Below are 252,892 nucleotides of genomic sequence, written 5' to 3' on the forward strand. Positions count from 1 at the left end.
ACAGACTTGATGTTCTAAAGATGTCGAGCTTCAGGTTTGAATGATCCGAAGATGGAAAAACTAATCCGCTGTGCAGTGAAGGAGAAGGAAGGAGGGCATCATCATCCAAAGATCATGGTCAGTTGGCACAGCTTACTGGAACCTTGCCAATTCTGGAGCAGAGCAATTCACATAAACAAACACCCACACTTTGTAGATTTGTTGTAAGAGATTTTAACTTTGAACTCAATGAATGACTTGGGGAGTCGCGAGATGGCTAAGGTCAAAGGTGCTTGTTGACAACTTGATAACCTGAGTTCCATGCCCAGGACCCACATGGTAAGAAGGGACCATCACCTCTGCAGGTTGTCTTTTGACCTCCACACAAGCACCATGGCAACACACACTCACTTAATTGATAGATAGATGATAGATAGGTAGATAGATAGACAGATAGATGATAGATAGATAGATACATGATAGATGATAGATTATATATAGATGATAGATAGATGATAGATGATAGATGGATTGATTGATGATAGATGATAGATAGATAGGTTGATTGATAGACAAGTGACAGATTATATATAGAGATGATAGATGATAGATAGATGACAGATTATAGATAGATTATATAGAGATGATTGATAGATGATAGATGATAAATAGATTATATATAGATAGATGATATATTAAATATAGATGATAGATTATAGATTTTATATATAGACAGATAATCGATAAATAAATAGATGATAGGTAAATGTGAAGAATGAACTAAGTTACCTTGAAAGTAGAGGGCGGGGACATTCGAGTGGAGTTGCATATCAGACAGAGGCTAAGCTAACTTTTCCTTGTTATTCATAGTGACATCTGGGTGCTCATAGTGGCCATTGTCTTGAAAAGTCACAAACCTAGCTGACCTCCAAATCTGACTCTCTGTGGCTTTAATGAAACACCACAGCTTCTCTGAGGCTCCTCCCCATTATAGCATTAAAAGAGGGCTTAGTACTTAACCATCATGAGTGGCTTTACTCAGTGGCTGCTCAGGTCCAGCTATCAAGTCCACACTCCATCTGACTAAATGGAGATTACCTGAAAGCCAGATGAACCGTTCTTCCTTAGCTCCCAGTGACTACACAGCTGCCTGCTGCTGCAAAGCATGCTGGGGAAGGTGGCTCTTCTTGCAAGATGCCCTCTGCCAAGCTGAAACCATGGGATCTTATTATTAGAGAAGAGGGAAGGTGCGATCCTGTAGGGCAACCTCAAACATTGGGTGTGGAGTCTGATGATGACCCAAAGCACTGAGCTGGCCAGGTACCTGTGGCTACTTATTGACCTATGTCTGACTGCCTGTGAAACACACAGAAAAAAAAAATTCTGTCCATGCAAAGAGGTCTAACAGAACAGGGGAAGGAAAAAGAGTTTTAGAGCCTTCCCTTGCTCTATTTCAGAGCCCCTCCCCCCCTTAGCCTTTGCCCTCCGCAGCAGCCCCGGGTCCACATGGCTAGTGGCAATGAGGAGATGCTTCAGCAGCAGGCTCTGCAGAGACAGGCCTCACAATAGGAGCCAGGGCAGCAGCGCATCGCATCGCAGGTGATTCTGCCGGTAAATAATTCCCATCGCAGCGGTTAATGGAAATGCAGTTTTCATTACAGTAAGGAAATTGAAATCTCAGCCGCCCTCTGTGGGCTCCATCTGGCCCTCTTTCGTTTCTCATAAGACGCTGTGTTGTTTTCATTCCCCCCTCGATTAACCTTTAGCACTAAGGGCAGGGGAGGCCAGGTTGATTGAAATCCTCGAGAATGTTTCACATCATGCCACTGTCTTAACCAGAAGGGGGAGGGACTAGACTTTTTTTCCCCGTTTGAGGAGGGGACGTTATCTTGAAGAAAGGTTCCAGATGGCCTGCCTGAGTTGAACATCTGACAGGCATGCAGAAGGAGAAGAAATTGAGGCAGAGTAATGGCCAAGTTTCCTGTGTCGCTAGAAATTCCCCAGATAATATTGGACAGCTTCCTCTGGGTGGGGACATCTGGGGCATCAATGATGAATGTCCCTGCCATGGCCTGAAGGCTTATATCCATTATGCCCAAATTCATACATGGATATCCCATCCATCCAAGTGGTCATGTCAGCAGGGAGAGTCTTTGTGAGAACACTGGGTTCCTGGCAGAGCTCCATGTTCAAGAGGAGGTGCCTTTAGGGACCTTAGGGAGGTGATGGTCTCTTCTGACAGGCAAGGGTGCAATAAGAAGCCAAGTATGAACCAGGAAGGAGCCCTGGGCAGACATCAAACCTAAGTTTCTGTTGTTTATAAGCCACTCAGCCTAAGGCACTTGGTTATAGCAGCTCAAAGGGACCAAGAAATATCCCAGGACGAGAAATGTTTCCATATCAGTTTAGCTCTCTGAATTGCAATAATGTGTGGCCGTGTAAATTTTCTCCCTCGTCAGAGACAGAGGAGCTAAGGAGGCTGCTGCAGACTCACTTCCCCTGGATGCCCTCTCCTCTCAATTCTGGGTCACACGCCAGCTCCCCCGTGGCTCAGAGGACCCTTGCTACCTTTCATAGTCAGCTCCTCTTGGCAGGTTTTATTTTTTGCACCACCCACTCAACAGAGGAGGCACAGAGCTAACAGGTTTGTGGCAGAGAGAACATCTGCTCAGCCTCAGAAGTCAAGAGTGCAGAATCTCATCATCTTGAAAGAGAAAGGGCATTCTCTGTTTGGCAGAGGCCCGTCTTAGGGTTTTAGTTCGTCTCTGTGGTTTCAGTGTGTGTTTCTTATAATTGAACAGTTCTTTTTTTCTGGCAACCTCTTTTTTTTTTTTTCCTTTGCCAAGAGCTGATATTGTGTCAACCATTGTACTAGTTTTGTGTCAACTTGACACAACCTATAGTCACCTGAGAGGAGAGAACCACAACTGAGGAAATGCCTCCATAAGATAGGGCTGTGGGACTTTTTTTTTTAATTACTGATTGATGTGGGAGATGCCAGCCCATTGTGGGTGGAGACACCCCTGGGCTGCAGGTCTGGGTTCTACATAAGAAAGCAGGCTGAGAAAGTCACGAGAAACAAGCTGGTAAGCAGCATCCCTCCATGGCTTCTGCATCAGCTTCTGCCTCCAGGTTCCTTCCTTGGTTTCCCTTAATGGACTGTGATCCAGAACGCGAAAGTCAAACCAATCCTTTTCCTCCACACTTGGCTTTTGGTCATGGTGTTTTAACACAACAATGGAAACCCTAAGACAACCATTTGCAGTTTTCAGAATGAGGCAGGGGTAAAATAAGCAAGAAGGGAGAGTTTGGTCTTAGCAGACCACCAGAATCAAAGGCTCCAGAGTTTGCAGGGGATGGCCCTGCATGCTCTAGCCATGACCTTAGGGAAGGAAATGAGGACCCAGTTGAGCCACTATGAAAGCAAGAGTATCTTTTCTATAGGATAATACCCTCAGAAAGGGAATCACCACAACCCTCATTTCTTCAGAATGCCTCATCATTTTCTTCCTATTCAACCCTCCTCTTTGGAGGAAAAATCTTGTGCTATGATGGGTGTCACTGCACAGGCCCCTGCACTAACTTAGTCCCTAAGAGAGCATGATTTAAAAAAAAAAACCACAGATAATATGGATTCCAGGCAGGAATTGCTTCTTTACTCTACAGTAAACAGCCTCTTCTTAAGCCTAGAAGTTGCCTGGCTGTTCACACCACAGTGGGATGGATCTGAAGGAGGGGAAGGAGGAAGGAAGCACAGAGACCCATAAGCTCTGTGACAGTGAACTCTCAGACACCAGGGTTTAAAGAAAAAGGAAGGTTGTCTCTCTGTCACACGGTAACCGTGATGTGAGTTCTATGAGTCTGTATGGAGGGGCCATAGTCATTTATCAGGATTGCTGATTTTTTTCCCATGCCATCACAGTACAATTCTCACGATCTGGTCAGATTAAGTCACTGCCACATCCAGATGTTGGCCAACATAGAGGTGGCATATCCCTGGTCTCAGGACCCAGGCCAAACAGTGGCACCGTCAAGTCTACTTAGTCACATTGCAAGAATACCATTGCATAGTCACACCTAGCTTCAAGGGAAGCTGCCACTGGAGTCTATCTGGGAAAACCATCAATCCAGTCAGAAGAGGAGAGCAGACCTGGGTTGACATCCACTTCTTCCTGTTAGTTACAATGTCTATCCAACACAGCCTCATCCTGCCTCCCTTTACTATCCATTCTCTTCTGTTGGACACTTCATTCTGGACTTATTTCCTTGGTAACTTCTATGTGATAGGGGCTGCTGTCTGTCCTGGTGACCCAGCTGTGAACAAATAGACCAAGCAGTTAACTTTGGAATCTGATTCACTGCATGCTAGACCGCTAAGAAACTGCAAGGACCTTTTCTTCTTCTTCTTTTTTTTTTATAAGTTCTTTTTTTTTTAAATATTTTATTTATTTATTATCTATGAGTACACTGTAGCTGTCTTCAGACACACCAGAAGAGGGCATCGGATTTCATCACAGATGGTTGTGAGCCACCATGTGGTTGCTGGGATTTGAACTCAGGACCTCGGGAAGAGCAGTCGGTGCTCTTAACCACTGAGCCATCTCTCCAGGCCCATAATAGCTGGTGGTGGCAGTGGTGGCGCACCTTTTTTTTTTTTCCCCCCCGGAGCTGGGGACCGAACCCAGGGCCTTGCGCTTCCTAGGCAAGCGCTCTACCACTGAGCTAAATCCCCAACCCCGGACCTTTTCTTCTTATACTTAACTAATATTCATCTTCATGTCCAATTGCTTTTTTTTTTCAAATTGTTTTTCTTTAAAAACATCCTTGGATTGCGTTGGAATAGAAAGGAAAGAAATATATACATACATCAAATAGTGATACTGATATAAAATACTTAGGGTCAGGAGACAGGGCTGTGTATATTCCTGGGCATGTACATGTGTTGTGTGTGTGTGTGTGTGTGCACGCGCGCGCGCGCGAGTGTGTGTGTGTGAGCATATGTGCACCTTCAGGTGGAAGTCAAAAGTTAATGTCAGCTTTTGAGACAGGGTTTCTCCCTGAATCTGGAGCTTACCAGTTTGGATAGAATGGCTAGCTAACGAACTCCAGACATCCTTCTGTCTCTGCATCTCCAACACTGGGATTATTGGCATCTACCACGTTTGGCTTTTTAAAAAAAAATGTTTTTAATGTTTATGTGTATTGGCATTTTGCCTGAATGTAGATATGTGTGAGGTGCCTGCAGAGGCCAGAAAAGGGCATTAGATCCCTGGAGGTGTGTGGAAATCAAACCCAGTCTTTTGAAAGAACAAGTTTTTTTTTTTAATTTATTTAATACTTAATAATAATTCTTTGGTTTCCGGGCAAACATCCCCCTCCCCCCTCCCCTTCCTTATGGGTGTTCCCCTCCCAACCCTCCCCCCATTGCCGCCCTCCCCCCAACAGTCTAGTTCACTGGGGGTTCAGTCTTAGCAGGACCCAGGGCTTCCCCTTTCACTGGTGCTCTTACTAGGATATTCACTGCTACCTATGAGGTCAGAGTCCAGGGTCAGTCCATGCATAGTCTTTAGGTAGTGGCTTAGTCCCTGGAAGCTCTGGTTGCTTGGCATTGTTGTACATATGGGGTCTCGAGCCCCTTCAAGCTCTTCCAGTTCTTTCTCTGATCCTATTCTCTGGTCCTATTCTCAGTTCAGTGGTGAACAAGTGTTCTTAATTGCTGAGTCATCTCTCTAGTCCCCCCCCCCCCCAAGGTCTCTATGTAGTCATATGTAGTCAGGGCTGTTTTGGAGTTCTCTGTGTAGACCAAGGTGACCTTGAACTCACAGAGACCCACTTACCTCTGCCTCCTGAGTTCTAGGATTAGAGGCCTGCACCACGCCACCTAGCTCACTTTGTTTTTAACATGGGTTCTAGAGGACCAAATTCACACCTTCATGTTTATGCAACAAGCACACTGCAGAGGAAGCCATCTCCCAGACCTAACACTGGTCCTTTTTCACTTGTGCAGTTGGAAACCCTCTCTAAGGAAGTGTCATGTGAGCAGAGATGGAATAATGGAGGGCAGCTTCTAGTTTATACTACCACGAGGATGACCGTGATTCACACTCCTGCGAATAAATCTCCGTGTATGCTTCTGATGAGTTCTTTGAATCTATTTCTGGTGCGGAGTTAATGAGTCAGAAGAACAAATGTTTTAAGGGTCTCGAGACAATGTGCTGGAGCCTCTCTTTTTATGGAGCCTTCTCTTTAGAGCCGAAAAGAAGCAATTATCAAAGACCTAGATTTCAAGGCGTTTTAAGTATGCACTTAACCTTTTGTCGTGTCTGAAGATGCTAAAGATTTCAGGGGCATTCATACTAGTCTGTCTAAGCCTGGCTGTGGCCATGATGCTAGGCAGTCCTTTTGTCCCTTGTCTGCACACCCCTCTGTGCTATTCTTTATGCTAGAATTGCGTTAGCTCGTGGAATCTTAGTGTGAGAAAGGGCCTAGATGATAACAAGTCCACCCCACTTTCCAGCTGGGAAAACTGAGACCCCAGAGACACTACAGAATGGCTCAAAACCTCCTGGAAGTTCTTCCTGGTCTAGAAAGACTCCTTCTTCTGGCTTCTGCTTCTGCAACAGAGCCAATGGTAAGTGAATTGTCCATGTGGTGTTTCATGGTGAATGAACTGCAGGCAGAAGTTTAGAGCCAATGCCACGGATACAGCTTGACAGATTCACCTGTCTACAGTGCAGGTGGTGGAGAATATTAATGTCACTAGATAGGAGATGTGAAGGTCATAGGACAGTGATGGATGATATGACACTTAAATGTTAGTGATGGCCACTTCCTTAGTGACAGCTCCTTAGTGACAGAGCAAGAGATGTCCCCACACCAGATATGGGGCCCCATGGGAAAGGGCACCAGTAAGGCCCCCATGCACGCCTTGGGGCCTGTGGGCCTGAACAGAAGACCTCAGTGGAACGAGGCTGGTTCTTCGACTATCAGGATCCCTGCAGCTGAGGAAAGAGTCACATAAGGCCACCCAGAGGCACAGAGACGCTTCAGCCCAAGTCAGGGGACAGAGACAGCTAGAGAAAGCAGCTCAGCTGGAGGCCTCTGACAGGGTCAGCTTTCATGGGCTGCCAGGTCTCTCCAGGGAGGCCCACTGCCCAGCCCAAAAGGCTTAGGCCACCCTGACACGTGAGAAGACTCTTGTTCTGTCACCTTTCCCCTCTCTGGGCTCCATTCCAGGAACGCAGGGGAATGGCGCCTAGCAAGGGGAGGAGGTGAGCAGAGAGAGTGGAGGAGGAGGAGTGTGCCCCCTTCCTAGGGCAGGCTTCCAAGGGGAGAGAGTCAACGCCAAGAGTGAAGAGAAGATTTAAGGTTAACTCCGTTTCAGGGTTTTAACTATTACTTTGGACTGGAAAAGCTAAAGTCTGAAAGGAGGCTCCTCCCCGACCTGCTCCCTGGATTCAAAGGATTCTTTTTTAATTGCCTCAACCCAACACAGAAGTTGCAAGCCTGACTTAGTCATTGACCAGGACAGCAGAGTTCTCCCTGCAGCAGATAGCACTTAAAGTGACATTGGGAAACTGTTAGTTACACTTCTATTGCTGTGGTCAAGAGGCAGAGGGAGATAGAAGCTGGTGCTCAGCTTCCTCACCCCAGGTTTTGCCTTTCTTTTCAGGCTAGGACTCTAAGGGATGGCACCTCCCACATTTAGGGCTATTCTTTCCTCAGTTAACCCTTTTGGGAAACACAGTCACAGAGTGGCTCCCATGTAATTCTGAATCCAGCCAAATTGAGAATGAAGATTACCATCACAGAGACCCACAAAACTCAGGTTTCTGCCCCTACTGCTTTCATGGGAGTAAATATGCAACAATTAAGCGACAGACAGACAGACAGACAGACAGACAGACAGATAGATGATAGGTGAAAGACAGGCAAACAGATAGATGTGCATTGTCTCATGCTCTTTTGATACTGCAGTTATACATGAGGTTGATCTGAGCTGTTTTCTGACTGTCTTACACACTGTGGAGTTTCCTAACTAACCCTTTTCTGCCAACTGGTCTCTCATTCTACTCTCGTGCACTAACCCACAAGTCAAAGTAATTTTTAAACTTCTCGTCTAAGCTTTAGCTGCATGACTGCATTTCTTACAAGTTTTTTTTTAAAATCTTTTCTCCCTTTAAAGCCCCAGCAACGTGCATGACCAAGGTCAGCGTCACTTGGAATACAAGCTTAACTCACAATTGCACCACTGACTTGTCATGTCTGCAAGCCATAGAGGCCACGTTCTCTCTCACTCTCTTCAGGGCCTTTCTCAGCCCTTTGATGAAAGCCCACACAGTGATAGTCCACTCCTCAGTCATCCATTCGGTCATGTTGCACTGCCTGTCCTTTGTTTACAATTACTCTTCAGAGGGCTGGAGTGCACACCTGGGAGCTGAATGACAGTCCCTGCTCTCACCTGACCCAGGAGCACATGGATGTAGAGTTACTGTAAGGAGGATGATCCTGGCATTGTACTCAGGATACACTAGGAGAACAGGAGTGCTGCGGTTTGAGTGTTCTCCCTGACCCTCATGCCAAAATGTAATTCCCATTGTGTGGTGTTAAGAGAACAGAAACCTAATCCAACAGTCTTTGCGGGTGGGACATTTGGAAGCTAAGGTTAAATGAAATCGAATGGTAGGGCCTTCATCCAATAGAGCTGTGACTTTATAGCACAGGACAGACCTGAACACACACATTTACATCCAGTCCTTCCCACTAGGAGCTGGCCTTTACCCTGTACTGACTCACCATAGAGATTCACCAGGTGCCAAACAGACACCAGCGCCACTCTCTGTGGACCTCTCTGTGCCATCCCCACCACATCCCCACATTCAACTCCTACTCTTCACAGAAGCTCCAAGAATATTCACAGTACCTGAGGGCGAGGGTTAAAAACGTTTTCTTTGTTACCTTCAGTTTCAGAGCCTCAATCAGCCTTACCCTAGGACCTTCCGATGACAGGAGCCAGCGAGTGTTACTAAGGACCAGTGATCTCACAGCGAAGTTTTAACAATGGCTACAGCTTCTGTTACAGAAGATCCTCCGCTTGTTTGTCTGCTGAGAGATCTACTTTCTTTGCATTTTTATTGCTGTGGGCACTTGCTTTGTAAAGCTTTTAACATTATGCAACAACATATAATTGTATTGTGTAGCGCTTTCATTTAAAAATAATCACTTTCAATATCAACAAGTGCTGGTAACTGGAAAGCTTCCATTCTCTTCTGCTCTTCCTGTAAATCACAAACACTTTCCTGTTCTCTGGCTTGTATTTCCCTAATAGGAAGTCAGTAAAAGTGGTTATCAGTGAGTCCTACTGTGTGCCAGGCGCAGCTGCTGGCCCACCCGCCCCACAACTTTGACAGGCACTCTTATTCCCACTAGTGTTATGACACAACAGTGGGTTCCAATCGATACCAACCACCCACAGCACACATATGATCAACATCAAATGAGTTTGCAGAAGCCAAGAATTCCAGAACTTTCCAGGACACTGGTAGAGGCATTAGTTTAAGACTTTCACAGACACCAGGGCTCCCTTCTCTCTGGGAAGCACCTTTTTTTTTTTTTTTTTTTTAATTCTAAACTCCTGCCTCCCTGAAGCAGCAGGAGGCTGGTTTTCAGTTGTCCCACCATGGCTACCACTACCAGTTCAGGAGCTTGCCAAGAGTTAACCAAGCATAGACAGCTTGTGTTCAAAGTTGCTGTGTCCACCCCACCCACCTCACCCACCCCACCCACCTCACCCACCCCACCCACCTCACCCACCCCACCCACCTCACCCACCCCACCCACCTCACCCACCCCACCCACCTCACCCACCCCACCTCACCCAATCTCCTGTAAAAGCTTAAATCTCAGGCATGGAAAAAAAAATCAGACAGGCCATCTTAGGATAGGGGGAGGAAAAAATCTCAACCAACAGCTGCTGCCTAATTGGCCTTCTAAATAGCTAGAGGCTGCCAAGCGCAGAAATGAATTAAATAAGCCTTTTCCCCCTTCAGGGTGGAGCAGCAGGCTCCAGGTCTCCACCCAAGTCACACCCTAGTTGTGTCTATTTATAATATCGAAAAGCCAGATGGAACCTGCCAAGGGGAACAGAGATCGTGACAAAGAAGCCCAGCCCTCTCCTGGAGCAGACACAGATCTGGAGGGGCCCCTAGGGACTGTAGGGTAGCAAAGAATGGTAGAGGAATCGAGCCTTTTGCAAAGTCAGGCTTCTCTGCTTCATGCACTGGTTGAGAATAGGGTGATGCAGGCTGTACCTGCTGGATTCACAGGAGCTAGGTGAGTCCAACAGTGTTTGCTCCCTGGGCAGCTTGAGCCCAAGTAGAAGGAACAGCAGTCAGCCAGATGTGGATTTGCCAGCTAGAACACCTGGGCTGCTCCTCCCCTCAGTCAAACAGAACTTGGAGCAATATGTCCATGGTGGTTCAGAGTGCTTCTAGGGAGGTGGGAAGAATCCTGATTTCTTGTCTGTGAGATGTGCTTGTCACTAAACCCTTGGAGGGTTTACATCCTTATTTATGAAACACAGGCTATAATCAAAGCAGCCAGATGGGATTTTTGAGAGCATTAAACATGCACGAAGTACGCAGGGTAGTTTTGCAGCAAAGACTGCAGCTGTTACCATAGGATTTGATGTCTGGACTCAAAAATGCCTCTGTGTTGGCCACTGTGTGCTGGTCTCTGGTGGGGCGAGTCCCCATGCCCCTGCTGGGCCGAAGCATTTTAAAGACAGATTGAATCTTGGTCTGCTACTGCCTGACAATGAACGAAGGCTGGTTTGAGCTAACAAGTCATCTGAAATAGGCATCTGATAAAATCCCATTCAGATCTGACTTCCCTGACCAGATGGTCCGGTCTTGAGTTAGGATCGATGCTAACCCCATCATGAGAACTCAGTCCTGACCTGTATTGTCCAGTTTTCCTGACCCCCTGGTAAGGTACATCTTCTATTGTCTCCCAAGGGCTCACGAGTTGATTGAAAGTCCTGTCTCCTTGGCACCAGTGTCCAGAGTGGGAGGCCTGTAGGCACCTAGTGGATCACAGATGTCATGGGTGAATTAATCTATTTATGGGCTCATGGTTAAATGAGTTTGGGAAGAGGGGCTTTATACAAAAAGATATGAGGTCCTCCTTGGCTTCTTGGGAGCTGGGAGGTGCACAGTTTTACCCCACCTCACAGTTCAGCCATGATGTGTGGCCTCAGACAGAGACCTAAAAGCAAGCAGGCTAGGTGGCCACACAACATCAAGAAACCATGATCCTAAATAAATTGTTCTTCTTTTCTCATAGTTTTGGGTAATTTGTCACAGTGATGGAGTGCTAAACTTCAGACCACAGTGGTGGGGGTTTTATTTTCAGTACTCCTAAAACAAGGCCACAACATTATGGAGCTGTGTCCACACACCACAGGTTTTTAATAGCCATATAAATAAAAGTCAAACATTTAAAGGTGAAATTCAGGTTAAGACTCTATTTAATCTATATTGTTTCAGAATGTCATTGATATAAACATTATTAACAGGACACTGTGCACTCTCTTTTTACCTGAGGCATCTAAGCTCTGATGAGCACTTTATATAGAAGTGTGACTGTCTGCTCTGTCACACATCCAGAGCTCTGAGGCTGCCTGGGCCTGGGGCTACAGAATGGATCAGTGTCATTCTAGAGCATTTGTATGGCTTGCATTGTCTACAGAATGGATCAGTGTCATTCTAGAGCATTTGTATGGCTTGCATTGTTTTGCTTGGGAATCTTCATCTGGGGCTGGCTCCCTGCTCTGTTAGGAAGATGGTAGGAGCTGTGTTCAACTAAAGAACCTGGAGGGACAGGCTGTCCCTTGAAGGTGGAGCTAGGTCAGGTGTGACCCAGGTTTAAAGCACCTGCTGCTTGTCCCAGGGCTTCTGGCTGGTGCTGCTTGGTCTGGGCTGGGGTTGCATCATAGGAAGTGTGAATAACACAGGGAAAGTCTCCTCCTCCTCTACAGAGCTGTAGGCCAAGGGGATGACGGCTGCTCTACTTGTAGTAGAGTTTTCTTCCTCTCTAGTCAGACAATCTAGGTATAAGGAGAGCGCTTGTATCTTTTAGAAACAGCAATCCAGACAAGAGGAGAGTAAACAGGGGTAGGGGTCAAGCAAGACTCCATGGGAGTCTTGGAGAGTGTAGGGGTTTTCGTTGTTGCTGTTGTTGGGTGTTTTATTTTGTTTTGTTTTGTTTTACCTCTTCTCTAGCTCTCACAGTTAAAGAGAAGCCCTCAAGGGAGTCTTTCCCAGAGAATGGATGGACTGGAGTGAGAAGCAAAAATGGTGGACGGAGAGATGCTTGAACCACCATCTAATGGAGCGTGGGCAGCCTTGCATGCAGCCTCAGGATGCTAGAAAGGCTTCTTGGGTTTCTGGGGTGTCTGCAGCATGGGGTGGAGGTGCTCAGCGGACCTTCGCAGTTGACAGTGCCCAAATATCTCACATGAACAATAGTTTCTAGTGAGCTGAGCCTCTTTTGATCTGATCTGCCCAGCCAACAGTGCAGCACTTCCTGCCTGGGAGGTGTCTGTGGGGGGCAGCTGCCTACACCCCACTGTGTTACAGGAGGACTGTGCTAGAACCTTCTAAAAAAATACTGGGAAGGGCTAAAAGGTAATTTTGTTGGTGCCTACCTATCCTGAAGCCAGAGAGGGAAGCCACGGTTTCAAACTTCTTTCCTGAGCCTGCCACGATACAGGCCTAGAGTTGGCCTGTATTTCCCAGGCATTCACTGCTCTCTCAGTAGCCCACAAAACATAGTCACCAGAGAAGAACTGGAATCTGGGTGTAACCATCCTGGCAGGAGGGAAACACATTCTAGAGAGGGATATTTATGCCCCTCCCTTTGGCTATCAGATCATTGAAACAATGGTCCCTAGTGAAATGGAATTTCCCCAAATCTCAAGCTGGGAGAAGGAACCGAATGTGGAGCCTGGCACCAGCTAAAGGGGAACCTTGTCTCCCAGGAAGAGACTTCACACAGTTCTAATGTGTCATACCAACTTACATACTTGTATGTAAGTGACTTTGAAGGTGGGCTTGGGGAGGGGTCACGGAATGTTGGCGTGCCTCCCTCTTCCTAGTGAATTAGCCTTTTCCCCTATGGCTTGTATCTTTGGTTGGTCTGTTAAGGATGGTGGCTGAGTCTAGCTTTGTTAGGGTTGCCAGGGCCCAGGCCCTGACCCTAACTCAGGAAATACCAGGAGTGAGAGAAATGACCCTCTGTGGTTGGATATTCTTGCATAGGCCTGTAATCCTGGCATTCTCGAGGTTGAGGCTGGAGGATTGCTAAGAGTTTGAGGCAAGCCTGAACTGTATGACAAGACCTGTCTGAACTGAAATGGCCTCTATGACTGACCCCACAAAGTATATACCTGTTGTCAGGGAGCTCCATAGTGGAGATGGAGCCACCGAGCACAGCTACCTCTCCCTTGCTTCAATTCTCACAGGGGCAGGGGGTGAGAGTGAGGTGGGTGGGGAACAGTGGCCTATGGGTACCTTGTTCCTGAAGACAGTTTCCCAGGGAGATTGTTACATCCTCCTCCTTTGAAAAAGAATTTGTTTTCTCCCTTAACACTATAAAATCTTAAGATTAAAACGTCGAAGAAATGGGGTTCTTCTGATACTCCCCTTGGTTACAGAAAGCCTTTAAGTTTAACCAGTGATGCTGAAACTCTGTCTAATGGACCGGTGCTGCAGCCTGTCTTTAATCATTCCGGATCTACTGGGCTGTAGGGCAAGGGACTCCAGATGGCAGAACCCGTACACAAGTGATGCACAGCCACCAAGTCAAGCCACTCAGGTCTGCCACTGGCCATGGTATGGTTTCTGTTTGTGCTTTCTGTCAGGACTCTTCAGTGAGTTCATTTGGCAAGTGTGGGCCCAAAGTATAAGGATTCAATTCGAGGGTTCAGATCAGTGTGGTTCTACTGGAGGCCAGGCTGGGGTTGAAGCAAACTGTCTTTGGCTCCCATGCAGCGCCTGACCGCATTTTGACTGTGGGATGACTTTGGCGTTTGCTTTGCAAGGGCGTTTCCATTTGGCTCCCTATGAAGTCACAGAAATTCTAGCTATTTCTGCAGTGCGTGATTGCCTGGTTATTTATAAGAACCATCCAACCCCGGGACCAAGTGTCTCTTGGGTCTGGAGCCACTTGCGATATCATACTTATAAAATGTTTGTTTTCTTAGATCAGCTACAGCTGACAAGGCACTCTGTAGCCATTAAAGTTCTTCTAACTCAAGATAGTTTAGATAAGAACATGACTTTGGTGGTGGGGGTTATAGCATTATAACTATCACACAGACCCGTTGGGACCTGGAGTCCCGGCTGAGGAAGACTGCTGCTAGCATCCTTTGTTCCTTCTGCTCCCCACCCGGGGCTGGGAAACAGCCTGAGGAGGCAGCGGGGAGGTCACTGCAGAGGCAGAGGGACAGGGCTATATAAACACCCTGGGCATAAGAAGCCCCCAAAGAATATTTCAGCTCACTGGGGATTTTTCCAGATTTAGGATTTAAAACTTGTAAGGCCAAATCCATTTGAAGGGTAGTGTGGAGGTATTCGCTTCTTGAGTGACTATGGGAGAGTCTTTTCCGGCCAGGTGCTCCGGAATCTACATTCATGAGGACTGGCCTTGATCTCACTAATCTCCCTTTTTCCGGGCAGGGACAAACACATAAGCAAGCATGGAATCCGCTGTTGGGGAGCAGTGGGGGGCAGGGGTGGAAGATGGAGAACAGGCCTCCCTGGTAGGGTCAGGAGTTAAAACTAGCCAGGGGTTAGACTGCAGTGATTATCTTTGGGTGATAGGATGTGGGTAGACAGGGCTAGGGAGGGCTTTCCTTTGGTCTTGTACATTTCTGTTACATCCGGACCATTATCACATGTGTAACATACTTATCACTGTGATGGGGCTTTAGAAAGATCACCTATTGAAAAGCTAGAAAGTAGGTTTCTCTACTGTAGACTGTCTCAGCCACACACATCTCCTGCCAACGACCTTCTAAACCTGGAGGAGCTAAACCCAGGCAATGATGGGGTAGTGCTTTTCTGGTCAGCCTTGATGTAGTCAATGCTGCTTCCCTGAACCTTTCTAGGTCAGGCAGTAGTCAAAGGAAGCTTGGGCTGGCTATGGTAGTAGCATAGCCTGTTCCCAAGCTTTCAACACTTAACGAAGAAGAAAACCACCCTCTGAGATGACAGCCTTTTGAGACAAAGCAATTCACTCTTAGGCAGAGTCTCGTACACTATCCCACATCTGTGTTTATCCTGCTCTTGCCTGTATATGAAAAGCATTAGTTGATCATTAAACAATGGGGGAGTATCTGTGTTCTACACCCCAGCACCCCATTTCTCACCAGGGTCTCAAGGTGCACGCATACCCTATGAGTGCTGTGGCCAGGGAAACTTGTGTTTGTGTAGCATCTCTCCTAACCTCTTTGTGTCTCTTTCAGCTTCCTTGCCTTCTCCGGTTCCCTTCACAGGCCGAGGCGAGTTTTTCTACACCTCCTACAATGCCATTTTGGGGGAACGAGGGGAGAAATGGATATGTGAGAAAGTTAACTCCCCGGTGATCATTCATTTTTATATCATTACTATTTATCTCAAAGATTCTCAGGCACACAGAGCTCCAGTGATCTATGACAAACAAGGAAGGGAACTGACACTACCCTTCTGCACTACTGCCCGGGTGACTGCCATTGCGTCTTTCCTTGTGACTATCCATCTGGGCTGCTCAGAACAATGACTGGCACATGGCAACTGGTATGTTTTCCTTGTTCCTGGATCTTGAAACTCCATTTATGCTTGCTTCTTGCCAATGGCCTCTCTCTGGAATCACTCAGATTTACACTAAATAGAACTGCAATGTGGGACACAGAGATAAGCGAATGGCACAGCTTGCATAATATGAGTTTTCCAATGGTTATATTATGACTTGTTGCAGAAGATCTGGGTTTGGTTCTCAGCACCCACATCAGGACTTTCACAACTGTTTGTTAATGCCTGTTCCAGGGGATCTGACACTTTTTCCTGGTCGCCTTAGGTACCGGCACATATGGAGTACACACAAACAAGCAGGCATTGACACATTCACATAAATAAAAATAATAATGAAAGAACAGCAAGTGTGTGTGCGTGTGTGCGTGTGTTTCATCATAGTGAATTCTGGCATGTTCATGCTACTGCGCACATGCCAGAGCCCACTCTTGGGTGTTGGTTCTTGCCTTCTACACCTTGAGACAAGGGCTTTTTGTTGTTTTTCCACTGCACACCAGGCTACCTGATTCTCCTGTCTCTACCTCCCATCTCTGTTTAGGAGCACTGGGATTACAGATACACTGCCCATTCAACTTTACACGAGTTCTGGGGATTTGGAATCAGGTCCTTAAGACTTCACATTGCTTTTACCCACAGAACTATCTCCCCAGCCCAAGAATAGCAACTCTTAGCAGCCACTGCCATCGCTAACTAACCCATATGCCTCTCATTCTGTTCTGGTCCAGGGACCTTCTCTCCACACAATTGTTTCAAAATCTTTAGTGCACATCAGTATTCTCTCTGGAAGACTTGTTAACAATCCAACTTGGCCCTCCAGAGCACTGAGTTAATAGTGTGGAGTAGAGCCAGTGGATGCATTTCTAAGTTACTTTAAAGCAGATAACGGCAGCTTTGGTCCAAGTCTACACTTAGTACCACTGCCTACCTTTGAATGGAAAACCTTATGTATCAAATACGTCTTGCTCAAATTTGGTCACTTGTAGCACTTGTCAACACCAGTCTCAAGATCATCCACTGTACATCATCTGAGGCATCTAAGATGCAGTCCCCAGGGTTGCATCCACATCACTGACATAGGTACAGAGGTTAAGAACGTATAAAATAATCATAAATTAAGTCCATCATGTGATTAAACCCTGAGCCCTCACACTCATCTTAATCTATTATCAACTAAGGCACTCGCTTCTAATCTTAACTAAGCTTTAAAATCACGGTGCCCTATCGCAGGGACTCTGGCTTATCAGCTAGCGTTCCTCAGCCACTGGAACTTTAGTTTTCTCTGGGGCTGTAGCTCAGCTGATAGTGCTTGTCTAGCATGCATGAAGCCCTGAGTACCATGCCTGATAACTGTATAAACCAGGCATCATAGCATATATGTTATCCTACTGCTGAGAGGTTGAAGGCAGGGGAATCAGAAGTTTGTGTATGTACTGGGGAAGATAAGCAGATGGCATGACCTTGGCTACATATTGAGTTCGAAGCCAGACAGGGCTACATGAGACCCTGCCTTAAAAAGAAAAAAGTTGCTGGGAGATTCTAGTGCACAGTTGAGGCTGAAAACAAACATCTAGGGTTCTGGTTTAAGCAGTCACAGGACAATGTCTGCAGAGGAGCTTGAGGTTTTAATAAGCTTTATTTACTGTTGTAAGAGTTGCCATCAAAGCATTGTGACATCAAAGGATGTCTCCTACAGCCCATCTCATGCTTGGCTAAGTACTCTCAGAAACATAGTTATGATGGCCCAGTATGAACTGATCTTAGGGACTCCATAACAGTGATTCTCAAAGATCCCCATTCTAAACGTTTGTACCCCATGGGGGAAATTTCACAGATTAGATGCCGTTGGTTTATGGTATCAGAACACAGTGCTAACTTTCACTGCTTGTTAATGTGCCTTCTGCCTCGGAAATTTGTGCTTTCCCCAAAGACTTGCACAATAAACACACAAAGTATTTCCATTTTATGGACTCGGGTTCATTTCAGCTGACTCCAGGACTTCTGCTTACAACTAAGGCATGTCCCTTATGTTACTGGCGCCGGGTTCCATTTGTTCCTGATATTTTGAGAGTGTATACTAGGAAAATACAAGCTAATCAGGTCTGCCTAGGCTGCCTAGGGAGTACCAGGACAGCCAGGATATATAGTGAGACTCTGTCCCTAAAAAAGAAAACCACAAACTAAATGCACTAAAGTAAAAAGTGAACTCTTCAGAATGAGTCATGGGTTAGAACCAAAGCCTGCACACTGACTTATGGGAAGCCTGCTAGTTTAGCTTTGAATATTTATGTCAAGGCCCAATAGGATTGTATGCTTAGCTGTATAGTTGACATTAAACACAAACAGTGCAGGAGAAGCTCTTGGCGTTTCTTTAGAGGGTCCCAAGGATTAAAGAAATATCTGTTAAGAGCACCATGACCCATGCAGACAAGAGTGCCCCTAAGGTCAGTGAACCACAATTACACCATTCACCTTTGTTCTGGTTTTATTCCTGTTGCTATGAGAAATAACCTGACAAAAAGCAACTTAGGGAACAAGGGATTTATTTTAGTTCATAATTCAAGGTGGTTGTCCTTCTCTTCAAGAAAGTCAATGGCAGGAGCTTGAGACAGCTGGTCACATCACATCTATAGATAGGAACAGAAAGGCTGTGATCTCATCCCTCACAAGGTTGAGGTAGGAGAATCATCAGTTTATAGCTAGGGTAGGGAACATAGCAAGGCTATTGGGAAAAAAATGTAGTAAGGTTGATTACCCATAGCAACATCTGGTTGCCTGGAATCTGAGAAAGGGCACCATAGTAATAACTATTTGGAGACTAGGGCTGCTCAGTGAGATAAGTGTGACACAGGACACTCACAATGTGATACTCTTTCTTTCCTTCTCTTATTACCCCATCCCCTTCCACTCCCAGTGCTGCTCCTCTACACAACAAAGCCAACTTCAGACGCAGAACCATGAATTTCTTGTAACCTGTAAGAAAAATACAACTCAGACAGCATATCTACATGGTACACAGGTGAACATGTGTCTAGGTGTTAAAAACAAAACAAAAACCTAGACTAGGACCTTCTATCAATACCTGCACATTGACAGTCCAGAACAGAGGGCTCTAGTAGGCTGAACCCAAATAAAATTTACTGAGAAAGTAATATGGAAGAACTTTGTAGAAAAGGGTGGTTTGGGAGCTGGACCACCTGGCAAGGCGTGCTATTACATCCACAATGGCATTACTACTGGGGATAACTAAGTACTCTATGGTCAGATTTGAGGACCACTGTACATGAGGAAACCCATGTCTAATACTGTAAATCCTGTCTTTAAAAATCCATTACTAAAGAGGGTTTAGGTCCTAGGTTGCAACCTAAGACTGCTACCTAGCAGAATTAATATACTATCAACTACCTCCTAATATATATTTATATCCACATAAAGAAGCTACCCTTGGCCTTAAACAGAAGAACCTTTTTTTCCCACTGAGTTGATTGGGAAGTGACATCTGATTAAAACGAGGAAGTATTCACTGTTCTCCTTAAGAATACAGGGTGGGGCTGGGAGTACAGACAGTGTGCCTAGCATGTACAAAGCCCTGGGTTCAAACCTCACCCTCTACCCTCAGCTTTTAAACAAACTGTTTGCTTCATTCCAAACTCTTACTTTCTCATTTGTTTGGTCAGACAACTTATTCATAAATATACACATAGTAGTATTAGAGGTTTATAGCAGAAACAACCAGCTGATTATATATCTCCTTGCTACTTCGAACACGATTTTTAAGTTTTGTTCTCTGCTTTAAATTGTTTAAACGACTCCTGGCTGCCATGTTAAAAAAAATGCTTGTATTTCCACAATTATACTAATAACTTCCAGACAGGATAACAGAAAACATTCTATTCAGTGGAAGTTTTCCTTTCTCTAAAGTCAAAGGCAAGTTTGCATTGGAAATTTTTTTCTGAAAACATGTAGTTGTAATGATTTTTGTAAAAGAAGGAGGAGAAGGAGGAAAAGGAGGAAGAGGAAGAGGAGGAAGAGGAAGAGGAGGAGGAAGAAGAGGAAGAGGAGGAGGAAGAGGAGGAGGAGGAGCAGGAGGAAAAGGAAGAAGAGGAGCAGGAGGAAGAGGAGGAGGAGAGGTACAAGTGTCAAGCAGATCACTTCAGTTAACATCTACTGAGGTCAGATTCTACTGCAGCACTCTTCAACCTTGGAGCACACACGGAGGAGCCCTGTCTAGAACACCTCCTTCCCCATCCTCACTCAGGTGTGATAAAGCTGTAGGAGGTGGTTCAGGAGTCAATCCCATCTGAATTCCTTAGGATGAAGATCTCCCTCCCTGGTAGTAAACTGACACTATCAGAAGTGAGTCCTAAAGCTCACCGATGCCCAGATCTAGTGTGTTGGCCACCGAGGAATTGAGGTAAGTTCAGGGTCACACTCAAGCTATGCACTCAAGCTACTTCAAGGCCGGCCTTAGCTATGTGAGCTCCTGTCTCGGAAACTACAAACAATAGAAATCTACTGTAATTTACAATTTAAGTTGGGCCGTGTCCTCTATAAGGCAGACAGGAGACTGGGGATATACCCTGACCTTCTAGTCAACCATTTGAACCTTCTTTTTCACCCCTTATTTTCTTTACAAAATGAGGCAGGAGTAGACTCCCTTCCATTTTCTCTAGTCCAAGAATATTCTGTTACACCAAATCCTTACAGCAGCATTCAGACTTAAGAGTACAGGGCCTGTCACTTACTTTACCACACTGAAGGAGAGAGTAGGAAGTTCAGGTGTCAACAGGGGTCTCTCAGGTTTCTATCTGCAGAAATCAGTCTAGGAATCTGAACTCTGTAGGGGTCACTAACTATATTTACTTAGACCAAGGGCCCAGGGAAAAGTGATCCATGTGCTATCACCCAAATTACCTAGGTTCCAAAACTACCTGTGTTGGTTTGCATTGCCACTTGGTTAATCTAGAATTAATTTCTCGGCCATTTACCCTGAGGGTTCTAGATCAAGATGGGCTCTAGGATCTGTTGCTATGAGACATGGAAGACCAAAGTGAAGGCCCATTGTCCCTGAAGGCCATCTTGTCCAGCATGACCATGGAGGCACTTGGTAATTCCAGTGTCCTTTCTTTGCTTTACTTCCAGCTCCTTTCTGCAGGAGTGAGTGCTGATCAAGAAGGCCTGAGGTCTACCACAAGACCTCTGGCTACAGCCACTGGTGGTTTTTCCGTCAACAGCAGCTTCTCACACAGCTCCACACTGCCTTACAGGTCCAGTGGTTTCTATCTCAGACAACTGGGGTCTTCTTAGTCACACACCTCCATCTGGTCCCTCACTTCTGAGAAGCAAATCTAGTCTTCCAATCACTAGAACAGCCCTTTCCCCAATTCCCCAAATCCCAAATGGACACTGCTTTTCTATCCACATGTAGAAAGGGGCAACTGAACCTAGGACCGCATCTGATTGTCACCAGGTTCTACATATCAGTGTGTTTTAAGGGCTTGACTCAAGTATACAAGACATAAACTTTATCAAAAGAAGGACAACCTCCAAGTGTACATGTAGTTGCAGAGTTGTATGGTAGGAGAAAAATTAACATGAACCATGGTTTAATAATTTGCCTGAAAGTGTTCACAGTGAAATGAGTTGCCTGTTTCTTTCCTTTCTAGGTCACTAGCTGTGACCATGTCCAACCTATATCCATAGGTTTACTATAAGTATATGGTATAGAATGCAACTTATACCTATAGGAGTATGCACACATGCTACTCTAGCACAATACACTCTTATGCTGATGGATGGTGCACATACAATGGGAGAAGCCAGTTTAACTGATGCTAATATTCTCAGCTCCGTAGAAAGATATCTCAGCATCGTCAATACTTGGGCACTGATACTGGAAGCTGTAGGTTGATGTCATTATGCAGGTACAGGATAGAACAAGGTCTGTCATTGGATGAGAAGGAAGGATGGGTGGGAGAAAAGTTTAAGAGAAAGAAGCCAGGGCAGCAAGGAGGAGGAGGCAGCCAAGAGAACATAGTGGTGGATGTTAAGATTCCTCTCTGCATTGGTTGTTATGACTATTCTTAAGGGATGGATGTATACAGGATTTTGTGTCTGGATGGGCAAATTATATTTTATCTAGGTGGGTGGTTTATATCCTTATCAATTGGTTGTTAAGTTTATTGTATGGATGTATTGTGGATTGAGAATTTAACATGTAAATCTGATTGTTGGGTTGCAGTTTGTTGAGTCTTGATGTTACTGGGTAGCTGGGATCAGAGTTCCTAGCTGGCCAGGGTTGGCCAGGGCAACTAGCAATGTGAGCAGAGAGACCACTGGGGCTAGAAGATAGTTAGGGTAATGTGGTGTGGTACCACACTGGAACCAGCTACCACTGAGATAAATTAATATTAGTTCTATATGGCGTACAGTGCCAAAACTAATGCCAGGGAGTGACTGTCTGGGTCCAAGAGTACCAGGGGGACAGTGAAAGTGGCTAGCAGAGAGACAGCTGGAGCGAGAGGCCCATGGACCCATGCCAAGTTAGAACTCACGGGAACTGATTTCACCGCTTTTTTAATTTTTACTGCAACAGGAAGCAGAACTGATACCTCAAAAATACCCTTGCTAATGAGATGACAAGTGTACCAAAGCCTCCTTTACCCCAAGTTGCAAAGCCAAAACTCAGAATTTGAAAAACAGACCATGAAGACAGGGGTGTGAATTATGTTTTATTGCTTGTTTCTTACTGCAGAGTCAGTGTTTTTGAACATTAATAACATGTCCAAAATTCAACATTAAAACATTCAAATAATAAAATACAATGTAGAAAGAAGCTGTCCATTGTAACCCTCCTTCGACTAACCCTTCTCGAATCAACTGGGACTGATCATGTTGGTTTATGGAGAGAACTCTCTGACCCAAGTCCAAGAGGGAGTCTTCTATCCCTCCTGGCCATTTGGTGTCCCTTTGAGAGGGCTAGGAGATCCCATATGACCCCAATGGTGGATGATCTCTCCTTACACCCCAGGCTTACAAGGCTCTTTTCCTACCAAGAGAGTTGCAACGGACCTCCATGAACAGAGGGCCAGTAGAGTGCAAGGTAGGACCAATTCAAATATGCAGGAGGCCCCTGTGCTGGTGGTTCTTCCCTAAGCCTCTGTTTGTATGTTAAAAATAGAAAAGCTTGCTGTACACACGGATGATGCTCCACACAGGACCAGCTGGAAGCAGGGCACCTGTGAGCTGCACTCCGCTTAAAGGCACAGGGTCCTCACCATTCCAAGGAAGGAGTGCACGTGTTTGAGTGCTTTTCAAAACGTACTTCCTACCTCTGAAAAGCTGTCAGCTGCCACACATCTGACTGCAATTTCAGCCTGGTTTCTTTTGCAATGTTTTAGAATCTTAGGAGCCCCTGGAAATCTCGATATGTTTTGTTCCTTCTATGAGGAATCAGATTTCTGAGAGGTCAAGACTCAAGACAAGGCTGTGATACATCATTCGGCAGTCAAAAAAAAATATGTGGCCCTATAGTGTGGATACGAAACAATCACAAAGAAATAAATATGCCAGACCCCAGAGCTGCAGGTTACACACTAGCAATAACAGGGGACCAAAAAACTGATGTCTTATGAAACATTTACTACTGTGACTTCAAAGGGTAAGCAAAAACATAGCAAACACTGTGTTTGTAAAAGATGAGCTTCTTCAGAACCAATGGGAGTGACTGTGGAGTCAGGAACGACCAATGCGTCCGATTTAAATAAACCCCCTGCATCCTTTCCCAGGGTCACCTCAGGTGACAAGGGCCCACCGCACCTCATGGTGACACCAAGGGCATGGTCACATTTTTGCCTGAGGAACTATTCCAAGCCCATCTTGCTTCTGAAACCCTGGTGTCATGAATGCTCTTTTCACACCATGTGTCCCTGAAGGAGGAGGAACCATACATGTAATTTATTCACGCCCACACCATCTAAAGCTACAACAACCAGGACTGGAAAGGGGACGAATTAGAACCAAAAACAACAATAACTCTGAGACTTTTGTCCTCCAATTCCAAATTCTGAGCTCAAAAGAATCTGCAGGCTGGTCAGCCAGTTTCCTCCCTGAGAAGCTCTCTCTTCTCTGCTTCCAGCTTCCCTCTCTCCATTAAGGCCCGGACAGTGTAAGTGGTGCACGCGCAGTCTCTCCTGGCAGCTGTCAGTCACCTGTAGGTTCCAGCCGGGTGCAGTCCGGCTCTGCAGTGCTGGGCTGGGCCATTTGCCTCCGTAGCTCCTCCACCATCTGCAGCAGGGCGGAGCGCTCCATCTCCAGGGTCAGCACAGCCTGTTTCAGCTTACTCTCGCTGGTAAGAAGCTTCTCCACCGTGACTTCGAGGCTTTGGATCCTAGCATTTGCCACCTGGAGAATGGAAGGAGAGGTGAGAATGAATGTACCTACCTCTGACTACACAAGAGGGGGTTCTGTCAATGCCACCACTTTGGGGACTCTGGAGCTTACTGATGATCAGTTCACAGAAGAATGATCCCAGCTTCTGGTGCAGGCCAATTGGATCCTTACAAACACCCTGACATTTTTCTGCATCTGAGCCCCTCTGGGACAAGGGATTGAGAAAGCAGCATCAGAACATGAGGAACTGTACCCCCAATCTCTACCCTGGGAGAAGGGTAGAGCTCAAGTACACACAGGATGCTGCGATGGGTCAGACTGGAAGCACACGGCACAGCCTATTGCAGCTAACCACTTAAACTAAACACTTAAGCTAAACACTTAACACTTAAAAACTAATGTCACTCTCACAAATGGTCAAATGGCTATGTGACAGTCTACTTGTATTAGGGATACCTCTCTAACCTGAAATCTGGTTTTCTTATTTTTTGTGTAGTATGATATCACCACTGGAAACTAGGCATTTCACTCTGCACACGGAATGCTGGAAACAGTACCATTTTGCTGAGAGCTTTCTTTGAACTGCTGCCTATTGGCTACCACCAGCATTGCAAAGAACAAGACCCCAGTCTCACTCCAGGGGAGAAAGCACACACCAGGGCCAGGGAAGTGGAAATTTTGGTGCTTTGTAGCCCTAGCTCGTAGCTCCTGTCCTAGAGGGCAGGCATCTCAGGGGTGCTAGGCTCTGGTGGCCCGAGGGACCTCTGAGAGCACGGAAGCAGCTCCAGGCTTATATTCCAGGCCTTCCTGGCCTACTCCAGCCTCTATCTGCACCCCGGCACTCTGCACTGGGGGCTGCCTACCTTGTTAGTCCAGGCTCCCCACCCCACCTTGCATGTCCATTTGTTTGAGCTAGGGAAAATAGATGTACTATTTTCCCACCTCATTTTTAAAACCCAGAAAATTGTTTTTTGAACAAGAAAATCTTCGTGCTAGACAGAAAACCTGTGACTCCAAGTCTAGCGCCAGCTGTACCACTAGAATACTGAATCAAAGGAGAAAAAGGACGGGAGGTGCAGGCCATCCACTTCAGAGAGGGGAGCATGCCTGGTGCCTCTCCTTAAGTGGTACCGTCTCATCCCTTAAACTCTCCCCACTGTCCAGGTCTGAGTCTGGCCCACCTGTGCTCTGTGAACCATGCGGCTCTGGGGTAATAGTTTGCAAGGCTGAAGAGTGAACTAATGATGCACAGATGGTGGTCCTCCTCAGTATAGTAAAGAAAGCATGTCTGATCTTTCAAGATTTGGTTCCCACAGGCCCTACAAGAGCTGCTCGGAGCTAGCGGATTATTAGGAAACATTCTCATGCCCTCCATTTGCTACTGCCTAGCATATGGAATCACCTCATGTACTTACTGCTTGTGAACACCAGGTTCGAGGGTTTCAGCTTTTGCTTGTAGACAACTCTTTGTGAGACAGTCTATTTTTATATTTACTCTGTGCATTATTTTAAATGAATGAGCAACACTGTGCTAATTAAGCACTGGACATTAAAGTATAATAGGCAAAGAAAATTTTTAGAACTTTCTCAAGTATTTTATAAATAAATAAACCTTTAATAGCCTTTCAAATTAAAGAAAAACAAACATTAGTTCTCTCCTGCTAATTTAGATGTACATACATTAACCTAAATTTGGTGTTTACAGTTTAAGACTATTAAATGTCAGAAATGATTTCTGGCATTAATCTATGATCATTATTCTTTTATGTTTACTTACATATACTTGAATAACTTGTGCCACTTACAAAAGTTAAAAATACCTTCAGACTTAAAGGTTCTGGTAGGACACATGTACTCACTGCATAGAAGAATAAACCTTTCAGTGTGCGCTTACTCAGGGTCCTTGGTGAGGAGAAAGAACTAGAGGACACTGGAGCCAGCACGGCTGTTGACATTTACCTCACAGCAACAGTCACTACTGATATTTTGAGTGTATAGCCTTTTTTTTTTCACAGAACAGACATATATTATACTTTTAAAGAATACCAAATAGATAAAGAAGCAAATAAATAGATTTGCTTCTCTAATTAATACATATAAACAAAAACACTCATTCAAAAACAGCTGTGTGCTCTGTATTTTGAATGACAGCATAACCCAACATATCTGCGAACAGTGTGCTGTTTCCAGATTGTTTTCTCTATCCTGTTTCTGTATAGACCCTTGTGTGCTTGTACACATCCTTAGGTGTGCTGGGCCAGTGCTACCCATCTGAGAATTTTTAGGCACTGCTAAAGGCTGTGGGAAAGATAGTGCTTGTTCACAGTAATGGAGGACAATTAAATTTTCCCACGCAATCACTTCCACTACTATCTTTACAACCTAATTTTTAAGACTCATAGTTATTAATGTTTAGCAAGTATCAATATTATAACAGGTCTCACTGTGGTACATCTACTGTTAGGCCATCTTTTTTTAAATATTTATTTGTTTATTTATTTATTTATTTATTTATCTATTTATATATTTATATGTAAGTACACTGTAGCTGTCTTCAGACACACCAGAAGAGGGCATCAGATCTCATTACAGATGGTTGTGAGCCACCATGTGGTTGCTGGGAATTGAACTCAGGACCTCTGAAAGAGTAGTCAGTGTTCTTAACCACTGAGCCATCTCTCCAGCCTCCCCCCCACCCTTTTTAAGTGTTTTTTACTCCAGCTTTCTCTCTCCTCACGAGAGAAAACAGTCAACATTGTGTATTACTTGTTTTTCTGTGTCACACCACACTTTATTAAATGTTTAAAAAACAATAAACTTTGGCTGTCCATCAAGTATATAAAAAGAACAAAGCTACAATATAGCATGTACTATGTACTTTAGGACCCTACTGAAAACCTTCTGATACAAAAGGGATAAGAAGCATATGAGATCTATACTTACAGAGAGAATCATGAGAAAGCTCCTTCTAAACTAGCACAGGGCCTAACCACACAGCACCACCACCCCTTGCCCACGTTTTCGGGAAGGGCAATGTGCAGTTCAGCTGAGCTGGCACAGCACAGGCTCAGTAACTGCAGTGGGCTAGCAAATCCCACTCAAAGCCCTAGTAGGTAGAAGGCCCCAGTCTAGAGAAGAGGGTGGTCCTGGAGACACCTGAGATGTGACTGAGCACGGATGTCTTCGACTTCTCGGCAGTGTTTTACAAGTCTCTCAGATAGAAGCAGGGTGGCACTCACTGCTTTGGAAACTCCACAGAGACATAGGATTAGCCTAAGTAAGGAACCTAGTACACACTTCTGCTCACAGAAAGCTGACTGCTTCAAAATGGAAACATGAGCTCAGTGGGAAGTGCTCACTTCAAGGTTGATGTCACAGATCCACTGCCAGCTTGAAGTCACTGGGAGTGACCTGCACAGTATGTCCTTGTGGGACAGAGCAGGCTCTTTGTCCCCTATGACTTCCCTTCAGGTGACAGCTGAGACTTCTGGGGAAGAAGCACAGCAGCATATTTTTAGTAAGGACAGATTAAGCAGTATGGCTTCAGATGTGCCTGGCACTTAGGATGAGTGAGGGAAACATTTCAGTTTTGTGCACTACAGTGAGGATCCGCCAGTCTCCTGCAGTCGAGAGCTGCTGGGAGGAGGGCATGTGAGGGGAGTACTCAAATGCCCACCTTTCTCACATCATGAACAAACTCATGAGACGGTGGCTTTCTATGGAGAAAGATCAGAACCAGATAAAGGTGGAGAACACATTCTATGGAGCCAAGAGCCTCCATTAACAGCCAATAATTTCTGACACTGACACATTCTCCCATTTACACTATCAAACAAAGAGAACTCAAGGTTTAGTACCATTGCACTGACAGAGGAGCCATGCCCTGCAGTGGTTTTTGCACACCTATCATGCTCAGTCCCTCTCCCTTCTGCATAGACTATTTATAGTGCTGTTCCTCTGTGTCTTCTCCTGCATTCACCCACTTAAGATGGGAGGTTCTAGAGGGAGAACGGTGCCCCTCAACAAACAAATCTTTGCATTTGTATCACACTTATAAATAACCATCACTGTTCTGATTTATTTTGTTAGATAGATTTAAGTCACTTCCCTCCTTCTTTATTTAAGGACCTAGCCTGTTCTACCCCCAGGCAATGAAGGCTCTCATCATTATTCAAAGCACAATTGTTGGCATTCAGCATCTGCGACCAAGCTGGTCTCCTGCAAAGCTAAGTGTAGAAAGAGCCTCTCAGAAAGCTCCTGGACTGTTTGACCGTAGCAAGGACATTCTGTCTGCTCCGTAATAAAGGGGCCGATTCTCCTGGGACACCTCTGATCACAACTACAAAGAGCGCAGGGTGGGAAAGGTCCTCTGGTCATGGGAAAGCCCAGGCTGCCGCTGCCTGTGGTGAGCTAATGAGCTACTCTACACAGAGGCTCAGGAAGCAGCTTTGCAAATATGCTCTACCTGCAATTGTTCCAGGAGGTCAAGGTTCTGTTTGCGCAAGCTGCTATTGGTTTTCTCCAATTTATCCATTCTTTGGTTGTCACTGAGAGGAGAGGAATCAATAAGTTCTTCTTGGAGCACATGGTACTCAACCTCATAGGCTTGTAGCTGTTTGGCGATGTCCATCTCAAACACCTGTTGGACAGAGAAATCATCAGGCTCAGAAACTAAGACGAGCCTCCCACAGGCACAGAAACCTGTGCTCACGCTCACGCCACCATGTGTGGGTATCATTCCTCCATGCTTAGCATCATGTGGTAGCACACAGAAGAGAGGAGAAAATTCAGCTTTGAGAAGATCAATGGTTTTACATGGAGAAGATAGAACAAATACCTAGAAATAATCCAAAGGAAAAAGAATAAGTATAGGTTTTAACGCTCTTTCTAAAAGCCTAAAAAGATTGTTTAAACAAAGACTTTCGAAGGGCTAGAGAGACAGCTCAGCAGTTAAAAGCACTGGCTGCTCTTCTGGAGGATTCAGATATAATTTTCTGCACCCATTTAGTGGCTTGCAGCTGTAACTCCAGTTCCAAGGGGAGCTGATGCCCTCCTCTGGCCTTTGTTGGCACTTAACACTCAGGTAGCATGGACTAGCTGCTTTCTCTAAAAATTCTGTTAAATACACCAACCATAGGTCAAAAGTGACAAAAGAATCATGTTCTATTTGCACAGGCACCAAGTTTAGTTACAATTCAGCTGGGTTTTTAAGAGTTGTAAGACTCCTGGGGTTAGGGATTTAGCTCAGCGGTAGAGCGCTTGCCTAGCAAGTGCAAGGCCCTGGGTTCGGTCCCCAGCTCCAAAAAAAAAAAGAGGGGAAAAAAAAAAAAAGACTCCAACTACAATAGATGCTTAAATGGTCAGTTTCCATAAAAAAAAAAAGTAAGAATGACAAAGCAATGGGATTGTTTACAGAAAATCCTCTTGACATAGATCTGCAGAAATGAGCCAACCCTAACTGTCAACCACACACAGATGAGTGAACACAAAACAATGCCTGAGTCGTCTCTCTTCCTGTAACAGTAACAGTGATGACAGAGCCACACGTGTGAAACAAGCCCAAAGTGCAGAAGCCACCCAAGGGGCAGTGTCTGTACTTTCCCCTGAGGAGGAAGCAACAGGGCTGTAGTGGGTCGGCCTGAGGTCAGCAGACAAGACTGCTGCTGCCTAGTGAGACCCCTTCTCTGCGGTAAGGTAAGCCTGCAGGCTGAAGCCACTCCCCATAGGCCCACAGTAGTTACTTTTCCCATTACTGTGACAAAATGTTCAATGAAAGTAACAAAGAACAAGAATTTTATTTTGGCTCAGTTCAGTGGTGGGGAGCCTGAGGTGGCAGGAGCCTGGGTGGCAGGAGCCCGGGTGGCAGGGCACAGTGTATCCACAGTCAGGAAGCCAAGAGACAGTGCAGATGCTCACTCAGTTCTCTGTCCCCTTTCTGCTCAGTTTGGACCCCAGGTCCTGGGGTGGTGCTGTCCACGTTTGCAGTAAGTTTTCTCACTTTAGCTAGCTTAATTTGGAAACTGCCTCATACTAATCCCAAGGTTTGTCCCGTAGGTGATTTTATCTTGTCAAGCTGACAATCGTAATCCTCACAACCCTCAAGGTGGTCTGACAGTCTAGAACAAGACTGTTAGTCTAGAACACTCCTCTGAGAATGAAGTCAAAGCTTCTGAAGGGCAGAAGTGACTCTCTACGTGCATCTCCTAATTAATGCAGCAAACACACCTCCCAGCTGTGTAAAGCCAGCTTCCCAAGGGTCCCCTACAAGCACCAAGGCTGCAAGTGCCCCATGAAGCCCCACCACATTCTTGCCCTTCTAAGCTGTCTTATTTTTCAATGCTTCCTAATTTTCTTTTCTTTTCTTTTCTTTTTTTTTTTATTAACTTGAGTATTTCTTATATACATTTCGAGTGTTATTCCCTTTCCCGGTTTCCGGGCAAACATCCCCTCCCCCCTCCTTCTATATGGGTGTTTCCCTCCCCATCCTCCCCCCATTGCCGCCCTCCCCCCAACAATCTAGTTCACTGGGGGTTCAGTCTTAGCAGGACCCAGGGCTTCCCCTTCCACTGGTGCTCTTACTAGGATATTCACTGCTACCTATGAGGTCAGAGTCCAGGGTCAGTCCATGTATAGTCTTTAGGTAGTGGCTTAGTCCCTGGAAGCTCTGGTTGCTTGGCATTGTTTTTCATATGGGGTCTCGAGCCCCTTCAAGCTCTTCCAGTTCTTTCTCTGATTCCTTCAACGGGGGTCCTATTCTCAGTTCAGTGGTTTGCTGCTGGCATTCGCCTCTGTGTTTGCTGTATTCTGGCTGTGTCTCTCAGGAGAGATCTACATCCGGCTCCTGTCGGCCTGCACTTCTTTGCTTCATCCATCTTGTCTAATTGGATGGCTGTATATGTATGGGCCACATGTGGGGCAGGCTCTGAATGGGTGTTCCTTCTGTGTCTGTTTTAATCTTTGCCTCTCTATTCCCTGCCAAGGGTATTCTTGTTCCCCTTTTAAAGAAGGAGTGAAGCATTCACATTTTGATCATCCGTCTTGAGTTTCATTTGTTCTAGGCATCTAGGGTAATTCAAGCATTTGGGCTAATAGCCACTTATCAATGAGTGCATACCATGTGTGTTTTTCTGTGATTGGGTTACCTCACTCAGGATGATATTTTCCACTTCCAACCATTTGCCTACGAATTTCATAAAGTCATTGTTTTTGATAGCTGAGTAATATTCCATTGTGTAGATGTACCACATTTTCTGTATCCATTCCTCTGTTGAAGGGCATCTGGGTTCTTTTGAGCTTCTGGCTATTATAAATAAGGCTGCTATGAACATAGTGGAGCACTTGTCTTTTTTATATGTTGGGGCTTCTTTTGGGTATGCCCAAGAGAGGTATAGCTAGATCCTCAGGCAGTTCAATGTCCAATTTTCTGAGGAACCTCCAGACTGATTTCCAGTCGATGCTTCCTAATTTTCAGGTTAACTCCACGGTTAATACTGAATAGATTCAAAAGTTAATCTATGTAAATATTAAGTTGCATGTTATCTGCATCTACCTGGTCTCCTTTTACTTCTGAGAGTAACTGAAGTGAATGGGGACAGCCACTGCATGTCACATCCCTGGTGACTGGCTCAGGCAGCGAGTTAGCTTTGACACTGGGGATCTCTCTGAGTGACTCCAAGCAACTCTCTCAACATCTCCTGGTCGTCCTCCATGGAGCAGTCATACCTACCTCCCAGCACTGGGCTGGGGAGGAAGGGACACAGCTCACAGAAGTTCCAGTGCATGCCTGGAAAGCTCACAAAACCCTTCAGAATTTAACCTCATATCTATCTCAGCAGAACTTCAATGGCTATGCACAGTGAGGTTTCTGAAAGTCTGAGCAGGGCAAGAACCACTGCCCTGAAACCGCTCCTGTGCAGTTCTGAGGATGGAAAAATGCACTTCGTTTAAAGATCATTTCCTGTCCCGGGAGACTTGGCAACAAAGCCTCTGGCCTTTTCTACAGACTTATGATGACATGTTAAGGTTAAGCCGGACCACGGGCTGTGTGCCCTTCTGGGTCTCCATGAATTCATAATAAATATCCCGGGTTCTCATCATCTCGGTGTAATTGCAGTATCATGCTCAGAACACTGTCCATGACTACAGTTATGCCCCAGGAATGGTCCAAAAACCACAGCAGTCTGTCTGGTGGGGCAAGAACCTTGTTCCTTGAGTAGCACGTACAACTCTTGGGCTTGCCTTGGCCAAGGGACTGAAATAAAGGGATGGCGGTAAGGGCCCTTGTTCTTACATACTCACAGGGCACAAGTGACAGATGCAGGGCAGCCTAAGATTAAAGTCTGATTCCACAGGGCACCTCAGAGAAGCACTGGTAAAGGGTTCAATCAATGAACTGAAGACAGGAATGTTAGACACTGGGTGCTGATGGGAAAAGTCAATGCTCTTTGGGAATGGGAAGGGTTCACTTCTAGAACAAGCACAGCTCCTCCCCCGAGCCTTCTAAAACCCAGGCCCTGAGCATGCTTACTCCAACAGCCCACGAGGAGGAAGCAGCCCTAGCTTTCTTTAGTTTGGTTCCATCTCAGACTCCACTTGAGCCTTCCACTCTCCTGCCTCTCCATTTCTCTATAGTTGTCAGAAAAGTTCCAGAAATTTGGTGCTGAAAAGAGCATTTTCTTCTGCTTGTCAAAGCAGGAATTATTCCTTTCCTTATGTTCAGTTTTTGCCATCCTCTCAGTTTTATTACTGAAGCAATAAAGCTACAGATGGAAGTCGAATGTCCAGAGCAGCTTCTGTCATCGTTATGCTCCTTCCTCCTCACTGCTCTAAGCATAGTTCTCCAGTTGTAAACACAACTAACACCACACATCCTATCCCACCCACTTTTCTCATAATTTTATGTTCTAAGGGCTTTCTCGTATGGTGCCCTGTCCCTGTAACCACCAGTACACATGGCTTCATGGTTCTCCACCAACTCAGCACACATCAGATCATTCAGCAAATGCTGGCCATCTTGACTGTTTCCAAGTTTTTTGTTATTACAAACATAACTACGCGAATTTCCTTATACATAGGCTTTCCCTGTGACCGGGGCCAGTCCTAAGAATGCATCCCAATAGTTGGGATTCCAGCAGCAGAAGGGTCTGAATGGTTTACTAGCTTGCCCTTATTGCCAAACCACTCACTTCCCAGGTGGAACAATCCAGACAGAATGCCACCAGCATGCACTGGTGTGCCAGATCATGCATGCCCTTGATACTGCATTCTATTAAAAACCTGGCTTGTTAATCTGGCAGGTAAGGCATTAAAAATTTTAAATTATACATGAAGCTAAATATTTCCCTGGATCTGTGTCTGCTAGATGGCTCTCCTTGTGTGTTTATGATCTCGCCTCATTTGCTAATGAAGACTCAGGATTTCACTTTGCAGTCTTTGGACATGGTATAACAAAGGCATTTGTACAATTAGCCACAAAGTTTTATCTTTTTTAACTTTTAGACCTTTCCCCCCAATCTGTTAGTCTCAGTATTAAGGCAGTGGAAGCAGTCTGCCTGGGTATCCACAACAAGGGGTGCTCCGTCTATAGTAATTGTAAAAACAATAATAAAGCTAACTAAAAGTCAATCTGATTTTAGTTATCATCACATGTGACAGTGGTAAAGTGCTTTTCCCCCAAGGCACTTCACCCTCTTGGTGTGGCACTATTGACTGTCCTTTTACAAATGAGTCTTTTCAACCAGTACAGTGTCTCCTGAAAGGGCACAAGAGGCCACTCTGCTGCTGTAGCCACCTCTGAACACAGGAGCTTTGTGAAGACTGGTTTCTACCCCACAAGGTCAAGCACTACACGCAACTTCTCTTAATAATGCTGCTCATGGCATAGCTCCCACATGGTCCTGTGGATCCTTGAGTCAGTAGGTCTAGGTGGAGCCCTGGATTCCACCTACCTAACAAGTCCTTACATGATTTGAGTAGCGGTCTGGAATTGCAGTACAAAGGTAAACCATGCTGCAAGAGGCTGTAGGTCAGAGCAGCCTTACGACTTCCTGCTGTGAACTGAACCAAGGCTTCAGAGTCATAGTCAGTGTAAGAGGACTAGAACTCTGTTAGTGATGATAATTATCATAGGGCCTTCCTAAGGTGCTCATGGATTACTGTATCTAACAACTGTGGTGAGCAAAAGCCACATGGAGGAAGGCTAGTGGCTCTAGAGACCTTAGGTCTTCTGTCTAGACACTCACCCTTGGAAATACTCCCAGCATGACCCAACTATGCCAGGGCTCTGGAACCCTGTACCAGACACTATTCTAGGAGCCTGGCTGGGTCCCAGCTGCTTAAGTAGTCTTTAGAGAGCATCTAATGAAAGAAATGAGGTGGGTGGACTGCCCTCTGCCATGGTCTGTCTATGCACAGGGCTGCAAGCTCTGTCATGCAGTAACAACATCCCTCACTTCCTCACTGAGAACTTCCCAGATTTGAACTGGGGTTTCTCAGACTGAGTAATCATGCCGTACACCTCTGGCTTGTTCTCTAGTGTCGTTCAAGACTTAAATATCCTCTTGAGGGGAAGAGAGAGAAAGTCTAAGTTCTCAGAGGTCAGGTTCCAACTGAAACATGAGTGAGAAGGAGAGCAGAGAGCTGCCTGCACCCTTATCTGCTATCTATCAAGACAATTCCTGGAATGAAAGCCTGGGCTCCAAATGTCCATTTCACCTAGCCTACACCCTCATTACCTCAGCACAATGCTCTGAGCACTGGAACTAATACTCTGTGTATTCTTCATCCCTGTACTGGCTGCAAAGCCAGGGCTGGGTAGTTGCACCAGAGGCCTTCTGAGCCTCCTAAAACCTAAAGCACCACTTGCCAAGCCATCACACAAAATGCTGGCCATCCAGAATCATCTCATTCTTCTAGGCCCAGATGGATGCAACTATGACAGCTCAACCTCAATACCCCAGCACCCCAGGGTTTCCCCCTAAGCCTTGCTATTGCAATATGGGGGTGCTGGGCCTGTCCAATCTTAATGAAAATGGAAACAGGAATGCCATGATATAAATCTGCTAAGGAGTCTGAGTGACGTATGCCAAGTTCACAGGGGTTATCCAAACCAACTCAGATACATAGACACAGAACTGCTGTGGCACTCATGCTGGGGCACTCTAAGCTTCCAATACTGAATATTCCCATATTCCAAAGGGTACCTGGTGCATGCTAGACTGCTCGGTGCTCCCACTGAGTACAATTCTCCACAGAAAAGGTGGAGGGGAAAAAAACCTGTCCCCAAGCCCTTCTCTGAGGCTGGTTACTTGTGACATGCTCTGGTCCTGGAACAAGGCTGGAAGTCAGCACTCATGGGACACAGACACAATGTAGGTAGCAAGACTCTGGGCTTACCCCAGAAGCTGTAAGACATTAAGTATATTCAATAAATATGGTAAGAGAGTAAAGGAGTGCAAACATTAGAAATGAAGAGAATCAAGCATTTACCATACAGTAAGATCTTGAGATAGGTGGTGTGGGCAGCTGCTAAAGCACTCTGCGGTGTGTGATGCATTTGAAACCTTACCTCTCCCCTTGGCTGCAGAGTGAGTGTGGGCCAGCCAATTAAGCACTGTCCTCAGGACTGCGGTCATGACTGTGTTATTCATGTGTGTGTGTGTGTGTGTGTGTGTGTGTGTGTGTGTGTGTGTGTGTGTGTGTGTGTGTATTTTTCCCCTTTAGGACCTGACCAAAAATAAGGACTCAGTAAGCCAAAGCGGCCCATACTGAGCAGTGGGGCCAGGCAGGTGAGACCTGGAGCCAATCAGCTAGCCATGGGTAAGTGCAGAGTGGACAAGAACTCCACCATTGGCATGTGCAGTGTGTTCACCCTCACAAGCTACAGGACGTCCTGTCCATTTGCCCAGGCCAGATTCGTATCTCTTCTCCCAAGTATTTAACCCCTATGGTAGAAGAGCTGAGAGTTGTAGAGGCTGCATGCTCTATAATACCCTGGACTTACTGGACTGTCCTGAGCTATCTGGTGAATGACCAGAAAGCCTTACATAAGTATTTACTTAAAGAGGAAAAAGGAAAACTTTTTAAATGATTTATTTAGATTTATTTTTTAATCTGTTTTTAAATGATTTATTTAGATTTTTATCTGTAGAACATGTTCTAAACTTAGGAGAGCTGACTGATCACTCTGCAGTGTGATCCAATGATGACAACCCCTTCCAGTACATTCTGTGTGACAGTTACTTTTGCTTGTCACTATGCCTAGATTGAGAGATTCTAGATTGGTAAAGCAAGGCTCTTGTGTGTCCATGGAGGCATTTTTCTGGAGATTATGGATATATGGCAGAACCGCTCAGGACAGAAGTCTTGTCCTGAATGTGAGTTGTGCCATTCAACAGGCTGGGGCCCAGTCACACAAATGCAAAAAGAGAAGGAAGCCTTTAATCCTAGCACTCAGGAGTCAGAGGCAAGCTGATCTCTGTGACAATGCTAGCCTGCTCTATAGAGTGAATTCCAAGGCAGCCAGGGCTACACAAAAAAAGAAGAGGAGAGGAGGAGGAGGAGAGAGAAGAGGAGGAGGAAGAAGAAGAGGAGAGGAGGAGAAAAGAGGAAGAGGAGGAAGAAAAGGAGAGGAGGAGAAAAGAGGAAGAGGAGGAAGAGGAGAAGGATGAGGAAGAGGAGGAGGTGGCGGCGGCAGTGGCTACTGCCAGTAAGAAAGCCAAGTTCCACTCCTCCTGGGCAAGTGGAGCTGCTGCAGTTGCCACCCACTACAGACACCAGACACGGGCTCCTTCAGCCTCCAACCCACAAATCTCCAGGCGGCTCCAGATCTAGCTGTGGACTACAACTGCATCACGTTTCCTTGAGACTTCTGGCTTCATGAACTCAACAGCTAATAGATTCTCTGGATCAACAGTATGCCGATGGCAATTAGACCTAGTCTCCAATCATGCAAGCCTTTTTAATATTCCCTGTCTTATATTATTGGTCTGTTGGTTCTGGTTCTCTCAGTCATACAGTCTCTCAACACTTCTGGTGGTGACTCTTGCGTCTAAATATCTTGATCTTTTATCATCAGCAATCTCTACTGGAAAAGTCTTCATTCTCCAGAACCGAAATTGGCTTCTACACCTAACCTAAATCACTCATGATTGTGTACTCTAGTTGTAATTTCCGGCAAAATTACCTAAAACACTTACCATTTCAGAGAAATGGTGCCATTGTATTTGGAAACTAGAGGTGCCAAAACTTGCTAACAACAGTAACAATATAACAGTAAAAGAAAGGCATAGAGCAGATTCACACAGTCAGTTCTCCTGATGACAGAAAAGTCACTTTCTGAACATCGTGATTAGTACCACTGAGAGGAAAACCCAAAGCATTTATTTTAACAAAATCCTGTACCCTACAAATGTATGCATTTCAGAAGAACCATGACAAGAATGGAAGCCTCCTCATACTGTAATAACCTGATGACTTGTGCATGTGACCATACCTGGCTTCACAGTGCCTTTGCCATTCATATACACAACATACAGGCCCAGTCATACATATCTGTGATGTGTCTTCCATACGCCAGGCATCGGGCAAGATGCTACCTGGAGGGCAAAGAGGTGAGAAGCAGTTCCTTTTCAGGTGGCACTCCAGAGCTCAGCAGGCATCTGGAAGGCCCAGAGTCCATACCTGACTGATGGTCTTCTCCATCTGCACCAAGCCTAGGTTGGGGAGTGTGTTCTTTATGAAGTCCACTATGGTTTCCAGGTTCTCATGCTGCAGAATCAAGGGTTTATGGCTCCCCAAAAGACTTAAAGCTACTTTAAATATGACCTCTGATCCCTGAAGGAAGATCATATCTAGGAAGACACAGAAAGGCAGAGTTAAACCCCATCAGTTCCTCTCCTTCTTGCACCATAGGGCAGAAGGGTAGAAAATATAAGCTCACATTACAAATTGTTTCCTTTTTAAGAGTCTATTATTTCAGACAGTTGTCAAGACAATACTGCAAACGAGAATAATTAAAAAACAATAAATAAATGGCCTAGGTTTTATCACAGGTTCAGATAAAAGTTTTTTCTACTCTGAAAAATCAATTAAATTCAAGAGAGCTTTCAAAGGTTGAAAGAAGTTTTAATAGCTTATGATTTTTTCCATGAATGATCTAGATTTTAAAAGAATTACTAAAACATGTTTTACAAAACAGCCCTATTTGTGTGTGCATGTCTATATTCCTGTATGCATTTGTGGAGGCCAGAAATGGTATTGAGTGTCCCCATCTTTTACTCTTCACATATTCCTTTGAGGAAGGGCTTCCCCCCCAACCCAAGGCTCTTTCTTGTTTTCCTGATCCGGCCAGAGCCAGTGTTCAGCAGAGATCCTCCTGTCTCCATCCCACTCAGGGCTGGGATACAGGCATGCATGGGAAGCCCTGTTGCATACTCCAGCCCTCAGGACTGTGTAACAAGAACCTCTAAATCACCTCTTTCCAGCCACTAAAACATGTTTTCAATTAGTAAAGCCAAAAGACTCTTACAGATGGAGAATTATATTTTGAAATAAAAGATGGAATGAAAAGAGTCCCAAGCCTTTCAGAGGTCTACACAATTTTAAAAGCACACTGAACTTCATAATAATGGAGACAAGAACCTTCCTTCTGTCTGAGGAGGTTCAGGTTGGGTGAGGCTACTTCCCAGTTCTAGTGTTTTCTCATGGTGTATGGCAAACCACAGCAGTTCCTATCCTGAGTTTACACAGGAGGATGAGGCAGCCAATCGCACAAGGCAGCAGGCCGAGCAGCTGTCCGTCCTTACCACCTCCCCTGTTCTCCTGGAACTGGAGTCATTTCAGAATAAGGACCAGTGTCCCGGGCTAAAACACAGAGAGGTGGTTAATGGGTGACCCGACTCAGGCAAGTTTCACCTAGTAGCTGGAATAAAGTTTAAAAACAAACAAACAAGAAAAAAAGTTAAAAAACAAAAGTATAACTATAACTATGGCCAATTACTCTTAATTTTTTTCTTTGATATTCTCTATCTCACCCTTGGCTGAAGCATCGTGGAAAAAAGATAAAGCAACTGTCCAACCACAATAATCAAGGCAAACAAAAGCACCCTAGAGGGAGAGTCCCAGAGATACCTCTCCACATGGGTCAGAATGAGAGCATGCAAAAAAGCTGTTCCCACCTGAAACATAAAGGCTTACACTGGTGACAGATAGAGGGCAGGATGATAGATCTGGAAGCCTCCTCAGCAGGTTAGCTCTCAGGTTATGCTGAAACTTTCACTGATCATGTGATGGCGTGGGTATCACTAAGATGGCCTGTGCTGGGTAATGAGGGGACCAAGTGCAGCGTGCAGCCTGCAGCCCACCGCCACACAGCTACTAGTCACCACACCTGCTCAGGGTCAGGGTGGATGACAAGATGGAGAATGGTGCAACACAATTTATTTTTATTTATGTGTGCATGTATGTCTGTGCAAAGGCCAGAAGAAGGCATCAGATCTGGTGGAACTGGAGTTACAGGGGCTGTGAACTGCTGGATGTGAGCGCTGGAACTGAACTCGGGTCCTCTAAGAGCAGAAGAGAGCTCTTCTACAGTGCTGAGCCATCTCTCCATTTCTTACAGGATGCATTTTAAACAGAAAGGTTTTATGAAGAACAAACAAAATGATAACATTTAAATTACTCTGAAAGACTTTAAACCTAACTTTAAATAATCGTTAAAATGTTATCTATAATGCAAACTCACTTTGCTAACCCAACTATTTCTCCTCCATTTGTCTTCATGCGCTCACATATCTGCACTCAGGAATTAATAAAAAACAACAGTAACTGTTCTTGGAAAAGTGTGTTAATGCTTCGCAGGAAAAATGGACTGCTGGGCAGGTGGGAGGTACTGCAGCTGAGCTATGGCACAGTGGCCCACTTCTTTCTGGACTCTCCCTTTCTTCTCTGCATTTTCAAGCCATTCAGAAACAGGCAGGAAAGGGAGGGAGCCTTAGGTGCAGCTGATCCCACACATTGCCTTTTACTTGCTGAGAGCAACACACGTAACTACTTTCCCTTGAAGATACTCCCAAAGCCATGGTACTATGCTCTTTCCCTTGATGACCTCATATGGCATCTCTTTTCCAGCTGCATGACTCTGTCCAGGGGAACCTCCTCCCCTTAACTCTCTCTGAGGAGGCTGCAATCCATTGGTTGTGGAGCCTCCCCTTCCTATCACAATGTGACACCACGGTTACACTGCTGCAGAGCCAATGGTTCCCTGGCCACAGGACGACTCTCATTTCTTACTCCATTTTCATTCTAAAGCTTCTGTGTGTTGTGTGTCCAACCCTCAGTTTTACACTCCACTTCATTTTAATCTCCCCAGTAGGGCATTCCTCAGATAAACACCAGAAGCCCAGCCCTGCTGGCTGTCTCCTCCAGTAAGAAAGCCAGCTCCTATTTTTCCTAAAGGCAGATGTGGTCAGAAGGTGAACAGAGTAAGCATTACTTTCTTTCTTTAAAAAAAAAAAAAAAAAAAAAAGCTATTTCCCTTTATAGTAATGTGCTTGTGTTTGGGTATGTGTATGGTTCTGCAGGTGATGGTGCAGGCCAAATGAGGGCATCAGACCCCTTGGAAATAGGGGTCAGTTTTGAGCTGCTTGATGTAGGTGTTGGGAACTGAACTTGGGTCCTCTGCAAGAGCAGTATGTACTCTTAACCTCTGAGCCATCTTTCAGCACAAGTGTTTCTTCTGAGGTCCCTGTCTCACTCAAACTAGAAATATACAGACCATGGGGCACTACTGGACAGAGGACTGACATCTAGTTCAGTGTGATCACCACGGGGTCAAGGCATACTCATTGACAGAAGCTGCCTTCTCAAGCAGCATGTCCTTCTTTGGTGGTGACCTATTAATACGGAAGCTATGTTGGTACAAGCTGGGAATCTCTGTGCATTCATTTATTAACTGGTTGGTTGTATTTGTACGTGTGCCATGGCACTCATGGGGAAGGCAAGAGACAACCTGTAGGAGTCAGTTCTCTCCTCCCACCATGTGGGTTCTAGGGATCGAACTCATGTTGGGACTGAACTCATGTTGGTTCCATCATGGCTGGCCAGCAAAAACCCTAGGTTGCTGAATTATCTCGGTGACTCTGCAAACTGGCAATCATCTATTCATGTATAAAACAGAGAATTGTCAACAAAGGGTCATTTGCTTTAGGATTTATCTGGATTTAAAGGCTAATAATAAGAGCCTAAATGGTAACTACTCACAGTATGGACTCAACAAGCTGGCTTAGTCACCAGCACAGAAAAACAGCTGGGAAAATCTGCCTTTCTGAGATGGTCTATGCAAAGGCACCTGGTGTAACATCACAGCACGAGCCTTCTTTGGGACCTGCTTCCTGCCTGCCCTCCCAGGAGCCCTTGTTAGTCAGACAGGAACCCACTAGTACAGCAGGGAGCTGTGGGATCCAGGAATTTTGCAGACATTGGCATCTCTAAGCACACTGTATATAAAACTGGAACACTCATCACTCTTTCAGAGAAAAACATCCTGCCTGAACTGGTTTCAGCTTTTATTATTAGAATTTAAGTCACGAGAACATGTTGCACAGAGTTCCAAGTGATTCTGCAGCAGAAAGGCTCTCATCTTCAGGGAGGAGGCTGCTTGTTTTCCCACGTCCTTCAGCGGCTGACACAGCCTAACAAGACTGCTCTCCCAGACTCCAGAGCACTTTCTCTGCAGGTGGCAGCTCTGTTAGGCCCAGGCAGGAGTGCCACTAATCCCTGGTAGCTGTGGTCAGTGCAGCCCCCCTGGCAGAGTTTTCCCACAAACCATGGAATTCAACTTCTCAGCTGTATTCAGCCTATCAACAGCCATCCAGCTCTCCCTGCCCGTCCCTGCTCTCACAAGACCCACAGAGCAAAAGGATTAAGGGAAAGGTAATGGGTCCTAGGGGGGGCATTTCCCCCCATTTCCAAGGTACAGGAAACACAAAAACTCAGAAGTGACTGAAGCCCACAGCTAGAGGTACATCCTGTAACTCTTGTCAGTATAGCAAGCACCCAGTTTTGAGGCTTTTATTTTTATTTTATTTTATTTATTTATTTTTTTTGAGATAGGTTTCTTTATATAATAGAGCTGGCGTCTTAGAACTTGCTTTGTAGACCAGGCTGGCCTCGAACTCATAGTAATCTGCCTGCCTCTGCTTCCCAAGTGAGTGCTGGGATTAAAGGTGTGCGCCATCACACTTGCCTGGGGTTTTGTTTTATTTTATTTTATTTTACCTATGGCCTAAATGTCACAAATCTCACAATTTGCCTAACTGTAACATAACTTTTACTCTCCAGTTTACTGTAGTAATTCAATCTGGGAAGTTATGCAAAAGAGAATCATAGCATTTTAAAAATACAGATTCCTGTCACAGAGGGAAGTTTTCAAAGGTTCCTGTGGACAGACAGAAGGACAAAAGACCAGCACTCTGTTGGGAGAGGAGGGAAAGGAAGCCAATACTTACTCAAAAGAAGACAAGTGTTCAGGGTAGATAGATGGCTCAGTGGTTAAGAGCCTTTTCTGCTCTTCCAGAGGTCACAAGTTCAATTCCTAGCACCCCATGTCAGACAGCTCACACTACCTTTAATTACAGTTCCAAAGGATATGGCACTCTTCTGGCCTCTTGGACATTAATATACACATGGCATACACTCACACAGGCACACACACATACACAAAAATAAAAATAAATTAAAAAACAAAGTTTTAACATTTTTAGAATTAGAATCATGTCTGGTCAAAGTATATACAAAATAGTGTATGATCAGTGTTTATGAACAATCCCTTAAGATGCTCTCTGCGGGGCTGGAGAGATGGTAAGCACTTGCCACATAAGCAAGAGGAACTGGGTTTGGAACCCTAGCACCCACATGAAAACTGGTATCATGGAGGAAGTCCAGTCTAGAGGGGTAGAGACAGGAGATTCTCTGGAGCTTACTGGCCAACCAATTAATGAGAAACACTGTCTCAAAATATAACGTGGAGAGGGATAATGGAAGATGCCTGGCATCATATCACCTGGCTACCACATCCATGAGTATTCTTAAATGCATGCGCGCGCGCACACACACACACACACACACACACACACACACACACACACACACACACACAATCTTCTCAGGTTCTAAGATAAATGTGATATCCTCGTGGCTAATGAGGGGCCCTGTGTGTAGGACCCAACCCACACTCATAGGATGAGAACTCCTAGGCTAGGCCAGAGTTACCAAAAGTTAAACGGGACTTGAAAGCCTCCATACCAAGCTTGACTAGATAGATAGCTATAAAAACCAAGCAAAGGGGGGCAGCAATAATACTGCTTCGTGACAGGAGAATGCTGGCTGGCAGACAGATGGAGGAAGCTCACCAAAGACTCTGGCTACAAAGCCAAGTGGGAACTGTGAGGCGAACACGGTGAGAAACCAGGGAGCTGCGTAGAGGCTGGGGCCGATCTCATACTCTTCCAGGTGGTTGTAGAGGTCTCTGTGGTAATCATGGAGGAGCCGTGACAGCTGGTACATCTGGATCTGTAAGAACACACATCCACGGGGCTGAGAACTATGCACCTACTACAAGTATAGACTTACTCATCTCATGGGGTGGAGGGGTTTTTAGCCCTGTTGATTCTCTATTTGGCTTAGGGTATCCAATGACCTAAAGCATCCAACCAGAGCTTCCGGGGAGCAGGCTCCCTGAGGTCAGCAGAAGAAGCTTAGGCGACAATGCTTCTTCCACTTCTTTTGTCGTTGTTGTCCACCATGCTCCCTAGCTAAGAGACCCTACATGTCTGCCTGTGCAAGCATCTAAAAATTCACCAACATTCGTAGAAAACCTCTAACCAAGGGGAATCTGGAACAAAGAGCTCCTGCTAGGAGTTAACAAAGGCACCTTCATCATGGTTCCAGAGAATGGGCCCATTGTCTGTACTCAACAGGCAATTCCCTCCGAACTCCCAGAAGCAGTCTTCAGGCAGGGTGAGAGTCAAGTCTTACAGCGGCTGGTTTCCCTTTGTGAGATTCATGTTCATATAGTTCAAACTTACAGGAAGAACTAAATGAACTTTTAATAACACATACTGATATTTTCAAATGAAGTCCTTAGCTCTAGTGGTACAATCTAAAGCCCTTAAGTTATGGAATCCTGCTGGGAAATGAACAAATGAACAGCTAAGCAATGCTATGGACACTCCCAGATCAGGGCCCAGAGCTTTCTCCACCTCTGGAAAGCAGCAGACATAGTGCTTGACCAGCTGGGTGCTTGTGTATGGTCTTCCTCCCTCCCGGCCTGGAAGCTGGGGCTAGAACATAGGACTTCACCATGTGTTGGGAAAACACTCAGCCACTGCCCTACAACCCTAGACTTGGTTGTTGAGACAGGGCCTCACTATGGAGTTCTCACATAGGATAAATTCACTCTATAGGTGAGGACAGACTACAACTTTGGATTCTTCTGCTTCAGCCTCTCAAGAGTGGGCTTACGACAACTTTTCTTTTGATGAACTTGTTCAGAAATCAAATACTGACAGGGTTTCTATTCCATTCCAACTGCTAGTTGCTAGGGGTATAAGTCAAAATCTTCTCTCAAAGGAAATCAGGACATGAGAAGGTAGGAAGTAAATAACTAGGGTGATTTATGGCTGGAAATGTGTTGTCCTGAAGGCATGAGACAAGACAGCATGGAATGGTCTGTCTGTCAAGAGTGGCAGTGAGGGACCCAGCGTCAGCACAGGCAGGAGGAGCTTCTGGAATCAAGTCCATGACAGTGGAGCTGAACCTTGGATGACAGTAGATGGAGAGAGGGTCCCAGGCAGAAAACAGAATAGATCACAGGGTTGGAGACATCAGTAACACTCTAAGGAGGCTAAAGGAAGGGATAGGAGTTAAGGTCCAAGTGCCAGACAGGCCTGGATTCCACTACCTCCAGCTTCCAGGGATGGAGTGAAGAGAAGGAAGGAGGAAAACCAAAGACCTCTAGCTGTGTGTCCTGGACCAACTTCATAATCCATCTGAGCCTCAGTTCCCATCTACAAGCTGAGGGAACTAAGAGTACCTTCCTGAGAGCCATCATGGGAAGCACACAGAGCAACACCTACCACAGAGTGAGTTAGCAGTGGACAAGAGCCTAGATCTGCCCATAGAGGAATGACACACATCTTCAGCATCTTTTTATTTACGGCACAAGGATGCCTGGTACCTGTAAAATAATCATGTCTGGCCGATACTGTTTCCGCAGCCCCATGTCAAACATCAGGAACTTGAGCATCTTGAATGCTTCTTCCTCACTCATATGAAGGAGCAAAATGCCTGCCACGAAGCTGAGACCTTGACAGTATCCAACTTCCTGGTCCAGAAGTGAGTAGGCCTTCAGAATGTTGTAAAGTGACAGCTGACCTGCTCCAAGCTGGGCAGAGAAGTATGGATGTGTTGGAAAGGTTCGCCCTGGGAAAAGAATATATGTCAGAGGTAGCATACAAGAGGCCCACTGAACCAGAAATGCAGCATGCTCAGGTTAAGGGAGCGAGATCTGTAGGTGATGGCTCATGACATCAGTGTGTCTTTAGTACCATCTCTGATCGGTGAATGCAGTCAGTGAGTGGGTCCTAGGATAGTATTTACAACAAAAACCCAGCAACTTATCAAGTTTTGCAGTGTTTAGTTTTTATTTGTTTTTGAGTCTGGCTCTGAGTTTGTAGCTCTGACTGGTCTGGAACTTTTTGTGTAGACCAGGCTGGCCTCCAATTTGCTATAACAGGCTAGCCTCACAGAAAGCAGTCCAGTCTCCCCCTCCCAAGTGCTGAGATTAAAGGTGTGCACCAACCAGCACGCCCAGTGATTTTGTTTAAGTAAAGAAATTATAACTACCTTTAGTCTAGTAAATGTCTGTTTTTTTTTTTTCCAGTCAAAAACCAGAAAGCCGCTTGTCCCTACTACAGAACCTCACTTCCTAAGAGCACAGCGCTTTCTCAACACCAACCCTAGCCCACGTCACTCAAATGCTGTAACAGACCCTTCCCACCAGCTTTTCCAGACCACAAGTGGGAGTCACCACAGCACTCACACTGTTAAGCCACAGGCTGTGATCTGAGACAGGTCAAGATGTTTCTCTTGAAACAGTGACCTTTTGGAAAGGGGTTAAAAATGGGTCTTAGAACCACGATTATTTCTACAAAGTTGGTTATCAAAATAAAAATGCCATGGGCCAGCAAGAGGGCTCAGTGTATCAGAAAGGTACTTGTTGTTAAGCTGACAGCATGAGTCTGATTTCTAGGACCCACACAGTAGAAGAAAAGTAACTCCACAAGTTGTCCTCTAATCAACACATGTGCTATGGCAGAAATGTGCACACAGACACGATAAAGAAAACTGCCAAAAATAAAAATGTAAAAGGTGGCATTTTTCTGTGCGTGCCTTATTTCATTCAGGCTCTCACTGCTGACACCTGACAAAGTGATGAACAGAGAGGAAAGAAGGTTCCCAGGGACAGGAAGGCGCCAGCGCAGAGGTACACAGGCCCAGCTCTGACACTGGTGAGAACCACAGTCTGGCTGGTCATCAATGGCAGCAGGTGCATCTGGGCCTCACAGCAACAGCTAGCTGTAGTTACTCAACTTGTCCCCGTGGGGCAGGAGGGTAGATCCACACATTTGTCCTCAATTTCCTGAGAAAGCTTTTAGTTCACCCTGAACTAAACATGCCTGAACTTGGTTTTTAGAAGACAGACACAGGCTCTTGCTTTTCATTCCAAGCTCACTTCTTGCCTATGCTACCCTCTTCATCAACATAACAGTCCCCAAATGCTCTATGTACACATCACTCTATGGCTAAGGAGAATGAGGAGCAGTGCACATAGAACAAGTGTCTCCCCTCCTCCATTAACCTGGAGACATTTACCTCCCCCCCTGAGATTTGTCCCCTCGGCTAGGTGCAGGACTAAGTGAAGATTCCTGGGGTCTCAGCCCTTGAGCGGCTATGAATAGCATTGTATATGTGCACATGAGCAGAAAAGGCAAGGTACCTTTGTTCAGCGCTGAGTAACAGGTGCACGTGACTATGATGCAAGCTATAAAGGGAATCTAACAGTTACAGGTAGGGACAAGGAGGTGGCTCAATGGGTAAAGGCATCTGTACTTAAGCTGAGTGAACTGAGTTCCAGCCCTGGAACCTATGCACTGGTGGACAGAGACAACTGACTCAGCAAAGCTGTCCTAAGTCTCCACACATGCACATGGGACACATACCTACATACCCACATGTCCACATCATGTCCACACACACTAACTGTAAAGTTACAGGTGGAGTAAATTTGAAACATATACAATATTATCATCTCCACATGTAACAACATAAAACATCTCTTCATGTCACTGAACTCCAGGGGGTTCTTTTGAAAGACAGCACACCTTAATCTGGGCTTATCACACTTGTGGACCCAACAGCCACTTTCAGCTTCTGTACTGAATAGGCCAAGACAATTGCTTTCCTAGGATAGAAAGAAGAGGCATCACCCTGTCACTCCATTTCCATGTACATGGACAGTCCTTCCAGCATGGATTAGTCCTTTTCTCTTGAAAATAGTTATTTATCTACTTATTTAGTGGTAAGTCAAAAGTATGCACATCTCACATGTGACAGTCAGTTCTCTCTCAGCCTCACAGGTTCTGGCACCAAACTCAGGTGGACGGGCTTGGAGACCTTCCTACTGTCTGTCATTCTAGCTCTGCTGCCACTCCTGTGCTTCTCCACTACAGCCAGCTCGGTGAAGCTTGTTTAGGGTTCATAGGTATATAGGTATATAGGTATATAGGGTTCATAGGTATATAGGTATATAGGGTTCATAGGTATATAGGTCTTACACCCCCCATCCCCTGTGTTTTGCCCGCACTTATGTATGAGAGTACTGGATCACCTGATACTGGAGTTACAAACAGTTGTGAGCTGCCATGTGGGTGCCGGGAATTGAATCCAGGTCCTCTGGAAGAACAGCCTGTCCTCTTAACTGCTGAGCCATCTCTCCAGCCTCAAAACCATTCTTTTTATAACTACAGATCTATATAAAGTCAGCCTTTTCTTTGTTTACTTCAAATAATATAACTACAACAAAGTAGATAAAGATAATATACTCCAGATAATTTATTAAATAAGCTATGGAAGATATTTAAAAACTACAACATAATGTCATAGTCATCACTGATTTCTTTTTGGAAAACGGTTGTTTTTCATTGTATGTTTATATAATGAGTTTATTAGTCATTTTAAAATAAAAACTTAAGTATTTTTAACTTTGTCAGTTTTAATTTCTAATGTAGTAAAAATTAATACAACATTTTCCATGTAAATCAAAGCTCTTTGGGCTATTTGATTTTAAAAGAGAAAGGGATCCTGACCTCCCCAGTTATGAAACATTTGTTCTAGGCTAGCACAGCTTATCCACCTTCCCGCCAGCAAATCCAGAAAGGAGGGCAAGACAGGCTGCTAAGGAGAGAATGGACCACTTGGATTAAGAACGTTTCCTGGACAACCCACTCTCATGAAGCTAGTGTGTGGTGGCCTTCCAGTCATGGTCAGAAGGTGGTCAGATGGCATTACGCCAGCACCAGGAAGGAGGGAGAACATACCCAGGAAGGCCTTATGGAAGACCCCGCTGAAGCAAGGCCTGAGTCTTGTGTGATGAATATCCAAGGGCAATGTCAGCCTGGTGCACCTCACTGCTCACTCAAAGCTGGATGACTATAGACAAACTGCCAGCTGTTAGCTATGTTGGTCCAGACTTCAGAAATAGTAAAATCAAAGTCCAGAGCCAAGTCTCTCCTGTAACAAGCCAGGCAGAATATCCACTAGGTCTAGCACTGGATCTGAAAGACCCTTGTCAAAGAACAGTATGTAGAAACTGAGGAATCCTTGCAAATCCACTGGAATAAGGGGACTTCCTTCCTTAGTAAATTTACTATGAGGTAGGGAACTGCAGGCCCTTTCAATCTCTGTTAAATAAAGAGATGCTACTTTCCTACACCAAGAGAGATTTTTAAATGGAAACTGTCAAAAGGGCACAAAGAACGTCTTGTAGACTGGGGAGACAGCTCAGAGGGTAAGAGCATTTGTCACACAAAAGCACAGACAACTGAGTTCAAACCCCAGAATCCACATTAAAAGCAGGCATGGTCACACGTATGCCTGTAATTCTAGGACTGTGGGTGGGTGGAGACAGGATGGTTGCTGGGGTTTACTGGCCACCAGCCTAGCTCCAGCTTCAGAGAGAAACCTTGTATCAAAGCCATGAAGTGGAAAGTGACAGAGCTAGACACCAGATGTCCTTCCTCCTTTGTGCTATATGTCCTTCCACTAAACTGTGCCTCCTAAAGTGACAACATATCTAGCTGCTCAAGATGACCCATTACAGTTTCAGCCAGTGACACCATCTGAGTGAGCAGTGGCTGCTAGGACTGGCTCTCAGGGCTCTGCATGTGAGCACCTGTGATAATCTGCCACAGGTTGTCACAGGATTTGAGTGTGCCAGCTTAAGCCTGAATACTGTAGGAGTCTTGACACTGAATACTAAACACTAGACATCTTTTGAGGTGCTGGAGACGGTTGCTAACCAGTGGCTGGTGGACCATTGACTGTGTCTGTGAAGGAATGAAGTGCACTCTGCTTTACCCATCTCAACACTCGAACTACACTCTATCAGTGCAAGGTTACATGCCTAGAGGCTGGTTGGTCTCCCAGGTGGTGACAGATTGTGTCAAGCTGACAACTGACACTCAGCACCACCCAGCAAGAGTTCACATTGTGATCTTGATAATATCATAGGTGCACACTCTGGGATAATTCTTGCTGTTGTTGGTACAGGAATTTATCAGGCTCTGGAACTGTGACTTCCACAGAACAGAGTTTAGTCTCAAACTGGATAGGCTAGTGTGAATGCATGACAAATTCTAGGCATGTTTCTGTCTTTTGCCATCAAGGCTTTTTTATCTGTTTTACAGTTATCAGTGAAGGTCTACTCATCTTTTATGAATTGGGAGAGGAGAGAGTGAGGGAGGGACAGGGAGAGGGAAGAGGGAGGAGGGGGAAGGGAATTCTTTCTTTTTCAGGTTTGAGGTCTCTGGTTAAAACATATTTAGTGGAAAGAAAATCCAGGATAGCGCCTAACCTGGCTCCTTTACCTAAGTGACTCCTCTGGACACATGCTTTGCTTGCAACCGGCAGGGGCAGGCCTGACCCATCTGGGTTTCACTGTGGTCTCTAAGAAGCTCATCAACAATAGTATTTCTGACATCAGAAATGGTGGCACACCTATAATGGGCTGGGGCAGGATGATCTGAGGCTGGGACAGTGAGATCCTGGCTCAGGAAAAGAACAGTAAAGCTACTGCAGAGACTCACATAGTACCATAACTTTACACATGGTGTAAACACAATGTTACACATGGTGTAACAATCACGATAGTGAGACTGTAAGGGGCCAATAGATGCAGCTTCAGCTCCTGCTGGGAGTCAATGGGATTCCTGCGTTTGGACTGGACTGTGTTCTTCCTACTCGTCCCTCTCACCACAGGAGAGGCTAGAGTTACCGGGTAGAGGTGGCTGATTGCTGGCAAGCTAGGATGGGTGCCACAGAGGATGTCTGGGATCCCCAGTATCTTCCAGTACCAGTGTCAGTGAGCAGGAGCCCCAAACAGAAGGCAGGACCTTGGCAGTCCAAGCTATCCATCCACGATGGAGACCCACACAGCAGAGGGGAGAAAGGCTACGGTCATCGGAAGGTCAGGCCAATGCACGTCCCTGGTGACAGAATAAAAGCCACAAGGCACCTGCTGAGCCTCATAGCAGCTTTCTCCTGGGCCAAGGAGCTCTGTGCAGCGCTGTCAAAGCACTTCTTTTTTTTTTTTTAATTTTTTTTTAATTTATTTAATACGTAATAATAATTCTTTGGTTTCCGGGTAAACATCCCCCTCCCCGCTCCCCTTCCCCATGGGTGTTCCCCTCCCAACCATCCCCCCATTGCCGCCCTCCCCCCAACAGTCTAGTTCACTGGGGGTTCAGTCTTAGCAGGACCCAGGGCTTCCCCTTCCACTGGTGCTCCCACTAGGATATTCATTGCTACCTATGAGGTCAGAGTCCAGGGTCAGTCCATGCATAGTCTTTAGGTAGTGGCTTAGTCCCTGGAAGCTCTGGTTGCTTGGCATTGTTGTACATATGGGGTCTCGAGCCCCTTCAAGCTCTTCCAGTTCTTTCTCTGATTCCTTCAACGGGGGTCCTATTCTCAGTTTAGTGGTTTGCTGCTGGCATTCGCCTCTGTATTTGCTGTATTCTGGCTGTGTCTCTCAGGAGAGATCTACATCCAGCTCCTGTCGGTCTCCACTTCTTTGCTTCATCCATCTTGTCTAATTGGGTGGCTGTATATGCATGGGCCACATGTGGGGCAGGCTCTGAATGGGTGTTCCTTCTGTGTCTGTTTTAATCTTTGCCTCTCTATTCCCTGCCAAGGGTATTCTTGTTCCCCTTTTAGAGAAGGAGTGAAGCATTCACATTTTGATCATCCGTCTCGAGTTTCATTTGTTCTAGGCATCTAGGGTAATTCAAGCATTTGGGCTAATAGCCACTTATCAGTGAGTGCATACCATGTATGTCTTTCTGTGTTTGGGTTAGCTCACTCAGGATGATATTTTCCAGTTCCAACCATTTGCCTACGAATTTCATAAAGCCGTTGTTTTTGATAGCTGAGTAATATTCCATTGTGTAGATATACCATATTTTCTGTATCCATTCCTCTGTTGAAGGGCATCTGGGTTCTTTCCAGCTTCTGGCTATTATAAATAAGGCTGCGATGAACATAGTGGAGCACGTGCCTTTTGTATATGTTGGGGCATCTTTTGGGTATATGCCCAAGAGAGGTATAGCTGGATCCTCAGGCAGTTCAATGTCCAATTTTCTGAGGAACCTCCAGACTGATTTCCAGAATGGTTGTACCAGTCTGCAATCCCACCAACAATGGAGGAGTGTTCCTCTTTCTCCGCATCCTCGCCAGCATCTGCTGTCACCTGAGTTTTTGATCTTAGCCATTCTCACTGGTGTGAGGTGAAATCTCAGGGTTGTTTTGATTTGCATTTCCCTTATGACTAAAGATGTTGAACATTTCTTTAGGTGTTTCTCAGCCATTCGGCATTCCTCAGCTGTGAATTCTTTGTTTAGCTCTGAACCCCATTTTTTAATAGGGTTATTTGTTTCCCTGCGGTCTAACTTCTTGAGTTCTTTGTATATTTTGGATATAAGGCCTCTATCTGTTGTAGGATTGGTAAAGATCTTTTCCCAATCTGTTGGTTGCCGTTTTGTCCTAACCACCGTGTCCTTTGCCTTACAGAAGCTTTGCAGTTTTATGAGATCCCATTTGTCGATTCTTGATCTTAGAGCATAAGCCATTGGTGTTTTGTTCAGGAAATTTTTTCCAGTGCCCATGTGTTCCAGATGCTTCCCTAGTTTTTCTTCTATAAGTTTGAGTGTATCAGGTTTGATGTGGAGGTCCTTGATCCACTTGGACTTAAGCTTTGTACAGGGTGATAAGCATGGATCGATCTGCATTCTTCTACATGTTGCCCTCCAGTTGAACCAGCACCATTTGCTGAAAATGCTATCTTTTTTCCATTGGATGGTTTTGGCTCCTTTGTCAAAAATCAAGTGACCATAGGTGTGTGGGTTCATTTCTGGGTCTTCAATTCTATTCCATTGGTCTATCTGTCTGTCTCTGTACCAATACCATGCAGTTTTTATCACTATTGCTCTGTAATACTGCTTGAGTTCAGGGATAGTGATTCCCCCTGAAGTCCTTTTATTGTTGAGGATAGTTTTAGCTATCCTGGGTTTTTTGTTATTCCAGATGAATTTGCAAATTGTTCTGTCTAACTCTTTGAAGAATTGGATTGGTATTTTGATGGGGATTGCATTGAATCTGTAGATTGCTTTTGGTAAAATGGCCATTTTTACTATATTAATCCTGCCAATCCATGAGCATGGGAGATCTTTCCATCTTCTGAGGTCTTCTTCAATTTCTTTCTTCAGTGTCTTGAAGTTCTTATTGTACAGATCTTTTACTTGGTCAAAGCACTTCTTTAGTTCTTGGGCCACACAGTCCACGCTGGGCTGTGCAAAGATGTGAAATCACATTTTGTAAACTATAGAATATGACCAAACTATAAAGTCTACTGCTTTCATTCTTTGAAGGAACAAATCTTACAAAAAGCTGTTTAAGCGAAAGGCCAGTTTCCTAAAATAAAGCAAGAGACAGAAGACAAACTATTGAAAAGCCAAAATCCTTCTCCTCAGTGGTGCTTGTCTTCTAGCCGCTCACTATAGGAAAGCTTCTTTGAAAGGAATGGAATGTGCCACTCCACACCTCTACAGGGCCCAGACTGCTACGGCACAGACGGAATACACAGAACAGACAAGAGACAGTGTGCACCAAACAAAAGATGGCAGTGTGAGGTGACACCTGTCATGGCCAGAGCTGGAGGCCTACCATGCTAGGCCTACCCGATGTTGGCTCACAGTAGAACAGGAACCCTGTGGAGGGCACCCAGACTCCACTACTGGGTCTAGGCCAACAACCAGGATTTCTGGTTCACATAGGGACAAAAGCTGATACTGGTGGGGTCCCTGGATAAATCCTAGGAGCCTGGTAGAGGTAAGTTGGGACACAGATTACTGCAAATAGAGGCTCTTCAGGCCCCTGGGAGGATGTCTGGAGGTCATCCAAAGTGGAAGCCAGGCTAGCACTGGGCCAGAGGTGAGGAAAGAGAAGGGTCACAGAGTAGGGGCTGGGTGCAGCTGGCCTTGGGAGCAGAAGGGAGAGGGTGGGGCTGAATAGGGCCAGAGAGGATGTGAATCAGGCGATGTTTTCTAGGGGAAAGGCCAGTGTGCTAGGGCTCAGACAAACAGTGCTTCTTAGGGTGAGGGCTGGCTGGTGGGGGGATGGGGGCGGGAATGTGGCCAATCTCCACTCATTCTCTTTCTGCAGAAAAGGGATGACATTCAAGCAGTCAGAGGCAGAGGGCTGGCCATGTCCTGGAAGAGTAAGGGCAATATGGGAAGGCCAGGGAAGAAAATGCAAAGCAGGGAGCAAAATCTCTCCTTTCCTCTCCTCCTCCTGTGCTATGGAGGAATGGGGAAGGCAGGACAGAGATCTGTCACTCCTTTCCACACCTTGCCCAGTTCAGTTCTCAGCTCACCTCACAGAACAGGAACACAAAACCACTGTTCTGTTACTTACTACATGGACAAATTCAGCTCCTGCCAATGGGCAAATATCATCCTCAGGGTCACGGGGCCAGATGGGCTTTGGCTGGGGATCTGCCATACTCGACAGCCTCGCCCTTCACCTGCCCAGTACTAGCATCTTCTTAGTAACATGGAGCTTGGGAATCTTAGGGCTGTCAGAATGATGGTGGTAGGTCTCAGCACCTCTGCTCTGATGACCACGTGACTTGACTGTTCAGTGCCTCTGTTTCCTCTCTTAGAGGATGGGTTTCTCAGAGAAGCTGTGGAAGGTGTGTGAGAGCACAGTGCCTCACCATTAACATGGCAGAAAAATACACTCAATACCTACTATGTGTTGGGCACTGTCCTCAGAATTGAGAGTATACTATAATACAACCCAAGTGCAGCCCATTGAGGGCTTCCATCCTGCTGAGCAGAAGTAGGGGTTAGGAGGTGACAAACACAGTTCTCATGCCATGCTGCTCATTGGCAAATTAGTTATGGGATCTTGAACAAGTTATGTAGCCTCTGCACTTATCTATGTGTACTGTTGTGAAAATTAAAAGAAATGGACTGAGTAACTTCATGTGACATTCAACTCAAGGCAAAGTTAAGCATTAGCAATGAATAATAACCACAGTAATATCACCTTCTTCACTGAGGCTGTAGCAATGGAAATACCCAGAGTGTGCCAGTACAGCACTGAGCAAGGACAGGCGTCCTGGGGGAACATCCTCAGCATCCAGAACTGGCACTCTGGAGGCAGAACCACATTCTCTGCCAGCAGACAATCAACTCCAGCCAGGGAGCCTGCTCCTCACAGCAGAGACAGGCCTTATGTACTGCAGGGCAGGGCTCCATCCCTGCTTAGCCACCAGCAGTCAGAGGGTCCCTTGTCCCATATAATTACATTCTAAGTCAGTGAGGTCTTTCCCATGGCAACTGCAGATCCAACATACTGCTTCCTTTCTCAGTTTTAAAGCCACTCCAGAAATAAGGCACCGCCTACTTTCTAAGACGAAATTGCAAACACACAGTTTTCTACAATTATTCTGACAAGTTCTGTTTGTACACCACAGTCCAGAGAATGCTCTTAAAAGTAAACCAGGCTAGTATGTTTCTCCTATAACTAACCCAAGCCAATGTGTTTCCCAGGATGCTCCTTCAATGTACTGTAAACCATCCCTTGGAAATATGGATTACTGAACCAAACCAGAGTTGTTTCAATGAACAGACTTAATGACCACTGAACACCTCCCCTGTCAAGCAGAACAAGGCAGCTGCCATGCAAAAAGGGAGCAGCTTATGGCCTCAGAGGGCATCTGTGATCACTAAATGACCTGGACAGCCTCTCCAGACTTCAAGGGTGGGCATTCATTCTCCTGCAGGGGATGGGCAGACTCACCGAGGTCAATGAGGATGGCGTGCTGCTGGGAGGTCAGCTTCTTCAAGAGCTCTTTGTAGGGCACATCCTTTGGCTGCTGTTTACTGGGAAATGGATGTTTAAGGTGGAACTGCTCAGCTAGAAACTTCCAGATCTCACCCCGGTGATGACGTGGCACACCTTTAACAGAGCAGAAAGTATTAAACCCGGCTTTATGCTCAGAATTCAGCTCAGTGATTACAAAAAGAAAAAAAAAAAGAGTTATGTGTTGTTTTTCATTACCGCAAATATTTGTGTGTGCACACATGTAGGAGCATGTGGGTTATGGGTATACATAGACATGGAGGTGGGACGACAGCCTCAGGTGTAGTTCCTCAGGAACACCATCCACTCACTTTATTTAGTTAGACATGGCCGCTCACTAGGCTGCACTGACCAGTCCTTCCCCAGCACTGGCACTACAAGCATGCACTATTGCTCCAAGCTTTTCTTATGGTTTCTGGAACCAACCTGAGGCCCTCACACTTGCAAGGCATCTTCATGGACTATGCCATCCCCTAGTGTCCAATCAATGTGATTCTTATTCCATCATGAATCAAATGTACAGGAAGTAGCAGAGAATGTGATGAATTCACCCCTCTCCCATCATCCCTCCCTTCTCTCACTGTCCATTCTCCTTGGCCCTGACCCTCTTGCCTTTCTAGCTTTCAAAAGATACATCTGATCTGATCAGATTCTGCAAAGGACAAACCTGAGTTATGGCAGGAATGTCAACCTGAAGCCAACTAACAACGCTCCAAGGGAATGAAAGGAGGATGCACAAGTCTCAGAACAGGACAAGAATCAAAGTGAGGTGGAGCTTGGGTGAGAGAGACCTGGTTCTTGGAAATCTAGGCAATCAAGATCTCACAGCCTCCTTCATGCAAACCAAACCTTAAGGATGAAGGAAAAGGGAGGAGAACCCACCAGAAGAAGGAAGGTATCTTGAATGGGTCAGGTACTTGGGCAGCTGCTGGTTTTTCTCCACCCTTTATGTCAACTTAGGAGAGATGTAAGAAAGGTCTCTGTGCTAAGTAACTGCATCCTACATTTTCTCTAAATGTTAGCCTCAGCATTAACTTGATGGCTTTGAGCAGGGAAAGAAGAGTAGGCTTCTAAAGGATACATCAATCTCCTAACCCCTGCAACCTCTAAAAGTGGCCTTGTCTCTGCAGATATGGCTAAAGTCAAGACGGAGGATGACGTCATCGTGATTAGAGCCTGGACTTTGTATCTTGAGACAAATGTCCCTGACAATAGCAGCCAGAGGCGGAGTTGAGAAGAGGAGCCAGTGTGCCTATGGAAGCAGAGGAAGATAGATAGCTCTGAGTCAAGAAGTGCTCCAGCTAGCCAGCAGAAGCTGGAAAGCCCAGGCAAACTGGGGCTGACAACGTGACTTGGAACTTCACAATTGTCAAACAATCCATTTTGATCATATTCTTTCCCTCCAACTCTTCTCAGATCCTCCCACTTCCCTAACTTTATGTCTCCCTCTCTCAACGTAAAAAGACACACCACCACCACCAAAATAAAACAAGGAAAAAAAAAAAAGGAAGCTAAGACAAGCCACAATAAACAAAACCCTCTCCAAAACCATAGAGTCTGTTTTGTGTTCGTCACCTGCTTCTGAGCATGGGTCTGCCCTGGAGACCATTGGAGAAAACCAATTTCCCCTGTGCCAGCAGCTATCAATTGCAAATAACATCTTGGTTGGAGGCGGGACTTCATGTTCATTTCCCCTTTCCAGTGTGGAATTGTGTGTGGCTTCAACCTGTGCAGGTCTTACACTGTGTGTGGCAGGTGGAAAGCAATTCTCAGGAGTTGGTTCTCTCCTTTTGGAATCCGGACATTGAATTCAGTTCATCATGCCTACACACACATGTCTACATGCTGAATGATCTTGCTGGCCACTCTGTGCTGTTTTAGCCACTAAATCTGTAGTTATTTGCTATGGTAGCACAGGAAACTAACATATCCTAATGGCTGCTTTCTTACATCACTTCTACTTCTTCTCTCCTTCCTTACCATGCCTGCTCAGATCTGTCTTAGGGGTGTGTGTGTGTGTGTGTGTGTGTGTATGGCATGCGGGATGCATGCACAAACGCACATGCACATGTGAACGAACATACAGAGAAAGAGGGATGGGGGAGGTAGGTAGGTAGAAAAGGAACAGATCTGTAATCCTTTAGACTCCATATAAAAGCAAACAATGAACTAGAACACAGTTAACATGTTGAGTGATTTATAGAGGGGCTTTTTCACCACATACTTTCTGTCAAACTGGAAATTCTCCCCAAGTTAGGCGATGTGCAATATCCTCTTATTACTAAATCATTCCCATTATCTTGTCAGAATTATTTGGGGGAGGAAGAGAACACTGGCCATACTACCAGACAATACCAGATACTCTCATATTGCAGGATTGGCTGAGTCTGAGATTTAAAGCAAAAAGTCATGCAGTCAGACAGTGCTTTTGCTTAGAGCAACCCTTTCCAAGCTCAGGTTTGTTTTATTCCTAATTCAAGAAGAAACCTGGTCAGCAGGCCAGCACACAGGGAATTCTGGGTAGGCAAGAGACTGTTCACCCAGCTCATATGTGAATAACTTTATTCTCACTAATGTGAAAAATAATATATGCTTATTGCTATAAAGGAAAAAAAATCTGACAATTCAAAGGGTATAAAGACAAAAGCAAGAATCCACCCATAAGCAGAGTAGACATGCAGTTCCAACTTCAGAACAGAACGCTTCAGAAAGGGAGGGGGAGGAGGAGGAGGAGGAAGGGACCCACTGCTTATTTTACTAGGACAAGGGCTGGTACATGGGGCTATGCCAAATAACCCAGGAGGCACATTCACACACCTATAACCTCAACATCTGCAAATGCATTGTGGGAGAAAGTACCAACTGTGAGTGAGACATGAATACTATAATACTCTCAGCATATGGCAATGCCTACTGTGCTGTTTCTCTGGAATATGCATGCAATGATCATATGGCTGGGTCGCTTTGTTTTGGTTTCAGCTACTAAGAACATAGCACAATAAGCATTCTTACTGTACAACCTGTAGCTGATTAATTTCTAGAACAGGTTTCTGGGAACTGCATTGCTGGGTCAAAGATAAGTGAAGTTTGCATCTGACACATTCTGCTGATTGTTTATGTGGTCACTTCACAACAACATCCGAGAAAACCAGCTACTTGCTTCTAGGATTCAGTATCTTGCTTTCTTTCCAGAAATCATCTGATGCACATCAACCTTTGAATGATTTACTACTCCACAGAATTCACTTTTTCCCCAAGGTCACTCCTAAATCTGCTACTCTCTTCTCATGGCAACTTGGAACAATTTCTAAATCCCTATTAGGAGGAAAGAACTCATCACCCACACAAGGACTGTTTCTGTTTCTCTCTCTCTCTCTCTCTCTCTCTCTCTCTCTCTCTCTCTCTCTCTCTCTTTCTCCCTCCCTCCCTCCCTCCCTCCCTCCCTCCCCCCCCCCCCCCCCCCCTCTCTCTCTCTCTCTCTCTCTCTCTCTCTCTCTCTCTCGTGACTTTGCCTCTGCTTGAAAAGTCAAAATCATGGCTCTGGTTTAGGATCATTTAAACACTCTGAGACCTAGATGAATAGTGGCCATTTGTTTGAAGTTGCTAAGTCTTCAGGTGTTGAAAATGGATGACAAAGCCTCTGCTGTTTGCATGCATTCATTTCTTCAGGGAATGACCAAGTCAGAGGTCAAAATGAATTCTATATCATTCCTGGCTTACCTGTGTACCTCAGTCCTGCCCAACTCCAGCCCACAGGATCCAGATACCTGGAGCCTATCATCCCCCTTACCACACAGAACAGGAACTACATGCCAGGTTCCAGGCCTCTGAGCAGCTGCTAGAGAACAGGCACCTGCTTCTGAGGTACCACTACAGAACACTGCCTAGTGTGAAAAGGGAAAAGTGGGTGTGTTCACCTCTGCTTTCTACGTTTTCGAAATAGCCCTCTTCAGCATCCGTCCCATGTAAAGGTTACACTGCAGCAGCCACAATGGGTGTAAAGCCCACCAGAACTGCACAAACAGTGCAACAAATTGGGCCAGGCTTTCTCCTGCTGCCAGCAAGGAGGCAAAACACAAGACACCAACCCAGGGTCACACTGGAAACTGTTGCCTGTACAGCTTATGGCTCAACCACAGGCAGCTAGGCATGATGAGAGAACTCCTGCAAGCCAAGGGCCTGAGGCCACTGTCACTCAAGTCTCCTTAATCCGTAGGAAGGGAAGGTCAAAACCAGCAATACTTACCCATCAGTACGAAAACCCATGCAGTCAATGTTCAGTAAAAGGTTCTGTTTATTTACTTATTTACTTATTTGCATGAGGTTGTTTGAATGTGAGGGAGTGGTCCAGGCATGTTCACATAATGGCCCAAAGTTGACATGAAGTGTCTTCATCAGTGGCTCTCCACTTTCTTGTGAGTCAGGGTCTCACTGAACCTGGAGGTGTGGTTAGTCTGGCTAGCCAGCCTTCCGAGGGAATCCCATCTCTGCCTCTTGAGTGCTGGACTTCTGAGTAGTTAACACACCTGTTTAGGTTTTACATGGTTCTGGGGATGTGAACCCCAGTGCTCACACTTGCACAGAAAGTCCACTGAGATATATCCCAACATAGTAAAAAGCTTTTTAATAATGGCTGAAAGAGCTGGAGTGACAGCTCAGTGGCTAAAGACACTAGCCACTCTTTCAGAGAACCCGGGTTCAACTCCTAGCACCCACATGGTGGCTCACAACTGTCTATAATTCCAGGGGATCTGGCACCCTCTTCTGATCTTTTTTGGAGCACCAAACCTGCATATGGTCATATATGTATAGGCAAGAAAACCATACATATAAAAAACAAAAATAAATCTTTATTTTTATAAGAAGTCTATGATAGAAAAACTATTTAGTTCAAGTAACACATGTAGGCTGCTTCCTCTGGACAATGGACATAGCCACAGGAAAACCCTGTGATTTACCTAGAACCCTCATTCAGAACTAGAGTGAGCAGTGCTAGCCCTAAAAGCAGCTCTCAGAAGGCTCCCAGCTCACAGCAATGTTTACTAAGGTCCACGTCAAGAGAAACCACTACTGCTTTATTTCAACACCAAAATTCATCAAATTAAGCTCTAAAATGTACTTTTTCATTCTTTAAGAATTTCTAATCTATAAAAGCCTGACATGTGTGTGTATAATATATGTGTAGATATATCCCATGACATGTATGTGGAAGTTAGAGGATAGCTTTGTGGATGATTCTCTCCTCTCACCTTTTCCTGGGTTCCATGGGATGAAACTCTGGTTGACAGGCTTGTGTACATGCACTTTTACCCTCCTAGAAATGTTACCAGCCTCAGACTGATGTTTTTATACTACATAGTAAAAATGAATTAGAGCAAAACAAAATGAGAAACATGCAGGGAGTGTAGGGAGGCACTAGGGCAGAGGAACAGCTGAGGACAAGGCAAGAGTGATGAGGACCCATGAAAATGGCAAGCCTATAAGTAACCAGTAACAATTAAAAACAGAACCCCCAGGAGAGGAGCAGAATGAAGAAACGCAAACGCTCATGGTTTTGAGGATTGCTATGGCAAACTGCTGGCAACATTCCAGATTCATCTCAAGTGCTGCACTCACCTTTTCACAGACAAAAACCCTGACTGGCAGACCACAGTGAGAGGCAACCAACCCTATGTCCCACCTTCTAAGCCATCCAGGACACAGACGCATGTGCCACACTCTGGGGTCTCACATCACTTCATTTTCACAGCCAGCGTCACCACCCATGTCTTCCACATGTACAAAGTAAGGCTCAGGGTTGGAGAGGCAGCTCGGCAGCTAAGAGCATTCCCTGCTCTCAAAGAGGACCTCAGCTTGATTTCAGGATGAGTTAAATACCCATAACTCTGCCTGCCTGCCTGCCTGCCTGCCTACACACACACACACACACACACACACACACACACACACACACACAATTAAAAATGAAATCCATCTTAAAAATGCAAAAACCAAGGATGGGTCTTTGCTTAAGATTATACCACAAGACACTTACCTGGACTGAGGTCCAAACCTGGACCATCTGCCTGGAGGACGAGTTGAGCACCCTGTTGTTTCCCTAGGATACCCAACCAGCAAGAAACCACACAGTTCCTTTTTAGTTTCCTATTTAACTCCCCACTTATTCAGTTCACAGGCAACTAAGGTTTTCCTATCAACATATTGGAGCCTGGTTTTCCAGGCACTTTAATTAATGTAATTAAGATCATGAAAGGTGATAGAACCCACATCAAAATCAGGCATCTGGAAAAACAGTGAGTGAAGATGAAAAGGCAAGACTAGCGCAGAAAGTAGCCTTGCAAATACCTTTATTCCACCCTTCTAGTCATTACAGAGGGTGAGGCTGGCCTGATCAAGCCACTGATAAAGCTTACCTTGCCCAACAGCTGAGTGCACTTTTTCCATATCAAACTTAATTTTGGATCTTCCTGGAGTGCTAAGCATCTTTTCCCACACTGTAGTTACTTCTTTAAGACAAGGAGTGATTTCCTCATAATCAAGCTTCAGGCGTTTGTTCAGCAAATCATTCTCAGAGGCTGGGAAAGAGGAGGGAGGAGTGAGAGACAGAGCCTGAGCTACTGAGCCCATGCAGCCGACAGCACAGGTCGAATTGAACCCACCTTTCTTCCTCCTCTGAGACTCACTAACGTGTCTCTTGAGCCAGACTACCCTAACTATGCCCCATCCAGAGTCCAAAGCAGAGTGAGGCCTGGTCAGTACTTACATGGAACAAATATGAAAAGCCTAGGAACTGCCTTGATTTCTCTTAACCACACACTTCCAACATGGCTTTCTGGCCTTAGGAGTAAGGTATACCTCACTTCTTCTCAATTTGGTCCATTTCCATGGCCACCCTATCAAGACAGAAATACCTATTGCTATTCCCAGTGCTTGGCATGGCATGGCCTCAATAACTTTTGTTCACCAAGCTGAAGAGACAGTCTAAGTTCCTCTTTATCCAGAGGCAAGCCTCATGTAGCTGTTGTCAACCATTAGTAATGTTTCTATAGAAAAGATTCCCCTTCACAGGACATCTCATAAATCTGAAGCAAGTTATGGCACCTCACCAAAAAAAGCCTAAAGCCATAGTGAGAATTACACTTAAATTACCAAATAGACAGAAATCAATGCAGAAAGACTTTAGGGTCTCATATTTTTAAAACACACCCATCCTACATAGTTTTAAAACTCCCGTATATGAGAAAGCATGTCACTAGAGCTGAGCTGACCACATCTGGCAAGTCCGACTCATCACTTACCTTCTTAGGCTGACTGGAGCCAGCATAGGGCTCTGAGCGCCAGTGGCTTCATTAGCAGTGAACTCTGTCATAAGCATGTCTATGTTCCCCAATACTGCCCAGCAACAACCAGAACTCCATCTCAAGTCCACGGAACCTCACACAGCCAAAACCAAGCTGCTAGAATACTTGGCCAGAAGCTTAATCCAAGGATCTTTTTGCAGCATCCCCTGCCTCAGATTCCCAAGGACGGTGGCCTGTGAAATGCCTTAGCCTTATCAGCTATGGCAGGACCCATAGCTATAGACACCTAACCTTCCATAGTACTACCAAAGAGCCTGCATGTTCATACCCTTCCTGCACAGGGGCAAACAGGACAGAATGAAATCACATGTGATTTTGCAGAATTTTCCCAACACAGCAAGGCCACATGAACTAACTTGGACACTGGCTGCTGTTCAGCTCTGAGGTATACCCACAGGGCAGGGCAAGCCTCTGGCACTCTGTGCCTAGGCTCCTATTAAATTCCCCCTCCCCCCAATAAAATCCTCCTGCAAACTATCACAGTACCTTGTAAGTTAGCTGAGAAAGAAAGAAAACTTTCAAGGGCTCAGCAATTAAATGACCCCTATGCTTAAAAGAGATTTAAGAAAAACTTATAATTCTGTAAATTATTTTCTACAATAAACTTAAGAAACCTTATAAATTAGAGGCCTTCAACTCCAATTCAAGATGTAATGTATCACCATGGATTGTATAACACTAATACTAGTTAGGCATAAAATGTTTTTTTAGATGAATGAGTCTGATAAGCAGTGACACGTCTGTGTCAAGATTATGCTACCCTCCATTAGGATGCTCCCAGCTATTATAAAATACAGGGAAAGTGACCTTCCGGCGATGTACAGCAGGGGGCTATATCTCTGGCAGAGATCCGATGTGTAAATGCTGGCTGGTTTTGTTTTGTTTTGTTTTATCTTTATCAAACTGACACAGTTAGGGTCTTCTGGGGGCTGATTTTCAATTGAAAAAAAAACCGCCTATGATTGATGTTCGAGGGCCCAGCCAACTGTGGGGTGGTGCTATCCCTGGCTAGGTAGGTGGTCCAAGGTTAAGAAAGGTAACTGATCTAGAGACATGGAAAATGCAGACATTATGTTGGATTGATAGAGACTTGAAAATGGCTCTTAGAATGATTACATCTTACAAAGATCTATATATTAGAAAGATATCTAGAAGATCTGCTTTGTAAAATGAACTTGTCTGTCTGCAATTAGAAGGGAATTATGATAGGAGATAATAACTAGAGATAGTTTACCAACAAATGTTTAATTCGGCCTCTCACCATGCATAACTATGTAACCATGTTTGCTACCAGACAGGTATGTCTTCCTGTTTACAGGACAAGCCTGGCCAGACATCTCTTTTGTCTTGCTGAATTTGTGCTTTTTAATGCAAAATAAGTTTAGGTGGTGACTGATCCAAGGAATGGGAGAAGGAGGAAGGGGAACTATTGGGGGATTTGTGTAAAGATAGAGCTTTTGAAATGTGGATATTATGATTTCTTTTAATAATGTAAGCAATGATATCACTGCTTGGGTAAGCACAATTGTCATTGTATAAATATAGAAGGCTCAAGTTAAAAAAAAAAAAAAAAAAAAAGAAAGGTAACTGATCAAGGCAGGTGGAGGAAGCCAGCCAGAAAGAAGCATTTCTCCATGGTTTCTGCTTCAGTTCTTGCTTTCAGCTCCTGCCCTCACTTCTCTGATGACAGACTGTGACCTATAAGTCAAATAAACCTTCTCCTCCCCAAGCTGATTCCTTTAGTGTTTTATCACAGCAATAGAAAGGAAGCAAACTAGGACAATGTATCTGTGTCACTGGGAAAGAAACCCACAATCCCAGCTGCCAAGTGTCTACACCACAGAGAGGCAGATTCAGACGATGGGGTTAACTTCTCTCTGGGACGAAATGCTTCCAGAATGGTAATTAGTACTGTGTCTACATATTAGAAAGGCAGAAAACAGACTTAGCCAGAGAAAGACTCTGTCATGGGTGTTCCTCTATTTTCTTTACTAAAGAACATGCAAGTCAGCTTGAACCCAGATCAATTTCAAGAAACACTCACATCTGCAACTTAAACCTCTTATAAGAAGTGTATGAAAAACAAATCAGAGAATAATAGTTTCTGTTTACACAATGAACCCTGATTGGTTCTTGTCTGACCTAGCTTCTATACCAACCAATTCAGTGCTATCACGCTTACTAAACATTTTGAAGCAATCAACTTACTATTGTTGATTATTTCTCAGTAATATAGTTATAGCAAGGCTAATGAATGGATTAACACTTCCTATATTAAATTTAGAAAGTTGACTACGCTTTGACACAAGATAAACACATCCTGGGATAAACAGCGGTAAGAGAAACGAGCATAGGCAGTACCACCAGGACAAACACTGGTAAAGTCCACAGTGGACACAAGCCCAGCCCTGGCAAGGTGGCCAAGACAGCCCAGCAGACACTTCCTGCTCATGTGGATCTGTCGCCAGCCCTGGACAGCAGCATGCCCTTGGTTTCTGAGGTATACTGATCCTGTCACCAATTCTATACTCATGACTTCTAACATTCACAGGAGCAAGCAGCTTCTCTTTCCTTCTACATCCCAGTTTTTATTTCACTTGGCTGCTGCTTGCAAGACTGTCTACAAAGCACTAAACGTCAAGAGCCACATAACGAGCATTACTGATTTCTCTCAATTTTTAACAAAGATCTCCAGATACATTGCTGTCATTTTCTTGAAGCCATACTTTGTAAAGCTATGACCACAAGACATTTTTATTATTACCATAAGCACCCACTCCTGCCCTGTGCATGTGCATACACTCACACATAAGTGAGGGTGTATATACCATGGGGCATGGAGGGCAGAGGACAACCTGCAGGAGTTGGTTCTCTCTCCATTGTGGGTTCTGGGGATTGAACCCATGCCATCAGGTTTGAGTGGCAAGTATCTTTGCTTATTGAACGACCTCATGGGCCCATAAAATACTTAAAATTTTTATTGTTTAATCTTTATTATATTTTTCTTTTATTGTAAACAGATTATCTTCATATAATATAGTCTGACTATTCCCACCCCCCAACTCCTGAGACCCTCCCATTCGAGTCTACCCTATTTCTGACTCTTATTAAAAAATAAACAGGCATTTAAAGACTAATAAAATATGAGAAAACAAACTGGAATAGGACAAATTAAACAAACAGAAGAAAAAGAACCAAAGTCCACAAGAAATACATATAGACACGGAAACACATACAAGAATCCCATAAAACACAAAACCAGAAGCCATGTTATATACACAAAGGACACATAGGTTAAAAAAATTAAACAGAGGCTTCCTTCTTCGGTAAATGGGAATAAATATAGCCACACCCAGACAACATACACAGAGTGAGGGACCTTGAACACACAGTTCTAAACAAGAGGTCTCCATCAATTCCCTCCCCTTAAGGCTCAGAGAACCTTAGGAAAGAGGAGGCAGGACTGCAACAGCCAAAGGAGATAGGGGACACCAAGGAAACATGGGCCTTCTAAACATTATCAGGACTGGTGAACATATAAACTCACAGACACTGTAGCAGCATGCACTGGCCTGCGTGAGTCTGTGCCAGAAGGCTCCCAGTGCTGAGAGGAAAAGTAGACAAAAGCCCCCACCCTACCAGAAGTTAGCTCTAGGGGCGTTTATAAACCACTCTGAAGGGCAGGCCCTGTACCCAGCAGTAGATATAGATGGTCAACACAAAAAGAAAAACTCAGTAGCATCTTTGGATGTTCTTTGTCTCAACACCGCCCCCCTCCCATACCCCCACACAAATACCACAAAGAATGAAGTAGGAAAAAGCTTAATACTGACCTGTCAAACCTGCTCACTGCACCCTGACTAAACAACCTGTTCTAGTTGTAATACTCTGAGCAACAGAGCACTGGCTTCTTCTCTAAGCAGCTGTTTCAACTGCTGGACCACCACCACATCACAGGGTTTTATTACTTCAGTTCCCTTCCTTCTGGTCAAGAGTAACATCTATGTTTGTTATTTGATATCTTATCTGCCTGTGCTGGGTGCTGTATTCCTTGTGTGGGTGCTGTTGTAACTCACAGATGCCTGATCATGAAGAGGACATCTACCTACCACTGTGACACTAGCTAAGAAGAGCAGCGGAGAGTTCTGGCCAGCAGGGCTTCCTGGGACACAACTTATTCTGAGTGTTTACTCCTAAAATCTGGTATCTTAGTAACTTTCAGTTCTATTCAAGCTTTGGGGTCCTTATTCGAAGACAAAGACCTGTGACCAAGCATGATGCTCAATGAAACGCACTAATTCCAAACTGCATTAAGGATGGCACCATGAGGTGAACATCCTGCTACAGTCTCCTCTGGGAGGGGACTCAGACTTCCCACTCTGCATCTTTAGGATTTCAAATCCAGACAGTGGTTTACAAAAATCCAAACTTTCCAAGTTCCTGCCACTTTGATATTGGTGATATCTGTCCAAGTAAACTTTTACCCAGGAACTCACTGAACAGCCACACAAAATGGAATTATATACCTTAAGGTCTTAACCACCATAAACTCACCACTACAACAAAACCAACCAACCAACCAACCAACCAACCAACCAACCAACCAACCAACCAACCAACCAACCAATAAAAAACACTTCTGAGAGTTAGAGCTTACATGGCAGCTTATATTTCAGAAGTTCTAGATATGGTGCTTCTAATACTACACAGGAATATGTGATAGACACTCTTTAAGTGTCTGGAAAGTAAATGGTGTCACTATTACTTTGAGGTCAGTGTTGTTTTCAGACTTTATGCTGTGTGCGAGGACTAAGTAAGGCATCTGTTTTGTTCCCTTCACACTCCAGACCAACCTTGTAGCTTCTGGTTCTCCTTCTCCATCCTCAGCAGCAGGATCTGCTGCAAGATGGCCTTTTTCCACAGCTCTCTAAGCTCACGAGACGTTTTCTTCTTCTCCTCTTGTACTGGACCAAATGGTCCATCTTCACACACTGGTTCTAAAGGGGAACGTGGAGGGAGCTCTCCCAGCTCTGAATAATCTGGAAACAAACAAAAAGGACATTGCAGGATGGTATTTCTTTCCTTTTAAAATCATGTGTGAGCGTGTGACAATGTTGTGGAGTTAGTTCTCTCCTTCTACCAGTATGTGGATCCTTACAGCTGACCTCAGGACACTGGGCTTGGACAGTAAGCACCTTTACCCACTGAGTCACCTCACCAGCCTCAGAATGGTCTTTTTTTCATCAACAAACAATATGTAGTCAAATGATTTACCAACTCAGAAATTTCTGCTCAGTTAGCTAAGATTTCACTGTTCAGCTAGCTATTTACATCACTGAATGTAAAATGTATGCTTTTGGGGCCAGCAAGATAACAACAGGCAAAGGCACTTATCAAGGCTGGAAACCTGAGTTTAATCTCTGGGACCCACATGAAGGAAGAAAAGAATTGACTCCCAAAAGTTGTTCTCTGGTCCACATGTGTGTGGTGTGGTAATGCTTGCTCCTGACCCTCACATACACATAAATAAATGTGATTTTAAAATTGTATTTTAATATTCACCACAATAAATTATGTTTGAGTCACAAACATGAAATAAATGGCACATTAACTAGGAAACAAAAGCTTCAGTAGTTGGGGAAATGTCTGAAGAGACTTTTAATGTTTGAAGAGACTTTTAGGGTTTAAGATGACCTTTTGGGGTTATTTGATAACAATTGATCATATAGCGGTTACTATGTTTCTATAATCACTTATGTAAAACAATCACTTATGTAATGACTCTGGTATTTAGTTTTGTAAATCTAGTTTTATATTTAAAAAAACATGATAGATAAACAAACAAACAAACAAACAAACAAACAAGGTATAGGTGTTTGAAGACTTTCCCAGTGTCACACAGCTTGGCAGCAGGGAACCAGCATGAGGACATAGCAGCTTGGCTTACACAAGCACTTTCCCTTCCACACCATTAGGTACTCTGGGGAAGTTTAATGTATTTAAGAGGCAGTGTGAGCTGGGACTACTATCAATCCCTCATCGAGTGCAGGACACTTGTGGTACTACGCATTTATACAGGTAGTCACTTATCTTCATACACAATCACCTGAAAAGGAAACTAAGGCCCAGAAAGAACAATCTAACAAGCAAGCTGGTGCAGATATTCCACTGTCTGCCTGGCTCAGAAGCCAGCTGCTCACCACTAGATGCGACTTCAATTTGCGTGTTCCCACATCAATTTCCAAATAGCTGTGTTTGTTTAACTCCTTAGATTTCATAAATCTAAATCCCTTTCTTTACAGAAATCATGTTCCTGGTATACACGATAGCATAACTCTCAAATATCTTACAGACATATACAGTGTCACACCTATTCACAGTGACCCTCGCACTGAAAGGCAGCAGAGGTCCTCATACAACTGGGCCTCACATGATGAGAAGCACTCACAGGGCTCCTGTGCACACTGAACTTAAGGAACATGGATCTTAACATCTGCAAGTGAAACAACACTCACAGGCAGCTTGAGCCTCAAAATTACCCACATAGAACCTGTTTTGACTGCCAGCTCCAATACAGTTCTGAGTTCTCATTTCCCTAGCAGCCACTAGCACTGTCTTTCCTGAAGCTGAACTGGAACCCTACTATGAGATCCTTGAGCTCACACTGAAGCACAAAATGCTTAATTTCTCCAAATAACCTGCCCATCTGAACTCATAATACTGGGCTATAACTCAGCCAGGAATGAGGAATAATCCTAGTAGTTTAGGTTGCTTGGTGTCAGGTCCAGGGTGGCTTCTGCTGGAACTGCCTACAGAGGCTTACAGAGTACCAGCTTTGCCTTCTCCGAAACTCGATCTGCAGCATTCCAAGTACTGTTCAGTGGTGGTGGTGGTGGTGGTGGTGGTGGTGGTAGTGATGGTGTGAGGTTTAAGGCATAAATTACCTTCCCCGTGTTCTCTGCCTTTGCCTACTTGCAAGTCACAGGGGCATTATATTGGGTAATACAAATAAGCTTGTCTGATTTTCATAAAAACACTACAAAAATAGACTTGGAAACCAATCAAAGTAAAACTCCACCAAGAGGACACTGCAATTTTAACATCTATGCACCAAACACAACACTCAAGTTTATTTTTTTTTCTTTTTTTCTTTTCTTTTTTTTTTTTTTTTTTTTTTTTGGAGCTGGGGAACACTCAAGTTTATAAAAGAAACACTACTACAGCTTAAATCACATATTAACTCCCCACACTGATCAATAGAGAAATACTGGAGCTAACTGACATTAAAAACCAAACGGACCTAACATTATTTTCAGAACATTTTACCCCAAAAAGTCTACCTTCTTCTTAGTACCTCATGGGATTTTTCTCTAAAACTGAGCAAATACTCTGCTACAAAGCAGTCTCAGCAGACTCAAGGGAACTGAAGTAAGGCCCTCACCCTGTCTGACCAGCACGGATTAAAGCTGGACAACACAAGGCTTACATAACTCACAGGACTGAGGAAAAAGGGTCAGGACAAAGATTAAGGAGGAAATTAGAGACTTCCTACACTGGAATGAAAATGAGTACACAACATAGCCAAACTTCTGAGACACCATGAAGGCTGTTCTTAGAGGCATGTTCTTCGCACTAAGTGCCTACATAAAAAAATTGGACAGATCTCATACTACTAACTTACCAGCATAGCTGTAAGCTCTAGAATAAAAAGAAGAAATCAAACACCAAAGGAGTAGACAGTGAGAAATAATCAAACTCGGGGCGGAAATCAAAAATATAAGAACAACACAAAGAATCAAGGAAACAGAGTTGGTTCCTTGAGGAAATCAGTAGTAATGACAAACCCTTAGCCAATTTAACTAAGTGGAAGAGCAAGAAGATGCAAATGGATAAACAGAGATGAGAAAGTGGACACAGCAAGATAGGAGGAGATCCAGTCACTCACAAAGGCACACTTTAAAAACCTGTACTCCACCAAATTGGAAAATTAGAAAGAAACAGTTCGTTTTCTTGATAAGTACCACTTACTAAAGTTAAATCAAGAACAGGTAATCAATTTAAACAGACCTATAACCTCTAATGAAATACAAGCTGTCATTATAAGTCTCCCAACAACTAGCCCAGGCCAGATGGTTTGAATGCAGAATTCTACCAGGCTTTCAAGGAGTTAATGCAAATACTCAACTAAGCATTCCACAAAATAAAAACAGAAGGAACACTGCCCAATTTATTTTATAAGGCCACAGGTACCTTATATTTAAACTATATAAAGACCCAACAAAGAAAGAAAGGCCATTTTCTTTTAGGAACATGGATGTAAATATTCTCACCAAAAATACTTGTTAACTGAACCCAGTAACACATCAAAGAGATCATCTACCATGGTCAAGCAGGCTTCATCACAAAGAGGCCAAGATGGTTCCCATAAACTGGTAAACGTAATCCTCCACAGAAACAAAGCACATGGTCATCTCATTAGTTGCCTTTGACAAAACCCAACACCCTTCATGATAAAACTGAGGAGATTAGGAATACAAGGGACAGCCTTAATAAAGGCAATATATGGCAAGCCCTCAGCCAAAACCAACTTAAATGGAGACAAATTCAAAAGCAGTTCTATTAAAGTCAGGAAGAGGACAGGGTCATCAGCCTTTCCAAATCTCTTCAATACAATACTGGGCGTCTTTACTACAGCAAAAAAGTAACTGAAGGAGATCATGGGGAAAGAAATTGGAAAAAGTCAAAGGATCTTTACTTGCAGATGATGAAAGTATACATGTGACTTTCAATTCCACCAGTAAACTCCTTTAGCTGATAAATGCTTCACATATGGCTGGATACAAAGTCAACTCACTAAAATCAGTAGCCCCCTACAAACAATTGACAGACAGACTGAGAAAGACATCAGGGAAACAACACTTCATTCACAACAGCCTCAACTAACATAAAATATCATAGATATTTCTAAGCAAGCAAGGGAAAGACTTGTATAATAAAAAACTTTAAGACACTGAAGAACATATCAGAAGATGGGAAGATTTCCCATGTTCATGGATTAGTAGGATTAGTACAGTAAAATGGTGATCCTACCAAACACTGTCTATAGATTTAATGCAATCACCATTAAAATTCCAACACAACTCCACATATTCTGAAAGAACAGTGTACAGTTGCATATGATACACACACACACACACACACACACACACACACACACACACACACACACACCAAACTTCAGAATTAGCTATAATAATCCTGAATGATAAAATAACTGTGTGTGGGGGGGGGGAGAAGACTGGTGAGATGGCTCAGCGGTTAAGAGCACTGAGCTCTTCTAGGGATCCTGAGTTCAATTCCCAGCAATTAGCCATCTATAAAGGGAGCTGATGTCTGCAGATTTATATGCAACAGAGCACTCATATATTAAATAAAAAAATAACTGTGGGAGGTATCATCCTTGACCTCAAATTGTACTACAGAGCTATAGTAATAAAACAGCATGGTATTGGCACAAAAACAGACATGCTGATTGGTGGAATAGAAAGGAAGACACAAGCCAAAATCCACACACTTATTTATCAGTACCTGATTTGTGAAAAAGAAGCCAGAAATACACAGTGGTCACACTGGATAGCTGTATGTAAAAGACAGTAAATAGATCCAGACTTACTACCCTGTACAACATTCAACTCATGGACCAAAGATTTCAACATAAAGTCAGATAAAACATAAAACACTCAACACAACAGAAGAGAAAGTAGGGAATAGCCTTGAACTCACTGGCACAGGAAAAGACTTTCTGAACAGAGCACTGTTAGCACGGGCACTAATAACAACAATCTATGGGACCTCAGGGAACTGAGAAGCTTAAGCATAGCAAAGGACACCATCATTTGAACAAAGTGGCAGCCTACAGAATGGGTAAAGACTTTTATCAACTACATGTCCAGTAGAGGGCTAATAATATCCAAAATATATAAAGAATTCAACAAACTAGATACCAAGAAAACAAATAACCAATTAAAAACCAGGTACAGATCTAAAAACAGAATTCTCAAATGGCTGAGAAACATTTAAAGAAATGTTCACAGTCTTTATTTATTAGGGAAATTCAAATCAAAACTACTTTGGGATTCATCTTACATCCATCAGGATTTCTAAGATTAATACAACAAACGACAGTTCGACCTGGTGAAGACGTGGAGTAAGACGAACACTGATCCATTGTTGGTGGATGTGCAAACTTGTACAGCCACCACGGAAATCAGTGGCAGTTCCTCAGAAATATGGCTATACATCTCAGATCCAGGTATACTGCTCTTAGATACACACTCTCACGGTGCTTCATCCTCCTACAGAGACACGTGCTAACCCATGCTCACTGCTGCTCTATCCATCATAGTCAGAACCTGGAAATGAAGATGTCCCTTAACAGATGAATGGATTTTTAAAAAAGCAGTACATTTATGCAATAGAAAACTATCCTATCCAGGATTAAGGGTGCAATACCTTTAATCTCAGTACTTGGGAGTCAGAAGCAGGCAGATCTCTGAGTTCAAGGCCAGCCTGGTCCAAATTCCAGTGCAGCCAGGGCCACATAGAGAAACCCTGTCTTGAAAAATCCAAAATAAAGGAGAAAGAAAGAAAAGAAAGAGGGAGGTGGGAGGGAGTGAGGGAGGGAGATGATCCTGAGTAAGGTAACTCAGACCCAGAAAGACAAAAATTCTGTGTATTGCTTCTATGTGGATATTAAGGGTTAAGTCAACAGCCAAGCTACAATCCATAGAAGCACAGAGGTTAGGTATAAATAGTTATGGATGGATGTGGGCTAGAACAGGAGGAGGGAGGAAAGAGGGGAACAAGGGAGGGAATATGTGTTGCAGGGATACTTGATCACATTGTGAACCCTGAGATTGTGCCTTCTGCTAAGAAAACAAAACAAAACTGTTCCTAGTTGTGGTGTGGCTCAGCCTTAGTACGAACTTTTAATCCCTCTGGCTAGAATATAGACATGACCTTTATATACCTAATATTTAATCCCAAACAGTGAAGTAAAGTTAGTTTGCTTAGTTTGTAGATGGAAGCACCCATGCTTGAAAGTGATGTCTTATTGAGTGGCAGACAAAGTGGCAAATCAGAGAAAGACTTGACACAACTGGATATGGCCAATTCTAAGGAGAAGAGAGGAGAGAGAGGTGATATAAGAGTGAGCAGTGTGGGGGTATGGGGGACAGTTTTATGGGACAGTTATACAGAGACAGGTTGTAGAGAGAGAACAAGCCAGAGAATGAAAGGAGCCAGAAGTCTAGAACAGATTGCTAGAGTTAGTTTAAGGCTAAGCAGAGCAATTCAGAGGCTGAGAGAGAAGCCAGATTGAGTCAGTCAGCCTGGAGAAGAGTTTGAGCCAAAACAGCTGAGCTGACCAGAGATCAGAAAACACAAAAAAGGGTGAGCTTGTTCAGCAGCAAATCACAAGAGGTTGAAAACATTCTATGTCTAGGCCTAGGTTAACAGACAAAGGCAGTATGCCTTGAAGATGACAATTATTACCAGAATAAGATATTTTTACAAATATGGGGAGAGACAGCTAAAATTAAGGGCTATCTTAGGGAAACCTAAGAAGAAACAGTAGAAAATTCATAATATCTAATATCTATTTAGTATTCATAATATCTATTTAGTATTCATAATATATTCTCTCTCTCTCTCTCTCTCTCTCTCTCTCTCTCTCTCACACACACACACACACACACACACACACACACACACACACATACATATATATATGAATGAATGAAGAAGATCTAAATGAAATCATCAAATAATTGGGGAGACAGAGTCCCAACTGGCTATCTCTTGTCATCAAATCAAGTTTCAGTAACAGAATTAGGTTACATCTATTTAAGCTGTTGGCCCAAAAGGCTCCATGGAAACTCCCACACAATTCGGGTTATTGCTAAGACTATAGCTGGCTCTTAACAAGCTTACGGCAAGGCCCATAATACGTATACAACTCCGAGCAAAGAGATCAAGCAGGTGCCTAAATAAAGCCTTCACCTTACATGCCAGCATCTATGGTACAGGAAGGTACTCTGGATGCTACCAAAAGAGACTAGATATCCCAGGGACCTAGGGTAAAAGCAAATACTACCTGTTCTTAACAAGAAAAAATATCAATAAAATGACTCCTAATGACATTCTGCTGTACTCCTAGATCAGTGCCTGACTCAGCCATCATCAGAGAAGCTTCCTCCTGCAGCAAATAAATGGGAATAAGGGACCACAGTCAGTGGTATGCAACAAGTGCGACTTTGGAATACCTATCCCTAGAAGGCCTATCTCCATCAGATGACCACCTTAGAGCTCAGGGAACTACGAAGAAGAGGAGAGAGGAGGAGTTAAGAACCAGAGGGGATGGAGCACACTAGGGAAACAAGGCCCTCAATCAACAGGACTGGTGCACATATGCCTGCAGAGACTGAGGCAGCATGCAGTGTCTGTAGGGGCCTGTATCGGACGGAGTCCTAGAGCTAAAAGAAGTGGACACATGCCCCCATCCCTAACCCAGAAGCTATGTCCCACTGATAACCCCTTGCAAATGAAAATTTAGTTTTCTCCCAGTGGGTTTCACTAGGGAAACAAACTACTCTAAATGGCAGGTTGCATGCTCAGCAGTGGACAGCCAACAGCTCTGCTGTCTCATGTCGTCAGGCTGGTCCCTTTAAAAAAAAAATTACACACACACACACACACACACACACACACACACACACACACACACTTTTTCTTCTTTTTACACTACAGGTCCTTTGTATAAATATCTTGGCTTTCAGGTTAGTGTTTTAATGTGATTCCTGAGTGTGTGAGTATCTGTGTCTCTGTTTCTTGTACCTTTTTTGAGGTTCTTTTCCTTCTGCTAATTCGTATTATTGTGATGAGTTAGTTTTTGCTTTACCATGTCTTATATTGTTATACCTAGAGACCTGCGTTTTCTAATGAGACAGAAAGGGGATGGAAAGAAACTGGGAGGAGTAGACACAGGGGAAACTGTAATCAGAATGCATTATGAGAGAGAAAAAATCCATTGCCAATAAAAGAAAAATAAGTTTAAAGGAAATAGTTATACATTAATTCCCAAACAAATGAAATTTAATTTACTTAATCCAATACTGTTCTGATGAAGAACCAGTGATGAATGCAAATACTGTTCAGAATAGTCAGCATTAGGGATCAAAGAGATTCTATTCTAGAAGGTGACATCACTCAACATTCTTCACACCCCAGTGTGAAAACTGAGGCTCAAAGTCATGTGTCTGGGTAACTCCTAGGTGGTAGGTAGCATGCCTACCAACTTTTCCTCCATACCACCAGATAACATTTTTAGGGCTCACTGGAAACACTCAGAACACAGGGCTCAGTTAGTGGAGCCAGAAGTAGACTTCAGAGCCCAGACTAACTCATCCCCCTGCCTCATTCAGGTATGAGAATGAGGCAGAGAGGAGATGGAGAGAAGTATGGGCTGAATCATACTGATGCTGCCCAGTCAAACAAGCAGGCTCCCGCCTCTCCTAGGTCACCAACAGGGCACATAGGGAATTATATGCAAAGCTCCCAAGAGCATTTACCACTGTGTTTGGGCAAGGTTCAGTTCTTGATTCTGACTAACACTAGTGACTACGTTGTTCTAAAACCAGAATTTGTGGGCAAAATCTTTGTGCAGCTTAGATTTCTCCATAGATTGAAATTTTTTCACTATTTATACATATGTTTTTATTACTTTGTGCATGTGCATTATGTGCGTGTGTATGTGTATTGTGCATGTGTGAGTGCCTAACCAGTTGAGAGACATGTCAGATTCCTGGATTCCTGGGAACGGTTGTGAGCTGCATGATGTGGGTGCTGGGAATCAAAGTCAGGTTTTCTGTAAAAATGATATATGTTCTTAATGGTGAGCCATTGCTCCAACCTGGACTGAAGATTTTTTGAAAAGAACACTCACATACTGAAAACACTGGAGAAGAAAAATGCCTGCTCCATGTTAAAACTAGCAGCATGGCCCCAGGGCCTTCCTCCAACAATAGGGGTCCCTCATCCCTGCTTGGCCTACCCAGGACCCATGGCTGCTCAACAGCATGTCAGGGATGGACAATCTCTCCTGTGAGGCTGGCTGACTTCCCACTACCACCCCCAAAGCTCAGTTCTATGACCATGCCTCCCTGCCCCAAGATGACTCTGCTTGTGCTCCCTGCTCCTGCCTTTTGGGGTCCCAGGAACCTCTCTTCTGCTACCACAGCACTGGTGCAAGCCTCTCCAATACTCTGAACCCCAAACACAAACAATATATGAAGATCCCAGAGAAGGGAACCAGGGCAGTCTGGAACATCCTGAGAAGGTGGAGCAGAAGAGATAGAAATCAGAGTGACAGAACATGGCAAGGCCCTATAGAGCACATTATATTGGTAGCAAGTGACTGCTGCAATTCTCTAAACAATTCTATTCTTAAATCACATTCTCTATCTGTCTGTCTGTCCGTCCGTCCATCCACCCATTCACCCATCCATCCACCCCCTCTCCTCACTGAAATCTGTAGAGATAGGTGGATATTTAACACATACATAACTTTATACACATATAACTCTATAAGAAACATATGGCAGATTCAGTGTTAATCCTCCTGTGACCAAGCATACATCTACTTCAGCCCAAAACAATGGTAAAATAAAATCAAGTTCTGTTCCCAAGGAGACAACTGAGTGGGCCCTACTCTAGACAGTGTCAGGAGTGGTTGAAGGCATATCAACAGAGTTGACAAGAGTTCAGAGGGGCATCAATGACCAATGAGCCAACCTAACAACTCCTCTGTGGGCTGGGGCATTCAAGGCTTGAGTCCTGGAGGACAGCTGCCAAGGCCAAGGAAAGTCACTCCTCAGGAAGTGCAGTGTGGGCAAAGCAGCAGACAGAGGCAGAGGCCACAGAGGCCCACCCTGGCCAGGGAAGGAAAGAGGTGCAGTAAGTTGTAAGAAATAGGTCAAATCAGTAAGTTGGGTCAACAAACAAAGGGCCACCTGTTAAGCTAGACCTCCACTCTGATACACGTGCAGAGAAGAAGTAAAAAGAAGACATGCCACAACTTCTGTGCCAAGAGAGTCTGAAGTCAGGGACCACGTGTGGTTAGCTTGCTAGGACTTACCCTAGGCCCCACAAAGAGTTTTAAAAACATGTCAGAGCACTCAGCATTCATCATTTACACTGCTGATGTCTAGGACCACAGTTGCTGATCAAACCTCTTCCTGGAGTTTACCATGGGCACAGAAGGAGGAACCTGCCTTCAGGTCCCTCCAACAGCATGTGGGTCACATTGGCAATGAGCTGAGTCCCTGGGACTGCTTCCCAGAGTATGGCCCCAATAGAGTTGGCAAGAGGCAAACCTGAGAGCTTGTGAGAAATGCAGTCTTGGTCCCAAACACCAAGGCCTGATAAATCATAAACTCTAGGGTAGACCCAGCAAACAAGGCTTACACAACTGGAAATTCTAATTCACAAACCTGTTTACAGGCCCTGGATCTGGGCATTCAGTATGCACTGCAGCTAAATTTTCATACATTTGCCTTAACTGGTGTGTCATACTATGTGCCACTGTAACATGAGACAACAGGCATGTCTTGTATTTATTTTATTTTTGCAGTACTGGGAATCATAATGAGGGTTTCATAAAGTATTCTACCCCTGAGCTAACCTCTTAGCCTCAGGAGTACCTATAAATAAATTTCAGTTAAACAATGACTCTATCCATCATGTGCACCATGATGATTAAACAAAGTATAAAAATATATCTGACTTTTCAAACACTGGGAAAATCTCATTATCTTCGTCAAAGGCAATTGTTTGAACTCAAATTAATACCATTTTCTTAAGAAATGCATTCAGAAAGGGGCCCCTCCCTACTGACCCAAATCTACCACCCACACAAAACGAGCAACACTAAATTTCCTTCCAAAAAACCCTCCAGATCTGAACATAAATAGTCAGGGACAGAAACCAATGAGTCACTCAACACAACAGAAAAATATACTAAAGAAAGCTAAGGGCACGATTTCCCAAGCCACGTTATATTTAACCAAGTGCAGTGAAGCAGCTTGTTTGGAGCAGAGATTCTAACACACACACACACACACACACACACACACACACACACACACACACACACACACACACACACACCCTCTCTAGGAGGAGTGGTACACAATGGACAGAGAGAACTCTGGTGGGAAGGACAAGCAGACTGTCACAAATGGCGACTTTCAAAAACAGTCCAAATTTCCCTTTCCGGGCCAGGGAAACTGTAAAATATTTATCTACATACTTACAGACTTTTACACACTTATGTAAACATACACTTTTAATGGCCAAGTTTGCTACAGTCGTATTTCCCAAGGATATGCACTGCAAGAGTCTGTGTCAGAAACAAAGCAGAACAAGGTGGCTGTGATTGTGGAAGAGGTGCCTATTTTTGTTTTCTAAAACCTCTAAGAGATGAGGTTGTCTGCATCCTACGTGATCACAGCTTTATATTCTTCCTGGCCTCTTGGTGAACTTTTGCTGCATGTTAGCACTTGCTAGCACTACACTCTGAGTATCTCTCTAGCTAACAACTATTTCTTTAAAGTACCATGATGGGGTGCAGGGTCTGAAGCGCCTGAGCATATGCACGTTGGACCAAGGCTCTGAGGCAGGGGAATCATGACCCCTGGATCATAAAGGTCAAGCTGGGGTGCACACCAGGGATTCATCTCTGGAGAGGAGCTCTAGATGCTTTATATCCAGAAACAATTAAAGAATGAGCAGGGTCACATGGCAGCCCATGCTGGGCAGACACTTTTTAGTGCTGGGGAAGGCAAGGAATAGGACTGGGAAGCAGGTGGTGGTATAAGAACCTCAGGGAGAGAGTCCCGGGGGAGTGTAGGCGGAAATGTACGAGCAAGGGAAGAATCAGAAAAGCTGTGGCTAGGTAAGGACTGGAATCCCACAGGGACCTTCAGCTAAGATGCTCAGCAGGCCTGAGTGGCTAACAGCTGTAGCCAGGACCTCTGCTGCCCTCCTCCCCCACCTGCCTTGCAGGCAAGTGTTTCTGAAATTCTAGTCCCGCCCGCATATTACCCAATGCTTATCTGAGTGTGATCTAAGGTTGGACTCCATGAAAGGAAGCCTGAGAGTTGGGAAACACTTTGGTGCTTGCTGGGGAGAGGGGACAGGGAGGTCCATGCAACGAAACAAGAAGCTTAAAAATAGTGGACCCAGTTCTTCCCCCAACCCCTATAATGTTCAGCTTGTTAAATGTTAAATTGTGGCCTCTCTCCATGGAAAACACAGCACTAAGGATTTCTGATTGGGGGGTTGAGGATTTAGCTCAGTGGTAGAGCGCTTGCCTAGCAAGCACAAGGCCCTGGGTTCGGTCCCCAGCTCCGAAAAAAAAAAAAAAGAAGAAAAAAAAAAGGATTTCTGATTGGGCAAACATCCTGGACATATCACCATAGGAGATAGCATCCTCCTCAGGTATCCTCAACTGTTGTGGCATCTGGCAAACTGAGGCAACCAGGCAAACAACTAGCATATGGTCTAGGCCGCCGTAAGACTTCCTTTTGACAATATAACTCTTCTGCAAAAGTGACCATCTCCGATGTTAAAAGTGATCTGGACAAAGGTGTGGCAGTAAAGCCTATAATCCAAGCACTCAGGAGGAAGACTTCCAGTTCTAGGCTGGCCTGGCCTACACTGCAAGAGTCTGTGTCAGAAACAAAGCAGAACAAGGTGGCTGTGATTGTGGAAGAGGTGCCTATTTTTGTTTTCTAAAACCTCTAAGAGATGAGGTTGTCTGCATCCTACGTGATCACAGCTTCTACCGACTGCTCCCACATCCCAGCTACCGTCAGTAGATGCTGTCATTATTCCATGCTATACCTGCATATACTATGGAGAAGGACATCACAAAATCACTGTTAGCCCAACAGGTCACAGAAGAGCCACAATGGATGGGGTAATCACCTCACACCCACTAGACTGACCACTATCAAATTAACCAGAAAATAGCAAAGGTAGGTGAGAGGGGTGTGTGTGTGTGTGTGTGTGTGTGTGTGTGTGTGTGTGTGTGTGTGTGTGAGAGAGAGAGAAAGAGAGAGAGAGAGAGAGAGAGAGAGAGAGAGAGAGAGAGAGAGACTCGAGAGAGAGAGAGAACACACGGGCACACGGGGGGTGAGGGGGGAATCAAAGGGAGGGCATGGCACCAGGAAGGCACCAATGCTGTGAAGAGTGTGGCACATTAGAAACACAAGGGCCATATGATTGGGCACCCCAATTCTGGCATTTGCATCCAAGTTCACAGCAGTGTTAGTCACAAAGGCTAAGAGATGGGTACCAAAACGTCCAGTATAAGCAAAACCACATGTACTTTGACCTTCAAAAGGGAAAACCTGCCATAAAAAAAGCCTGTGAGAGGGAACCACTTAAAGAAACTTGAAACAAGAAGACAAATGCTGTATGATTTCACAGGAAGCACCTAAAGTAGCTGCATTCATAGAAACAGAAAGTAGACCAAAGGTTAATGTAGGCTGGGGATAAGGGAAGGGTGTTGATGGCTTTAAGGGTTTCAGTTTTACAAGAGGAAAACTCATAACCAAAATTTACCATCTTAACCACTTTGAGGTGTTAAGTATGTGTTTTACACAACAAAAATCATTTTGGAAAAAATAGAAATCAATACCAGGACACTTTCCTAACTCTCCAACTGACCAAGTATCTCCAACGTCTTCTCTCAAATGGCCAGAAGCCAATAGTAGAATATCATCACAGTGGCTGTTAGTAACCAGCAGAGTTTTACTTTTTAGTTTTTTTCTTCTAAATAAGTCTTACAGTGTGGTCCAGTCTGCCCTTAACTCTCTGATCCTCCTGCCTCAGCCTCCTGAGATTATGGGCGTGGCCTCCCACACTAGGGTGGGAGTTTTGCTTTGCCTTGTTTTGCCACATGACATACCAAGAAACAAAGGCTTGCAGGCTGAAATGGGGCAGTGAAAAGAGTCTACAGATTCCCCACTGAAACACCCAAGCTGGGAAGCGAAGGAGGGCCTGAGAGCAAAGATGACTGGTATGAGGAAGATTTCTGCAAGCAGGCGGCCCTTCCAAAGGTCACATTGGTACTTGAAATCACAGCACTCCAGAGCTCTAGATCTCCATGTGGATGTGTGTCGAAAGTTCCCCATTGTTTTCTGAAGACTCACACTTGTCCTTGTGTGGGAGGCCTGAGCGCCGATGCACTGTGCAATGCTGCCCTTCACAGCTCCAGATGGTGACTGGTAACACATCTTATAGAACAAGGAGCAGAGATAGGGACCAGGCACAGACTGAGAGGTGAAAAGCAGAGCAACACCATAAGCCCATGGTAGCCCATCTCCAAGCTTCTGATCAAGCCGCTCTGAACACTGACTCTAGACTCCTCTAAGTAAGGGCAAATGAAGGCTACTGTAAACATTGGGGCTGTGGATCTCGGTCTTCTCATATATAAAAATGAGGCACTAAATTAAGTTTTCTTTGTTTTGTTTAAGCATGAAAAAAAAAATCCTGGCTATCAAGAACTCAATCTATAGCCTTAGGGTATTGATGACAAGAATTTAAGTACAAAAAGAATCTTTCCACCTTGCTTGCCATCAGTGTCCAGAGTCTCAAGGGGCTAGAGAAATGGCTCGGTGGTTAACAGCATGTGCTGCTCTTACAGAGGACCCAGTTTTGGTCCCCAGTCTCCACATGGGTGAGCCAGCTGCTGATCTTACAACTCAATAGCCACTGAGGAAGATGGGCTTACTTTCCTCCATTGTTTCCTGAGAGCTCTTGGGCACAGCCGCACGGTGAGCACAGGAGCTGGCTAAGAAGCTGAGAACAACTTCCTGTCAATGAACTGGAGATGAGTAAGACAGGAAGAGGCTCAGGGAAGACAAGCTGCTTGGTGACACTCAGACATACAAAGAGTTAAGAATCAGAGAGAAGAATCTACCACCAAAAGGCCTGGCGACCAATAGGTTCTGTTCCCATAAGCCTCAGCTTCTTCATCTATAAGGAAGTTGAACAGATGACTTTCAACATCCTCACCTGCTTTTAGGATTCCTTGAAAGTGAGACACTTGATATCCACCACACACTCTCAGCAAAAATATTTTTGGGGAGAAGTGTTGGCAATATTGATTCTGCCTGTAGATGACCACATCAGTGAGCAGAGAACACATACACTTGGGCTCTGCAGCTTGCATCAGTAGTTCTGAAGGGCAGGCAGTACACTGAGAAATCTCCTTAGATCTTTCTTGGGCAGCACATCTAACGTGACGGGGGTTGTTGGGATGGTACTACAGAACTGGGTACGGGGAATATTCTAAACTTGTGCTCTTGAATACTGTATGAGCTCACTTGTGGCCTCTGAGCACCTAAACAATGTTACCACAAGGAGCTAAATCTTTGTTGCTTTGAACTGTGGTTAGTTTATCCTTACATGTGTCCTAACCAGTTTATCCTAACCAGTGTCTTGGGTTACCACAAATAACCAGAGGTAAGAAAAACAGCACCCCAGAAGCTGGTTAGGAACATTAGGAATGGAGAGGCCAACTATGTCCCATGAGTAAAGGGGAAAATGTTGGTATATTAAAGCATGATAGATTTCGTACTGAGGGGGAAAATAAGCAGGAAGCACATTACAGGCAAGAGAAACCACCTGTGTAAAATCATGGCTGCATGAATGTACAGCCTAACAGAAAGCAATAGATAGACCTCCACAGAGCAGTGCCACACAGTCCTTAAGCCCTATTCCACCCCTACTCCCCAATACCAGACAAGGCAGCAATAACTCAGGCAAAACAAAGCCTCCCAGCTTCCCTGGTCACTACCTATGGCTAGGAGACAAGGCTTCAGACAATGAGATGCAAAGGGGAGCCCACTAAGCATTTGTGGGAGGATTTTACTCTCTGGACATATGGGCTTACAACTGAGTATCACAGCCCTCCTCCTTGGTGGTTCCTTCTTTGTTTGGCTTGGAGATGGTGGAAAATGGATGGAGGACTGAGTGTCAGGGGAAGGTGACCACAGGCGAGGCCAGGTGCACTGGTAACATTACAGAAACAACTAGAGGAACGGTGCTCCTGGTATTAAGGTTCTCTAGAGTCATAGAACTTTAGAATGTCTCTCTATATGAAGGGAATTTATTGTGATGACTTAACAGTTTGCAGTCCAATTAGCCCAACAACGGGCAACTGTGGATGGGAAGTCCAAGAATCTATAGTAGCTGCTCAGTGCCATGAGGCTGGTTGTTTCAGCTGGTCTTCTGTAGAAGGAGGTTCCAACAAATGTGTTGACAAGTAAATGCAAGCAGGTGAAGAAGAGTGCATCTTCTTTCTTCCAACATACTTGTGTAGGTCTCCAGCAAAAGGTGTGGCCCAGATTAAAAGGTGTGTACCACCAGGCCTGTATCTGAGATTTGATTTGTCCTAGGTTGACCTTGAACTCAGATCTCCTTGCCTTAGTCTCCTGGGATTAAAGGTGTGTACTACCTTGCCTGGGCCTAAGTTTTTCAGAGCTTCAAGATCTCCGTGCCAAGATCCAGCTCAGAACTTATGTCTTCCAGACTCAAGTTCTGGATCACAGGTGAGCCCTCCAATTCTGGATTGTAGTTCATTCCTGATATATTCAAGTTGACAACCAGGAATAGCCATTACACTCCTCTTGACCATACTTGTCACAGGAGACAAATGAGACCCTCTGTGGTTACATCACTGTGCATTGGGTCAGATACAATCTCTAAATGATCTCAAATTTGAGGCTGGAAATGAGAGACTAGCAGGACAAAGCAAACTAACTGAGCTTCAGGATGTAAGGAGGGACTGACCCCACAGAATAAAGGAAATCCACCGAGCTGGTTATGTGCTGGGGGATACATGGCTAGGTATATGCAGCTTGCTTTTCGTGGGGACAGACACCAGGTGTCACTGAGACTGCAGACTTAGGGAGAAGCACAAAGACTTCCTCAGTGTGTTGCATGCCTGCTTTCCTTCTTTGCAAGCATTGATAAGAACTAACAAGACTTCAAGAAGGGAAGAATCCTCCCCTTCCCCCTTTTATGCCTTCCAATCTACACCCAAGGCCCCATGGATGTCTCAGTGAGCTGAGAAAGTCAAATGCTTCTATTTTACCCCACCACACCCCTATACTCAAGCCTTGGCAAGAAAACAGCTGGCACTAACAGAGAAAGGAAAAACTTTCTCTTGGTAACTGGGAAAGACAGAACTGCAACACAAATACCCAGACTGGGGACTGAGGTAAAACAGTATAACTGGCTGAGTCCAGACACTGCTGTTCATCCTGGTAAAACAGAGCCTACACTGACGACATGAACTTTTCTAAGCGGTCTGTGGAAAATTCAGTAGTCTCAAGCATAAAATTTATTGTTTGCCACTACCAATCATATTCAGAATTATGCAAGACCATAATAATCACAGTGCTCTTGCTTTGGGAAAAGGTATTTAAAATCTTTTAGGACCTAGACTGCAAATATTTTCATTTGTATGAAAGCGTTAAAACAAATTTACTTGGAAAACTCCATTTAGACAACAGCATAATGCATCTCTTGGCTCTGTCTCAGGATTTTTACAAAAGCAAGAACTCGCTCCAAGTGCCAAGAGCTGTAACCCTGTGAGTCACCAGCCCACGCACGGGGCATACACAGCATTACCATCTCTCAGAGACAAACATTCCTTCCTTTAAATGTAAAGGATCCAAACCATCTTACTAGACAGATTCTACTCCCCTCCCCAGAGTTTTGGGGTTCCTGGTAAGCCTAAAATGTGTGCTTTATTAGAGAATTACCAGGTAAGTCCGAAAACCTTCCAAGTCAAGGTGCACTCTTACTGTGATGTAGCCTCACTCTGATCAGGAACTAGCTGAAGTGAACAAACCAGCTAAAACTTTCAGGTATGTATTCCTAAAACTGTGAACAGTTCATCTGTGCAACTAGAGCCTGAATTTAATGTTAATCAGAATTGACTGGAACTTAGCTGTATTAACTAATCAGAACAGAGGGAGCCATGGTATGTTGTTCAAGCTTCCCACTATCTTTTTAAAGATGTGTAATGACACTGAGAAATTTAGCATGTGTAAAAGCAGAGACACGAAATGCTTAAGACACACTGGGGATAATTACAATGACTAGTGCTAGTATTCAATGAGTTTTATGCAAAGAAAACAGGGTGTGCAATGGCACCCCAATCCGCTATAGGATATATCTGTTTTTCATTCTAATGCTATCTTACTGTTCACTTAGAACTTTTGGAAGCAGAATTTAGATCAGATGATAATGGGCCCTTTTCCTGTAAGTCACTGGGGCTTGAGGGTTCCTCCCCAAATAATTTAATCTCCAGAAATTTGGGGTGATGCCCAGTAGCCTATGTTTCTACAATTTCCCCCAAAGCATTCTGGGGTATGTTAAGCTTACAGATAACTGAAAGAGATGTGGTACTTTGCAAACGCCATTAACCTATGGCCCTCTGCTGGTTCCCAGGGTGAAGGCAAGCTGTGGGACTCCCAAAGAAGGCTCTTTGGAGATCGGACTTCCCATGAGCTCATGGGGACAGTACCAGTACCCAAGAGAGTCAGACTGAAGTGAAAGCAAAGCAAACAAGGCCAGGCCCCAGCGAGAACCTAAGTGCCAATACCCCTTCCTCCAGCTCTCACTTGGCAGGACCAGCCCAGGGGGTCAGAGGGCAGGCTCTCGCCATGGGAAGGGGTTCTGCACCAACCCACAATTAAAATCTTCTTTTCCTTCAAGGCCGGGATCACACCCCAGATCTCATGTATCTAGGCAAACCTCTACCACTGTGTCACATCCATAGTGCTAACTCCCTTTCTTAATGTTCATTCACAAAACCTCTCTTCCATCAATGCTCGAAACAGCGTTGTTCCTAATAGCCAAGAAGTGGAAACAACTCCCATGTCTACTCACTGGGAAATGTTGAGCAGAATGGAACACATCTACAGGTTAGAGCATTAGTCTCCATCCGAGAGTAAGGCACAGACATGAAAGAAGACTGCAACATCACGACAAGTGGGAAGAGCCAGCAGAGAGGGCTACAAACTCTGGGGATGCACTTACAGGAAGTGCCCAGGATTAGCAAAAGAGACATGGTAGATTAGTGATTGCCTATCAGCAAGGGGTGGGGTCAATGGACTGTGAAGTGGTGATTAGAAAATTCCTTTTCTAGTGACTTACGGATTTTTAGCTTGTCCTATAGTGATGGCTGCACAGGGCCCAGAGCGAATCCCTGAAGACAGCGACACTGAACTGTGGGCTTTAAATGGGTGATTTGTGCAGTGTACAAACTATATCTCAGTAGAGTTGCTTTTTAAGTAAAATTAAATGAACTTTTTTTTTTTCCAAAGAAAGAATCCCTTCCCAGAGCTCATGCTACCCTCCCCCTTCAGGACCATCCCTGTACCTTAGGAGGCTGTAGGGTATAGAGCTTCGGAGGCCAGTAGGCTGGTGTAGTATGAAATATCAGCAGACATTCACCCAAGGGCGGCTGTAGGTAAAGACATGGAGCCTCCTATGCACCCTCCTGCTGGTCACACCCAGCCTTCACTAAGTCCACAGATTTGATCCCCCTGAAAACATTGCAAACTTCTTGCCATTGTCACACTTCGACATCTTACTGAAACCTTTAATAGTAACAAATTAAGCTAGATAAGAAAAGCACATCTGCAATTCTAGTACTCACAGGATTGGGAGTTCAAGGCTAGCCCTAGCTACAGAGTTCAAGGCCAATATGAACTATATGAGACCCTGTCCTTGCCTCAAAATTAAGAATAACAAATCAAGGGGTTGGGGATTTAGCTCAGCGGAAGAGCGCTTGCCTAGCCAGCGCAAGGCCCTGGGTTCGGTCCCCAGCTCCGGAAAAAAAGAAAAAAAAATAGTAGAAAAAAAAAAAAAAAAGAATAACAAATCAAAACTTTCCACTTTGGACTTTGTCCTGGGGCACACACACATGCTCTGAATAGTCAGTTGACCCCAAGGAGGAAGTCCCTGCCAGCTGGGTGCTGCAATCAAGTCATAGTCACCTGACTCCCAGAACACCCAGCTCCTATGCTGAGGATAGAAACCTCGGCTCTATTCCCTTAGCAAGCAGAAGTGATCAGGGTGATGATGTTTTCAGATCACTTCACGAAGTGGAAGAACTTCTGTTTGAATTCCAGAGGCACATCGGGAAAAGTAACAGTGCTAGCGTAGCAGTGTTAACAAGCGCAGGAGCAACCAGCCAAGGCAGTCACAGTGGTTCTGGAATGATATGCCAAGGACAACACATATACACACAAAACAAAACAAAACCAAAAACTGAGCAAACAAAAAACTTCACATGAACAATCAGATCCTTGGCGTGAAAAAACTCCATCTTGAGCTGGAGAGATGGCTCAGCGGTTAAGAGCAACTGACTGCTCTTCCAGAGGTCCTGAGTTCAATTCCCAGCAACCACATGGTGGCTTACAACCATTTGTAATGAGATCTGATGGCCTCTTCGGGTGTGTCTGAAGACAGCTACATAAAGTAAATAAATTTAAAAAAAAAAAAGAAAAGAAAAACTCCATCTCAAAACAGGTCTTTATTTACTACAGAAAAGCAAGGTAAAATTGAACAAAAATCAATCTTGCCTGGGAGGTAGAATATGCCTGGAACCCCAGTATCTGAGAGGCTACAGCAGAGGTTTCCAAGTAAGCCCTGCAGAGCTAAATCCCATCTCAAAGAGGAGTAATTAAAAAAATAATCACATCTGTCAACTGGACACTATCTGCTTTTGTCCTTGCCATAAAATCCTGGAGAAAAAGAGACTCTTCCCATAAAGTCCTGCGGAAATCACAACTCCCTATTCAAATAAGTTGCAAGTGGGCAGAAGTACAACTATCTTAACTCCAACAGAACAGTACTGGGGGAAGGAAACAAGTTCTTTCTTGGGCATAGGAGAGCAGGACCACCAAGACCAGGGAGAAACACTGCCACCAAGTGGTGGCAGGCTCTCCAGTCACCCGAGGTTGCCAGGTCTTGATGTGACAGCAATACTTCAAAAGCTTCCTAAAGAAAAAGAGCCCACAAAGTCTGACCTTGACTCAGGCAGTGGGAGGACAGGTCCATCTTGGCTACTTAGGAATCTCCCAGGAAGACCAGGGATAAAGTCCAGCTGGTAGAGTCCTTGCCCCACAGGTCCCTTAGTCCAACCTCAGCACTACATTAAAGAACAAAACAAAACCCAGAAAGACAAGATACAACCACCAACAAAAACCAGACACACCTGTAGCACCCCAGCACTCAGAACTGGAGGGAGAATCAAGAGTTCAAGGGCAGCATCAGTTACACAGTGAGTTCAAGGTCAGCCTGGATCAACCCATTTCCAACAATGAATTCCCCAGATGGCTCTGAGGCCCAGTGAAAGACACACCCCTGAACAAGGCAAAATGACTGCACAGAGACGGATATGGTGTTTGCATCATTCCACTACGTCAGCCATTAAAATCTCCCCAAGACACATAAATTCTTGAAAACAAATTAAGTCACTAAGTACTTCCTACCTCTTGCCCAGTAACATAGAAGTCACACTGAAGATTCCTTACATGCTTTAGTTTGGCCTTAACTGTTTACATCTAGGGTTATCTAGCCTAAAGTTCTTCATGTTTTGAGTAGGGCAGGCTGATCTAGCTGTATTCACAAGCTAAAAAAAAAAAAATCTCTCAACATGGGCTTCACTGGACTATATACTCACAAAATGGGTTTCAAGTCAATAAATCATTCTTATTTATGCCAAAAAGACTTTCCTTCCCATTTTCAAGACATGTCAAGATCTGAAGGCATCTATTGTTGGTGAAATGCACACTGTGATATGAAATACTTAAATGAAATGAACTAGATGAAGACTAAAACTGTTCCCTGGCACAAACAGAACAAAAAGATTTCCTCCGTTCCAAGTGGAGAGCTGCCTAAAAATTATTTCATAATGACAAAGAGTTCTCTTTTGATGGTATGCTGAGAAAAGAAACTAGAGGATGTGCACCACAAACTACCTAGTTAAAAGCTGGTTTCCAGCATCCTGTGCTGTCCTGACAATTAGGTGAGAGTCCTTGACAAGGAAAACAAACTTGCGTACAAAGTACATCCTTGGAGCAGAGCACTGGGCAATGCCTGTAGAGGATGAGGGTAGACAGGGATTTCCCAGGTCCGTGTTTACCCTCTTACTCCCTATCACTGTACCCCATTGCACCCTGCTTCCTTACACGCACACCCCTTCTCATCTAAGGTCACTGGCAGCTCAGTGGTGGAGCACTGGCCCAGCAGGCAGGAGGCCCTGTCTTCATTCCTGTCTCCACAAAGAAAACAAGAAAGTCATTGAAACCCGTGATTAATGGAGGCCTAGAGCAGCCTCACAGAGACTAGGTAGGCCTGAAGACCCAGGTAATACCCACCGTAGCTGCCTACTCTAAGCATTATCTATTCAAAACAGGCTATTTGCACCAGTATCAGTAGGGCAGAAAGCCTTTCAGAAATGGAGGAGCAGCCTGGGATGCAACTGGTCCCACCTCAACAAGATCACCAAAGAATCCCAATCTCATTAAAGCTAGTGAAATCCATGTTCTGATCCATGAATGGACAAAATCACTTAATAGACAAGTGTGTGCACAACTTTGTCCAGGGATGAGTGCTCCCACTTGTCTATGGGAGGAACAGTGAGGCTCTGACAATCAGAGACTTAATTCCAAGGTGGAACATCTCTGTCCACTGCTCAGAGAAGCCAGTGTGTGCGTGCCCTCAGCCGTGCCCTCAGCCGTGCCCTCGGATGAACTCCTGAGCACACTCAACCTACCCTGGCTTTGCTTGATTTACTAGCACTCTTGTGATCCCACCCAGGATGGAGTGAATACTTTACCAAGTATGGTCCTTTCAAATAGTGCCACGAGTCCTCACCCAGAGAGCCACTGGCTTTCCTGGGTTTTAGAGACAACAATGGTAAGCAGCCACCACCATGTGGGAGCATCGGTAAGCCCTGAACTTTATATTTAAGCCACCAAGCCACTTTTAGCATCTCATTTCATGATCTGTGTTTGCTTCGTTGTGGAAACAGTTGTCTCGTCCCAGTGGAATAAAACTCGGTTTCCTATTTATCACGCAGCTTTGCTTCCACATGGTGAGGGCAGCATCACACTTAACCATCTGGATGCAGGGACCGAGCCTCTGCAGGCTCAGAGGCAGCAGCGCTAGCCCTCTCAGACTTTGCTAATTTAAACTTGTCAGTCTCACTAGTCATTGCTGAACTCTAGAGGGGAGGAGGGGCCGCAGGAGTGCAGCTCAGCAGTAGAGTGTCTGCCTGACATACGCAAGGGCCTGTGTTCTATCCATAGCATGGGTGGGAGACAGACACATTTGAAGATGTTTCCCTAGCTTTATTAGACAGTGAATTTGTAAGTACAAGGTAACCCCTCCTCACATAGGTTCTAATGACGGTATTGTCCAGTCTAACCTCTTCACTATTACCCTCCCTGTTCACTCCCTATTTCCCCTCTATTTCATGAATTTTGTCCTTAGAAACTAACAGCCTCACAGGCCACTGCTCTTGCAGTAGCACCATTACTAAACAGCAAACACCATGCTTTCAAATGACAACAGGCTTGTGTTAGGAGCAAGGAAGGCTGCCTTGTTCTTATACTTAGGGAAACTGTAAGTTTTCCCTCTCAGTGTAGCTCAAGATTGGACTCCTGGAGTGTGGAGTGTAAACGCAGAATAGACGCATTGGAGCGTCTGAGCTTGTACAAGGAACCACCGGAGTTGTTTTCTACCAATACTTCATGATTTTCTTTTCTCATATTATGAATTGTAAATACTTGCCAGTAGTGAGGGGACATGCCTTTAATCCCAGCTCTAGGAAAACTGCATTCAAAGCCGGCCTGGTCTGTCTATACAGAGTTTCAGGACAGCCAGGGTCACATAGTGAGACCCTGTCTCAACACCACACATACACTTAGATAATGTTTCTAATTAGCAATCTGCTCCCTTATCTAGGTGCGGCAAAAGTCATAAGCCTACGTTACCATGAGAATTTTAGAGAGTTCGATCTAGCTAGAGGTTCTCTCCAGGGAGAACTGGAGTCTGAACAGAAGTTCCAGGGCCTCCCTTGTCCCTGCCTGAGATGTCAAAGTGCTGCTGCTGCTGCTGCTGCTGCTGCTGCTGCTGCTGCTGCTGCTGCTGCGCAGGGTCCTGAGTGACCTTTCTGTCCTTCCTTAAGTTCATCTCAAAAACTGCCTCTGACACTCCAGCCAAGTGACCTACTCTCTACTTCCCTCCTCTGTGGTGTTCACAGGTGAGAACCTTCATGGGTGGCCTTACCTTCATATCTGCTTGGAGAATCACAAGCCTTCTGTGGAGTGGCCACTCGGAGGAATATCTGCTGTCTCCATGAATGCCGCCGGGCCTTCACTGGGGTCCCATCTGTGTCACCCAGGTGGTTTGCTTTGGATTCAAAGTCCCTAAAATGGTAAGACAGCTGATGAGTGGTGAGGAGGCATCAGAGTTATAGTTCTGCTGACTTTATCTTTCCATAAACAGATCACTTGATAGCCATAGAAGTTATGTTTAAGTCACAGTGGGTCAGTATTCTTTTTTTTTTTTTTTCTTTTTTTTCGGAGCTGGGGACTGAACCCAGGGCCTTAAGCGCTCTACCACTGAGCTAAATCCCCAACCCCTGGGTCACTATTCTTAAAGGACACTGTAAACAGCACAAGTTTCCATGCTCTGTATCACTGCTATCATAAAAGATATTGAGTATGATCTATAGACCGCAGCTCCCGACTAACCCTTTCTAGGTGCTCTTCAAAGAGAAAAACTACCTGGGGCACTGTCACCAGAACCACAATACATACTAGTCTCCTGTGGGATTACTGTCCTTAGCCCCAGCCTGTATTTCCATGATTGCCATAAACCTCTCTCCCTCCCTCTCTCTTCATTCTCATCCCCTTCTTCCCTCCCCCACCACACACACACCACACACACAGCTTACCATACATCCACACCACACATCCACACCCAGATCACCCCCACACGGCATACCACTCCAACCCGTCACCCCCTCTCCATGCATGTACACTAAAATAGAAAAGCAGCTATAATTTGAGAACCATCAAGGAACTAATGATACAACCACTGATATGTTGCCTACTTTAAAACCTGTAACTTTAAAACTACAAAACAAAGTATAATTGTTAATAAATAAATATCTCATTAATTTCTTTCCACTCACAGGAGAGTCTGAGCATGCCTTTGCAATTCACACTCAGTCTACACCACAGTGAGGCGGTCACCACACCTGGCAGGCAGGATTGCTGACCCCGTGAGGACAGGCACAGGCTACTGCCCTTCAACAGCCCTGCAGAACCACAGACTCTTTACTCTTCTGAGGGTAACACTGGCAGCAAACCAGCCTCTGTGAAACCGCAAGGTGGCTGTGAGCTCTACAAAGGGCACTGATGAGGAGACATGGCTTAAGAAGGTGACACAAGGGGTCAGCTAATGTTCCAAAGGGCAGAAGACCAGCAGACATGTCCCATCTATCAAACAACTCCGCACTCAGCACATCCAGACCAGACAGATTTAAATGGAGCCCTACCTGTTTGTGTTCTTAAAGTCACAGGTGTTATTTTCATCTACAGGAGCCAGAAATTTTAGAAAATTTGGCACAGAAGAGGAAGAATGGAGTTTTTTCCGCAGGGCATTACGGTAGGAGACACTGAGAGTTTGGTTAAAAAAAGAGTTTAGGATAAAGAAATATAAACACACAAAGTAACCACTCTAAGCTTAAAAAGATCTTCACTGTGATGCTACAAAGTAAACCAGGTAAGACATGTAAAATATTTTGTGACTGAAACTGACTCTCGTTTTCAGTCAATAAATTAAAATTAAAAAACAAAACAACAACAACAACAAAAACCCACTACTCTTCACATGACACACTTATCTAAATTAATCAGCTTTCTGACATGGCACAAATTACAGTGTATACAAACACAGCTGTTAGCCTTCGAGCATGCACGTGAGTGCCCCCATAAAGGTCAAGGGATGTGAAAGTTAAGTGTTAAAACAGTTCACCACTGAGGCTCTTCATAATAGCTTAAGGAAAACTAAGAGTAAAATTAAGTCAATTCAAAGGACAGCTCCAAATAGCAAATCCAAATAAATCCAAAAGCCCCCCATGCAAGCAGTGCTGGGGCTTCCTGCAGGGACAGCCCCCATGCGGCTGGGCTGACTCAGTGTGGATGCCTGGCAGACAGACAACACTGAACTTGCCATGCGAGTGTGCTCACCTTTTTGGCACAGCATTTCCACTCTGTTCTCCACTGGAATTGTGTTTTAGGTACTTAAAAAAGTTTGGTGAGGAGGCGGAAGGGTTAAGACGAGGGGGAAGAGGAGGCGGATCTGAAGGCTGCCCTGGGCAGCACCGAGACTCACCCCCAGGAAGATGGTCCACACTAAACAGCAATCAGAGAAAGTGGGATCAGAGGGGACAGGGGCACACTCAAAGGAAGGACAGAAACGAGAACACAGGCTTTGCTGAGTGTCTACAGGAATCATGGACGAGCCCTGTCAGGTCCTTGTCAGCTCTGTGCTTCCTTCTACTTTCTGCTCTATTCCACTGTGGGAAACGTCGGATAACATTTCAGAAAATAACCCAAAGTGCAGAAGCCGCATTATTTCCCTTCAGAACATCTGGCCTTGGACTTCAAAGTCCTGTTTCCTATAGACTGAGGAGGAAAGTTCACTAGAGAGAAAGCAAAATAACTATGCAAAAGGTGGGCATGTCCCCACCCTCCCACGGCTGGTGCATCACAGCCCACAACAAAGCCATACTCTGGGGAGAGGGGAAAGACGACGACTCTCAGCACTTGGCCCTTGCACTGGTCCTTCCACCTGAGGACTGGCACAGAACTCAGGCTTTTCAGGTATGAATGTTTCTACCAGCACCAAAAATGCCAGAGAGAGGGTGGGCTCACAGGAGTTTGTCAGACTACAGCTAAGCTGTGCTTGGCTCAGAACGGTCTGACTTGTTAACAGATCCTGGGGGAAGTCCCCCCTTGCCATCAGTCACTCTGCCCAACTCCAAAAAACCAAGGAGGATTCCCAGCAAGTGGCCTAGGGAAACAAAGCTGACGGCTCTGTGTGTGACTGAGGATTATTGAACATGTCACACCTTCCCTCCACACATGTCAAACACCAGCCACTGCACTGACTCAAATGGCTGTACTTGGTACAAGTCACATGGATACAAATGGTCCCAGCTTTTGCTGTCACCAGCCAGTGGTAGGCTGCTACTATACATGGGTATGGCCTCATTCTAAAGGATAATTTGGGGCCCAGTCACAGTCTCTGGCACTTGGGGTTAGTTAGTAATAGACTCAGAAAAATGCACGGAAAGCTTTGGCGCCATATTGCTTATGCTTCACTATAACTGGGAAGGATTAACTGTGTATTTGAGCCCAATTCTTAAATGTAGTGTGCTGGTTGGTTTTATGTCTACTTGACACCAGCTAGACTCATCAAAGAGCAAGAAGCTTCAGCTGAGAAAATGCCTCCATAAGATCTGGCTGGAGGCATGTCTGTAGGGTGTTTTCTTAATTAGTAACTGATGAGGGAGGGCCCAGACCATTGTGGGTGGTGTCACCCCTGGGCTGGTGGCCCTGGGTTCTATTAGAAAGCAAGTTGAGCAATCTATGAGGACTAAACCAGTAAGCAGCACTCCTCTGCCTCTGCATCAGCTCTTGCCTCCAGGTTCCTACTGTGAATTCCTGTTTCCCTTAGGAGCCCCCGACTTGTCTTGAATACTGGACTATGATGGAGAAGTATGAGCCATAACAGACCTTTCCACCCCAACTTGCCTTTGGTCATGGTGTTTCATGGGTCATGGAAACCCAACCTAAGACAAGGGCTGATCTTGAATCTAGAATTCCCATAGTGACAGATTTCAGTAAGCATTGACTCTGACTATCACACATAGCCAGTCATCAGAAATGTCCAGGTTTCACCTTGATCAAGATAGTGAGGGCCAGTGCCCAAGCCTCTGGATATCATCATGGTTAGACACAGCACAACTGGTCCCACCCTGCTTGTATGGACATGGTGTCCTCACCCCACCACAGCCCAGAACTAGGTATCCAAAGGAGGAAACTCCTCCACTCAACCCATGTGCCACCTTTCCCAAGACCAGCAGACAAGTTCCAAAGACAACCTCTCATGTGTTAAGGACTGACTGACACACGAGGACATCTTTGCTCCTGTCTACCTGCTTGCTAACAATGCTTGTACCTACCTCTACACACTCCCTGAGAGAGCCAAGAAGATCATGATGCTGCTTCAAGTTTTATCTTTTGAAGCCAAGGGTCAAACCTGGCTTGGGATTATTTTTGCCCAAAAAGTATACTCAGCATATACAATAAATCTGACACTTTAAGCAAATCTTACTTGCGTTCATGAGGCGTCTCTGTGCTCACGGAGTGATACCGCATGAGTTTTCTTTGAGACACCCCTGGAGAGGTCTGGGCAGGTTCTGGAGGTGCAGGGCACTCAACTGGGAAATGACTCAGGGTGTTGGCTCTCCTTCTGAATGCCTGCTGGGGTGACAACAGAGCAGACTCTTCTGCAATGTGGCTCTCTGAGTCACTGGATAGGTCATCTGAGGAGCCAAGGAGTTTGAAGGAGCTTTCAGAGATGGGCAAGGCCTCCTTGTCACCCATGGACAGCTCCTAATAGCAGACAGACAGCAGATTAGATATGTGACAGGGAAATGGGGAGTGGGATGTGGGACTGGCAATCTAAGCACACAGAAACATTAAATTTGTAGGACTGTCTGACTAGAAATGTCATCTAGAGGCTACTGAAGATATAAGGGTATTAAGGCTGTTACATAACACCTGCTTCTCGGAGACAGGTTCTTGCCTCCTGCAGAGAAAGGGAAAGTACCAGATAGAACGATAGAATTCACAGGCTGCCACGCTGACTGCTCAGACACCTCACTCCAGAGTGCAGGCTTTTGATAGCTTATAAGAAGTATGGTCCTGAATGGTAGTTCCCACTACTTAACCGACTTCTATCTTTGCCAGTATGTTCATGGATATTTACTCACATTTCAAAGCTCCTTCTGACCCTGACCTATGCTGACATTTAACTTGGCGGTCTTGATGCTAAAACTATACCCTATATTCTTCCTGGAGTAGAAACGTGTTTGTCACATGTGACCTGTCATAATTCAGGGAAAATCGTTTAACTTCTTGCTGCACTTCACTGTCCTCCTCTGTAAAAGTACAGTGAAAATTCACCACACCATTTCTTGAATTAAGCAAGATGAGACAACTTTAAAGTGGTTTGTATTCCGTCTAATGCTATGGAAATAAGCTAGTTTCATTAAGTAATCCCTCCTTACTGTATGCTCAAACATTCATCAAGAATCCTAACAAGCCAACCTTAGTGATTATGTCCGTAATTTCTGCTCCTAGGAAGCAGAGGCCAGAAGACCAGGGGATCTGGGCCAGCTTAGGATATACATCAAGGTCAGTTGAGCTAGGTACATGGCCAGATCAGGAGACCCATAAAAAACAAGGATGGGAGTCTTAAGAGCTTCATGATTGACATCACGCTATCTAGAATGCCTTCTCCCTGGCACATTTTCCATGCTTTGCACAAGACTTAAATTCATAGCATCAGTACCCTTCTGTGATGGTTTGCATATGAGTGGCACTATTAGAAGGTGTGGCCTTGTTGGAGGAAGTATGTTACTGTGGGAGTGGGCTTGGAGACCCTCCTCCGAGTGGGGATGCTCAGGCTGTTCCTGGCTTCCTTCAGGTGAAGACGTAGAACTCAGCTCCTCCTGCACCATGCCTGCCTGGATGCTGCCATGCTCTCACCTTAATGATAGTGGACTGAACCTCTAAACCTGTAAGCCAGCCCCAATTAAATGCTGTCCTTTATAAAACTCATGTTGGCCATGGTGTCTGTTCACAGCAATAAGACCCTAACTAAGATACCTTCCTTTCTCAAGCTTTCTCCTATCAAACTACACCGCTTCCCCTCACTCCTCTAAGGTCCAAGCCACCAGTATCTGTTGCCGCAGCTCTCATCACACTCCCCCTGATGTGGAAGGTTACTTGTGCAACTGACCTTTCTCACCTATGGACCTAGCTATCTTCTTACAATAGGCAACCAGCAGCACACAACATTTGCACCCTTGAAATGAGCTGTGAGGTATGATCAGTGTGAGTCCTGTAGCGGCTGGCTGATGATGTGGTCTGCTGTGTCTTAACTTAAAAGCCATATGTACAAGACTGACTTCTCCAAGTCTTACTGTACAATGCCATCTATAAAGCCAGCAGGAACAATGACATCACCTTGTTGCTTAGCGGAGTCAGCATTTAGATAGATCTCACCCAGAACAAATGAACCACAGATGCAGCTTAAAGTCTGAGTCATGCTCATCTAAAGAGATGAGTCTCAAACCAAATGCTACACACACCAGTAGGCAGTAATATCAATTTAGTGGCTTGCCAGGAGCATTTCAAAAATAAATGAGCAGAAATAACAGTGTATGCAGCCCATTAACCAGAGAGTAACTTCATTTTAATTCATTTTCATTTTGTGTGGGAGGGTTATGTATATTACAAACTATGTCAAATGTTAAATGTCTTTCTTACTGTCTACTAGGCTCTGAAGCCTTTGACAATGTCAAGTCTAGTCAGAGCTCTGGTGATGGCTGGAGCTCACAACCTCCTCATTCTTACATCAGAGCATGCTGACAATATGGAGGAAGGCTGCCTCCTAAATGCTGAGCCTCAGATTTACTTTTTGGCAGTCACAGGGTCAAACAAACCAGGTCCAATCATGTGTAAATGTCTCTGGAGCAAGAAAGAAAACAAGGGGACACAGCAGGTGTGTCACCACAGAAGACTGTCAGGTAACTCATTATACCTGCACCCTGCGACAGACCACTGGGTAAGGCTTGGCCGCTTAAACAAAACATCCATGTTTTCTCAGTCATAGGGTCAGCTACAGGACACAGTCTCATGGATTTCTGCTGCACAATTCCCTGAATTCACAACCTTCCTCTCACCTTTGAAACTTTCTCAATCTTTTATTATTGCAAAATCTACTTTGGATAAGAAACCTCTCAATTGTTACAGAGTAGGTCTCATTTGTCTAAAACTATGATCTTGATTCTCTGTGTACAGGAATAGTTATTTGCCCTTTAATTAAAACTTTTCGCATGGCTCACCCTCCACATGTGTAGAGAAGTCTGGAAACACTAAATGTTTTATGATCAGAGGGATGTGGCCTTTTTTGTCCTGATGGCTGTGTAAATTCAAGATGGACAGGCCTGTTGGCTGGATCTTTAGGGTACCACTGAAAGAAACACACTTACTTTGCTGGTGTTACTTAGAGTACTAGAAGTGGAGCTGTCCAGATCCACACTGGCGGAATGGTCCTGAAGGCCCCTGGCTTTATTGCCCTATGAAAAGAAAGGGCAGTTGAGACACAGTCCCAAAGTCATCATCACCCGGAAGCATCCTGGACTTGCTAAACAAGCCCAGAAAATGAACTCACTGACAAGCACAGCTCAGGTACCCCTGCGTTAACCATCACACTTCTGTCATCATTTTAGGGATCATACCAGATGATTCACAGAGCCCCATGGAGCAGTCATTTGCTGGGGATGACAGACAGGAAGAAGGGTCAATACATCTAGCATGACCCCAGAAGCACACCTACTCAATAGCTCCTTCCTGAGTCACGTCACGGGTGATCATAACTGGCCACCTGATGCCACTCAGTCAGCCTGCATCCCTCGGGAAGACCTCAAAGGCTAGCCCTTTCAGTCTTGGTTTTATAATTGGACTGTTTGAATTACCTTAAAGGATGTTTTGAAAAATCTCAGTAATACCATTGGATGAAGTCATCTTTAATTGACTAAAATAAAGTTTGTGTTTCAGAGGAAATACGCCCTAACATCTGGAAGAGCTATAACAAAATAGTACAAGTTCCAGAGATTTGAGTCTTTAAGAGAAAATCACGATTTGACTTGTTAGAAGTGACATAAGGCTGTTCATACTCATGGGCTAGCAGGATGCTTTCCTAAGGACTCCCAGGTGACGCTTGGTGTACTTGGCTCTTCCTAGAGAGCCCTAGATTAGCACGTATCTCATAAGCATCTTACCACCTGTAAGTCATGTGGCCTCTGTGACAAGTATTCAATTATGTACAAACATAGCCTTAGATAACAGGTACCTCAGATACTGTGTAAATAAAGTAAGTCAAGTCTTATTTATGAAAACAAAGAGACTGGTAGTATTTGGCCCATGGGCCAAATATTTCATAAATCTCCTTCTAGGGACTTCAAATACCCATCAAAAGAAGCTGACAGGATAGTTTTTAAAGTTGTCCTTAGGGCACCAGAGAAGATGGGATGTACATTTTGGCATACATAATCCATGTTCTTTATAGGAACTGTATAAATACTAACTCTCTTGAGAGCAGGAAACCCTATGGGATAGACAAAGAAGAGTGCAAGTTTCCAGCACTTGGGATTGGGAGTCTTAGGCACTAGGATTGGGAGTGTGAAATCAGGGTATACTATATACTACATAGCATGACACTACTAGAATAAATAAGTACTAAAAGTAAATAACATCTAGATAATTATTGCTCTAAATCTGATGAAACATAAAATAAAGTTGAATCTTAGACTCTGTTTAAAAATGATTCAACTTATGTAAGAAGGAAGGATGCTACTTACCCGGGACAGAATGCTCTCTAAGGACTCTGTTAAGGACCTCTTTGCTCTGTTCTTCAGTGAATCTAACCTGAACCGGCTAGCACTGGGTGGTAGTTCACTCCCAATATTCTCTGCTGCCACCTGCAGTGTCTAGAAAAGAAAAACAATGAAAAGTTAAGTCAACTACAGTCTCTACCCTTTGTTGCACAGGAAGGAACAACATGTGGGGCCCATCCTCTTGAAAGCCTGGGGTCCTATGTGCTCCTTAGCAACATGCCTGCAAGGTTAGTACACAATCTGTTATCCCAAAGGAAATGAGAAAACCTGTTCAAATCTAATCAGCTAGCTCGCTCAGGCTACTGAATCGGAAATTTCCTATATCCTAACTTGTGAAAATGTCTGTTTTCTCTGAGCCTGGATTTCTTCCCAATAAACTGGGAGCAGCATTATCTAATCAGACTGCTATGCTACAGGACTACAACAGGTGGGATACAGCAAGCACTGAATAGGATCTGGGACAAAACCTACTTCGCTAAACTTTTAAAATTAAGCTGAATCCATCCTTTCTCTATTTTTTATAATCCCTCTTCTGTTCTTTCTCCTTTGAAACCAAGCTTCTTTCTCTCAGCTATGCATAGCATTAAGTCAGAGCGCAGTGGAATCTGACAGCCACTAACTATGTAATGTTACCTGTTAGCAAAGAGGTATGCTTCCAAAGAGCCCCAAAATCTGAGCACTACGCTGCTTACATGGATCTTCACCTGACTGCTGCTTCTGCTAGACGGTGGCTTTGATGGGAAAAGACAAGCAAGTGACTTCTCAGTCACTCTAAACTCCAGCACACTCTTAGCAGTGGTCAAGCACACAGAACGTATGGAGACTAAGACAAATTCCTTTGCCATGCTCAAGTTTGGCCATGCTAGTACTGACGGATGTTGATGAATCAGAGAAGCAGGACACTCTGGAACTCACGGCAAGGTAAACCACCCCTACTAGTTCACAGCTGTGTGAACAGCCAGTGCATTCCCTGTGTCACACCCCTACCTGAGTTCCCCCACCTGTAGACTGAACTGTCTTCCCAGCTATGTCATGACCTTTAAATGAATGACTACTCATTCCAACACTCTGAGCACAGTGTGTACCATGCCTGTCACTTACCTCCTGACACCAGTACCACCCACTGTGCCAACCACTCTCCTGAATTTGGTGCTCATTATATCAATTCATATTTTCTATTTTTTATTTACATCTATTCATAAAACATATGCTACCTCACATGTGAAGAAACACCTAAGGAATGTCACTGGTCATGGAAATGGGAATTACTGTGGCCACTATAAGTCATCATGAAGATTCTTCAAAACTCTAGAAAGAGAGAAACCACGTGACCCAGCTAGGCCACTCTTGGCTATGTGCTCACAGAATTCTAAGCCAGCATACATAGAGACACCTTCATATCCATGTTTACTACAGCACTAGTCAAGTTAGCAAGGGACAGAGCAGCTTAGATGCCCATCAACAGATGAATGGATAAAGCAAATGTGGTACACACAGACAACAGAGTTTTATTCAGCCATATAAACAAAGTATGCCATTTAAAGGAAATGGCTGGAACCAGAGATAATCATGTTAACTGAAATAAGCAAGACTTAGACTAATGTCTCCCACGTGTGGACTCTTGATTTAAATCATACACACACACACACACACACACACACACACACACCTTTCTAGAATTACCTTTCTTCTTCCAATATTGTTTTAAATATTTATCCATGTTCACAAATTCTTCTGGTTCACTCACTTCAGCCAGAGTACAGTCTGATCACATTGTATAACAAACCTATTCCTGGTCCTGTTATTAAGTATTTACTCCATTTCCCATCTCTTAGGAAGGAGGCTGCAGTGAACTCTTTTGTGCATAGCTTCTGAAGCACTCATATAAAAGGTTTTGCAAGGAGAATAATGGAGACACCATTGCTGGGTCACAGGGACTAAGCATCTACAGTGACAGCAAGTATCCTCAAGTTTCTCTCCTTGAGATGATTCAATTCAGAGCCTTCTCACTGGCACACAGGAGAGCACCTCTCCAGAGCTCCATCAGCGTCTCACACCTCCGCCAAAGGATGGCTACAGAACGCTCTTTGAGTATGGCCTAGTCCCTACTGCTAGTGCACATTTAAAACGTTGTTCAACTATTCAATACTCTGTCTGCTGTGAAATAGTGTAATCTCAATTCAAAGGACAAAGGCAACAAAGACCAATTTCTCCCACTTACTGTGGCTCAGAAATATCTTTCACCATCTTTAAACACAACTAACACTCGCTCATTTTCTCCAGATGTGCAATGAAACCTGGGGAAGAGGAGGCTTCCGCCTATCACAGAATCTCTAGATTCTGTGTATACAGTAAGCAACCCCATGGAGAGCTCCAGGGGTCAGAAGGTACTCACCTGCTTTGGCTCCCCAGTATGGCTGTGTTCCTTTTGTTTCTCTTCGTATAAACACCTCAGAAAAGAAATAATTAATTCATTCTCTCGCTGCTCGTTTCTTGGTCTCAATTTCTTTTGGGAAAAAAGTCAGAAACAAACATTACATTTCTTTTTAACTGTTGACAAAATTGCTAAGGCATTTCAAAGTGCTAACAGCTTCCCCCAGTAATGAATGCTTTTCCTCAATGATTTCACTAGGGGGCACTAGTGAGCCTAAGAGTGGAGGTAATTTTTTAGAACAGAGAGCAGAGCCACTAGGCCAGATTTAGGAGTCATCTTCTTCTAGCCAAGATAAAAATTTTAACATTAAATAGTGGTGGTAAAAATAAATAAACAGCTTTTAAAAAGAGATAAAACAAAATCTATGTAAACACCCAGAGTCATAACGATTTCACGTTTATAAGCTGTTAAGGTTAGGGACCTAGAAAGGAACACGGCAATTGGATCCAGGGTCACAGTGTCACATGGTAAATGTGCCATTCATGTGGCACACTGTGGCATCCCCATGAGACATTTCCATGAAAACCTGTATGCTGAGTTCTCAGTTGTCCTCCCATGCCCTCCTCTCTTCTCCTCCTCTTTGTGGCAAGGCTTTACAAACGAGAACACGCAGGTTTTAGTTGCTGATTCATTCCATCCAGCTTCCCCTCAACTAAAACGATAGTGACACACGAAATCCTGCGGTCTCTCCTCCAGCTCCCAAATTTTTGCATTTGAATTATCAGCCACCGGGTAATTTTAGAAGTCATCTAATTCAATAAATTACTTTCTGTGAATGGAAATAAAACCAATTGCCCAAATCACCCCAGAGAGACATGGAGTTCCTGGCCTTGTTCTTCCTGCTAGCTGCACCGTCCAGCTTCTCTCTAACTCCTGTAGCCTGCCTGCCTGCCTGCCCTTTAACAGGTCAAGAGTGACAAGCAGATCAACTACACAAGCAGCAGAGTCTGCGTCAGGGCCATTAATCTCTTCCAGCTAAGTAAGAAACAGTGGTATTATCCTTAGAGTCACAAGCATCAAAGATAAAGGAAACCTTAATCCAGACTTCTGATAACCCAGACTTCCTTGGCAAAAGGTCATTTGAAATGGCAACTTTTAAAGGTTTTAAGATGTCTCAGCAGATAAAGACACTTGCTGCCAAGCATCTGACCTGAGTCTGATTGCTGGAACTATGCAATGGAGCAGTGAGTGGTTAGACACACACATACCAAAGAGAGATACACAGAGAGAGGGACAAAACTTCAGACTGGCAGAAAACGAAATCACAAGCAGACATGGTGGAGAGTTGCAGGTGCTTCCCACTGGCCACAGGAGCTAGCAGACCCTGGGAAAGTCATTGATCATCCCCAGGCAATGACTGCGGGGCAGCAGAAATGCATCACCTGTGGTGTCATACAAAGTCAGGAGAGAAGTACTTCCTCAGAATCACTGTGAAGTATGGAAACGTTACCCTTCCACTGTGTTCAAGATCAGGGATGGGTCGCCACCCTAAAACCTCTCATGACCTTCACCATTCTCTACAGCAGTCAAACCACTGCTTCTCTCACTTCTTATTCACATTCATTGATCAGAGTGACAATCGTGAAAATGATTATGAATCAAGCTCGGTAGCATGGCTTTGCTGTCAATAATTTAACTCGTCTGTTCACAATCAGAGGTGCCGGGAGCTGGGGCGGTGGTTAGCGAGGCGGCAATAGCCAGGGTGCGTTGAGCAGCAGAGAAAAGGCTCCAGGCTCAACCTCGGAGCTGACTGCAACAGTGCATACACCATTCACTTGTGTGCTCTTCTATAAACACCTTATAGGTCAATTTAAACAAACAAAACCAGCCAAACTGCTTGCTAAAAATACTGATAGTTATTTTCTCAACCTTGCTTCTCCAAGGGTCCTATAGAGTACCATAGAAGCAACAGAAAAATCCCTGACACCAACAGTAAGTATCCAAATACTGAAAAGGCTTACGATGCTCCAAGGACATCTGTCACTTAAGCCACGCTTCACTTGCATACCACACTCAGTATTTAACTAGAAACTTTGAGCCACTGTTTTCATTATCATTGCTGCAATAGCAGCTTGAAAGCAGATGCCTCTGCTACAATCTGGGTCTTGAGGAAGACTAGAACAGCAGTAGAAGAGAGGGGGACCCTATGGTGTCACTGCCACAGGTGACCCCTGCTCATGCTTGACACATTCCGTCAGGCACCTTATAGATAAGATGGTAGTTCTGTGGCCTCCTGAGGTCTCTCAGGAGAGGACAGGTTAACACCCCAGAGCCTGGCAGCTTTGAACATTCTGAGACTCAAGGTCAGCCATCATCATCTCCAGCACCATTCGCCTAGTTATTATTTAAGCATTTTCCTAAAGAAACACTGACTAGGATATGCATCATTACTAACAAAATAATGTATGCCATTGTTAATAGTAATTACACTGGCTTTATAATAATTGGCCTTTAGGAGGGTTTTTCAGAAATAAATTACCCTCCAGGGAAGATTACATCACATTTTTATATGACCTCTTTGATCTATGTGAATTTTCAAATACGCTAGTAGGGACAGCCACCCATCACTGATTAGTAACTGAGGCTATAAAATGTTGTAGAAAAAACACGAAAGTCATTCAGGAAAGACCATCAACATGTCACCAGAGAAGTGCAAATCTGTATCACTCCAAAAGAGCCTGTGTTGCATGGGTGGAAGGGGAAAGATGAGCTAGATTTTTATCAGCCAGCAAACAACACGACTGCTTTTGTTCTTCAGAGCCATCAAAAGTCTAGAGCTGTGGAGAACACTAAATCGCATTCTGCAACAGCATCACAACACTTCTGCTTTTCCAATACGCCTTTATTATCTGCTTTTTCCAATGACTCTTCTCACAGAGAGGGCATGTCCATTAGTCTCCTTGCTACTGTAGGAGGAAATCGAACAGCCGATTGCAGGAAGGTTTTGGGAATTGCCTTCCCGAGGCATCACCCCTTTACTCAGGGAAAGCAACATGGTGCTGTCTACAGGAAAGTGAAAACCATTAGGGAAGGGAAGTGCATCTTCTGTGCCTGCCAGGAAGGTGCTCCTGAGTGACTTGGTAGCACTCTGTCCTAAGTGGGTTCACACTGATGGCCTCAGCTTCAGTTGCAATGCATTAAGAATAAGGAGCAAAGTAGTGGGTCTCAATAAAGCACAGGCAAATAAAAACTGAAAACAACCCTCGAGGCTATCTACAAAGTTAAAACAACAGCAAAACCTTCTTACTCTTTCTCCAAATGTATGCCAAGCCTATGGAGTAAGGGAACTAGAGAACTTTAGTGAGAGCCCAGAAAGAAAAGCTAAACCTTTTCATCCCCTTCCCCATAAGGGGATGAGAACAAACACATGGCTACCTGCTTGTCTGGTTTAGTCAGCGCCTAACTGTAGAACCTGACAAGGCACTAGTGGGCACACAGATACAGACAAACACACACAGACAGACACACGCACGAATGCATGCACATATGCACAGATATTTTAACTCTTTATCCCAAAGCACTCGCCTCCTTTGAAATGTGCCAAAACCCACAAAAATGGCTCTAAGTCTACATGAAAACTGTGTTGAGCTCATTAGAGCTCATTAGAGATTTGTGACAAGCAGGCCTTGGGAAGGCTATCACATGTGACTTGGTTTACCCGGATGCAGCAACTCCAAGCCAAGCATGGTGAGAGCAGAATTCCAGATTTAATGCACGCAGTTCATGAGTGTGCTTCTGTATGTGGTGGTTTTAGCCTGTTATGATTTTTGAGCTTCAATTTATTATAAGGATCTAACACATGACACATATTTTCAAAACAGACAACAAGACAGCACTGCCTCCTCACTGCTCGGTCCACAGGATACTCCACCAGCAAGCTGCCTGGTGTGCTTTCCTACTCCGTGCTATAGTGTACTGTACCTGAACTTCCTCAAATATCATTGCCTGCTCCTGATTGGTCAGTGTGGTCAGGTGCTTCTGGAGTTCTAATTTGGTTTTAGATGAATTCATTCCTGTTGAAAAGAGAGAAAAAGATAAAAGGTCTACGGGGGAAGTTGGATTTACCACCTTCCAAATTCATTTCCTTCATGTTCTCGTCCACTCACTTCAGGACACTTCTATTCAACAATGGCATCACTGAATCCCATGCTGCTGTGTGAGGAGCTGACTCCACGACTGAACCAGCCTCCTTCACTGAATTCTCAAAACAACTCCAAGAGGGTGTGATATTATCCCAATCTCGACGCAGGAAAATAAGGGCACAAGAGTTGTATGAAGCCTCTTCAAATACGAACGACCCTTGTGCACCTCAGGTGCACGCAGCTCCAGATTACTGTTCAGTGTTACAATACTAAAGACAACCCAAATACTGTCTTTAAAAATGACAAACTCTTCTAACTACAAGAGAACGTGAAAATACTCTTAATAATAAACAGTTGGTGCTGATTTGAAACCTGAATCATACTTCTCCCTTGAATTCCACTTACATCCCTGACATGAGTACTTGTGTGGCTGACACCATTCTCTCATCATGTGTCTTAAGACCATATTAACATTACAAAGGATTCTGAGGAAATGCTCTAAAAATGACTACATAAAAGCCCAGCACCCATTAAAATCTCAACACATTCCATTTCTGCATGAATATAGTACAGGGCCTAGTTTGTGGGGTGGTTTTTTTTTTTTTTTGATGTCAGGTGTATATATATATATAAAATAGATATAAAGAACGTGTGAGGTTTAAGAACGAAAGAATTTGCTAATCCAACCTCCATGGAATAAAGACCTGCTGCTGGTTTCTTCTAGCCCAAGTCTCCCCATGTTGAGGAAGGAGCCCTGCTAAGGGGCTAGACAAAGCTTATAGTGAAATGTTCATGTGAATATTGATGGCCACCAAAAACATAAGGCCAAACAAGAGTCCTTTATTCAAGATGGTGACCAAGAGCAGCCTCCTGGCACCAACAAAACAAAACAAACAAAAACTAAAACCACTTGGCCTTGAGTTGAGGCAGGGTAGGGTTTATAAAGCCAAAACCTACAATTACATCATACCAAAACCAGGCATGTATGGCTGGAGTGGGGAGCAGGGATATTCAAAAGACTCAACTCAATTGTTTTAAACAATTTGTTTCCCTGTCAAACAGGGAACCTCCTGAGCTGCAGGTAAGGCTGCAGGGGAATGTTCTGCTCAGTAGGATGTGCTTAAATAGCCCTGGGGGGCAGCTGAGTAAAGACTGTGATTACTTCCGGTAGTTAAGTAGCACAAACAGTGGTCAAAGCATCTCCTGGACTGAGGGCTGGAGAGAACCCTCCCAGAGCATGGAGCCTGCAGTGACTCAGGAAACATGCTTCTACTTTACCGCTGAGTCTTCGGCGTCCACAGCTCATGACTTGGGAACTCAGGAGAGGCCAGAAGTCTGTCAGTAGCTAGTCTATCCCAAAGCCAGTGTTCCTTCTCTCAGTTGGTCAGTCCAGCCTTACTGGCTGCACTAGGCACAAGGTACTGACCTTAGGCAAAGTCCAGCAGGCACCTCAGCTTCCAGAATATTAATTTTCCTTAATTTGTCTTAAACTAAGATGAACTCTATAAGGTCAACATAAAACTAATGTCATTCCATTCAATACTTCCTATGTTGAGATCTCAAAATAATCAGAGAGGTAGGAATTTTGTTTTTAGTAATCTTAATGTATAGATAAGAAACCAAGATGCTATGTAAAATTACATATTTCCTCCAAGGTTACCCACCAACTAAGGAGGTGAGCTGTCTGCCTCCAGAACCACCAGATCACTATGGTCCCCTTTGCCTCTCTGAACTGGTAGAATCACGTGGTCCAACACACAGGTAGCTCCAGGACATAAGCGAATACAGAGGTGGGTTGAGGTAGAGAAAAGGCTGTCAAGGTATAATTCTTCACCCCTCCCTGCCACGTACAGGGACATATGAAGGCAGAGAGGCAATGGTGGCTGAGTTTACTAATAAGTACCCAGTGAGGACCAACTGAAAATCCTCCCAAATATAAAAGATGACTCTGATGTAGGATAAGCAACAAACTCTGTATTGTTAGCAAGTGACAGAAGCCTCAAGCTCCTAAGACACACTGAGAACCTCAGGCTGAATCCTAAGCCCCCACCTCTTCTTCACAGTATGGATGGTCAGGTCCTTGGACTGGCCCTAGCCAAACTCAGGATACCTCACCATGCTAGGCCCTTCTACCTCAACCCAATATTCTGTTTTCCAGAGAGAGCATGATTAATTTTAGCAATCTCCAAAATGTTCCTCTAAACTCTGAAATAAGCAAACTGCTCTTCACGTGTCATAGCAGCTGTGTGGTTATGAAATTCACATACAAACTCCAGTCGCTTTGGTGCTTAGAGGCTGTGCAAGCATGTTAGCGCTGAGTATGTAGTGTACCCCCACACACACTATTTGTCTATTTACAATAAATACACATGCACTTCTCCTATTTTATACATTCCGAGACATAACTACATCAAGTGATGAAGAAAACATTCTAAGTCTTCTTATGGTCATATTATTGGTCTTTCCTATAGTTTGTGGAGTGCTAGGTCAGAACATAACTTCCAGATAGAAGAACTTTCTGAGCCACAGTCTTGCTGGATTTGGGAGCCTTTTAGATTTCAGGGTGCTTAATTGGCAATGACAAAATGCTTGGTGGGAGTCATTGGCCTAGAATCTGGGTCCTCATACATGTCAGGTCGGTGCTCTACCACTGAGATACCTCCCACCCAGGACCACCCTTACAGTAATTCAATGGCTGCTGATAAATCATTTCACTCTACTTACTGGACTTGCAACCATAAAAATCAAAGGACCCAAAATCAGCTGTTCTTCCAGGGTGTCCTCTCATAATTTACCATCTTTTCCTTTAAAAATGCTCCCCATACAGTGAATAAAACACATGCTCCCCAGACACCTTGTGGCTCTGTTTAATAATTGTAAATAAATGGATGCTCTCTATAGCAGCACAGTTTTCTATCGTTAATGCATTGTTTCATGTAAAAGAGAACTGAATGATTATTCTCCAAACCACAACAGCAAACTCTTGATCCCAAACAAAACTTCCAGCTGTAACTTTCTGAACACTCAGGCCCAACACAGATTTACCAAATGGAACTCAGCAGCAGCCAGCTCTGCAGATCGTGATCTCTGCCGGTAAGGTCGAAGTCACTGCTGGCTTAGTAGGCCCAATAGGGGCCTTTCCACCATCATGTGCCTTATCTTGACAGCTCATGTGAAAAGAGCTAGTGAGCCTTTCAGTTGCGATCTCTTGTTACAGCAAAACTCTCATTCCAGACATAGTTCATAAGCTGTCAGCAATAGTAACGACATGAAGTGCTTTTTAAAATGAATCATGCTTGTTTCAAGAGCACAGTAATAATCAAAGTGAACCTTTTCAGACTTCATGATGTTAATTTGTCTCATTAAAACAAAATAAACCAGGTAACAGTTCATACCTGTGAGGACAGCTAGCATTATAAAACTCATGTTTGTAAGGGTGTAGAGAAGTTAGGATCTGTGAATAATGGGAGTATAATTATTACAGAACAGTACAGGAAGGCTTGAAAGTTAAAGCGACTCAACTGTGTGGCCAGCTTTATGTGAACTTGACAGAAGCAAGAGTTGTCTGAAAAGAGGGAACTTTGATTGAGAAAATGTCTCCGTAAGATGGGCTCTATGCAAGCTGGCATGCTCTTAATCAATGATGGATGAGGGCAGGCCCAGCCCTTTGTGGGTGGTGCCATCCCTGGGTTGGTGGCCACAGGTGCTGTAAGAAAGCAGGCTGAGCAAGCCATGGATTGGAAGCCTGTAAGCAGCACCCCTCCATGGCTTCTATATCCCCTTCTGCCTCCAGTTTCCTGCCCTGTTTGAATTCCTGTCCTGGCTTTCTTCAAAGATTAACTTGATGAGGAAGTAGAAGTTAAATAAACCCTTTCCTCCCCAAATTGCTGTGGTCATTGTGTTTCACCACAGCAACAGAAACCCTAACTAGGACACTCACCATATGAAGTGCAAATCCACTCACCCAAAAGGATGGAAAGCAGAAACCTGAACAGAGGAGGTGTGTATACCAAATTCTTAACACTACTGCTCCCACAGTCAAAGGCAAAAAGAACCTGCATGTCCAGGGGTAAATAAATGGATCAGTTGATGGACTATTATTCAAACAAAGAAACAGGATTCTGACATGTACGAAATGAGCAGACCCAGAAGATATAATGCTAAGTGAAGGAAACCAAAACCAAGATCTTACTGATCCCACTATATAAGGCACCCACATTAACTCAATTTTTTTAATCCGAAAGGGAAAGAGAGCTCAGTGGTGAGAGACTTCTGTAAGCAAATGAAACTGCATTCAAAGCAAGGCATGCAGCTTGGGCCTAGAAACCCTGTACCGGGGAACAGAGACCAACAGACCCTCAGCACTCACCAGCTAGACTGATCCAGCCAAAACCAGCTCTAGTTCAGTGAGAAGCCCTGTCTGAAATCAACAAGGCAGAGAAAGACAGAGGAAAACACTCATGTCTCTGTTCTGGCTTCTCCACACACAGGCACATATGTATACACATTCACACATCACAAATTACCCCGCCACACACGCACAGAAAAACACAAAGTAGAAAGGTGGCTGCCTAGGGCTGTGGGAAAGTTACAGGGGGGAGAGATTGTTGATGAGCTACGGCTCAGGAAGATGAAAAGTAGGCGGTGGGGATGTTACTCACACTGTGGATGCACACGAGGCCACCCAGCCAGATTTTTTTTAAAAAATAAGTGAAACCAATACATTGTGTATCTGAGTATATTTTCCCCACAATTACTTAGGAAAAAAAGAAACTAGGTCTAAATTTCAATATAGTTTTCCTTTACAGAATTATAGTTTGTGACAAGTATTCTAGATACACAAGAAATAATCATGCCTTTGTTTCTACAATTGGATAATTTAAATCATATGGCAATCTCAAAAACATACACCAACAAAAAGTATGGAAATCTTCCTATAGAGAGAATTTGATGCAAAAAGAAGAAAAAAGGAACACAATACTTCCATCCAGACTCCTCCAAAGGAGCACTGACCACTCCAACCACCCTATCTTCTGCCCCTCCCTGATGACCAGATTCACTCTTGCCAAAACAGTTCTCACTCAAGAGGGCCCTGTCCTCTTTTGAGAGAGGCTAGACTGCAGTTAGATCCTGCCTGGTAGTCAGACAGTTGACCTTGGGCTTGCTATACCCTAGTTTATCCCTAGATGGCTCTAATCTCTCAACTTATTTATAAAATTATAAATAATTCATTTTTCCTCACAAATATGATGAAGATAAAATTGTATCTTTTAGATAGAAAAAAATAGTATCTTTTAGAAACATCTTAGCACTGTTTCCCACAATTACTTAGGAAAAAAGAAACAAGGTCTAAATGTCATTATAGTTTTTCTTTACAGAATTAGTTTGTGACAAGTATTCTAGATATACAAGATGATCATGTCTTTGCCTCTACAGTTGGATAATTTAAATCGTGTGGCAATCTCAAAAACCATACCTAGGTAGAAAGGCTTACTATCAAATAGTAACTCTTATTATCAAATAAATTCTGCAAATGGTGACATTTCACCGTGTCAAGAAACTGTAGTTAAGATGGTCACCACAGCTTTGGGCTTTGACTTTTATTTCCTCCCATTCGTTCCTCAATTGGAACCTGTTTTCTGCTCTCCTCCATTAAAACTACCCTGTAGAGATTGCAGGAGACCCTCTACTGGGAAACATGATTAACTTCTTTAGGTCGCATTTCACTAGACCTCTGTGGTGACCAATCTAAAAGACCCACCAGTCTCACCCAGCTCAGTAAATGATTGACAACATTTATCCGCTAACCTGCTAACCTCTCTATTACTCTGAGTGCCTTGGAGGAGAGATGGTAAGAGGGTATATGAATCCTTAGCTTTGCAACCATCATGTCCAGGAAAAATTCTTGTCACACAGAACACATCCCCCATACAATGTGAGGTCACCTATGTTCCCTCTGGCGTATCTCTATAGAATAGTGCCACAAGCACTGCTACCCAAGGCATTGGTGCTACAAGCTAAGAGCACCTCCTACTCACCCTCTATCCTCTCGCAGAGCTTGTGTAGGCCCTGCAAGGGGCAGCCCTCACACAGCTGGGCTGGTGCCTTAGCAGTCTGCTGCACTGCAGCTACCGTGAAAGCCTGCTTCAGAGTCATCATGATCTCGTCAACCTGTGTAGAGGAGCCAAGTGTCAACGGCAAGTTAGCTGGGCTGACTGACGGGAACAGCAAGTTCATAGGAGAGACTTTGGGTTGTAAATTTTTTTTTCTAGGCTATTTTTCACAGACTGACAGGAAATAGTGAGAATAATTGCTAGGGTTGCTCTCTGTTGTCTGAGATGTCAGCACTCTTAAAGCAGATGAGGTCCAAGGTAAGAAGAACATTATTACTAAGTACAAAGCAAGTGCCTCTGGTCCAACGTGCACAGTGATTCTTTTTCTACTTTTTATTTCTTTTTTTTTTTTTTTTTTTTTTTTTTTTACCACAACATGGCTCCAGAGGGTCATGAACTTGCTGTACAGCTCTAAAGCATGTCTTCCTACCTCCAGCCTAAGTACTGGGACTTACAAGAACAGGGCTACCACACTTGAGTAAAATGAATGCATTGGAAGTCTAAATGCTACATTAGTGCAGAGGGTGAAGGCAAGCATATCTTTCAAAAATATTGAAATTTAAAATGCAAGTGCAAATGGGTTTCAGATTTGTGACACAAAGGTATTGGTCATGAGTGAATAGTTAAAGCAAATACCAATATCAGCTGTCAGCAAGGCTTGACAGCTCTGCTCAGCCAAGGAGACTCAGCAAGGCTGAAATTCCTCACAAGGTTTGCAGTGGGCAGTGTCGTCCTCTTACCAGAGCTTCATTTGTGCACTGGAACACGTAACAGACAAAATGAAAGCCGGCGCCACCGCCACCTGAGCACTCTCGGCAGATAAATCCAAAGTGGTCCACGTGCCTGATGCCCTGTGCAGGGAGAAGGGGTGGGGGCAAGTTGTATGGAGCACTGCTGGCTGACAGGTAGCTCCGTGGTGGCCCTGCCCCATTTACAGAGCACTACAGAGTACTGATCACATATTTTCAAATAATCACATATTTTCAAATAAAGATTAGCACTGTAGTGAAACGATACTTTGATTACAGGAGAGTCAAGGTTTGCAAATTCAAGTCTTAATGCTCTCTTTAGTACTAAAAGATAAGCGGAGTAGCTGACAGAAAAACTAGAAGTTTGGGGAGGGGGTACAGGAGGAACACTAAGGGGTAAACATGAAAATAAAAGTCAACAGCACACACATTCACAACCAAGACACATGAACAAACATGTCCACACAATTGACATATAGGAAGGTTAAAACAAAATCAAAATGCAGTTGTACTAAAATTACAAGCAAATACTAAACAGAAGTGCGTGAAAAATAGCAAAGAATGACTTAGATATCTAGAAGAGCAGCTTTGAAGACTCTGCCAATGTCCCACAAGATCTTAACACTCAAACTTGACTTAAGGGCAGCAAAGAACAGACGCTGAAAGATCAACTACATATAAAACGTGGGCGCGCGCGCGCACACACACACACACACACACACACACACACACACACACACCAATTATAAATAAAAAACACACACACAGTCCCCCGGAAATAGCTAGAAAGCATTAGTACTAATAACAGGAAAAAGAAAGACAAGTAGACCTATTTTCTCCAATATATTGCTCCAAAAAGCAAAACTGTTATAAATTATAATTTGCCTTAGTACACTGCAGGAGAAAGAGACCACCAATCATTAAAAACAAGCTTTTTTTTTTTTTTTAACACAATAGCATGTCTACTGTATATATCAGAAGGACTGAAATTAAATCAATAATCTGTGTGAATTTACCTGAGAGCAAAAGGATATCTCCTTAAAATTTTTCTCCAATGCAATCTTTTTGGTGTCAGGACTGATGAGGTAAACTTCAGATTGGCCAATCTTAAAAACAAACAAACAAAACAAACAAAGACATGTGGTTCTCCTAAAAGCTGAATTCGTTATATATGTCAGGACCTATGAGGACACAGAGGTAAGTGGCAAGCTCTTATAAAATTCAAACTACAACACTGTTAAAGAGTTCAAAGGCTACAGGTTATACCATGGATTCCAAGTGACAGCGGATAAACACCTACATGACACACCTGTGTTCTCAGAGGAAAGGACCACATAAGCTGAACAACAATAATAACCCTCCAAGCCCACATCCCCCTTCGTATATAGTTTTCTATACAAGTGAATATTCCAGAAAATTTAAAATTTAAAATTTCCAAAATAACCTATGACAGAGAGTGCTGTGCTGCCCGCCTGGCTATGGAAGCTACCTGACCTCCTCCTCCATATGCTGACATTTCTCCCTTCCTGTGTGTTGGTTTCTACAGATACAATCCTCCTCGGATCAACAAGTTAGCACTCACATCCTGAGAACACCCTTAACTCTCAAGCTGCTCTTCCAAGCACTTCACACTTTGATGTAGACTATACAAAAATCAGCTTGTTGGGGACAGAAGTGTAAATCAGAAGTAAGTGCACCCTAATGAAGATGTCCAAGCCATGCATTCTGTAGTTCCGATTGTAGACTTGTACACAGAGCAGTTTTTGTTCTTAGTATTTCTGAAGTATCCTTCAGGCAAGCGGGACTGACAAGGTGTACAGAACTCAAGTGTAGAAACCACCATCACTGAAACAGTAGCACACTTCTCGAGTGGCCCAGACTCTAGGTTTTCCTAAGGAGGAACCCACTCAGGTCTCCCTTACTGGACAACAGTAACTGTATCTCCACATTTTGTATACTTCATCTTAGCAGCCTTCTGCATTCATCTATATAATGAAGATAATCATCTTTTTTTTTTTTCAAAAATCTTGGAAAATCTCTTAGCTGCATTCTTTTTTTTTTTTTTTTTTTTTTTTGGTTCTTTTTTTTTCGGAGCTGGGGACCGAACCTAGGGCCTTGCGCTTCCTAGGTAAGCGCTCTACCACTGAGCTAAATCCCCAGCCCCTCTTAGCTGCATTCTTATTTGGATGTGGCTAGGCTATGAGGAGCAAGAGAGAATTTAAAGCCAGATGTGGGCCTGGGTGTCCTCTCATAGCTAGTCCATCACTCGGTCCTATGTCAGCCTGACCCCTTCCATGCAGCCCTGCCTACCTGAGGTCTCGCACCTCTGTCCACCTCTCTTCATCTCTACTGTGTTCATACTCTATAATCTCACTAAACCAAGGCAATGGCTTCTTAGCCCTCTGTTTACTTTCCTTCTCTAAGTACTTCTTTGCTCTATAGCCAAAGCTATTTAATGCTATTCTTTAAATCTTTCAACGACTGTCCAATTTTTTGTACTAAAAACAAAATCCTGAACATGACCTATAAGGTTGTGAATAATGGAGCCTGACTTAGCACCCTAGTCCCATCCCTACCCAGCTTCCCAATTTCTGTCGTCTCCTGACCTTCTCACTAAGGATCTACCTGAGAACCCAGGGACACCGTGCTCTAGGTCCTGGTAACTATGGCGGTGAATAACACAGGAGGTCTCTAGTCTCAGGGAGACTGAAATTCCAGGGATCACATGGAACACAATGTTCTTTACTTGTTTACTTATAATTAAGCTTAGAGCCAGGACTGTGAGGTTGCTATTGGACTGCTCCCCACGTCACATCACTACCTCAGAAAAGATCTGAAGAGAGGAAGCAAGCAGAGCCAGGGCAACTGAGGGGCTGCCAGGCAGAGCAGTGGGGCAGTGTCTTCAGGAGTCCAGTTTGGCTCCTTCCCACTCTTCCTACATCTCACATGCTGCTCTCTAAGCTCAGGAGACCCTGCCTATCGGCCACAGGGAACCTCTGCTGAGGGAGAATCATATCCTCAAAGATGTTTCTCCTGATCCCCCAGGCGTTTCCACAGCATCCACTACTTCTCTACAGTGTCACCTTAATCGTAATTACATAATTACTGGTGTATCAGATGCCTGTCTGCATTGCTGGAATCTACATTCCGTGTGGGCAGAATCTATTCGCAGATGTATTTGTAGCACATTGTAGCCACTTAAATGCACTGAGCAGCTTTCTCAACAACACTGCAGTGTCTGGGGAAAAGCACACAGATCCCTTGCAGCCCAAGTACTACAGCCACTCTGCATTCTTAGTGTACCAGGTCAATTATCCTGACACACCATCTGAACTTTTTAAAGATTAATTTATTATGTTGTAATTGTGTGTGTGTGTGTGTGAGCGTGCATGCTTGTGTGTGAGTGCAGGTGGAGTTATAAGTAGTTGCAAGCTGCCTGATGTGGGTGCTGGGAGCCACTCAGTTCCTTTGTTAGGGCACATGTGCTTTTAGAGGCTAAGCCATGTCTCCAGATCCATCACGTGCATTTTGAAAGCCAGCCATATCCACACCACACCAACATACGTGTCAGTTTCCTTACTCCTTGGCCATTTCACTGCCTTAGGTTCAGCACAATAAGGCCATCCTACATCTAAAGCAGTTTTGTTCACTACCATTATTAAAGCAAAGATTAGAAGGGGCAGAAATACACCAGGGAAAAGGCCACAGACCAGCTCACTTCAGAAAAGCACAGAGCCCTGTCAATTCACACTTAGGAAGATCACTCATCCAGAAAAACTCAAGCCATCATGCAACTCCATAGCTGGCTATCTTATTCATTCTGTTTCTTCCATGGCTATCAGGTTAATGTTTTCTGTTTAAAAAACAACATAAACCAAGCAACTAATCTAGTATTTTCCTTAGGGCATAAGTTTTAAATATCAGGTTACTTTTAAAATTCCTGTTACTTTGATTAACAAAGGGTGTTTTACAAATTATTATTTTCAACTTAAAATTGTGTTGAAACATATTGCTTAATATTCCTCTTGAACCTCTTTTATATAACTATTCTTTCTGCAATGAAAGGGTGTCTACAAACCCGTACGTGTAAGAAAGATTTTTCGGACCTCAAAACTGCAAAAAACTGACAGATTTTACCGTGAAGAGCATAGTTCGGTTCTCCTCCATGTCTGTGGGCTGAACTACATTGTGCCCGCCGATTAGGTGATTTTCGATGTCGTTATCGAAGGAGCTAAAGGTGCTACTGCGGAGGCTAGCATCCTGGAACTCCTTCCTGAAGGCCAGCGAGCGCAGTCCAGGCTGTGAGAAGGATTTGCGCATGGGCCGGGCCCCAGGCGCTGATGGTTGCCCCGTGGGCGCATCCCAGTCTATTCTGCGGCCACAGCTCACATGGTTGAACTTCTCGATACACTCGTCGATCAGTGCAGGTGGTGCCTTCTTGTGGGCCACAGTGACCCGGCCACAGAAGAGCACCTCAAACTTTTTGGCGAAGGTGTCATCGAACTCCGAGGGGCAGCGCAGCTCTTCCTGGCGGGCAATCTTCCCTGCCTGCCGGATGGAGCTAATGATCTCAGGCACCTGTGCAAAAGAGGGTGGGGTTAGAGAACTTGCAGCAGTGGTACCAAATAGCAAAGTCACAACTCAGACACAGCTTCCAGAGCAGGCTGACAGAGTGTCTGGCCATACTGGCTCACAGGTCACAGCACTCTCCAAGGTTAAGTGACTAGCTCCAGGGCAGGCTTCGCACTGTAATCTCTAAGGGCTGCGGGGAACTCCACTGCATTTTGAATCTGACATGGCCACCTACACATTCTAGCTCATTCAGAAGAGCCCAGGGCAGTGTCCCTTGAAAAGCCTTCCTCAGTACATGGTAGGATGAAAGGCTCTTCTTATACTTACTGAAATTATGGCACCGTTGTTTTCTTCAATGGCAACTAACGTGTCATGACTTGATCCTGTATTTCCTAGTGTGGATGGATAAAACAACAGAGAGCTCCTGCCCACTTTCACAGAAAACACAGAAAGCTTCTCACAAATAGCTTTGCTTTCCTAATAAAAAAGTTTCAGGAGGAAAGGTTCGCCCATGCTATGGCATCCCTGCCACTCGCTCCTGCCCACTTAGGCTAGGTTCATCCCAGCAGCTTAAGATGGGCGCTATACCACAGGGGATTAACAGCGAGCAAAGTGACCAGCGGCCCAGCATTCACTCTGACATCATGGTTTAGAAAAGCATGGTGAGCATGGACTTCATCTCCTGGTTTATGGGCCAGGTCTTGCTTTGAGTGGACACATACACCTACATTTCCCATTTTCCTGAGTATAAAACTTGCGGTTGAGGCCTAAACATCTATAGTATCCTGTTTATTTAATATCCTAAGCAGAAAAATCCAATCCCTTTTTCAATTCGGGTAAAATACCCAACCAGTGTGTGCTGTAGAGGGAGATGGTTCCAGTTCATTTTGAAAGCAAGCTTGTATTCTGTGTCCATGACATAACTCTCAAAACCCCACTGTCACTAAATACTGATCACACTAAAGATAACCTTTGTGCCATAAAGATTTGTATATCTCCTCTCAAAATATTTTACCACAAGAGTCAGTTACCTTCAGAGAGATATTTTTAAAATATGATTCCAAGGCTAGAGAGTTGGCTCAGCAGTTAAGGGCACTTAATGCTCTTTCAGAAAACTGTGGTTCAATTCCCAGCATCCTCATGGTAGTTGACAACCATCTATAACCCTCTTCTGGCCTCCTTGGGCACTGCATGCATGAAGTACACAAACATACATGTAGGCAAAACACACACACACACACACACACACACACACACACACTCTCTCTCTCTCTCTCTCTCTCTCTCTCTCTCTCTCTCTCTCTTTCTCTCTAAATCTTTAAAAAGTGATTCCTAAAGCACAGATTTAAATATTTAAAAGCTGAACTTTTAGCTGCACAGGCCTTTAATCTCAGCACTGGGGAAGAGAGACACAGGTGGATCTCTGTGACTTTTAGGCTAGTCTGTTCTACACAGTTCTACAATAGCCAGGACCACACAGAGACTGCTTTTAAAAAACCCAAAAGGCCAGATTTAAAAAGGGGGGCAGGTAATGTGTGCAGGGGTGCTGGATATATTCTTTAGTGTGCATTTGGAGGTCAGAAGACAACCTGTGGCCTCAGTTCTTTCTCTCTACCATGTGACCCAGGGATAGAACTCAGGCCATTAGCTTTGTCAGCAGGCGTCCATACAAGCTGAGCCATCTTGACAGTCCAAGGGTGAGGTTTTGCCTGGTGATCACATTTTCGCTGAGTACGTGCTCCTTCTATAAAGCTCACTTCCACATTGCCAGATCATTGTATACATTGTGTGGCAGCCTAGAAAATCGCTATGGGTAGAAAATATGTGGGAGGTGGAGAAAAGAGACAGCAGGAGGTCTGGGCTGTAGCCATAACTTTACTAATGATTCACAGGATCAAAGCAAAAACAAAAGCTATAGCTGACAAGATCAGAAGCACTTAAGATTTTCTAGGGAAAAGTTAGTTCTGTGTGGTAAAAATAGTGTTCCTTCACATCACATTTGCCAACTGAGACCTGCGAAGGGTTGCCACTTTCTTAGCAATGGCGTGGGACTATTTTATAGCAGGAGTCACACATACTTCCCAATTATTAACTGTATTTTCTGAACAAATGCAGCTTATTCCATCCTTTAAAGACTGCTAAAATGTCCAATTTTTCCACACACTACATCTTCTAATACCTCAAGAGAGCAATGATGTTTTCATCATGTTTCAGAGGGGGAAATGTATGAAGCCATATAGGCTCAGGAACACAGCAACGAATGGGGCAGACACAGAACAAGGTACTCAAGTGGCCCCTTGGTTCTGAGAGTCAGAAGGAACTGAGGAGCATACCACACCCTGGTCAAAGTTCAGGCTGTTACTGTTTTTCTAACTACTGGAGCCAGTTCTTTGATTAGAATAAAAGACACACTTCATTCAAAGACCAAGGCCCATCTTTCCTTGCTCTGGTGGGCCTCATCAATTTACTCTCAAGCCTCCTACCACTCAAAACCAGGAAAGCACATGTAAGATGGGAATAAGGTGGACAGATACTGGGACAGATACCAAATCCTGCAGATAAGGGGTAGGGTGAAGCTGTGGGGAGCAGGGGCGACAAAGGGAACAAAGGTGGCCTGTAAGACCTGGCATCAGGTCAGGACTGAAGGGACTAGAGAAGGCAGACAGTGAGGCAGGACAGAGGCAAGCAAGGGCGAAGCAAAGATATATATTATAAAGGCAGGGAGACATGAAAGTAGGCTGGTTGGAGCTCAGAGCTCACAGATACATACATAAAAAGGGGAGTTGTCAATATTAAATCCAAAATAAACACAACCAAAACCCAGCCTGTATGGTCTATAGGGACGTATACACCAAGTTACAATGACTCCTGCCAAAACAAACAAACAAACAAAGACCATTGGGGGCGAATGAACTGGAGACTTACTCCCTCCGACAAGACCTGGTACTTGTAATGGATCTCTTGCCTAGTTCAGTCAGAGGGCTCTGGGCTCTGTAATTGCTGTTGCAGATAAGCGGATAAAGCAAATCCAAACTAACTAGAGCAGAGGAAAGATCTGAAAACCATTTTCCTGGAATAAATCTAACAGGAATTTGGAGTTGGAGTTTCTGATACTATGGGAACCACAACAAAAATGTTAGGTAATTAAGATCAATTGACCCAGATTAATGACGCAGGCCTGTTTAGGTATACAGAATTCTCATTCTGATGAATGCACAGTAAAGGCAGTTTTCGGTCAGGCTCAAGTCAGTATTGTTTCATAGGGACAGGGAAAACGTTACTCTCAGAATCAGGGATACTTCTGAATAACTCCCTTATTCAAGCACTTAGGTCAGCTTTCTAAGGATTTAGAGATTTTAAGGGATTATACACACACTGCAACTGTAATTTTATTCACAAAGATTTAGGAAGGCATTTCTGAAATAATCTTTAGAATATAAAAAAGTCCCTTTTATTTTGCATTTACAGGTTTGTTGGCTGTTAACATATACCTACTTAATGACTCTCTAAAACTCTAAAGTCTCCAGCTTCTGCTTCCTGTAATGTAAACAGCCTGAAGTGACCAGCGAAAATGGTTCCCTCTTCTCTTAACCCAAAAAACCCTACAGAATTATGCAAACCAAGAGGTTCAAGTTTTTGTGTTCACTTTATGAACACGCATGAAACTACCCAGGCCATGAAAGGTATACGTGTCTAAAAAGCCACCAAGTAACTGAACAAAAGTCACTTTAAAGAAGCAATGTGTACCACTCTGGTGGCACAATGGCATAGTAGGTGTGTTCTGCTTAGGCTGAATGGTGGGGATGGTCACAGGTGACAAAACAAAAAAAAGCTACTGAATTTTGGCTGTACATGCTTAAGCAATGGTGGGCTTAAAGTGAACAGGCACCTGAGACACTCCGATGAACTAAGAGCCCAGGGACAGGTTAGCCCACACTCAAGTTATCCCTGACACAGAGATGGTCCTCACTGAAAAGGAATAAACTGTTCCAAAGCTAGAAGAGGAGGCTGCACAGAAGAAAAAGACAAAGACATTCCAGAAGAAACAGAAACTTATGCCGCTGGAGTAAATCCAGTATAAAATAAATGCAGATAAAAAAAGTTTGTTTTTTGTTTTGTTTTTTTTTAAAGCCATTACTGTCTCTATTTAAAACAATAATGATTTTCCTAATTACATAACACAGAAACCACTTTGAAGCTGCAAAAAGAGGGCAGGAAATACTACTTTGTCCCTCAGAGGAAATGTTTCATATTGTTAAAAGAAATGTAATAGAAAAATAGTCTGCTAATAAGAATTAGTACTTGTTTGTTGATCATGAGGGATAAAGTATATTAAATCAAGTTTTTCCTTACCACACCCTCTATGTCTTTAATTTCAAACGAAACTCTTGACAGCATCTTCTCAATATATTATTTAACAGGAAAAACCAAAATAGCTGCCATTCTCTATACATAACACACAAGACCGCTCACTCTCTATACATAACACACAAGGCCGCTCACTCTCTATACATAACACACAAGACCGCTCACTCTCTATACATAACACACAAGACCGCTCACTCTCTATACATAACACACAAGACCGCTCACTCTCTATACGGAACACACAAGACCGCTCACTCTCTATACATAACACACAAGACCGCTCACTCTCTATACGGAACACACAAGGCCGCTCACTCTCTATACATAACACACAAGACCGCTCACTCTCTATATGGAACACACAAGACCGCTCACTCTCTATACATAACACACAAGACCGCTCACTCTCTATACATAACACACAAGACCGCTCACTCTCTATACATAACACACAAGACCGCTCACTCTCTATACATAACACACAAGACCGCTCACTCTCTATACATAACACACAAGACCGCTCACTCTCTATACATAACACACAAGACCGCTCACTCTCTATACATAACACACAAGACCGCTCACTCTCTATACATAACACACAAGACCGCTCACTCTCTATACATAACACACAAGACCGCTCACTCTCTATACGGAACACACAAGGCCGCTCACTCTCTATACATAACACACAAGACCGCTCACTCTCTATATGGAACACACAAGGCCGCTCACTCTCTATACGGAACACACAAGACCGCTCACTCTCTATACGGAACACACAAGGCCGCTCACTCTCTATACGGAACACACAAGGCCGCTCACTCTCTATACGGAACACACAAGACCGCTCACTCTCTATACATAACACACAAGGCCGCTCACTCTCTATACGGAACACACAAGACCGCTCACTCTCTATACGGAACACACAAGACCGCTCACTCTCTATACATAACACACAAGGCCGCTCACTCTCTATACATAACACACAAGACCGCTCACTCTCTATACATAACACACAAGGCCGCTCACTCTCTATACATAACACACAAGGCCGCTCACTCTCTATACGGAACACACAAGACCGCTCACTCTCTATACGGAACACACAAGACCGCTCACTCTCTATACATAACACACAAGGCCGCTCACTCTCTATACATAACACACAAGGCCGCTCACTCTCTATACATAACACACAAGGCCGCTCACTCTCTATACATAACACACAAGGCCGCTCACTCTCTATACATAACACACAAGGCCGCTCACTCTCTATACATAACACACAAGGCCGCTCACTCTCTATACGGAACACACAAGGCCGCTCACTCTCTATACGGAACACACAAGGCCGCTCACTCTCTATACGGAACACACAAGACCGCTCACTCTCTATACGGAACGCACAAGACCGCTCACTCTCTATACGGAACGCACAAGGCCGCTCACATGTACTAGTTCACTTGAATCCACCTCCTCCAATGGCTCCTTCTGATGCTATGGGCTGGCAGCCAGGGAAATAAGACACATATGTATTATTTCTAGGGAGAGAGTAGAACACAAAGCTAACTACATAGCACAGAGTGGTCCTGTGCTAGGGTCCATCCTGTCTGTCCTGGCTTCAGAGGGTAAATCAGTACCTCAATGCCTACTCTGAGCTTAGGCTTAGCCAAAGAACTCAGATGTCCTGTCTCTCCCCAGCTGGCCGGAAGCATCTGGGCAGGACAATGATAATGAACACACCCCAACATGGAGCCGTTTGTCCATTTACAGCTGCTGTATCTTGCTATCCCCAGTCTCTGGCTTTTGTCACAGGTGAAACAGAAACCGTACTCAGCTTCCCTAGTTCTAAAATGGCAAATTACATCAGTAGCTTCTAAATCCCATGAAGATCTGTAGATTATATACAATCAGAAAACTCAGAGTCATTAAAAAAAATTGTCTGAAAAGTTCACTGCACGGTCCACCAAGCTATCACCTTCCCACACTTATAAAAATGATGAGCCATGAGAAACACTTTAATGGCTCACTCCTAACAGAGTAGGAGGAGTTATGAAAAGAAAAACAAAATATGCCATTTATATGGTAAAAAAAAAAAAAAGTATGGCTACAGAGGGCTCAGAAAAGGTAAGTCTGTGCGACAGGAGACAGTTTAGTGAATAAAATGTTTACTATACAATCATATCTGAGTTCAGGTCCCCAACTCTTGTGTAAAAGGCCAGGTATGGCACCATGTGCACGTGACTGGGGCTCATTGGGTATCCAGCCTAGCCAAATTAATAAGATTTGCAGTGAAGAGACTTTGTCTCAAGAAATAAGGTGGAGAGTGATAGAGAAAAACATGATATCAACACACATATAAACATATATACACATATATCAAAGACACACCATGCACACAGCACATATAAATACACCACACCACATACACACACAGAGCATGCAAAGTTTATAAATTACTCTTTACAGTTTCTAAAACAATCTGAAAGGTTGGAACATTGGTTGGCAGCACTAATGCTGTTAGAACTCTTTAGCCTGCTGAATATATATCATATCATATCATATCATATCATATCATATCATATCATATCATATCATATTATATATATTCTGGACAAAACACTGGTCCTTGACCTAATCCCTCTTACTGAATACATCAAATCTTAACTCAAGGGTGGCTGTGCACCAGAGTGGTCAGTGTTCCTAAACCCTTCTGCCTGTTGCCAAAGTCTAAAGGGGGCTGTTTGTCTGTTGGAGGCAGAACCCTAGCACCTGCATTTTTAGAAGGGAACCATCCCTTGTGCCATTTCCTAATATCAGCTGGGTTCAGGTCTTTATCGCCTGTCCCTCATCAGACCCTGAGGTGAGGCTTTTCCATCACAGGAATGCCCTCTGTGCAATGCTCATCAAGCCAAACAATTTGTCATTTGAGACTTCAGTCAAGGATGAGTGGGGCAAAAGCAGCCACACTGCATGGTGGGTCCCAACCACACTTCACAGACATGGGCAAACTGTCAAAGACAGAACTACCAAGTCTGACTACACAGAGAGGATGACTGACCAAGGTGGGCACTACGGGTCACCAGAGAGAAGTGCTAAGCACATAAGGAGGACAGAGGAAGGAGTTAAAGAAACTGTGAAGTACAGGTCGGATGACTTTAACATTTCCTGCTTTTAACCCTTCTTAAAATAAAATCAGCCACCAAAGTGCCCAGGGAATCCAATTAAACTCCATTTTTAATCCCCTATGCAAGAAAGGATTTAATAAATTTGGCCATATTTGAAAAACAATGTTCAGAAACAGAGCCCAAGTGAATTACTGTTTGAATTGTTCACCCAATCTCCCCATGCCCTGCCTGTTTTATAACTCGAGAGTTAAAAAAACAAAAACAAAAACAAAAAAAAAAAAAAAAAAAAACCACACTGACTGAGTACCAGTGGAGAAAACTGGACAGGAAGACACAGGGCATTTGCAAAGCTTCTAACACCACCTCACACCTGAGCCAAAATGCGCCACTTGGAAATATGTTTCCCTTTGATGCATGGGGTCCATGTCTGAGTTCATCAGTGTGCTGTCCTGATGGCAGGGGCTGGGATACCATGCACCAGGCCTGCACACTCTCATTTTGGGATTTCACATACACCCTTTGCTTACCTATAAGCAGAATTCACCAGGCCAAAAACACAGCAGAGAGCTTTTCTGGGTTTTTGGCCAGATCTCCAAAGGCAAGACTTCATTTCTTAGGTAAAAGATAAGGCCTTCCTTCCTTAGGGAACCTGAAGAAAAGAGGAAAGCCCCACAGGACGCGAGTGATAGGCAACAAGAAACAGACCTCCCTGAGGAGTCTGCACTTCTACCTCAAACCTCAGCAACTTAAACACAGGCTGGGAAGCACATCCTCACACTGATGGGAAAACACTGCTGAACACGCTCTACCTAATCCACAGAAACTGAATCAAATTGTAACGTTCATTCTCAGCAAAATGAGGCCTGCCTCTGCCCTGGTCCTCTCCCTCTGCCTTCTCTCAGAGCCCTATCTTGACCTGCATGGTCTAAAGTCCGATCTCAAGAACCAAGGAAGAAACAAACACAATCACTGTCATTTTTCAATAATCCTTCCTTCTTTGATGGGGGGAAGGGCATCTTTTGTTTCCAGGAGGGAGGGTTCGAGACAGGGTTTCTCTGTATAGCCCTGGCTGTTCTGGAACTTGCTTTGTAGATCAGGCTGGCCTCAAACTCATAGAGATCTGCCTGCCTCTGCTTTTTGAGTGTTGGGACTAACAGCATATGCCACCCCACCCCCATAGATGATACGCATTTAATACATCTTCACAGAGAAGAAAGGCCCTGAAACATAACATCAGTCACATCCTAGCCCAGAAACATCTACAGCTACAGGTTTTTTCTTCCGTGTGGCTCACCATGTATATCTCAAGGCAATCATCTACACACACACACATACACACACACACACACACACACACACACACACACACACAAACTGAGTCTTAATTTTATTTCTTTTAAAGACTAGTGAAGCCTATCCCTTCTCAGAATTAAGTTTTAAAGTATATAAAAAATGGTACAAAGGAATGGGAAAGAATTTGATATTCTAATAAAAATAATTTTGATAGTGCATCTGGTCACCATATTTAATGACTCACTGATAAGTCACATTCTGCCCTAATGATGCACAAAGTACTTTTAAAAGTGTATAATCTATAGTATAGTAGTAAAATACTAACAGAGTGAGGAATGATCTTGGCTCCAGGCAAGAGTCTTAATGGAACTTGCTGATTGGCAAGTGGTAAGTCTTTTGTTATTCATAATATGACATTTTCCCATACCTAAATTTATGCTAATATGTGACTCAGAGTGGGTCTCCAGAGAGCTCAGGAGCCAACTGTATGATATGAGGCTTAGAAATTTGGTCCCATCACCACCTCTTAACTGGGCAAAGGTTGCAACCAAGTTAATTAATGAAGTAGTAACACCTCATTAGTGTAACCTACAAAAAAATTCCCCATTTGGTAAACACATAGAAATGGCACATCTAGAGGGCACAGGAGCACAGGCAGGTGGGACAGGATAGTCTCTACCCTAATGGAAACCATGCTCTATTTATGTCTTCCATTTGGCTCCTCCCCAGTTACATCTTTGTTAAATGAGGAAACATAAGAAAAGAACTTTCTGAACTTTATGTGCCATTAGCAAATCACTGAATCAAGAATAGGTGGACTGAACCCGATTGTAGTGGTTAGAAGGGAATCCTGGGGCTAACAGATGGCCCTGCAGTAGATACAGTGCTGTGGGACTGACGCCTGCAGTGCATGCAGTGCTGTGGGACTAAGCCCTCGTCTATACTCTATGGAGTGATTAGCATCAGAACTGAACTGAGCTTGTGCCTGGAAATTTGCAGAACTTGATGTTGGTGTGGGGAAAATATCCCCAAGGACTTCACATCAGAGGTATTAGCAGTAGGGTTTGGGGGTTGGGAGAGGGGCTCAGGTAGTACAGTGCTTGCACACAAGCAGAAGACTGAGTCTTGATCCACAGTGTCCTTGCAAAATTGGATATGGCGATGAACTCCTTTAACCCCAGTGCTGGATGGAGGTAGGAATATGTATGTAGACAGGAGGATTCCTGGAACTCTCTGACAAGTTAGTCTAGCCAACTGATGAGCTCCAAGCTCAAGAGAAACTGTCTCAAAAACAAAGTGAAAAGACGTAAAAGATGCACTGAACTCTGGCCGACACACAGACCACTTATAAAAAAAAATAATGTTGAGAATAGACCCTAACACTGTGGTTGTATCGCTGTTACTACTACAGGAGCTGCTAATGATCTTACTGAGTTCATTAACAATCAGAGGAATAAGCTAGATTTTAGTTGGAAGTTGATGAAAATAGAGATGTAATACACTGTTTTCCCCTTCCAACTGCATGTACCCAACCTCTTATCCTCTGAGCCCAGGTTAAGGACCACTGAACTGAAGAAGTCCAGGAGAGGGTTACTCCAGGAAGGACTCCAATAAAAGAAGTCTAGATAGCCATGAGGGCTGGGGAGCAAGGAGCCTGGAGGCTGATACAACCACAGACTCACTGTACAGCAAGACAACTCAAAACTAGCTAGGACCAACATGGCTGACTAAAATCACCAGTGTCCTTTGCTTTATTTATAACGGCATCTCCATGTCCTTAGCTTTACAAAAGTGTCTGCTCCCATCATGCATCTGACTTAAAATTACCTGGGAAAACGTGTTGTGAGACAAAGAAGCCTTCCGTGTGTCTCCCATCATCTAACCAACAATGCTCAAAAATAATTCCCTGGTTCCATTAAAGTAGCTATCCCAAAACCCCAAAGACCTGACTCTCCTGATGTCACTTCACGTCTTCTGAAGAGAACGCTCCACTTTTCTGAAGCACCATCTTTTTACTTAATAAACTCCCTTGCTTGTTTTACTGAACAACACAACTTTGCTTTGTACTGACATCCTCACAGTTTTTCTTGCACAGAGGAGAACTCAGGGTGTGTGTGTGTGTGTGTGTGTGTGTGTGTGTGTGTGTGTGTGTGTGTGTTTATGTGTATGTGTATGACAGAGGAGAACTCAGGGTGTGTGTGTGTGTTATGTATATGTGTGTATGTGGGGTGTGTGTGTGTGTGTGTGTGTGTCTCCAAAGCCATCTCTATCATCCCAAAGCCAGAATGGAAAGCTATAACTAAAGTCTCTCACTTAAAAGGACAAAATGTAATTCCTGAAGAAAGTAAATTCTGAACAAAACTCAAGTGTCTGTTTGTTAGAGTAACAAGATTGGCTTCCATATGCTATAAATTCAATGCAAACACATTATAGCTCATTCCAAATGTAACAAGTACATAATTTAAGGCTGATATACTTGATTGTCCAATTAGTCCTTGTATGTAACTCAATCCAATTCAGAAACTGATAGGATTTTGTGGATTTTCAACTGTCAGCCCCATGTCATCCCTGACAGCTGGAATCTTTGCAATCTCACTTCAAGAATCTGCTGTTTGGGTTGTGGTTCACATCTGGCAATCAGGCAAGAGGCTCTTGTTCTAGAATGCTTTTCCATCAACTCCCAGGGCACTTAACACCAAGAGTCTCTGTCCCACTCCAGATGTTGTACTGGAGATCACGTCAGTTTGATTTGTCTCCATGGACCCTGCAGATGCCCTTTAACATATATGGCACAAGAATGGAAGCTTTCACAGTTTTTCTACCTTGAATGTATAAAATGGAAACTATAACCATACTTCGATTCACATACCTACATGCTCCAGCATGTTACAGATAAACGCTGTAGGTTAAAATGGAAACAAATAACAGAAGGCTTCAACTTCTGCTTTTCCTTATAGTTTGGGGGGAAATGTGCCTGACGACTCTTCACACAGCTCTGTGCACACCCTCTTAAAGAAAAGCCAAATTTCAACATGGTGTCATTCCATGACAGGGTACATGGATGGTGAGGGAAGAAACTAGGAACCAAGAGAGATTAGCAGCCTTGACTCAGGCAGTGGCAATCAAGACTGGAAGCAAGATGAGTCAGAGAAGCATTTCAGATTAAAATAGGCAAGAAAGGCAACTGCATGGAGGGTTCCCAGGGACAGCAGAGGACGCTGGCAGTGGTAGAAGAACCACTGTCACTCACACACATGCACGTGCAAAAGGTGGGCGGGGGGGACCTGGAAATATGAGCACGAGTTCCTTTTTAGGGAGATCTATTCCCAGACAATTAAAAGGAAAAGATATTGTGCCATTGTGTCACCAGGATGCTGGATAGTGCAAACCAATTCCTCAGATCACTGTGGTAACTGGCCAAAATGATGGAATTGTTTTCAAAATAATGAATCTATTTTAAATTATTATATAATTTCCCCTTCCTACCCCTCCCATTTAGCACTCCACCCCTCCTCAAATTGACCATTTTTCAAAAGAACTAGTAATAGCAAATGTGTATGAAAAGCTGTAATTTCTTCCAAACGTTTTCATCCTAAGTGATATCATTTTAAGCTATTATTTATTACTTTGTTATTTATTACTGTGTATACATGATGTGTATAGGGCATCTGCATGCCATGGTCTGCAAGCAGAGGACAGGTAGCAACTCTGGCATGTCCTTTCCCCCACCTTTATGTGGCTTCTAGGGATCAAGTTCCTTTCCAGGCTTGTGTAGCAAGCACCTTTACCTGCTGAGCCGTCTCCCTAACTCAAACCAGACCTTACTAAACTTACTGTTAAACAGATCTTACTAAAGAACAGATCTGAGTGGGGGCTGTGTGTGCAGACTCTGGGCAGCAGTAATATAGGAGTTTGCTATTTTCATATTCGTACAGTGTTTTCCCCTGTACTACATAAATGTTAGGGTTACAACCTTTAAAGGATTTAAAAATTTTAAAGCACACTTTGGGAGTCTACATGATAGCACACCCTTATTTAATTCTAGTACTTGGGAGGCAGATGCAGGTGGATCCGTGTGAACTTGAAGGTATCCCATTTTGGAGCACTGTCACCAAAAAATGTATACTTTTTTTCTTAATCTGTCTTTTCAAAGTTACTACTACAGTCAGGTAAGGGCTTCTACCAGTGAATAAGCTATTAAATCGAGTTTTTAAAAAAAATTCTTCCATATCAGAAGCACAGTGGTACACGTAATTTATAAGTTGCAAACACGAAAACCCCTTTCAGCTGGTAGGAACCCATGGCAGACTCAGCTTGCCAAAGGTTCACGTGAAGGAGATTTTGGGACCTGAGTTTGCTGTAAGTCTGGGATAAGCCCACAGAATGACTTGGATATCCAAAGAATGGAAAGAGCAAAACTCTAGGGCATTAGGAGAATGTCAACCTTACATGAAGAGAGGGGTCATGACCCCACAGTCCCTCTTGCTGATCAGACTGCACGGGTTCTGATTTTAGAAGATTTCAAAAGCAGCAACGAGGGTGGTGTAGTGTATGCAAGGCTCTGAGTAGAGAATGGGGGAAGGAGCCAAGGGCTTGAGTCTAGGAAGGGCCTCCAACTCCCAGGGAGTAAGTCTATCCCCAGAAAAGGCTTTAACATTATGTACCAGCAAATGAGAAACAGCAAGTGAGTGAGTTACACACTGAGTTGTGGTAAGAATGTCACCAAGTACACAATAAATACATGCAGTTTCTGTGTGTCTTTTTTAAATTTAATTTATTTTTTTAAGGAGTAGGGTAGAAGTTGTGAGTACTAAGAACCTGCTTACCACCTCCACCTCCAAGGGCCTGCTGAGCACAGAGCATGCAAGAACTCAGTTTTCTCCCCCTGCTAGGGGGATGCCGATTTCTTTCACAGGATCAGACATCCACTGCCAGGACTGTTCCTAGAGAACCAGCACAGAAGCCAAGCCTGATGAGAGATAAGGAGACCGCAGGAGACAGGAGCTGCTGCTGGGAACCAGCCCACGACTGGCTGGCTGTGCCATGCCAGAGAGCCCTATGGTGTGGCCAGAAGCTTCAAGACTTGCTAGACTGAACTCTGATCCACCCACTACAATTAAATCCCATCTACCAAGAGGGAACTAAAGTCTCTGAATCCTAAGGACAATTTCCAAAGTGACACTCCATCTTGATTTAAAAGGACAAAAGGGAAAAAATAAAATCAGCGTAAGTCCAGGGAGGGTAGGACATGAGTGGTGTGTGAGCCAATGGCCTCCTTTAGATGCTGTCCGTACGCACTGCACCGCGCCGCCATCTTAGACTACTGCTAAAACATCTGCTCTCCCAAAGCCAGCAGATGATTTCTGGGTTCCTTCAGCTGCACCAGAGACTCTGGGTGTGGGTGTGCTCCTCTACTGCTCACCAGTACAGATGCTTGCCCTTCTCTGCTCCGCAGACAGAGGACTGCTTAATTTACATCTCTACCTTTGAACTGTTTTCTCAACTGGACTCCAATGGCCAACCAGCTCTTTAAAGAATCCCCACTATTCCCTGGTTCCCAAGGGCTTCCCAGGTGACTAGGCTCACACTTGATAAGAGCCTTCTTTCTACTCCTTCCTCCTGTCAACTTTCAACTAACAGGGTGCACACTATTCATTCATTCCTGAGCATAAACCCAGCTCTCAAGTGCTGTTCAAGCCTGTACTTAATCCAGCCAGACACCACCCACCCCAGTCTGGGCTCTGTCACTGGCCTATCCCCAATCCAGTCACTCTGCTCTCCACACATCCTGACGGCAGGCTTCTGCTCATGGGTCCTCCTTTCTCCAAACTCTACCAAAACACAGGAACCCAGCTGTCCTGCGAGTCCTCCCCCAAGGAGTGCAGTAAACTACCTTATCTCACTCAGCTCCCTTGCAAACAGCCTTTCTGTCAATCATAGGCGTCCTGAGTCTCCCTCTACCTAGAGCATTCCCTTCTCCATGCTTCCACTCATTCACCTTCCTCCATTACTCCTGGGTGGGACTGTTCACTCACTCTCACTCTCTCTCTCTCTCTCTCTCTCTCTCTCTCTCTCTCTCTCTCACTCACTCACCCACCCTGCTCATTTCAGAGATTGGGAAAAGAAGCCACAAAGGGCTAGAGTGACTGGCACCAAGGCACAAAGCTGAGGAGCACAGAACTAGCCAGACATTCCCAGTCAAAGCTGGTTTCCCAGTCATAGGGTCTGCTTTGCCTGATGAAGCAGGGATGAAGCAATCTTTGGTGTCAGACTTCCTTATCTGGCTAAAACCCCTCAGCCTTCAAATAAATAACAATAACGATAACAATAGAAGAACAACAATGGCCATGCCATCTGCCTAGAAAGAGGTAGGGGACATCTCTGAGACCCAAACCGTAACCAGTTTTTCACTATATGCTTTGTAGCAGTGCTCCATGATAGTGAAGACCTTTGCCACCCATCCTGGATGTGCACACACAGGCTTGGGGGCAGTTACCCTTTCTTCCACTCTGCTGCCATCTGCCAACTCCTGATAAAGCATACACGTATTAGAGCAATGTAAAGCCACACACCTAAGTCAGCAGACAGGTGCTCGGCAGGCCTTTCTAAATACTACATACGGAGCATATCTGTGGCTCATGGATGGAGAACATGCTGTGTGTTCATTTGTGTATGTGTGGAGGTGTGCATGCATGCATGCATGTGGGTGCTGGGAATAAAGCCTGATCCTCTGGAAGAGCTACAAGTGAGCCATCTCTCTAGCTCACTTTTTTGAGACAGAGTCCTCAACTGAACTTGAAGTTCAATGACCTGAGTCAACTAGACTCAATGAGGCCCAAAGATTCTCGTGTCTCGACCCCCATCGTACCTCATCCCACCCCAATGCTGGGATCACAAGTTCTGATTCACTCACAATGAGACTCCATCTACCTGGGTGCTAGGGATTGAACCTGACTTAAGGCAGCTAGCCCTTTACTAAGCCCTTTGCTAACTAAACCACCTCCCAGTCCTCTGGAAATCACATTTTAAATGACAACTGGAGAGGTGGTTCAGTGGTTAAGAGCACTGACTACAATTCCCAGCAACCACATGTGGTTCACAACCATCTGTAATGGGATTCGATGCCACCTTCTGGTGTGTGTCTGAAAACAGCTACAGTATACTCACATACATTAGATACATAAAACTTTTTTTTTTTTTTAAAAAAGACAACTCTATTTAAGACAGCCATCTACAAGCAATTCGGATTCCAATTACTCCTTTGCACACGCCTGCCTTCTGGTTCATGGTTCATGGTTCATTGTGTGCACTATGGTGGACTCGCACAGTAAGTCTCAACCTGCACGAAGAGTCTGGAGTCAAATGTCTAAAGTCACCATCTCAGTCCACTGAACAGAAGGTGACTACAGAACATCAGAGCAGGGCTGGGTGCTCTCCTGGTCTAATACAGGATGCTCTTCCTGGGAGAAAGGCCATCTACACACTGCAGCCTCAGCGGATTAACTCACTACAGAGCTGCCTCGGTATAACGTTCTCTCATGCACACCAAAATCAAGTGGGACGGACCGAAACATCAGGGTGATGCAAATTCCTAGGCATTAGTCATGAATTTCCAGAAATGAGAATATTTTAGAAATCCTTCCCCTCACTTGGAAACTTGGGGCCATGGCTATTTCTGGAACAATAAGAAGGCCTTGACCACAGTCTATAGTCTAGTAGTATTTCATGCTTACCGTATAATTTGCTAATAATCAAAAGACAAGGAGCCAGTCGCTTGTTACTCATAAGTGGGTTTTTGTTTATTCTGAAGCCAAAGTTGGTAAGCTCTACTATTTTATCTTTGCAAACTTACACTGTATTAAAAAGACTTGACAACAGAACAGTCACAAATGACTGTAAGCAAATACTGTCTCAAAGATCTTGGGTTATTTTCACCTAATGACTGGTTTCCTTTGGGTCCACCCAGTAAAGATAACTTCCGCAAAATACCATTCTTGGCTAATTCTCTGCCTTTAGCAGGTCTACAATTGTAAACTTCACCCAACAAATAAACTTCCTTCCTATTTTTATAGTTTTCCATAATTGGTGTGTCTATGTCTTTGGCTGGCCAACTTTTTCTAACTTGAAACTCTTGGCAATAAAAATTCTTCACAGTATCCTGAGAGTAAAAGGAAGAGAAACTGTAGAGCACTCTACCTGGCTCAGCTAAAGGGGGAAGGTAGAGAGTTGTGACCTTGGATAATGACATTCAGGCTCCAAGTGGCAGAGAGCAGTGTAATTTCTCTGCCCCTCTTCCTCTTATCTGATCTGAATGAGCTGATGCCTGACTGGAGCACCGTGTTCTTGTTCCACCCTACTGAGCCAGAGCTTATGTTTAACTCCAGCACCGCATGACAAAGCCACAGGCGGCAGCACCTAAGCATGACAGCAAGCACAGAAAGATACAGACAGCACTAGTAGGGATTCCCTGTCAGTGCGTGGATGAGGGAATGGGCATGTGCAAGTGTGCATGTGGGAGCACATACTGTGCATGCATGCAGAAGCCAGGAGAGTGTTAAGAGGATGCCAGGTACCATGTTCTGCTATGCCATTTTCCATCTCTTGCTTCTGACGTGGGGTCTCTCTCTGAACCTAGAGCTACTTCCCAGGGATCCTCCGATCTCAACCCCACACAGTGCTGTGGTTGCAGATGTGCACATGGTATAGATGATGTTGGGAGATTTGAACCCATGTCCTCACACTAGAGTACCAAGTGTTCCTACCCACTGAGCCATCTTCCTGGCCCCTAGCTGTAAAATCCTAGCTATAATCACCTCAGCAAAGGAGGGCTCCATTTTTCTTATGTTTAAGGAAAGAAAGAGCTGAGATTGTAGCTCAGTAGTAGAATGCTTGCCTGGCATTCACAGGGCTCTAGGTTCAAGTCCCACCACCATAAGAGAATAACAATGGTAACAATAGTAAATGAAAAGAAGAAACAGAGCAGGCAACTCCCGTCTCTTCTACCCACAAATGCAGTGAAGTGATGTTGACGGATCATGCTTAAGTGCTAATCTGGTCCAGGAGTTGTTCTATACTAAGAAGCTAAGTGCTCAGTAGCCTGAAGGAAAGCTATTTATCCCATTTTACTGACAATGAGCAACAGTGAGACAGAACTGATTCCAAGGACTGATCCCTCTATTAGACCTGGATGAAGATTTATGATTCTGGCCTGAGCTGCAATGTCAGAAACGGATTCCACATAGAACACGAATACAGTCATCATTCAAACCCATATGCTCATCTTTCAGAAACTGGAGTCCAGGGAAGTCTAAGATACCCAAGCTGAAGAGACCAGCTGAACAGATGTGGTTCTATCAGTCATTTCTATAAATCCAAGCTAAAGGAAGCCTAATGAGTGACATGTGGTGGTACAAACCCACAATCCCTGCACTGAAGGTCTAGGTAGGCATCCATGAGTTCTAGGCCAGCCTGGGCTACAAAGAGACAAGGATGAGGAAGGAATAGAGGAAAGGAAAGGAGAGAGAGTAAAAGAAGGAAGGGGGTGGGAATCCAGTAACCAATATAATGAAAACCACATCACCTGGAAACTGACCTCTTGGGTCTACTTCATTACCCTTAACTTCCTTCCAATCCTGACCCATCTTTAACTTTCTACCAAGTTTCTCTCACCTATTCTCTTCTCTCTCTGGCCAAGAACTCCTGATATGTAGGGATACTGAAAGTATGTTACCTATAACTAGTGTCACTCTGGTATACCTATTTCCAGAAGCAGGCTAAAGTTGATCATTTTATACCTTTCTCCTAAGAAAAGAAGTTCGATTTCTCAGTGGACAAGATCCTTTCCAAGTTCTGCCCACCTTGTTTCATGAGAACACCTCCTCCTACCCAGATAGCACAGCTATGACAGATGAAGCCAGATGTACTTAGAGCCACATAACTCAACCTTTAATCTTAGCAGTTATGACTTGGGCTGTTCCGCATGGTGACTACAGCTAGTAATGCATCATACTGTTGGAGAGAACTAAGACAACAGATATGTCTCCATAAAAATAGGAGGATGTAAGATAAGGTGTGTGCCAGTCAGCTAGATTTAGTCATTTGGTGCTGTAGATATGTCAAAACATCATGGTAGGTATAGTAAATATAATCTTATCTGTCCATTAAAAACATAGCTTTAAAAATAGCTATGACAGGCCCAGAGGAATGGCTCAGCACTTTCAAGAGCTGGCTGCTCTTGCAGAGAACCAGGGTTCAATCCCAGCACCCACATGACTGCTATCAACTCCAGTTTCAGGGAAATAACCCCCTCTTCTGACCTCCACTGGCACTGCACACACCTGGTGCATAAACGTACATTCAGGCAAAACACATCACATGAAGTAAAATAAATAATTTTTTAAATGTTAAAGTGGCTCTGGTAAATTGCCTGGCTTCTCTAAACGTTTGTTTCTTTATATTCCCCATGCACACACCAGCAAAACACATAGGAAGAGCCACTAACATACTAGTATCATAATTACTCCAAGAACCAGGAAAGTTACAGAACCTACTTCCAACACAATGGCTGGCACACATAAAGTGTTCAGATATGTAATCATCTCTTCCTCTCCTTTTCTTATTTTTATCTCTTCCTCTCCTTGATGTTTTAATGCTAACTCAAGTTTGCCTCCTCTTAAAGGCCCAATACAGGTCATGCTTTTCCAAACAAAATCAGTTAGCCTTATTGGAGGAAAGGAAACACATTATCCATGTAGCTTATTTCCTATGAGTCTTCCTGGAAACAATGGACCAGTGTGTCCCACAGCCCAGTGCCATGGAATACTCTGCCACACTGAACCCCACCAGCGCTCGCTCTGCAAAGGGTCGGGCCATACACAGTTCACACTGCTGGTCTCCCATACCACAGGGCCTCATGTTAATGATACCCTTTATAGGTCAAAGGCTCTCCACTTTCCCCAACCACTGCTCACAATTCCTACCTACCCCTCCCTTTCCCATGCCCATCACGATCTGAAATCCACAAGTGTGCTCTTATGTGACTAAATAAAGTTATGAGGAATACAATAGATTATTTCAAAGATATGATTAGCTTTGACTCAAAGTCAGCAAGGCAGTATTTAATATATACAAAACCCAGAGACAAGAAATTTGGGGTTAAGTTTAGCCATAAACTAACTATGAGAACTTAATGACTAAAACTGACTTCATTGCTCCGGGTGCAGTTTCTTTATGCAGAAAAGAGCAAGTGGAATCACATTCAAAGCTTCCCCCCACTCACTCTGAACAACACGACTAAGGTTTGCCAGAATTACTACATCTCAGAATTACTACACCTCAGCCACCACCATTGACAGGGTATGCTGGGGAGAAAGAAAAGGCTCCTTCACTGATGAATCTACCAAGTCCCAATAATTTGGATTAAAAAAAAAAAAAAAAAAAAAAGGTGGGCTGGGGATTTAGCTCAGTGGTAGAGCGCTTGCCTAGGAAGCGCAAGGCCCTGGGTTCGGTCCCCAGCTCCAAAAAAAAGAAGCAAAAAAAAAAAAAAAAAAAAAAAAAAAAAAGGCCTTCCCCAAGGTTAAAAAAGGCCGGTGTCAGAAGGTACTATGCAAGCTTCTAAAAGTGGGATGCAACCAACAGTCTTACCCCACTGTGACATCTGTGAAACACAAGAATGTGGAAGAGGGGTGGAAAGATGATAAGAACCGAAGGACCAGGAAATCTATCAGATTGTCTCTCCTAGAAATGAGAGTGAAGCTTCACTCATGATACCTCTACAATATGGTTGCCTAAACGAGACCTGAACAAGGACACCAGTAAACATGTTAAAGCAGAAATCTCATGGGGGCTCCACCCCTAGACAAATGTCTACACTTAACTATGGGATGCTGAGAGTGGAAGAAATAAGACTTTCACCACGAAGGAGCCCCCTAATTGTTTATCCAATACCAAGTACATATTAACATTGAATGGAATCAGCATGTTGTATCCGTGTGTGTGTGTGTGTGTGTGTGTGTGTGTGTGTGTGTGTGTGTGTACACATACATACATACATGGAGTATGTATGGTGTGGAAACTGCTGTCTTGTAGGAGGGGAACATTGTGCATCAGCTCAGGTGAGGCTGGACAGGTGAGCAGGCATCTGGACACATGTGAAATGTGACCTCCTTCAGAAAAGCTTTTACTCCAGGACAGTGGGGATCCTGTAGAGACCATAGCTTATCTTCCCTCAGATTGTAAGTCTACTTTGGACCTGATTGTTGGTCCACAGTGTGAGATGCCTTGTGTTGTAGTTATTAAAAGTATTGTGGGGGTTGGGGATTTAGCTCAGTGGTAGAGCGCTTGCCTAGCACGTGCAAGGCCCTGGGTTCGGTCCCCAGCTCCGAAAAAAAGAAAAAAGAAAAAAAAGAAAAAAGAAAAAAAAAGTATTGTGTATATGTGTGTATATGTATACATGTATATGTCCATATATATGAACATATATGTATATATGCATGCCAGGGATGAGAGGGAATGGATGGAAGGAGGAAAACATGTGGGTGGAAGTGGGGAAAGGAAGGTGGGAAGAGAATGTATAGGCAGCATAAGCTGCATTTGATGATTTAAAAAGAGGACAGGGGTTGGGGATTTAGCTCAGTGGCAGAGCACTTGCCTAGGAAGCGCAAGGCCCTGGGTTCGGTCCCCAGCTCCGAAAAAAAAAGAACAAAAAAAAAAAGAGGACAAAAACATGGGGCGGGGGAAGAGAGGTGGATCTAAGCGGTCTGGGGAAAAGGGGTTGACTAAAAGCCCACCATATGAAATTCTCAAAAGAACTAATAAAAAATGTACAGGAGGAGAGCAAAAGGAAAAAACCAAGATTTCAAAAACAAGTCAAGGGGCTGGACTCACAGCCGTTCTCAACCTATGGGTCTCCACCACTTCAGAGGGGACCTTTCACAGGAGTCACCTAAGAACATCAGGAAAACACAGGTATTCACATTATGATTCATAACACACGCAAAATTACAGTTATAAAGCAAAAACAAAAACAACGTTATGGTTGGGGTCACCCCAATATGAGGAACTGTATTAAAGGTTCTCAGCATTAGGAAGGTTGAGACCACTGGGCTGTGGCCATGGCTCAGCAGTTAAGAGCACTTGCATCTCTCACAGAGGACATGAGTGTAGTACCCAGCGTCCACTTCGGGTGGCTCACCTGTAACTCCAGCTCCACAGGATCTGGCTTCCTCCTGCACTCATGTGCACATACCCACACTTGCAGAGGAAACAAACTAACAAAACAAAAACCCAAGTGAAAACATGACACGTTTTAAAGAAAGTCTGAGAGCCTTGTTACTCACTGTGGTTCCCAGCCACCACCCAGGAGCTCATTAGAAGTTCCCATCTATACAACAAAGCCAAAGTCACACTACTCGGGATAACCATGTGACTTAGACACACTGGAATAAAGCACCCCATGATGGGTTTTCACAGTGATTTCAGACTAGCAGAGGAGCCACAATACTTTTAGTAACTACAACACAAGGCGTCTCACACAGTGGACCAACGGCTTACAATCTGACGGAAGCTAAGCTAAGGTCTCTACAGGATCCCCACTGTCCTGGAGTAAAAGCTTTTCTGAAGGAGGTCACATTTCACATGTGTCCAGGTGCCTGCTCACCTGTCCAGCCTCACCTGAGCTGATGCACAGTGTTCCCCTCCTACAAGACAGCCATTCCCACACCACACATACTCCAGGCTTTCCTCAGGCAACTCTAAGTCTGATAAGCCCAGCCCCGCCCTTCCCCGTTATTCTCTATTCATCCAGTGAATGAATAATCAGAGATGCCCCAGGAGAGGGGCAGAGGAAGGAAGGTTTTTGACAGAAGTGGACTACAAGGGTTCAGACATGCAGCCTAAGATGAGTTAGCAAACTCATCCAAGGAACAGACTATGACTAACCTTGTTGTCATGATGAAGCCTGCTCTGGGCTATCTTCTGCTGGAGATGGTCTTCCACTCCAGCATTCCTTCATTCTCTCTTCATAAGAACAACCTATGCCTGCGTTCTTAGCCCAAGAGAATCTGCATCGCTACAGGCAGAGATAAAGTCTCCCCCGTAGCCGCACTTAAGTATGGCTTACTCCAGCTGTGCTGAGCAGAGGCAGCACATTTCCCTAGGTCAAGGGATGGTTTGGAGTAAGGAATTTTTCACTCTTCATTAAACTTAAGCAACCACTGATGAAACGTAGCATTACTATAAAGCAAGCGTCTGTGCTTTAAGGCTGCATCTCCTGGGCAAACCACATAGGCTGACTTCAAGCAAGACTGCAGCGCTGCCTATATAAACATTGGCAGTAGACAGGTAGACACCTCCCAGGAAAGGGGCTCTGAAAGTGGCTCCGCTGTGTTCTGGAAAACAGAAGAGCAAGTCCAGCTGACTGCTGGCACCCAAGGTGGGCTTCTCCAGCCCACAGAGAACTTCCATGGTGAGTAAATATAAGCTGGGAGCCAGGACGGGGCTTGCCTGAATGCTGTGGTTAGGAGCAGCTGATCACAGAACAAGGCATACTTGTACTCTTGAACAACAAATCGCTCCAGGAAAGCAGACTGAGCACAGCCACAAGACAGGTCACTTCGAAAGCTGAAAAACAATGCTGTGGCCTTCCTTCCTCACTACCCAAGTCTAGGCTAACACCATCACCTCCGAACAGAGAGAGACACAGCAGCCGGAACACAGCCCAAGAAACCCCATCCACAGCACACATCGGTGGACAGCAACACTCCTTTCCACCCATCTATGGCTCCCCACTGTAATTAACACCAATTCCACACCCAGTCCAGTATTTAGAACTCTCAGTCACCTGGCCTAGAATCCCCTCCATGACCTGGAGTGACCTTTCTGTATTGGCTCCCTGCTGCTGGGTCCCAGAACATGCTTAAGCACATGAATCACCCCGCCCAGTCCTCACATTTCTCTGCTTCTCTTCCTAGCACTGACCACCAGCTGAAACTACCTTGCTTATCTATTTGCTTCTCTGTCTCTCCTGATTAGAATGTAAAAACCACAAAAATAGGGAACTGGTCTACCTCTCTACCGTTACCCCCCACCCTCACAACAGATGCACTGTTCAGTGCCTGTATGTCATGTGCCTATCGACGAAGACAAAATATAAAAAGCTTGGTTTTATTAATTAGCATTTAATTACTTATTTTAAAAATTATTATTTTCCTAAATCATTTTAAAATATTTGCCTTATAAAACTAGGTGTAAGCTACAAATGGTGGATCATGTCTTTAATCTCAACATGTAGGAAGAAAAGGCAGGAGTTTCTCCACAAGTTTATAAGACTGCCCTGCCCACCCCACAACACATGTACAGCCTCCTCCCTCCCCACACACATACTTCAGATGTCAGAGGCAGGGTAATCACAACATGTTTGAGGCCAGTCAGGACTATATAGTGACATCCTGACTCAAAGAAAAACAAAAATGAAAATCTTCAATGTGCAGTTTTTGAAGGACAAACATATTGGGTAAAATGAACGTCTAGTGCATGAGTACTTGATGGTAAACAGAGAGTACCCAACATACACGTTCTGAATAAACTACAAGACCTGGAAAATAACACACAACCCAAACCCAGATGAAAAGACCTTGGATTTAAGACACAGTCAATCTGCCGACATATCTCTATGCCACTTTTCACTCATTTGTAAACTGATATATACACATAACTCAACATCCTGTGATACTAGCAATGACCCTAGTACTAACATACACGGAGGCAATCACCAGACAAGCTCAAAGGTGTCTAGCTGAGGGAACATCTGCAGGTTTAGTCTAAAGATGAGAAAGCTTGAGAAATTCCTTTGTACTTTTTATGGGGGAGGGGAGACAAGTGTCCCCAGGAAGATACATGAAGAAACTGTATTTAAAGTCCCGCTCCATCTCTTATTCAATGCACACTGGTACCCACTGCCCATGTCCAACTAAAAACAGAGCAATGGTATGCTCATCTAGAAAGACTTATTAAACCGTTTCCCATCTAGGTTGTATGCCTTCATTATTAAATTGCTCTCTACAGAGTTACAGAGACCACCACTTACACAGGGAAAATGGCAGCTCAGGTGTCCATCTGCATCAACACCTCCCTCCCCTTTTTCTTCTCTGCCAGGTGCAGAGCCTCAGTTCCAAAGGTCAAAATGGAAAAGAAATCAGCTGAATGGTAGGCAAGTGTTGTGTAAGGCCCATGCCGTGTGCATCTGAGTGGTCTTAGGCATTTTAAGACTGAATACAAAAGCACATTAGGATTATGCCCACCACGTGTGTTAGCTATGCCTTTGTCTGAGTTTAGGCCATTCTCTACTATAAAACACAAAGTCTTCACCATAAACCAAGCATGGGTCTGCACAAGTCCCCATAAAATGAATGTCACTCTTTTACTGTTATCCCAAGTGGCTTCTTTTCTTTTCTTTTGAGACTTTCTTGAAGCCTAGACTGACATATCTTGCTATGTAGCTAAGGATAACCTTGAACTCATCTTCCTCTGTTCACCTCAATGTTGGGATTACGGGTATGCACCACCATACCCCAGCTTATGAAATAATCCCTCAAAACTAAAAGTCACATTCTCCATTTGCAAAATAACACTGGGTAAAAAAAAATAACTTAAGGTATAATTTATAATAATTGCACCAGTTATAGGAGGTGAAATATATATCTGGGCACAGAAGCAAACAGCTTTAATTCCAGGGCATGAGCGATCAGATCAAGTACTGGCAGATAGATCTCTGTCATTCTGAGGCCATCTTGGTCCACCTTGCCAGTTCCAGGCCAGAGAGGGCTACACAGTAAAACCCTCTCTTAAAAAAAAAAAAAAAAAAAAAAAAAGAGTGACAGGTAAGGAGAAAATTGCTCTAAAAATAGTGAGTGGGTTTTTATTTTGTTTTTGATATTGGTGCCATAAGGTTTTAACACCAGCTCAGGAATAGCATAACCCAGAATCGAAATCAAGCTATGAGCACACTGTGGCTGTCTGAACTCTTCAGAAGTACCACCTCTTGAAGAAGGCTGAGTCTTCACAGAAGTTCTCCATGGTATTTGAAATAAGACTTTGGTCTGCAAAAAGTAAACAAAGGCCCATCTCCTATAGTGAACAGCACCTTAGTAAACATGTACCAGAAAAGTAAAGAAAACTAAAAACACAGAAGCTGTGGCAAGGCTTTGTTTTTTAAAGAAATGGCAGATCTTTGCAATGTATGCCTTGCTGGTGTTGGAATGAAACACCTCTGTGAAGCCCAATTTTTCCTTTTACAGTACAAAATTAAATAAAACAATAAAGCAATAATAACAATAAAACAACTCAGGTCTGCACCTGAAGGATATACATACTCTGAATCACTTCATAAACTACAGTAATACTGTTGTTTTTTTTTTTTTAAGTTTAGCATTACACAGAGAAGTTAAGAGAAGGGCTGGAAGGTAGGTCTAGTGGTCAAGAGCACTGACTATTCTTCCAAAGATCCTGAGTTCAGTTCTCATGGTGGCTCACAACCTTCTGTAATGGGATCCCATACCTCTTCTGGTGTGTCTGAAGACAGTGACAGTATATATATACACATACATACACATACACACATATATACATATACACGCATACATACACAGCATATAGAATATATAATTTTTTTAAAAAGTTAAGAGATAATTTAAAAACAGAAGTGTGAACATTATCATTTTTTCCCAGTAGAAAAGTATACTTTATGTACAGGCTCAAAATTTTTCTACAGATCCTCTCAATGTAGCACCAGCGGTTTCTGGAAGTGATTCAGGTGAGGACTCGGGGTTGGAATAATGTTCCTGGGTGTCATCTCATAACTAACTAACCCTTATCTAGTTTCTGTCTCCATTTTATTATCCAAACTACAGGCGAAGCCACATCTGCTCCCAAACAGGTATTCAGAAAAATGTAATTAGGAAAACAAACACACACACACACACACAAAATGAACACCTCACATAACTGGAGATACAACCCATACTTAATTACTACCTTTAAAGAGTTAGAGACACGCTAACGGGTTTCATTATTACTCAGCTACACACACACACACAGAGACAGAGACAGAGACACAGAGACAGAGACAGACACACACATACAAACTCCACAAGAGGAACTGGGCGTCTTTCATGGCTGGGAGCAATGCATCAGTCAAAACACACAGAACCCAGGCAAGGTTGGAGGGAATCCTGGCAATTCCGCCAACTTTTTTAGTTTAAGTAGCCTTGTGCTGGCCTGGATTTCTAAGGCTCAGCTCCGAAAGCGCGAGTGTTGCAGTCATAAAACTTTGTGCAGACATTTCACACACACTTAAATCTCGAAGCTTGTCCTCTAAAAAACAGCGGGTTAAAAACCTAAAGCCAGGCAACTGGCTCAGCGATCCACTCCAGCCGCCCCAGGCAAAGAGGATCCAGGACAGCACTACACCTGGTTCTCGGGCTGTGCCTCAGTCTCCCCAGCCGGGGAACGGGCGCGACGCCTTCTGGGAGGCTGGCTCGCGCGCGGGCCGAGAGGAGGAATGAATGAAAAGTAGCTCGGCGCTCGCTCGAATGGCCTGGCGTCCGCCTCCCCCCGCGCCTCGGTCCGGCAGTTGGAGGTCCCTGGGCCCGCGGTAGTTCTAGCCCGCCGCCGCCTACCTTGGCCACCCAGCTGAACAATGGTGACATCGCAGGCCCGGCGGCGGCTCCTCGCCCGCCGCTCCCACTCACACGCGCCGGCCCGTGGGCCTGCCGACGGCCGGGGGCGGGCTCGGGGCGCGGCGGGATGCGGGCATCGTCCCGAGACGGCGGTCAGCCTGCGGGCTCCTCCTCTCCCGGCGCGTCACAGCCCGAGAGGTCGCGCCGCCCAGCAGACCGGCGAGAAAGGGAAGTGGGCGGGGAGCGCGGGGAGGGGGCGGAGATGCAGGGGGGCTCCTCCGGCCCCGCCCCTCATATGGGCACGCCCGAGCCCCGCCCACCGGACCTGCTCACGCGGGAAGTTGGGACGTGCAGGGGTCGCCCCCTGTGGACGTACCGGGTGTTCAATCCCTGGTGATTGAGGAGTGATATGACGCTCCCGGTCTCCGGGACTTTTCGTACAACTTCAGAAATCTTAGTCTCTCGCTTTCTTCCTCTGATTTGATTTTAAAAACCACAGAATTGGAAAGAATGGAAAGCTGCCCTGCTTTCCACGGGGTGGATCTCTCTCTCCCATTTATCTCTCTCCCTCCTATTTCAAAACCAGAGTTGGAACAACAAGCATCCTAGCTTTCCAAGGGTTGCTCCGAACCCCACGACGTTTCTTCCTAACTTCTCAGGATAGCCGAGGACAAAAGAGCCAGTGTTACCCTGGTACTTCTATGCATGGTATGGCTTCGTTATACCCAGCTACCTAGACAGAAATGGTGCGTGGCAAAAGGCCTCTCCAACCTGGAGGTAAAGGGTCCCTTTACAGGTCAGGCAGTGAGATCTGAGATCATGGCTGCTACATGGCTGCTGACCTTCCAATACAGACGCTCCCAACTTCCATGTTGAGAAAATAGAAGTCCAAAGGTCTGCAGTACCTGACGCAGAAATGATGTCAGAGGAGTGCTCACAGTACCTCCTCCCACTGGCCAACCCAGCCCACAAATCCTCTTCTTTTCACCTCGATTGTGAATGGCCTTCAATATATTTTAATGGTCACCAAATATTTGCCATCTTAGCAATTGTTATCTGTTGCCACTTAACAAGTTTTCCCCAGATTGATTGGTAACAAATCATGTGGGCAGGAATTCAGGTGCCTAAGTAGGTGTCTGTGACTTAAGGTGGGCAGTAAGGTTGGGATAGAAGAATCCATCCCCAAGCCAACAGAGTAGCTCCTAGGATTCAGGACCCCTTGGGAGTGTTGGACCTCCAGGACTCAGTGACTTGGTGTTCCCCATCACAGAGCTGATCATCACTCTGTACCTCAGCATGAGTGTCCCTGCCAAAGCAGGAGTCAGTCCTTTTGTTAAATTAATCAACAAAGTGACATCTCAGCCCTTCTGCATTTTATTCCTTTTTTTTTTTTTTTTTCGGAGCTGGTGATTGAACCCAGGGCCTTGTGCTTGCTAGGCAAGCGCTCTACCACTGAGCTAAATCCCCAACCCCTTATTCCTTTTTTAAAAAGATTTATTTATTATATATAAGTACACTGTAGCTGTCTTCAAACACACCAGAGGAGGGCACTAGATATCATTACAGATAGTTGTGAGCCACCATGTGGTTACTAGGATTTGAACTCAGGACCTGGGGAAGAGCAGTCAGTGCTCTTAACCACTGAGCCATCCATCTCTCCAGCCCCTGCATTTTATTTCTTAATGCAAGGAAAGAAGCCAGTTCAGTTTGAGGGAGATTGCCCAAGGGCATGCAAAACAGGAGAATGCACTCCCTTCCTAGTGAAGTACACAGGTAAGAGATAGGCCAAAATCAAGAGGCTCAATCAGAGTCATAAAAAAGGACTAGGAGCATCTTTGGGACCTGTGGGACCTTCATTCATTAATCAGTGACATTCCCTGCAGATCACCAAGAAGCATGGATAGAAAGGGCTTTGCAGCCTTTTAGCCAAAATCGTCCTCCTCTTATCACACAGCATTCTGGAACAGAAGAAAAGAAGAAAGCTAAAAGCTCTATTAAATCGAGAGCCTTTCTCTGATACCTCACTACTCAGGGTGAGTAGCGAACCAACAACCTCGGCATGGGCTGTCAACCCCATTAGCAGAAGCTCAGCTTTCCTCTGTCAGGACTTCCATTGTGATACGTATGTTTTGGCCTTTATTCACACAGATACTTGGTTTATAAGCCCTTTCTAAAGGGCAACTGTAGAAATTAATTTCTCTTCTCCAAGGGAGGTCACAGAAACCCTTAATCTGCCCCTGCACTCTTTCGTGCATCTGGCCTTAAAAGAGCTCTGACCTGTCTATTCTTGTCCAATAGCAGATCAAAACAAACAAACAAAAAAGCCTCCCTCATTCTGGACGGGGCCTGCCCCATCTCTGGAGAAAGGAATATTGCTCAGGGAGGCCATGAAGAATAGTAGCATAGACAAGCCAGTCTACTAGTAACCATGACCATGAAAGAGGGCTCCATAAAAACCCGAAGGGCAGGGCATAGCTTTTGGATGGTTGAACATATGGAGGAGGTGTTAGGCTTAGAAAATGCAAAGGGTTTCACATGCCTCTCCCCAAATTTACTCCGTCGTCTTATCCTATAAAGCAGTGGTTCTCAACCTATGGGTCGAGACCTTACAGGGGTTTCATATCAGATATTTACATCAGATATTTACATTGTGATTCATAGCAATAGCAAAATTACAGTTATGAAGTAGCAACAAAAATAACTTTATGGTTGGAAGTCACCACAACGTAAGGAACTATATCAAAGGATCTCAGCATTAGGACGGTTGAGAACCATTGATATAGAGAATCCATTAATGACTGGTATTTCCCTGAGTTGTACCAAATTAACTGAACCTGAGGAGACAGGTGTGGGAACCTTAATTTATAGAAGTTGAGTCAGAAGTTCAGGTAAAACAAATCTGGGATGGGAGGGGGCACACATGTAATCCCACAAGTCTGGAGGCTAAGGCAGGATCATAAATTCCAGGATAACTTGAGCTACATAAAGATCCTGTCTCTAAAACAAAACCAGATAACCAACTGTCTTAGTTAGGGTTTTACTGCTGTGAATAGACACCATGACCAAAACAAGTCTTACAGAGGACAACATTTAATAGGGGCTGGCTTACAGGTTGAGAGATCCAGTCCATTATCAAGATGGGAACACGGCAGCATCCAGGTAGGCATGGTGCAGGAGCTGAGAGTTCTACATCTTCATCTGAAGGCTGCTAGCAGAACACTCACTTCCAGGCAGCTAGGACTAGGATATTAAAGCCCACACCCACGGTGACACACCTAGTCCAACAAGGGCACACCTCCCTAGGCCAAGCATATACAAACCATCACACTAACCTAGGGTTGCAAGCTGGCTTCTGATTGAAGGCAGGGTATCAAAAGGACTGAGTTTCTATGCTGTTGTACTGGACACAGCCAGGAATACAGCTCTGGACAGAATTGGATCAGAGAGCACCCAGCTGGTTCCCTCTGTAGTGGTATCAATTGCTTGTCTGCTTGTGGAACAAAGTCCCCACACATTTGAGGTCATAGAAGCCTATATACATTGAGGGCGGAGGAAAATGGGCAGCTTGTTTTTCTTAGACACATCCAGTGACTAGTTTACACATTAGCATTGTTCTTTAAAATTTATTGTGAATGAATTATGAACCAACAGACGCTTGAAAATAGTTCAAGTGAGTTTGGGATGGCTGGAAATATGGGGTTGGGGGCAGACTGGAGAATTTCAATGTGACTAGATGGTTTAAAAGGACCAAAGTAAAGAGAAGCTGGACAATGGCCAATGTCATCATATGCCATCACTCCAAAAGTTCCCAGCATCATGAAGTAAGTCACTCTGGAGAACGGAAGAGGACACCCTAGAACTGTCTGAAGAAAACAGAAGCGCCTGAACCTAAGCGTTCTGCCAAAGAGATGAGGCTGCTAAAGAGAGATTACATAACATTCCAGAGAATAAGGAGTTAAATATTAAGCCAGGTGCGGTGGCACACGCCTGAATTCCCAGCCACTGGGGAGGCTGAAGCTGGAGAATACCTGAGTTCGAGGCCAGCCTAGGTGATATAGCAAGAGCTTGTGATTAAGGCCCTAGCATTTCTTTAAAAAAAAAAAAGAAAGAAAGAAAGAAAGAAAGAAAGAAAGGAAGAAAGAAAGGAAGAAAAGAAAAGGAAAGAAAAGAGAAAAAGGAGGGTGGGGGCAGAGCGTATGACCAAATGCTGACTTGTAGGAGTTTCGACAAGAAAGTGTAGAGACAGGTGAAATAACAGACAGGAAGCCTTCATGGTTTAAACCCAGGTCAGGTTTATGTATGTGCATCCAGGGTTCAGGCTCAGGCACAGTCTAGTCTGAACCTGCCTTAAGTTCATATACTCAAAGGTCTCTGAGCCAGGTCTCTTGGCCCGTGCTAGGAGTGGACAGAAAACTTCTTTCATGGGAAAGCAGGCACTCTCACATCGAGTGGATTCGATAGGGATGTGTAGGAACAGTAACACCAAGTATTCTGAGACATACACATGCTCTTTTAGTTTACAGGCAACATGCAGTGTGCCAACCACAATCAGTCACAGGCGGTGGTTAAGTCACAGCTCCCAGGCAACCTGAATGCAGACAGAACCCTTTGCTCAAGGAGACTGGTAGTCCCTGGCTGTCTACCTATCAGTCACATGTCATGGAGGTGGGGGAGAACAGGTAACTTGGTTGCTTTTAGACCAAGATCAAATGCTTAGAAACCTTAGAGGGAAGGTGAGTTATGCAAGTACTGGGAGAGCCACGAGGAAAACAGTAAGGAACAAATGGACAAGAAATGCATCTCTGGTCTGACATTAGCACATTCCATCCAGTCAGTTGCCAGGCAACTGAATTTGGCTGGAGAGGAGAGATTATTATTGATGCTGACTTCCAGGTTTACTTAAAGCTTGGGTAAGATTTATGAGATGCATCGTTGCGTATTCTAGCAAGGACTGAGAGCCACTTCCACAGTTCTATAAGAGGGGGATGTAGAGGATAGGACCTAGAATTGCCTAAAGGACCAACCTCTGGGCATGTCTGTAAGGAAGTTTCATTAGATGAACTTAGGTTTGGAACATCCATCCTGGGAGCTAATGAAAGACCAGCGGGGGAAACTGGACTGTCCTCCTTCCTTTCGCTCTGTTCCACGTACAGAACACTCATGACCCTTTTGGCCTAACACCTTATTAGATTATGTATGAGAACCCCCCCCCCACTGAATTGGGCAGGGCCCTACCCTGAGGTTTTTCCTAAAACCCTGTTTGCCCATTTAAAAGCTTCCAAAGTGGAATTTGGAGCCAAGTGAAGGACACCTACAAGACGGGAAGTCCAGTGCGCCTCACCAGTTCCCAGCGAGAGACACAGTCCTGGTCCAGCAACACCAGGCTAAAAATTTAGAAGCTTCATCTCTGTTGTAAGCGCTTATAACCCCCATATCCCCCAGAAACTGATTTGGCAAGTCTCCTCCCAGGCCAGGGAGGTAATATGGTCCATCTCCAAGGTGACCCACCATACACATAGTGGCCCACTCTCACCCCTGACTTTTGTAAGTTGGTAGCTGGGCTGGACACCTAGACATTCCTGACACAGATTCTCAGAGTATGCCCCTAGAAGTCCCAAAGAGATTTCACCTGGGGGCAAGTTCGGATGTGGAAGTCCAAAAGCAAGATGCCAGTTGGGGAGACTGGGGTTTTACGTTTGCCCCCGAGATGGCCGAGACCAGGCTGCCGTCTAGTGTTGTGGGGGCTTAGAAAGTTTATACTGTTCTGCTTGGGGATGTGAGACTAATTTCCACACTCCTAGGACCCTTAGTTATTCTCTTGTTACTTTTGATGTTTGGACCCTGTATTTTTAATAAGTTAATAGCCTTTATTAGAGAAAGAGTTAGTGCAGTGCAGATTTTAATGCTTCACCAACAATATCATGCCTCAGACGACCTTAGAAGAAAAATTGAAGAAAAAGGCCCCGAGTTCTAAGATTAGAACTAGTCACAAGCAGAAGTGGGGAATGAAAGAAAAAAGATTTTAAACTGTCCCCCACTGACCCTTCTGTGAGGACAAGTGCACCTCACAGCAAAGAATAACATAACATGTTTTGGGGATGTAGCCTGGCTATAGCCACCACAAACCATCTGGCCTCGATAAGGCCTGACTCAACAGTCCTGAGAAAAACGAGAATTAGGGTCAGCTTGCCCCAGAAGCAGGGTGGCCTAGAGTTGAACTGAGCCTAAGTTACAAACCAATGAAATTACTTTGTGTGACTGTTGCCAACTGCCTATGTAATTTTCCCTATAAATCCCTTCCCTTAATTGGGCTCAGGGTCGACTCCTCTGTCTCCTGTGTGAGATACGTGTTGTCCCCAAGGCTCTGGTTTCTCAAATACACCTCTTGTTCATTACATCAAGACCGGTTTCTCGTGAGTTCTTGGGGGTTACGTCATCTCAAGATTTGAGTGGGGGTCTTCCCCACCCCACTGGTCTTTCACTAGTAGGGTCCCAAACTGAAGAAACTAGAGGAAGGAAGCCAGCTGAGTGTCAGCTTTTATCAGCTTCCTGACTGTGCATGCAATGTGACCTGCCAACTCACATTCTGGCTGCCATCCTCCCTCCATCTGGCCAGAACAAGCCCTTTCTTCCTTATGTTGATCTGGTCAAGTGTCTTGTTCCAGCAAGGGACACAATAACTAATACAGGAAAGTTGTGCTGTGAGCAACAGGCTAATCAAATAGCTCTGGTTGACTGTGTCTGTTCAGAAAACCCAAGGTGTTACCAAAGGATGATCAGATGGACTACCTTATCAGTCTTCCTGAAACTGAAAAGAGGGCAGGCAGTGTAATGGAAGAAGGCTGCTCCTGCCAAGCCTGACCATACCTCACAAACAAGCCTGGATACTCCTGCCTAGCTTTCCTGTCATGTTCTGCCCTTGGTGTTTGTTTTTCTGTGGTTCCTTACAAGCTATCCCTCCCAGCCCCTGTCAGAAGTCTATAAATGGCAAAGATCTCTCTCCCATCCTGTAGCCTGCTTGCTATGCGTACAGTGGAACTTTTTACTGTGGAACTTTTTAATTTCCTGTAGTGTCCTTTGTTAACTCAAGAGCTCAAGAAGCAAGGACTGGAAATGTTCTGGTATTCAAGAAAAGATGGCAGACAGGCTGCGTGCCTCTAACCCAAAAGAGAAGGAGGCCAGGGAGACTAGAGAGCATAAGAAAGCATGACCTCACTCACCAGCTCCTTCCTCACCACAAGACCCGGTTAAAATTAGGACCATTGTAATACTAATTGTACAAGGAAATCCAGCAGGGCTTCCAGTGAATCAGAACCACTTGGCAACTAGCCAGGGACTTAGTCAGTTCACAAATATGAATATTCATTGGAACCTATAGTGAAAGGCAAGGGAGTCATCACAGGGAAGAGAGACAGTGAGTCAGACCTCAATCCTGCCCTCCAGGGGCACAAAAGCCAGAAAATACAAACTGGGATCGGAGGGTAAAATAAAATGCCAAGAAGTGGTAAGACTTCCAGGCATGTTCACAAGAGGAAGAGGACTGCAGGCTACAGAGACAGAATGGCCTCCTGGGCTGGAAAATATCGGGCACTATACGGAAGGTAAGAATAAAAGTGCGGGAGTAGGCTTTCCGGAACTAACTGGACAGGACAGGTTTGGAGAAGATGGCCCACAGGGAGTGGGAAGATGGGGGAGGAGATGAGAGGAGTGGAGTGATGGGGGAGGGGAGGGGAGGAGAGGAGAGGCAAGGCGAGACGAGACATGATTTAGGAAAATGACAGCTTGAGTTTTATCCCTTCTAGTCATAAAAGTTTGTTTCTAGGAAAAAAAAATACAGGGGACTGAAATGATGACTCCATGGTTAAGAGCATTGACTGTTCTTCCAGAGGCCCTGGGTTCTGTTCCCAATAGATACTGCACCTAACTTAAGTTGCAGAGGCTCTAACACCCTCTTCGGGATGTCTCAGGTGCCTGCACACATGAGGTGCAAATACAGACAAGTGGGAACACAGACATGAAACATATCTTTAAAACAATTTTTAAAAAAAATTTGCCAAGAATAATATCAAGTACAGAAAAATTCTGTGGTAGTTTGAATAAGAATGTTGTCCACTACCACACTCCTATATTTGAATGTTTGGTCATCAGGGAGTTTAACTATTTGAGAAAGATTAGGAGGTGTGGCCCTATTGGAGGAAGAAGGTTACTGGGGGTAGGGTTTTGAGGTTTTAAAAGCTGGAGCCAGGTCAAGCCTCTCTCTCTCTCACTTCCTGCATTTGGATTCCTGATGTAGAACCTCATCCTCTCCTCCAGTCACGTGTCTGCCTGCATGCTGCCATGCTCCTTACCATGTTGGTGGCGAGCTTAACCTCTGAAATGTAAGCAAACCCAAATTAAATGCTTTCCTTTATAAGAGTTGCCATGGTTATGGTGTCTCTTCACACAGAGAGAACACTGATTAAGACAAATCCCAAGACTGGAAATGCCTGTGTATAAATTGAAACCTGATGCCTAATCAAAAACCTCCCCACGAATCATGAATGTCACTTACTGCACAGCAGTTTTTAAAAAGCATGTATTAGCAACTTAATGTCCTGTACATGAATCTAAACAAGAAGTTTTCGATGGAATATTACACACAACATGGGTAGACTTACACAATATTGACATAAACTAGTCATAAAAGACTGTATACATAGTGTGGTTACATTTATATGAAATGTCCAAGGCACGTATATATATAGAGAAAGTGGGTCAGTGGTTACCCAGTTCTCTAGCAGTTTCTTTATAGATTGAAGTTTCTTTTTTTTTTTTTTTCCTTTTCTTTTTTTCAGAGCTGGGGACCGAGCCCAGGGCCTTGTGCTTGCTAGGCAAGCGCTCTACCACTGAGCTAAATCCCCAACCCACAGATTGAAGTTTCTTAAGCCAGAAAGTAAACACCTCAAAATAGCTTCAGGAAGTCCCTAAAACCAACAAGATTCACTACCCCCCTACCCCCAATGTAAGCAGTCAAGATTGCAGACAGTCATTCTCAGACAAGACAAGATGCAAAGAAGACTCTGAGACCAGACCTGCTGCCTGGATTGGAAAACGCAGAGACCAGACAAGCTGCCTGAAACAGGCCAACTGGGGTAGGTGCCTGGAAAGGACAGCCTCCAACCTGTTGAGCTGCCTGCAGGCTATGCAGTATGCTCTAGGTTCTCGGCATTTGTGAGCTGTCACCCAAGGTGGGGGATGGGTTTTGGTAATACAGCTGTCTTTGAGTCATTTCTGTTCCTGTAAGGAACCCCTCATCCACATTCCAGTTAGAAACCCCAATAAAAGCCATTAGTTCATCAATTTGGACTTTGGTGTTATCCATATTTTGCTTGGCTATAGGTTCCCCATCTGGGTTGAGAAGATGTGTGTATTGCCCCTCCCCAGGAAAAATCTTGTCACACAACACCAGGGTAGGGGTTGAGCAGGGATTGTGGGGGTTCAGGAGGATGATAGAGAGACTGTTAACAAGTGCTGGGTTTCTCTTTGCAGTGATAAAGTGGTTTGGAATTAGAGAGGAAGGATAACTGTAAGAGTTTGTGAAGTAAACTTTCACACTGTGTGAGTCATGCCTCAGTTCCACACTCCTCTGTATGGTGATGGCAGAACAACCTGAGGAAGTCAGTTCCGAGAGCCTTTATATCATGATAGCACCTGCACTTAATGAGTGGTTTTTGGGGGATGAATGAGAGGACACATACGAAACACTGCACGAGAATTCTGATCTGTGGTAACGCTCAGCAAATGCTCGCTGTGGTGACGGCAGCGACAGCAGCATAGATTGCTGGTATTAGGTAATGATAATTCTAAGAGGGGTGTGTGTGCACGTGCATGTGTGCACACATGTGCATCCTCCTCTATCCTCTCTACCCTGCTCCTTTGAGACAGAAGCTCGCAATGAGCTTGTGCCTTTTGGCAACCAGCAAACACCAGCTACCTCCCTGTCCTTCCCGCTTCGATGCCAGATAACAGGCGTACGTAGGACCATATCCAGACTTTATGTGGGTGCTAGCATCCAGCCGTCATGTTTGCACAGCAAACACTGTTACGCAACCAAGCCAGCACTCCTGCTCCAAGTATGATCAATTTTAAATTGTAGATGAAAAAAAATTGATTCGAAGGTCCCAAGTTCAGATACATCTTACAGACATTTGCAAAATATGACAGAACAGTCAAAACCAAATCCTGGATGGATATCTCTCAGTGCTTTTGTCTCCTTTTTTATTTACCATCAAGACTACACTCTGTTTTGTTTTGTTTTTTTTTTTCTTTAACTCTAGAAACAAAGTAATCCATCGCCCAAGATTCTCTAGCAAATTCCAGTCATTCTGCTGGGCAGAGTCTAAGTATACATATACATTATTAGTCCCCTTGTTTGTTTGTTTGTTTAATGTGTATGGGTCTTTTGCATACAGTGCCCAGGGACGTCATAAGAAGGCATTAGATCCCCTGGAACTAGACTTACAGGTGGTTGTAAGCTGCCATGTGGGTGCTAGGAATTGAACCCAGGTCCTCTTGGAGAGCAATCACTGTTCTTAACCTCAAGGTCATCTCTCCTGTCCTGGCCCCTCCCCACTTTTAGAGGTTCAGAAACTCCTTTCAAGGCTCCCCATTCCCATCATTTTACCCCCTCCCATTTCTCCATAACCCTGACTTCTTTTCCAGAACACACCCACACTCATAACTAAAGACTCTCAAGAGTCTGGATAGGGCTTCCAGGTGACAAAACTGAGCCAGCTTCCAAGCCAAAGATGCTCAATAAAGCAGGGACAGAAGAGCCAAAGGGTTAAAGGGAAGGAGAAGGAAAATCTAGTGAACACTTAGTTGGAAGTAGAGCACATAATTTTAGGTGATTATCAGCAGAGCATTCTTCAGGCTGGTACCCTTCATCAGAGGTGTTTCAGACTGAGGGATGGGTGCGTGGACTTCAGCATGAACACAAAATTCACTTCATTCACAAAATTCATCTGTACCTTATATGTTGAGGTTTGGTCTGTTGCTATAGACTGTAATGCTAAGTTCTGAACCCAAAAGTCTAGGCCTACAAATGGGTTCTCATGGTTACCAGTTTGTTGTACAATCCTTATTCCTTAATTTAAAACTAATGACTAAATAAAAATGGCTACAGCCTATTACTAGAGGGACTAGAGGTAAGTGGGTGTTGGAGTTACCAGGTTGAGTGGATGAGGAGGAGGAGGAGGAAAAAGCAGAAGAATGAGGAGGAGAGAGAAGAGGCTATGAGGGGAGATGGATGGTGAGCACATGACCTGGAAAAACAGCAAGCATCTGGGGTACACTGCTGGGGAGATAGCCAGGTCAGCAATTAGAAGAGCAGATTAGGGGTGACCTAGCAATAATTGTCAAAGCCAAATAAAATAACCATAGTCTGTGTCTCATTTATTTGTAAGCTAATTGGAGATAAGCTAAGATTGGTCCAACTACACTTACATAAAAAGCATAAGGGTGATGTCATACAGCATGAGGGTGATGTCACAGAGATGAGAGTGATGTCATTCTTTCCACATCTACATTTGACCTTGACCATCACAGACACAGGTCTGGAATTTTCCACTCGTGGCAACACATTCATGTTAAAAAGCCTGTTCAATCTATATCTCAATGTACCCATGTCAGTACTGAAATCAAGGCCTCCAGTTTTATTTCAATTTAGTATTTTTATTTTGTACATGGGTGCATTTGCCATGACCCATACAGAAGACACAGATTATGGAAGTTGATTCTCTCCTTCTACCACATGGGTCCTGCGATTTAAGTTAAGTCATCAGGCTTGGTGGCAGCACCTTTACTCACTGGTCCAGGCCTCTAGTGTTATATGCTGATTTTGCAGTTGAATTACACATCCTTATTAACCAGAAAAAAAAGCAGCCAACAACTTTACCATGAGTAAATTCAGTGGCTCCAGCTGATTTCTCTAAATTCATCCAAAAGCCTTGCAAAGTTAAAAGCTGCCAAGACCATACCTAGGAACCCTGAGACTGCAAATGGAGGAAATGATTGAACTTGGATGGACCAGGGGGTCCCACAGGATAACGCTCACACCATCTCTGCAGTGCCTCTATTCTGTGTACACGTAAGCACAAGAAAAAGTGACATTTGCTCTCTTCAACCATAATAATAGTTGATTTATCAAAATGCTGTGCCACTTCACAACCAACTTTCTGATTGTATTTTTGCTATGTAAGATCTGTTTTTTCTTCCATATTTTACTTCCTGCATACATTGGTCATACTCACTTTTTAGCTTGTATGGCATTCCAAAAATAGAAACAGCATTTGTCTATTTTTAGCTCAGTCTATAAAGTTAAAGCAAATAATCTTCCTTCCAAAGCACTGTACATATTTCACATTCATGGGGGGAAAACCCAGCAGTAATGAGCTCATAAAAGAAAACAGTAAAAAAGAATTAGAGTCAAAAGATTTTGACATCCACACCTTGTGTTTTAATGAAACAGAGGATTTCAGCTTTCATCCCAGACACCTTTTTAACATTTATAATGGAAGCATTCAAAAAGATCCATCTATGTTTCACGAAATTTCTCGGTGCACTAGTGTCGTAAAAATAGTGACTACTAAATGGAGAAAATGCATTCCTCCTTTGGAAAAAAAAAAAAGACCTAGAAAGGGGGGTGGAAAAATGGCTCAGTGGATAAAGTGCTTGCCTTGCAAGCATGAGGACATGGGTTCAATCCCCAAAACCTGTGTAAGAAAACAACCACAGAGCAACAACAATAGCAAGAGGAGCAGCAACCAAACAGCAGCAGCAGCAGCAGCAGCCAGGCCCAAGCAGAGGTGGGTTTGTGATCCAAGTCCTGGGAGAAGAAGGAAGATAGGCTGACCCTTGGAGCTTCCTGAGTGGCCAGGCAACATAGCCTAAGAGGTGAGTTCCAGACCAGTGACAGACTACCTGAAGAACCAAGGTGGACAGAGTTCCTACAGAACAATTTGGGAATGCCAACCAAAGCTGAACCCTGGCATGTGCCTTTATGTACACAAAAAAAAATTAAAGACTGAGAAGTATAAAATGCTATTCCTGACTAATCTATTAGCAAATAAAAACCTGATCCAAACTCTTTTCCCTACCTCCGCAGTGGGTCATAGTTTCCAGTTTTAGGTGGTTGAGTTTACCTTTGATACGATTTTTTTAAAACATTTTTTTTAATTTCTAAGACTTTCTAACTAAAGTGAATTCCTTTAACTCTCCAGGTTTTATCCACAGCTGAGCCCTTTCTGACAGGGTTCACTCTTCTTGAGTCTGAAATAAACATGCTTCTTTATGCCAAAACATGACCCTTTAAAAAAGAAATTAACATTATTATTGTATGTATGGGAACATGACAAGGGGAGGCAGGCGTGTGTGTGGAGGTCAAAGGCCAACTTGCTGGGATTGGTTTTTTCCTACCATATGTCTGAGGGGTAAAACTGGGGTTGTCAGGCTTGGTGGTAGGTGCCTTTAACTGGTAAGCCACCCTTTCAACGCTAAAGCTGTTTTGCTTTCTTAGTGTAGCCTGAGACTTCAAGGTAAAATCCAGTGAGCCACGACTCCTGCATCTCACCAAGCGTCTGCTCTGGCTCTTCCTGCTGTGATTTTCAGGTGCAGTGACATCATGACCAAAGTGTTAGTCCCTGGTAACTGCTGAGAAAGAAAGAGGAGAGAGGGAGAGAGGGAGAGGGAGGAGAAGGAGAAGAGAGAGAGGGAGAGGGAAGAGAAGGAGAAGAGAGAGAGGGAGAGGGAGGACAAGGGAAATGGAGAAGGAGGGGTGAGAGAGGCTGGGTGGGTGAAGAATAGGGAAAACAACTTTCAATAGTCCCTAGGGATTTGGTGCTTAGCAAAAGAACACCTGCCTGGGTTGTAAAATAAACCACAAGTGCACATGTGCACCCTGGCCTCTTTGCACAGCTGGAGAAGGAACAGAACTCAAAACAGCTCCTACTGGCTGTGACAGATGCTGGGGTGAGAGGGTCTACAGACAGAGTGGCTTCCCTTTTCCAATTATATTAGAATCTAGTCCAGCTTCTCAAGAGCTTTCATGCAGGAGGTCTGAATTGTGGCTCTTCTTGCCTGGAATTTCCCAAATATGACAATGATAGACCAAACAACATAAAGTTTCACGTTTTCATGAATTTCAATGCCAACACAGATTTTTCTGTGATTGGATTAATTTTCATTTGAACCTTTGAAGCTTTGCTCTCTATGAGGCAGAACAGGGACAGCTTGGGGACAGGTGGACACACATGCTCTGCTAGCTTCTACCTACTCATTTCAGAGGCAGGTCACATCTGGATCCATTTCCACCCTGTAACTTATTGTGGGGTTATTACGGACTTAAAATCTCCAATATTCCTTCCAAGCTTCTTCCAGAAAGGCTATGACATTTATGCTGAGGTGAATCCCATAGTGCCACACTGCTGAAACCCCAGCACTTGTAAGCCCAAGGTAGAGGGATAACAGGCTCAAGGCCAGCCAGATCTGCATACAGGGTTGCAGACTAGCCTGAGCTATGAGACTCCATCTAAAGCCAACCAATCCATGATGGTTAATGGTCTGGTGGCCCTAGCTCACGGCTATCCTCTCTTATTAAATTCAGAGTCACTCTTAACAGGTCACCAAAGCTCCTGGAACTTTCCAGAACCCAGACTCGGTTCCTCCCTTCAGAGGAGAGATCAAGAATGGATGCCTGCCTCATCTCTCAAAGCCTTCTCGAAGATCAGGAGGGAAGCAAGCAATAGCCCCAGAGCACTTAGTGTCTGGCAAATGTTTGCCATTATCTTGTTGGAGATAAGAAATGATTGTGGTGACAGAACACACAAAGTGTTTTACCTGCCAGACTCTGAGGAAATCAGTGAACCCTGGATAGTGTCCATTAGCCCCACCCCCACCCCCAGCATTGTTCAAACTATCCAACCTGGCCCCACTGAGGGATAGACTTCAACTATCCATTAGTCTACTGTATGCCTAGGACTCATCACAGCGCATCAGCTGCTGAGGTGTAACAGTAGACACGCCTCCTGCCCTTGGAGGAACATGTCCAGCAAGCCCCACACTGCAAGCAAACAGGAAACAGCACATCTGTGTGCTCAATGCAGAAAGCAGGAGAAGGGCTCCTAAGCCAATGGCAGGCCACTTAGGCAGCCTGAGTCTTAACCAGGCATCCAAATGCTAAGTAGAAATTACCCTTACAGGCTCGAGACCCCATATGTACAACAATGCCAAGCAACCAGAGCTTCCAGGGACTAAGCCACTACCTAAAGACTATACATGGACTGACCCTGGACTCTGACCTCATAGGTAGCAATGAATATCCTAGTAAGAGCACCAGTGGAAGGGGAAGCCCTGGGTCCTGCTAAGACTGAACCCCCAGTGAACTAGACTGTTGGGGGGAGGGGGACAATGGGGGGAGGGTGGGGAGGGGAACACCGATAAGAAAGGGGAGGGGGGAGGGGGATGTTTGCCCGGAAACTGGGAAAGGGAATAACACTCGAAATGTATATAAGAAATACTCAAGTTAATAAAGAAAAAAAAAAAAAAAGAAATTACCCTTACAGATAAGAAAGGAGAAAGACTGTCTGTCCCTAATCGTAGCGCACTAGAATTAGGTGCTGACAGGATTTTCACTTTTTTTTAAAGATTTATTATTTTATAAATGTCTTTCCTACATATGTCTGTGTACCACATATACCTGGTCCCCATAGAGGCCAAAAGAGGGCATTAGAACTCCCTGAAACTGGCGTCACAGACAGTTGTGAGCCACATAGGTGTTGGGACTCAAATCCTGGAAGAGCAGCAAGTGTTCTTCACCACTGAGCCATCCTTCCAGCCCCTAGATCTTATCCAATTATTCTTGTTCCCTACAGTTTGACTCATAAAACAACTCCCAAAATGAAATAGCCTAGGGCAGATACACGTTCTCATGGTTCAAATATGATTTGTCCCCTCCAAATCACTTGCCAGTGCCCGGGTGCTGGGCACTTGGGGCTGATATTGATAGGAGACATTTGGGTCATAGAGTCGCCTCACTGATGCATGGACTGAAGACTCTCTGGCAGGCATGGGTGGCTCTCACAGGACTTTGACGCCATTTCCTCTTTTCTCCTCTTGGACTCCTCAGCATCTAGACATGACCTAAGTAAATCTCCATTTGTTTAGGAATTTAGCCAGCCACATGTATTCTATTGCAGCAAAAGAAAACAGACTATGACATCCCTGGAGCTACTATACCGTCACAGTAGTTTTTGATGTTTTTAAACATAGGGGTTTTTTTTCTTTTGCATGAGGATATGTGTGGTGTGTGTCTATGTATGCATGTTTACCCTTATGTTGATGCATTTGGGAGCATGTAGAGGCTAGAGGGTTGATACCAGGTGCCTTCTTCAACAGCTCTCTGCTTTATTTACTGGGGGTTGGAGGGTGGGGTTTGCTGAGCCCAGAACTCACTGATTCTGCTAGGCAGCAGGCCAGCACCCCGCAGGTTGCCCCATCTTAATTCCCAAGTGCTAGAGTTAGAGCCAGGCTGCCATGCCCACCTGGCTTTGATTGTGGTTCTGAGCAAACTCTGGTCCTTATGCTCATGTGATCAGCGCTTTTCCCAAGCGAAGCATCTCGCCAAATCCCATACTAAATTACAGTTTCCCTTCAACTCTGAAAGCTAACACCATTGTGCACCAAGCGGGTCACTCTTTCTCCCAATGTTTAGATCTTCACCCCACAGATACCAAACCACAAAAATACAAAATAGTTGTTTTTGCTTATACATTTCCCCTACATAGTATCACTGTGTGTGTGTGTGTGTGTGTATGCGTCCCTTAGAAACTGTTTGCATTCAGCATTACACTATTAATTGTTGAACTGTGTTCAAGTGTTCAAGTATTTGACTGTTTCACAGCTCAATTATCTATTCATTTTTCAATGGACATAGAATCTCCCCACTCCTACTTTATTTACTTGCTCTCACAACATCCTTACAGCTCTCTTCTTATTCACGTATCTGGTTGCCGAGTGTCATAGGGAGCTGTTATTCCTATTATCACAGCCTGACTTAAACGATAAACATTGCTCACAGTTCTTGGGGTAGAAAGTTCTAAGTCAATGTGTCAATCTCCGATGTCCATTGAGCACCACTGCCGGGTGTGCATGGTTGCCTTCTATGTCCTTGTACTTTATGGTGGAGGGGGAGGGAGAGGAAGCAAGTTCCCATGTGCCTGTTCCTATAAGGACACAAATCACACAGAGACCCCATTTCCATGCTCCAGATACCTCTCAAAAGTCTCTGATACAAACTACAGAGGGTTATGGCTTTACCATGAACTGAGGAGGGGACACAGACACAGTCCACAGCACTAGGCAAAGGCTGTTCACACTTCAGCTTAACTTCATGAACCCAGCTGTGAAATTTGGCAGTTCTAATAGGTAGGATATATTCTTTTAACTTTATTTTTACCTGGGAGAGACATATCACCAGGCTCAGCTATTATAGATTAATTATTTATTAATTGTTCTTTGACATAATTGTTCAGTAACAATACTGTTAAGGAAACCAGTTTAAAAGCCAATGCCTTCTAGTAAATGTGCAGAATTTCAACTAAGTGTGCTAAAGTGCACAATCTCGGTGCTGGACCTGGCTTGCATCTGCTTGGTGATTTTATATCCCAGGTCTTAAGGGTTCATATGCAAAAAGGTATTAGAAGAGTTCATGTCCATTGCCAAAAACATAGTTAAGTTAAATGATTATGGTCAGAGATTATCAAGGAGATGTTAAAGAGCCTCAGAGAGGCACAGCCACGACACTGTGCTGACCACAGGATGTACCAATCTGTGGACTTTAGTCATTTCTGAAGCATTTCCTTCTTTGGGCTAGTTTTTAGCATCTTCATAAAAATCCTGAGAAAATAGTAATAATGGGTCTTAGTCAGGGTTTCTATTCCTGCACAAAACATCATGACCAAGAAGAAGTTGGGGAGGAAAGGGTTTATTCAAACTTAACTTCGACGCTGCTGTTCATCACCAAAGAAAGTCAGGACTGGAACTCAAGCAGGTCAGGAGCTGATGCAGAGGCCATGGAGGTTTTTTACTTACTGCCTTGCTTCCCCTGCCTTGCTTCCCCTGACTTGCTCAGCTTGCTTTCTTATAGAAACCAGGACCACCAACCCAAGAATGGCACCACCCACAATGGGCCCTTCCGTCTTGATCAGTAATTGAGAAAATGACTTACAGCTGGATCTCATGGAGGCATTTCCTCAAGGGAGGCTCCTTTCTGTGTGATAACTCCAGCTTGTATCAAGTTGACACACAAAACCAGCCAGTACCATACACTAAAAATGCAAACATTTAAACATATTCAAGCATCCCTAAATATAGCTTTAAGAGGCCAGATATATGGGAGAGGATGCTCCTAGTCACACAGCAACTTGATGGGTGGTGGGGTGGGGCAGGTATTAGACAGGGGATGACACCTATAGGGGCCTTCTTCCTCTTCTCAAAAGAGAAGGGGGAGATGGAATTGGGGGGAGGATTTATGTGAAGGGGTACTGGGAGAAGAGGAAGGGCTGATGAGTTGTAAAGTGAGTGAATATATTAATTAATTAATTAAAAAGAGGCCAGATATAAGCTGTTAGTCTGTTCAAGACTGCATAGATATTAAGGTTAAGATGAGGGAGTTTTATTCCAGAAATATTTCCTATCTTGTCACAAGATATGCTTATTGGTACTTTGTCTTTAAATTCTGAGATAATGAATTTTCCAGAAGGGGGGCCTACCATGTATTCAATATGATATCTTCATTTGTAGAGGAAATGTATTTCACCTAGGAAAGAGAGCCATAGATGGGTGGGAGAAGATGCCCACACTTAGTAGACACTCACCTTTGACCTGCTGACCTGAGACAAAAGATTACCTCTATAGACAATCCCACCACAGAATCAGTTCCAGGATAATGATGAGTGTTTAGACCTGATGGTGGACAGAACAGTCCCTGTGTCTGTCCCATGGGCTCTCCATATAGTGGGGGACACAGGCAATAGCCTTTAAGTTCTCAAACATCTTCTGACTTGCCTTCAGGGAAGAGAGGCTAACAAGATCTTCTCTCTGAGCCACCAGGGCAGCCTAGCAATGAGACTTGCATAGGCTTGAGATCAGTTCTAAGCATCCTTTCATTGAGAATCATCCTAGACCGTGTAACCTATTTTGTCTCTAGCACATCTATATGGCTTCTTCCAAAACAGCACCTCCACAGCCTAACCATCAGCCATTTTCACCAGAATCAGCAAACCCACCACCGTGTGGTGCTAACAAACTTGTAATTTAGAAACTCACTTCATCTTGGAACTCAGCATCTACACAGGAGCCCCTCCGAGCCTCCCAGGTGATTCAGATTGACATCAGATGCCACCTGGGTCTGTATCTGAGCCTCACACGGAGTCCAAGGCACTGGCATGAAAGTGCTTTAAATGATAGCAGGAGAATCAAAGGGGACATTTATGAACACTGTTTGACTAAGCAGTTATTTTAAGACAATTAATATTAACCAGAAGAATTACCAGCTGCTATCTTCCTTTTCCTCCTCTGCCCCAAGAATTTTGGCTGATCCTCCATCTACCCCTAAATCTGAGCCCTAGCTCCCTTCATGCTTTCATTTGTCTCCTGATGGGCTGGGAACAGAAGACGTGGGAAGATCCTGACCTGACCCTGGTCTTTCCCCTTTCCTCCTTTGCTATTTCCTGTCTCCTGTTCTGTCTGTGAGAGTAAATCATGCTCTCAGGAACCATGGGCCTCATTTTGAGAGGACAGAACAAGCACAGAAAGCTGAAGTCCAATGGAGCAACATGGCCACTTACAGTTAAACACAATGCCAGAGGTAGTACAAACCACCGTTGCGATAACAAATTTACATGCTTAAGAGATGCTCTGAGAGCCAGGATGACTCTCTTACACACCTAGTACAGGATCTGAGAGCAAGGATGACCTCTGGCAAGTGGCCTGGACCTGAGGTCAGACAGAGGAGCCTGGGAATTTCAGTACCATCACTTTCTCTGACTGTGAGACTTGGGCAAGTTACCTGATACCCAGCCCCTTTTCTCATACTCTTACAACAAAAGCAACATTCATCTACCAGGCCTGCAGAATGTTCCAAACCTGTCAAGAACAGTGCATAATAGCCAAGGCATAAAGGGCAGTTGAACAGCATTTTTTAATTTATAGCTAGCTTTTGATTCACTCCTCTTTAATAAAGCCATCTTTTAAAAAAGCAAAACAAAACAAACAAACAAAAAACCAAATATGATTCACCCTGACTTCTGCCATGTCTGAATACCTGAATTGGGTACATTAAGAGATGAATAGAGGTTTATTTAGCCCATACTTAGTTCCAAAGGCTTGGAAGTGCAAGATTAGACTAGGTACATTCATAGAGGGCTCACGCTGCTTCTGCTCATGGGAAAACAGAAGGAGGAGCTGGAACTGAAGGCAAAATATAAGGGACAGCCTCACCAGGTATCTTCCCACTCACGCAATATTGAGTCCAGTTCTGTTCTCTCAGCCTAAGCCATGGGTCACAACCTCACTGAGGGTTGCAAACTGAATGAGGGAGGCCACGATCAACTTGGTAGAAACAGGAAGTTTCTAAACATGCAAGGGCTAAAAATTAATTCAGAGTCAAACACATAATGAATCCAAGGGGCTTCTGGCAGAGTTTATCCATGTCGTATCATACAGCTTTACCATGCATTTGGTCTGAACACACTACAGACACACTTAGTACTGGCTGTCTATTGCACAAGGAACACCCCTTGACATACCTTGGCTTGGATTTAAGACTCCTATAAGCAATGACTTGTGCTGTTTTGCTGTGCATACAAAGTTCTCTTTCCTTATGGGGCCATACGGCTTACTTACAGAAAACAAAGACTAATGTTTTCCTACTACCAGTTCTCAGCAGGTAAAGTATAACATCAATGTACCTTTGGAGTATATTATGTCAGTCTCTTTGCTTTTAAAACTGATCTGTGGGCCACCCACATGGCTCAGTGTAAGGTAAAGGCGCTTTCAGCCAAGTCTGATGATCTAACTTTGATCCCTGGGACCCAGTAATGGAAGGAGAGAACTGAAGCCCACAAATGTCCTCTGACCTCCACATGCATAATATTGTGGCTTGTACACACACACACACACACACACACACACCTCACAATCAATCAATCAATGTAATGGGAAAATTTAAAACCTGATGTTTGAGTTAGTAACTTGAGTTTCATAAAACAATGTTAAATCAATTTTGGCTCAATTTTGGCTTAGGACAGCATTTCTAATAATTTCTAAGATGGCCCTAAACATGCTTCTGCCATCTTGTATTATGTATATAAGGCAGTATTCTCAGCATTGATGATTACAAAAGTGAAATATCAATCAACTCCGAAAAGCATTAAAAAAAAGGCCTGTGTCCTGCAATATCAAATATTCGGTCATGATTTAATTCTTTGTGTAAAAATGAATAAATGTATCTATTTTATCAATATGCAAATGTGCTTTTGTCGCTAGTAAATGGCTAAAATTATACATGTGCCAAAGAATTGCTTTAGGACTAGGAAGATGGCTCAGTGGTTAAGAGCACTGGTTTCACTTCCAGAGGACCTGGGTGGGTTCAGTTTCCAACATGAGCATGGTAGTTCATAGCAGCCATAACTCCAATATCAAGAGAGCTAATGCCCTCTTTGGATCCCCAGGGTCACCAGGCATGAACACAGGACATAGACATACATGTAGACAAAACACTCGAATGTATAAAATAAATATTTTAAAAGAATCATCTTAAAATAAACTTCTTTATCATTTACTATCAGTCAGTGATTTATAGACCTATCTTATATACATCTGTAGACCTACCTTATGTACATATATACCTGTAGCCATATAAAGCATCTTAGAACTAAAAAAGAATCATGAGTTGAAAAGTATGGAAAGCCTACTTTAGTGGCACTCACCCATCAGAGAAAGATACTAACCCATTCTTGAGGGTCAAAGCCAAGTATCTCCCACTGTACCTGGCTCTCACTTCTGTTTCTGGTGCTGTGTTGGTGACAAAGCTCCACAAAACAATGGAAAGACCCAGAGTGAAGGCCCTGAGTGGGTGGCCTGACTTCTGAGGGTACCTGCTGTGATCACAGGACACTGGAGTGTTCCAAGGTCTGCAGCACTCACTAACCATATCATCCTAGCCAGCCTCTTGATTCAAGGCAGCAAAAGGAACACTCCCATGTTTTCAAACAGGATAATTCAAGATCATTAGAAAGTGACTGTGCAGAGAGCTTTCAAGTTGGTGATAAATTTGCTCTTCCCACCTCAGTCCTAGGATTCTTGTTGTTCCTGTTATTTGAGACAGTGTCTTATTGTGTAGATCTTGCTATGTTGACCAGGCTGATATTAAACAAACAGAAGTCGGCCTGCCCCTGCCCCTGCCTCCTGCCTCCTGTCCCTGCCTCTGTCTTCCAAGTGCTAGAATTAAAGGTGTACACCATCACATTCAGCCCCCTTTAGTTTTTAAATTATGTGTATGTGTGAGGGGTGTATGTGCACGCATGTGCAAGTGTCTTCAGCAGAGACATCAGATCTCCCTGGAGCTACAGTTACAGGCAGTTGTGAGCTGTCTGATATAGTTCCTATGAACAAAATTCTGCAGGAACAGTAAAGGCTGAGCCATCTCTCGAGTCCTTTATTCCTAGAGATTCTTCAAACAGTAAGGTAGACAAAGGAAGAAACAGAGGGGTGAGAGAGGAAGGAAAGAAGGGAGGAAGGGAAGGAGGGAGGGAGGGAGGGAGGGAGGGAGGGAGGGAGGGAGGGAGGGAGGGAGGGAGGGAGAAAGAGAAAGGAAGTTTGTATGTCACTTGTTGAAACCCTGCCCCATTATGCTACAAACAGAAATGATTGCTAATTGGCCTCTTTGAAAGTATATATGTTTTTGTTCTTGGTCAGTGTATGAGTCCTAGAGAGGAGACAAACAGCCTGCTGGGGTGTAGAGGTGTGGAAGGAAATCCAGTCCTGAAGTGTTACGGAGAGGGCAGCATTTGAGGTATGAAAGATAGGGTGCTTCTCTGTAGCAGATGTAGAGCAAACCTCATTGCACAAAAGAAGCAACGCCTGGCATAGGGGAGTACAGCTCCATTTGAGGGGCAGAATAGAGTACAGAATCTTAAACCCAGAGGGAAAGGTACAAAAACCCATCTACAGCCCAGGGTTATCCAGGTTTCTGTCAAGCTAAGGTATCTAAGATGAAAGTGGCTTGCTCAGAAAATGGATTGTCTAGACGAATGTGTGCTTGCTGAAGCATGCCCTCTTCCCCCACCCAACTTTAAATTTACAATATGTGCATGCGTGCGTGCGTGCGTGCGTGTGTGTGTGTGTGTGTGTGTGTGTGAGAGAGAGAGAGAGAGAGAGAGAGAGAGAGAGAGAGAGAGATCTCCTCCTTTCTCCTCTTTCCCATTGCTGATGGCTACTGTGTAACAGATGGTAGATCTTCATGATGCCCTGTAGATGGCATATTTATTTTTAAATGCCAGATAAAATGATCACTAGTCCCTCATGGAGACATCACTTGGAAATAGAACTTCAGCCACAGTTGTGTTTTGTGTTAGATGCTATATTAGCTAATCTCTGCTCCAAGTAGTAGAAACACAGATGGGAGGAGTGGCCTCCTTTTCCCATAAACATTTATGGTGACTAAATTTATACATAAATGTATAAGTTCATATATATGTTTTATAAAACTGTTCTAAGTTTTTATAGAAAAATGGTGCAGGTGACACAAATTAGAGACTAGCGACAGAAGACTGTTGGGATCTCAGTCCCCCCACCCCCGCCCCCGCTTCTGTGTGTTCATGTCTACAGCAGGTTCAGTCATCTTTAGCCACCTACAGTTATTTACTGCCTTAGTGATCCCAAGGAGCAAAGCATTGCATAACATCACTTGACGCACACACTTTCACCTGCTTCCTTATTTGAGAAAGGACAGGGCAGACCTGCCTCATTGTCCTAATGTGGGCAGAAGTGTAGGCAGACTCGGCAGCTTTTGTATTCTCTCAACTCATAACAATAGCCTAAGTGTCTGCACAATCAACTTGACTCTGTGAAAGGGAGCAAGATAACAGCACAGGAGAACGCACTCCTTGCCCAGAGATCTCTAGAAAAGCTGTTGTACACACGCAGTGAGAGTTCTGGTTTTCTTAAAAACCCTGGTGTGGGATATGGGGCTGCTTCAGTTTGTCCACAGCCATAAACTATGATTGTCTTGTACTCTAGGAGAGGCACTGATTTTTGCCGGCTGCAGAGTATTTGTTTGGGATTCTGGCGAGGGAGTAAATGGGAGAGTCCCGAGAGGGGCTATGGTGGCTGCTGCTGGTTCCTGCTGCTGTGGTTGCTATTGCTAGATTGCTGGTTGGTTGGAGATATTCTAACGATGAAGATTGGGATAGATAGATAGATAGATAGATAGATAGATAGATAGATAGATAGATAGATAGGAAGATAGATATAGATAGATAGATAGATAGATAGATAGGAAGATAGATAGATAGATAGATAGATAGATAGATAGATAGATAGATAGGAAGATAGATAGGAAGATAGATAGGAAGATAGATAGATAGATAGATAGGAAGATAGATATAGATAGATAGATAGATAGATAGATAGATAGATAGGAAGGTAGATAGATAGATAGATAGATAGATAGATAGATAGATAGATAGGAAGATAGATAGATAGATAGATAGATAGATAGATAGATAGATAGATAGATAGAGGGTGTTTCTATCCTGGAACTTGCTCTGTAGATCCCACTGGTGTCCAACTCACAGAGATCTGCCTGCCTCTGCCTTCTGAGAGCTGAGATAAAGGTTTGAACCACCACCACCCAGGAATATGTTTAAAAGTCAACCAGCATCACAGAGCTGAGTGTGTCGTGCCATCAAAGTAGCAGTGAATCTCTCCTCCACAGGCCATGATCAATAATTACAGATTTCCAAGCACAGCCCTAACTCCATTCTAGCAGCCAACATCCTAGGTTAAAACCTCATCGTCTCCCACAGAATCACTCCAAAGATCTCTTCACTATCCTCTCCATAGTTGTGCTTGTTTATTAAACTACAGAGTGGATGACATACATGCAAGGACAAGATCAACTCATTTTTGTCACGGTTTCGAAGACCCCTTTGTATATGTCAACCTTCACATGACAGCTACCTACCCACTAACAGCTCACCATATCTTCATGACCACCAAAACCCTCCCTCGTTTTGTTCGGACAGTAGGCAAAGACTTTTCTCACGTTAGCCCCAAGGGGTGCTCATATGTTGGCAAATAGTCATCATTTATTAAACTGAATGAGTGAATACTTTTCTGCTTCTCAAAGATTAGTCTAAAAGTTAACTAATGACTCAAGTCTGGCTAATGAGAAGGTACCTCCGCCATTCTTCCTCCGTGGAACTCGATTGTTGGAGGAGCTACAGCAGTTATCTTAGAAGTCTGAGGCTACAAACGTAAAGGCCGAAAGGTCACCATGCTGAAGGCACCAGAATGAATGAACCCCTGTATTATTAAGATGTAGATGCTGCCACACTAGCACTGCCTACCTGCAGACTGTTGTTAGTGATATATCTAAACATCTTTATTGCCTAAGCCACATTTTAATGTGCCTATAAATCACTTACAAATCTCATTAAAATGAAAATTCTGGTCCAATAGATCTGAGGCAGGACTGAGCATCGACATTAATTATGGGCTCTCTCGTGACACTGCTAAGTGCCGAGTCTTGGGGGATGGTGCTGTGAAACACTGTGAACTGAAACACTATGAACTGGCATGCTATTATTTTGAGCTGAACTTGTACTTATCACTGCCTGTCTTCCACATACCAAGCTAACCACGCTAACCCCACAGACTTCTCGCTCCACACGGAAGGAGCCATAAGCTTCTATAGGCATAGTCATATAGCTCCTATCCACACATCTGCCTTGGTCACTTTTCCCGTCTGTCACCTGTATGTATCCCAACTTCCCCAACTGGGTTTTCCATAGTCTTATTCAGGTCATTACTCAATGGTTGCAGACACATGGTAAATGGGTAAAATGTTCTTGAAAGACCTCAGACTTAATTGCAAAATTATTGAATTCCCTAGTCAATGTTCTGTATTATACTCCATGAATGGTTGTCTTCCGTTTCAGTATTACAGAAATTAAAAACCCCAGGAGCAACATTCTATTACGAGTAATGACATGCAGGTGCCTCTCCTTGATGAAGCCTTAATTGCATGTGGCACTCTGAAGGCTTTAAAATAAAAAACAATGCCTCATATTAACATGTAACAGCACTAAAGGAAACTCAAAAGAATAATTCATGATCACTCCCGACCTAAAAACACCATCCTTCTCTTTTCTAAGATAGCCCTACCTGGTTCTCATCATCATTATCACAGAGCTTCCATATCTCATTAGGACATTCCAAAATTGAGCCTTCAGACTTTCAGAAATTCAGTTTTTCAGGGGGAAAAAAGGCATCAAATTACTATGCCTGAATGCAAAACCTGTCCCCAGCCAGAGTGGCAAGAGGAAGCGGCTGTGGACCAGTGGACAAGTATCACCTTCAGGGTCACGCACACACTGCACAGCCATTAGCACGCTGTCAATCAGTGTGTGCAGGATGAGAGCACGCTGTTCAGTGAGCTGCTCTAATCAGCACTGCAAATAACCATCCCTTCATCTGTGCAAAGAAAAAGGCTGCACTGGATCATCGAAAAACCAGGATTCAGAGGTTTTCATTCGACTTTCCAGGACTTTGCAGAAGACTAGAGGTCCCTTGACTCAACAGAACTTTAAGTCACTGTCTTAGTTTCCTGCCCAGGTCCTGGAGCAAAAATACCTCTGAAACAAAAAACTTTTCCAGAGGGTTTATTTCAGCCCACAGTCCCAGGTTACAGTCTAGCATCTCTGGGAAGCTGCAGCAGGAGAGAGCTGGGAGCTAGTCATACTGTATCCTCTGGAACAGAGAACAGAGAGCAAAGAATGCTTGAATGCAAGAGCTCAGCTGGCTTCTTTCTTTTCTTTCCAGTTCAAGGCCGAGTCTAGGGAGCTTTGCCAACCACACTCAGTGCAGGTATTTCCGCCTTAACATACGGAAGAACATCCTAAACAGGCACGAGCATAGGCTAACCTAATTTATACATTGTGCATCTCTTCCCAGGTGACTCTGACAATTAAAACTAACAATGCCGGTTACATACCGAGATTTTCTTTTCTTTAGGAAAAAACATCTCAGGGTTGGGGATTTGGCTCAGTGGTAGAGCGCTTCCCTAGCAAGCTCAAGGCCCTGGGTTCAGTCCCCAGCTCTGAAAAAAAAAAAAAAGAAAAAAAGAAAAAAAAGAAAAAGAAAAAAAAAAAGGAAAAAACATCTCAACCATATGAGGATCATGATGGGATTTCAAACAATGGCTTGAGGAAAGATAAACAGCCTCAGGGCCATGGGTCTGAACCTAGAAATCCAGCAGGCTTTGTGATAATCTTGACCTTGCTATGGAGGTGTCTCCCAGTGTCTTCTTCAGTTACGTGAGCAGATTATAATCTAGGAAGTGCTTATTTATTACTGAGGACTCTCGGGGACTCACATTCAGCTTCATGCCCCCAGAGAGCTGGGCTTGCTGAAGTCCATGTGCATTACCAAATGACCTGCATGTCAATTATCACAGAAGTTAAACGCCATAATAATTTATTCCTCTGGATAAATCTCTTCATAGATCCCAATGTTTTACTGTCCTAGATAAATGCTACAACCATTCTACAGATCCCAAAAGCTTTACCCTGGCCTCTCTTAAAAACCTCATTTTGAAAACCCTTCCTTTCCAGTATCGTTTCTGAGGTTTGCTGATGCAAGAGCATAAAGCCCACTTCCCCATCTTTGCTGAGGTCACAGTGTCTTCCCTTTTCAAGCCCAGTGCCACAAGGTTCATTCCCCAACCTCTGATCACATGACCTAGATCTTGCAGGAAGCCTAGAGTGTACTCAGGAGTGAGAGAGCCTGCAGACCCAATGTGTTAAAGAATTGGGACATCTTGGTCCCCAGCCCCTAAGTAGAGATGGTTCCCTTCTCCCATCTACCTTGGAGTTCTTACCCCAGGAAAGTTTTGTTTATATATTCCAAAGGTGTGGGGTCTTAACCACTTACTTAACACTTTAAGTAAGGAAATTTTCAAAGAAATGGGGAAGTAGTATAGTGAGCTTCTAGGTCCCAATGCTAAACTTTAACAAATGTTATCTCAGGACTAATCTTGCTTTAGCTATATCCACACACAATTCTCTCTCCAGAGATTATTTTAAAGGTTAACCTTGACACCTTATTTCATTCCTGAATATTTCAGTAATATTCCTAAAGATAAGGCTTCTCTATGCTTCTTAAACAAAAAAAGATAACAGGTTTTCAAATAAAGATACTAAGCAGGGAGAATGTACACAGTATTGGCTAGCCATTTATATTTTACACAATAAATCATAAACAATAACGGATTCATGTTAGTATACAATTGCCAGACTCTCAGAACTCCCACAGAGTAAACCCTAAAAGTTAAAACACAGTCTTAGCTGATCTTGATCTGTTAAATGTAGATCTTTTCATTTTAGCTCCCGGTGGACTGCAAAAGGCTTTGCCAGGCAAATCCCCCAACCCTTCTATATTTCCAGTTTCTCTAAGAAGCTAAAACCACTCCATTAAAAATTAGGGCCTGGTGCTGGGGAGAGGCTCATCTGGTAAAGTGACTGCTGCACAAACATGAGGCTCTAAGTTAGAGTCCCAGAAACTCCATGCTAAGAAGCACTAGGAGGGGGGTTGGGGATTTAGCTCAGTGGTAGAGCGCTTGCCTAGGAAGCGCAAGGCCCTGGGTTCGGTCCCCAGCTCCGAAAAAAAGAACAAAAAAAAAAAAAAAAAAGAAGCACTAGGAGGTGAAGGTAGATGAACCCCTAGGGTTCACTGGCCAGTTAACCTACTCAAATCAGTGAGTTCAAGACCAGAAAGAGACTGTCTAAAAAAATCAAGGTAGATGACTCCTGAGGAATGACACCCATGGCTGTCCTATAGCCTCTGCACACATATGCACATACACACATACCCACAACCCCTTCCCCATAATAAGCACACAAAGATATAGACACACCCCAATCCCAATAAGATGAAGCCTTAAATTAAAACAAAACAAAACATTGGTCTTTAAGTTTTCCTACAAAAGAACCTCAAGGCACTTTTCCATAGCTAATGAAAAGTATGATAAACCCATTTCGTTTTGACAACAGTTCAATATTAGGCACCAGACTCATTTATTTGGACGAACTTGAACAATTCTCCTAAAGGGATACTTAGTAGGCTCTGGGATGAAGCCTGGCCTGGGTTGTTCAGGAACAGGACGCTGTTCTGTCCTCTCTGCGGCCCTGTGAAATCCTGCACTGGATGGCATTATCCTGGATCTGCAGTTCAGTCCCCTACAAACAAGGAAAGAAACTGGAGTTTGTATTCTTGTGGCGTCAGGAGGCCCGAGTCAGAGTTTGTAAACAACCACTCTGGGCAGAAAGACTAAGATGTGATGAACCAGTTAACTCTGGGAATTACTGGGTTCTTCCTGAGGAACTGTGGAAAACTGGAGGTCTGTGAACAGCAGCTGGCAGGCCACATGTAACCACCACTTCTTTTATAAAGTTTTATTGGAATACAGCCAATCCCATACTTTACCTACAGTGTATGGTTGTTCTCACAGTGAAACAATAGAGTGGAGCACCTGGGACAGTGACTGTGAGGGTTGGTAAGTTGAAGAGATCTGCTCTCAGGCCCCAAGAGTAGGGGTTTGCCCACCTCAGACACGAACATTAGAAAGAGGAAGCTGGGTATTTATTCCCAACATTTGGGAAGCCTCTAGAGCTGTGAAATACCCAGTGTATCCAGCAGGCAGTGGCTCTCAGAAAGTGCAGGCTGAGCAGAGAACACAGGGGAGATAAAAGGCTGCGTCTGTACCCTGCCCCCAACACCAACAGCTGTCAGGTAATCTTGGCTGCAATGCCTGTGGGCCTTGGAAGCCTCATCTCTGACAAAGATAATAACACCTCATATAGACACTAGGGTAGGAATTATACCAGAAAATGCACGCAGGCTTTATAGCAAGCTCCTTGCTCAGGAGGACAAATATTATTTACTATTTTGCTAACAGTCTTCCTAAACACTAGTAATTAGGAAACGCTATCATGGAGGCCCATGGTCTCCATCTGAATTCTTTATACAAGGAAAAAAATATTGCCAGAGTTCTCACACATTTTCTTAATTACAGAGAAAATAGCCTTCTGCTTGCACACATTTGTGCCTGCAATGTTTGCCCCTCTGACAAATGGCCATCACTTGTTTAAGCCAACCTGATTGAGAGCTGAATCTGGTGGCATGTGCCTACAATCCTAGCACTTGTGTTTGGAAAAAGCAGGGATGGCGAAGTGGGGCTGTAGCTGGTAGAAGATTTACCTCGCACAGGTAAGGCACTGGGCTCCAAACCAGCACTGACATCCCCGCTCAAAGCAAAAAATTAAAAAGCGGAGTATTATACACAACAGTGGGGGAACAGGAACAACTTCAGGGATCATTAACTGATAATCAGATAAATCAAATTCCATATAACACAAGTCATTCAGCCACAAAAACTAACAAGTTAGCATTGCATGCCTTACACTGACAATCCTGAAAGGCCCAGAAGGCCACATGGAGGTGATTTCCTTTGCATGAATGTCCAGAAGAGGCAAGCAGACACCTACAGAAAATCGAGTGCCTGGCTAGGGAAAAAGGGAAGGAGAGAACATGGGGGTGACAGGGTTTCATTGGGGGAAGCCAAAATGTATAAAAATACATTGTCAGAGGTTGCACAACCTTGGGAATATATAATAATCAAAAGCTACTGGATGTACTCTTAGCCGAATGAGTTTTGTTACCTGGGGATTAACAACTGAATAAGGAACAATTAAATTCTTTTTTTTTTTTTTTTTTTTTTTTTTTTTGTTTTTTGAGACAGGGTTTCACAGTCTAGCCTTGGCTATCCAAGGATTTTCTCTGTAGACCTGTCTGGCCTCAAAGTCACAAGTGCTGGGATTAAAGGCATGAACCTCCACCCCTGGTTTCCAAAGCCAAATTCATGTTAAATAGTTCCCATGAAGCGTCACAAAATTCTTGGGTACTAACTGCTACTGCCCCCTAGAGGTTGTTCCTACACACTGCACTGTTAGGTCTTTTGGCTAGTTTAGGTGGTGGCTACTCAGATCAGTCATACCTAGAGCCAACAACATACTAACCACACCTTTGGACTGCTGTGTAGTACTGGGCAAGCTATTTAACCTCTCTGAGCTTCAGTTTCCTATCTGTAACAGAGGTGGTAACAACCAGTATCTAGTTATTAGTACAGATGACCTGACATTATTGAACACATAACAAGTCTTGTTCTTTTTCATATCTTTAGACATTTATACAATAAGCTTACACGTGTACTGTGTAAAGCTTCGTGTGTGTTGATATATGAATGTACCTGTGACACCAATACATTTCCATTACCCCTCAAATTGTAGTCCATCCCTCTCTCTGGGCAAACACTAGTGTCTTGCCACTGAAGGGATTTGAAGGGATTTGGCAATTTCTAGAGTTTTATATAAGTAGAATTATGTACTGCATACTTCTTTTGGGCAGATCTTCACTGCCTCACTCAGCAGAATAATTCTGGAATTACTCCCAAACCCCCCGACACACACACACACACACACACACACACACACACACACACACACGCACACACGCACGCACAGAGAGAGAGAGAGAGAGAGAGAGAGAGAGAGAGAGAGAAACACTAAACACAAGCACAGCAGTATTCTGATTTTACTTGTCACACTATAAGCACACCTGGGCTGTTTTTAGGTTCTAAGTGGCTTTCCAGTTCCTGTAAGGCCCTGTGTGAACACAGATTTTCATTTCTTCTGAGTTCATAGCAAAGGGCCAAGTCTTGTGGCTTTCTGGGAATTTTGCAAAGCCCAGTAAATGGCATGGCTTCTGGTCTGTGGGAAGAGCAAGCTGATATCAGCACTACTTGAACTACATGCCCTACCACACCCCTTCCCCCCCAGACACCACTGTCACCCCAGCTGTTTGACCTCAGCACACATATTCAACTTCCTCTTCCTGTAGCAAATACCTCTAATTCTCTTCCTTAGACTCCTACTGACCTAGTGCCCTGGCCATGGTCTTAGACTCTCTCTGAGACAGGATAAAATCAGTCATTTCCTGTGTAGACAAATTAAAGACATTATATCAATAGTCACATGATACAAGCTTCCCTGTGTTTCTTCCCTCCGATGACTATTTGACTAGCCATCAAGACACTGAGGCAAGAAAAACAATGTAATTTCAATTAAAATACCAAAGGTGACTGCTCTCATCAACTTTTACATTTTGCTACTGACACTAGTGTCATACTTAAAATGGCCAGAGTATAAGCAAAATATTGTGGCTTTTATCTCAGTTATCCATGCCATAAGACAATATTTTTGTGAATTATCAACACTCAAACATCCGTGTGTTCAAATGATTCACAGCTAACTTTTATTTTGACTGTTGACTACAGACTAAAATTTTCTCAGTTCATCTATTTTAAAATTACCAACCCAGACCAGGGCCTGGTGGTGAAAGCCAACTACTCCAGAGACTAGAGCAGCAGGATCCCAGCCTGCCTGAGGAAGGAAGTGAAACCTGTCTCAAAAGAGAAGAAACAGTTGAGGGTGTAGCTGAATCAATGGTAGACAGTTTGCCTAGTATGTGCAAGGTCCTAGGTTCAAGCCCCAGTACAGCAAAAACAAAATTTATAAAGAGATTTAAAAAAATCTAGCCATATCTGTTCATTTTGATTATATCAAAAAGAGTTAACATGACTCAGGTGTGGTAGTGCATGCCTTTAATTTCAGCTCTTGAATCTCTGTGAGCTGGAGGTCAGCTTGATCTACACAGAGTTCCAGGCCAGCCTGGGCTACATGGATAGACCATGTCTTAGGAAGGAAGGAAGGAAGGAAGGAAGGAAGGAAGGAAGGAAGGAAGGAAGGAAAAAAGAAAGAAAGAAACAAAGAAAGAAAGAATAAAAGACCTAAGATATCTCTCACAGCTGGGCAGTGGTGGCACACACCTTTAGTTCCACCACAGGCAGAGAAAGGCCAATCTCTGAGGTCAAGACCAGCCTGGTCTGTAGAGTTAGTTCCAGGACATCCAGGGATACACAGAGAAACCCTGTCTCACAAAACAAAACAAAACAAAACAAAACAAAACAAAACAAAACAAAACGTCTCTTATTTCACAAGTATATAAAATGGAACTGCTGCCCTTTTAGATCTGCATAGAACATTGATTTTAGCCATAACAACTTCATACAGATTCCTACATGTCCTACATAAACACACAACACATGAAGTTAGCTTAATGTAGAAATTCTGAGGATGGGTTATTTAGTAAAGAAAAGCACGTAGAACTAGTCAAAACCTCATGCACAGCATCTTCTACAGGCAGAAACCCAAGTGCAAAGGAGGTTAGATGGGCATCTTAAGTTCTTGAAAGGTCACCGAAGGTATAGACGGATCTGAGGTCCTGCTTTTGGAACTGCCTCAGTTACTGAGTCAGGGCCAGCCGCCTGATAACCAATTATCCAATCTCATTTAAGTACATCATTCATTTATTGCTGAGCTCAGCCTCCAGGTCACCAAGAGACAGTCAACCACCAACACAACAAAGAAAATGAGCAAGTGTCCACCAGGAACTAACTTTTCAGGTCGGGTGATGGCAGGTTAGTTCTAGGAGTTTACTTAAGCAGAAAATACCCAGAAAAAAATATTTTTGGATAATTTAAGAGCAGAACTCTCCCTAAGGTTTATTCTGTGAAGGATTTCTGTGTAGGGCGCAGTTCTCTTGGGTCACTAAAATCTGACAAGGATACTTCCCTTCCAACAGAACTCATCTTGGCTTACCCATAAACTGATGGACAGGGTTACATCCTTGATCAGTCTCAGGCAGGTCATACCCAGGCTTCTTACCATAACACACACGAGCAGCAGCACTGAGAGTAGTGTGCTCCCTGCTTGTGGCACTGCTGTTATTCCCTCTGAGTTACCAACCATCTCCACAACTGCACACGGGCAAGTCTTGAGACTCTAATAGTAATTTTATTCCCAGTAAAAACGCCAGAGCACAGGATTCAGATACAGAGGACAAGCACACCATAGCAGCTATGACATCTACCCTTGTATGACTCAAGAAATAATTCTTATCCAAGAAGCTTTTGAAGACATGCAGATGAGCTGTTACCAACTATCACAATGGTTCTTTTTAGAATGGATTGGGACAGGAATTGTGGACTTACATTTCCTCATTTTTTATGCCCTTCTGAGTTGATGGAAATCTTTATACTAAGCATTTCCTATATTTCAAGTTTGTGAGGTCATTCAGTATTGAATGGCTGTCTTATTAAGGAGACGTTCTAAAACAGGAGGAGGCATGCCCTGTACATTGATAAGCTCAAGGACTCACTGTCACCAGCTCTCTAGTCACAAATGGACACTTGACCTCATCTCACCCATCGGATATTCCTGTCTGAGTCTGCTACTCCCCTGCTCCTCTCCAAGGGGTAATGTCAAGTCACAGGGTTAATGAGAGCTGACACTCAAGAAGGGCCATGGTGCTGGAGCTAATGCCCAGCGGCTACAGTGCCAGGGCAGCAGTGTCTGATAGCAGAGCCATGGTGGTGCCCTTGCCAGGGTATCCCTGTGATGTAACCATGTCTGTGGTTTCTCCTGTCTGATGCCAACCAATCCTACATGGCATGGCCAGCCTGGTTTTGCACATGTCATGATGACTCTCTGAACTACCTAAGATTCTTCTAAATGATTCTCTTTTCTACCTATGTCAGTTAGTGTTGATTCTTGGAACCAAAGAATTTTTACATACAATTTGTTCATTCACTCACTCACTCACTCACTCACTCACTCACTCACTCACTCACTCATTCAAGAAAGTCATGTGTTAACTGTCATGTGTTAAGAACTGTTCTAAGTGTATGGGTCATTCAGGGAGCAAGATGGAAATCCCTCCCTCGAAGGTTATAGTCTACTGAAGTCTACGATTTTCCTTCCAAATTTAGGCAAGAGAGGCTTTCAGGGAAAGTGGCATGTGAGCTTAGATATGGCAGATAAGTTTAAGGTAGCCAGCTGAGGAGGATACTGAGCAACCTAGGCCAAAGGAACAGAGGGAATCTGGAATTCTCTAAGAGAACTAAGAGAGAACACGGAATTTTATAGACACTATAGAGAGAGGATGAGGCAGGCCTAGGATAATGGGATTGGAGATGGAAGCAACTGGGAGAGGGAGGATGGCTGGCATGATGAGACTTGGAGGGCAGAGGAAATCTTACTAAGCCTCTATGGCTTGACACTCTGAAGGACAGAGCCATGCTAAACCATAAGTGGAGATGGCAGCAGAAGGGTGTGTCACCAGATCTGCAGTGATGATGGCCATGCCTGGAGCTGCCTGCCTTAGAGCTGGGGGAGGAAAGGATGGAAATGCAAAGACTGTTTAGGAACTTGCCCAAATAGTCCAGATAAGAAATAAAGTGTTGGAGGCTGGAGAGAAGGCTCAGGGGTTAAGATCATTGACTGCTCTTCCAGAAGACCAGAGTTCAGTTCCCAGCACCCACATGGCAGTTTACAACTGTCTGTCACTCCAGTTCCAGGGGACCTAACACCCTCCCATAGACACACATGCAGGCAAAACACCAATGCACAAAAATTAAAACTAAAATTAAATTATAAAGAAGAAATACAGTGTGGGATTAGAGTAAAGTAATAGAACTTTCCCGGCCTTTCCTTCACCACAGCAGAGGTCACAACAGAATCCAAGAGAGGAGTGGTTTGGGGAGCCAGGCCTCAGGACAACGATTCTTGGCTACAGTCAACTGAGAGCACACAGGACCCCTAGAACTGGAATATCCCTGTACTGAGCTTTCATGTTCATTTGTTTCTACAGCACAGTTGAGTCTATATGAGGATGAGAGAGAGAAGCATCCATGTGACAGGACCCTGGAGAAGCAGCATAGTGACTCCTCCTACCCTGAGCTACTCCCCACAGAAGCTGCAAATAACCCTGGGTCAGAATCCCTTCTGCTTGCCAGGTTCTGTCCTACAAAGAGGAAATTCATCTTCTGCACCTTCATCTCCCTTTTCTTGATACAGTCTTCTTGATCAGTTAACAGAGAAAGAAAACATTCCTCTCCCCCCAACACACACTGTCCTTGCCCTGCTGTGGCCTTTGGCTTTCTCTCTCTTTCTCTCTAGTTTGCCGTCTGGTTCTTGGACACAGTTCTGGCTAACCTCATTCTCATCCTGACCTTATCCTTGTGACGGGCAGTCTGGACTTCGCTCACCTCAGCCTGGCCTCTAAAAATCCTATACTAGTGCTGTCCAAACCCATTGTGACTCATCCCTGTGCCTCTGGCCTTGCTCCTGGACAGACAGCTGCCTAGCCAGCTGACATTTCTAGATTCCAACAGTCTGGTTTGTCATATAACCACAGGCCAGCCTTGCAACCCAAGTACCACAACGCATGATATATCCACAGTGGTCATTGCTTGTCCAGTGGTTCCGCCCATTGGATCTGATGGGCCACCACTCACTGAGACCAACTGGCATACTTAATGTCTTCATTTATACAGTGCAGGGGACTTTGGTAGCTTTTGATATGCTCTCAGTTCCCTACCTGCCAGGCTCCTGAGACACTTTTGGCCCTGCATCACAGATCAGAGCTGGTCATGTGTGCTCTGTTGAAATATATAGTTTTTCAAAGTTAACAAGCCTATACAGAAATTAAAAGTAAAATAATTATTTTTAAAGAGCCGGAGAGATGGGTCAATAGTTAAGAGTACATACTATTCTTCCAGAGTTCAAGAGTTCAGTACCCAGTACCGGTGTTAGGGTAACTGTCAGTAACTCTAGCTGGGAGGGGGTGGGGTAAGGGAGGGATCTGATGCCCTTTTCTGGCCTCTGAAAGTACATGCACACAAATAAATGAATAAATAAATAAATAAATAAATAATAAATGAATGAAAAAAAGGAAAGTAACAAGTAAACCAAATTAAACCCTCAAAAGACTATGACATGTCTCTTGGCTTAGAGCCAGTTCTCAAAATAGAGACCTGGCAAACCTCGCAGGCAAGCTACCCAAGTGAGGCATAGTAACGCAGCCTCCCATGGTGGCGTGATGCACATGGATGCCAAGACCATGCTTATTTTGTCTTCACTGTGCCCACTGTTCATGATGCTGTGCATGGTCACAGCTTGCTGGATGGTAGGGCGGATGCCAAACGCTCCGCACAGATGCTCTGTTTTGTCCTTATGCTCTGTCAATGGAAGCCATGCTCCCTTCAGTTTACTAATGGTTAAACTTATATTTTAAATGTCTCTAAAACAGCCAAGGAAAACAGCCATACTAATAAAGATCTGGTTTTTGTTGGGTGTGGTGGTAAGGCCTGTAATCCTAGAAGGTGGGAGGGGGAAACAGGAAGATCAGGAGTTCAAGGCCATCCTTACTACATAACAAGTTCAAGAGAGCCAGAGTTACAAGAGACCTTGTCTTACATAAACACACACACACAGACACACACACACACACACACACACACACAAATAACACACACACAACACACACAACACACATACCACACACACAAACACCACATACCACACCTACACACCACACATACCACACCTACACACCACACACACACACCACACATACACCATACACACCCATACATACACCACATACACACCACACACACACATCACACATACACACCCACACCCACACATATACCACACACACCACACACACTACACACCACACACACACACCATACACACACCACACACACACACACCACATACACCACACCCACAGACACCACACACACACACACACACACACACACACACCACACACACCCACACATATACCACACATACCATACACACCACATATACACCACACACCACAAACAACACACACCACACACCACACACACACCACACATACATATCACACACACACACACACACACACATTTTACCATTTTGTTCTTTGTGTATGTGCTTAACTATGTATGTACGTATATAAGGATGTAAAGGTATATATGTATGTGTATAGATGGAACATTATAGATGTTTATATAGGAAAACATGTACACAAATATCTGTATATAATGTAAATATGAAGATTGTATATATAAATGTATTTCTGTATATTTGTATATATGTGTGTTTATAAGTATATATATATATATGCATATATATATATGCACAATATGTATGTAATGAAAGGTATGAGAATTTTTTTTTTGTCTTATAAATCAGGTGCCATATCCTGCTTTCACCATGTAGTATCACATCTAAGATAATATGATATTATAGAAAGCTCTAGAATGCTTCTAAAGTGACATTGTATGTAAAAACCACTTACATGGGATTGGTGCACTCAGGGTGATATGGTGGTAGACTGAAAGCCATTTAAAATTGTTTCGGGGGTTGGGGATTTAGCTCAGTGGTAGAGCGCTTGCCTAGCAAGTGCAAGGCCCTGGGTTCGGTCCCCAGCTCCAAAAAAAAAAAAAAAAAAAAGAAAAAAGAAAAAAAATTGTTTCGGAGCCTGGAGAGATAGCCCAGTGGTTAAAGGAACCTGCTGCTTTTACAGAGGACCTGAGTTAGATTCCTAGCACTTACATGGTAGCCCTCTTCTGGTCTCAGATGGCTTGGCACATGTGTGGTACACCGACATACATGTGGGCAATACACAGGTATATGTAAAATAAGAACATTAAAACAATAAAAAATAATTGTTCTGTGAAATCCAGGTATAGTGGCATATACTTTTAACTACAGCTTTAATCATAGCCTTGGGATGCAGAGGCAGGTGGACCTCTGTAAGTTTGAGCTACCTAATAACTTCTCGTAAGTATTGGGCTACCTAATAAGTTCTGGGCTACATAGACATTGGGGAGGAGGAGGAAGAGGAGGAGGGGAAGGAGGAAGAAGAGGAGGAGGGGGGAGGAGGAAGAGGGTGTGATGGTTTGTATATACTTGCCCTATTAGGAGGTGTGGGCTTGTTGAAGTAGGTGTGTCACTGTGGGCATGGGCTTAAGACCCTCACCCTAGCTGCCTGAGGTCAGTCTTCCACAAGCAGCCTTCAGAAGAAGATGTAGAACTCAAAGTTCCGCCTGCACTATGTTTCTCTGGATGCTGCCCTGCTCCCACCTTGATGATTCTGGACTAAACCTCTGAACCTGTGAGCCAGTCCCAATTAAATGTTGTCTTTTGTTTTATTTAATTATTTATTTTTTCCCAGAGCTGAGGACCGAACCCAGAGCCTTGCGCTTGCTAAGCAAACGCTCTACCACTGAGCTAAATCCTCAACTCCTAAATGTTGTCTTTTATAAGGCTTGCCTTGGTCATGATGTCTGTTCACAGCAGTAAAACTGTAAGACAGAGGTTGGTACCAGGGACTGAGGTATTGGTGTGATAGGCCTGACTATGCTTTTGTTAGGAGGAATGTGGGTTTTGGACTTTGCAAAGCAGTGCAATGCTTCAAGTTGGGCTTAATGGGCCATCCTAGTAGGAATATGGAAGACTTCGTTGCTGCATATGATTGAACTGTGCAGACCTGGCCCAAGAGGTTTCAGTGGATAAGAATTTCAGAATGTGGCCTAGAGACTGTTTTTGTGGTATTTTGGTGAAGATTGTGGTCACTTTTTGCCCTTGTCTTGAAGAGTCTACCTGAGTCTAAGGTAAAGAGATCCGTGTTAATTGCATTGACAAAGGAAGTCTCAAAAAAGTCCAGCAGAGACTTTGTTTCCTGGCTAAGTCTCATGAAGAGCTTTTTGAACAAATATAGCAAGCTTAGAAAAGAAAAATATAAAATATATGGTTTGAACATGAAGGGGGCACCAGGAAGTGAAATGGATATTAAATTGAATGAAGAGAGTAGAGTTTAGGTCCAAGCATCGTAGTGCAAGCCTTTTATCTCAGGAGGCAAAGACAAGCAGATCTCTGAGTTCAAGAAAAGCCTAGACCAAGTTCTAGGTGAAGGAAATCTTAAATCCAGGCTTAGTGAACCACACCTTTAATCCCAGTACTTAGGAGACAGATACACAGACCTCGGAGTTCAAAGTCGGTCTACAGAGCAAGTTCCAGGACAGCCAAGCTTAGGCAGTGAAGGAGTTGGAAGGCAGTCAGGAAGCTGGTGATAATGTAATGGGACAAGGGGCCATGTTCGAGCCCCAGCAAGCAGCAGAACTTGGCAGCTTTGGCCATGTGGCTCTGGCTTTGGAGTCCAGAATAAAAGGGACTACTGGGACAATTGATGCTGGCTAGATGGAGCTAAGAAATTAGTTGTGATTAAGAAGAGACAAGCATCACTGAGTGAACTCTTATGGGAAATGTTGTCTGAAAGCACAAAGGAACTGTGTCCAGAGAGCATCAAGGTTGTACCTCATGCTGCAGCTGTACTTGGTAATGTATAAGAGTCACCCAGGTGACACTTGTTTTGAAGGCATGAAGGAGTCATGAAGAGCAGCTGAGGTTTGGCATTGTGAGAGGCCATGAAAGGCAATCGATGACGGTACAGCCTCAGTTGTAGCTGAAAGCCCATGATTGAAGGGGTTATACAAAGGAGTTGAGTCTTGGCACATAAAGAGAGCCTATGAGAGGTTATTGGTGAAGCCTAGTTGCAGCTGAAGACCCCAGTGAATTGGAGATGCCAGTACCATGGGATGATCACCACGAACAGCAGCAGCAGTGGAGTGGACAAACCTGAGCTTAGAGTGATACAGAGGGCAGAGGTGGAGAAGTGATGCTAGCCCTTTGGAGGAGTCCAAGATGTTTGAGATGCCAGAGCCATGGGTTATCTGCTGAGGAAAGCTGCTAACAGGGAGTGGAACCAGCCCAGGAGAAAGAAGTTTGTTGCAGTCAACAAAGAAGAAAAAGAACTTGGAGATCTGAAGACTGCTTTGACACCAGACATAGAGATGCAGAGTTTGAAGTTTGTCCAGCTGGTTTCCTGTCTTGCTTTGGGAATTAACTGATTGGATGAATCTCAGAAGAGACTTTGAACTTTGGACTTTTAACATTGTTGAAACTGCTGCAGATTATGGGGACTTTTGAAGTTGGATTAAATGTATTTTGCATTAGGTATGGCCCCTATAGACTCATATGTTTGAACAAGCCTTTGGGGGCCAGGGAGTGGAATGTGATGGATTGTATATGCTTGGCCCAGGGAGTGTTCCTATTAGGAGGCGTGGCCTTGTTGGAATAGGTATTTCACTGTGGGTGTGGGCTTAAGACCCTCATCCTAGCTGCCTGGAAGTCAGTCTTCCACAACCAGCCCGCAGATGAAGATGCAGAACTCCTGCACCATGCCTGCCTGGATGCTGCTATGTTCCTGCCTTGATGATAATGGACTGAACCTCTGAACCTGTAAGCCAGCCCCAATTAAATGACTTGTCTTGGTCATGGTGTCTGTTCACAGCAGTAAAACCCTAACTAAGACAGAGGGGGAGGGGGAGAACAGAGAGGAGGAAGATAATGACCATAAAGATGGGGGAAAGGGTTCCCAGCACCTCACTTTTCTGAAAGGAAGATTTTAATGTATAAAATCAGGTATCTTGACCTAAGACCTCATCAGGGTCATTCTTACTCCCAAATCACACAATCCAGGAAAATTAAATATCACTCCGAATCCCTCTTGAAATAATTCTAAATAACGAAAGTGGAGGAATACTCTGTTCTAAGTGGCACTGAATTTATACTTTTCAATTTCAATGCCTTTTCTACCTGAAATCTTCACAATATCATATTTTTCCAAGTATCAGGAGAAAAAAACAGTCTAATTCATAATGAACTCCCAATTGGTGTATATATTAAAAGCAAAGATAATTTGACTTTGTTGCTGGTGATTCCTAATTTCCTGCATAAAGTAGAAGTAAATGAGGTTGTAGATTCGTTGGAGATTGGTGGGGTACAGCCTGCACCAGGAAAGCCATGAGTGGCAGGGAACAGAGGCTATTTCTGTAAAGGGCAACCTGAAGGGGCTCACTGAGAAGCCACCCTCTGCAGTGCCTGCAAGTCGGATTTCAGAGACTCCACTAACACTCGGTTGTTTACTCTGGCAGCTGCTCACAAATGAGCTCTTTAGCTGCCACTGGGGAAAAAACAGTGACGGATGAGATCAAGATTTTCCCAGATGATTCCAGTTCCACCAACCGAAATTCAAGGGAGGAAAACACACACACACACACACACACACACACACACACACACACACACACACACAGAGCAGAGACTCAAAATAGAAGGCTTTAAATCTAATTCATTGTGTGAGACTTTCTTTCTCAATCCTGCTCGGTTAGGATCACAAGGCAGAGTAATAGTTGGAAGAACAAGAGTTAAAGGACTGCTTCACTTCAGAAAGGGATAGGTCTGTAAAACAAACGGAATAAAGGGGGTGGGGAGAAAGTTCAGGGGCCTACGTGCTTGACAGTTTTTCATAGGAAACTGAAAATAAAACACAGGAGAAACTACCGAGTAAATGGCATAAATTGGGCAAAAAAAATTAATGACGACCAGCTTGCTTTTTTACTTTTTTTCCACCATTGGGAATGAACCGGGGTCTCTGTGTCCCTTGGACAAACACTGCCACTGACCATGTCCCCAGGCCTGTTCTTACTTTTTATTTTAAACAAGAGTCTCACTAAGTTATTCAGGCTGCCTTTGAGCTCACTCTAGCCTAGGCTTGCCTTGAACTTTTCCTTTGTCCCACTCTAGCACACCATAGCTAGCAGTGCAGGCCTGCATCACCAGGCCCAGTTTCATAACTATTTATATATAAACATATCCTCGGAAAATCTCAGTCTGTGTAGTGTATCGTGTAGGTCTGCCAAATGCAAGGTTCTTAAGCTTGATTCCTAGCACAACACTGAATGTGTGCATGTGCGCACACACACACACACACACACACACACACATGCATATGCACACATGCATGCACGCACACACACCCATGATTATGATAAAATAGTACTTTTTAAGTTTAAGGGATTGCAGATGTAACTGACTGATAAGAGTATTGACTAGCAAGTGCTTGACTCCCAACCTGAGAAAACAAAGCAAAAAAAAAAAAAAAAAAAAACCATGGCATTTAGTATTTCACTTTATTTCAAGTTAGATATGTCTAGTAAATGGTTTTATTTAAGATTCCTGAGTGACAGAGCTAAGCACATAGAACCAGCACACAATGCAGCGGAACCTGTTGAGCTATGAACAGGTACTCTATTAGGACAGACACAGAGATTCCTCATCTTACAGTGGGGTCATGACCCTATAAACCCATCATAAATCAAAAGCCTGGGAAACACGTTAATGTGAAATACTTAGTGGAGAGCTCCCTACACAGCCTCACGATCCTGTAACTAACTGAGCTGTACTTGGGACATTATCCCAGCTCATCATAAGCACAAAGCAAAGAGCAAAGTTGGAATAACAGCACAGGCTTTGACACCTAGATGCCACATGCCACACCCAGTGTCACGCCATCTCCAACAAAGCCACACCTCCTGAGCTTCTCCAAACAGTGCTACCAAATGGAGACAAAATATTCAAAGGCTGGAGACTGAGGGACAAATCATACCACTTCCTTTCCTGGAAAAGAAGAAACTTCCTAAATAACATATTGATTCTGCTCACCTAGATCCATGGAGCTGGGCTGCATGTATGCAGATGCGTGGAGCTGTGCAGCATGTGTGCAGGTACGTGGAGCTGGGCTGCATGTGTGCAGGTGCATGGAGCTATGCAGTCTGTACATCCCACTTGCATTTATCTGCCCTGTATTTTTTTAATTTACCCAAGTTGCTGCATAACTGTAATGTACTCACTGTAGTTGGTATTTTGCTTTCCCTCTAGTCCACAAGTAATCCACTCCTGCTGGTGGACATTTATATTGCTCACAGCCTTTTGCTATTATAAATCATGCACTTACGGACTTTACATTCATGTCTGCTGATATTAGTGTGCATGATATAGACTTAGGAATGGAAACTCTGTATCAGCCAGCGCTTTGTTACTATCATAAGATACCTGAGACAGGCTGCTTTATATAGAGAATGAGGTTTATTTAGCTCAGGGTTTTGAAAGTTCAAGGGCACAGCAGCTGTGTCCGCTCAGTTCTTGGAGCCACCCTCACCCCCCCCCCCCAGCTAAAGACATATCATAAAGGTGTGTGTGTGTGTGTGTGTGTGTGTGTGTGTGTGTGTGTGTGTGTGTGTGTAAGAATAAAAGATCTATGAGAGGAAGGCTGGGGTCCTACAATATCTGTCAAGAATCCTCTTCTCCCCTCCTCCCCATCCCACCACCACCTTGTGACTGAAGGACTTGCCAACTCTTAGGAGTGCCACATCCAACTGTACCACTTTGGGGAGCAAGCCTCCTATAGCAACGGGCCTCTGGGGTGTATAACCAAGCATGTCCCAATAGTACAGGCCTCTTTTCTGTTCTCCTGTCATTCTCCATTGTCTTCTAACAGACTGAAGAACCGCTCCCAGGTCAGTAAATGCTATATCATTGACTACAACAGCCTCAGTGAAAGGGTCATTTTAAAGAGGCCAGACCTTCCTTCCCTCCCTGAATGCTTACATTTGCAAGCTATTAAAGCTGATATAAGCACAGTATCTGTCCACACCATATGTTAGACTATCTTCTACATGTATGAAAAGGCAGCCTTCCTTTCTCACCTGGGCTGCCAAAAACCTGGATCCACCATCAATTGGTCTGCAGTAAGCTCATAGGTCTACACTGCTAAAGGGCCCCACAGTCACCTGCTTCAGGGTGGGGTACATGTGGTGCTCCTGGGAGGAGGCTGGAGAACCTCCCTTTGTAGCACACCATCCAGGGAATCAGGTGGATGTTAACAATTAGAACTACATGGGTTTCTTCCCACACTTTCATTTTCATCTGCAACCTAGAACTGTGATTATTGTTTTCCCTTTCCCTCTCTGATGATATTTAATCCTCAGGACACAGGATTTCATGTATAATAAGTCACCTATGACCTATGGCACACAGATGTGAAATGTTCGAGTCCACACACAGGAAGAAAAAGTCGCTTCTCCTTTAGAGGCAGGTACCACTAACCAATATAAAATCCTCAGGGGCCAAGGTTGGGCTCACTAGGAGAATATTCATACCTAAGAGGCTTTGGCCCTGAGTTGGATCCCCAGCACCACAAAACCAAAACCATCAAGAAGTCTAAAGAGACACAAGACAGAATGTGGTTTTCCATTGAACCTACTTAGTTTCTTCATGACTTGCTATGTGCCAATCCAAAGGGACCATGGTAGGAACAGGCTGTTTCTTCAGTTACAGTTCTGAAGCTTTTCAGATAGGACCAAACCACTTCAAAGTGTGCTTTGTATGAGCCTAGATTTCCAAAAGTTGCCTGGGGGCTGGAGGGATGGCTCAGTGATTAAGAACTTTTGCTACTCTGGCTTAGCCAAGTTTAGTTCCCAGCACCCCTTACAACCATCAGTGACTCTAATTCCAGAGGACACACTACCCTCCTCAGTGCTTCTATGAGCACCGCAAGCATGTGGTGCACAGACAAACATGGAGGTAAAACACTCAAATATGTACAATAAAAATATATGTTTTTAAAGTATGAAAGAAAAAAAAATAGTTGCCTGTCTACAAAAAGTAGAGTGGAGTAGGAAGTGAAGGCAGTGACCACATGACCCAACCACTGAAGTCAAACAGCATCTGTTTCTACAACAGAAAACACTGGAGTCCCTCAAAGTTGGATTTCTTACATTTTAGTGACATTTTGGCTTCTGGCTGAGAAGCGCAGACTAGAGCTCTCCTGACTAGAGCAGCCAGGCGTCAACTCCTGTCTCAGAAAGAGCCCTGAGAAAAACTGGCACAGGGCGGCTGTTTATTGAGTGCAGACAAGCTACAGAGTCATGATCCAAATTTTCAGAAGTATACACGCTTTAAGGGCTGGCGGTCTCATAGCAGTGAGCAAGACAGAGTGAGCCAGACGGGCTGCACAAGATTCAAAGCAGGGACAGGACCTTGCCACAGGGACGGGCAGAAGCAGACTCAGCAATCACGTGGGAAAAGAAAACGGCCTGTTCTGCTCACTGCATGGACTTTGATTCTGATATCAACCCCATCGGGCCCAGAGGCAAAACAAAGGCCCTAGGGTAACTTATTTATCAAAAGTTTACAAAACAAAACGCTACAGTCTGTTTGAATCTCTATAGGGCGTCATCACAACTGCAATGCTGGAGACATTTTTAAAAGCAAACCAAGAGTTAAAGCACACCTCTGGGTGATGGTGGCACATGCCTTTAGTCCCAGCACTTGAAAGGCAGAGGCAGGTAGCTCCCTGAGTTTGAGGCCACCCGGGTCTATAGAGTAAGTTTGGGACATCCAGGGCTACACAGAGAAACCTGTCAAAAAAAAAAAAAAAAAACAAGCAAGCAAACAGCCGGCAGGGTGGTGCACACTACAACCCTACCTGTAAGCTGGCTGAGGCAGGATTGCAGATTCCAGGCCAATCTGAAACACAAAGTAAAACATGGGGAGTGGGGGTGTGGGGTGGGGCGGAACAGTAGTAAGAACAGTTATTCTGTAAGCACAAGGGGCTGAGGCTGAATCTCCAGGACTCACACAAAAGAGTTGGCATAGCTGCAGATGTCTGTAACCCCAGACCCGGAGAGCAGGGGCAGGAGTAGGAGACTGGGTCTTAAGGAGACAGAGTACAGAATGATAAAGGAAGATGTCTGTTACCTTGCTCTGACCTCTGTATGTGTGTGCACAGGCACATACACCTACAAGGTCACAAGCAGGAACCTCCCCCTGCCCCACGGGCATTAATACACACACACACACATACTCTTGTACAAGCATATGCACACAAAGCAAACATGATAAAAATGTGTATCCCTATTCTACTGGGCTTTCAGAGATAATGATATTAATTTTCAGGTTTTATTAACACAAGCCAATTTAAGCACTATATACATAAACTCATTTACTTTTTTTTTTTTTTTTTTTTTTTTGGCAGTTGAAGATACTAGAACTGGCTTTATTCCCATTTTTCTGCTGGAGAAACTGAGTCATAGAGAGACTAGGACCTTCTCCCAGGTTCTTCAACTAGTATGTGGCTGCATGCAGGCTGATGACAGCCACAGTGAGAGGAAAGACTGACCTGGATTTTGACCAGGTCACGGTATTGTAGAAGTCCATCTACCAGAGGAAAGCAGACAGGTTTGTATGTAGGCAGTGCAGCTTCGCTCCCCGAGTACCACATTTCCACAAAATCATATCTCATTGGCAAAATGGCATAACGATTTGTTGCTAACATGAAAATTTCATTCACCGTGTCTAAAACAAAGGGATGGGCTATTTTTGCCTTTAGAAAAGCATCGTCATAGTTAACCAAAAGCATGGATTTGGGCTCCAAAGAAAGCAGAAGCTGAGGAATAGTAAACAAGGCCAGGGGTTTGCTTTGGAGAGAGCCTGAATAAACCAGAACTAGTGGTAGATGTTTATAACCTTAGCCCTCAGCGGGTGGAGGGAGGCAAAACGGAAGTTCAATCTCACTGTGACTGCATATAAAATTTAGGGCCAGAATAGTGAGTTTTCATCTTAGAATACAAAAGCAGTAAACAGAAAAGACTGCCTCAAAACAGCTTAAAGGAGAGGGAAATACAGTCCTCATCAGTTCAAGAACAAGACTGTGAAATTAGATAGAGATAGATGATAGACAGATGATTGATTGATAGATAGATAGACAGACTGACTGATAGATTTGTGTTATTAGTAAAAGAGAAAGCTTTGCTTTTAAACGAGAGAAAAATAAAATAAAGACCCAAGAGACTTTTAAATGGGGTCCCAGACTTGAAAGAACTAGCTTAGCTATTTTTTCTTGCCCTATTAACCCCTAATAACTAATTTAAATAGCTGGTGATAATATTATTGAATATATCAAGTAGATCTATATAGAAAACTCTCCGCAATAGCTCTGGATGAGGATTAGAGGACTCTAAAGCTCTCATTTCTCTAACAGAGTTGATGCTGACAGTGTTGATGGAGTTCTAGTGCAGGTAGTCTTCCATAGGGAAATGGAAGAAAAGATCTGAATTACACTGAATTCCACATTACCAAGATTCACTTAAAAAGCAGGGACGCATCACTTTATGTCTAGAATATCTGTAACACCCATCCCCAGAGGAGAGCAAGCCTCAAAAAGAAATAAAGTACCATGTGTTGTTCAGTGAACGAGGGAGACCAACTAAAGCAGCAAGTGACAATTGAGCACACTGTGACTCCATCTGCCAAGCTCGACCTCGAAGAAAGTGCCTGTCTCATTCACCTGAAGTTCCAAACTCTCATTGGGAACAATGCTAATACATCAAGGAAGAGCACAAGAAAGCAGAGGTAGGATGGGAGGGATTCTTGTCCTGATGCCTGCCCAGTATCACTTGAGTCACCTTTGTCTCTGTGCTAGCTGTTAAACGTTCGCTGCTGGCCCTCCCTAGAGAGGTCTTCCTGCATGCTTCCTCACATGGGACCTTCCTTCCAAAGCACACACATTAGTTACATAGTTACACATTAGTCTACATAGCTACAGCTAATACAGACAGATTATAGCGCATCTCCTGGCCATGAGTAATGAGAAGGGCCATCCCTGGGTACCATCTGGCTCCTTCTCCAGCATAAACACTCTCCAGACAGAAGGATATAAACCAACAGCAACTGAACTGAATCACGTAAACATGTCAGAGATGGGTGGGGCACTCTTAGAGTCTATATCTCTCTTTTGTTTAACAGATTACATTCATCCCAAGTTACTTAGATGTTTTCTCATAAGGTGGTTATATCACCTTATTAACACTTATCTCTTGGAGGTGAGATGGTAGTGCATTTTCTGTTTTCCTTGCTATAGTTATACCTTTTTCTTCATACTGACTACAGTGATTGTGTATCTTCTTTGTAGTGATTAGAGGTACGAAGTTTTTCCCCCTTTGCTTCCTTCTAGGCTAGGTTCATATAAGAAAGCAGCTATGCATGTACTGATAGATGCTGGTGGAGCAGGCTATGGGATTAGCAAGAAAACAAAAACCCCTGAGTTTAAATGAAGACAAAATCAAGCCAGGTGTGATGGTATACACCTTTAAGCCCGGTGTTCAAGAGGCAGAGGCAAGTAGATCTCTGTGAGTTCAGGGCCACCCAAGGCTCAAGTGAGGTTGACTTTTAAAAAAAATAATAATAACAAAAGGATTGTCTTACTTTTCTATCATTGTGAAAGAGGTGCCATGACCTGGGCAATTTATAGAAGAAAGCATTTAATTGGGTGCTTGCTTCCAGCTTCCGATGGTGAGCATACATGACTGTCATGGTGAGGCATGACAGTAGGCAGGCAGACATCATGGCTCTGGAGTGGTAGCTGGGAGCTTTCACAACATTGGAGGCAGAGAGGAGAGACTAGAACAGCCTGAACTTCTGAAACCGCAAAGTCCACCCACAGTAACAAACCAATTCTGACAAGCAGTAGAGAAGCTAAGTAGACAGACTGTGCTTATGGTTAAAAAAGAATAATAATGGGGTTGGGGATTTAGCTCAGTGGTAGAGTGTTTGCCTAGCAAGGCCCTGGGTTCAGTCCCCAGCTCCGAAAAAAGAAAAGAAAAAAAAGAATAATAATAACTTGTGTCTTAATGTACCACCAACTCAAGGGATGATATTTGCAACTGAATGTCCAAAATGAAATCAGTGTGGATTTTCTCACTTGGTCAAGGCTTATTCCCCTCTCTAGGAATAGGTTTTAAAACAAAACAACAACCCCTCATGTCCACATCTACACTTACATAGTCATTTAGCACTGACAGAAGAGGGAATGCTTGTACTGTTAAACTACCTCATCTGTTTGTCTAAACGTGCATTGTAACAAATGACCCTGAAGACTCTACATTTACATTAGTTCTTCTGAGAAGCTCCCACTCAGGAAGTGTCAATTCAAGTTAACTGTTCCTTCCCCAGTAATAATCACATGGAAACTCCCTACTGAATTAAAAAATTAACTTTAAAAGTTCTTTGGGCCATTTTTTTTTCTTTCAGCCTTTTTACTTCTCATGTTTCTAGTTTTAAAAGGCCCTTTAAAAAGTATTAAGTACGTGATCATAAAAAAAAATCACAAGGGAAATATTATTTAGCGATTCTTGGCAATTTACACTGAACTATGCTAGCATTTTATACGATGTTTTATATGCCAGAAACGTTATATCAATTTAAAAAGTCTTTGTTGTCTACAGCAAGAACAAATGCATCACAGGTGACAAATAGATGAAGTGTATGTTTATACCTTCAGTTTAGAGACTGACGAAAGGGGTAAGGTGTGAAGAAAAAGCCAGAAATTCACCATGATGATATTGGTTTTGTCACTGTGCAACCTAATAAAAGAAAAGAAAATCTGAAATCTTATTTCATCTAATTTTATCTTTTTTATATAGTTTAATGTATTTTAATAGCAAACTTACAGGAACAGCACAGAAGACAGACAACATTAAAAACATGCACTTGCATACGGGACAACTCCGTTAGAAAAGTATAGTGAATGGATGGAATTTACTTATTTAAAAAAAAATCCAAATGCTGGCATTGTCCAGAAAATTTTAGCAGATTTATTTATAATTGTCATAAAGTTGAACTGTTGAAATGTGTTCACTGAAACATTTTGCTTGCATTAATGCTTTACCTCTTACATTTATATTAAAAATTCACACACAAATGAATGTGGAGAAACTGCCAATACCTGATTCTGTCACCTATGTTTCCACTCGCAATCACAGACTTAGGTACCTTTGACCCCATGGAAAAATATCTAATACTCAGAACTACCGATAACAGGAAGAAGAGGAAAAACAATTTTTGAGAATGAAATGTTTCCCCTCATAGTGGACTCTTAAACACATTCTCTGCGTAGTACTAGCTGGATATCTTTTGGCATAACTGTTACATGTTTGTCATGGATAGCACACAGGTTTATATCTTCAAAAAGGCCAACTAGACAGGCCTCACTTGCCTCCTGCAAAGCACCAATAGCTGCCCTCTGGGGCACAGATCTATTCTGAAGTCCTGAGCCATTTCTCGAACCAGATGCTAAAGGGGAGCTTGCGAATCAGAAGTTCAGTGGACTTCTGATAGTGTCTGATTTCACAGAGTAACACAGTGCCCTGTAACGATGATGTTTCTTCACCCCTCCAGTAGAGGGCGCACTCTTGTGAGAGGCTTTTGTAGGCAGTTGTTTCCTGACCGCTTTACCACAAGTGGATTTGCGGGCAGTGTGCTTTGTAGGAGCCATGGTGTGGGCACCTCCTTACTTACCCCCTTCTCCTTCGGCCGGAGCTCAGCAAGTGAAAGGTGGTGCTGGTGTTAGAGAGCGGCAGCACCTCATTTTATCTTTTTTATAAAGTACAAGTGCTAGCTGCCACTTTTTGACATAAAACAATGCTTTTTTTTTCCCTTTCCTTATTCCTCATTGTGAAAGTCACTGACTCTCCCCTTATTTGTCATAGACAGGCCTGAGGCAATCCACAGCTTGGAGGAAGGAGAGAAGCAAGAACAGATTCTGGAAATCCAACTTGTGTAAAGGATGACTTGTGGAATGGAAATCGTTTGGACGCGATATTTATTCTCTTGCATGTACAACTGGTCTCCAGTTGTTTCCTTTTAAGCTTTGAATCCCATTAAGGCATGCAACTTTAATTAAAATGTAATCTCTGGTTTGAAAGTTAACATCAGAGAGGTAGCGCAGAGCAGCAAGCAGCTCTGAGCCATGCCTGCTGTTAAAGCAGATTATCTTCTGCCTTGCTTCCACGGGGCGGAACATGTATCTGTGAATCTATATTAGTTTGTTACATCTGCTGTAGTGCAGATCCGAAAGAAACAACCACCAAGAGAGGGAAGTGGGGAAACATAGGTGATCTGTTAAGAGGAGTGGAGAAATTATTGTAAAATCCAGACTGCAGCAGAAAGATCTGATTTCATAAATAAGAGCATATACCTATAATGATTTACACCAAGATTTTAATGTTGGTTTCTCTAGGAGATGAGAGTAAGGGAAGCTCCTTTGTTTATTTGTTTTAGCCCTGGCTGGCCTAGAACACACTTATGCAGACCAGACTGGCCTCAAATTGAACAGATCCACCTCCCTCTGCTTCCCCAGTACTGGGATTGTAGGCTGTGTGCCACCATGTCTGGCTTACAGAGAAACTTCTACTTCTAATTTTACAACAATTAAAATTTTTTATGTGTATTTGAGTTTTGCCTACATGTATATCCTATACCACGTGTGTGCTTGGTGCACAGTGAGGCCTGAAGAGGGTGTTAGAGTCCTTGAAACTGCAGTTCCAGGTGGTAGTGAGCTGCTATGTGGGTGCTTGGAATCAAACCAGATTGACAAAAAAATCAGCAAGCACTCTTAACTTCTGAGCCATTTCTCCAGTCCCCACTTCTAACATTTTAGACTAAATTTTTTGACACTGAAAATAAATATATCTATAGTCACAGAAAAAGACTTTTGTATTAGAGTGAGCAAAGGCACTGGCGCCCATTTTGCAGCTGAAAAGCTTGACCAACAAGTTCCTTGTCAGAGACCGCTCGATGTCGATGAAGTCCCTTTCTCAACTCTCACCAAAAAATGCCAAGACAAGTTTGTGTACATTAAAACCTGAAGAAGAAGAGAACTGTGCAGATTTCAGGGGACTAACACAGTGAGCATTGATCCAAGGAGGCTCTAAGCCAGTGCTTCTCAACCTTCCTGATGCTGCGGCCCTTTAATACAGTTCCTCATGTTGTGGTGACCCCCAACTGTAAAGTTATTTTTATTAATACTTTGTAACTGTAATTTTGCTACTGTTATGAATCATAATGTAAGGTCTGTGCTCTCCCATGGTCTTTTGGGGGTCATGACCCACACACAGGTTGAGAACTACTGTTCCAAGGGAAAAGAAGCTCAGGCAGGGTGGTCAGAAAAGGGGCCATCTCGGAACACAATTCTGATGACAGGACAATCTGTGTAATGATATAGGAAGGGAACTCATGCAGCTGCTCAGGGGGTGTGGCAGCTCATGTCCTGGGTAAGCTTGACTGGGCCATGGGATGCCCATGGATCAGGTTAAACATTGATTCTGGGTGTTTCTGAAACAGTAACATTTGAATGGGCTGACTACAGCAGACATCCTTACACACCCCATCACACCCCATCACACCCCATCACATCCCACCACACACACGCGTGCACACACACACACACACACACACACACAGAGAGAGAGAGAGAGAGAGAGAGAGAGAGAGAGAGAAGGCAAAGGCAGCCCAGACTGAATCCTTCTGCCTGACAGTGATGATGAGTTAGGAACACTGATTTTCTTCCATCCATACTCAGCTCATCAAAGACGCCCTCCTTTGCATCCGACCCTGCTGGATACCAAGATCTAGTGGTGAAAACAATCAAGGACCTTCTTTCCTTAGAGCTTAGGCAGGTGAGTGGATGGATAAGCAAGAAGCAAGAATAAAGTCAGAAGACGCCCGGTAATGGGAATTGCCTCGGATGTATTCCTAGTGATTCCAGGTCATTTGTTTCAAACAAAACAAAACAAAACAAAACAAAGCAAAACAAAACAAAACAAAACAAAACAAAACACAGTGCTAGACTCAAGAACAGGCCATGGCTTTGAAACATGACCTTTACAGAGGTCACTGAATACCCTGTCTTTAACAAATAAAAGCATCAAAGAAGGGGAACTTGTGGCCTCCCTGTGATGAATGAGGAGGTTGTTTCCAGGTCACCTGATATAGTATAGTTCTATACTAACCCGTGGAAACAGAACGTAATCTATACATGCATTTTAAAAGTATCTGGTAAACACATCTGAAAATGATAAAACAAATGAAGGAAACTTCATTTCTGCCCATGTAACGTAACCCCGAATATACAAAACATATTTTCAACACATAACCATCACAGAATCTTATTGAGATATCGTGCATTCTGTTTCTCAAACCATGCCTCAGTATCCATGGTACTTCCACTGACGGGCATCTCCTTCCAGAACAGGCAGTAGCCACATGTCACGGGCTCGGTAGCCATGTGGCTACTATATTAGAGAGGAAAGGTCTAAACTATAAATATGTCCTTTTACAATACAAGTTAACTTTAGGCTCAACATCCTTGTAAAATCTATTCTTAGGACTAGATTTGTTTTTCATAAACAATTATCAAACTCAAAGCATTTGGCTAAAACTGGAAGGCAATGTCAAGTGGCTCATGTTGAAAAAGAACAAAAGACTTAAAAAGAATCAAGTTCCAAGCATGTCTCCTGAAGCCCCTGCTTCAAAATGCCCTCAGACTCATTTTTCAAAGTCAAAAATAAATTATGTAATCAATCCAGTGTCATTAACAGAAACCTCCCAACAAATACTTCAGAGTTCATTAAGTCCTGGACATTCTTTTTATAGATGAGAAGAATCCTTGCCAACCCTTGCACCCGGCAGCCGACTTCTGTCTGGCCTGACAGTCAGTCAACTCATTTTTAGCTGACATAGATACTACACTGTCTCCTGCAACTGCACAGTAAGTCATAGATGATCAGACAAAAGTGTGCACCACCGCAGCTGGCTGAAATTTTAGCACAAGTTGACCTTGGGTAAAATGGAAACAAAGCTAACACCAGAAGGAAACAACTTTAAGTGTTTTTAGTTAAGTAATGTAGCAGCCAAAGCCACCCTGGCTTTAATATAAGTGAGTTGATGTTAAGGTTCCTTGTTGCCTTAATAGTTACAATCTCCAAGGAGACACATCTCAGCAGATATCCATGAAGATATCTACCAGAAAGATCCTCCCCGGATGTGGGCAGTATGTTTATAGGGTTGATGGGCTAGAATTCTGGACAGAATATAAAGGAGGAAACAGGAGAAAACACTATCATTCCTCTCTCTCTAACTGTGGACCCAATGAGACCAGTTCCACACATTCCTACCCCCATGCTGTCACTGTCACAATAGACTCTCTCCCTGCTTAAACTGTGGACTGAAGTCAATCCTTCACTCTTGAATTCATTTGTCACACAATGATTAAAGTGGTAAGACTGGAAGACTAAAATATCAGTCAAACTAGTTGTCAAAACCAATTTCAGACAACCCTCCTATTTAATTCAAGGTAACCCAGAGCAGGGCTGGGGGGTGGCGGTTTTGGCAGTGCTCTTAGTCCCATGGGGCTCCTGAGAAGGATGCTGGACTTACAAAGTCTCAAGCAAATATACACTGTCTTTTGTTTTTGCTTGTACCAGAAATGTAAAAAAGTAACATGTATTGCTTTTTAAGTCTAAGAATAATTATAGAGACTTAAAATTGCTGTAAGGGTGCCTATGCAGCTTCCTTTGAGTTGTATCACCTCCGAGCAGTGTAGTTTACGGGTCAGCAAGATGTCTCGGTGGGTAAAGATGCTTGCAGTGCAAGCCTAGAAACTTGAGTTCAATCCCTCAAACCCATATAAAGGTAGAGAGAACTAACTCCATAAGGCTGTTCTACACAGTCCTGTACACACTGTATCATGTACACACAAGGTAACAAATAAGACATTTTAAAAGAACTATAGTTTAGTTGCCATAGAAAAGGAAAAACTTTTCTCTCATAGGCTGTAATAAGTGTACAAATACATCTTCCCCATTTATCTTCTCCAAACAGACTTCTGAACATGCATCTCCTACAAGGTACCCGGCTTCATTCTGCTGGCCCTCTCCCCACCCCAACCCTTGTACCCCTTTCCCCACATCAGCCCCTCAAACTTAGCATCTCTTTTCGAAAGTGAATACTTCCTCTTTGGGAGACAGAGGTATGAGGCTGCAATGACAAAAATCTCCTGGCAATAATGGAAAAGGGTAGCTTAGGAACATCCCCACACCAGTGACACCTGTCTAATCATAGTTATTAACCCACACTGTGCACAGACTAAACCACAAATCCAGAAGACCAGAAGCAGAGCCAGAAATGGTATTTGAAGATCTGTGCTCCAATTTGATAAGGAACAATTAGAAGTACTTGGCACCATCGTGGTGCTAAAAGGCCACACGGTGGTTAAGAGAACTTGCTGCTCTTCCTGAGGACCTGAGTTCAGTTCCTAGCCACCATGAGGGGTGGCTCACAACCACCTGCAAGTCCAGCTCTGAGAGACCTGATGCCCCCTTCTGGCCTCTGGGGATATGGACACACATGTGGCATTCACTCATTCATATAGGCACACAGATACATATGAATAAAAACAACAAAAATATACCTAGAGGCTGGGAGAATGCTCAGAGATGATGAGTACCTCCTGTTCTTCAGAGGACGGGAGATTGGTTCCCGGCACCCACGTCTGGTGGCTCGCACCTGTCTGTAACTCCAGCTCCAGGAGATCAGATATCCTCTTCTGACTTCCATGGATGCTTGCACACACATGCACATACTTTAAGTAACACACTGTTACTTAAAGAGACAATAGTTTCTAAGGAATCAGTGCACCATGGTGCAGAATCATGAATGCATAAACTGTTATTAAAACACGGGATAAACCAATGGATTTTAATACAAAACGTGTGTAGAGAGCCTTATGTGGACTCAGATTTTGTACTGCAGCCAAAATTTAAGACAGCGTCATTTGCTGAGTTGTAGTAGCATTAAAGAAAAGTCACCACAGCTTCTGTTTGTTCACTACCTATCTTCCTGAAGCCACTTCTTCTTCAGATACTTGATGGAAATGACGTAGTACAAAAGAACAAATGGAGAACAGCTATAAGGGACTTACCATCTTCTCTTAAACAGACATTCCAGAGATCAGAAACAATAAAATCTAGTCACTGTTACTGCTGAACACTTCTTTGGAAAATAGTTATACTCCCTAAAATGTTGTTTATATTAATAGATAAGGCACTCGTTGCTTTTCTGTTTAAATAAATTTAAAGTCAGTATCTTTGCAATATCTCAGCTCCAATTTCTAATAGAGCAAGTATTAATAGACATGAGCCACATAAACTAATACTCTTTAGGCTACTTGATAACTTTTACTTTGTTTTGTTGAGATAGGATCTCTCAGCCAGGCAGTGGTGGCAATGTGATCCCAGCATCCAAGAAGCAGAGCCATGCTGATCTCTGAGGCCAGCCTGGTCTACAAAGTGAGTTTCAGGACAGCCAGGGCTACACAGAGAAACCCAGTCTCAAAAACCAGAGGGGTTGGGGGAGTCTTTACCAATGTAGACCAAGTGGCCTCAAACTCACAGAGATCCACTTGGCTTCTGCCTCTAGGGCTCTGGATTAAAGGTGTGTGCCACCACACCTGACTCAGTTAATGACTACTTAAAAGGGAACATTGGCCCTCAAGCAAAAACATTTCAGATGCTACTTGGTCATGGATACTTTCCTCTGTGAAGCCATTTCAGAATGTTCTATGGAACACACAAGGAAAAGGCCATATCATGGTCTACCTGTACAATTGTCCTCTGCTTATTCCCCTTAGATAGTCTGCAGCAAATTAACTCAATGCTGATCAAAGGGTTTCCTCTCAAGAAGGAGTTCTATGTCTACACATGGCGGCAAAGGTCCATTGGCTGTGGCAGGCATGACCAAGGCTGACCTCATCCACTTGGAAGACGCCTTAACCCGGAGAACTCTTGCACTGAGCAAATGTTCAGAACAGTCAAGAGGGATGCCAGTGCAGGTTAGCATGCTTCTCCCACAAATTCTCCTGCTAGGAGACATGTCTCGAGAACACAATAGATGTCAGTTACAATCAGGGTCACTGTCATTTATTATTATTCTATTTCTGACAAGAACAAAATGCCTGACTTAAGTGGCTACGCCGTGAGCAACTCTCTCAAATAAAATGGGTGGGATAGCAACAATTTGTACTCTAATGACAACTCATGTTGATAGGAGCTGTACAAAGCCAAAAAGAGTTTAAGAATTAATTTTTACTACCAAGATGGCTTTTAGGATATAGAGAGAGACTCGTTCTTTACTCGGAACAAGGTTGAAAGCCCTAGTTACAGAATTTTGTTATAAATCTCTCTCTCTTCAGTCAGATATCCAAGTGACTAGCCAGGCTTTTCACAGATGTCTGGGATGTTTTGTGGAAGTTGAGCTTATAATAGGTTGGTCAAGGATGACAGGCCTTGACCTGAGAGCTGAAGACTCACATTTCCACATACAACACCCCCTTTTCTCCAAACACTTGGAGTGCGATTGCTACTTAATCTGCCTGTATAAAACCTTCCGTACAGAGGCCTGGGACATGGCTCAGTGGGTAAAGGGGCTTGCGGCCAAGCCTGATAATCTTGGTTCGATCCCCAGGACCTATAAGGTAGAAAGATAGGCGACAACTCTAAGTTTTCCTCTGGCCTCCACCCATACTCCATGGTATATACACCTCCCCAGTTAAGTGCCCACAAAGTAAATAGATAAAATGTAATGTTAAAGCCCTGGTCAATACTTTTTACGGCCATAAATGCTCATTACTAGGGTTGTTTTCTCTCGTTTTGGTAGTGCTTGAGATAGAAGCCAGGGATTGAGGTCTACTCGGCAATGGCTCATAACCTCAAGCCTGCATACTCAGTCTCGGATCCCATTCTACCTCATTTAGCCCTCCCAGCAACCGCATGGGATAATTACTAGAACCATTCCCATTTTACAGATGAGCAAACACACTCAGTTGCCCGAGGTCACTAGTTTCTGGGTAACCGAGACAGGATTTGAATCCAGCAGTTACTTTCTCTGAACTTTCAAGTGTGGATCTGTGGAACATATCTGAGACGAGGCACGGGCAACATTACATGATTCATAGCATTGAGGGAGTGGGCAGGGTGGTGGTTTTTAGCTCCACTTCAGCTTCACTTAAAAGACAAAAAAACAAAACAAAAACGAACAAAAGAGCCCCCTTCCCTAATCTCAGGGCATGTATTAGACTTCATCCTGCCTGTTGGTCATGCTGTTGACATGCACCACTGACCCCGAATCCCTCTGGGAGCATCTGTTTCCCTCCTTGCTTCTGCGAATGACCTCTGAGGCACTAGCCAGAGCAGCAACCACGGAGTCAGTGAGTCGAAGGAACAAACAAAATGAAACTCTACAAATCCACTGCTGTCCCTTGACATCTTCAGGGGACTTGTTCCAGGATCCCCACAGACACCAGAACTTGCAGATGCTCTAATCTCTCATACAAAATACAAGAGTTTGCAAATAGTCCCCACATAAACTCCTATATCCTTCAAATAACCTCTAGATTGTTGAAAATGCTGGGCATACAGCCAGAGCTCTGTGAATTGTTAATATAGAGCAGAAGGGAAAGAGTGGGGCTGGAGAGGTGGCTCAGTGGTTAAGAGCATTGACTGCTCTTCCAGAGGTCCTGAGTTCAAATCCCAGCAACCATGTGATGTCTCACAACCATCTATAATGGGATCTGATGCCCTCTTCTGGTGTGTCTGAGAACAGCAATGGTGTACTCACATATAATTAATAAATAAATATATCTTTAAAAAATTAATAAGGGCAAGAGTGTACATGTTCAGCATGGATGCAATTTTTGGCAAATATTTTCTATCTGCTGAATCCACCGACTTGGAGCCTACGACTGTGGAGGGTCAAGATATACTTGGCATGGAGAAGATTCATTTCCAAATGATATTTTTACACCCTGGAGAGTTTGCAAAAGAACCTAGAAGGAAATAATAGAACATGCTGGCATTTCTATTCACATTTTTAAGCCTGAAATTAGGAAAACACAGCTGGTCATAGTAGGGCACTCCTGTGACCCCAGCATGTGGGAGGTGGAAGCAGGAGAATTAGCAGTTCAAGACCAACCTCTGCCACATTAGGTTTGAGCCCAGCTTGAGCTCCATGAAACCTGCCTTTAAAGAAAGAAAACAAAAGGACAGAAAGGAAAGCATGAAGACCTCAGACTGTACTGACATTTCCTTAACTTCACTTGGTACAAGTGGCTCCAGTTACATCAGGATGCTTATGCCCAGCACCTGAAACAGCAGACATATTTGTCGTGTCAGTCGTGGGGTTAGCTGTGACACCCATGACTGTCTCTTGGGTATTATTTCCCTCCATGGGTCCAGTTGAGAAAGTGCCTACCTAGATTCTATTTTCATTTTTACATGCACTGATATTCATGAAATGACTGGGCACCTTGAAGTGAGGCCTGCAAAGAACTACGAATAATTCTGGTCGCCATGCAAGTGGAAACAGGCAGGAAATGGCAGAGTGGTAACCTCACCTCATACATTCCTCTCAGACACATCATAATACTGGGATGATGAGACCTGACCAGAAGCTGGTGACAGGAAAAAGGCACAAAAAGAGTCCTGATTGTATCAAAACTTAAGATTCATAGCTCCTGTTCTTAGCAATGACCTCTGTATGAGTAAATGTTATTGGTGCCTTGGGAAACTGACTAAAAACATATTTATGTGGTTTTAAATAACTATAATTTTTCTTAGTGGTTTATTAATAACTTAATTTTTTTCTTAAAGAATGTGGGGATCACTGACCTAGAACTTTGCTACTCAAAATGCAATTCACAATGGAACAGCCTGTCCTTCACCTGGTCACTTATGAGAAACGCAGTCTTGAGAACCACCAGACACTGAGCCATTTTTTTTTTTTAACTTTAACCTCCATCACCCATGGTTCACACTTGCATTGCAACTGGAGAGCCACTGAAGTTTTGAAACAAAAGCCTTGAGTAACATGAGCCCTGACAATGCAGCTCTTATCTATAATTCTAGTCAGGTTTTTCTGTTGAATGTTTGAACCCCAAAGCTTATCATTTTAAATATATATTATAAACATCCTTCAACAAACACTATAAACGATCCCCATAAGCCCCACATTCTGTTATGCAATCTCTGTATAATGGCAGCGTTTTCTCATTACTCCCCGTATACTTGAAACGAGCGCCCTGACCCTGACTCTGACCACCCATGCCTTATCTTTTGATCCCCGTCTCAACTTACTTTTGTTTGATCATCTGCTTTAAATACATAGCAGAGGCTCTGCTGGTGGGCAGCGTCCTCCTTAATGAGACAAGCGAAGTAGCTCGGGTCCTGACTGTTGTGAATCAGTTTGTGAACACGCTGAGGCTTGCACTCAAAGATGCTGGAACAGATCAGGGGGTCCCACGGTTGACTTTTCCTCAGGTCAGGTTCGCACCGTAGTCCGGAGGGCGAAACCCAAAGGCGGACTTGCTTCATCCCAGGCTCCTTTTTGGAGCACTGGCCACTGAGTCTTCGTACCTCGGCTACCACCCACGGCAGCATGGGCATTGTAGTGAGAGAATGCACGGGTAAGGAGCCCACTAGCTGCAAGCCGAAGTCCACCGAAACCTCGTTAGGGAACGGATGCTTCCTCGCTGTGAATGTGATTGCCTCCATCTTGGGAGAGGTCTGGAAAGCCAAGAAAGCTTGCTACTATTTTCCTACTATAAATGAAGTAATCTATTTCACATGCTTCTGAGGGCAGCATCCTGGGAGAGAGAGAAAAAAAACAAACAAACAAACAAACAGGGCATTAGGATTTAATGAAGCCACAGCGACAGCTACTTGCCGAGTTGTTATTCTGGAATTTAACAGTTTGAAAGTAAAATGTAAGAAGAAATAGATATTTGTTCGAATCAACCCTGCCCAGAGTGAGATTTCCTGAAGTTGTACTGCACCTAAAATTAACCAGTTACACCTGAAAATGGTGTAACTGTTACAGTCACTGTGGGACACAAAGACCCTCCCGGGAGTCTGTTGGAGACTAGGAGCCTCATATTTGTCAGGGGGAGAAAAGTATGGTGCAGGAGGCGGGCTAGAGAGATGCTCAGGTTAGGACCACTTGTTGCTCTTACGGAGGACGTGAGCTTAGTTCCCAGCTCCCACATGTTGGTTCACAGCCATCTGTAACTCCAGTTCCAGGGGATCTGATACCTCCTTCTCACCTTTGCAAGTTCTAAGCATGCACATGACGCACAGACATACATGCAAACAAACACACTCACACATACAATGAATAAATCTAACACACACACACACACACACACACACACACACACACACACACACACATTAAGAGCACAGGAGAAAATGAGATGGCTCTGACAGTTACAGTGTCATGGAATTTTACCAAGACAATAAAACTTAGTAGCGGTAATCCACCCCCAAAGGAATCCTGTGAGGAAAAAAAGTATCAACCATCACTCTTCATAGTTTTCTGAAGTGGACCCATTTTTAACAGTTGACCTAATCACTTAGGTTAGGATACCTTCAAATTTAGGTTTTCAACAAAAACCCAGGACCTCGTTCATTCTAGGCTACTGTCCTACCACTAAGCCCCAGGTCACAAGCAAATCTTTTTTTTTTTTTTGGTTCTTTTTTTCGGAGCTGGGGACCGAACCCAGGGCCTTGCGCTTCCTAGTTAAGCGCTCTACCACTGAGCTAAATCCCCAGCCCCAAATCTTTTTTAACTTTACTTGATTTTTTTTTTTGAAGCAAAGATAGACAGGTTTTTTTGTTTGTTTGTTGGGGGTTTTATTTGGCTTACTTTTTAAAATGTATGTGAATGTTCTTGCCTGAATATATGTATGTGTACCACATTGAATGTCTGGTACCCCAGGAGGCCACAAAGGGGCACAGAGTCCCCTGGGAACTAGAGTTATAGATGGTTATAAGCCTCCATGTGGGTGCTTGGAACCAAACTGGGTCCTCTGTAAGAGCAGCCACCGCTCTTAACTACTGAGCCATCTCTCTAGCACCAAGAGGTGGTGTTTATTAATTATAATTAATTATAATTAAGATGGTGTTATAATATTATTTTAATAATAATGTTAAGCACTAGCATCAGGAGAAAGAAAGGAGATGGAAAGAAACTGAGACATACTCAAGGACATGGGCATGGGCATGAGAAAGCTGAGTCTCCAATACTCAACATGTAAAGGGCCCCTCTGGAATCTGTGTAAAGCAGAGGCTCTCAACCTTTCTGATGCCGTGACCCTTTAATATAGTTCCTCATGTTGTGAGGACCCCAATCATAAAATTATTTTGTAGCTACTTCATAACGGTAATTTTTCTACTGTTATGAATCATGATGTAAATACCTGATGTGCGGGATGTCTGATATATGATCTCCCAAAAGAGTTTCGACCCAGAGGTTGAGAACCACAGATGTAAAGGGGTTGGTTCTGATACTTTGATCAGGAATTTGTTTACTGACGCTGAAGGTCCTTGCCCCCAATTGGTTTTTGATCTATTAATAAAAATGCCAGTGGCTAATAGTTGGGCAGAAAGAAAGAGGCGGGACTTCCAGGTTCCCATGGTCTAGGAAAGAGGAAGAGAATTGAGATACTTGGGGAAGAGAAACAAGGCAGACTTGGAGCTACAGGGGAGATCTTCCAAAATGTAGGCAGAGAGGGAAAGCGATCGAAAGTGTCTTGGGCAGCAAGACCAATGGGCTACACAGAAGGTAACTGGGCAAGTAAGCTGAGGGCAGATTTAGAGATGTTGAGCTAGGAGTGATGGTAAGGGCAACTAGCTGCAGAAGGCTTCGAAGAGCCTGACCATAGAGCTGCCAATAAGCCAGTTTTAAAACAAGCCAGTGTGGCTGTGTCTTTTATCCTCGGATCTGAGATAGAGCTTGGGCGGGTGCATGCTTTCAGTCAGCCGAGAACACAAAGTGGTGCAGATAAAACTACGTGATACACACAGGAGAGGCTCAACTCACAAATTCATACTCTGTTAACATATCCTTGGTACTTATCATGTTCTAAACACTAAGGTAAAGATTAGTTTGATCCATGAACTACAAGCCCACACTTTAACCATTGCCACTTTATCAACAGATGTCAATAGTATCTTTTCTAAACCCAAACTCTCTTGATTCACTTCCTTTCTGTAACATCAGCATCTATCCTTGATTTACCTTAAGCTTTAAAGCTCATCCCAGGGGATGGTGAAAGCCTTTTGTGCAAACTCAATGGCTTATAGCATCTCAAGCTCTATTCACCTCTACCCTGACCCAGCCTTGAATCCATGCCTCCCTGTGGAGTACTGATCTGACACAGGAGAATCTCCAGGAAGGGACTGCACCTGTCTTCTTCGCTCTGACTCCCCACTACCTGACACACAGTAGGGCCTCCTCAAGGATATCTAAAACTACCTGACTCTAAGTCTGACACAGAGTGGGGCCTCATCTTAAATAAAGTACGAGAGAATCATCTCTTGTCCTCAAAGGTTGATGACACCGAAGGATGAGAAGAATGGGCATTTTTCCTTGACTTCGAACCACCTTCAGCCTCAAGTCTTCCTTTTCATTTTCTCACACAAATCTCTCCCAGATATTTTCTTCTTGCTGCCTTCTCTCCCAGTTGCCCACCCATTTCTGCTTGCGTCCTCACCTGCACTGGAACACCACTCATACTGCATGCATTAAAGCAGGTCTTCCGGGTTGTGAAATCCAAAGACAGCAAAGTGGTCCTACCGCCCTGCTCCCTCGGATGGCTTTCCCAGGCAGGCCACACCTGCCTTCTTCTTTCTGTTTTCCTATTATCATAACCTTGTGTACATATGTGTGTGCACGTGTGCAGTGAACATAGGTGGAAGTGTACACGGAGGAGGGATGTTGCTGTTGACAATCATTCCCCAGCACGGTTCCAGCTTATTCATTTAGGCAGGGTTTCTCAATCAAGCCCAGAGCTTCCCAATACAGCGAGTTTCCATAACCAGCTTGGTCTGAGGATCCCCTGTCTCTACCTTCCCAGTCTGTAATTACAGGTAATTACATGTCCAGCCAGCATGTTTGAGGGTTTTGGTGATCATAACTCTGGTCCTCACACTTGCATGACAAGCGCTTACCCAACCATTTCCCCAGCCTTTGTATAGTTCCCTTTTGAGACTTTTCCGGCTCTTGCCTTACCTGTTGGGTGCTTGTTTTCCTGTTACCTGAAGGTCCACAACCTCTGACCCCATTCTCTCCCCTTATTACACCTGCTTTTTCCTTAGCCAACATTATCTTTTAGTGCCAACAAGCACATTCAAATACCCAACGTTACTGGCAATTTTACACACACCTAGTGTTGTCTTGAGGCAACTCTTATGAACCAGGAGATCAACGTTCTTGAAGAGCTTGTCACAAAGTGACATGGAAGAGTTAGCATCTGGTCCCAGAGGCTGCCATCTTGACTACTAACCCCACATACAAAATGAGCTGACCACAGACACTCTAATAAGTTCCAGATATTTTTCTCACAGATTCTTTTCTGAGTTCAAGTTCATACTTCTATCTCATCTTCTTTGCTGATAAGCACCTCAGCCTGACTATCGTTGTTTTACAACTCAGCCTCATCTCCCCACCCCCCTTCCTAGAACGTCTCCTCCAGCACCACTGTCCGTTTACTCTGCTCACTGCTTTCCCCTCCTAGAGCAAACACCTAAGACAACCAACTTAGAGTGAGAAAAACTTTGCTTTGGCTTAAGACTGAAGACCTTCAGACTGCGATGGCTTGGCTGCATTGTTACTCTTAAATGAGAGACATCTTGGCAGGAAGGTGTGGCAGCTATACCACTTAATTCACAGGAACAGAAGAGAGGACAAGGAAGGGCCTGGGGTCCCACCATCTTCTTCAAGGGCACAGTCTTAAATAACTTAGAGACCCCATCCCCACCCCACAAGGCTCACCTATTAACAGTCCCCTCACCTCCCAGGAGTGGCTTCTCAAAGGCCAAGCTTTTGCCATGTGGACCTTCTGGCAGCATTACGGGTGGATATGACAGCACTGACCACAGGCTCTGAGATTCCTCTGCCATTCCATCAGTCCTGACTCTACCATATAAATATATCTGACCTTTCTCTCCCCTAGGGAATGCTTCTGCTGTTCTACCAGTCACCACATGCCATGAGCTCTACAACATGAGCATTCTCTTGGACTCCCAAGCCTATTCTCTCTAATATCCAGTTCTGTACACTTCTTGGCTCTTAAGATAGAGATACAGTCACAGTCCCCGACTAAGATGTAGTTTCTCATGGCCTGGTGCCACAGTACATGCTGTTCCATTCCCCTCTTTAGAACATCAAACTTATCACTGACTGTAAGGGGCCACACACATATATGTGTGGGTATGTGCACATGAAAGCACTTGTAGCTGACAAGCTGGCCTTCACAGATAAACTGCTAAGGGAAGAAATAAGATTCCTGCCTGGAAGGTTAAGGACTAACAGCAATGACCAGAGTCAGCATTGATGCTAATTTCCCAACTTCCACAGGCCAGATGACACCTGTCACAATGAATTCTAGTAAAAGAAGCTGGCTTAGGGAACTGCATTATGGGGAGAAGTCCATCCATCCATCTTGCACCAGAGGAAGTCACTGTTTTTATCAACCATAGATGTTTACAGTAGAAACATGATGAGGAATTAGTTCAGAACAAAGGCCTTCGGTGTCTGCTCAGGAGATGTGTAGAAACAGAGACCCAAAGAGGAGAATCATCTCTCAATCAGCCCCACTTTCATCCTTTGATTCCAGTCTAAATATTTACAGCACTGCTAAAGCAACCACAGCCACTTTCTTCCTAGTAAGTCAGAGCCACCAGCAGTACGTTCTTTCTATTACTAAACTCTGAGCCCCAGCATTGTGTTGATTTTAAGAGTCTGAATAGGCTCCTTTAACAGGATTGCAAGCTTTATAAACTGCTAAGGTTTGGGGTTAGAAAAAAATCAATATTCAAATTTTAAACCTTTTCTAAGATAGAAAGGAAGTCTGTTCTTTACTCTGTTTTCCCATATTTCATATATATGTATGTACATATTTTATACATGTATGTATTCTAAAAGTAACATTTTGTAGTTTGAACATAGCTTAGAACTAATTTTCAAGTTTTTTTATTATTTCTAACTATGTGTATGTGTATGATATGTGCACATGAATGCAGGGGCCCTTGGAGGTCAAAGGTATTAGGTTTCTCTGGAGCTGGACTTACAGGCAGTTGTGAGCCACCCAAAGTGTTAAAAATCAAGCTCTAGTCTTCTTAAAGAGTAGTATACACTCCTAACTGAGGAACCTCTCAAGCCCCGGTGCTATAGGTTGGCTTTTTTTTCCCATTTTAAATATTCAAACCTTCAACAATAAAGCAATATATTATTTCATGCCTGAAAATATTTTATGAAAGTGGGAATCTCTCCCTCTCATCCTCTAGTCTAGTGCACAGCCACTCTTGGTAACAGATAGCCTTAAAGTTCATAGTCCAGTAAATAATATTCTCTCCCCTTTTACAGATAAAAGCCTGGCTTGACGTCCAGTACTGTAACTGAATCTGCTTTAAGTTCTAACTGTTGACAGCTGCTAATCCCAAGATGTGTTTAAAGAAACTCTAGAATCAGCACAAAGGACAGGCCTGAGTCTATCAATTATTTTAGGTAATGTACTTTAAAATCAGGTGGCAACAAGCACGACAAAACCACTTTCTGCTTTCTTGTCATTTCAGTCCCTCTGTGAACAATCCCTCATTGAATTAGTTCTGTCATTTTATTGGCAAAAAAGTATTTGAATACTTCAGGTGCCTCACTTTCCAACCACCTGCACAGGATCCTGGCCTGTCTGTGAAAAGAGGTTAGACCTTAATACTGCTTAGAAAAAGAATCAAACTGAAGCTCAATACCATACATAATTATTTCTGAGTAATTCAGATTATCCTAACATAAGTGTTATGGTTTATATGAACTGGCCCCCGCAGGCTTCTGTTCTAAGTAGTGGGTGCTGCCATTTGGGGAAGTTGTGTGACCTTTGAGATGTGTGGTCCAACTGGAGACAGAAGTGGGCTGGCTGCTGGGGACAGGACACTAAAGCTATATCCACCTCTGGTTTCAGCCCACTCTCTTTTCCCATTCTGTCAAGATGTAAAGAGTCTCACCATGCTTCCCAAAACACAGGCTGGCCCCTTTCCTCCTGCCAATCACAGCAACACAGGTTGGCCAACTCTACCCACCATGATGAACTGGTATTTCTTGAGCTCATGATCCAGAATGAAGTCTTCCCCCTTCAGTTGCTTCTGCTTGGTATTTTGTTAAAGCAACAAGAAAAGTAACTAATGCAAGGAGATTTAGGGGTAACTTAGGCTAGGTAAATAATCATATTATTTTTCAATCAAAAGTGTCATGAAATAAATGAAATATCCTATAATATTAGCAAAATTACCTCATTGTTTTCAGAACTATCTCAAGTCACCTCACTTTCAGGAGCGAACATTTTGCATTTTAAGTTACTGTGTGAACCACCTATACTGAGGTCCCTTCTGTCTTGTAACCATAGCAGTAAACATCTTGACCTGTTCCTAGGCTCTTTTTAGTAAAGTCATGTGTGTACAAGCCTGAACCTCTCAGATAAGCTTTAAATGTGGCTACCCAAACACAAGAGCGTGCTTTTCCTGGAGCCCTTTCAATAATCTTGTTAACAAGATCTGGTACCCCTGAAAGGATGCACTTAGGATCATAAAACTTTAAAGAGAGCAGGTCCTTTCAAGCCATTTAGGAATTCCCCTCATATATGAAATGAAGTGACTAGGTCCTAGAGAAGTGGCTTGTCTAAATTAAGTGACAGATTTGGGACAGTCCAGGCCCCTGACTCCTATCCACAAGCTGGAAAGAACCTCCATTTCCCCCATGAGAACACTTTCAAGAGTGAAGTTAAAAAAGCAGGTCTCTTAACTTCTCCAAATCTGAAGTTTATTCTTATAGGGGAATAAAATAAGATCGTCTCCAAGTTTCTTCTGTTTCTAAAAATCTGGTGACTGCGATTTCCATAATGCAAGATACCAAATGTCCTCCACATTGTGTGAGGAGATAAAGCCGTCTTCGATTTGAGGACAAAAATGTGGGGGAAGTACATGATGGCTAAGAACAAGAGAAATCCGGGTTCAGAAGCTGTGCAGTGGGAACCCTCTTTCTTCCTGGCTCCATAGCAACCCATCCCAGCAAACCACAGAGGGTAGGACAGGATTTTTCAATAGCTGACCTGGGGAGTTCCAGCTGTCACCTGCCCAAGTACTGCAGAAGGGTACCAGGGCTCAATGTAGTTGGGGTGGATGCCCTGGCACTCGAAGTGATGGCATTAAAAAAGGGATGGAACCCTTAAGAGGTAGGGCCTACTGTTGGGTGGTTGAATGGAGGCCCCCCCCTCATGAAGAGATAAATACCCTCTCATGTGGTGAGTTACTCCTGCAAGAATATATTAGTTCTCACAAAAGGGGGTTACTACAAAGGAGTCTGTCTGGCCTCTCCCCTCTTTACTACTCCCCCTCTTTACTCAAGACCTCTACTTCTCACACATCCTCAACTTTGTGATGCTATTCGCCATCATTATGTCACAGCCAGGGTGCCCTTACCATATGTCTGTTTCTTGACATCCTAGTTTGGTTTCTGTTGCTGTGGTAAGACACTGACCAAAAGCAACTTTAAGGGGGGAAGGGTCTATTTGGCTTACACTTCAACATCACAACCCACTACTGAGGGAAGGCAGGACAAGAGCTTAAGATAAGAACCTAGAGGGCAGGGTTGGGGATTTGGCTCAGTGGTAGAGCGCTTGCCTAGCAAGCAAGGCCCTGGGTTCAGTCCCCAGCTCCGAAAAAAGAAAAAAATAAAGAAAGAAAAAGAAGAACCTGGAGGGCTGGAGAGATGGCTCAGCGGTTAAGAGCACCCGACTGCTCTTCCAGAGGTCCTGAGTTCAATTCCCAGCAACCACATGGTGGCTCACAACCATCTGTAAAGAGATCCGATGCCCTCTTCTGGTGTATCTGAAGACAGCTACAGTGTACTTATATATAATAAATAAATAAATAAATCTTAAAAAAAAAAAGATAAGAACCTGGAGGCAGGAATTGAAGCCAAGACCATGGAGGAATACTGCGTATTGGCTTGCACCCCATGGCCTGCTCAGCTTGATTTAGTATACAATCTACAACCACCTGAGTAGGGGCAGCTCCACCTACAATGGGCTGTGACCGCCCATGTCACAAATAAGAATATGCTCACAAGCCAATCTGATGGTGATGGTTCCTGAACCAACAGTCTTCTCGGGTGATTCTTAGTTTGTGTCAAGTTGATAAAAACAAACCAGCAAATAGGGGGTTCGGGATCTCACCAGAAATTGAAGCCAAATAGGCTTCCCCCCCCCCTTTTAAAAAGTGTCTAGCCAACAGGGTATGATGGTACATGCCTTTACTTTTTTAGCACTTGGGAGGTAGAGGCAGGTGGATCTCTGTGAGTTCAAGGCCAGCTTGGTCTACATAGTGAGTTTCAGGACAGACAGGGTTACACACTGAGACCCTGTCTTGAACATCAAAGTTTTCAGCCTCGGGTACTTTAGTTACAGTGATGACATTTTGGAATGACTTCTTACATAAGTCAGAGCTAATTCAAGCCAGTCCTGTAGCCTGTCGTGCCCACTTCCTATATTGTCTTATACTCTGTTTTACAGGTTATGAATAACCCCCCCTCCTGCCTGACTGCTTCGAGTAGTAACAACATTCAACACAACACAGTGCTCTGTATCCATTAACTGATGTAACTCAAAGCCACCACAGACAACTGAGTGAAGAAACTGTGAGGGCACTTGCCAAGGTCAAATGTTTAAGTACAGAATGGGGACTTGAACCTGGCTCTTCTGGCTCTTGGGTTCATGCTTACCCTTCGCTGCTGGAGAAACACTTGTAGCTAACGACCTCTGGACATTTGATGCAGATGCCCACAACTGAGGGGGCTCCACTTTATCTTCCCATTTCACAGGAGGGGTTACCTCTCTAATAAATGGTGAAGGCGAGATTTGAGTCCAGACCTGTCCTGTGTTCAGCTCCTGTTCTTCTCACTCAAATAGAATGGTTACCACTCAAGCATCTTTATGATTGGGGTAACTTGTTTGTTCTACCTAAATTTTCCATGGCCTTAGAATTTCAAGCTTAATGTCAGAGTTAAAATATAAAGTAAGTGAACAGAATAATAAATACCAGTAATTTTAATTCAGTTCTGGGCATGTTTTAAGTACTCTAAATGTTTATGTTCATAAATTCTGACAAGCCCATTAGTATTGTCTTACTTTGGAAGTACAGATTCATTTATTCCATGTAATATTTGCTTTGCTATTATGTTTTTATTTCTCTGCTAGGTATTGAACCTAGGGCCTCATCCACACTAGGCAGTCACTCCAACATTGAGCTATATCCCCAGTCCCTTTTGCCTTTCATTTTAAGACAGGATATTGCTTAATTAACTAGGTTGGCTTCCAACTCTCCATCCTCCTGCCTCAGCTTCTACGGTAGTTGGAATTGCAGGTGTGTACCATCCTGTTAAGAAACGAATAATGATTTGAAGTTAAATGAACTTGTCATCTTTTGGGGGAGGTGTTGTTTGGTTGGTTCGGGGGGTTAGGGCTAGAATTGCTTGTCATCAAGGAAGGCCACAAACTCACTACATAGCCAAAGTTGACCTTGGTCCTCCTGAGCCTCTTCCTTCCACAGTATTAGAGAGTACACCCAAAATAGGTATTGTCTTGTAAGAGACAAATGGTTGCTGTTATTGGAACATCAAACTCAGAATTAATTGTATTAGTTAGTACTAAGGCGTATTTCCTATACTCTTCCTGATCTCATCAAAGCCTAGTATTAAGATTATTTCATACGATCTAAAACTTTCCTACGTATTTGCAGCTTGAGAAGGGAGCCATTGCCTTTAGACCTACGAACCAATCAAATTGATTTTTTTGACTGAAAAATATCAGAACTCTTGACCATGGAAACCAACGTATCTTTTGTGAAAAATCTGCTTTTAAAATGTTTTCATTGAAAGAACAGGGTTGAGAAGGAAGAAAGGGGGGCAAGGACAGCAAAGCAGCTAGTGCAGGAGCAGCTCTGAAGACAGAGTCCATTTCGTTAGCTCTTGGGATGTGAATCCTGCCACACACCCTGGTGCTGGAACCTTTCTGTCATTTTAAATGAACAGACTATGCTTCTCCAAATTTAATGTCCAAGAACAGAACAGGGTGGACAAGGCTGAGAGACAGCTCAAGTACTGGGATTACCTCAGTCATTAAACTTGAGAAGGGCAGTAAAGCAGACACAGAAAGGGCAAGGCGAAATAACTGTCACACACACACACACACACACACACACACACACACACGGGTCCTCACATGAGCATATAAGTGCTTCAAGTTTTTTTGAGAATATAGAAATTTGGGACTGAGGCCTCCTGGGGTGGGGGGATTCTGGGAGTTTTCATTTGCTGAGAGAAAAGAGAAGCATATTTAAAACAGCATTCTCCAAGCATTCTCATTGTCTTCCTTGTCCCTTATTCTATCAAATAGCTGTTGGGGGAAGGGAATTAGGTAGTCCTTCTCTAAGGGCACATCCTAGAAAATAATGAGCCACAAGTAGCTCCTACCAACCCCTGGCTCTGCACCTTGGCCATGGTCTTCTTAGTCCAAGTCTTCTGGGAATGCAGGATCAGAGATTGACAAAGGCTAGATAATGAGCAGATAGGGGACAGTCAGTGATCCTCCCGCCACCCATCTCCTCCAGAGTTCCTCAGGTACTGTGAGAAAGTTGACCTTATATGTTAGAAGGGTTGTCAGGGACCCCCTCGAGCTCTCCATAGGACACATAAGGGTAGGTTGTGGTGGGGAGGCCCACTGCGAAGCTCTCCTTTGGTATTAATAAATCATAACTACAACAATGCTTTTCCCCCTTTTCTACTGGTTTGTAAATTGCTGAAGAAGTACACACACACACACACACACACACACACACACACACACACACAAAGCATCCCTTTTAATGGTCCTCTGCTGATTTTAGGCTGTCCATTGCACCACCATTGGTCCCTTGGTCATCAGTTAATATATGCAGTCTTTTATGGGGTACCATCCTACTCACTGGTGTGTCTACCATGGCACATCAACTCACAGATAAACTTGGAGAGTTGGCCCTATAACTCGGTAGGAAAACACTTAAAACAAAACAAAACAAAACAAAACAAAACAGGCCCAGTTTCCCATTTCCAACCGGGGTAAAGCACTTTTCTTTCATGCATCTTCCTGATTCCTTAAGAAAGTCCTCAGGGTTCCCCGGGAGGAACTGATTCTGCAGAAGGGGAGCCCTGTGAATGCTGAGAAAAGAGAAAAGAATCCAATTGCAAAGCTAGTGAGATTGAAAAGTAGCTGCGAAGAGGTGCATTCCTACCTCTGGATACAGCTGCCCTTTCTTCTCCCATCCCACCCCTTCTACCTCGAGCAGGCTCCACAAACAATAAAGCCTTTCTCCAACTCACAGGAATCCCCAATTAAATCTAGGGGGCTTAAAGAGGGCTCTTTCATCAATGTAGATGCAATGCAAAAAGTTTAGAAGTTTAGACTTGTAGAGACAGCTGAGTTCCTGGGTGTGACCCATTTAAATTAGGTCATTCAAAAACTCCCTTCCAACACCTGATTCTAAATAAAAGAACGCTTGCAGTCACTAGGAGGACGGAAGAGAGGTGTATGTAGGAGGTGAATGCCTGCCATCATCAGTACCAAGGCACTTAGGATGTTTGCTGTGAAGAACAATCATCACTTTCAATTTCTTTTCCTTTTTAAGCAACTTCCGGAGAACAAGCCATTTAAAATAAAGTCACAACCAGGAACGCCACAACTAAGTGGATTTCAAACAAAACGACACATCTTTTAGAAAAGAAGAAAGTTGGAGTGAAGTTGGAGTTAGCCTCTTACTCGCGTAGCAACCCGGAAGCTGCTAGAAAACAATTAAGCCGGGTTTCAAAATGACCAGCACAGGATGTGCCCAAAGAAAGAAATGTTGCGTGCACCGAAAAGCTGCCAAAGTTACCGCTGCAAAGTACCCTGAACTTTCAAAAGGTGGCTTGGGGTCACTCTGACCGGCCTCGTCCAAGGCTGGATGCCTTACAAACACTTGCGCCCCGGTGATATTTGGCGGGAGGGGGGGGGCGGGATATGTGAAGAAGAGAAGCAGGGGACCTGAGCACCCTGGTCACAGCGCAGAAGGCATCAAGGTTTCGGTTCCCTCCAAGCAGGGGACAATAAGATGCTCTGAAATCCTGCCTCTTCCCCCTCCCCCACCAGAGCACCCCTAGAGACCCGACAGCAACGCCCTTGGGTGGCGGGACCGCGCCTTCTCTGCAGCAAGGGAACTCAGGGGCGTGCTGGAGGTGAAGGGCTTGAGTCCCGCACCCTAAGGACCCAAGGTGGAACCTACCAGTGTGGTGGCGCGCTCAGAACTCGGGGCTGATCTGGGGCGCTCAGGTGCTCCGGGGCACCCAGAAGATGGCCTGGGCGGGCGGGGCGTCTATGGTCCTCAGCTGGCTGCGCTCTTGCGGCCCCACGCTGTTGGGATGGGGACCGCTCCACAGTATCTGCTTCTCTTGCGGGTTGAAGAGACGGCGGGTACGAGGTGGCTTGCAGCAACAGGCTCCGCGGTGTGGCCCGCGGCGGCGACAGCAGTAGCTGAGGAGGAGGAGGAGGTGTCTGCGCGCGGCTCGCTCGCGTTTCCTCCTCTCGGGCTGGGCGAGCGCGGGGGAAGAAGGGGCGGGGGAGGGGGGACAGCAGTCGGGATCTCCCTAGTGGGTCCCCCGGGAGCCAAGAACAGGACTAGATGCCCTCCCTTCCCTTCCTCACCACGCGACTCTGGCTAAGGGACTCAGCCCAGACTGGCGAGTCACAGGCGAGCAACAGCTGCTGCAGTGCGGGTCCTCCGCGGCCTCCCTCCCCTTGCTCCCCAGCGGTCCATCCTCAGCCGGCCCAGGGGCCACCTGGCGCCACCCCACGAGAGCTCGGGGAAGGTGCAACGATCGCCGCTCCATCCAGCCTCAGCGCGAAGTCCTGGCCCAGAATATTCCCTGCGTGCTCACAAGTGATTACGGCCCTCGCGGCGGGATGTGTAGTCACACACCGGGTTCTTGACCGCTTATTTATAGCAGGTAGCCCTGCCTGGGGCTGCTTTGGCCTGCGAGGCTCTCAGCAGGTGGTAGTGGAGCCCGCGCTCCCGCAGGAATCCTGCTTCTCTGCACGCACTCCTCCGAAACGGACCGGAAGATCACTGCGCAGCACACCCGCAGGCCACCCAGCCACCAGCCCTCCCCCGCATCATCCTTCTTGCACTGGGGTCGAATGGCAGGAGGGGAAAAACCAGGAACCGAAGCAGGATGGGACGCTGGCACTCCAGGCAGGAAAATCGGGGACTCAGAAAAACACCCGGGCTGAAGTGCCCTCCGCAGATTAGCCACCACTAAACAAATCTCTGGCCAGGTGCGGGGAGTGACGCAGAGCCTGGACCGCGCGCTTTTTCCCTCCCTGCGTGCGGAGCACACACGCACGTACTGCGCGCCGGTGTACACGCCAAAAAGCCACAAAAGGCTCTCAAAGCATCATCCCAGCAGGTTAAAGAGGCAGATTCACCCAAAAGGGATCCAAGAAAAGTGAGCAGTGCACGTGGGAACCACTGGCTTGAATTGTATCTAGAACCCTCTGTAGTTACTTTGTGGGATTAGCTCATCCTTTATTACAACATAGTTTGTCTTCCTAGTTTCAGATATTTAAAAAAAAAAAAAAAGAGGTAAGGAATAGATCCAGCCACGAGTAGTCTAAGGAATAGAGTGTTGATTGGTTTATAGAAATTGCTCTGCAGAACAGGATCGGGTTATCCAGTTAAACTCTATTGTCTTGGGGATCATACGGTCACTGTTTCATGCTTTAACCCCATTGTTAAGTTGTGCTTCCCTCTGTGGCCTACAGACCATGTGGCTACCTCCAGAAAGTCACCACGTCAAGACAGATGACCCGCCAGCCATTTCCGGAGCATCCCTGCCACCTTTCTTTCATACGAGTCTGAGAGATGATGTTTGGGCCTATTGCTTAACTACCCTGCCTGGCAGTCTTCATCATAGAAGGGACAGAGAATTTCTGGACCAGTTACAGAGCAGGGCCAGAACCACCTCACCTACCATTTCCTTCCCTTTCCTTGTCTTCACCCCACCACCTCCTCCCTCTTAAGTTTCTGGTCCTGGAGTGCAGGAGGCTTGGCAGCCAAGGAGAGACCAGATGGTAAAGGAAGGCAGTGTCTATGTAGAGAGTAGCCTAGTAGTCCAGGCTCCAGCTGGGGTTGGCAGGAGGGGGAGAAGTTCATTCCCCATAAGCTCCTACAAATTCCAGCTCAGGGATGGATAACTTAGAGGCAAGCAACCAAGCTAACCCTGACGTGGGTTGGGAAAGGGTTGTGGGCTTGTAACAAGCAACTATTTTTAAATCACCTTTCTAGTTCCCAGGGACATTTAGTGTCCAGAAATGATGATGAGAAAGCTTACAGGACTTTATAAAGCAGAATTCATCTATAACACAACACACAATAAAGAATTCTGAACTTAAAAAAAAAAAAACCTTAATTGACTTATTCTAGACATCAGGAGACAACTTGCCTACTTGGTTCACTGTTTGGTTTCTAGCAGCCCAGGGAGAAATAGTCAAGTCCCTAGAGCAAGGCTGGCATGTGGGATTTACAGGGAAAAAATTCAAACAGGAAAAGAAGTCTGTAGTCTCACTGAGTAGTGCCAGCCAAGCTCTGGGCACCAACCTACAGGGGTTCTTGTTATAGGAAGTGGCTCCTCCTTCTGAGGCATAGGCACAAGAGTTCCAGCAGAGCCCCTGACACCATCCTTAAGGGGCTGGGCCTGAAGTGTGGCAGCAGAGAGTTCCTTCTATGGAATGCCATTGGGCTGGTTGACTTTAAACCATCAATAAACCTTCTGTGGTTCTGCCTCACAGAGAGAGAAGGGTGTGGAGATCTTCCCCACAGGGGCTTCTAGATGACCTTAGTGACCCAGGGGCTCTGGGACAGAATGTCTTGGCGGTTTGATAGGTAAAATCCACCTGTATAGCCATGGATGCTGCTCGGTTGCCTTTACACCATCTTTGCACTTGCCTCCCTGCCCCCAGAACCTCTGAGTACAGCATTCTTCTTAGGGCTCCCTCTAGAGAGTCGTTCCTATGTTCCAAATTTAGTCATTTGCTGTATAATTAATTATTTATTGGCAAATACTAGCAATATTAATACCAGCTCTAAGAGAGCTGCAAGCGCCAGAAAATTAAACTTGCCTTTCCAGTAGAAAGCCCAAAGACAGAAAACAGGTCGCTTGGCTTTTAAAATGTAAAAGGAGCTACTTTAAAATCTAGTATTTGGTTAAGGTAGAAAGAAGACCTTTAAATGACTAGGGGCCAGGGATGTGGTTCTTTCAGAAAAGTGTTTGTCTAAGCAGCATGAAGACATCCACATAAACTAAGGGTGGTTGTGCATGGCTGTAATCTAGCAAAACAGAAGTAGAGGCAGGAAGACTAGGAGTTTTCGAGGAACCTGGGCTACATGAGACACTGTCTCCAAAACAATAATATTTAAAACAAAATAACAATTAGAAGACTTGGCCTTCTGAGACAGGGTTTTACTATGGAGTCTAAACTGTCCTCAAACTTGAAATCCTCTTGCTGCAACCTCTGGAGTGCTAGGATTACAGATGCACACCAAACCTGGCTATTACTAAGTCTATCATGTAGGTATTTAAATGTTCATGGTCCCGAGGAAATCAAGTCCTAATGTTGTTGCCACAATAAATTTTTACTTAGTTTCCAAATGTGCATGTTAAGGTAAGAGTTCTTAATTAATGGTCCCTTTCCAAAACTGGTCCCAGTAAAGACAAAAGTTAAGAATACAATGGATAGAGTCCTAGGATGCCAAAATGGCTCACCAGGTCTTTAGGGTCTCACCACCTCCTGGTAGCTTTCTGGATGCATAGGTGCTGGAGGCAGCTTTCCAGCTGCCTGACTTGTCACCCTGCCAATGCCAGTTTAAGGTTCACTTCTGAAGAGGAACCCAGGACACATCCATGCATCGTAATTAGCTGCCAGAGCCATTCTTGAGAGCCATACACACTGACCTGCCTTGATGTGGTCCTCGAGTTTACTTTCTGAAAGGCCCAGGAATGACAAAATGTATTGTAAAAAGTTAAAATGAGCAGGCGGATTTTGAGTTTCAGCAACTTGGGTAAACAGAAGTCTGACTGCGTAAAGAACTGGTATATGCTATGAATGGGGCAACATAAATCTATGTGAAGTGAAAACGGACAGAGTGTACACTCCAGTCTGGGTACAGGGCTTCTGGGAAGTGTCTGATCTCCTTTTATGGATAAAGCAGATAAAACTCTGAGTGCTAGCTCCACTTCCCTTTTCAGCAGCCTCTCCCGGCTTGACGCGCGCATGCTCCTTGCAGCTCTCTGATGATACCCAGCCTTCATGTGGTGTTCCCCCTTCCCATCTGAGCTCATTATGAGCGCAGGCAGGAAACACAAGACAGTGCATGAGACGGAGAGGACCACCAACCTTTATTACTAAGTCTGCATTCAGCTAAGCTCAACGAGACTCTTTTTGTGTGTTCTCAGAGCTAATCTATCTATTTCACCCAAACTGGGTAAGCTGAGTAAGCTCCCCACCCTGCAGGATCCCCTTCATCTTATCCCCTGTGTCATCCTGCTGCATCCTAGAAATCTCAGCTGGAATGCAGCAGCTGGCTAACACCCCCCCCCCCCCCGCAGCTGTCCTTACTGCCTTGCTCTATTCTCAGCACAGGTGTTAAGGTATCTGTTAAAGTACCAATTGGGTCATTTGAACCTGCCCAGGGCTCCTCTGACTTCCCAGAGCAGAAGTCAAATACTAGTAACATAATAATTATTAATAATTATTATAGCATAAAATAATAACTAGTACTGTTATAATTGTTGAATAAAAAAGAATTTAAACAGGAAGGACATGAGTGCTCTTAGGTACAGTGAAGGGGAAAGTTTATTATAGATGAAAGTTTATTATAGATGCCAGAGTCAGAGAATCCAGAGTGGATGTGACCAGACTGAGCTGGACTGAGTGTGGGAGAGGTGGGGACAGGAGGGGGAGGAGAGTAAGGAGAGCCAGGTGCATCAGCCAGGAAGTTGAAGGGACCAAAAAGAGGCAGGCAACCAAAATGTCCAGATTATATAGGAGAGAGCCTCTAGGGAAAAGGCAGCCCACCCTGGGCTGAAGTGTTCAGGGTAGAGGGTAGGGTATGCCAGCCATACACTGTAACCAGTAGGGACTGAAAGATGCTGGGAAACCCTGGAGACTAGGTCTGCTCTGGTGTGTTAAAAGAGCACCTCAGCCCTTTGTCCTTTGAAACTTAACAATTATATATAGTGATGACATCTCTTCTCCTTCTGTGTCCTACTACCTCCCCGTTACCTGCTCCCAGACCTCACTGACCTTGTCACTCACAGCTACAGGCACACTGCTATATCAGGGCCTTTCCCTCTGCCCAGGGTGCACTGCCCTCAGGTTCTCTACTGTCCTCTACTTACTCCACTTCTTCACGACTTCACATCATACCATCTCCAGAAGGCCTTTCAGAACAAGTTTTGAAAATTGAGCCATCCTTGCACACAAACACGCATACGCACATACACACTTCTTTCCATCTTTCTTGCTCTTCGTTTCTCCATAGCATTTGCCCACCATTGCATTGGTGAAGTGTCTATCTCATGTGTCATCTGTTCCCCAGGAGCAAAGAAGGTTGTTTCAGTTTCTGCTCTGTTTTCAAGGCATATACTAGATGTCCGTACATAGTGGGCTCTCAGTAGCTATATGCTTGAATGAGAGAACGAATAGAAATAATTTATGATGGGGCTGGAGAGAGGACACAGCAGTTAGTAGCACATTGTGCTCTCCCAGAGGACCAGAGTGTGATTCACAGTCACCTGTAACTACAACTCCAGCAAGTGCAGACACTTGCACACACTGGCATGCACCCACATGTGCATGTGCGTGTATACACACACATAACAAAAGGTAAGAATTTTAAAAATGACATGATTTTAAGGTGTTTGCTAATTCTTTCTAGAACCTAGAACCTCATCAAGATTCTGAGCTGTGCTGAGATGTCTGTCAGCCCCAAGTGAGTTGATTGTTTAGCTATCAACATAGAAACTGATTTCCAGAAACACTGAAAAGTCACTGAGCCCTCTCCTGGAAGCAAGGTTTGTCGAAGGTTTATTTAACAAAACATAATTTCACAGACCCGCATAAAAAATACACAGTCCTGATGGCTCTCTATGTTAGAAACAAACAAAAATCTCAGTATCACACAAAAGACACACAGTGAAAGTTGCTTCGTGACTCTTGTAAAAAGAAAGTGACAGACACAGACAGAGCTAGCGAGCACACAGGGGCCAGAATGTCTCTCCCATCATTTACCTCTGACCTAGGTAGTAATTGCATCTCATGCCATAAGTGGGAGGCTAAGTTCACAATCTGACACAATTGGCCCAACAGTACAGAGTCAGGGAAAGGGAGGTGAGTCCTTACAGGGCTAAATACCTTTGGTAGAACAAAAAACCCCTCTCACACCAAGAATATGGATCCCCTAAAGTCCACACAGAGGCTGACTAGCCTATGAAAACTAAAATACTTAGCAAATGGTCTTTAGAAAAACTTCAGGTGCTGTAGATAGATGTAGCATCTACATGGTGATTCCAAGCATCCCGTGAGCAGACAGCACAGGGATATAGAGATTGTTCATCAACTAGTCTCTTCTGGTGGAGAAGGCCTTCCAAGACCTTGGTGGAACTGATCTGGGAGTTTGGCAATCTCAGTAAATGGTAGCTCCTTCTTCACCATTTCTCTAAGCTGACCCACATTCCCTGAGCACAGAACTTCATCCTACAGCGTATACTTAGTAACAGCTAAAGGAGAAGGGCTGAGTGCCTCCAGCTCAGCTTAAAGCTGAAGGAAATTACTGAGTCATGAAACAAGCTCCCACCATAAGGCTGTTGCACAATAAGAATTATTATGCAATAGAAAAAGTCATCCAAAGAAGGCTGTCTACAACGCATTTCTTCACTGTGTGCTGGTCAAGGGACCCTGGATCTATAGATGCTAACATCACAGGCCAGCCAGAGCCCAGATGGGCCAGGACTACTGGCAATATGGAAGACCGTTAGGAAAGACAATGCGATAACCAGACAACAATAACATCCCAAGATGGGCTGTATTCTCCTGACCAAAGAAAGCTAGATACAGCTGAAGTAAATGCTCTTCACCTGTGAGAATTAATATAACACACACACACACACACACACACACACACACACACACACAGAGAGAGAGAGAGAGAGAGAGAGAGAGAGAGAGAGAGAGAGAGAGAGATACTATATAGCTCTGGCTGGCCTATCACTATATAGACCAGGCTGACCTCAAATTCATAGCAATTCTTCTGTCTCTGCCTCCAGAGTGCTATGATTAAAGGTGTGCATCATCACACCTGGCCTAATTCTTGATATCCACTAGTTATTTAATAGTGTTTTGTTGTTTTTTGTTGTTGTTGTTGTTGTTTTGAGTTTTTCGACATTCTCAATTTGTAGTCCAGGCTGGCCTTGAATTCTTGATCCTCACAAATGCTGGCATTACAGATGTATACCACCTTACCTGTTTTGTTATGTGTGTACTTTCCCATGTTAACAATGAAGGGAAAGTTGTAATAAGAACTGGTAAACATAACTTTTAAAGGGCTTGCTCTTCATTGCACATCATCAAATCCTTGGAGACTATACACAGATCTGATAAGAACGGCTGATGTAAACATCTAATGTTAAAAACTCTTTAGAGTCAGTGACAGGATTTAACAAATCAGTACTAAATTCTTCCTTAATGCTTCAAGATCACAGAATAGCCAAAGTCCCCTTCCTATTCACAGTCCTAGGCAAAAGTGATACCGCTGTACTGAGCAGCATCCAACGGTCAAGGACCACTTATTCAACGGATTTTATTTCAACAGGATGAGGACAGGAGTCACGAGGCACCGTCTGGTGCTGCAGGTGAGGTGACAGTTCCTAGGTACTCAGCAGGACCCAGCGTGGGGCAGAGCCTGTGACTTCAGCTTGTACACTCAGTGCTGAGATCTCTTTGCTCTCCCTTCTTGGAATCTTGGCAGCCTCTCATTTTCTCTCCTAGCTCCCTAAAGGGAGACCAGGAAGTCAGCCCAAGCATCTACTTACCATCAGGTAAAAATTGAAATAACTCCAATCTTTTGGAAAATTAAGACTGCAGGAGTTCATCAGTTGTACTGTCAGATCATTTTTTTCCTTCTTAGCGGTAGGGACTCCTTCAGCCAGGGCAAGAGGGCTTAGCTAACATCAATATATTTTTATAGTTAAGTCTATTTTTTATTAATTTTCATCAATTTTTAAATATTTTAGTTATATGAGTACACTGTTGCTATCTTCAGACACACCAGAAGAGGGCATCAAATCCAATTACAGATGGTTGTGAGCCACCATGTGGCTGCTGGGATTTGAACTCAGGACCTCTGGAAGAGCAGTCAGTGCTCATAACCACTGAGCCATCTCTCCAGCTCTATAGTTAAGTCTTTTAAATGTCCCTCGGGTGTGAGGAAACAGAACCCACAGTGGTGGAGTTCAAAAAAAGAAAGAAAGAAAGAAAGAAAGAGAGAGAGAGAGAAAGAAAGAAAGAAAGAAAGAAAGAAAGGAAGGAAGGAAGGAAGGAAGGAAGAAAGAAAGGAACAAAGAAAGAAAGAATAGGCCCTAGCTGCTTAAAATGGTTTGAAGAGATGGCAGTAGCTGTATTCCTTGTGATCCATGGGAACCTGGAGGGCAGAGAGGTGGGGTCCCCTCAAGGTAGGGGTGTAAGAGGAGGTGTAGATCTCCAGGGATAGGGGTATAAGGAACAAGCTAATACTACACCAGGCTGGAAGATTTCTGGGCTGCAGACCCAGGAAGCTGAGGGGTCTGGGCTGTATTGTTTGCCACTGTCCCCCTAAGACTCTTTTGGATACTTTGCTACGTTCCCTCCCTGTTCTTACCTGTCCTCTCCTATCCCTTCTGGTGCCTCTTACCTGTCCTCTCCTATCCCTTCTGGTGCCTCTTACCTGTCCTCTCCTATCCCTTCTGGTGCCTCTTACCTGTCCTCTCCTATCCCTTCTGGTGCGGAAACCCAGAGCACCACCCGGTTTCTGAAAAAGATCTGGGGGGTGGCGGGGGGGAACTAATCAAACGAAATGAAAACCCACTTCCTTCCCTATCCTAGATCAAAGGGGATGATGGTCTGACTTAAGACCCAGGGCTGGAGGTGCAAGTGGGGGAAACCAGGGTGATTTGGGGGAGAGTTCACCGGGAGTGAAGGATGAATATCAGTGTAGGGGCCCAAAGCTCACACAAGTAATACAGAGGTAGGTGAAAAGGCAGAAAACTATGGGAACGTGGAAAGAAAATGGAACCCTTCCACAGCTGAGAACCAATCATTCCAGCACAACTAGCGAGCCCTGGGAAGACTGCTGACACAGAGACAGCATTAATTTTAAGAATGCTAAAATAACAGGAAACCGGGGGCTGGGGATTTAGCTCAGTGGTAGAGCGCTTGCCTAGGAAGCACAAGGCCCTGGGTTCGGTCCCCAGCTCCGAAAAAAAAAAAAAGACCCCCCCCAAAAAAATAACAGGAAACCAGGTTTACACTTAGTGTCATGGCTATGACCTCAGCCCTCTCCTGAATATTTTCTAGAACTCTCACAAATAAGATCATTAGCCTTGGTTTACAGTGAAGAAATGTTTCCTAACCCATGCATCCAGTTGCTCTACAGTGCCCAACTGAAGCCCGCCCCGCCGTAGCCCCGCCCACACAGCACAGGACTCTGCCAATCTCTCCTTTAAACTCCTCAAGCAACTCCCCAAAGATAATAAGTTTTTTAAAAAAAATCACCAAAAATCTTGCGTGTGGCTGTTGTAAAGACAGTGAATTCTGGATGTCCTTGAGAAACTGATACCCACGCGTGGGTGGGTCTCACTCTTTCCCAAGCCCTTCTTGTTGTAATTAATCTTTGTGCTTAAGATCAACATTTAAGCTATCCTCTAGTAAACTCTAATTCTGCTTCACACTGGGTCATCCTGAAATTATTTTCTGCAACAAACCCAAAAATCCAGCTTTAACTGGATGAAGGACCCTAAGAAAGAATGTTTCAGGTTGCTAGAGGCCTAATCCCTGGGGCCATTGACATTAAACATTCCTGCACGCAGGAGGCTTGGCTACTTCTTTGTTGTTTTTTTTATTGAAAATGGATTTTTTTTCCCACTACATAATATATCCGGACTATGGTTCCCCCCACTTTTTAGTTCTTCCCCACCTCCCCTCCCACACAGACTCACCGCCTTTCTGTCCTTCATTATAAAACAAACAGGTAATACTAAAATATAATAAGATTAAAAACCAAAAGTAATACATCAGAATAGGGCAAAACAAGTAACCAGAAGGAAAAGAGCCCAAAGAAAGGTACACGAAATGGATACAGATGGAGAGACCCACTTGTTCACATACGCAGGAATCTTATAAAAACTCTAAGCTAAGGGGTTGGGGATTTAGCTCAGTGGTAGAGCGCTTGCCTAGCAAACGCAAGGCCCTGGGTTCGGTCCCCAGCTCCGGAAAAAAAACAAAACCTCCAAGCTAGAAGGCATAATCTATATACAAAGAACTTGTAGGGTAAAAAGAGAGAAAAATATATATAAATAAAATAAAAATAAGATAAATTGAAAATGGGCTGGAGAGATGGCTCAGAGGTTAAGAGCACTGACTGTTCTTCCCGAGGTCCTGAGTTCAAATCCCATCAACCACATGGTGGCTCACAACCATCTGCAATGATATCCAATGCCCTCATCTGCTGTGTCTGAAGAAAGCAACAGTGTACTCACATACATAGAATAAATAAATCTTTAAAAAAAAAAAGATAAATTGAAGACAAACAACCCTGACATGATATTATGAGACAGAGAATCTCCATTTGATGTCTTCTGTTGACCACCGATTGCTGGGCATTGCAACCTATGCGGAAGTTTGTTTCCTCAGTGAGACTCACTTGGAAAAAACTACATTTTCTTTTGTAAATGGTTATCAATTAGCGATACTTCTGGGCTAGAGATAAGGGTATGTGGCCACTCCTTCTTTTAGCACTAGGACCATGTCTGGTGCAGTCTTGTGCAGGCCCCATGCAGGCCCTGGGTCTCAGTGTGAGTTCATATGTCTTTGGGTTCCTATATGCATTGAGCCTCTTCATTTAGAAGGCCTTGTTTTCTTAGTGTTTTCTGTCCCCTTCGGCTCTTACATTCTTTCTGTTTCCTCTTCTGCAAACCCTTCCTTGAGCCCTGAGGAGAGAGATTTGATGGAGGCCTCCCTCTTAGGGCTGAGTGTTCCAAGGTCTCTCACTCTCTGCCTAATGTCTGGCTGTTGGTTCCATATTTGTTCCCATCTGCTGCAGGAGGAAGCTTCTCTGATGCTGGTGAGCAAAGCGCTGCTCTATGAGGACAGCAGAATATGATCAGGAGCCATTTCATTGGTATGGTTTTGTTGTTTGTTTGCTTGCTTGCTTAGAACAGTAGTGTTTGGTTTTATCCTAGGTCTCTGGGCTATCATCAGGTTCTTGGTTGCCCAAGCAGTATTGAGTATGGGTTCCATTTTGTGAAGTTGAACCTTAAGTCAAAGCAGTTATCTGTTGGTTACTCCCACAAGTTTAGTATCTTGCAAGCAGGACCTCATTTAGATTAAAGTGTTTGCGATTGGGTTGGTGCTTATGTTTCTCTTTTGGAAGTATGCAGGGTAGTCTCCTGTACCATAGATGTCAGCATGTTGGGGGTGAGGCACTGGCTTAACATCTCCATCTTGATTTGTGTAGACATTGTGGAGGACAACCTATAGTCTAGGCAACAGCCTGGGTTGTTTGGGGGTTCCCATGGGAACCCTTTGGCCAACAACTCAATTAGGTGTAACCCAGTCAGGGAATTGGAAGCTTCATTTAGTCACAAGAGTTCTCCAGTTGGGGCTCTGTCTCCCCAGTATTTGATGATTTCATTTAGGTCCCCTTTATATATGTATATATTTTATAAAGCTTCTACTGTAGTAAGATTCCTTCCTCTTCTCTCCTCTTGTCTCCGCATTTGAGCCTCCTGTTCCAATGTTCATCCATCCATCCATCCATCCATCCATCCATCCATCCATCCATCCATGACTTTCTATTCTATTTTATTTCCCATTCTTAGGGAGATCTGTCCCTCCTTTATACCTTAATCTAACCGTAACCTCTGTGGTTCTAGGGATCATAACTTTGTTATCGTTGATTTAAGAACTAACATCCTCATATACATGAATACATCTTATTCTTTCTGGGTCAGGAACTACCTCCTGTTTCCATCTATTTCCCTGCAAATACCATTTTTTTAACAGCTCATTGTGTGAATGAACCACATTTTTTTTCTATTCATCTGTTGAGGAACGGCTAAATTATTAGCAATTTCTGACTATTATGAATAGAGCAGCAACGAACCTGATTGAGCAAGTGTCTGTGACAGGATGAAGTGTTCTTTGAGTATATGCCCAAGAGTGGTATAGCTGTTTCTTTTTTTTTAAAAGATTTTCAAACTTTTTATTGGTTCTTTTTGAACTTCACATTGTGCACCCCAATCCCACTCATTTCCCCCTCCCTTTGTACCCACCCATGAAACCTTTCCCTCAACAGAGAAAAAAAATCTTTATTTTTTATTTTTTATTTTTTTATTTTTTATCTTTATTAATTTGAGTATTTATTATTTACATTTCGATTGTTATTCCCCTTCTCAGTTTCTGGGCCAACATCCCCTTATCCCTTCCCCCTCCCCTTCTATATGTTTTCCCTTCCCCATCCTCCCCCCATTACCATCCTCCCCCCAACAATCACATTCACTGGGGGTTCAGTCTTAGCAGGACCCAGGGCTTCCCCTTCCACTGGTGCTCTTACTAGGCTATTCATTGCTACCTATGCAGTTGGAGCCCAGGGTCAGTTCATGTATAGTCTTTGGGTAGTGGCTTAGTCCCTGGAAGCTCTGGTTGGTTGGCATTGTTGTTCATATGGTGTCTCAAGCCCCTTCAAGCTCTTCCAGTCCAGAGGGGGAAAAAAAAATCTTGTTGTGGAAGCTGTAGTATACCATAGTGTGTCCCACAGTATGTCCTTTTGTTCACATTTCTTTGCTTGCAGATGTTCTGCAATGACTCATTGGTGTGGTATGAAGCCTCTGGCTTCCGCTACTCTATAGATACCGGAACCTCATTGGGGCTCCTCTCAGATGTCTTGTTGTTGCACTGTGTCATGGAGATACTGTAGTTTTGCATCTGTAAAACCAGCCCCTTCATGCATTCCAGCAATTCACTGATGGAGTATGTGTTGGGGTGGACCAATTGAAAGCCATAGATCCAGACCTGAGAGAATCAGAGATGGTCAGCCTGCTGGCTCTCATGCTCTCATGCCCTTGGGGCTGGCTTACCAGAAACCCCTGCAACCAGGACCTGCTGCCCAGGTGAGATGCAGGGCCTGCTCTCCTGAATACTGCAGCCACGAGGGACATGGCCAGTTCTCCCACTCTGGTGACCCTGGATAAGGGAGGTGAAGAGAGTGTTTCTCCCTCAACTGCACCACCAGACAAGAGGCAAAGTCAGCTCTCCTTTGTGGCTGGCTCATTAGCAAGTCCACATCCAGGGCCAGCTCTATATGCTGCCCAGGCAAGGTACAAGGCCTGCTCTTCTGAGTGCGCAGCAGTTGAGGAACAGGACTAGCTCTCTTGTCTCATGACCCTAGTGCCAGCTCTACCACCTGCCCTAGGTCCAAGGGACCAGGGTAGAGGACTCTGCAACATGGCAGACAAGAGGCAGGACCAGCTCTCCCCCACCACCAGGGTCAGTTTCACTGTGCTGCCCAGATGAAGCACAGGGCCTGCTTCCCTGAGCACTGAACCAGGTCAAGGGAAGGGACAACTCTCCTATACTAATGACCCCATCGTGGCCAGCTCTCCTGCCCACCTCTGGTGGCAAGGGCAAAAGAGAGGAGAGGGGATCTCTTCCTTGCCAACACACCACACAGCAGACAAGAAACTGGGCCGGCTCTCCCACACTCATGACCTCCAGACCAGCTAACCCACACTCCCCACATCTAGGGCCAGTTCTACTGTGTTGTCCAGCTGAGGTGCAGGGCCTGCTCTTCTGAGTGTTTCATCTGATAGAGGGCAGGGCCAGCTCTTTTGCTCTTGTGCCCCCAGGGCCAGGTCTCCTGCCTGCCACAGGTGATGAGGGACAAGGGGTGAGGGGGGTATCTCTCATCCATGCTACCACAGGGAGATGGGTGGTAGGCTCAGTTCTTCCATGCTTGCATCCTTGGGGCTGGCTAATCCACAACTCCAACAATGTATGGGACCTGATCTCCCAATCACTGTGACTGGGTCTCCTGCTCTCCTGCCTCTGGGGCCAGCCTTCCCACAATGCCCCGGGTGAGGGATGGGGTCTGTTCTGCACAGCCCTCAGATATCAACATGTCCCCAGTGGCAGCCCAGACCAGGACCTTCTGACCTGCCTGAACTTCGGTGGTAACAGATCTCTGCTGCTGCAGATCCACAGACCCAGATGTGGCTCCCAGTGTCAGTACAGGCCAAGACCCCACCATGGTCCCAGTTGGCATCACTGGCTACTCACATCAGGCTGTTCCTCACTACCCTATAGTCTCCAGTTCTGCCTCTCTTCACTGTGCTCACATCCTTTTGTTTCTTTCTCTTCCATTTCTCCACCACTTACTTGATCCTCTTAGTGGCTCCCGGAGACTCTGGGGTAATTTCAGGAGTGCTCTGTCTCATGTATCCATTACAATACCAGGTGGGGTCATCTTGAGCATGGTCTGCCCCCTCCCTCATTCCCAAGACCTGGGGTGCACCAGACTGATATTTATTTCAGGAAAACTCTCTGTCTGTGCCCCACGGTGCTGTTCCAGTGAGCATTTCAGACTCGCTCCTCTACTGGACCACCCGAGTGTCTGTCTGTCTTGGGCTCACTTCTGCCTGGAGCCCATGGCCCCAGGTGAGGTTGTTTTAGTCTCTGGCTTGCTTCCTGTCCTGGGAGCCTGTCCAGGGCTGCCTGGCATTGGAGTAGTGGTCATCTGAGGCTAGCTCCCTGTCCAGGCCATCTAGCACCAGACTTGTGGTGTTCTCAGGTTCGCTTTTTTTTAGGGACTGTTAGGCTACTGACCATTCAGATGTTCACAGGTCAGAACAGCCTCTATAGACATAGCCTTTGTCATTTCTGCCACCTACTAATGCTCATGTGACCTAGCAGCCATATCTGCAATGGCCCTAGAGTCAGGAGTGTAGCTGGATTTGAAGGTGGATGGATGGGTTCCCATCTTCCTGAAGAACTGCCCCACCGGTTTTCATAGTGTATGAGTTTGCAGTCCCGGAGCAGTGGACTTTATTGTTCACTGCCCAGGGGCAGGTGTGCTTCACGTTCAAGGTTATCACTCTTGCTCTCAAGTCTCCAGTGTGCCTTGAAATGGCTGAGGTCTAAGATGAATGGTCCACTTTTCCCATAGTAACTCCAGCTTAGGAAATCCTAACAGACCTAGTAAGCTTGCCTGCCCTTCAATGCAGAGAGAGCAAGTCATCCATTATCTTTTTTTTTTTTTCTTTTTTCTTTTTTTTCGGAGCTGGGGACCAAACCCAGGGCCTTGCATTTGCTAGGCAAGCGCTCTACCACTGAGCTAAATTCCCAACCCCGTCATTCATTATCTTAAACACTAAAGTGATCTGCCATTGCCTGGAGGGTGAGGTTACCCTTTTTCCAAGCTGTTGTCTGTACAGATGATCCATGAAAGAGTGCCATCAGTGTCTGTGGTGGTGTGAATAGGAACGGCTCCCATAGACTCCTGTGTTTGAATGCTTGGCCATAGGGAGTGGCATTATTAGGAGGCATGGACTTGTTTGAGTAGGTGTGGCCTTGCCGGAGGAAGTGAGTCACGGTGGAGTTGGGCTTTGAGGTGATATATGTTTAATATACACTCAGTGTGACAGTCTTCTGCTGGTTGTCGATCAAGATGTAGAACTCTCAGCTCCGTCTCCAGCACCATGTCGGCCTGCACCTGCCGTGCTTCTCACCATGATGAAAATGGACTGAACCTCTGAAACTCTAAGCCAGTCCCATATGCTTTCTCTTATAAGAGTTGACATGATCATGGTGTCCCTTCAAAGCAACAGAAACCCTAAGACAGTGCCTTCACTCAGAACATAGAAGGCAAAAGCCCAGAGAACTGCCTCTAAACACTTACTTGCCTGCTCTTACCCCTGTGTCCTTTACTTTGGCCTACTTTGTCCATCTGAATTTTCAGTTGACTTTGTATAGTTTGTGCGATAGTATTACATTGCTAAATATCAATTGTGATTTATGTTTTTATGCATTAAAATGCATTTTTATTTTAAAAAATATAGATAGTATCTTAGTTTTAATAAGTAGATGAGGACTGGAGAGATGGCTCAGCAGTTAGGAGCACTTGCCCAGATTCAGTTCCCAGCACTATGTGGTGACTCACAACCACCTGTCAATTCACTTCCAAGGGATCCGACACCCTATTCTGACCTCATGGGCCACTACATACATGCAGGCAGAATACTCACACACATATACTTCTTTTTAAATGATTTATTTATTTATTATATATGAGTACACTGTAGCTGTCTCAGATACACCAGAAAAGGGCACCAGATCTCATTACAGATGGTTGTGAGCCACCATGTGGTTGCTGGGATTTGAACTCAGGACCTCTGGAAGAGCAATCAGTGCTCTTAACCACTGAGCCATCTCTCCAGCCCACACATATACATTTTAAGTTATTAGTAATTAGTTCTAATTAGTAACTAAAATTGTAAATGTGCAAAGCAATTGTCTTTGAAAATAAATAAACCAATTCTAACAATAAGACAATGAAATCCTTGGAATCCAGAAGAAGCAGACACAGAAACCGATTTGCAATAGTGTTTCTGCAATGCAAGGCACAAAAGATGTTTACAAGTGAAACAACTTACACACACTAAAGAACAACTCACTCCTGCAGAGCAACATGACGAATCACCATAATGAGACACCAGTGTGTAAGAAGGATTTTTTTAAAAAGAACATTTAAAGATTGATTATACAGAAACATGCAGGGTGTGGGGCACAGCACCAGTGGGAACCATAAGGATGGAATGAAACATCAAGAAAAGAAAGGGAAGATTTAGAAAAAGAGAAAAAAAGATTTTTAAAAATTATTTGTCCTAGATAGCTTTAACTGTCAACTTAACTCAGCCTGGAGTCACCTGAGATGGAGTTGCTCAGATGAGGCTTGTCTGTTGGGGGTTGTCTTGATTGTTAATTGGTACAGAATGGCTCATCCCACTGCCTGTAAGTGGTAGCATTCTCTGGGAAGATAGATGGTCCTATGCTGATGCAGAAGCAAGCTAACTGAATCCATGTCTGCGAGCCAATCAGTAAGCAGCATTTCCCTGTAGTGGTTCTTCTTCCTCTTCTTCCTCTTCTTCCTCTTCTTCCTCTTCTTCCTCTTCTTCCTTCTCTTCCTCCTCCTCCTCTTCCTCCTCCTCTTCCTCCTCCTCCTCCTCCTCCTCTTCCTCCTCCTCCTCCTCTTCCTCCTCCTCCTCCTCCTCTTCCTCCTCCTCCTCTTCCTCCTCCTCCTCCTCTTCCTCCTCCTCCTCCTCCTCCTCCTCCTCCTCTTCTTCTTCTTCTTCTTCTTCTTCTTCTTCTTCTTCTTCTTCTTCTTCTTCTCCTCCTTCTTCTTCTTCTTCTTCTTCTTCTTCTTGTCTCTTCCTCCTCCTCTCTTGTTTCTTCTCCTCTTCTTCTTCCTCAAGACAAGGTCTCTCTCTCTCCAAAGCTCTGGCCGCCCTGAAATGCACTATGTGGACCAAGCTGGCCTTGAACTCAGAAATTCATCTCTTCTGTCTCCTGAGTGCTGGGATTAAAGATATATCTGTTCATATCCAGACTTCTCCATGGTTTCTGCTTCAAGTTGCTGTTGAGTTTCTACACTGACTTCCTCCAGTGACAGACTGTTAACTATAAAAACTGAAATAAGCCCTTCCCTCCCCTAAGTTACAGTGGGCAGAGTGTTAATTACAGCGATAGAGATGAAATGAAACATTGAAATTAATAGAATATAAGACAAAATTCAAAATTCAGAGAGGAGAGAGAGAGAGAGAGAGAGAGAGAGAGAGAGAGAGAGAGAGAGATAGATTAGGAAAATAGAAGACAGTGCTGAGGAAATCTAATAGCCTGAGATGAAGAAATGCAGACAAGCATTTAAAATGGGCACAATGAAACTGCAAAATACTAATAGTAGAACAGGCCAGAAACAGTCCAACATGAGCATATGACTGCCAGGCTGTGCCCTGCCTTGCTGCTGGGGTACCTAGAGTGCAGGCAGCAAGCAGAGGCAGGGAGAACGAAGTTCATAAATGATGGCCCTCAGTTTGCCTTCCAGGAGTGGGAAACCATGGAATCTGGGATGATTGCTGTGTTTCCCAGTCTCCTGTGTACCTGGGTGCTGCTGGGAGTAGCGGGGAGTAGCTGGGAGTCCCAAATGGGGTTTCCAGTCTCCTCAGGGCATCCACACGCCAGGCAGGAAGGGGAAGGCAGGACCTGAGACAGGCAGAACCAGTTTGATTTCAAGTGTCAAGAGTGTTGAGGGGCTAGAAGAGAGAACTTCTGCAGGGAGCCACCCTCCCAAACCCCACGGTGATTCAGTCTTTGTTTGTTCAAACTGTTTTATTTGATGGCAGGCGTGAATGCATACACCTTACTCAGGGTTAACCAAGGGGTTAAATGCCTTTTGTGATGCTCAGGAAAGGAAGCTCATTTGTTGAGTACTCTGGGCCTATCTAAATGCCTCATTGGCATAGAGATTTTGAGATTAACAGGGTCTGAGCTCACTCAACCTTATCAGTTTTTCTGTCAGGTGGCACAGTTCTTTTGCCCTACATATAACCCAGTCTCACTTATATGAGTTCACAAATAGGCAAAACTACTTTGCCAAAAACAGTTATGCCTCAAGCAAATAAGGGAGGGTTCCGACTGGGTAGAGGAATGTCCCCCATCTTCATGGATATATCAGAAAACTGTGCCGTGAGTCTGTGATCCTTACCGTACACATATCCAAAAGTGTGTGTGTTAACATTGCAGAGCCAGGGAAAATAAACATCAGCCCAACACACCTTCCTAACAAAGTAGGATCAATAAATGTGGGTGACTAAAGACATTTTCAGACCAAGATGAAAATGGCCTCTAAACTATGTGCTTCAGCAAGTGTGCAATGGAGAACCCGTGATAGGAACTAGATGCATTCACTTCCAAAAATGAAGACATTGAGGCACTCTAAAAATGAAGTAGATGATCACGCAGGGACGCACAGAGACAGGTAAAGACACAGGACATGGTTACAGTCTGCACTGCTGACGTTTGAAATAGCACAGATGAAAAAAAAAAAACATCAGAGCTCAGTAAGGGAATTGACTGATTTGAGTTATGAGGCAAGGGAAACTTATTTCGGTAGGAGGCAGGTCTTCCACCATTAGCAAATGCAGAATGTCGGTGAGTTGAGGGATTGCTCAATAACTTCCTCTCAGGGAAGGAGACAGTGAATAACATCAGGACAGAAAACATGGTCACAATTGCCTGGTAAAACAATGGGGAAAGACTTCTACCATTTAACCAAAACAAATCAAGCTGAAAGCATTCATCCCAGGATTGCTGTATGCCCTTGAAGCTGATGAAGACGACTTTATTAATGTATGGACTATGTATAAGGATAAAGATAATTTGCTATGTGCCTTCTGTATCCTTTGAACTGTTTGTCTTTTGAATTTATTGCATAAGATAAACATTAAAACAATACAAGTCTTGTTGAGGTGGAGGCTAGAGATAACTTTGCATTGGTTAAGAAAGAATAGATGTTCAGATTTAAAGAGATTTTGGGCCGATAACCCAACTGGTAGAGTAATGTTTGTCTTGCAAACATAAAGATCTGAGCTGGATTCTACAAAACCCATGTGAAAAACTTTGCATGCTTGTAACCCTAGCAGAAGATGTTTAGGCAGAAACAGTCATATCCGGGAGGCTACCTGACAAACTCCAGGCCAATAAGAGGGTCTTGTTGTATATGCTTGGCCCATGGAGTGGCACTATTAGGAGGTGTAGCCCTGTTGGAGTAGGGGTATCTTTGTGTGCATCAGTTTTAAGAACATCATCCTAGCTGCCTGGAAGTCACTCTTCTCCTAGAGGTCTAAAGATGAAGATGTAGGACTCTCAGCAACTCCTGTACCATGCCTACCTGGATGCTGCCAAGCTCCCATCTTGATGATAATGAGCTGAACCTCTGAACTTGTTAGCCAGCCCCAACTAAATGTTGTTCTTAAAAGATACCTTGATCATGGTATCTGTTCACAGCAGCAAAACCCTAACTGAAATACTTGTCGAAAAATAAGGTGGATGAGAAAAAGAAAAAGAAATATGAAAAGACAAAACAAAAAAACCAAACTGGGTGGTGGTAGCACATACCTTTTATCAGGGTGCTCAAAAGGAGGAGGCAGGGGGATTTCCATGACTTTGAGGCCAGTCTGATGGTCTACAGAGTATTCCAGGACAGTCAGAGTTACAGAAAAATGTTGTCTTAAAAAAGAAAAGAAAAGAAAAAGACATAAACGAGGTGGATAACACCTGAAGATTGACAGCTGATTGTCCTCTGGCCTCTATAATCATGGTCATACATGCATGTAGGCGTGCATACATATGATCCTGCACAAACAGAAGAGACAAAAGATGTAGCAAGCAACTACTAAAACAGTTGAACTTCTATATGCACTTAAAACAGTGCAGGAAACTAAGATGGGTAAAAGAAGTTCTCTTGAGCTTCTACCTGTGTGTGTGTGTGTGTGTGTGTGTGTGTGTGTGTGTGTGTGTATGTGTGTGTGTGTGTGTGTGTGTGTGTGTGCATTACAGCATGTGAACAAGTCACAATCACAAGTTTCTGTCACCAAGCTTGTGTCACTCCAGCTGCCAGGTCCTCCACATCATTTTGGATCATGTTCCCTGTGAGCCAAAATAAGTCTCTCTTCCCTTAAGTGGCCTAATATATAAATTTATTAAAAGCATTTCTATTTCCTTTTCTATGAACTATAATTCTTCACTTTTCTATTGCATTATTAATCTAACTTTTATGTTTATTTACTTTACACATATGGATATGTTTCCTGCATGAGTATCTGTGTACTATGTCCATGCCTGGTGTACATAGAGGCCAGAGGGGCAGTCAGTCCTCTTAGACAACACTGAGACATCTCTCCATCCCCATATTGGTTTTTATAAAAAAGATTTATTTATTTTACATAAGTACATTCTATCTGTCTTCAGATACACCAGAAGAGGGCATCAGATCTTGTTACAGATGGTTGTGAGCCACCGTGTGGTTGCTGGGATTTGAACTCAGGACCTTTGGAAGAGCAGTCAGTGCTCTTACTTAACCACTGAGCCATCTCTCCAGCCCCCCTCCATTATTGTTTTTTAAAAATCATTATATATATATATGCATATATATATGTATATGTGTGTGTGTGTGTGTGTGTGTGTGTGTGTGCTGGTTTTGTGTGTCAACTTAACACAAGCTGGAGTTATCACAGAGAAAGGAGCCTCAGTTGAGGAACTGCCTCCATGAGACCCAGCTGCAAGGTGTTTTCTCAACTAGTGATCAAGTGGGGGGGGAACCCAGTCCATTGTGGGTGGTGCCATCCCTGGACTGGTAGTCTTGGGTTCTTTAAGAAAGCAAGCTGAGCAAGCCAGGGGAAGCAAACCAGTAAGTAACATCTCTCCATGTCCTCTGTATCAGCTCCTGCTTCCTGACCTGCTTGAGTTCCAATCCTGACCTCCTTTGGTGATGAACAGCAACGTGAATGTGTAAGCTGAATAAACCCTTTCCTCCCCAACTTGCTTCTTGGTCATGATGTTTGTGTAGGAATAAAAACCCTGACTAAGACAATACAGAAAATATTCTTTTACATTCGGATGATAAGTCTTTGCCTATGATGCAGGTTACAAATATTTTTCTCTGGTTTGCTGCAGAAGATTTTGAAATTTTTTCAATTATTTTTGTTGTGATGTGAGACCTTTCCCATTACAAGACTGTACTGGAATTATTACTTACTTTCTCCTATTGCTCCTGGAGGTCCCAGAAGAGCATAATTATCCCAGGACAACTTCTATGTGTTAAGGGATAATAGTAAATGGGCATATTCATATGCCATACAGAAAACTTAATGTGAGGTCTACAGAGGTATTTCCATAGACAATCAACCTTCTCCTTAATCACTGATTAGTATCCTTTATGGTCAAAGTAAGTGAAAAATGTCCTTAGTTAAGGGTGATGTTGGAAAGCAAATTTTATCCCATTTCTATTACAGAGGAAGACACATTTGAGATATGTAGAAATGTGTCTCACATCACACATTAGTAGTGTAATTGTAAATGAAATCCAGACAGTTTGGATGTAGCACCCCCGTTGTGAGCTGCCATGAGGGTACTGGGAATCAAACCTGAGTCCTCTGGAAGAGTAGCTAGTGTTCCTTATCTCTGAGTTAATGTTCCAGCTTTCTTTGTAGATGTTTCTACAGTGTTGGGAATTAGTTCTAATACTTTGTCTTATTTTGGCCTGAGGGTCCCTGCCCCCAGATGCTTTTGATTGATAATAAAGAATTGCCATACAGCCAATGGCTGGGCAGGGAGATGGGGTGGGACTTTTAGATTGCACAGGCAAGGGATTGAGGGAGAAGAGAGAGATGGAGAATTGTCAGGACTCAGGGAGAGGGATCAGATTTAAGAGCTGCAGGAGATAGATGCCTAGAACAAATGAAACTCAAGACAGATGATCAAAATGTGAATGCTTCACTCCTTCTTTAAAAGCGGAACAAGAATACCCTGGGCAGGGAATAGAGAGGCAAAGATTAAAACAGACACAGAAGGAACACCCATTCAGAGCCTGCCCCACATGTGGCCTATACATATACAGCCATCCAATTAGACAAGATGGATGAAGCAAAGAAGTGGAGGCCGACAGGAGCCGGATGTAGATCTCTCCTGAGAGACACAGCCAGAATACAGCAAATACAGAGGCGAATGTCAGCAGCAAACCACTGAACTGAGAACGGGACCCCCGTTGAAGGAATCAGAGAAAGAACTCGAAGAGCTTGAAGGAGCTCGAGACCCCTTATGAACAACAATGCCAAGCAACCAGAGCTTCCAGGGACTAAGCCACTACCTAAGGACTATACATGGACTGACCCTGGACTCTGACCTCATAGGTAGCAATGAATATTCTAGTAAGATCACCAGTGGAAGGGGAAGCCCTTGGTCCTGCTATGACTGAACCCCCAGTGAACTAGATTGTTGGGGGGAGGGTGGCAATGGGGGGAGGATGGGGAGGGGAACACCAATAAAGAAGGGGAGGGGGAGGGATTAGGGGGATGTTTGCCCGGAAACCGGGAAAGGGAATAACACTCGAAATGTAAATAAGAAACACTCAAGTTAAAAAAAAAAAAAAAAAAAGAGCTGCAGGAGAGAACCATCCAGCAATGTAGGTGGAAAGGGAATGTGGCCCTTTTTTTGGGGGGGGGTGGAGTGCTGCCCAGAAGGTAACAGGGCAGCAAGGATAAAATATAGATTTAGAAGTTGTTAAACCAGGAATACCAGAGGGAAATGTGCGCTAGCCACAGGGAGGTTTAGAAGTTCCCAGACATTGAGTTAGTCAAGGCAAATCAAAATTAGCTGGTGTGTGTGTGTGTGTGTGTGTGTGTGTGTCTTTCATTCTCGAATCCAGAGAGCTCTTGGGCAGGTGCAGTGTGTTAGTGACCCTGGAGCCAAAGCAGTTTAACAATTCACCACTATACTAGAGCTCATCAAGTTGACAACTAAGGTTACTCATCATATCATCATTTTAGTTTCTCTCCAGTGAAAAGAGAAAGAGAAAACTGACCTTCGCACATTGTTCATTGCTTTATTATTGCAAATATTGGAAGAATTGGAATAGATCTTTTAACTATGAGATATGAAAGCTGTTTCAGGCTGAACTGTCCAGTGTGCTCCATTGGTGAGCAAATCCATAATATTTCAACATCTTTATTATCCCTTTGTATTTTTTTTACATTCGCATAGTGTCATATTTGATAGTCTTCATCATTAGGACAATCAAGAATTTCCCCAAATAAAATGCAATCATTGTCCATGAGTTTAGTAAATCAGCTTCATCTACAAGGTTAGGACACTCAATATATGTGTGCCCATACATGCATCTCACACACACACACACACTCACACACACACACACACACACACACACACACACACACACACACACACGGACAAACCCATCTTTACTTAAATCCCCTTGGTGCCTTAACAACAAAAATTGTGGTTACCTATTGTGGGGTTCACTTCAGAGCACAAACCCTCTTAAGGAAGGACACATCTTTCTGTGCCTTCTGGTTCTGTCACTCAAGCCATGCCTCCCCCAAAGCTATTGGGTTCTCCTACCTTGTTCACTCTTTTCCTTTGCTGATCATCACCAGAACAAGGAAAATTTCCAAGTTTGTCCTAGAATCCCTATGTAACCAGGATAAAAGGAGTCTCTAAGCACAGGGAAGGGTATGGAGGCCAGAAAGATGCCCTAGGGCACCTGGGGTTATCTCCGGCTGACATCCATCTGTATCTCAAGTTCCAGGAAGAACCCAGTGCCCCCTCCTGGCCTCCACAGGCAATGAACACATGCATACATGGATACACATGCAGGCAAAACACTTATGGACAGAAAATAAAAGTGGGCAAAATTTAAAAGCACAAAACAAAACACCATAGGACTGCGACAAATCACCTTCTTTGAAGAACTGAAACCCAACAGAACTCTCTAAATGCACTGAGCCCTCAATTGGGGTGATGTAAATTACTAAGGCTGTATGAGATAGTCCATTGACTATTTCTACCCCTTCTACAGGAAGCCTCCTTCCCTCAACTTAACTGCTGTGTAAGTCTGTCTATTATATCCATTGTATGGCATGCAGCACCGGACATGTTGATTCATTCCTGTGTGTGTGTGTGTGTGTGTGTGTGTGTGTGTGTGTGTGTGGGATTTGTATGCATATATGCATATGTGTAGGTACATGTATGTCCATAGAAACCAGATGTTGATGTTTTAGTTAGGGTTTCTATTGCTGTAAAGAGACATCATGGGGTTGGGGATTTTGCCTAGCAAGCGCAAGGCCCTGGGTTCGGTCCCCAGCTCCAAAAAAAAGAAAAGAAAAAAAAAAAAGGAGACATCATAACAAAGGCAACTCTTATAAAGGCAAACATTTAATTGGGGCATGGCTTATAGTTTCAGAGGTTTAGTCCATTATCATCAAGGCAGGAAGCATAGCAGCATTCAAGCAGGCATGGTGCTGGAGTTGCTGAGAATTCTACCTCTTGATTCAAAGGCAATCAGGAGGAGGCTCTGATTCTATACTGGGTGGAGCTTAGGCATAGGAGACCTCAAAGCTCACCCCCAGAATGACACACTTCTTCCAACAAGGCCACACCTGCTAATAGTACTATTCCCTGTGGGCCAAGCATTGAAGCACATGAGTCTGTGGGGGCACAGTCAAGCCACCACCGTTGATATCAGTGGTCTTTCTCAATCACCCTCTACCTTCTTTGTCCAGACTGGCTGGCTACTGAACTCCCTAATCCCTCTGTTTCTACTCACCAATAGTGAGACTGCACACACACACAGCCATGCCTGGCTTTTTATGTGGGTACCATGGATCCGAATTTAGGTCCTCATACTTGGACAGCAAGTATTTTACCCACTGATCTATCTGCCCTGCACCTTATCCTTTCTTTTCAACTGAATTCTGTTGTCATTTACCTAGTCATTTTTTAAAAAAATTATTTATTATTACTCTGTTTATTTATTATTACTGTGTTTGCATGAGTTATATGGGTATACAAGCTGCAACACTTATACAAGGGGCAAAGGACAACATTGTACAGTCAGGTCTCTCCTTCCACCTTTACAGACCGAGCATCTTATTGGTCCAAGCTTTGTAAGAATAAGAACGACTAGAAATGGTATGAGCCTCTCTTACCCTCTGCTCCCTCACCCCGTTGTTGTCAGAAAGTCAAATCTGGGTCAACATGCTTCTTAAAGGACAGGACTGGCCAACAGGAAATGCAGAGCCCAGAAGAACAAGCAAAACACACCCAAAGAAATCAAGCAGTGAATGGAATCCAAACAGTGGGGACAATGGTCAAACTTGGTAGTCTGAGACAACAAATCACGATGAAGAATACATATTTCTATATTGGATGATTAATCAAATGCAGTGAGTGGTCAGTGCCTGAACCCTGATCCAGTAACATGTAAATGAGACAAATGGGAAAGTCCCATGGCTGACTGGGTCATTTTGCTGACATCAAACATATCAGCATTTTTAGGTGTGACAATGTATGACAGTGTGTGTGTGTGTGTGTGTGTGTGTGTGTGTGTGTGTGTGTGTACAAGTCTTTGTCTCTTAAGCACTAAAGTATTTAGAGGTCCAATGACAGGTCTGGGATTTGCTTCAGAAATCTTCTGTGGTAAAATGAGGTCATGGGACTGGCCAAGAACTGAGGTATGGCTATTGCCAAGGGTGGGTGTTAATATTTTGTTTTAAAATTCTCTGTAAGTATGTAAAGTGCATTCTCGTGGGAAGAAAGGACAGGTAGAACCAAGACACTCAGACATTGACTGTTCTCCTCAGGAGTATGAACATAGAATAAGAGGAAAGGGAAGGGCAGCGCGGACACTGAGGCAAGGGGGAACTGATTTGTGGCCAGGATACACTTGCTTCTATTAAGGCCATCTAGTGGGAAAGTCCAAGTAAGAAAATGCTGATGCCAATACTAGGACTTGGAAGGGAAATTTGGAACCCTAGAACATCAATAGCCAGAAACATCCAGAGGCTTGCCCGAGGACAGAAAGCAGTAAAGGGTCCGAAAGGGAAATAGTGGAAGCCACTGGAACTCTAAGTCATAGGCTAACCTTAGCGTGTGGCCACATTTGACTGCTGGAACATTAAACCCAGGATCCCATATCAGAAACCACTCTATACTCCAATCATGCCATCTAGGGATTCTTGTTTCCAGTGAGGGTAGACAGAGTATAGAACAGTGCATTAAAGGGTAATTGGGCTACCCATCTCTGTAACTTTCAACCCTAACTTCCCTTTGGAAATTACACAATGCCATGTTGAAATAGTTTCAACAGCTAGTAAGACCTACAGTTGGCTCCTGGGTTGGGTTCCCATCTCCATTCTGCATCAGGATTTGGCCAGATGCTAAAGTGGCTTCATCTGAGAGGTCACTTAGAGTTTGCTCCTCAAATTTCATCAAGGAACTAGCAAAGGAGCAGGAGGGAATCTTTCACATCCCTGATCCTGTTCTCCACTTTCTTGACCATGCCTGGATCGTGTTGGGGTTACTCAGGCCTCTGTTTTTGTTTTTAACTACAGACTGATATAGGCTCCTGTCATGCCTTGCTCCCATGGAGAAATCTGAAGACATGATGCTATTTCAAACCTTGAAACCCTCACATGCGGTGATGGGTATTTTTGGTTGACTACATCTGGGAATAAACTAAAAACCCAAGCAGCTGGGCACACTTGTGAGGGAGTTTTAGTTAACTGGATCATTTGAAGTGGGAAGATACACCTTAAATCCAGATTACTGAGGTTGAAAGACCCACCCTAAATCTGGGGCAACCTTCTTTTGGCAGTTTATATAAAGGACAAGGAAGAAGGATGCTTTTGCTCTTTGCCTGCTCACTCTCATTCTCATTGGCCAAGTTCATATAAGCATGGATCATGGGAATTAGAGCCGTCTGTTCGTTCTGTTCCTTTAGAGAACGCACACTGATTTGTCTGCCATGAAGTATTTTGGTGTTGGGAAGTAAAACTAGGGCCTTGTGAGTGCTAAGCTAAGCACTTTACCCACAGAGCTACATCCCTAGGCCTAAAGTCTTTCTGTTAAAGGTTGAACTAATACCTATTCTGGAAGACTGGAAGAGGGGTTCAGAGACAGCTTTACCAGTTATGAGCCCTTCCTGTTTTTGCAGAGGCTCCAGGTTTGGTCCCCAGCACCTACATTGAGGCTCAAAACCACCTGGAACTCTATTTTCAGGGGATGTGATACCCTTTTGTGGTTTCTAGAGGCACTGTGCACACATGGCGCACATACATATGTGTAGGCAGACATTCACATATAAGACTGTGTAAAATATTTTTAAAGAAAGAATGGAACAAAGAAAGGGTGGAGGAAAAATATATAGAAATAGCTTCCCAGACTCACTTTGTTTTAGGTATAAATGTTACGTAGTTGAGTGTGACAGTTTTGATAGAGTCATGTTCAAAATGGGGTCTCACAAAACTGCATGCACAGTTCAGATAGCTCCAGACTGCACTGGGGCATGGGTGGGCATCACCTGTGTGCCTGCGAATTTCTCTTACTAGGCTACATGGGAGATCAGGGCTTATTGTCTTTATTGGTATCCAGAAAACTGCCCAGACTCTGGCAGGATTCAAACAGGCTTTGTCACTTGGCAGGCTCAAGTGACAAAGCAAGGATAAACAGGAGACTCTGAGGACACTGTCGCTTAGGGTATGAAAATGTAATTTATATGCTATCTATTCGAAAGCTCTTCAGAGTAGGATGCATGTATTAGTCTTGTCCCTTAACACATCTTTTAAAACCTCAGCTTCTACCCTCGATGAAATAGCAATTCTTTGCCTTAATAGCATCATAATTGGGATAAATCAATGAGATAAGTAAGTGAGAAGCACTCCAAATGGCTCTTTCTTGTTGATTTGTTTTTCAACTAGAAGCTGCTGGACAGTTACCAGAATTTAAAAGAAACCTCCCAAAGCTGGCAAGCTGTAACTCAGAAGTGCCCTGGAGAGGAGAATGGAATACAGAAAGGGGAAGCCATGGTTGTCTGAGTTACCAGCTTCTGGGTCCACTGTGACCTCGTGGCAGTGTGCAGCTACACGGTAGGGAGGAGGGCTTTAGAGAAAGAGTAAGGAAGCCCAGAGTAGCAGAAAAAGCATGCTCAGGGGCTGGTTAGCATTCAAAAGAACAAGACAGGGGAGAAAGGGAGAGCTGCACCTTTCTGAGTCTAAAAGGAAGAGGTCCATCTCATAAAGGAAATTGATGATCGATACACCTTGATCTCACAAAGGAAAGAGTAACGGTTATTATTTTAGAGACCATAAACATGTAAGTTAATGGGCCCACATCTCCTCCTCAGGCACAGTCTCTTAGACACAGTTTAGGTTGTTTGCTTTTAAAAATAGACTACCGTTCTAGTGTCACATGGGGCCACCTTCCCCAGGAGGTTTTGAGACTATAGGATGCAGTCCAGGGTGCTGTGACAGCTCTCAGTTCTGCCCACAGGCTGGTAACCACTGTTTAGGTCCCGCAGGTATCTGCCTAGTGTTTGCATGCCTCACGGTTCTGTCTTGTGTGTTCCTAACTTCACAGATGCTTCTAGTCATGTTCAGGCTCAGTAGAGTAGGAGCACAAGGCTGCCATTTGTGGTATGAAATACTTCCAACTAAGACAGTTGACTGGAATAAAGGAAACAAAGGGAGGACGACTTGACTGCTCCTAAAGCATGAAGACTTTTATTACAGATATAAAGGAGAAAACAGAGGAAAGAGTCCAGGCTAAACATGGCCAGCAGACTAAAGTGGACCATGAGAGAAGAGAGGGGGAGGGAGAGCAAGAGCAAGAGAGAAGGCCTAGGCCAAGAAACCAGGGCAGACAAAATGGCTGAGTTATATAGGGATCAGCCTGGGAGAGAGAAGCAGAAGCCCAGCCCTTAGGAGGGAGAGATCTAGGGTAGGGTAGGGGTAAGAAAGGCTGGGAGGAGCCCCAGGTCCTGAGTAGGGCTGAGAGAGCTGGCCAGCATCAGATTTGATGTGTTAATAGGCATATCAGTTAGCCACTTGTGCCTGGTTTCTGAGACCTAACAGATTAGGTCATATAAGGGAGCAGACTAAGCATTCTGTCATAGACCCATCAGTGATATATGGCAACAAATGCTCTTTATGGATTTCCACCTAAGTTAAAAACCTGCAACAAGAGAATGACCTCTGAGATCATAGAGTGAAATGTCTTCACTTTAAAAACAATGAAGTTGGAGGGGGTGGCCTTGTATCCTGAGCTTGATCCCCAGAACCCCAATGGTAGAAGAAAAACTCACTCTGCAAGTTGTCCTTTGATTGCTCACCCTTGCTCCTCCCCCCTTTCTCTGTCTCTCTTTCTCTCACACATATCAGTGAAATAAAAACAAATTAGAAACTACAAAGTTATCACTTTGTGTTCATAAATTACATTAGACTCACTCTTGGTGTGGTACAGTCTGTGGTTTGGAGAAATACATGATATGTGTCTATCACAATGGAATGCAGTAGAGGACTTTCGCTGTCCTAAAGCCTCCATCCTCTACCTATTTATTCCTTCCTCCATGCCAATCTCCAGCAGTCACTGATCAGTTTACTATTTACACAGTTTGGGTGTTCATTTTCATCTGGTGTAACATGTGCACACTCTCGTGGAAGGGTGCTAAGTGTGGAGTTAGATGTGCACAGAGGCAAGGAGTCTAAGCACATCATTGTATGTTCCTCTCAATTTTAAAACTGTCCTTACAAATATTTTAACACACACACACACACACACACACACACACACACACACACACACAAAACCAAAGCTTTGTGAGGTTAAGCAAACTGGCCAAGGTCGCTGAGTTACCCCATAGCAGGTCAAGTTGGAAACTTGGGAGCATTGTTTCAAACCATGGGCAGGTGTGTACCATGCAGTGATGTTACTATATATTCTGTAGTAACAGGAGGAAGAAATACTATAGGATGCTAATTCTTAGAAATCCAGGTGACAGGGGATGGAATGGGGATGAGGGTATGTATAACCCTCAAGTTTCCTATGAGGGTTTTTCACCCCCCTTGAATCTTGTCTACGTCTTTGCTGATGCTGAGCTCTGGGTTTGGGAAACTGCCCTCAGAGGTTGGTCCTTCACCAAGAATTTCCTGCCTGTGACATTCCTCTGAGCAGACAGAAGCCCTCCCCAGCTTTCTACACTACTTGAAAAGGAACCTTGTGACAGCAGCAGAAAGCAGAGTGACAGCCACCCACTAGACTGTGAACCCCGTTCCAGCAAGACTGGGTCTCTACCAACTTCATACTTTCAGACAGACTCTGATGAGGTACGTCACCCCTAAAACTTCTGGTAGACAGATTTGCAGATATTCCTCTCAGTGCTTGCTGCCTCAGGACCAAAGTTTGCATTAAATTTTGCTAGACTGAAAGAATAAACCAATAATGTTTCAAGCTGAAAATTCTGAGTTGTTTGTCCTGCCCAACCCCGCACCCAACCCCAACCAGAGTTTCTCAGTGTAGCCCTGGCTATCCTAGAACTAGAGATCCACCTGCCTCTCCCTTCTGAGGGATTAAAGTTGTGATACCACCAACTGCTGACCAACCACTGACCAGCCATGAGTTGTTTGGTTTTAATGATTAGAGAGAAACACCAATTTCAACACAAACGTAGTGTCAGTGCTAAATAGCTCTCACCTCAAAAGCAGTAAGAGTTTAGTCAGGAGCCAATATGAGTGATCATGGCCCAGGAACATGGGTTCCTGTTACCCTAGATACCATGCTCCACATAGAATTGGTTACATGGGCTTTTATTTATTATAGAACACATGAATGTCATAAGTGAAGGCATTTACCAAATGCCTTGGTGGGGACTACAGGGCAGTCTCTGCCATAGGTCTGTGTACTAGCTGATAACTTGCTTCACTTTTGGATGGGTAGAAGCTACACGTTTGTTAAGGAGACATTCTGAAGCTTACCCCAACAGCCAAAAAG

The 252,892-nt window shown here is 44.2% G+C and overlaps 1 protein-coding gene, 1 long non-coding RNA gene and 1 other non-coding gene across 11 annotated transcripts; 1 reads left to right on the top strand and 2 right to left on the bottom strand.

The window, feature by feature from the left end:
* Positions 1-22,545: 22,545 nt before the first annotated feature.
* Tbc1d1 (TBC1 domain family member 1) lies at positions 22,546-222,551 on the bottom strand. Of its 9 annotated transcripts, XM_006251004.5 has the most exons (23): positions 221,621-222,551; positions 221,202-221,449; positions 207,936-208,444; positions 118,771-119,211; positions 115,650-115,739; positions 114,625-114,735; positions 113,810-113,942; positions 107,611-107,702; positions 103,651-103,761; positions 101,220-101,348; positions 99,849-99,935; positions 96,902-97,182; positions 94,750-94,914; positions 94,056-94,175; positions 92,780-92,919; positions 68,191-68,376; positions 62,390-62,551; positions 55,914-56,072; positions 45,454-45,698; positions 43,628-43,787; positions 37,899-38,068; positions 28,684-28,857; positions 22,546-24,230 (listed from the first exon to the last, which is right to left on the bottom strand). In XM_006251004.5, the coding sequence occupies exons 3-23, from the start codon at positions 208,350-208,352 to the stop codon at positions 24,030-24,032; spliced, it is 3,774 nt and encodes a 1,257-aa protein (XP_006251066.1). In that variant the 5' UTR covers positions 208,353-208,444; positions 221,202-221,449; positions 221,621-222,551; the 3' UTR covers positions 22,546-24,029. The 9 variants fall into 9 exon arrangements, with proteins under 9 accessions (XP_006251066.1, NP_001414246.1, XP_006251067.1 ...); NM_001427317.1 differs by lacking the exon at positions 221,621-222,551 and having other exon boundaries at positions 221,202-221,472; XM_006251005.5 differs by lacking the exon at positions 94,750-94,914 and having other exon boundaries at positions 221,202-222,551.
* Positions 147,160-156,013, top strand: LOC120096609 (uncharacterized). Its single transcript, XR_010057515.1, has 2 exons — positions 147,160-147,382; positions 148,558-156,013. It is a non-coding gene; the product is annotated as an uncharacterized LOC120096609 (long non-coding RNA).
* Positions 222,552-236,087: 13,536 nt separating the features above from the next.
* LOC120096822 (small nucleolar RNA SNORA17) lies at positions 236,088-236,219 on the bottom strand. Its single transcript, XR_005493654.1, has one exon. It is a non-coding gene; the product is annotated as a small nucleolar RNA SNORA17 (small nucleolar RNA).
* Between the last annotated feature and the right edge of the window lie 16,673 nt (positions 236,220-252,892).

This window comes from Rattus norvegicus, chromosome 14 (assembly GCF_036323735.1).
Source record: "Rattus norvegicus strain BN/NHsdMcwi chromosome 14, GRCr8, whole genome shotgun sequence".
NCBI lineage: Eukaryota > Metazoa > Chordata > Mammalia > Rodentia > Muridae > Rattus > Rattus norvegicus.

What these genes read in the sequence shown, in the direction of transcription:
- Tbc1d1 (XM_006251004.5), bottom strand. Translation starts at nt 208,352, where the DNA reads ATGGAGGCAATCACATTCACAGCGAGGAAGCATCCGTTCCCTAACGAG. An exon ending in AGATATCCTTTTGCTCTCAG is followed by an intron (nt 114,736 to 115,649) that starts GTAAATTCACAC and finishes CTCCCTGCACAG; the next exon opens with GGCATCAGGCACGTGGACCA. An exon ending in GCTCTGCGAGAGGATAGAGG is followed by an intron (nt 107,703 to 113,809) that starts GTGAGTAGGAGG and finishes TCTTTTCAACAG; the next exon opens with GAATGAATTCATCTAAAACC.